Source organism: Oncorhynchus kisutch, linkage group LG8, assembly GCF_002021735.2.
Source record: "Oncorhynchus kisutch isolate 150728-3 linkage group LG8, Okis_V2, whole genome shotgun sequence".
Taxonomy (NCBI): domain Eukaryota; kingdom Metazoa; phylum Chordata; class Actinopteri; order Salmoniformes; family Salmonidae; genus Oncorhynchus; species Oncorhynchus kisutch.
The window spans coordinates 54,070,920-54,359,277 of record NC_034181.2 but is presented as its reverse complement, the minus strand read 5'-3'; the positions used below and the strand labels follow the sequence as shown (position 1 = coordinate 54,359,277).

The 288,358-nt window shown below is 43.6% G+C and overlaps 2 protein-coding genes and 1 pseudogene across 7 annotated transcripts; 2 read left to right on the top strand and 1 right to left on the bottom strand.

The window, feature by feature from the left end:
* Positions 1–24,508: 24,508 nt before the first annotated feature.
* Positions 24,509–59,429, top strand: LOC109895562 (USP6 N-terminal-like protein). 2 transcript variants are annotated; one of them, XM_020489343.2, is made up of 15 exons: positions 24,509–24,741; positions 29,727–29,800; positions 30,397–30,484; positions 46,301–46,386; positions 46,486–46,525; positions 47,256–47,336; positions 47,643–47,750; positions 51,494–51,603; positions 55,546–55,594; positions 55,816–55,936; positions 56,202–56,296; positions 56,710–56,775; positions 57,589–57,688; positions 57,864–58,016; positions 58,336–59,429. In XM_020489343.2, exons 2-15 carry the CDS (start codon positions 29,793–29,795, stop codon positions 58,953–58,955), a joined length of 1,725 nt encoding a protein of 574 aa, XP_020344932.1. In that variant the 5' UTR covers positions 24,509–24,741; positions 29,727–29,792; the 3' UTR covers positions 58,956–59,429. The 2 variants fall into 2 exon arrangements, with proteins under 2 accessions (XP_020344932.1, XP_031686426.1); XM_031830566.1 differs by lacking the exon at positions 30,397–30,484.
* Positions 59,430–78,606: 19,177 nt separating this feature from the next.
* LOC109895297 (ankyrin repeat and BTB/POZ domain-containing protein 2-like) lies at positions 78,607–87,773 on the top strand (annotated as a pseudogene).
* Positions 87,774–88,570: 797 nt separating this feature from the next.
* On the bottom strand, positions 88,571–262,553 carry LOC109895298 (serine/threonine-protein kinase BRSK2-like). Of its 5 annotated transcripts, none has more exons than XM_031830561.1 (20): positions 262,062–262,527; positions 169,628–169,722; positions 141,235–141,320; positions 139,191–139,331; positions 138,722–138,838; positions 130,192–130,225; positions 123,665–123,733; positions 121,954–122,100; positions 117,908–117,939; positions 114,677–114,838; positions 114,239–114,336; positions 113,872–114,025; positions 112,541–112,600; positions 108,550–108,610; positions 105,879–106,572; positions 104,525–104,573; positions 99,943–100,066; positions 98,081–98,261; positions 97,220–97,309; positions 88,571–91,284 (listed from the first exon to the last, which is right to left on the bottom strand). In XM_031830561.1, exons 1-20 carry the CDS (start codon positions 262,150–262,152, stop codon positions 91,016–91,018), a joined length of 2,754 nt encoding a protein of 917 aa, XP_031686421.1. In that variant the 5' UTR covers positions 262,153–262,527; the 3' UTR covers positions 88,571–91,015. The 5 variants fall into 5 exon arrangements, with proteins under 5 accessions (XP_031686421.1, XP_031686422.1, XP_031686424.1 ...); XM_031830562.1 differs by having other exon boundaries at positions 105,879–106,086; positions 262,062–262,526; XM_031830564.1 differs by having other exon boundaries at positions 88,571–90,590; positions 105,879–106,086; positions 262,062–262,526.
* Positions 262,554–288,358: the final 25,805 nt, after the last annotated feature.

Sequence of the window (288,358 nt, the reverse complement as noted above, 5' to 3'; positions counted from 1 at the left end):
CAGACAAATGTATGCATTCATACTAACACATCCACACAGAAGGAATGAGTAGGTGTGTTGGCCCCAGGCCCTTCCGTATCTATATCCATTTCCATTCTCATTATACTGGACTTGAAAAGAGAACAAGGAGAGTGGAGGCCTCAACGCTGGTACCAGTGAGAATGTGGAGGAGAAACAGCCCACAAGGGAGCCAACCACAGCCATAGTGTAACACAAAGGGAGAGACAGCTTTATATCAGTGAATTTCACCACAGAAACACAACAGCCATGCCAAGCCTACAGCCATGAGCCAAGACACAAAGAAGCACACCAAGAAAAGACAAAAGATTTGACATTTCCCCTCTCTCTCTCTCAAAGACTGTCGCTTCAATGGCCAAACAAAAGTACAATTTAAAAATAGACATCAGGCGAATGCTTGGCTCGCTCGGTTAATATTTTATCACTCCACTTAGATGAGCATCAATTATTCAGAGAGAGGCGTTTACAATTAAAAGCTCTGCCAATCACGGCTGCCTCGTGGGATTCCGGTGTAGAGAGGAACCTCATTTTACACTACCACAGCTGAGGCTGATCGACACGATCACTTATCGCAGGCTCTTTGCCGATATCGTTCATTACGATAAGTAGCCTATGATAGAGAAACGTGAAATTTGAAATAAGTTTGCTAATATGGGTGATTCTTAATCCGGGGTCAATTCCACAACAATGGGTGTTTCACTTTAAAATGTATGCCAAACAACAAAAAAAACATTGATTTCAAAGTTTAACAAACTCTATGCACAAGGACTACTTTGAAAAATGTACACAGATGCTAAATTTGGTGTCAGAAATGCGTTCAGTTTTTTTTATGCGACCACGTTTTCCAAAAAGTCTTAAACATCTTCTCTGAATTAAGATTCAAATATGTCTGCAATGGGGTGTCAGCTATGACATGACACAACGAATAAGACATTTTTTTATTTTGGTTATTGAAGTGGATTTACATCCGGTAACAGAATCACGGTCCCTGATCTGTATAGTACTATACAGAAATGCACAATTATGGATATTAATATCACTCTTCATGGCGATGTATCCTAAATAGGTACACAAAGGTAGAAATATGCAATATCCTTCTGTTGCATATTTGGCTATTATTCTACATATTGGCCATTATTCTAATGAGCTCTGCCCCCAAACGAGACCTCATTTGGTCCGGACCAGACCAAATCTGAACCAATCATAGAGGTCTATGTTAAACAAGTTTGGACATCACAGTACAGCAGAGCAGAATGGAGTTCAGTACAATAGATATGTTCAGTACAGTGAGAGCACAGTATTATACATTATGCTGTACTTTACTCTAGGGTGCTCTACTGTACTCTACTGTGCTGTGCAAACTTGTGAAACAGACATCTATGATTAGTTCAGATTCGGTCCGACCAAATTTAAACTACTTTTCAACGTCCATGGACAGGTGTCAGTCGGTGGTCAGTGGGTGAGGATGCCTGTTACAGTAAACGGTAAGAGGGTAGGTGGTAGGTGTCAGTAACATTAACTGGCGAGAAGGAGGAGAGAGAGGGAGGGGTATTTTTTATGTTTTCACAGTCTTGCTTTGACCACCAGGGGGCAGAAAGAGAAAGTAAACAGTTACAAGCTGAAAATTAGTGGAAGGGAGGACAGAAGCAGGTGTCACATCCACTCCCACTCCTCCCTCTTCGGCTCTTGACGTGGCTAGTCCACTAACCACCGGTCCTGGCAACCTTCGTTACGCACAGCTGCGCCTCATTAGGCACACCTGGACTTCATAACCTCCCTCATTACTTCCCCTTTATATAGCTCTCCATTGTTATCACCCACCAGGCAATATTGTTAATGTTTCCATGTTCAGACGCTTTTCTTGTTTTGTATCCTTCATGTTCTTCATCATTAAACTCACGAATTGCACTTGCTTCCTGACTCCCTGCGTCTACGTTACAGCGGGTGACCCAACTGTAGTTTATGGCAACTACGATTTCCCATTGTAGCCAATTCAATTGCAGTAATTACGTTATAGATTTTTGGGGTAATTCCATTACCGATTTGGTAACAAAATAAGAGACGTTTTAATCACTTAATAATTCATACACTTGATATCAGTAAAAACACTTAGCAATGGTTACTGTAACTCTTCCTTTACTTGTTACTTCTGTGAACATTAATTATTCTCCCTCCTCGTGAAGGAGAGAAATTAGAAAATATCTTAAAAGATGTTGGTTTTTGGTAATGGCATTACAAGGCAATGTTTCTTAAATTTACACAAGGCAAATCATTTCTTAAATGAAATATGCTTTGATATTAGTTGGCAGGGATGTTCAACATTGTGTTTTGATGAATTTCTAATTCCTTATGCCTTTTTCTGTTGGTTAAAAAAAAAGAAGGCTTTTTTGTAGGATGGAAAATGGTTAAATGTGTATATGCCTTAATCTAAAAAATGTTGACTCTAACAGTAGCTTTCATTTGACACCCAACTTGACATGCTCCTATGAACTTCCCATTCGTGCTCATGGGTCCATTTTGATGGAAATGCCCTGGGACAATTGATGGCGACAACAAACCAAACACTTTGCGACGTTTTTTAATTTCATTCATTGTTATGTTTAATGTGAACTATTTATGCTGTTTTCTTGGCCATGGTTCACTTGTAAATCTCAATGTTACTTCTCTGGTTTAAAAAAAAAAGTCGCGTTAAAAAAAAGTTGTTTAAGGGTAATAAAAACACTATGGTGCACATTAATGTTATAAACATATCGTTATCGCATCAATTCAGGCAATTTATAGAGATATTGATTTTTGTCCATATCGCCCAACTCTAACCACAGCAGAGGTCTGGGGGAAAAAAAGAGGGGATCTTGGATGAGTTCATTCCTCCATTCATTTAGCACAGGCCTGGGCAATTAGTTGCCATGGAGGGCAACATTAGAATATATTTTAGCCATCGCGGGCCAGAGTCATATTATAGCTTTATACATGTGTGTGACTGTTGACAGAAATATCTACTAAATCATGTCCAGGTATGCTACTTATTTGACTTTAACATGCACAGAAATAAACCACATCCATGTTCTTCTTTTGGTAGGTATTTTCATTATTAAAACATGCAATGAACTAAACGGAGGGAAAAGTACACTGTGCATTCAGCACCACGGACAGAACTCTTGTTAACGGGTATGCACAAAAACACAAGAAAGAGAGAGGGAGCTCAACATTACATTTCTATACCTCAATGTGAGGAGTGAAGTCTGATGGGCATTGACTCGAGCGGTGAAGTCAGGCATAGTTTCTGATGTCGCTATGCACAGGATTGCTGGAAGGTGAGAGTCATTGTTTTGAATAGTTCTCCAATCACTGCATCAGACTGAAGATCGATAAGCTCAAGTTGCAGGTCAGTGGGAGTGTTATCCACATTGAAGGTGAAATGAGAGGAAACCAACAGCATGTCATTTTCCACTTTGAAATCGTCAATACGGCGAACAAAAACTCACTGTTCAAAGCACGCAGTAGCGATTTATTCTTCTGACTTCTCCCGCTGGTCATCTGATAGGGAACAGACTAGTACTGTCGGGATGGTGGGTGAGATTGTTGGCTTCTACTTGGCGGGTCAGGAGGTGTAATTTTCCCTTGAAGGCTTTGACAAGGCTGCACATCTGATATGCAAAAAGGCCCTTCCCTTGTAGTTTGGAATTCAGTTCATTCATGAGGGCCATGTGGTCTATGGTGAAGGCAAAAATCAGTCAACCGTTCTTTATCTTGAGGGTTAACCACATATTCTCCTTTCATTTGCCAAACTCAGTCGCAACTTTGTCACACTCTGATTAACCTCCTCCAATAAATCTTTCCCTGTGGTTGTGCTCTTCATTGACTGCTCTGCAGCAAGCTCCTCTGTAATTTCAACGTCTGGGGTTATGACCTCGTAAGAATATCAACAACTGCGCCGTGTCACATGCGTCACTGCTCTCATCCAGGGCCAAGGAGAAATAGGTGAAATCCTTTACCTGATGTTCCATATTCTCTGCGAAGTCCTCAACACGCCGTGTCACTTTCATCTTGACAGGGAAACATTGTCAAACAGCTCTTTCTTGTTGGGGCGAAGTATTGCTGCAGAGTCAATTAAACATTCTTTAATTACTTCATACTCAGCGAATGCCTTGCTATGTTTGCCAATGTTGTGGGACAGTACATAACTAGCTCTCGCAATTCCGTCGTTTGCCAATTGCAGTTTTGTGAAAAGTCCTTGCTGCTTTTGCAACTGAGAAAGCAACTCTTTCGATGCACTTACCCTCTGCTCAGAAGACACATTCATATATTTCTTTGCATCCCCCGTATGGAAGTGTTGGGACAAGTTGTAGTCTAGCTACTATTTATAACTGACGTGTGTGTCAGCCTGTCAGTCACTGTCGGTCCTCCTGCAGGTGTTATTTACAGTGGTTGCACAACTAAACATTTTGAAATTATGCCGCAGGACTTAGAGGTCATTTGTGGTTTAGTACGGTACCCTGCGTCACTGCTTCATTGCTCCAGACCACCACAAGGGGGAGTTAGAGCAGTGATTATGCTTTTGGGTCCCAAGGCGCTAATGTGTCTCTAACTGACAATGACATAAACCAAATAGAAACTGATAATTGTATGACTTCAAAATTGAATTTCATTGCAAGAGGCGTCACTAGAATCCCTGGTTCAAATCCAGGCTGTATCACATCCGACCGTGATTGGGAGTCCCATAGGGCTGTTCACAACTGGCCCAGCCAGTGTCAACCATGTTAGGGGAGATTTTGGCTAGCTGGGATGTCCTTGTCCAAAAAATAGGCATGGTGGACTTTTGGTTTCCCTCCCTCTATAAAACGGAAATAAATATGTTGGCCTTCATAAATATTATTTTGGCCTTTATTCAGATTACCAATCACTCACTTTCGGTTATTTGAAAATTAAATCATTTTGAAAATATATATTTTTTTAAACAAAGCGATTTATTATTTTTATTATTAACTCATTTAGAATTATATAAAAGCCCCTTAGATATCATAATCCTCCATTTCCTCAAAAATGTATTACTGGCGTCACGCCATTATTTTTTATATATTGTAGGTCTACCGTAGTCAACATGAGTCTCACTAGTGTTGAGTAATGTGCTGCTAAAATTGGTGTAAGTGTGAAATGTCACACTTACGTAAGTATTCAGACCCTTTACTCAGTGCTTTGTTGAAGCACCTTTGGCAGCAATTACAGCCTCAAGTCGTCTTGGGTATGACGCTACAAGCTTGGTACACCTGTATTTGGGGAGTTCTACTGTGCAGATCCTCTCAAGCTCTGTCAGGTTGGATGGGGGAGCGTCGCTGCACAGCTATTATCAGGGCTCGCCAGAGATGTTCGATCAGGTTCAAGTCCGGACTATGGCTGGGCCACTCAAGGACATTCAAAGACTTGTCTCGAAGACAATCCTGCGTTTTCTTGGCTGTGTGCTTAGGGCCGTCTAAGGTCCTGAGCACTTTGGAGCAGGTTTTTCTGAACTTTACTCCGTTCATCTTTACCTTGATCCTGACTAGTCTGACCAGTCCCTCCTGCTGAAAAACTTCCCCATAGCATGATGCTGCTGCCACCACCATACTTCATTGTAGGGATGGTGCCAGGTTTCCTCCAGAGGTGACGCTTGGCATTCAGGCCAAAGAGTTCAATCATGGTATTATCAGACCAGAGAATCTTGCTTCATGGTCTGAGTCCTTTAGGTGCCTTTTGGCAAACTCCAAGCGGGCCGTCATATGCCTTGTGTCAGAGTGACCATCGGATTCTTGGTCAACTCCCTAACCAAGGCTCTTTTCCCTTGATTGCTCAGTTTTGCCAAGCGGCCAGCTCTAGGAAGAGTTTGGGTGGTTCCATTTAAGGATGATGGAGGCCACTGTGTTCTTGGGGAACACCTTGCACCTTCAATGCTGCAGACATTTTTTTGTACCCTTCCCCAGATCTGTGCCTCGACACAATCCTGTCTCTGAGCTCTACAGACAATTCCTTCGACCTCACGGCTTGGTTTTTGCTCTGCCACTCAACTGTGGGACCTTATATAGACAGGTGTGCCTTTCCAAATCATGAAAATCAATTGAATTTACCACAGGTGGACTCCAATCAAGTAGTAGAAACATCTCAAGGATGATCAATGGAAACCGGATGCACCTGAGCTCAATTTTGAGTCTCATAGCAAAGGGTCTGAATACTTAAGTAAGGTATTTGTTATTTTTTTTAAACCCGTTTTCGCTTTGTCATTATGGGATATTGTGTGTAGATTGACGAGGAATATCCCTTTTAGAATAAGACTAACTTAAAAAAATATATTTAAGTCAAGGGGTCTGAATACGTTCCCAAATGCACATCATGTATCCTTTGAGGGCCTAGTGGCTGTTTCAATGACAAATCTATCCTTTTAATTGTGTTGTAGTGTTGAGAGCTTCATTAAAAAGTGATAATCCTAATGCACAGCATGCAAAATGTCTTATGGGTACAATGTACAGCATACGAAGTAACTTTCACAGAATCTTCTTTGTGGGCATTTATATTCTTCCTCGAGTTGAATAATACATTAGAATATGCTTCGATTTTTATAGTCGGTTTTGCTGACAACGTCACGAAAAAAAGGGGGTGCACATCGATGTGGCAGGAAGGCACGGGCTGTTATGATTCCGAATGGTCAGATAGCTAGCAGCAATGACACGAAGCTGCCTTGTGGGGAATCGTAGGTGGCTCGTTTCATCTCGTTGTACTGTAGCTTGTTATTGATATCATGTCTGTCTTGTTTTGAGGTGTTTTGACTCTATGCTAACATGGCTAACATTCACTAGCTGGCTAACCAACAACTAACTATGTATTTGAGACACGAGTGCTCATTATGCAAATATATATATATATATATATATATATATGTTTTCAATAAACATTGAGACAAAATAGTCTACATGTTGACAAAAATCTAAGCCAACCCGGTCTGTTTTTCCCCATAGTTGCGCGTGCATCGGTTTTGTTGCTAAACAATCAACCTGTCTATATATTACCACATACAGGTAGCTGCCAAAATAATGGAAACACTTGAGTAAATGAGGGATACAAAGTGCATTGAAAGCAGGTGATTCCACACAGATGTGGTTCCTGAGTTAATTAAGCAATTCATATCCCATCATGCTTAGGGTCATGTATAAAAACGCTAGGCAGACCATTATTTTGGCTCCCATGTCTATGTCCCCATAGGATGACAATGCTACCATCCACATGGCACGAGTCGTCACTGAATAATTTGATGAGCATGAAAACTAAATTCCATGGCCGTCTCAGTCAGCAGATCTCAACCCAATTGAACACTTTTGGGAGACTCTGGAGCAGCGCCTGAGACAACGTTTTCCACTACCATCAACAAAACACCAAATGATGGAATTTATTTTGAAAGAATGGTGTCGTGTCCCTCCAAGAGTTCCTGACACTTGTAGAATATATGCCAAGGTGCATTGAAGCTGTTCTGGCTCGTCGTGGCCCAACGCCCTATTAAGACACTATGTTGGTGTTTCCTTTATTTTGGCAGTTACCTGTATGTGCGGGTTCTTCATCTGACAGACAAGCGAGGGAGCTTGGGTTAAGGAAATCAGGGGTCATAGTGAGTGATGGCTATGGCAGAGAGAGGGGATACGCACAGACAAACCGCACACAGAGGGCAGAAAGAGATTAAGAGAAAAGAAAAGAAAAGGGAGATACAGCAGCACTTAGAGAAAAGAGAGATGAGAAATTAAATTTTTCATGTCTGTCAGTAAAGAAGAGTGATGACTAAAGCACACCTCCCTCTGATCATAAGCATGTGTCAGAGAACCCTTGGAGACCGCAGGACTAAAACATCATAAAATCGCTCCTTCATCCTTAAATTGACTGCTTTCTCAGACCCACAACAATAGCTCAACTTTAAATCTCCTAACCACCCCATCACAGCCCCCGCCCTTTACACACGCACACACTCCTGATATAACTCACAGCCACACAGAAAGTGTTAAAAATAAAAATGGAAACAAAGTAACTAGATTAGATTTTTCCCTTGTGTAATCTTTGCCAAAAATATATTTCATTATATCTGCCGAAACCCTTTCCAGCAAGGTAGTTGGTTTTCATTCCAGGAATAACAGTAGAAGTATTGCAGCAGCTATTGACTGTGGTGGTCATCTAAAAAGAGTCGAAGTGCTTCATATATGCGATGATGACAAACAGAATGGTTGACATTGGCTCAGTAGGACTCCAAACTAATATCTACACCGGTTTATGTCCAATACACACGCACACACATACATCTGCAGACAAATAAAACGCACACACAGGCGAAGAAAGAAAACACACACATACTTCAACATAACAAATAATGACATTTCTGAACCCAGCTCACCTCTCTCTATCTCTCCTTGTTCCCCAGTGTTGAAATGGGTAAAGTATTAGATTTGCCCACAAAAGACTCAAAAATGGCCAATTCTAACTCTCGGAAGGGCACAATAATAAGCCGACAACTGTTCCTTGTGTATTTATACTTGATCACCTTCCCCAGCTCTTCTATTCCTACTACGTAAAACATGACTATTCTGGTAGATCTCCGACTCTGCAATCCAATTAAATGCAAATACTGAACAGCAACAACATGACCAGCTTCTATACCTACAATTATTTGCACAGTATAAAATAAGTCAAAGTGTCTCTTTTTCAATTCCCATGTGCTCCAGCTCTATGGATGGCTCTGGATTAGGCTAGTGTGGTTGATTCTATAGTTGTTGATTCTACCTAAAGTATGAGGCTAATTTGGGTAATGTACGCATCATCTAGTTGCTCATACAAAAATCGTCTCTCAAAGTTCTCTATGCACGAGTGCAACCATCAGAACATTCTCGTCAATAACACTGCGCTTCGTCATTTGCTAGCGAATAGCATACATCAGAATCATATCCCTAACCTGCGTACCTCTTGCTCTATCCTCAGATGACAGAACTGTTGCAATGGATATCCGTTGATGTACAGTATTTTCCCAAATCCGGAGTACGATTATCCCCTTGACATGACTTGATCGATCGCTGTGATCAATGATTGGGTTTATCGAATCGATGCGCACTAGGCACGGGAAGACAGCTGTTCGCTTTCAACCAGTGACTATCATCGCACCGCGAGCCTTTCATTCACTTGCGCCCTGAGAGAGGAGGGTATTTGCGAGTACACTACAACCCCAAATGTTCGCTAATTAAAACAGACATTATGACCCAATCTCAAATCGACCCCTAGACGCAGTGTGGGTTCTAGTTTGTAAGTCTCCCTGGGCAAACCCCCCACTCCCATTCAGCGCCCCCCAACAACAACAAAAAAAGCACCATTCTGCACTAACTGTAATTTTTGGAACACAAATAATCATAACATTTAAAACCATATAAACATATGCAAAAATAAGACTCATAAATATGCAAAAAAGTAGTAAGGAAGGCAAATAGAAACACATTTCAATACATAACCCATCCCCCGACAACCAAGAGTCCAATTCACCTTGGTGGTGTGCAGACTGGTTTTATATTATTATTAACCATTTCACACAAACCAGAAAAAAAATGCAACAATATGTCTGTGAAACTATATATTCACAGTATTAGGAATGAATTGTGGTTTATTTGGTAGCCTTTTGTAGTGTGACTGATTTTACTCATTGCACTAGTACTGTACAAAGTTAGAAGTGCACTATTTGATAGATTCCCCCGCTCCCCCTACCTCTAGCTTCCAGTGAGGAGACCTGATGTCAACCTACCCCCTTCCCCATCTCGTACTTCTGAGTGGGAGACCTTCCCAGGCAGTAGCCTGCCTAGCTCACAGACTAGAATCAGGAAGCCCACTCCGACAAGGTTCATTGACCCACAGTCCCACACGGGGACATGATATCATTGACGTGACGTGCAAATGAGCGATAGAAAACTGATCACACAAATGTCACCATTTCAATTTTTTGGGTGCGGGCGCCCCTATGCAGTCTCCGGCAAGATACCGCCATGGGTGGCTACCCATGTCACCACTGCCTAAACCACAGGTGTCAAACTCACTCCACCGAGAGCAGAGTGTCTGCGGGTTTTCGCTCCTCCCTTGTCCTTGATTGATAAACTACCCAAACCTGGTTGTCTCTGGCTTTGAATGGAAAAAAACTCAAACCTGCAGACATTAGACCCTCCATGGAATGAGTTTGACACCCCTGCCCTAAAACCTACACCCTATGCACCTGTGGAGATACGAAAGGGTTTGAAAGGTGTAAGCAATATGGTAGTTAGCACCACTTACTAACTGATGCATCACCATGGGCTATCACCATGAGTCTTATTCATGTAATTATTCCTTGCTTTTCTTAAAGTGGCAATATGTAATGTTTTGGGCGACCTGAACAAACTCACACAGAAATCAGAGTTATAGATCTATCATTCTCCTTGAAAGCAAGTCCATGTGCACTATTTCTATGATTCCCATTCTTAAGTTTTGTTTTTGCATCTTCTACTTTTGGAGTCATACATCTGCTTCAAACAGCTGAAACAATATTTTTGTTTATGAAAAATATATTTCACATCAGTTTAGATTCTCTACATTGTACTAGCTTATTTTGTCACAAACTGAAATTGCTCAAACTATGAGTTTTAGCAACCAGGAATTGGCAAAGCGATTTCTGCGTAGTGCAACTTTAGGTCCACCAACCTTGCCAGCAGGCATGCCAGCTAAGAACAAAAGGACAAGCTAGCTACTCGTAACTTGATTGATAGCTAGTTATGAGGTTGGGGGATTGGAAACCTATCTGGGCAAGCTAAAGCTAACTTCATAAAATTGCTAGGTGCCTAGTAGTATTACAGAGAAACAATAACAGGACAAATCTGACGGGGCACGTGCCCCTGTGGGCATGATTCCTCTGATCACATATTTGTATTATGCATGGGAATACTTTGGAACAGATTTCCAGAATTAAAAATCACACAGAGCTGATTTGCTGACATTTTCAAGGTATTTTATGTCCCCCCCAACTTAAACCCCCCCCCCCCATAACAGTGTATATAAAATAGAAATAAAAATCACCTGTGGGGCCTCCAGTTGGGGAACGCTGACGTAGGGTCTAAGTGTAACGCTAGTCATCGTAAGGAAGAGTGGACCAAAGTGCAGTGTGGAAAGTGCTCAGGATCTTTATTGTCAAGAATCACTCAAACAAAAATAACAACTACAAACTCGACAGCAAACAGTTCCATCAGGCAGAGACACTAAATTGAAAACAACACCCCACAAAACCCAAACGGAAAATGACAACTTATATATGATCCCCAATCAGGGACAACGATAAACAGCTGCCTCTGATTGGGAACCACACTAGGCAAAAACAACAAAGAAATAGACAACATAGAATGCCCACCCCAAATCACACCCTGATCTAACCAAATAGAGAAATAAAAATGTCTCTCTAAGGTCACAGTGTGACACTAAGGGTCAATTTTGGGATTGGGTTTATAAAGCAATTATAGTATGAGGGTATTAGATCAGTGTGGCTTGCAAGGCTACTAGGCTATAGCCTATGTGGGTGAAATATGATTGTTGACTGTAGGCTATATTTCCAATTTGTCTAATTTGAAATAGGCTTTAGGTCCATTTGGTATGCACAGATATGATTGCAAATTAATATAGTGCAATGATCCTTGCTATGTGAGCCATGTCGCAATTCCTTCTAAGTGAGTTAACCCTCATGCATAGGGTGATGCGTAAGGTGTTTGCCTTTCATGTCAGTGACCTGGTTTAACTTCCCTGCAGTGCTGTTTGCTAGTGGGATGGTGCCCGTGGGGCCATCAGAGAGATATGTGAGGGACTTTGTGTAGAGGATAGAGAGTAATGTAGTAACCTTAAACAACATCTAACGACCTCATCAAGAGGTTAAATTGTTGGCTTGAAAGTCGCTAGACCAGGGTTCGAGTCCCGGTCAGGGCTACCCCTGAATTTGCTACAAGTGGAATGTTGGTTGTGGGGCTATCGGAACGCCCGGATGTGTGAGGGAGCTGAGTAGCATGGGGATTTGTCCTCCCGTTCCTTTCAATTTGAGGCTTGTTACAATTTTCAACAAGTTAACCCTATTGGTGAGATGCATAGGGTTCACTTCACAAAAATAGTACATTTTGGACTCTATATTTATCTAGTGAACCCTACTGCAGAATTCACTGGTATCTCACAAAACCAGAGGGATAAACAGGCCATAGTTTCGGTGTAGATAGGCTCTCTCTAATCCCAGCAACCTATGTGTAATATGGTTTGGATGAAGGTGGATTTGAAGAGATTAAGGGTGAAATTGTTTATATGAATGACATCTCAGCTGTGCTGTCTTCCTATCAAATCCTCTTATGGAAGAACAGTGAGATAAAGAGGCTTGCTCTACAACCCTGAACTAAGTCCTGCTGTATAGGAGAGAATAGGTCATATCACAGCAGAGGGCATGGTATGTCAGTGTAGAGGCACCGTTTGAGGGGGTTGACAACAACCGAATGAATACGGTTTTCAGGGGAAATGGAAAGGGAGTCTGTGACACGACTTCCGTTTTTGGATGATACCAAAGGTGACACTCACTCTTAACTCCTCCACATTCACTGGATTGGTTGAACAGTGTAGAAGAGAACCTCCCCAACAGTTTTTTTCTTCTCAGAAAGAAACACTGCTCATGCATTCTGGAATGTGTCTGTGAGCTGTAAACACGCTCTCTCTTGCTCGCACACACACACACACACACACACACACACACACACACACACACACACACACACACACACACACACACACACACACACACACACACACACACACACACACACACACACACACACACACACACACACACACACACACACACACACACACAGCAGAGAGTGGATGATTTGTGATTGTGAGACAGGGATTCTTGTCTCTCCCCACATCCCACAACTTTCATCCTGTTCTAGAGAGCCCACAAATCCACGCGTGTGCGTGCGTGTGTGTGCGTGCATGCGTGCTTGCATAAATGCATTTGTGAGCACACATGCTTGCATGCCTGTGTGTAGGTACCGCTACCGCTACCGCCCCCCACAATAACTTCCCAAATCTGCCAGGCCTTTTCCACTGGTGGTGAGAGATAACCTTTAAATGTTTTATTTTTTGGGGGGAGATAAATCTCTTTTAATCTGTTTCCTCCTGAGTCCGATTCACCGTCACCTAGCAGTCCCAGAGCTGCAGACAGAGCCGGGGTCTAACATGGTTAGACCACTGTCTGTCTGCCTCTTTACTGCAGCAATAAAGTCAGATTGACAGGCTTTGGGGAACAGGAAGACTGAGCTAGTCACAGTTAGCCAACATTAGCCCCAATGGATAGGCCTCTGGCTTCCGTGGAAAGGCTTTAAGAGAATAAACAGAAAGTTCTCTGAATTATTCTGAAGTTGATTTGATTCCATAGGCCACACCTGCTTTCTACTGATCTCACTCTATTGCAATGTGTTCTGCTATCCTTGGGCATTCTTACTAATGCACTTCCATGCAGTTTTGGGGTTCAGTAAACATTGGAACAGCTGTGGTACACCTCTGTCCTCAACCTGACCCTTAACCCCATCCTCACCCCCTCTGTCCCCCACACCCTCAAGACTGATGCCGCTATTGTCCCGTTGGGAGAATAATGTGTGTGAATGATTGTATAAATCCTACACCGCTCTCCATAATTCATCAAAATCCTGCTCAAATAATCAACTGTATCCTGGAGTTTGTTTAGACAAAAGTTTCACCTAACACACACACACACACACACAGACACACACACACACACACACACACACACACACACACACACACACACACACACACACACACACACACACACACACACACACACACACACACACACACACACACACACGAGTCCCCAGCCGTTCATAAGTCATAGTGTAATTTGGGCCAGCTCTCTCCCTGGTTAAGATGAATGTCTCTGCTCTGAGAGTAAATAAGATTCCTGGGCTGTGTTAATATTACCCAGCCGGCTGGAACTGAAACCAATGACTTCTGGGCGTTTTTCCTTCTTCTCATTTCTGTTTCATAGCACTGTGGAGGGTAATGTTATTGCTGTGCTAAATGGATAGCTTGTGAGGAGGCGAAAGAAGGCTAAAAATAGAGAATCGACCCCCTGAGAGGGACACTGGCTTTGGGTAGAGAGAGAGAGAGCGAGGGAGGGAAGGGTGAAAGAATGGAGGGAAGGATGGAGGGAAATAGGCCCACACCTATAGGGAAATAGGCTCACACCTCCGACAAGATACGACTGATACCCCTAGCCCCTTGCTAGAATACCATTCCCTCCCTCCATTTACCAAAGCGACCCCCTCAATCAACGCAGGTCAATCTGTGAAAGCATGTGCGTGCAGGAATTCAGCTGTCCGGGATTTTCAGTCAATCAATTAACCCAATCAATCAATTAGAGCCCTATAGTTATTGACCTGTATGAATTATTCTAATGCGGGGATGGGCAACTTTGATGGGGGTGGGGCAACAAAAAGTCTGAACTCATCACACCCCACATTTTGCCATGGGGTGTAGAGAAAATGTTGCCATTTTAAAGCAAGTTTGCTGCAATTCTACACATTTTGCCATGGGGTGTAGAGAAAATGTTGCCATTTTAAAGCAAGTTTGCTGCAATTCTACACATTTTGCCATGGGGCGGAGAGAAGATTTAACAATTTTATAGCTAATTTCATGCAATTCTATTCATTTTTCCATGGGGTGGAGAGAAACATTTGCAGTTTTACAGCTAATTTCTTGAAATTCTACACATTTTGCCATAGGATGGAAGCTAATGTTGGCAGTTTTTAATATGATACCTGATGATCAATGGGTCCCACCCCGGTCAGTAATTCAACCATGCTTAGATAGCTGACCGCTAGACTAATTTATCAATCGAAATAAATGTAGCTGACATGGACTAATTGAGTGACTGCTGATGCACAACCAAAATGGCACCTTGAGTACTCTATTATTCGAGCTCTCAACAATAAGTTGAAACCCTGTAGCCTAATTGTAATCTCCTTATTTTCATACTGTACTTAAATTACAAAGGTTGGATATGCACTAAACTAGTTTACATGTCAGCAGTTAAAAGGCATGTACAGCATCTGGTATATGGTTTGCCTCATATACATTGTTTACTGGTATCATTTTAAATTGAGAACAATACACTGAGTGTACAAAACATGAAGGACACTTGCTCTTTCCATGTCATAGACTGGCCAAGTGAATCCAGGTGGAAGCTATGATCCCTTACTGATGTTACTTATTAAATCCACTTCAATCAGTGTAGATAAAGGGGAGGAGACAGGTTAAATAAGGATGTATAAGCCTTGAGACAATTGAGACATGACCTGTGTTCAAATACTCAAACTATCCACACTAACCATACTATTTGTGACATAAATTGAGTATGTAGTATGGAATGCTTATTGGTCATAATATGGTTATAGTAATTATGCCAGAAGTTCCTGGATGGGAACTTGACTACTAATACATTGAACGTGCCAGTACATTAACTATATGCTATCTAACTAACTACCTAACATATACTGACTTGATTATTCACCAAATTTTTAGCTTAGGTAAGTTAAATAGTCGCTGTGCATTGTCAATGGACATTATTAATTAAGTCTTAAGATGTCTAGCTAGTAATATGTTATGTTAACAATCTAGCAAGAAGTTACATGGTGACAGCATTAACTTCCGGTAGACAGGCGAAGCGCTAGTACACTCAACTGAAAGGATACCGTTCGTTTACAGTATACTAAAATGAACTATTAGTATGTAGTATGTAGTATATACACATTAAGTATGTAGTATACAGTATGTTAGTATGGGTATTCGAACACAGCTATGGATTGTGTATGTGTGCAACTCAGAGGGTGAATGGGCAAGACAAAATGTTTAAGTGCCTTTGAACGTTGTATGGTGGTAGGTGCCAGGCTACCACCATACACATATACATGGTTTGTGTCAAGAACTGTCAAGAACTGAAACACTGCTGGGTTTTTCACGCTCAACAGTTTCCTGTGTGTATCAAGAATGGTTGACCATCCAAAGGACATCCAGCCAACTTGACACAACTGTGGGAAGCATTGGAGTCAACATGGGCCAGCATCCCTGTGGAACACTTGACACCTTGTAGAGTTCGTGCCCCGACAAATCGAGGCTGGTTTGAGGGTAATAGGGGGAGGGGGTGCAACTCAATATTATGAAGGTATCATTAATGTTTTGTACACTTAGTGTATAGCTCAACATGTAAACAATGTATGAGTTTAGTTATTGAAATGTAATAGCCAATACAAATCTTGCCTCTGGGAGCCAGTGGACCATTAAAAACATTTGGCCCAGTCACTGCCCCGTTGTGTAGCGGAGGTTACTACTAATTATGGTGAGCTCCGGGGAGCAATTAACAATGCCTGGGTTGTGGGTTTGATTCCCGGGACCACCTATAGGATAAAAGTGTTTGCTGAATGGAATATATTTTATTTGTACCCTCTGTCATGATCATAATGTTGTCTGTAATATAACATTGTTGAAAAATGACAGCGTTTCGGTCAAAGACCTACTCTCCGTCATGGGCTTTGTCAAAGGCCAGGAGAACTGCCTGTTCCTCAATGCGTGGACCCCCACACTTAAGCCTGAGGCTGGGCCACCTGTGATGGTGTGGAACCATGGTGGCCTCCACTTGCTAAGTAGGGGGAGAGAAGGAGTACTCCCCGAGAGTGGAGCTGGCAGCCATGACTGAGGTGGGGTACATCAGCTTCAACAACAGGTTCAACTCCCTGGGCTTCCTGACTCTGAAGCTGCTGGGAGAGTGCTCACCCACGTACACGTATATGTTCAGGTAGTTCCCGTTGTGTCCCTTTTGCTTCTAGTTGATGAACTCTGGTGAAGAAATAAAATGTATAATAACCTACAACAGTACAGCAGAAGATGCCAATCCATAAATCCGTGGTCGCAACGTGCCAACATGACAAACTGCAAACGTCAGTGGCATGAAGAAAAATAGACGCTTCTTCTTGGCATTTTGCTGGCAAGTAATGTGCAAATAACCCTTGACATTCAGACATTAACAAAGATGATACATTTTGTATTCCTCGTGATATTCCCTGGTCCTTGCCCTCCCCACAGTTTAAGGTTATGAGCATGCATAACTGCAAACTCCTGGCCCAAATCATTTAACACCAACTTAGCATTGCAAGCTCTCAATGTCTGCAGCAGTTTTCTACCAGATTGCTCATGGTGTGTTCAAGTATGATAATGGAGGCGACGTAGCCATTTTACAAACAATTTACCGCTCTTAACAGAGCTTTACAATATTCATGGTATTTATGTTTGTACTTCCATCACATTGAATATTTTAACGTGTGTATACCTACCCATTAAGATGTGAATATTTAATGTGTCTTTGTCTTGTCTTGCTACCGATGCTGGGAGAAAAGGTTTTCTTTCTTGCAAGCTAACACACATACTGCACACACACACACGCACGCTCGCACACGCACACGCACACACACACACATATCTATGTGTGTAGTGAACATGTAGAGGCTACATTCTTATGACTCACCTCAGCCCCAATATGATATGACGCGTTAAAGTAAATTAAGCTTTTTCATGGTGTAGCTTTGGTGTAGCTTTTTCATGGTGTAGCTTTGGTGTAGCTTTTTCATGGTGCAACAGTTTTAACTCTTGAGGAAGCCATACACGCACGCACACAAAAGAGGTGATCTAAATCCCCTGTCCCATGTCCTATATCCGTATCCTGATCTGAAAGTGTTGGGTATTGGCAGAAGCTTTCAGGTACCCTAGGTTAGATGGAGATTCTGAAATAGGAATAAGGATATGGAACATAGAAAACGAGGCCATGTCAGAATGGGATTGATCCAGGCTTCACTCATATCTAATTGGTGTCCCGCCTTTTTGTGTCCCCCAGGAAACTACGGCTTCATGGACCAGATAGCAGCGCTATCTGGAAGTGGGTCCAGAGCAACATCCATGTGTTTGGAGGAGACCCCAATCAGGTCACCATATTTGGGCAGAGCTCAAGTAACGTGGGGTGTTAAATAATTCTCTTTTATCGGTGAGACAGACATGGAGAGTTTGTTCGAGTCACATTAGAGATTTAGATTTTTATGGTTGGTACCAAAAATTTTGTTCTTCATATCAAGTCACATTTTATTGGTCACATACACGTGTTTAGCAGATGTTATTGCGAGTGTAGCAAAATACACACAATACACCCAAATCAGAACAATACACACAATACACCTAAATCTAAGTAAAGGAATGAAATTAAGAATATATAAATATATGGACAAGCAATGTCAGAGCAGCATAGACTAAGATACAGTACAATATAATAGAATATAGTACATACATAGTAGATGAGTAATGCAAAATATGTAAACATTATAAAAGTGAGTAGTGTTCTATTATTTAAGTGGCCAGTGATTTCAGTCTATGTATATAGACAGCAGCCTCTAATGTGCTAGTGATGACTAGTCAACAGTCTGATGGCCTTGAGATAGAAGCTCTCGGTCCCAGCTTTGATACACCTGTACTGACCTCGCCTTCTAGATGATAGCGGGGTGAAATGGCTGTGACTCGGGTGGTTGTTGTCCTTGATTATCCTATTGGCCTTCCTGTGACATTGGGCGCTGTAGGTGTCCTGGAGGGCAGGTAGTTTTCCCCTGTTTCCGTACAAGGCAGTGATACAGCCTGACAGGATGCTCTCAATTGTGCATCTGTAAAAGTTTGAGGATTTTAGGTGCCAAGCCTTCTTCACCACACTGTCTGTGTGGATGGACCATTTCAGTTTGTCAGTGATGTGTATGCCAAGGAACTTGAAGCTTTCCACCTTCTCAACTGTGGATAGGTGGCTGTACCCTCTACTGTTTCCTTGAGTCAATAGTCCACGATCCAACAGCCCACGATCAGCTCTTTTGTTTTATTGACATTGAGTGAGAGCCCTCACCTCCTCCCCGTAGGTTGTCTTATCATTGTTGGTAATCAAGCCCACTACTGTTGTGTCGTCTGCAAACTTGATGATTGAGTTGGAGGTGTCCGTGGCCACACAGTCATGGGTGAACAGGGAGTATAGGAAGGGGCTGAGCACGCACCCTTGTGGGGCCCCAGTGTTGAGAATCAGCGAAGTGGAGGTGTTGTTTCTTACCTTCACCACCTGGGGGCGACACGTCAGGAAGTCCAGGTCCAGTCCAAACCCAGTTGCACAGGGCGGGGTGCAGACCCAGGGCCTCGAGCTTAATGATGAGCTTGGAGGCTACTATGGTGTTGAATGCTGAGCTATAGTCAGCATTCTTACATAGGTATTCCTCTTGTCCAGATGGGATAGGGCAGTGTGAAGTGTGATGGCTATTGCATCGTCTGTGGATCTATTGGAGTGGTACGTAAATTGAAGTGGGTCTAGGGTGTCAGGTAAGGTAGAGGTGATATGATCTTTGACTAGTCTCTCAATGCACTTCATGATGACAGAATTGAGTGCTACTGGGGTCGATAGTCATTTAGTTCAGTTACCTTTGCATTCTTGGGTACAGAAACAATGGTGGCCATCTTGAAGCATGTGGGGACAGCAGACTGGGATCGGGAGATATTGAATATGTCAGTAAACACTCCATCCAGCTGGTCTGAGCATGCTCTGACCAGCAGGATGCTCTGAGGACGTGTCTAGGGGTGCCGTCTGTCCTGAGCTGCCAGAGTCTCCCGTCTGTCCTGAGCTGCCAGAGTCTCCCGTCTGTCCTGAGCTGCCAGAGTCGCCCGTCTGTCAGGAGCTGCCAGAGCCGCCAGTCAGCCAGGAGCTGCCAGAGCCGTCAGTCAGCCAGGAGCTGCCGGAGCTGCCGGAATCGCCCTTCACTCCGGAGCTGCCAGAGTCTCCCGCCTGTCCGGTGCTGCCGGAATCTCCCGTCCATTCGGGGACCCGTGGCTTGGGTCCCCAGTCCGAGGTCGGCGGCGAGGGTCGGCGCGTTAAAGAGGCCACGGAGGCGGGTAGAGAGGCGGAGAAGGGCTATGGTGGAATGGGGTCCACATCCCGCGCCAGAGCCCCCACCGCGGACAGACACCCACCCAGACCCTCCCCTATAGGTTAAGGTTTTGCGGCCGGAGTCCGCGCCTTTGGGTGCGTTCTGACCTTAGTTATTTTATTATGTCTTTGTTTTAGTATGGACAGGGCGTGAGTTGGGTGGGTTGTCTATGTATTTATTTCTATTGATCTGGGATTGCTGTGTTCGGCCTGGTATGGTTCTCAATCAGAGGCAGCTGTCAATCGTTGTCACTGATGGAGAATCATACTTAGGGAGCCTGGTTTCACTTTTGAGTTGTGGGTGTTTATTTTCCGTTTTAGTGTTGGTGCCACACGGGACTGTTTCGGTTTGATTACTTCACGTTTATTGTTTTGTTCAGTGTTCATTACTTTATTAAAAAACATGAACACTTACCACGCTGCGCTTTGGTCCTAACCTTCTTCCACCACAGACGATCATTACAAGTGGTTACAACATCTCCTACACACTTCCTGATAAACTCAGTCACTGTATCCGCGTATTCTATGCTGTTATTGGGGCTACCGGAACATATCCCAGTCCGTGTGATCAAAACAATCTTGAAGAGTGGATTCTGATTGATCAGACCAGCGTTGAATAGTTGTTAGTACGGGTACTTCCTGTTTGAGTTTCTGCCTATAGGAAGGGAGGAGCAAAATGAAGTCGTGATCAGATTTGCCGATGGGATGGCGGGGTAGGGCCTTGTAGGCATCCCGGAAGTTGGAGTGGCAGTGGTCGTGTGTTTTAGCAGTGTGAGTACTACAGTCAGTGTGTTGATAGAACTTCGGTTGCATTTTCCACAAATTTGCTTTGTTAAAATCACCAGCTACAATAAGTGCGGCCTCAGGATATGTGGTTTCCAGTTTGCATGAAGTCCACTGAAGTTCTTTGAGGGCCGTCGTGGTATCAGCTTGGGGGGGAATATACACGGCTGTGACTATAACTGGTAAACACACATATACACACTCTCACATGCATATACACACTCTCACATGTACATACACACACACACACAAGCTTGCACACATACACAATCCACCAGACAGATACTATCGGTATACTGGATTCACACAGTGATTTTAAAGTCAACCTACAGGTAACTGCCAAAATAAAGGAAACACTAACAATAGTGTCTTAATAGGGTGCCAGAACATCTTCAATGCACCTTGGCATAGATTCTACAAGTGTCTGGAACACTATTACAGGGATGCGACAACATTCTTCCATGAGAAATTCCATTGTTTGGTATTTTATTAATGGTAGTGAAAAACACTATCTCAGGCGCCGCTCCAGAATCTCCCATAATCTCCCATAAGACAGTCCTCCCCTCCTCGATAGCCTTCTTTTGGTGAGGAAGCACAAGTGTATCCTATCGCATAAGAGTTTTGCTGTCCTGCCACACCCCATTTAAATAAGTTGTTGTATTGTCTGAGGAAAAAAGCGTGCACACATTCACAAACGATATGATACTTATCCTTTAATCTATCAAATGTCTTGCACAACTAACTTCATTTGTTTTAATCAAATCTTTACACATTTATTTTGGGATCCACCCCTGTAAACGTAATTTGCTTGAGGATGCGTGAGTAGAGAAGGAGACTCTCATTTCACACAAGCTGATTTTCGTAGACATTCACTCTCTTCGCCGTCGCTCTTTCGATTACCTTTGACCTTTTTCAAAAAGAGGTGAGAGAGGACAGAGGAGAGAGGATGCAGGAGTTGAGCAAATGTAATTGAGAAATGTACTTGTGTTTCTTTTATTTAGGCAGTTACCTGTATTCTTTTCATGGCATTATCTTTCCACCAGATGGCAACTGTGCACAGTACAATGTACATTGATACAATAGAATAGAGAGTAACTGTCACTATCTCGCTCTCTTTCTCTGTCCCTGCCAGGCCATTCCATGGAAGGAGTAACCGTCGTGGAGGCCAGATAACCTCGTACACCTGCCAACGAAGGGGAGCTTGGTGGTGGACGGTCACGTGGAGGAAAGAGGTGACTACAATGATGCTCCCTTCCTAATAGGAACCACAAAGCAGGAGACTGACTTCAAGTGAGTATTAATGGGCTCTGTTCCATTACTCTTAAACGTAGCCTCTCTTCCTCTCTTCCTTGAAGTTGATCTGACATGACTAGATTGGTGTAAGCAAGCTCGATTTTGAAAGGGCCATGGCTATGGAAACCTCTTTCTTATAGCCAATTCATGCTTGCTCCAGCAATGCGTCCGGAGGCTCCGTACAGAGGGTGTGATGCAATTGCGGAGACTCGGAAGGCCAAATCGAGCTCCGTACCACATTGCGATGCGCCTCCCAAATTTTGTGAAATGCTCTGCATGGTCAATCCGACTTCTACAGTGGCCATTCAGCATTTACTGCAATATGGCCTCCGCAGAAGTCAGAGAATTCATACTTTAAAATAAAGGAGCAGAGCTGTTGTGAAGGAAGTTGTCACGGAAGTGAGTTTGTGTTTATACAGGACCTCCCGCCCTCACCTACCATCAACCAATCATGTTAAAAAAAATTGAGGTGCACGGCGATGCGGTACGGAGCTTCATATGGCCTCCGCAAGCCCACGGAAGCTCCGCAATTGCTCAAACCCTCCATATGGAGCCTCCGGATGCATAGCCAGAGCAAGCATAAATTTGCTTCAGCAATGCAGAGGGCTCCATATAGCTCCGCATTGACATGACTGTTTGACAGAAAGTGGGGGCGGGAGGTCTTGTATAAACACAAACTCACTTCCTCCACAACTTCCTTCACAACAGCTCTGCTGTTGATTTTGGCCTGTGGAATGTTGTCCCATTTTAATACTCTGTCATATACGTCGATCCAGCGTATCCCAAACATGCTCAATGGGTGTCATGTCTAGTGAGTATGCAGGGCATGGAATAACTGGGACATTTTCAACTTCCAGGAATTGTGTACAGATCCTTGCAACATCACGCTTATCAACGCTGAAACATGAGGTGATGGTGGTGGATGAATGGCATGACAACGAACCTCAGGATCTCATCACGGTATATCTGTGCATTCAAATTGTCATTGATAATATGCAATTGTGTTTGTAGTCCATAGCTTATGCCTGCCCATACCATAACCCCACCGCCACCATATGACATTCACAATGTTGACATCAGCAAATCGCTTGCCCACATGACGCCATACACGTGGTCTGCGGTTGTTGGACATACTGCCAATTTCTCTAAAACGACGTTGGAGATGGCTTATGGTAGAGCATTCAGCTCTGGTGGACATCCCTGCATTCAGCATGCCAATTGCACGCTCCCTCAACTTGAGACATCTGTGGCATTGTGTTATGTGACAAAACGGAGTGGCTTTTATTGTCCCCAGCACAAGGTGCACCTGTGTAGTGATCATGCTGTTTAATCAGCTTCTTGATATGCCACACCTGTCAGGTGGATGGATTATCTTGGTAAAGGAAAAATGCTTAGTAACAGGGATGTAAACAAATGTGGGCATAAGCTTTTTGTTCATTATTTCAGCTCATGAAACATGAGACCAACACTTTACATGTTGTGTTTATATTTCTGCTTAGTGTAATAATAAACTACATTTATCAATCTGACTCCAATATTATGTGAATAAATGCTACAGCTCAGTTAGCAATGAGAAATCGGGAGGCCGGCATCCTTCCAGAGCTTGTTTGTCCATTGCCTCATTCACGGGGCGCCCGCGATAATGCCACTTGTGCATATCATACGAAACATATCATACAAAATGGTTGATGGACATCCACAAATTAATACATATCATACTTAATGGAGTGACTCGGCTTCACATACAGAATCATACGAAATGCTCTGAGACCAGGTTGCCTTATCAGTCATTGACCAATTCTTATGTAGTACCACTGCAATGTGTGCAATTATAATCATTTGTTTTTTTAATGTTTAGTTTTCAAAATATAAAATCATTCTCACTTGCTTGTTTTGTACTCTGGTGGTATGCTGAACATCATGCCATATTATGCCATGGACTAAAATACAAGGTATATTGCAATCAGTGATCGATGATGCTAATAAACACTCTGGGTGTATGTTTATAGTCTTTTTTGACATAAATATAATATTATAAAGTCTTATTTATTTTGTAGCCCTGAAGAACATGCTAGAGGTCTCAGTTCTACACCGGAGTACAATACTACACCTTGGTTGGTGTAAAGCAGCCGTACAGCCATGAGAGGGCGCCAAAAGCACATAATATACTTAACATCAGCCTCCACTGCAGTGTACATGAGGTGAGTCGGTCCGTAAAAATAGGACTGTAACGCAGGAGGACTGTACCTTTTTAAGTCATCATCATACAGCAAGCATATTTATGTCACGCATGCCACGCTGCTGCGCCTGCTCAGTGCACCCACCACAGACTGTTCAGTGACAAATGAACCACTATCCGGTTAGAAGTAGGTAGCCCGTGTGCTCCAGTATGGACCCACTGTAGACGTCGCGGCTATTGTTGCGATTCCGCGATTTGGGTGACAACTCCCGTCGATCTAAAATTCCAGGAGCGACGGGATAATGAGAAGAGGGAATTATAATATTTGTACTGCAGGGATAGCGCAGAGAGATATCCACAATAAAAGGTAAATAATCTATATATTTCATTTATTGTTTTCTCGTGTAGAATTCTCCTGCTGGCATAACGCTACGTTATAGGCTATGAAAATGCTGTGAATGCCACAACACCTACTCGTGCGGTTTGGTTTAGCCTTTTGTGCGTTGCCTGTATTGCTTTTGAATAGGCTATAGTTTTGCGTCTCCACAACCTTGCAGTTAAACTCTGACACAGTGATCATATAGCAAATACATTATAGGTATAGTTATAGTTACTATTTTCTTGTAATTTACCCTATGAATGATGGAAGGTTTGCATTAATCTTCTTTTTCAGAACAGTCTATTTCGTCATTCTCTGCTGAAAACACCCCATTAATATAATTATAAGCTATGAATGTCATTACATTTGATCCACAACAGGCAAAATCCCCTTGATTTCAATGTAGCCTTTCTCTGTAGCATGGCGAATATGGTTATAAACAAACACCACAGTAACTTGATTTCCTGCTTAGGATAAGATTCAATAGATGGATTTGCATAGGTTGCCCGATGTGAAATACACAGGAACACTTATTTCCTTCCTTTTTTTTGTTTTAAGTTCCGGAAAAGAGTATCTTTATTGTTTTACAATATTATATATGTGCTATCAATCGTTGTGGTCATGCACAATTAGTTATGTTTTTTTTTTTCATGCATGTGCTTGTGTTCTTGTGCATGTTCATCTGTTCGCGACTCATTCCCTTTGCATCTATGTATGTGTGTGCGTGGGTCAACTTCCTCTGGACCAGATGTATAGTCAATCAGTTGGGGCACAACCGGCTACTTAAACCCTCTCTGGTCTCTCTTCCGGCCTCTGCCCTGCTAACAGCGACATTCTCAGTAACTCCATATGCCTGCTAGGATTTCAGACCACTGACCACATGGCAGTTTCAGCCAGATGCTTGGAATAGTATGCAGCACATGCAGCGCTTTATAATAGCGAGGATCACCGTCGCCTGTGTTCCCTCTTCTGAGTTTGTTGTTCTGAAAGTAAGATCAGAGATAAAGAGGTGAAGCTGTTACTGACCATCAGTAGCCAACCATATTGATATTGATGTGTCCCGAACTGAGACCTCTGTTCCTTTGGTTAGGAGGGGTGTGTTGTCACGTTTCTTTTTACCCGTTAAGAAAACCAAGCAAATGTTAGGCCACACAGTGGAGGCCAGGAGGGTCAAATGTCTTTCTCCTTGTGGTCACTGGTTGGACAGACATCAGTATCTGCTGACCATGAAGTTCCAGGTGTACTGTGTAGACTCCAGCCCGTAGCCTTCAGTCATCTCCCCTGCTGTGTTTTATTTGCGCCAATGAGTGACCACCATCTGTCTGGCAGACATGTGCTTCATCCTCTACCTCACTGAATTATTCAGTAGGTCTAGCCTACATTCACGTTCTAGACATTCAGTCCTGTCTGTGTTACCCTAAAGCACTCTTTGTAATTGTATTTTTTAAATCATTACTGTATTTCTAATAAATCACTGTGTGTGTTTTATATGAATGAAAATAACTTAATATTTTTAAATATTTTTTTATCATTTATTTCCCTGAACTTCCTTGAAATGCTCAGTCTGATCGTGTGGGCATTGGAAACAAATGTTAAAGTATTTACATACACAGCCCTGATTGACTGATAGGATGGTCTTGAGCTCACCCCTTACCCAGATGCACAGTCATTGGTCTATATAATCAGATCACATTGTGATGTCATGATCTGGTCCAAAAGTTCCATCCTACCTGAACAGGCTGATATGTCAGGTATTTTTTAAAACTGATCTTACACAAAAATGACATTATTTAAATTTTCACAATTTCAATGTTATTTCGACCTCATGGAAATATATACATGGAAAATCACATTTTTAACTGCGCTGCCCTTTTAAGTTGGCTCCAACGGCCCAGTGTGTGTGTATGTGTGTGTTTGTGCAGGGTTTTGTTCCAGCCCAGCATTGACAAACCTGATTGAAACAATTGTGATACTCAGGTTAGACCACGGTTAGCTCAATCGGGTGTTTTAGGGCCAGGCTGGAACAAATCAAATCAAATGTTATTTTTCACATGGACCAAATACCGTGAAATGCTTACTTACAAGCCCTTAGCCAACAATGCAGTTCAAGAAATATAGTTCATAAAATATTTACTAAATAAACTAAAGTTAAAAAAATATATATACATGCATATAAAATAGCACAATAAATGTACATAACAATAATGAGGCTGTGTAAAGGGGGTACCGGTACCGAATCAATGTGCAGGGCTACAGGTTAGTCGAGGTAATTTGTAAAGTGACTATACATAGATAATAAACAGCGAGTAGCAGCAGTGTAAAAACAAAGGGAGGGGGGGGGGGGGGTTAAAGTAAGTAGTCCGGGTGGCCATTTGATGAATTGTTCAGCAGACTTATGGCTTGGGGGGTAGAAGCTGTTAAGGAGCCTCTTGGTACTAGACTTGTTGCTCTGTGCGTTAGCAGAGTCTAGGACCAAGAGGCTCCTTAACAGCTTCTACCCCCAAGCCTATGACTTGGGTGACTGGAGTCTTTGACAATTTTCTGGGCCTTCCTCTGGCACCGGCCCCAGTGACGTACTCCCTGTAGCGCCTGATGGCCAGATGCCAAGGAATTGCCATACCAGGTGGTGATGCAACCGGTCAGGATGCTGTCGATGGTGCAGCTGTATAACGTTTTGAGAATCTGAGGACACATGCCAAATCTTTTCAGTCTCCTTGAGGGGGAAAAGGTGTGGTCGTGCCCTCTTCACAACTGTCTTGGTGTGTCTGGACCGTGATAGTTTGTTGGTGATGTGGACACCAAGGAAGATGAAACTCTCGACCCGCTCCACTTCAGTCCCGATGTTATTGGGGGCCTGTTCGGCGCTCCGTTTCCTATAGTCCACGATCAGCTCCTTTGTCTTGCTCACATTGAGAGGTTGCCTCCCCACACTGTCTCCGACCCTGTTCTAGCTGCCTGTGCCTGACTGCCGGTGCCTGACTACCGGTGCCTGACTGGCGGTGCCTGACTACCGGTGCCTGACTGGCGGTGCCTGACTACCGGTGCCTGACTGCCGGTGCTTGAGGGATGTGTGCAGGGTCTACATATGTCCAACATGTGCCCCCTCAAAATGAATACCATAAACAATACAGTTATCTTTCATTAGACTTGTGCCATGCTCCTGTTGCATGTAGTTGCAAACAACATTATGGAAGCGTCTCCACTCGGTGGCTGAAAGCCAGTCACACAACCTAAATTAACAGATACCAGAGTGATGGAATTACATTTCCTTTTTTACCGAAGCTGCCTTTCAATCAAGTTGGAAAATAACAACTATTGGTTGTGTAATCCTGGCCTCAAGGATAGTGATGAGATGTGTCCTGCTGTTGTCCAGATTACGACTGATCTGGAACCAGGACACTGGTAATGATGCAGCCCATAGAAAGTGTGGATTAACTGGGATTAGGCCCATCCCGCTGTTTTGTTTTGGAGAGCACAGTATTCACATTCATGTACTGTAGGGATCCCACTGATGTGGTCTGTTCACATGATGGATTGAGTCAAAACCTGTGCTTGTGGTGTGTAGCACCATAGAGGTATAGGCATAAACATGCTACACTCTGCCACGTGTGAACAGGTAAACTCAGTGAGGGCAGAAAGCTTTGTAACGGCTTGGGAGGGCGGTGAAATCAAAATTCACTTCTCGAACCAAAGCAAACTTCTGTAGGCCTACACTGGCTATCCATGTTCTCAAACAGGCCTACAGAACGTACAGTTGAGGACCCTTGAACTGATTGCCTTCATACTTTTTGGAGGATTAGCGTTACGTAATTTCATTGTGCACAGACGTGTGCGTGCGTGTGTGTGTGAGGTAGATTCCTATGTAGGAGGGTGAAGAGAGAGATAGAGAGGGGAAGGGAGCAGGAAGGTGGGGTTTAGTGGTTCTAAATAAACAGAGTAAAAAAACTCACAGACGCTTAAAGCTCAATCCAAGTTTATTCACCCATTGGGTCATACAGCCGATTAAACAAGAAATGTATTCACACAAGCACTGGTATTTAACCCTTTCTCCTATGCTGAGGCTTCTCCTACACCTCTAAACAGCCAATGCATCTCTGTTGCTAGACAGAAACTTAGTGACATCTGTCCTTCCTCACTTCATCTGACCTGACCTCTGCCCCAAATTGCTCACTCCTCCTCAACTCACGGCTGTTGCCTTGCACCAGACTGTCTCTTCTCCCATATGATCCCCGATGGCTAACAATAACATATCCTGACAGAATGTAAACGTTCTACGTTCTTCTCTCTCCCTCAGCGACGTATTTCAGATTTTCACGCTTAAAAGCCAGCTCCCAACAGCATGTACTTTCAGCCAAACACTGGCAGGACTCTTGGTTCCCAGGGGGCTTATATTACAGGTCCACCGAACAGACAGACACACCGACGTCCTCCTCACACACTGCCAACATACTGTACATCCACATGGCTCTCTGCTTCTCAAACCTGTGTTCTGTTTACCTTTCACCCATTCTAATCTGCATGTTTTGCTAGTTTTTTTTAAATTATCTTCCTCAATAGACACCACGTTTTCAACTATCCCACTACGGAAGGCATGTGAAGTGCATTCAGCCGTAGTGTGACACTGTGTCAACACTGAGCTGAGGAGCGGACACATGCTGGTCAGGGCTCTGTAGGCACAGTGGCAGGAGACGGTTACAGGCTTATGATCAACAATAGAGCGAATTTACCAACTGAATGGACAAATACAACATCACCTCCTCTTTTTTACAGACATAGCCACCTTCTTGTTTTAAATGCATCACCCATGTGTATCCAGTAGTCAGTTCGACCGACATCTGGGGTTGGCTTGCTGGCATGCTGTAAAATGAAGAGCATGTCTGTTATATTTTTTTGCCAACACATTTGCCCACAACCATGCAAACCAAAGCATCTCAGATTTGACACGGTTTTTTATTTTTTATTTTTATTTTCAGATATTGACATGAAGAAAGACATTGAGACGTGGATAGCAGAAGAACGCGCTGACATCATCTTGAAATATGATACGGTGGGTGGCGTTCAACAAATACACTGTTCAGAGGGTTTTTAGGATGCTGTAAACTGTTTTCAAAGCTCTAAAATTGCCATGTGCACTCCCACCGTAGTTATTTCTCAATTACCCGATGACCAAAATAACCCAAGCGACCTGTCCAACAAAAGCCTCGCCAGTTAGAGAACTAGATAAGGTTTGAAAGCTCACAGACATCAGTCAAAGTTCCAGTAATAGTCATTTTAGTCACATAGCATTGCATAGCATAGCAATAGCTCTGTTTTTCCCCAGGCCTGCATTGATGTATCCATGAATAAGTTAGTCTAAGACTGGTCTGCTTATGTAGGTAGACTGCACCACCTCCATCACCTCCATAAACAAGGAAATAGATCAACCACACCAGTCAAAACCAAACCGCAGAGCTGTTGTTGTGTCCACACGAGTGCAGTTTGTAATGCACGTCCTTGATGATCAGATGTTAATTCACTTTGGCCTGAGTTTGTACTTTAAACAAACATGCATTCCATCTTCCCGTACATGTCATGGAGTTATATCCCGTCTGACTCTTACCACATGTCCTCTCTGTCTGCGTGTTGTCCATCTGGTTCACACAGGAGGAAGAGTTCGCACTTCTTTGAGCGTGTTGTTAAAAAGAGTGACCGTCGCTCTAAGAGGGAGAAGAAAGAGAAGCCGAATTTGAATGTGTGTATGTGTGTTGCTAAGCAATGTGTGTGTGGGTTGATGAAGAAGCCTAATAGCATGCTTGTGGTTTGTTGTGTAACAGAAAATGATGATATAATATAATATGGAGGAGATTTAGACACACATATGCAGCTAAAACAGTGACAGTTGCCAGGCAAACACACTCATACTGTACGAGTGATTACATAGGCCTATATGTGCATGTATGTTGTTAATTCTATAAAACCTATAGAAGTATACGTTATAAAATTACAGATTATGCAGTCTGTTTAGTACAAACTGGAGGTCATGACCTTCAAGCGATCCAAATTACCCTAACAAAATCTGTCTGACAGTGTCCCCTCTTCAAATGTGTGTCAGCAGACACACTGACACTGGAAAGTGCAAGAGGGAGGGAGAGCGAGGGAGGGAGAACTACAGCGAATGAGATAGAGTTGACACTCGAAATAGCAAGAGAGACCGAGTAGGAATGAGACAGAGTTAAATTTAGCTCACAGGCAACAAGACATGAGAACATACTGTACATAGGATCTGCATTTGAGCCAGTTTGCTACAGAAGGAAAATAATCCTGCAGCCACAAAAAATGTATAAGTTACGAGGACATTTTTGTAGGGTTGATACATACATAAGAGAAAATTAAGTCTGATATTTCAAAGACGAAATTCAAACTTTAGAAGCCTTTTTTTTAACCCTAAATACACTACAAGTAAAACATATGTTGCATTGCAGGAAAGTTATCCTGCAATAGGGTGATCATATTAAGATCGGACATCTGTAGAGGGGACCCTGTCTGGCCTTAGCAACACCTGTGACAACGGCCACAGCTAGACCATAGCAATCAATTACACCATGGTCTCTCTCAGCTACTGAACCATAACTGAAATCAGCTGATTTCTGTCTGTCTGTAGGATTCTACTGTCTATGTTGTATTTGACTTCTGAACAGAAGAAGCACACACTGTCTCAGACCTCAGGTGGTGACAGTACAGACACCAGGTTTCTAGTGCAATTCACCATGGGTGTTCTGTTTGATGTAAGGTGCAGATGGCTTAGTCAAGTTGCCATTTCTGTTTCTGTTTGGCAAAGGCAACAACTTGGCTGCCCTTTGATGTTGTCTTGCCAAACAAGGTTATGACGTATTATAAACTGGGTGGTTCAAGCCCTGAATGCTGATTGGCTGACAGCCGTGGAATATCAGACCATATACCACGGGTATGACAAAACATTTATTTTTACTGGTCTAATTACGTTGGTAACCATTTTATAATAGCAATATGGCACCTCTGGGGTTTGTGGTATATGGTCAATATCACACGGCTAATGGCTGTGTCCAGGCACTCTGTGATGCCTAAGAACAACCTTAGCCATGGTATATTGGCCATATACCACACCCCCTCATGCCTTATTGCTTAATTATACAATGGGTGGGTGTAATCCTGAATACTGATTGATTAAAACTGCATTCCAGCCGGTGTCTATTCCATAAGTTACATCTATGACTTTATCTCCACTATAAAAAAAACATGTAGACTTTATCTTACATTTCTTTTACACTAACATTTCTTTTTCAACAGCAGAGATTTGTATAAACCTCCAGCTGTCGCATAGTAAAGAACGTGTCAGGAGTTGGAAGTCGGGATGAGACAGACAGACAGGCAGCTTTTCTCAGCCAGTCGAAATCATGAATCAGCATCAGTTTTATGGATAAATATACAAATAAATATAAATTTAAAAAACGGTCAAATCAAACAATAACAGCTAGTTTGCAGTATTTTTCCAGTTTCAGTTTGAAGTGATTGTGTTAGCTGTGTTGTTGGCTAGCTCCTCTGAACAGCAGTGTCCTGACGAGAGAGCACATTTTCTATGCCAGGTCAAATCGCGCCTCATTAGCTCATTGTTATGGATGTATCCAAATAAATGTCACTAGAAAACAGCTTGAACAAAATGTAAATAAAATAAAATGTTATTGGTCACATACACATATTTAGCAAATGTTATTATGAGTGCAGCGAAATGCTTGTGTTCCTAGCTCCAGCAGTGCAGTAGTTTCTATCAATTCATCACATCTGTTGCAAGGAGGTAAGGATGTTAGGGACAATATAGGATGAATCACAATAATTGTTTGCTAAAATAATAATTGCTTGGCAAAAATGTTATGCAATGGCAATCCTGGTTATAGGTAACAATCCTTTGCACAAAATGCTGACATTATTATGCATATTCATTGTAAATGATGGAAATTAAATCCTGGCTTATCAGGGGCCTAGGGATCCGGGGGGGCGGGGGTGGTCTGCCGGGTGGAGTAGTGGAGAACAATTGGAGGGTTACTTAGTAGCAATGCAAATATCATGGTACAGCTATATGGCCACTCAATCACTATGGTACTTTTTAATACATTGAATATATATATATATATTTAACCTTTATTTAACTAAGCAAGCCAGTTAAGAACAAATTCTTATTTACAATGGCGGCCAAACCCGGATAACGCTAGGCCAATTGTGCGCCGCCCTATGGGACTCCCAATCACGGCCAGATGTGATGCAGCCAGGATTCGAACCAGGGACTGCAGTGACGCACTGAGATGTGTATACTACAAGTGTATACGAAAAGTGTTGATGATGAATAGATTTGAAACTTGTATCTCATTATGGTGAAATGGTGAAATAAGTAGGGCCAGTTAGAATTGTAATGGCTTAGCAGATAATAAGAAAAGAAGAACAATATTTACCAGGCTCAAAGAGAGGGAATATAAACTCATAATTTTTTTTTAGATGTAGGTGAGTGAAAAATGGACTTGGGAGGGTGAAATACAGTTGTAAGTTTACATACACTTATGTTAGAGTCATTAACATTTGTTTTTCAACCACTCCACAAATGTATTGTTAACAAACTATAGTTTTGGCAAGTCGGTAAGGACATCTACTTTGTGCAAGTAATCTTTCCAACAATTGTTTACAGACAGAATATTTCACTGTATCACAACTCCAGTGGGTCAGAAGTTTACATACACTATGTTGAATGTGCCTTTAAACAGCTTGGAAAATGACATAAAATTATGTCATGACTTTATAAGCTTCTGATAGGCTAATTGACTAAGTTTGAGTCAATTGGAGGTATAACTGTGGATGTATTTCAAGGTCTACCTTTAAACTCAGTGCCTCTTTGCTTGACATTGTGGGAAAATCAAAAGAAATCAGCCAAGACCTCAGAAAAAAATTGTAGACCTGGCTCTACCCTGGGAGCAGTAAAACGAGTCCTATATCAACATAACCTGAAAGGCTGCTCAGCAAGGAAGAAGCCACTGCTCCAAAACCTCCATAAAAAAGCCAGACTATGGTTTGCAACTGCACATGGGGGCAGAGATCGTACTTTTTGGAGAAATGTCCTCTGGTCTGATGAAACAAAAATAGAACTGTTTGGCCATAATGACCATTGTTATGTTTGGAGGAAAAAGGAGGAGGCTTGCGAGCTGAAGAACACCATCCCAACCGTGAGGCACGGGGGTGGCAGCATCATGTTGTGGGGATGCTTTGCTGCAGGAGGGACTGGTGCATTTCACAAAATAGATGGCATCGTGAGAAGGAAAATTATGTGGATATATTGAAGCAACATTTCAAGACAGTCACGAAGTTAAAGCTTGGTCAAAATGGGTCTTCCAAATGAACAATGACCCCAAGCTTACTTCCAAAGTTGTGGCAAAATGGCTTAAGGACAACAAAATCAAGGTATTGGAGTGGCCATCACAAAGCCCTGAACTCAATCCAATAGAACATTTGTGGGCAAGAACTGAAAAGACGTGTGCGAGCAAGGAGGCCTACAAACCTGACTCAGTTACACCAGCTCTGTCAGGAGGAATGGACCAACATTCACCCAACTTATTGTGGGAAGATTGTGGAAGGCTACCCGAAATGTTTGACCCAAGTTAAACAATTTAAAGGCAATGCTACCAAATACTAAACATCTGGCCCACCGGGAATGTGATAAAAGAAATAAAAGCTGAAATAAATCATTCTCTCTGCTATTATGCTATTACATTTGACAAATGCTATTACATTTCACATTCTTAAAATAAAGTGGTGATCCCAACTGACCTAAGACAGGGCATTTTTACTAGGATTAAATGTTGTTGTGAAAAACTGAGTTTAAATGTATTTGGCTAAGGTGTATGTAAACTTCCAACTTCAACTGTATACTTCTCCCATGGGCAAAGAAACTCAGAAGGGGTAATGATATTAATTAACAGTTATTTTGATACTGTCTAAACAGCAAGGTAGAGGGATTATCTAAAATATGTTATTGGACCATAAACAGATATGGCTCAAATAATGATGATCCATGCTTCTTTGAAAATATATAAACTCAGCAAAAAAAAGAAACGTCCTCTGACTGTCAACTGCATTTATTTTAAGCAAACTTAACATTTGGAAATATTTGTATGAACATAACAAGATCCAACAACTGAGACATAAACTGAACATGTTCCACAGACATGTGACTAACAGAAATGGAATAATATGTCCCTGAACAAACAGGGGGGGGGGTCAAAATCCAAAGTAACAGTCAGTATCTGGTGTGGCCACCAGCTGCATTAAGTACTGCAGTGCATCTCCTCATCATGGACTGAACAAAAAAGTTCTTGCTGTGAGATGTTACACCACTCTTCCACCAAGGCACCTGCAAGTTCCCAGACATTTCTGGGGTGAATGGCCCTAGCCCTCACACTCCGATCCAACCGGTCCCAGACGTGCTCAATGGGATTGAGATCCGGGCTCTTCGCTGACCATGGCAGAACACTGACATTCCTGTCTTGTAGGAAATCACACACAGAACGAGCAGTATGGCTGGTGGTGGCATTGTCATGCTGGAGGGTCATGTCAGGAGGAGCCTGCAAGAAGGGTACCCGCACAGCGTTGAGGTTGCCTGCAATGACAACAAGCTCAGTCCGATGATGCTGTGACACACTGATGGAGTGATTGTGCGTTCCTGGTGTAACTCTGGCAGTTGTTGTTGCCATCCTGTACCTGTCCCGCAGGTGTGATGTTCAGATGTACCAATCCTGTGCAGGTGTTGTTACACGTGGTCTGCCACTGCGAGGACAATCAGCTGTCCGTCCTGTCTCCCTGTAGCGCTGTCTTAGGCATCTCATAGTACGGACATTGCAATTTATTGCCCTGGCCACGTCTGCAGTCCTCATGCCTCCTTGCAGCATGCCTAAGGCACGTTCACACAGATGAGCAGGGACCCTGGGCATCTTTCTTTTGATGTTTTTCAGAGTCAGTATAAAGGCCTCTTTAGTGTAAGCTGTTCGTGTCTTAACGACCGTTCCACAGGTGCATGTTCATTAATTGTTCATGGTTCATTGAACAGGCATGAGAAACTTTGTTTAAACACTTTGCAATAAAGGTCTATGTAGTTATTTGGATTTTTACAAATTATCTTTAAAAGATAGGGTCCTGAAAAAGGGCGTTTCTTTTTTTGCTGAGTTTATAATAAATGATCACCCCTGCAAGCAATACAAGACTCTATTATTATGGTGGGAGATTATAATACTGTTTTAAATACCTCAATGGACCGTAAAGGAAATCACATGACAAAATATCACCCTCATGCTCTTCAGGACGTCATGAATGTCATGAATACATTGGAACTAGTGAATATATGGAGCCTTAAATATCCTAATGATATATATATATGGCGGAGGCTCAATCAAGCTAGTCGTCTTGACTTCTTTCTTATGTCATTCTCGTTGGCACCAAAGTGAAAAAAGTGTTGATAGGAGATAGAATGCTGCCGGATCATCAGATAATTGGCATATACTGAATTTCCATGTGGGCGAAGATATTGGAAATTCAATCAAAGCCTATTGGATAATAACTTGTTTTTAACTAGAGGATGCATTTTTAACTGCATTTTTTCAACATAACATAGGTACAGCATATCCGCTTATTGTATGGGACACATTTAAATGTGGCGTTAGAGGCCATGCAATTCAGTACTAATTTCACGCTCTGACCTTAGTTATCTTTGTTTTCTTTATTATTTTGGTTAGGTCAGGGTGTGACGAGGGTGGTATGTATGTTTTTGTCTTGTCTAGGGTTTTTTGTATATCAATGGGGTTGTGGTTTGTCTAGGTAAATGTAGGTCTATGGTGGCCTGAATTGGTTCCCAATCAGAGGCAGCTGTTTATCGTTGTCTCTGATTGGGGATCCTATTTAGGTTGCCATTTCCATTTTGGTTTTGTGGGTTATTGTCTATGTGTAGTTACATGGCAGCACTTGGTTTAGCATGGTGGTTGGGTGGTTGGGTGGTTGGGTGGTTGGGTGGTTGGGTGGTTGGGTGGTTGGGTGGTTGGGTGGGTGGTTGGTTTAGTGGTCTTCGTTTAAATAAAGAAGAATGTATTCTTATCACGCTGCGCCTTGGTCTCATCATTATGACGAACATGACAACTCATCTCTAAAACAAAAGCAATTTAAGTCAAAGGAGTCCATACTAACAAAGGACATAGAAGGTCTAACAGAACAGATAGATAGCAATAAAAATTGTACCATAGAAGCATAAGTTAGAGGAAAAACAAAAAGAAATGGAGGAACCTATTCAAGAAAGTTCAAGTGGAATATATTATATTAATAAAGCAAGCTGGATGGAATATGTGGAAAAATGCACCAAATTCTTTTTAAATCTTCAACATAGAAATGCTACCAGAAATAATTGACTGAAACTTGTTACAAATGACGGAGTTACCCATGATTCACCTAATTATATTTTGAAAGAGGAAGCAAAGTACTTTAAGCGTATGTTTTCGTTTCAGTCTCCTCCATCTCCTCTAACCGAAGCTAATTGTATGGATTTTTTCTATTAATACTGTAACATTAACAGCCGTACAGAAAGACTTGTGATGGTGAAATTACAGAGGAGGAACTTCTTGATGCAATTAAAGCCTTTAAAGGCTGGGAAAACTCCAGGCCTGGATGTCATACCAGTGGAAGTATACCAAACCTTTGTTGATATACTCAGAGGACCATTATTAGCATGTTTTAATATATATAAATGCTATATAAATGGTAGATTATCAGACACTCACCAAGAATGTCTGATTTCATTATTACTGAAACAGGATACAAGTGGGAAATATAAAGATCCAGTCCGTTTAAAAAAATTGGAGGCCCCCCTTACACTTCAGTGTTGTGGTGCAAAAATTCTAGCAAAATGTATAGCGCATAGAATTGAAAAGGAATTGTCAGACATTATTCATTCTAATTAGACAGGTTGTTTACATGGATGATACATTGGAGATAATATAAGGCAAGTACTGGAAACAATAGAACACTCTGAAAAATGTGGAAACCAGGCTATTTATAGCGGACTTTGAAAAGTATTTTGATAAAGTACGACTAGAGTTTATATACACTGCTCAAAAAAATAAAGGGAACACTTAAACAACACAATGTAACTCCAAGTCAATCACACTTCTGTGAAATCAAACTGTCCACTTAGGAAGCAACACCCGACGTCCACAGATTGACCCGACATCCACAGGTGGGGGTTGTGCTTACAGCCCAACACCGTGCAGGACGTTTGGCATTTGCCAGAGAACACCAAGATTGGCAAATTCGCCACTGGCGCCCTGTGCTCTTCACAGATGAAAGCAGGTTCACACTGAGCACATGTGACAGACGTGACAGTCTGGAGACGCCGTGGACATTCTGCTGCCTGCAACATCCTCCAGCATGACCGGTTTGGCGGTGGGTCAGTCATGGTGTGGGGTGGCATTTCTTTGGGTGGCCGCACAGCCCTCCATGTGCTCGCCAGAGGTAGCCTGACTGCCATTAGGTACCGAGATGAGATCCTCAGACCCCTTGTGAGACCCCTTGTTGGCCCTGGGTTCCTTCTAATGCAAGACAATGCCAGACCTCATGAGGCTGGAGTGTGTCAGCAGTTCCTGCAAGAGGAAGGCATTGATGCTACGGACTGGCCCGTAACCCAGACCTGAATCAAATTGAGCACATCTGGGACATCATGTTTCGCTCCATCCACCAACGCCACATTGCACCACAGACGGTCCAGGAGTTGGCGGATGCTTTAGTCCAGGTCTGGGGGGAGATCCCTCAGGAGACCATCCGCCACCTCATCAGGAGCATGCCCAGGCATTGTAGGGAGGTCATACAGGCACGTGGAGGCCACACACACTACTGAGCCTCATTTTGACTTGTTTTAAGGACATTACATCAAAGTTGGATCAGCCTGTAGTGTGGTTTTCCACTTTAATTTTGAGTGTGACTCCAAATCCAGACCTCCATGGGTTGATAAATTTGATTTCCATTGATCATTTTTGTGTGATTTTGTTGTCAGCACATTCAACTATGTAAAGAAAAAAGTATTTAATAAGAATATTTCATTCATTCAGATCTAGGATGTGTTATTTTAGTCTTCCCTTTATTTTTTTGAGCAGTGTATAAATGCCTGGACCATTTACATTTTAGAGAATCTCTTATAAAATTGGTTAAAATGATGTATAAAAAATATTTACCAAATAAACTAAAGTAAATAATTAGAAAAAGTAACACAATAATATAACAATAACGATTCTATATCAGGGGGTACCGGTACCGAGTGTGTGGGAGGGGGAGGGTACAGGTTAGTTGATGTAATTTGTAAATGTAGGTAGGATTGAAGTGACTATAAATAGATAAAGAGCGAGTAGCAGCAGTGTACATAACAAATGGAGGGGAGGGAGGGAGCAGTCAATGTAAATAGTCCAGTGGACATTTGATTAATTATTCAGCAGTCTTATGGTTTGGGGGTAGAAGCTATTAAGGAGCCTTTTGGTCCTAGACTTGGCGCTCCGGTCCCACTTGCCATGCGGTAGCAGAGAAAACAGTTTATGACTTGGGTGACTGGAGTCTCTGACAATTTTGTGGGCTTTCCTCTGACTCTGCCTATTATATAGGTCCTGGATGGCAGGAAGCTTGGCCCCAATGATGTACTGGGCCATACGCACTACCCTCTGTAGCGCCTTATGGTTAGATGCATAGCAGTTACCATATCCGGCGGTGATGCAACCGGTCAGGATGCTCTCGATGGTGCAGCTGTAGAACCTTTTGAGGATCTAGGGACCCATGCGAAATCTTTTCAGTCTCCTGAGGTGGAAAATGTTTTGTTGTGCCCTCTTCACAATTGTCTTGGTATGTTTGGACCATGATAGTTCATTGATGATGTGGACACCAAGGAACTTGAAACTCTCGACCCGCTCCACTACAGCCCCGTCGATGGTAATAGGGGGCTGTTCGGCCCTCCTTTTCCTGTAGTCCACGTTCAGCTCCTTTGTCTTGCTCACATTGAGGGAGAGGTTGTTGTCCTGGCACCACACAGCCAGTTCTCTGAACTCTTCCCTATAGGATGTCTCATCGTTGTCGGTGATCAGGCCTACCACTGTTGTGTTGTCAACAAGCTTAATGATGGTGTTGGAGTCGTGTTTGGCCACGCAGTCGTGGGTGAACAGGGAGTACATAAATCATGTGGAAATTTACTAAATTCAGGTGACTAAACTGCTTGGCAAAACCCTGGATTTTAAACTGTCATGGTCAAAACATGTTGATACAGTAGCTAAAATGGGGAGAAGTCTGTCCATAATAAAGTGCTGCTCTGTTCTTAACAGCACTATCAACAAGGCAGGTCCTACAGGCCCTAGTTTTGTCGCACCTGGACTACTGTTCAGTCATGTGGTCAGGTGCCACATTTTTGCAGTAATGCTGCAATTAGTTGGTTGTAATTTTTGGTAAAGCAGAGATTTCCATATTTTTTAGTTAGCTGCATGTATGACATTAGTCCACCAGTCGTTTTTATGATGTCATTTACAAAGATTATACCTTTTTAAACATTTTCTTTTTAAATTATGTTTTTTTTTATCAATTCGTATATTTCAGTTTAACCACAGTATTTGTTGTATTATTTGTTCTGTCTTTTCTGGTGGATTAAATTGAAATTGTAACCAACTTTCTATGGCTTGTTTTAAAAATAGCGATAATTGGGAGATGATTTCCTTAGAACTACAACCAACTAATTGCAGCATTACTGCAAAGATGTGGCACCTGACCACCAGTTTAAAATCCAGGGTTTTGCCAAGCAGTTTAGTCACCTGAATTTAGTAAATTTCCACATGATTTATTACAGGATTTAGTTGAGGTTTAGGGTTTAGTGAATGATGTGTCGCAAAAACAATTATTTTAGTTTTGGAAATATTTAGCACTAACTTATTCCTTGTCACACATTCTGAAACTACCTGCAGCTCTTTGTTGAGTGTTAGTCATTTCAGTTGCTGTAGTAGTTGATGTGTATAGTGTTGAGACATCACACACATAGACACATTGGCTTTTATCAAAGTAAAGATTGAAAAAAGTAAGGGGCCTAGACACCTGCCCTAGGGAATTCCTTATTCTACCTGGATTATGTTGGAGAGGCTTCCATTAACTTCTTGACGCTACCCATCCCTTAAGCAGCAACCGCTGAATAGCATAAGCGCCACAGTCAAATAATATGACAAAAAAATATTCATATTCATGAAATCACAAGTGCAATATTGCAAAACACAGCTTAGCCTTTTGTTAATCTACCTGTCGTCTCAGATTTCAAAATTATGCTTTACAGTGAAAGCAATCCAAGTGTTTGTGTAAGTTTATCGATCGCATGACAAAACATTAAGTACACTTAGTATCAGGTAGCTTGGTCACGAAAATCAGAAAAGCAATCAAATTAATTGTTTACCTTTGATGATCTTCGGATGTTTGCACTCACGAGACTCCCAGTTACACAACAAATGTTCTTTTTGTTCCATAAAGATGATTTTTATATCCAAAATACCTCAGTTTGTTTGTTGCGTTATGTTCAGAAATCCACAGGAAAGAGCGGTCACGACAACGCAGACGAAAATTCAAAATAATATCCATAATGTCCACAGAAACATGTCAAAAGTTTTTTATAATCAACCCTCAGGTTGTTTTTAAAATATATTTGATAATATATCAACCGGGAGTGTAGGTTTTTCAATAGGACAGGGAGAAACAATGGCCGCTTTACTCTGTTGCGCAAACTCACTCTGAGAGCCCCCACCTATCCACTTACGCAATGTGATCTTTCTGTTGACACCTTAGGGAAGCCATAGAAAAAGGAATCTGGTTGATGTCCCTTTAAATGGAGGATAGGCATGCATAGGAACAGAGAGGTTTCAAAATAAGAGGCACTTCCTGATTGGATTTTCCTCAGGTTTTCGCCTGCAATATCAGTTCTGTTATACTCACAGACAATATTATGACCGTTTCGGAAACTTTAGAATGTTTTCTATTCTAATCTGTCAATTGTATGCATATTCTAGCATCTGGTCCTGAGAAATAGGCCGTTTACTTTGGGAACGTTATTTTTCCAAACATAAAAATAGTGCCCCCTAGCTTCAAGAGATTAAATAACACCCTCTGTGTTCAATTTGTTTTCTGTAAAATAGCATTGTATCTGGTTCCACATTTTTTTTAAGGTTACTATGTTTACCAACGGGCTGATTGGTCGGCTATTTGAGCTAGTGAAGTGGGCTTTACTATTCTTGGCTCGTGGAATTACTTTTGCTTCCCTCGAGCCCTGAGGGCACACACTTTCTAGTAGGCTTAGATTGAAGATGTGTCAATATTGTCTGCTATTATCCCCAGTAATTATCCATCCAAGTTGTCAGACCCTAGTGGCTTGTCATTGTTAATAGGCAACAATCCTTTTGTTGCCTCTTTCACACTCACTTTACGTAATAAAAAATTACAACACTTGTCTTTCAGAATTTGGTCTGTTATACTTGGATGTGTAGTGTCGGCGGTTGTTGCTGGCATGTCATGCCTAAGTCTTGCCTATGAAAATATAATTAAAGTGTTGGCAATATCAGTGGGTTTTGTGATGAATGAGTCATCTGATTCAATGAATGATGGAGCTGAGTTTGCCTTTTTGCCCAAAATTCAATTTAAGTTGCTCCAAAGCTTTTTACTATCATTATTTATATCATTATCACTTTCCTTCATAGAATAGTTTCTTCTTATTTTAGTCACTAATTTCTCAATTTGCAGTATGTATGCCAATCGGTTGTGCCTCCAGACTTATTTGCCATACCTTTTGCCTCATTCCTCTCAATCAAACCATTTTTAATTCCTCATCAATCCAAGGGGATTTAGCAGTTTTTACAGTCATTTTCTTAATGGGTGCATGCTTATTAATAACTGGAATAAGCATTTCATAAATGTATGACCTCTTATACACTATATTAGGCCCATCTTTTGGAACTTTGGTTTTCCTAGATATGGCTACTATATTATGATCACTACATCCAATAGCTTTGTATAATGCTTTAAAGTACATTTCTACAGCATTAGTAAAGATGTGATCAATACATGTTGATGATTTCAAACCTGTGCTGTTTGTAACTACCCTGGTAGGTTGACTGATAACCTGAGCAAGGTTGCAGGCACTGGTTATAGTTTTAAGCTTTTTCTTGAATGGGTAGCTTGATGAAAGCCAGTCAATAATGAAATCTCCCAGAAAATATATCTCTCTGTTGATATCACATACAATATCAAGCATTTCACACATATTATCTAGATACTGGCTTTTAGAGCTTGGTGATCTATAGCAGCTTTCCACAATAATGGGCTTTACGTGAGGCATTTTACTTTAGCAGTATTTAACCTGAGACACTCTAAGCTTTACAGGAATGTGGTTCTAAATATAGACTGCAACACCACCCCCATTGGCATGTCTGTATTTTCTGTAGATGTTATAACCATGTATTGCTACCACGGTATCATCAAAGTTATTATCTAAGTGAGTTTGGAGATCAGATCAGTCAGAATATGAACGTCATCTGTTACTAGCAAGTTATTGACTTCAGGAACCTTGTTTCTGAGGCTACATATGTTAATGTGGCTATTCTTAGCACTTTTATAGGATACTTGATTGTTTTTATTGCTTTATTGGGAAGCTTATCAGAAGTAGACATGCTCATGTTATTTATATTTGAGCTGATCGTGCAGGGTGAGCTGCACACAGTGAACACAGCATAACTCTAGTTCATAGGCACATGATTACTGCATACAATATCTGTAGGATCAACATAGGCATTCAGGGCAGTTAGGGGGACATGAAGTAAGTTACTTACATTTGCTGCAGCATTATGACAACTCAGCGACACAGTGGTAGCGATTGAGCTGGTCTTGGGTCTTTGATAAGTAATTGTCTCAATGCATGGACAGAGTCCAGGAGCCAAGATGATTTTTTTTATAGTCCCGTACTCCTTCAAACATTCAGAGTGGCATGCCAGAGTGGCATCCTGCTTTCTCCTAGAAGAGAAAGAAAACGTAAACGAGCGTGGATTCCCCAGTAGCTTGTCTAGTTTCGGTACTAGTTTGCTAAGAGTAGCCAATTCTCTCCTGTCGTCCTCTGCAAGCAAACAGTTGCTACATTGAAAGTATGGGTGGTCCACATTGTTCCTTAAAAAATTGTCAGACTGGCCGGTACTCTGATGGTGTTGTTGATTGCAGAAACAGTCATGGGTCCACCAGGCCAGACCTAGGTACACTGCCGTTCAAATGTTTGGGGTCACTTAGAAATGTCCTTGTTTTCCATGAAAACATACATGAAATGAGATGCAAGATGAATAGGAAATATAGTCAAGACATTGACAAGGGTTATAAATAATGATTTTTAATTCAATAATAATTGTGTCCTTCAAACTTTGCTTTCGTCAAATAATCCTTCATTTGCAGCAATTACAGCCTTGCAGACATTTGGCATTCTAGTTGTCAATTTGTTGAGGTAATCTGAAGATATGTCACCCCATGCTTCCCAAAGCACCTCCCACAAGTTGGATTGGCTTGATGGGCACTTCTTACGTACCATTTGGTCAAGCTGCTCCCACAACAGCTCAGTAGGGTTGAGATCCGGTGACTGTGCTAGCCACTCCATTATAGACAGAATACCAGCTGACTGCTTCTTCCCTAAATAGTTCTTGCATAGTTTGGAGCAGTGCTTTGGGTCATTGTCCTGTTGTTGGAGGAAATTGGCTCCAATTAAGCGCCGTCCACAGGGTATGGCATGGCGTTGCAAAATGGAGTGAGAGCCTTCCTTCTTTATGATCCCTTTTACCCTGTACAAATCTCCCACTTTACCGCCACCAAAGCACCCCAGACATCACATTGCCTCCACCATGCTTGACAGATGGCGCCAACCAATCCTCCAGCATCTTTTCATTTTTTCTGCGTCTCACGAATGTTCTTCTTTGTGATCCGAACACCTCAAACTTAGATTTGTCTGTCCATAACACTTTTTTCCAATCTTCCTCTGTCCAGTGTCTGTGTTATTTTGCACATCATTGTCTTTTTATTGGCCAGTCTGAAATATGGCTTTTTCTTTGCAACTCTGCCTAGAAGGCCAGCATCCCGGAGTCGACTCTTTACTGTTGACGTTGAGACTGATGTTTTGCGGGTACTATTTAATGAAGCTGCCAGTGAGGCATCTGTTTCTCAAACTAGACACGTGTACGTGTCCTCTTGCTCAGTTGTGCACCGGGGCCTCCCACTCCTCTTTCTATTCTGGTTAGTGCGGAGTTTGCACTGTTCTGTACACAGCGTTGTACGAGATCTTCAGTTTCTTGGCAATTTCTCAGAAAAATAATAGATTCACGAGTTTCAGAAGATATTTCTTTGTTTCTGGCCATTTTGAGTCTATAATCGAACCCACAAACAATGATGCTCCAGATACTTAACTAGTCTAATTAGCCTTTTAAAATTATGAACTTGGATTAGCTAACGCAACGTGCCATTGGAACAAAGGAGTGATGGTTGCTGATAATGGTCCTCTGTGCGCCTATGTAGATATTCCATAAAAAATCTGCCGTTTCCAGCTACAATAGTAATTTTACAACATTAGCAATGTCTACACTGTATTTCTGAGCAATTTGATGTTGTATTTATCGCCCCCAAAAAACGTGTTTTTCTTTTAAAAACAAGGACATTTCTAAGTGACGCCAAACTTTTGAACGGTAGTGTATGCATGGAGGAACATTACGAAGTCCAAGCATGTTCTCTGACCATGTGTCTCTCTCTCCCTCTCTCTCTCTCGCTTTCCACACATTCCTTCTCATCTCCCTTTCACTGTTTAACTATATCCATCTCCCCCTTTCCTCTCTCTGCGTCCTCCACCCCAAATGACATCCGCCAGGACCTATTTTTTAGCCCTCACTTTCTCACACTTTTTAGCCCACACTTTCTCACACTTGACACCATTTGCAGTCTACCCTCAGGGAGCCATCGCTGTGATCGTTCGTCTGTGGTGGCATGGTTTGGTTTCTGTGGTTTCTGTAGGCTGAATGTATCGACCCTCTCTCTCTTTGCCCGCAACCTGCTTTCTGATGGTTTTCTATGCTTTCTAATAGTTAGCCACATCTATGTAGTCCATTGACTAGTCCTGAGAGAAAATTGTCCTCCGCCCCTTGGGCAATATCTGCGCCACAATGTACATATGGCAATGGTATTTTCTGTTCTAATGGCCGCGATTTAACATAGCATAGATAGACACAATGCATCTATTTGTATCATCTTTGAGACAGGCACAGCGATGTGATGCGCTTGTACTAAAATCAAATGCATTGTTCTCTAGAGAACAGCATGTGTTGTGTTTTTCCCAGTGGCCCAAAGTCTGACTTGAATGAACTATTTGAAAGCAACAGGCCAACTTACTGCATGTTTTCCCTTGGCTGTGTGCTGTTTCTGATTTGTCTGTGTGTTATTCCAGGGCAGACAGGAGGGGGTGGTGATTGACTCCTGGGAGGATGCAGACTACAGTATTTCCAGAGTCACCGACCGTTTCGGATTTCTGCAGTAAGTCAAACTGGGTTTGTGTGTACAGTATTGTACACATTACTTGACTGGCAGAATCTGACTGATGTTGTCCATTCCCCCCCCCCCCCACACACACAGTGACAAGGAGCTGCCAACCCCTAGTGCACATGAGGAGAAGGTAAGACGAGGAAATGCAACATATGCATCAAAAGGGTCAAAGAGACACACTACAGTTTCTGTTATGCGGTATATTGAAGCCACTAACTAACCTTTCAAGTGTGACCTCTAACATATAGAGGTGTAATGTTCCTTGTGCAGCTGTTGTGTGTGTGTGTGTGTGTGTGTGTGTGTGTGTGTGTGTGTGTGTGTGTGTGTGTGTGTGTGTGTGTGTGTGTGTGTGTGTGTGTGTGTGTCAATGCTTAGTGCGTGCTCTGTGTGTGTTTATTAGCCAATCCATGCCGCCCTCCCGCTAACTTAGGGCTACATCCATCTAAGGCGAAACCGATCCTTAGGCATCTCACTCACTCCTGGAATGGGAGCTACTTGCTTCCTCTCACCATAGAACCGGTCATGTGGTCGTGATTGATTCAATTAATACCACATTTAACCTTGGGCAGAATTGTATAAACTCTCCTCAATTTTACATTTCAATGCAGTACAAACCAGCACATGCCCAATCATAGCAGTGGGGTCAGGACACCAGGTTCTCAAGTCAAGTGATATTTTATATGATCCCATGAAGGGAGTTAATTTGGTTGTAGTTTTAGAAGAAACATGGTAAGGACTGTTGTTTATTACTGTACTATACTATATAGCGTAAATGCGCCTTATTCATGTACATGTGTTTTCATCTTGCATACATAACATTTCACCTAGTTTACAATGTGTTTTCTGTTTCGCCCTGACAGAAAAATAACCTGGAAATTGAAAGGGTGGAGAAATGGCTGAAGATGGTGAAGAAATGGGATAAATACAGGAACAGTGACAGGGTGAGAATCTCTCTCACACACACACACACACACACACACACACACACACACACACACACACACACACACACACACACACACACACACACACACACACACACACACACACACACACATCCTTTCCTTGTTTTTATAAATGTTTATATTAGCCTGAAATGCTCACTCAACATTTACACTCCTGCCTCAACCCCCCCATTTATTCATCCCCTGACTCCCCCTGTCTAACCCCTGTCTCCCCCTGTCTAACCCCTAACTCCCCCTGTCTAACCCCTGTCTCCCCTGTGTGTACCATTGCTCTCTTCTCAGATGGTAAAGCGTGTGTATAAGGGTATTCCACTGCAGCTGAGAGGCCAGGCCTGGGCCCTGATGCTGGATGTGGAGAAGGTGAAGAATGAGAACGAGGGGAAGTATGAGGTAAGATAGTACCCAGTATCTAACACGCAAGGACGCACACACGCACGCATGCATGCACGCACGCACACATACATACACACACTGTTGGTTCATCAAGCATCTACTCTAAACAGTGGGATTTGATACTGTGCTCCAACCAGCACGTTGCAGTCTAAAGCCAGTGGTCACTCAGGACCACTAAACCATGTTGTTATGATTTGAAGGCGACTGCTACTTCAGGTCTCAGGAAAGTGATGTCATTGTGTTAGGCTACACTATCAGTAACCAGGTTCACTACATGGGCAGAGTTCATGAAAAAAAAAACTTTTCCACATTACTGAATACCCTATAGCTGTGATTGTCTTCAGAAATGTCTTCACACCCCTTGACTTTTTCCACATTTTGTCCTGTTACAGAGTGGGATTAAAATGTATTTCATTGTCATTTTTTGTCAACGATGTACACAAAATTCTCTGTAATGTCAAAGTATTAACGGAACATAAAACACTGAGATATTTTGTTTAGATACGTAAGTATTCAGCCCCCTGATCAATACATCTTAGTATCACGTTTGGCAGTGATTACAGCTGTAAGTCTTTCTGGGCAAGTCTCTGTACAATATTTGCCCATTCATTTTTTATTTTTTATTCTTCAAGCTCTGTCAGGTTGGTTGTTGATTATTGGTGTGCAGTACAGCTATTTTGAAGTCTTACCATGGATTTTCAAGCCGATTTAAGTCAAAACGGTAACTAGGCCACTCGGGAACATTCAATGTTGTCTTGGTAAGTATCTCCAGTGTATATTTGGCCTTGCGATTTAGGTTATTGTCCTGCTCAAAGGTGGATTTGTCTGCCATTGTCTGTTGAAAAGCAGACTGAACCAGGTTTTCCTCTAGGGCTTTGCCTGTGCTTAGCTCTATTTATTTTTTATCCAAAACAAAAAAATCCCTAGCCCTTGCCAATGACAAGCATACCCATAACATCCATGCTTGGAAATATGAAGAGTGGTACTCAGTGATGTGTTGTGTTGGATTGCCCCAAACATAATGCTTTGTATTCAGGAACAAAAGTTACTTTCTTTGCCATATTGTTTGCAGTATTACTTTAGTGTTTATCTATCCTCAGTTTTCTCCTATCACAGCCATTTAACTCTGTAACTGGTTGAAAATCACTATTGGCCTCATGGTGAAATCCCTGAGTGGTTTCCTTCCTCTCCATCATCTTTGTAGTGACTGGATGTATTGATACACCATCTAAAGTGTAATGAATAATTTGAACATGTTCAAAGGGATATTCAATGGCTGCTTCTTTTTGCTTTACCCATCTACCAGTAGGTGCCTTTCTTTGCGAGGCATTGGAAAACATCCCTGGTCACTGTGGTTGAGTCTGTGTTTGAAATTCCCTGCTCGACTGAGATAATTGTATGTGTGGGGTACAGAGGTGGGGTAGTCATGAAAAAAGAATGACACACACCAGTAATGCACATAGAGTTAGTCCATGAAACATATTTTCTGGCTGGTTAAGCTAATCTTTAGTCCTGAAGTTATTTAAGCTTGACAAAGGTGTTGAATACTTATTGACTCAAGACATTTCAGCTCTTTCTTTTTTTATAAATGTGTAAAGAAAAATCTATAAAATCTTAATTCCACTTTGACATTATGGGGAATTGTGTGTCGATCAGTGACACAAAATACAAATGCTGCTGTAACACAGCAGAATGTGGGAAAATTCAAGGGGTGTGGATACTTTCTGATGGCAGTTAGACAGCACATGAACATACATAGAAGTGTACTAATCTTCCCCCACATATTGCAGCCTGAAGCCAGCGTGCTGAACACAAAATATTGTAATGTTATACACCAAGACCATTTCATGTTTATAGGACCATCATTTTTCACAACTACCCCCAATCCCATCCACCCGTTGCTACATTCAGCAGGATTAATTATAGTGACTGGCAGGTGTCTTCACTGACATTTTCAACATGTCCCTGAGTCTGTAAAACCAACATGTTTCTAGCAGACCACCATAGTCCCTGTGCCCAAGAACATGAAGGCAACCTGCCTAAATGACTACAGACCCGTAGCACTCATGTCCGTAGCTATGGCTCACATCAACCCCATTATCCCAGAAACCCTAGACCCACTCCAATTTGCATACCGCCCCAACAGATCCACAGATGATGCGATCTCTATTGCACTCGACACTGCCCTTTCCCACCTGGACAAAAGGAACACCTATGTGAGAATGCTATTCATTGACTACAGCTCAGTGTTCAACACCCTCAAAGCTCATCACTAAGCTAAGGATCCTGGGACTAAACACCTCCCTCTGCAACTGGATCCTGGACTTCCTGACGGGCTGCCCCCAGGTGGTGAGGGTAGGTAGCAACACATCTGCTATGCTGATCCTCAACACTGGAGCCCCTCAGGGGTGCGTGCTCAGTTCACCCGCGACTGCATGGCCATGCACGACTCCAACACCATCATTAAGTTTGCAGACGACACAACAGTGGTAGGCCTGATTACCGACAACGATGAGTCAGCCTATAGGGAGGAGGTCAGAGACCTGGCCGGGTGGTGCCAGGATAACAACCTATACCTCAACGTATCCAAGACTAAGGAGATGATTGTGTACTACAGGAAAAGGACCGAACACGCCCCCATTCTCATCGACAGGGCTGTAGTGGAGCAGGTTGAGAGCTTCAAGTTCCTTGCTGTCCACATCACCGACAAACTAGAATGGTCCAAACACACCAAGACAGTCATGAAGAGGGTACGACAAAGTCTATTCCCCCTCAGGAAACTAAAAAGATTTGGCATCCTGACTGGTTGCATCACTGCCTGGTATGGCTATTGCTCGGCCTCCAACCGCAAGGCACTACAGAGGGTAGTGCTTACGGCCCAGTACATCACTGGGGCTAAGCTGCCTGCCATCCAGGACCTCTATACCAGGCGTTGTCAGAGGAAGGCCCTAAAAATTGCCAAAGACCCCAGCCACCCCAGTCATAGACTGTTCTCTCTACTACCGCATGGCAAGCAGTACCGGAGTGCCAAGTCAAGGACAAAAAGGCTTCTCAACAGTTTTTTAACCCCAAGCCATAAGACTCCTGAACAGGTAATCGAATGGCTACCCAGACAATTTGCATTGGGTGCCCCCCCAACCCCTCTTTTATGCTACTGCTATCATATATGCATAGTCACTTTAACCATATCTACATGTATATACTACCTCAATCAGGCCGACTAACCAGTGCCTGTATATAGCCTCGCTACTGTTATTTTTCACTGTTGTTTTTTATTTCTTTACTTACCTATTGTTCACCTAATACCTTTTTTGCACTGTTGGTTAGAGCCTGTCAGTTAGCATTTCACTGTAAGGTGTACACCTTTTGTATTCGGCGCAGGTGACAAATAAACTTGATTAGATTTGACATCGTTTTTGATTGATTGTTGGGTGCGGCTCCAAAAAGAGAGAGGATTATGTTACTGTATGTAGGAAAACAGGCAAATGGCATTGAGATGGAGGTAAAAAGATCACATGCACATCACACAATAACAGAGGTTTACTGACAGGGATTTATGGCTTTTGATATAAAGTTAATATCATAATATATTGCCTATATGCTATAGAATCTATGATTTTGAGAAGAAAAAATATTTTTTTACCAAGACAGTGTACTGTTGCTGTTCATTCATTTCTAATATGTTTGAAGTGTGCAAGGGATTTAGAAAATGTGTATATTGTTTTAATGGACTTTTTCAGAGGATGAAGGAACAAGCCAGAATCTTCTCCCAGGAAATCAAACAGATATATCTGGACGTGAACAGGACATTTAGAAACCACATCATGTTCATGGATCGATTCGGAGTCAAGTAAGTTGGCAGCTGTATTCTACCATAAGGGTGGCTGTTCATGTACAGTGGCAAGAAAAAGTATGTGAACCCTTTGGAATTATCTGGATTGATGCGTAAATTGGTCATATTCTGATCTGATCTTCATCGAAGTCACAACAACAGACAAACACAGTCTGCTTAAACTAATAACGCACAAATTATTGTATTTTTCTTGTCTATATTGAATACATCATTTAAACATTCACAGTGTAGGTTGGAAAAAGTATGTAAACCCTTAGAGTCTGCTAACCTGGAGTACAATCATCGAGACGAGATTGGAGATGTTGGTTAGAGCTGCCCTGCCCTATAAAAAACACTCACAAAATGTGTGTTTGCTATTCACAAGAAGCATTGCCTGATGTGAACCATGCCTCAAACAAAAGAGATCTCAGAAGACCCAAGATTAAGAATTGTTGACGTGCGTAAAGCTGGAAAGGGTTACAAAAGTATCTCTAAATGCCTTGACGATCATCAGTCCACGGTAAGACAAATTGTCTATAAATGAAGAAAGTTCAGCATTGCTACTCTCCCTAGGAGTTGCCGTCCTGCAAAGATGACTGCAAGAGCACAGCGCAGAATGCTCAATGAGCTTAAGAAGAATCTTCAAGTGTCAGCTAAAGGCTTAAAGAAATCTCTGGAACATGCTGACATCTCTGTTGACGAGTCTATGATACGTAAAAAATTAAACAAGAATGGTGTTCATGGGAGGACACCACGGAAGAAGCCACTGCTGTCCAAAAAAACATTGCTGCGTGTCTGAAGTTCGTAAAAGAGCATCTGGATGTTCCACAGCACTACTTGTGAAATATTCTGTGGACAGATGAAACTAAAGTTGAGTTGTGTGGAGAAAAAAGGCACACCATCATCAAAACCTCATCCCAACTGTAAAGTATGGTGAAGGGAGCATCATGGTTTGGAGTTGTTTTGCTGCCTCAGGGCCCGGACAGCTTGCTATCATCAACGGAAAAATACATTTTGCAGGAGAATGTAGGGCTATCTGTCCGCCATTTGAAGCTCAACAGAAGTTGAGTGATGCAACAGAACAACGACCCAAAACACAGAAGTAAATCAACAACAGAATGGCTTCAACAGAAGAAAATATGCCTTCTGGAGTGGCCCAGTCATAGTGCTGACCTCAACCCGATTGAGATGCTGTGGCATGACCTCAAGAGAGCGGTTCACACCAGACATCCCAAGAATATTGCTGAACTGAAACAGTTTTGCAAAGAGGAATGGTCCAAAATTCCTCCTGACTACAGGCAACGTTTGGTTGAGGTTATTGCTGCCAAAGGAGGGTCAAACAGTTATTAAATCCAAGGGTTCACATACTTTTCCCACCCTGCACTGTGAATGTTTACACGGTGTGTTCAATAGAGACATCAAAATGTACAATTGTTTGTGTTATTAGTTTAAGCAGACTGTGTTTGTCTATTGTTGTGATTTACATGAAGATCAGATCAAATGTTATGACCAATTCATGCAGACATCCAAGTATTTCCAAAGGGTTCACATACTTTTTCTTGCCACTGAATGTCTCAGTGCTGATCTAAGATCAGATCTCCCAGTCTATTTAATATTAGAGTGGCTCCGGTTTCAGATATTCTGGAACTCGTGGTGCTATTTATACATAGATTTTTACATAGCTGCTGCCTACTTAGCTCTCACTGTTCGCTGCTGCTACCCCCTCATTGATATGGAGGAGGGAAACTTCATGCTGTACACAAAATACATGATCAACATGTTCGTACAGTCTTTGTTGTCTGTTGTAACAGTATTGCAAACATAAGCACAACACAGAGGCAGTCTATTTCATGTATTTAGGCGAGTACACTACGTGACCAAAAGTATGTGGACACCTGCTCGTCGAACATCTCATTCCAAAATCATGGGCATTAATATGGAGTTGGTCACCCCTTTGCTGCCACAACAGCCTCCACTCTTCTGGGAAGGCGTTCCACTCCGTCAAACCCAGATTATTTTGTCGGACTGCCAGATGGTGAAGCGTGATTCATCACTCCAGAGAATGTGTTTCCACTGCTCCAGAGTCCAATGGTGGCGAGCTTTACACTACTCCAACCGACGCTTGGCGATCTTAGGCTTGTGTGCAGCTGCTCGGCCATGGAAACCCGTTTCATGAAGCTCTTGACATTGCTTTCAGAGGCAGTTTGGAACTCGGTAGTGAGTGCCGCAACCGAGGACAGACTATTTTTTACGCGCTATGCTCTTCATCACTCGGCGGTCCCATTCGGTGAGCTTGTGTGGCTTACCACTTTGCAGCTGAGCTGTTGTTGCTCCTAGACGTTTCCACTTCACAATAACAGCACTTACAGTCGACCGGGGCAGCTCTTGCAGGGCAGAAATTTGACGAACTGACATGTTGGATAGGTGGCATCCTATGACGGTGACACGTTGAAAGCCACTGAGCTCTTCAGTAAGGCCATTCTACTGCCAATGTTTGTTTATGCAGATTACATGGCTGTGTGCTCGATTTTATATACCTGTCGGCAACGGGTGTGGCTGAAATAGCCAAATTCACTCATTTGAAGGGGTGTCTACATACTTTGGATACATAATGTATATATATATCACAAGCAAAGACACAGACAGGCAGTCAAAAAAGCGATTATTTTCTCATCATTGCAAACATTGGCTAGTTCTTTTTTTTTTTACATCAACTCTCACAACGATAACTATGAAGATTAGCATCACAAGTCGTAGGCAGTCTAAAGCACTAGTTAAGTGCGATTACCATGGAAGTGAATGTTGAAAGTTACATTTATATTCCTAAAACTTAAACACGATGCAAAGGCGACACAGAATCTTGAAATAACCTATACATGCTGTGACATTATATTGATTTCGGGGGGGCTGCCAAAGGGAACAAACCACTTTTTTTGTTAAGTTCAACGAATCACGACCCGCCATAGGTTATCAACAGTGCTATTGATAAGATAGTTTGACTGTCAAGTCCGTGTATTGGTGTGTGGCCCGTGACTTTTATTAAGAGACTTTAATTGAGAAAGAAAATAATAGCTGCCCTCTAAGTCCTGCGACCCCCAGCGTGCTTGACCAAATCAACAGTACAAAACCAAAGATATTGATCTGTTTTAAGCAATTGTGTCGTGTTGACCATAAACTTATATACTAACATCACCAATCTGAGGTTAAAAAGGACGTGTAATTCCATGTTGAGAATCACCCACAGGCACGCAGTCTAATTAGAAATGTTATGTTAATTTTTCATCGTCATTCCCGAACAAATAAAATAAAAAATGTATTTGTCACAGGCTTCAGAAACAACAGGTGTAGACTAACAGCGAAATGCTTACTTACGGGCCCTTCCCAACAATGTAGAGAGAAAGATTTTTTTTAAATGATAGAAAATAATTATAACACAAGGAATAATTACACAATTTATTAGTAAATAGACAGCTACGAAAAATATAGATGAAAACTGCATTAGTAAATAGTATGGTCTGCAGCTTATCATGAGATATTGTAACTCAGGCGAGCAAAAACATGGGACTTAACATTCGAGATCGTGCACCGGCTGTTGTTAACAAAGAGACTCACCCCTCCCCCACTCATATTTTCAGTTCATTTATTTAAATCACAAAGCTCATATGCCTTTACTGTGGTGCAGGGACATTCTCAGCAACAAAAGAGTGATCAAATTTAGATCCTACATATGTACAGTATATAAAGGTATGATGTGTTAACAACGTGCTTCTACACCTGCATTGCTTGCTGTTTGGGGTTTTAGGCTGGGTTTCTATACGGCACTTTGAGATATCAGCTGTTGTACGAAGGGCTATATAAATAAATGTGATTTGATTTTGTGAAAGTTGCCTGAACCATAGCAATTACCCTTCTCTGTCTCTGAATGACTGACCTCCCTCTCTCCTCTCTGCGTCTACACAGGCAGCAGTCTTTATTTCATGTCCTGTCTGCCTATTCGGTCTACAACACGGTGAGTTTGTTTTAGTCTTCCCTCAGTCATAAATAATGTCAATATTTACGTAATGTTTGCATCAGGATTCAGCCCAATGTTTAAAAATTAACTGCTTTCTAACACTAAAACTAGTGGCAACTGAGCTGCCTCCAACTTTAAGGAGACAAAACCTACATCAGGACAAATTTAGCCTGGTGATCAACGTGACATTGTTGGACCTCTAACCTCTGACCCTATAGGAGGTGAGCTACTGCCAGGGCATGAGCCAGGTTGCCGCCTTGCTGCTGATGTACATGAACGAAGAAGACGCCTTCTGGGCCCTGTCACAGCTACTGACCAATCAGAAGCATGCCATGCACGGTGAGCTGACCAATAAGATACCCTGTAAACATTGATTCAACCAATCAGATATGTCATGATTGGTGGTCCGACCAATCAATGATAGGAATCAGCTACATTACCAGTGGAATAATATATGAATATGTAATAAAATCTTAATAAAGATATGGAATTGACTAGTCAGTACATTCTGTTATGGAGTTCTAGCCACAAGATGTACCTGTGTGTTTACACAAGTTAATAAAGCAGTCAAATCATACACTTTCCCTCTCCTTCTCCCTCTAAGGTTTCTTTATTCCTGGGTTTCCCAAACTGCAGCGCTTCCAGGCGCACCACGATCAAATTCTCTCCAAACTCATCCCCAAACTGAAGAAACATCTGGTTAGATCAGTTTAAATGTTTTATTAACCCATCGACTACCCCCCCCCTCTTCCGAGGACACATATCTTGTTTGTTTTTTACAGCTTTTCTGCTACACATACATACGTTTTACATAGACATTTTACATAGGCATTTTTCATACATTATTTGACATAGATCACTGTTTAGGTTGCCTTCACACACACATACACACACACACTACGTAATGGCATTATGTTTTATAATAGTGAGATTATTACAGTAATTGCATATAGTTACATTGAAATGCGTGTTACTGTGTAGAACTGACCATCGTTCTTTCTACCCGTCTTCCATCTCTTTCTCCTCTCTCTCCTCTCTCTCCCTCTTTCTTCCTCCATCCCCTCTCTCTTTTTTTTCTCTACCTCCATCCCGCCCTCCCTCTGTCTCTCTAGGACAGGGAACAGATGTCCTGTGGGATCTACAGCACTAAATGGTTCCTGCAGTGTTTCATTGACAGGGTGAGAGAAAGTGTGTTTTAAAGGGCCGTTGCCATTTTTTGCCGATTTAAATCATTCTTCCTTTTTATTGGCCCGTGACAACCAAGAACTCTTCTCCTTAAAGGTACAATCTGGGATCTGGGATTGCTGACAAATGATTGACATATTATAACTTTTATCAGAGGAGAAAGTAGACAAAGAATTGATGCCGTGAGCCCCATATTCACCAACAATAATAACTTCAAATAGCAGAATTGCAATTGTATTCATGGACGTTCATTAAATTTCACAACTCCAAGCAGGGTGAACTTACAAAGTAACACTTATTTCAGCATTTATTAGCGTTGTTAACTGCGTATAAAGGGAACATAACATATGCATAATCACGAGGCTTAATAACTACTCAGTGTGTCCTCGACTCTGTTCATACACACAATCCTGTGGCTCTGGTAGTTTGGAGAGAGACAAGCTGCTGTCAGCGCTTCTCAGTCCCGCTGGGGCTCACCACAGAGATGGGGCTATGGGCTGGGGCTGTGGGTTAGGAGGGACGCCACCAATCCCCCCTCACTACCACTGGACTGGAGGCAGGAGGGGAGAGAGGAAGAGAAAGAGGAAGACAAACAAAGACTTAGCCTAGTAATCAATGATTATGTCATGGATCAATAATGGTAATTTTGGGGATGACAAGCCTATGTGTTTACAGATAGGAAAACAATCTTACTAATGTATAGTGTGTGAACTCGTGACTTCTGATTTCAAGAATAGTTTTACCGCTTTGTGAATGGGAAATTATTTTTCTTAGAAGTCAGATCTTTTTTTTTCCTCTCTTCATAGACCCCGTTCACCTTGACTCTACGTCTGTGGGACATCTATATTCTGGAAGGAGAGACAATCCTTACCGCCATGTCCTACACAATCCTTCGAATATTTAAGAGTAAGGAGTGCATCTACTTTTAACAAGTAGCCTTTTAGCTACTTTAGCCTATTAGCTATTAGCTACTCATTACATAACTCTTTGCTAATACAATATTGCTTGTTTCTCTGTTAGAGCAGCTATAATTCCAATGATGTTGACTCCTGTCCTGTTTGCTGTATCTGTGTGTCATCAGAGCGTCTCCTGAAGATGAATCTGGAGGACCTGAGAGAGTTCCTTCAGGACAAGATCGGCCTGTCGTTCCTCTACAGCGATGACGTCATCATCGATCAGCTGCAAGCCTCCATGGCGGAACTACGGAAGATGAAGCTGGACCTTCCACCCCCAGGTAGCACACTGCTTAGCTGATTTATGTGCTGTTGGACAAGGCTAACAATTTAACATCAGTAGAAAATGCAGAGGCCAAACATCTCATGAGGGCTTGTGAATGAGCTTTCCCTTGTGGAAAGAAATTAGGTCATATAATGACCATTTGATACTGGTTAGTTAGTTGTGGGGTATTTTTGAAAGATGGTACCCATAATTACCATTTAATGTTAAAGCATAAACCAGGTAAACACTTAATTACCAACTGAAACAGAACTGTAAAGCAAAGCATAGTTCCTATAATTTACCTCAGTTTTAATGTTCCTGTGTTTTATTTCTAGCCAAGCCAGAGGAACTGCCACGGAAGGTCCTGGGTTTGGAGCTACCTCTTCTGCTCACCCCTCTCAAGCCCCCCAGGGGAGTCACCTCTGACCCGGGTACCAAACGACCAGGAGCAGGGCCTCTGGGTCTCCACATCATCACCCACCAGCCAGATGTCATCTCCCAAGACAACAGCCCCTCTAAGGAGGCAAGGAAGGACAAGGAAGCTCTAAATAGAGAGGAAGAGGAAGATGAGGAAGTCCCTCTTCCATCTCCAGACCCCATTCTCATCCACACCATCCAAGCTCAAGTGACCCCCGATGGGCCTCCCCAGGCTGGGGCTGGGCCACCACCTTATGAGCCACCAGGGAGCAATGAGCACAATGTTATGGGACAGCCTGCCATTTTTATGCCACTCCACAAAGAAATAAGTGTTAAGAGCTCATCTGGTCCAGTGGCTTTACCAGAGACACAGGCCGTAGTTCAACAGGGTACAAACACACCTCCACAAATCCCCATGGAGGAGCCGACCCTGACTCCCCCAGTTGCCCCTTCATCCCTTAGCCCTCCACAGCCACCCTGCAGGGTCCCTCGGACTCAGTCAGCACCCTTAGCCCAGGCTTCCCAGCGGCCTATGTGAGAGTGAGAGCCTATCGGTGGGGGTGGGGGAGAGGGCGGAGGATGGGTACCTGGCCAGGCTTCTGGAGCAGGCCTTGGCTCTGCCTAAACACAGGGCCCAGACAGGAGACAAAGGAGAGCCAGAAGGGCCAGTTCAATTCTAGAGCATTGCAAAGCATTCTAAGTTCCCCCCTGTTGTCTACAAAACAGACATTGCAGAAAAATGATGTCATGTTGTAGGAGAAGCTGCCATAGTGGAGTTCCAAGGGACAGTGCCACATTCTCTCCCATCATAGTGAAAGCATTACAGCTTACTTAATTTGAGTAGTTTTGTAATATTTTAACAATGGACATTATGTTTGCTTAGATAGCCTCTGTAAAATATTTTCTAATATAGTCTTATTTTAGTATAGTTTTATATTTGTATGTGGACACCTGCTTGTCGAACATCTCATTCCAAAATCATGGGCATTAAATAAATATGGAGTTGGTCCCCCCCTTTGCTGCTAAAACAGCCTCCACTCTTCTGGGAAGGCTTTCCAATATACACTGCTAAAAAAAATAAAGGGAACACTTAAACAACACAATGTAACTCCAAGTCAATCACACTTCTGTGAAATCAAACTGTCCACTTAGGAAGCAACACTGATTGACAATACATTTCACATGCTGTTGTGCAAATGGAATAGACAACAGGTGGAAATTATAGGCAATTAGCAAGACACCCCCAATAAAATAGTGGTTCTGCAGGTGGGGACCACAGACCACTTCTCAGTTCCTATGCTTCCTGGCTGATGTTTTGGTCACTTTTGAATGCTGGCGGTGCTTTCACTCTAGTGGTAGCATGAGACGGAGTCTACAACCCACACAAGTGGCTCAGGTAGTGCAGCTCATCCAGGATGGCACATCAATGCGAGCTGTGGCAAGAAGGTTTGCGGTGTCTGTCAGCGTAGTGTCCAGAGCATGGAGGCGCTACCAGGAGACAGGCCAGTACATCAGGAGACGTGGAGGAGGCCATAGGAGGGCAACAACCCAGCAGCAGGACCGCTACCTGCGCCTTTGTGCAAGGAGGAGCACTGTCAGAGCCCTGCAAAATGACCTCCAGCAGGCCACAAATGTGTATGTGTCTGCTCAAACAGTCAGAAACAGACTCCATGAGGGTGGTATGAGGGCCCGACGTCCACAGGTGGGGGTTGTGCTTACAGCCCAACACCGTGCAGGACGTTTGGCATTTGCCAGAGAACACCAAGATTGGCAAATTCGCCACTGGTGCCCTGTGCTCTTCACAGATGAAAGCAGGTTCACACTGAACACGTGACAAATGTGACAGAGTCTGGAGACGCCGTGGAGAACGTTCTGCTGCCTGCAACATCCTCCAGCATGACCTGTTTGGCGGTGGGTCAGTCATGGTGTGGGGTGGCATTTCTTTGGGGGGCCGCACAGCCCTCAGGTACCGAGATGAGATCCTCAGACCCCTTGTGAGACCATATGCTGGTAGGGTTGGCCCTGGGTTCCTCCTAATGCAAGACAATGCTAGACCTCATGTGGCTGGAGTGTGTCAGCAGTTCCTGCAAGAGGAAGGCATTGATGCTATGGACTGGCCTGCCTGTTCCCCAGACCTGAATCCAATTGAGCACACCTGGGACATCATGTCTCGCTCCATCCACCAACGCCACGTTGCACCACAGACTGTCCAGGAGTTGGCGGATGCTTTAGTCCAGGTCTGGGAGGAGATCCCTTAGGAGACCATCCACCACCTCATCAGGAGCATGCCCAGGCGTTGTAGGGAGGTCATACAGGCACGTGGAGGCCACACACACTACTGAGCCTAATTTTGACTTGTTTTAAGGACATTACATCAAAGTTGGATCAGCCTGTAGTGTGGTTTTCCACTTTAATTTTGAGTGTGACTCCAAATCCAGACCTCCATGGGTTGATACATTTCATTTCCATTGATCATTTTTGTGTGATTTTGCACATTCAACTATGTAATGAAAAAAGTATTCATTAAGAATAGTTCATTCATTCAGATCTAGGATGTGTTATTTTAGTGTTCCCTTTATTTTTTGAGCAATGTATGTTGGAACATTGCTGCGGGGACTTGCTTCCCTTCAGCCATAAGAGCACTGATGTTTGGCGGTTAGCCCTGGCTCACAGTCAGTGTTCCAATTCATCCCAAAGATGTTTGATGGGTTTGAGGTCAGGGCTCTGTGCAGGCCAGTCAAATTCTTCCACACCGATCTTGACAAACCATTTCTGTATGGACCTCACTTTGTTCACAGGGTTATTGTCATGCTGAAACAGGAAAGGGTCTTCCCCAAACTGAATCATCTAGAATGTAATTGTATGCTGTAGCGTTATGATTTCCCTTCACTGGAACTAAGGGGCCTGGCACAAACCATGAAATATAGCCCCGGACCATTAATCCTCATCCACCAAACTTTACAGTTGGCACTATGCATTTGGGCAGGTAGCGTTCTCCTGGCATCCGCCAAAACCAGATTCGGCCGTCGGACTGCCAGATGGTGAAGCGCGATTCATCACTCCAGATAATGCATTTCCACTGCTCCAGAGTCCAATGGTGGCAAGTTTTACACCCCTCCAGCCAACGCTTGGCATTGCGCATGGTGATTTTAGGCCTGTGTGCAGCTGCTCGGCCATGGAAACCCATTTCATGAAGCTCCTGATGAACAGTTATTGTGCTGATGTTGCTTCCAGAGGCAGTTTGGAACTCGGTATTGAGTGTTTCAACCAAGGACAGAAGATTTTTTTTACACGCTATACACTTCAGCACTTGGCAGTCCTGTTCTGTGAGCTTGTGTGGCCTACCACATCGCGAATGAGACGTAGTTGTTCATAGATGTTTCCACTTCACAATAACAGCACTTACAGTTGACTGGGGCAGCTCTAGCAGGACAGAAATGTGATAAACTGACTTGTTGGAAAGGTGGCATCCTATGACGGTGCCACATTGAAAGTCTCTGAGCTCTTCAATACGGGCCATTCTACTGCCAATGTTTGTCTATGGAGATTGCATGGATGTGTGCTCTAATGTATACACCTGCCAGCAACGGGTAAGTCTGAAATAGCCAAATCCACGAAGTTGAAGGGGTGTCCACATTCTTTTGGATATTTAGTGTATTTTTGCTTCTAGAGCAAATGCCTTAATTTAATCTGTACCATCAGTGCTGCAATTAGAATCATGCTGGCTTGGTAACAGGAGATGTATTGTGAATGTAAAGTGAAGTGAAGTGTCATTGAAAAGGTCATTACAAAACAGAAAGGACAGCAATTGCTCATGTTTTCAAATGACGAAACCTGACACACTGGGCGAGTTCGTTTTGCATGGCCAGGTGCCCCGGGTGGGCAGAGTTTGCACACTTTCCATTGGTCCTTAAGGGAAATCTCCATCCACCCGGGGTACGGGCCATGCAAAACTAACTGGCCCAATGTGTGCAAGGTACTTCATAATAAAGAGTGAGCTAGCTCACTGATCATTTGGATTGTAAACAACAACAACAGTAAGGGCGGGATTCAATCTGAGCACGCTTGGTCAGCAATACAGGTTTCGCAGGGACCACATTCACGGTAAATGCTGCATATGTCGGCTCAATCTGAAATTAACTTAAAATTGTGCATTGTCCAAATCTGCAACAGGATTGAATCCCAGCCTAATATTAGTATACCAGGTGTTCAGTACTTCACAAGGCTGCAGGGGGCCGCATTTCTAAATCCATTAATTGAGGTCACTTGAGGCCAAATGCTTGATATTTTAGCTGTAGGCCTAGTGTAGATGGATTTTGTACTGGTCATCCACAACAACAACAAAAACAGTATAGGCGAAGGCAATTGGGGCTTTGTGTGTCTTGTCATTTAGCAAGAATAATTCATATTTAAATCTAATTTTCTATTTTTGTTATGTTTAAGCTTAAAATGAAAACATGTTTTGTGTTTTCTTGGCTTATCATTGACCTAGCAAAATGTATTTTCAGAATATTGGATCTTTGCTGTAATATATTATAAAGATTATTTGTATTTGTAAGAAGAGCATCCGTTGATATTTGTACTCATTGTGTTGTAGAAGAAACACACTGAAGTTTTAAATACTGGCTATAGAGATGCTGTAGTAGTAAATAGCCTAATTATGATGTTGAAGTAGCCCTTAACATTTTTCAAAATGGTTAGTGGTCGATTGTACTAGAGCACCAAGTGATTTTCTTACTTTACTGACATCTAGTGAACAATTTGCGTATAGCATTTAATTTGTCCACTGGCACGTTGGTTGGTTAAATGAAGACAAAGTTTCATCATAAGCCGAAATATTATAATCATCAATCATAAGAGTGTTGTTAAATAAATGGACCGAGTGCTCCACTGCAGAAGCCCAGTATGTATTTACCTGCATAGGTCTACAGCAATTTCAATGGTAATGTCTTGCACTTTGCTCTTTATCCAGGCTAAGGAAGAAAAGATTTTGTTTGAGTTCTAAATTCATGTTTGTACATTGATATGCCTTATTTTGTAAGGTGTTGACAGTCAAAGCCAAACATATGTGGTTATAATTAGTGTGTAATCTATGCTATGATCCCCCGAGACTGTTCAATAATGATTTGTCAAATACAGCACGTTTTCTAAATTGTTATTGTTTCCCTCTTTGTCTCTTTGTCGAGAACCAAAATGTTACATCTGTGTTGAGTACGATCTTCAAATCAACCTACATGTGACGGTATGCAGGAGTGTTTTAGTATAGTGGTTACCAAACTTTTTCAGTTGCTGTACCACCAATTAAATTTTGCTCTGCCCGGAGTACCCCTGAAGTTCCCCCTCATGTGCATTTTACCAGTAGGCCTATGGTCTCATGAGTCTTCTCAAGTACCACATGTGATATGCTAAGTACCAACAGGGGTCCTAGTAACCCTGGTTGGGAACCTCTTTTTTTATAGTAGAAGATTATTAACACACACTACCATTCAAGTGTTTTTTTTTATTTGAACTATTTTATACATTTTAGAATGATATTGAAGACATCAAAACTATAAAATAACTCCTATGGAATCGTGTAGTATCCAAACTGGTGTTAAACAAATCAAAATATATTTTATTTTTGAGATTCTTCAAGTAGCCAGCCTTTGTCTTGATGACAGCTTTGCACTCTTGGCATTCTCTCAAACAGCTTCATGAGGTAGTCACCTGGAATGCATTTCAATTAACAGGGGTGCCTTCTTAAAAGTTAATTTGTGTAATTTCTTTCCTTCTTAAACTTTTTGGGATAGGGGGCAGCATTTTCACTTTTGGATGAATAGCGTGCCCAGAGTGAACTGCCTCCTACTCTGTCCCAGATGCTAAGATATGCATATTATTATTAGTATTGGATAGAAAACACTGTTTGAATGATGTCTGTGAGTAGAACAGAACTCATATGGCAGGCGATAACCTGAGAAAAATCCAACCAGGAAGTGGGACATCTGAGGTTTGTAGTTTTTCAAAGCTTGGCCTATCGAATACACATTGAGATATGGATGAGGTTGCACTTCCTAGGGCTTCTACTAGATGTCAACCGTCTTTAGAAACTGGTTTGAGGATTCTACTATAAAGGAGGAGCTCATGAGAACTCTGAGTCAGTGGTCTGGCGGAGAGCCTCGGTCTCATGATGCGCGCGCCCGACAGAGTTACTCTCGTTCCAGTGCTTTTCTGAAGACAAATAAATTCTCCGGTTGGAATATTATTGATGTTTTATGTTAAAAACATCCTAACGATTGATTCCATACATCGTTTGACATGTTTCTAAAGGACTGTAACGGAACTTTTTGAGTTTTTGTCTGGATGAAGTGCCTGCGCCTCATGAAGATGGATTATTGGGCTAAACACGCTAACAACAAGTGGCTATTTGGACATAAATGATGGACTTTAGGGAACTTTATTGGACAAATCAGTCATTTATTGTCAAACTGGGAGTGCCTTCTGATGAAGATCATCAAAGGTGTGTTATTTCTGACTTCTGTTGACTCCAAAATGGCGGATATTTCTCTGACTGGATTGGGCTCTGAGCGCCGTTCTCAGATTATGCTTTTTCCGTAAAGTTTTTTTGAAATCTGACACAGCAGTTACATTAAGGAGAAGTCTCTCTTTAATTCTTTGAATAACACTAGTATCTTTTGTCAATGTTTATTATTAGTATTTCGGCAAAATCACCAAAATCACAAGGCGCCAATGTAAACTGAGATTTTTGGATATAAATATGCACATTATCGAACAAAACATATTTGTATTGTGTAACATTGTGTCCTATGAGTGTCATCTGATGAAGATCAAAGGTTAGTGATTCATTTTATCTATATTTCTGCTTTTTGTGACTCCCATCTATGGCTGGGAAAATGGCTGTGTGTTTTTTTGACTTGGCTATTACCTAATATTTTGTGCTTTCGCTGTAAAGCATTTTTTCAATTCGGACACGATGGGTCAATTAACAAGAAGTTTATCTTTCATGTACTGTATTGGACTTGTTAATGTGTTGAAAGTTGCATATTTCCCGCAAAATATTTTTGAATTTCGCGCTGCCTTTTCAGTGGAATGTTGTCGAGGGATTCTAATGCTTTAATATTTAATATTTTCCTAATTCATTTTCGTTATACAAATAGGCCCTTTTAATTGTGTCTGGCTTTATTCCAAATAAAATGGAATATTTTTTGTTCATATAATTTAAAAAGCAGGTCACTAGGTGTAGGCAAAACCATAAGCAAATAGGTAAACTATGATATGACTAAAGAGTTAATCTGGGAGATTTTTCCACAAATAGACAGGTATTTTCCTTTCCATGGTAGCAAGATCTTATCTACTTTTGCTAGCTTTCTATAAATAAAAATTGGAGTGAGATCATTTCTTTCTTTTGGAATTTGTTTACCGAGTATTTCCACATATACGTCAGACCATTTAATTGGTCAACTACATGGTAATGTAAAATGTATTTTTTTTGTGCTCCAATACGTTATATAGTACACTTATTATAATTAGGTTTTAATCCAGAGAGGATAGCAAAAGTATCTAAATCCTCTATGAGGCCGTGGAGAGATTCTAATTGTTGTTTTAAAAGAAAACATGAATCTTCAGCGTACAATTATAGGCCCATTCCTCCTGACAGAGCTGGTGTAAACTGAGTCAGGTTTGTAGGCCTCCTTGCTTGCACACGCTTTTTCAGTTCTGCCCACACATTTTCTATAGGATTGAGGTCAGGGCTTTGTGATGGCCACTCCAATACCTTGACTTTTTGTGCTTAAGCCATTTTGGCACAACTTTGGAAGTATGCTTGGGGTCATTGTCCATTTGGATGTTGCTTCAATATATCCACATAACTTTCCTACCTCATGACGCCATCTATTATGTTAAGTGCACCAGTCCATCCTGCAGCAAGCATCCCCACAACATGATGCTGCCATCCCCGTGCATCACGGTTGGGAGGGTGTTCTTCGACTTGCAAGACTCCCCCTTTTTCCTCCAAACATAACGATGGTCACTATGGCCAAACAGTTCTATTTTTGTTTCATCAGACCAGAGGCCATTTCTCTAAAAAGTACAATCTTTGTACCCATGTGCAGCTGCAAACCGGCTTTTTTATGGAGGTTTTGGAGCAGTGGCTTCTTCCTTGCTAAGCGGCCTTTCATGTTATGTCATCATAGGACTCGTTTTACTGTGGATATAGATACTTTTGTACATGTTTCCTCCAGCATTTGCACAAGGTCCTTTGCTGTTGTTCTGGGATTGATTTGCACTTTACGCACCAAAGTACGTTTATCTCTAGGAGACAGAACGAGTCTCCTTCCTGAGCGGTATGACAGTTGCGTGGTCCCATGGTGTTTATACTTGTGCACTATTGTTTGTACAATTTATTTTCTGAGGACTTGGCTGATGTCTTTTGATTTTCCCATGATGTCAAGCAAAGAGATACGGAGTTTGAAGGTAGACCTTGAAATACACCCACAAGTACACCCCCAATTGACTCAAATTATGTCAATTAACCTATCAGAAGCTTCTAAAGCCATTACATAATTTTCTGGAATTTTCCAAGCTGTTTAAATGCACAGTCAGCTTAGTGTATGTAAACTTCTGACCCACTGGAATTGTGATACAGTGAATTATCAGTGAAATAATCTGTCTGTAAACAATTGTTTGAAAAATTACTTAGAGGTCCTAACCGACTTGCCAAAAGTATGGTTTGTTAACGAGGAATGTGTGGAGTGGTTGAAAAACAAGTTTTAATGACTCCAACCTAAGTGTATGTAAACTTCTGACTTCAACTGTATGTGTTGTGATAATTCCGTTTTTGGCTCCATAACCTGTTAGTTCATATGCATTGCCACAGTGATATAGAGGCCTAAGGCTGAGACAATAAGAAGACAACCACACCTTTGTTTCATCACAAAACTGGAGAGGATATTGCATGTAACAAACAGTTGTGTATAGAGTAAAAATTACATTATTTTCTTTAGGAATGTAGTGAATTAAAAGTAGTGAAAAATATCAATAGTAAAGTACAGATACCCCAATAATCTACTTAAAACCTCTTGATTCTAGCCATCCCGGATCCGGGATCGTGAATACAACCTCAAGTTCATTACCATAACGCAACGTTAACTATTCATGAAAATCGTAACTGAAATGAAATTAATATGCTAGCTCTCAAGCTTAGCCTTTTGTTAACAACACTGTCATCTCAGATTTTCAAAATATGCTTCTCAACCATAGCAAAACAAGCATTTGTGTAACAGCTAGCGTAGCTAGCATAGCATTTAGCGTTAGCATCAGCAGGCAACATTTTCACAAAAACCAGAAAAGCATTCAAATAAATCATTTACCTTTGAAGAACTTCGGATGTTTTCAATGAGGAGACTCTCAGTTAGATAGCAAATGTTCAGTTTTTCCAAAAATATTATTTGTTTAGGACAAATCGCTCTGTTTTGTTCATCACGTTTAGCTACGAAAAAAACCTGTATCCAGGAGTGTAATTATCCCCGCAGCTCATTAACATAACACAACGTTAACTATTCATGAAAATCGCAAATGAAATGAAATTAATATGCTAGCTCTCAAGCTTAGCTTTTTGTTAACAACACTGTCATCTCAGATTTTCAAAATATGCTTCTCAACCATACAAAACAAGCATTTGTGTAACAGCTAGCGTAGCTAGCGTAGTATTTAGTGTTAGCATCAGCAGGCAACATTTTCACAAAAACCAGAAAAGCATTCAAATAAATAATTAACCTTTGAAGAACTTCGGATATTTTCAATGAGGAGACTCTCAGTTAGATAGCAAATGCTCAGTTTTTCCTGAAAGATTATTTGTTTAGGAGAAATCGCTCTGTTTGGTGCGTCACGTTTGGCTACCAAAAAAAAATGAAAATTCAGTCATCAAAACGCCGAACTTTTTTCCAAATTAACTCCATAATATCGACTGAAACATGGTAAACGTTGTTTAGAATCAATCCTCAAGGTGTTTTTCACATATCTCTTCATGATATATCGTTCGTGGAAGCCTCCTCTCTCCTCTCAATCACTGGATGACTGCGTGCAGCTTGTAGATTACGCACCAATTTAGACAAAGGACACCGGGCGGACCCCTGGTAAATGTAGTCTCTTATGGCCAATCATCCAATGATATGCCTACAAATATGTCACAATGCTGCAGACACCTTGGAGAAACGACGGAAAGGGCAGGCTCATTCCTTGCTCATTCACAGCCATATAAGGAGACAATGGAAAACAGAGCCTCAAAAATTCTGCTCATTTCCTGTTTGAAGTTTCATCTTGGTTTCGCCTGTAGCATGAGTTCTGTGGCACTCACAGATAATATCTTTGCAGTTTTGGAAACGTCAGAGTGTTTTCTTTCCAGAGCTGTCAATTATATGCATAGTCGAGCATCTTTTCGTGACAAAATATTGCGCTTAAAACGGGCACGTTTTTTTATCCATAAATTAAAAGAGCGCCCCCTATATCCAAGAAGTTAAGTAGTACTTTAAAGTATTTTTACCTAAGTACTTTACACCACTGGTTACATAAACTACAGCATGGTCAATCAAGTTAACATTTCCATCATTTTCAGACTACTAAACAACTATTGATTTAGAACACTGTGGAGTTACCAAAAGTAGCAAAGAGAATAGGTGCTGCTTCCTCTAGGACCATTTCATCTTGAACATTTCAACATCATTAAACCACCTATGCTTATTAGTCTGAAAGATTCCAAAAACAATTTAGTCCAATCAACGTAAACTAAATATCATTTTGCTGTCCATGGTACTGATTTTTGTGTGTGTGTGCGTAAGTAGAAAAACATGTTGACTCACCCTACTTGTAGAGAAACAACAAGGACATCTTCCTCTCTTTCATGATGCCGAAACGGTCATACAGTACACGCTTTTAGTTTTTGTTGTTCTGGGCTACCTCGCTGATGACACTGCCTTGATCAGCCTGTTGCATGATGACGAGGAACATCATGGCCCGGTCCTAGATGACTTTGTAGAGTGGTGTGAGGAATCACACTTGGTCCTCAATACCAACAAGACCAAAGAGATGTACACTTCCTGAAGTCTATGCACAACACCTACCTCTGCAACATCTATCAGAGGTCAGAATATGGAGATTGTAGAGGAATACAAATACCTGGGTGTCCTCCTGGACAATAAGCTTCAGTGGAGTAAATGTACAGACCTGATCTACAAAAAGAGCCAACAGAGACTGTACTTTCTACAACAGTTGGGTTCTTTTAATATAGACTGTACTATACTGACTCTGTTTTACAAATATTTTATTGAGAGTATTTCAACTTTTTGTATTGTTTGTTGGTTTGGCAATGCCACTGTCAGCCAGAGAAACATGCTGAGATGGATTATCACCACAGCAATCAAGGTACTTGGAGTCAAACAGACAGGCCTGGATGAGATCTTTAAGGTCAAGGCCCTCCACAAGGTACTTGGAGTCAAACAGACAGGCCTGGATGAGATCTTTAAGGTCAGGGCCCTCCCCAAGGTACTTGGAGTCAAACAGACAGGCCTGGATGAGATCTTTAAGGTCAAGGCCCTCCGCAAGGTATTTGGAGTCAAACAGACAGGCCTGGATGAGATCTTTAAGGTCAGGGCCCTCCCCAAGGTACTTGGAGTCAAACAGACAGGCCTGGATGAGAACTTTAAGGTCAGGGCCCTCCGCCAGGGTACTTGGAGTCAAACAGACAGGCCTGGATGAGATCTTTAAGGTCAAGGCCCTCCGCAAGGCTCACAATAATTTTAGACCCAAGCCACCCACTGTACCCGGACTTTAAACTACTCTCCACTGGGTGCAGGTATAGGGCACCCCTCAGCAGGAAAAACAGAACTAGACAATAATTTGTGCCAGGTGTGATATCCCTCCTAAATAGCTCGGGCTAATGTTCCTATCGACTCAGTCAGGCCAGCAGGCTAGTCTTTGTTTTCTTAAAAAAAAAAAAAAGTGTTTTATTGGTATGGAACTGTTATGAAAGTTGTATTGTCAGTTTTGTTTTGTATTTAAACGCCACTTTAAACATGTACATGACACTGCAACAAAACTTCCCCATGGGGACTATAAAGTCAGTAAATAAGTAAATACCCCCTCATAAGCATTTTACCAGTAAGCCTATGGTCTCATGAGTCTTCTCATATTCTCATATTTAACTAGGCAAGTCAGTTAAGAACAAATTCTTATTTACAATGTCGGCCTACCCCGGCCAAACCCGAACGACACTGGGCCAATTGTGTGCCGCCCTATGGGACTCCCAATTACCGCCGGATGTGATACACCCTGGATAGCTACCCCCAGGGGTCCTAGTACCCATGGTTGGGAACCACTACTGTAAACACTACATACACGGCTAGAGGCCCGCATTCTTCTCTCATACTGGGGCATGGGTTTATGGCTCTCTGGGCTGTGCTAAAGCTTGAAAGAACTGTTAATTAAAACACACATTGGGTGTTGATTATTGCTTTTTTATGGGAGAAAGTCAGGTTTAATGTTACTGTGACATTGGTAGGTTGGCAGGTGCTGTTACTACAGTCATGAACAGATCTAGGAGAGGATGGAGGGAGATGGATGTCTTGTATTCTCTCTTTCTGTCTCTCTAGTCCCCCTCTCAATTTTAGATACATCCCAACCTACACTCAATATGATCAAACGACCATGCCAAAGGACAGTACCTAACCCATAAACTTTGTGACAGTAAATCCAACATGGTAGATTCTCACTGTCAAACTAGGTGAGAAGGTGCTTCCTCTCACAAGAGCATACTCTCTTTCTCTGCGCTATCCACACACACACAGCTTGATATCTCATCCTCCTCCTCCGCCACCTCTCAGATCTCTGTAGCAGCAGGTTCGTACTGCCTCTTGCACCATAGCATCTCTAGATGTATCATCTTGTATGCCTCGTTGTCATTCCAGAGTAGAGGTTATCCCTTTATAGTATTGATTACTCTCTTTGAGTACGGTCCTGGCTTGTGTTAACTGGGAAGCTACATCCTCAGTCCACAGCGTGAAGAGAAAGTCAAATGCTCGTGTTTCACACACAGTCTCTGTTTTGGGCGGGGGAAATTGTTTTGTTTTTTTGCCTAATGCCAGGGGAAAACTGTTTTCGACTTCCTAGTTATTATAATGCCTCATTGCCTTACAGAGTGCAGCGCATCCATTTATACATTCACACACGGCTTCTGCTTTGGGCAGGATTAAGCATATATTTTTGACTAATCTGGAAACCCGGTCAATGGTTTGTGTTGAATAGGGCTCAGGATGTCTGGACCCTGTGTGTCCGTGGATATGGACGATGTTGTCCAATATTATACTTTATCAAGCTGGTTTCCCGGATGAGTCAAAAATATAAATGTTTTTGCCCAAAACAAGGACAATGTGTGAAAAACCAGCAGTCTCTTAGTGGCACACAGTTGACTCATTCGGAGTTTGTCTCAATGATGTCTAATAACTTTACTGTTAATACAAACCAGACAGACAGAGACGACACAGGGTTATTTAGACGCTATGCGAGGAGGTCAGTGGTCAGACGACCTCTCCGCAGCCAGGAAGTTGCCATGCACCTGTATGTATGACTTTGTAGAGTGGTGTGAGGAATCACACTTGGTCCTCAATACCAACAAGACCAAAGAGATGTGCATAGACTTCAGGAAGCGTACAACACCTACCTCTGCAACATCTATCAGAGGTCAGAATATAGAAATTGTAGAGGAATATAAATATCTGGGTGTTTTTTTGGACAATAAGCTTCAGTAGAGTAAATGTACAGACCTGATCTACAAAAAGAGCCAACAGAGACTGTACTTTCTAAAACAGTTGGGTTCTTTTAATGTAGACTGTACTATACTGACTGTGTTTTACAAATATTTTATTGAGAGTATTTGAACTTTTTGTATTGCTTGTTGGTTTGGCAATGCCACTGTCAGCCAGAGAAACATGCTGAGAAGGATTATTACCACAGCAAGCAAATTACTTGGAGTCAAACAGACAGGCCTGGATGAGATCTTTAAGGTCAGGGCCCTCAAAAAATAATTTTAGACCCAAGCCACCCCCTGTACCTGGACTTTGAATTGCTCCCCTCTGGATGCAGGTTTAGGGCACCCCTCAGCAGGAAAAATAGAACGAGACAATCATTTGTGCCAGGTGTGATATCCCTCCTAAATAGCTCGGGCGAATGTTCCCATTGACCCCGTAAGGCCAGCAGGCTAGTCTTAGCCCTACTGTTATATGATTGATTACAAGCCTAGTGTCTGTGACACAATTGAAACATCCTTACGGTGCTTTTGTAAGGCAAATGGATATGAAGTCACTATGTATGGTGTTTTTTGAAAAAGACACAAGGTAGGATTGGTGTGTAAAGGTAACGTATTGTAATTTCAGTTGATCTGTTAATCAAGGCATGTGCTTCAACCTCTAGATGTCAGGAAATGTAAATCACACAGATGTCTCACTCTGAGAGATTGCAACAGATACTTAAGCCTGGAAAACTGCCTTGTTGGAAAATCATCTGTTTTATAGTTTGATGAACACAGATGGAGATGCTATTTAATAGCGGTTTCAGTCCAGGTCTGTTTGGTCCATGGGTCTCTCCATGCGAGAGAAGCTTTGTTTTGGCCCAGATACTTCTGTCAGCTCTGGTACTGACTCTGATCCTAAGGACCCTAGATGTCAGATGTCAACACCAAGACAGGACATGCAGACCCCTGAGCCCTGTGTCCATTTCCGACAGGTTCCTTCCATTCCACTCTAACTCGCACTTTAACTCTCACTCTTACTCTAACTCTCTCTCACTCTCTCCTTTGTCCTCTGCCTTTTTCTCTTATTCTACCCTCTCACTTTTTAAGTATAAAAATATTAACGTTTTTTGTTGTTGTTTCCCACTACTGCTTAACCACGTTGAGCTAATGAATTTTGAGAAATGTGCTGTAAATCTGGTTAGTCATGTGTCAAAAGGGGGTCTCAGTAAAGTTTGGGTTGCATATGTGTATCTCAGGGTAGGATTGGGCCCTATGTCTCCCCTCTATCCATACTGCTGTTTTAGTCTGACCAAACAGTCATGGCATTATGCCCTGCCACAGAAAGGACATGTTGTATTTCACAGAAAGGTGACTGCGCCTCAAGTTAATAAAGCAGTCAAATCATACACTTTCCCCTCTCCTTCTCCCTCTAAGGTTTCTTTATTCCTGGGTTTCCCAAACTGCAGCGCTTCCAGGCGCACCATGATCAAATTCTTTCCAAACTCATCCCCAAACTGAAGAAACATCTGGTTAGATCAGTTTAAATGTTTTATTAACCCATCGACTAAATCCCAGAATAACACCAAAGGACCTTGTGAAGATGCTGGAGGAAACAAGTACAAAAGTATCTATATCCACATAACCTGAAAGGCCGCTCAGCAAGGAAGAAGCCACTGCTCCAAAACCACCATAAAAAAAGCCAGTCTACAGTTTGCAGCTGCACATGGGGACAAAGATCATACATTTGGAGAAATGTCCTCTGGGCTGATGAAACAAAAATAGAACTGTTTGGCCATAATGACCATCGTTGTGTTTGGAGGAAAAAGGGGGAGTCTTGCAAGCCGAAGAACACCATCCCAAGGGTGAAACACGGGGGTGGCAGCATCATGTTGTGGTGGTGCTTTGCCTCAGGAGGGGCTGGTACATTTCACATAATAGAGGTGGCAGAACTGAAAAAGCGTGTGCGAGCAAGGAGGCTTACAAACCTGACTCAGTTACACCAGCTCTGTCAGGAGGAATGGGCCAGAAATTCACACAACTTATTGTGGAAAGCTTGTTTAAGGCTAGCCAAAACATTTGACCCAAGTTAAACAATTTAAAGGCAATGCTACCAAATAAAAGCTGGAATAAATCATTCTCTCTACTAATATTCTGACATTTCACATTCTTAAAATAAAGTGGTGATTCTAACTGACCCAAGACAGGGATTTTTACTAGGATTAAATGTCAGGAATTGTGAAAAACTGAGTTTAAATGTATTTGGCTTAGGGGATGTAAAACCTCTGACTTCAACTGTACTTGAAAAGTTATCTTAACATACACAATACACACAAATATATACATACATTTCTCAGAGCAGACTGTGGGCTGGTGGTGAGTATGAGGCTGTGTGTAGAGTCACTGATGACACATGATTAGTTTTGGGGGTTGCCAGTGTGTGGACTGTGGTCTGAGGGAAGATGGGTGGGTTGGGGTATGACTGTGTAATGGTCTGTCTGTCTGTCTGGCTTATCCACTTAGTATGGGGCGGAGGGTGGACATGCTCTCCAAAGTCTGTCCCAAATGGCACCCTATTCTCCATATAGTGTACTATGGGCCCTAGTCAAAAATATTGCACTATATGTGTCACACCCTGATCGGTTTCACCTGTCTTTGTGATCGTCTCCACCCCCCTCCAGGTGTCGCCCATCTTCCCCATTAGTCCCTGTGTATTTATACCTGTGTTCTCTGTTTGTCTGTTGCCAGTTCGTCTTGTTTGTCAAGCCCACCAGCGTTTTTGTGTCAGCTCCTGCTTTACCCCAGTCTTTCTTTTCTCGTCCTCCTGGTTTTTGACTCTTGCCTGTCCTGATCCTGTACCCACCTGCCTGACTACTCTGCCTGACCCTGAGCCTGCCTGCCGTCCTGTACCTTTGCCCTACCTCTGGAATACCGATCTCTGCCTGACCTTACTCTGAGCCTGCCTGTCGTTGTGTACCTTTGCCCCTGTTGTTGTGATAAACATTGCTACTTCGACGCGGTCTACATCTAGGTCTTACCTTGATACCTGATACTAATATGAATAAGGGGCCATTTGGGACACATCCTTAGTCATCCAACATCAATACATAATACACAGCCCTCTCCCACACTCATATAAATAGCTGAGTAAGACTCGTGGCTTGGGGGAGGGAACTTTGCATACTATGCCTGTAAAGAGCAGAGCTATCCTGGCTTGTATTTTGGCTTTTGGTGTCTTTTTCATTGTGTAGAAGACGAGGGAGTCAGCAAATACCCATCTCACACAAAGTGTGTGTGTGTGTGTGTGTGCGTGTGTGTGGGAGCATGTGTGTGTGTGCGCATGTGTGCGCATGTATGTATTATATTTGTGTTTCTAGGAAACCTCCCTGTAAGGGGTGTTTCTATTTGTGGGTGGGTGTGTGCGTCATATACTGCACAGATGACTTATTTTGTGGTTTGTGTGGCTGTAATTGAGAAAGCAAGAGATTAGTTAAAACCCCTTTTGGTCAGGGAAATACACGGTTGAACGTTCCATTACTACTCTGTTACTACACTCTTAGAAAAAAAGGATTCCAAAAGAGTTCTATGGCTAATGATCTTGGAGATGGGGAAAGGGCCGACAGTTTGCAAGACTCCACCCGGGGCAGATCCCGGGTTTCTGCCAAAGACGATACCGGGGAGCCGGGGTCCGATGGCGATCTGCTTGTCATCGATACCTGGAGGTGGTCTTCAGGAGGGCCGACTAGGCTCTCCTCCAGGTACGACGGCAGCGGAGGACAAACATCTGGGCAGAAGGAACTCTTTTGGTCAGGGTAATCCATTACTACACTCTTATAAAAAAAAGGGTTCCGAAAGACTTCTTCGGCTGTCCCCATAGGATAACTTTTTTTGGATCTAGGTGGAACCATTTTTGGTTCCAGGTAGAACTCTTTTATGTTCTATATAGCAGCTTTCTTTCTAAGAGTGCACCCTACAGATGAAAATCACATTTTATTTTGGGGTATGGTTAAGATGGGATCACATGCACCACGGCATTATCTGTCTCATTTCCTGAAGTTATAAATGAAAGGTTCAATTCAAATTTTAAAGGTGGGAAAATAGAGAGAGAGAGGAATATAGAGAGCTCATACAAGAGGACAGAGAGAGGTGAATAGTAACTAAACATTTACCCTCTAACCCCATGTCTCCTTCGTATTTTCTCTCCCAGAGTTAATCTTAGTTCATAAAACAAACTAAAGCCAATATGATCCCCTCATTATTTTCCCTGATTACATTACTGTCCAGGTAACGAGCAGTGCACTCAACCATTTCCTCCAAGTAAGCATTTTATATAGTCCGTCTGTGGTCCTGGGTGTTTTTGTGCAGATGTCGAACCATGGTGGCAGACATTGACAGTGTTAGTGTGAGTTGAAACACTACATTAATACTGAAATAAATTGAGGGATTAAGTAACTGTTCCTTTGATACCTATAAATCTTTTAAATATATTTGTAGAAAAAAAATTGTGTGTACATTTTGTATGTACAAGTTTATTTTTTATTTATTTTACCTTTATTTAACCAGGTAGGCTAGTTGAGAACAAGTTCTCATTTGCAACTGCCACCTGGCCAAGATAAATCAAAGCAGTGTGACACAGACAACAACTGTTGTGGTAGAATCAGAATTCTTTAGGTAACATTTATAAATAAGATGTTTTATTCATTTTCATAAGCGTGCTTATGTGGGAAAATTACTTGGGCCCAGAGAGGGGAGAGGTCGGGTTAGTCTTATCTGTGAATGTGTCTGTAAACTATTCCTAAACCATGTGAAGGGATGGGGTGATTAATGGGGAACCAGTTAGGTGGCTCCACAATGTCTGTGTGCCAGTCACATCTCTCTGTGATCTTGTCCAGGAGGGAGTGTATTTGATATATGCCATTGGATGAGGTAATGTTTTTGGTCCTAAGTGGTACCAAGAACAAGATAAGAACTTAGTTTAAGAGACCAAACTGAACGATAATTTATAGCCAGTGCTGTCTGGCTATGTGTGTCTTTGCTATAAAGGATCTCAGTTGCCAATATGTAAGGACTCTCAGAGAATTAATTGATAGACACTGAATTGATCTGAGAGTCACAGGGCTATGGTGAAGCTCATATAATTAAAGATGGACTTTATGATAACTCTGACTTGTGTGTGGTTTGCTCTCTCATGATTTGGTAATACAGGAAATTTCCACGACACGACACAGAGTTACACATGGAGTAAACAATAAACAAGCCAATAACACAATAAAAAAGTAAATGACACAGTAGAAAAAAGAAAGTCTATATACAGTGTGTGTAAAAGGCATGAGGAGGTAGGCAATAAATAGGCCATAGGAGCTAATTATTACAATTCAGCAGATTAACACTTGTGTGATAAATGAGCATATGATCATGTGCAAGTAGAGATACTGGTGTGCAAAAGAGCAGAAAAGTAAATAAAATAAAAACAGTATGGGGATGAGGTAGGTAAATTGGGTGGGCTATTTACAGATGGACTATGTACAGCTGCAGCGATCGGTTAGCTGCTCAGATAGTTGATGTTTAAAGTCGGTGAGGGAAATAAACGTCTCCAACTTCAGCGATTTTTGCAATTCGTTCCAGTCACTGGCAGCAGAGAACTTGAAGGAAAGGCGGCCAAATGAGGAGTTGGCTTTGGGGATGATCAGTGAGATGTACCTGCTGGAACATGTGCTATGGGTGGGTGTTGTTATCGTGACCAGTGAACTGAGATAAGGCGGAGCTTTACCTAGCATAGACTTATAGATGACCTGCAGCCAGTGGGTCTGGCGACGAATATGTAGCAGGGGCCAGCCGACTAGAGCATACAGGTCTCAGTGGTGGGTGGTATAAGGGGATTTGGTAACAAAATTTATGGCACTGTGATAGACTGCATCCAGTTTGCTGAGTAGAGTATTGGAAGCTATTTTGTAGATGACATCGCCAAAGTCGAGGATCGGTAGGATAGTCAGTTTTACTAGGGTAAGTTTGGCGGCGTGAGTGTAGGAGGCTTTGTTGCGAAATAGAAATACGAGATTCTAGATTTGATTTTGGATTGGAGATGTTTAATATGACTCTGGAAGGAGAGTTTACAGTCTAGCCAGACCCCTAGGTATTTATAGTTGTCCACATATTCTAGGTCGGAACCGTCCAGGGTGGTGATTCCAGTCGGGCTGGCAGGTGCGGGCAGCGAATGGTTGAAAAGCATGCATTTGGTTTTACTAGCATTTAAGAGCAGTTGGAGGCCGCGGAAGGAGTGTTGTATGGCATTGAAGCTCGTTTGGAGGTTAGATAGCACAGTGTCCAAGGAAGGGCCAGAAGTATACAGAATGTGTGTGGTGAGCTTTCCCTGCCGGCCCATGTCAGTCCGTACACAAAGGATCCCCGGGCACCAATGGAGAGCAGGGAGGATGCCTATGCCCACCTGGAGCTACATACCTTGGAACAGTCCCTTCTGGCCACATGCGTGGGCAGCATCACAGAACTCAGTGAGTGTGTGTGTGTGTCTGTGTGTGTCACATTCTCAATCGTCACATTCACTCAAACACTCTCTTCATTTTACATTCAAAGATTCCCTCGCACACACACTCTTTCTCAAACACCCACATACTCCTCTCACTTTAGTCCTAGCCAGAGAGGAACTATCTGGTCCTTATGCATGTGATCAATAAGTCTTATCTAGTCAGGAGACTCCTACTGACCATGTTCAACCTGGTTCTGAGTAGAGGTCCATCTTTCACATTTAGAGATACAGAGAGCTACCAGCTGCTATTCCAGCTGCTACTCCAGCTACTCCAACATCCCCAGTCTGTCTTGTTCTTCTGTTGTTCATCTTCATTAAAACTAGGGCACCTAAGTATGGCAGTACTGAACACCACCATTGGTTACTTGGCGTGGATGTCGATTAAGGCACCCCTCGCACCTCTCTGATTCATAGGGGTTTGGGTTAAATGCGGAAAACACATTTCAGTCGACTAGGTACCCCCTTTCCCTTTACTTTGAAAGCTGGCCCCCAAAATTCTTATTTTGAATCCAACCAACTGTCCATTTGTCTTATGTATTTTGTTAGAATGTAAACTTACTTTAGATGTCTCTTTCTGTAAATCAGTTGTTCCCGTAACATTTTAAAGCGCCCCAGCCAAGCTAAAGCCTCTCAAATAGACAAAACTAGTTTTTAGCCAAAAACAATGCACTTTTTTTTTTTTTTTTGCCTTTACCTCCCTTATCTCACCTCATTTGCTCACATTGTATATAGACTTATTTTTCTACTGTATTATTGACTGTATATTTGTTTTACTCCATGTGTAACTGTGTTGTTGTATATGTATATACCTGGTTAAAAAAAAGGTGAAAAAAATAAGAAAATAAAAAAGGCAATGTTCCCGTGCTCGAGGTGACGCAGCATATGTCGGCTCAATCAGAAATGACCTGTAAATGGCGCATTGTCGACAAAGTGTGATTGGATTAAATCCTGGCCTAACACTTTAGCCACAATCCAGTAGGGACTGGTCGGGAAACACTGCTTTACGATTAATGTGAAAGCAGCCCATTGTAGATAACAACACTGGTCTCAGGTCTGACGTTAGCATAATGAAGTTAAGCCTGTTCACTGTCTGTTTGTTTTTTTACATCTGACCCTTGGTCTTTTTCTAGGGTCCCTTCATTAGAATCAGACTGGGATGTCGTATTCACTGAAACATTAGGCTACATAACAGACCACTGTGTGTTGCCAAAACATAAGGGTATATTCACGTCAGCCACAGGGTGTTATAGACCCCCTTGCTCCCTCTGCCACGCACACACCCCAAACACCCTCACACACACACACTCCCCTGTTTCCACAAACCAAACAAATTCCGTGTGGTTCCTTTTCTCTCTGGTCATCTTGGGAGTAGCACCTAGCGAAACAGTGCACACCCTTGTTCATTCTTGGAGACCAAGCAAATAAATTAAATGGGACAACATACAGTTTGTTTCAACATAGAAAGATACAAATAAATAAAAAATAACATAATTGTGGTGCTTATTGCTATCACTAGATATTTAAGATGGTCTAGTATATCTACCCATATGGATATACAGTACATACTGTAAATACAGTATGATATTAACTTAAACCTGCATATACTTTGACAGACACTGTGGCTACTTCGGGAGCCTTAGCTTCATTAAACAAGGAAGTAGTCATTTTAAGATTGCAATCTCTTTCACAGGAGCAGATTCTCTCACTGCTCTCTGGTTGCTAGGTTTAAGCACCTCTTCTAATGCCTTCCACATATGTTGCGTGGTAAGTGACTGGTATAGCTATGGCTGAGGACCACCATTCCTGATTTAAAGGTCTATAGGGAAGACCGTGCTGTTGAGCCCAGCTGAACCCAACACTCCTCCCAAACTTGGCATCTGATGACCTGTATCCGAGAATTAGATCGTTGAACCGTTCGTAAAGTTTCATCTGCAGAGAGATATAATAAGACACAGAATTGATTCGATGTACCAGTGATATCTCAGAAAATGAAGGGCAAACCCGCAATGTAGCTCTGTTTTGCATTGAAAATGCATTGGTAAGGAAACGGATATGGTATACAGAGCATTATGGGTACTGCAGTACATCACGCTACAACTGCAGCATCCATGTTTAAAAACTTCTTATGGCTGAGATCCCGTTACCGGGAGTGATAACAACATCCAGTGAAAGTACAGGGCGCCATATTCAAAAGACCAGAAATCTCATAATTAAAATTCCTCAAGCATACATGTATTTTATATCGTTTTCAAGGTAGTCTTGTTGTTAATCCCACCACAGTGTCCGATTTCAAATAGGATTTGCGGGGAAAGCACCACAAACAATTATGTTAGGTCACCAACAACTCACTAAAATACACAGCCAACTTTACCAGCCAAAGAGAGAGAGAGAAAAAGCACATATAGAGATAAAATTAATCACTAACCTTTGATAATCTTCCTCACATAGGACTTCATGTTACACAATACATGCATGTTTTGTTTGATAAAGTTCATATTTATATCAGAAAATCTGAGTTTACATTGGCGTTACATTCACTAGTTCCAAAAACATCCAGTGATTTTGCATAGCCACATCATTCAACAGAAATACTCATCATAAATGTAGATGATAATACAAGTTATACACATGGAATTATAGATATACCTCTCCTTAATGGAACCGCTGTGTCAGATTTTTTAAAGAAACCCATGTAATAATCAGAGACGGCGCTCAGAAGTAAAAACACCACAGCTGCAAAGATGGCGTCAACATTAACAAAAAATGACATGATAAATATTCCCTTACCTTTGATGATCTACATCAGAAAACACTCCAGGAATCCCAGGTCCACAATAAATGTTTGTTTTGTTCGAAAATGTCCGGTATTTATGTAAAAATACCTTCTTTTGTTAGCCTGTTTGGTATACATATCCAAACGCTAATTCTGGTCAGCGTTATATCGGACAAAAACATCAAAAAGTGATATTACTGGTAGAAGAAACATTTCAAACTAAGTACAGAATCAATCATTAGGATGTTTTTATATAGAATATTTATATTTATATTTATATTTTTTCATAGAAGTCTCATTATAATTTCTATTGATGGTTGACATCTAGTGGAACCCCTAGGCAGTGCAACATCATTCATATCTCAAGGGGATTTCATTGGGGACTCTGGTGAATACATACAAAGCTCAGATTTCTGACTTCCTGTTTTGATTTCAACTCAGGATTTTGCTTGCCATATGAGTTCTGTTATACTCACAGACATCATTCAAACAGTTGTAGAAACTTTAGAGTGTTTTCTATCCAATACTAATAATAAAATGCATATATTAGAAACTGAGACTGAGGAGCAGGCCGTTTACTTTAGGCACCTTATTCATCCAAGCTACTCAATACTGCCCCCCAGTCATAAAACGTTAATTGATCATGTATAGCTGAGGTTTTATGGATTTGTATCAGACTGAATGTGTGTGTGACTCTCAGGTGACCTGGTGTCACAGTCCATGCACCACATACAGCGCCATCGCGCGGTATACCCCTCCGTCAGCCCTATTCACCCAGCTAATCAGCATTCAGTATTCTGGGCGCCCGATGCCATGCCTCTACGACTACTTCCTGTTTAGCCCACAGATGGAATCACTGGAGAACCCAAATCTAGAGCCCCCCAGGATGGCCCTGAGCAGAGAGAGGTATGGGCTGTGTGTGTGTGTGTGTGTGTGTGTGTGTGTGTGTGTGTGTGTGTGTGTGTGTGTGTGTGTGTGTGTGTGTGTGTGTGTGTGTGTGTGTGTGTGTGTGTGTGTGTGCGTGTGCGTGTGTGCGTGTGCGTGAGTGCTGTGTGTGTGCATGTGCCTTCTTGTATGCTTAGGCACACAGAGATATTGTTTCCCTCCACCTGGTACCAATTATAATCACATGCCCCATTAACCTGTTAGCTTCCAGTTAGACTCAGCTCCGTGTCTCTGTTGAGCCCTGTGATCTCAGTAACCATAACCAGAGAGGAAGAGGTGAAGCGCGCAAAATCTGTCCAAAATAAGTTGTATGGGCTTGTCGCCTGCATTTCTGCATTTGGGACAACGACTCCTATTGATAGAGCGGAGACATGAGCATCTCGACATTATATACAGATCTTTGCCGTAACGACCTGCCTCTGTGCTCTGGGGAGGTGAAGAGACCGGATGTTCTAAAACAAACATCACATCAGGGAACCAGTGTTCTATTTATAGTCCTTTGTTAACAGTAAAAAGGTGCCCTACCAAAAAGCACCCTGCGTGAACCTGTTTTATAGCCCACTGCAGGAAATTAAGTAGTTGTTTTTGTAAAAAAGGCTGAGGAATTGGACCTTTATGGCAGATTTGAAGGCGTTATGGGATTTTGAGTCATTGAGGAAAGTGAATGAATTATATTACTTCATTGCTTGAATCTTTGCTCCTCCCCACAGACTGTTTATGCTCCTTCCCCCTCTGATGGAGTGGATACGAGTTGCCGTGTTGCACGCGGAGCACCGCCGCAGCATATTGGTGGACAGCGATGATGTCAGACAGACCACCAGACAGCTCCTCCCAGGATTGGACTGTGAGCCCAGACCGCTGAGGTAGAAACACACTGAGCGTTGCATATTTAATGGCATACACTCACCAGCCAGTTTATTAGGTACACCCATCTAGTACTGGGTTGGACCCCCCTTTGCCTCCAGAACAGCCAGAATTCTTTGGGACATTCTAAAAGGTGTCGAAAACACACAAAGACGCTCTATTGGGTTGAGGTCTGGGGACTGACCTAGTAAACTGAACTCGCTGCCACTCAAGTAAACTGAACTCGCTGTCATGTTCCAGGCAATTTTTCCACTCCTCAATTGTCCAGTGTTGGGGATCACGTGCCCACTGGAGCCACTTCTTCTTGTATTTAGCTGATAGGAGTGGAACCCTTCTGTTGCAATAGCCCATCCGTGACAAGGATCAACGAGTTGTGAGTTCCAAGATGCCGTTCTGCACACCACTGTTGTACTGCGTCACTGTTGTGGCCCACCTGTCAGCTTGCACGATTCTTGCCATTCTCGTCAACAAGCTTTTTTCACCCACAGAACTGCCACTGACGGGATGTTTTTTGTTTTACACACCATTCGCTTAGGTCACACTTTGGCCCATTCGGATGGTCATTCGAACAGTAACTGAATGCCTCGATGCCTGTCTGCCTGCTTTATATAGCGAGCCACGGCCACGTGACTTACTGTCTGTAGGAGCAATCCATTTTCTTGAATGGGGTGGTGTACCTAATAAACTGGCCGGTGAACGTATCTGTAACGTACTGTAACATGCAATAGAAAGATGCTGAACCATACTGTGAAACCATTACATAACAGTAGGCCTGCCGTCATTATCGAAGAGTTATGAATGTTGGAAGTTTTCATTGTAGCCTCTCTCTCTCCTTATCCTCTTGTCACTCCCTCTCTCCCTCCTTATCCTCTTGTCTCTCCCTCTCTCCCAGGCCTGAGTGTTGCTCCAGCTCATTTAGGCGTGCAGACTCTAAGGCTGCTACAGAGAAGCTTCAGGGTGGATCCTGGCTTCCGCATGCTGACCTGTGGCAGAGCGGACCTGATTGGTCCGGCAACACAGCTACTGGGACCATCAGGGGTTAACACTATGGATGACCAGATAGGATTGGGGATAGGGAAAAAGAGATCCATGGTGGGGATAGAGGTAGGGGAGTTGGGGAGAGGGGTAGGACATATACATATTCAGATATAAGAATGGTAGGTTTTGACAGGGAAGGTAAAAGAGACAGAGGATTTATCCTCCCTGTCAGTCTTCTGTTTGAAGACGTATACTGTATGTCTCGAACTGGTGTTTGAGAGTGTAGAGAGTCAATAAAACTGTTCAGAGTGAGATGTGTATTCTCTGACCTACAGGGTATGACCACTCTGATGTACACATGTTCGCGTGGAGACGAGTCTCTGGTCCAGATACTGGTGGAGGCTGGAGCCAACCTGGACATGGCGGTAAACACTACTACTCTCTAGATATTATCATAACGTGATATAGATAGTATATCATGTAGTGGGTTGAGCAGGAAATCCGGAATCCTCCGAAAGAGGGTTTCTTGGAAAACCAGGGATTTTTGAAAAACTACTGGAATTTCGCCTAATCATGTAATGTAAGGGCTTTGTGCTGAAACTGCCTCTACTCCACCGTGATCATTTCACTTGATGGCAATGTTTACCAAAGCTTTAAATGTATATACATTTTATACATAGATATTTAATGTTTTCCATTCTTCTCTCAGGTTCCTTGCTGTTCCCCCAGACAGCCCTCGGTCCACCCAGACCGTCGTGGTTGGGTGGCCCTCACCTTTGCTGTGCTGCATGGACACCTCGTGGTATCTCAGGTGAGTCCTCACTGCCCAGTGGAAAGGGTCTAACATAGTTTCTTACTCATACATCTCAGCCTTGATGGTGCCACTGTGCATACCCCGTGGGAAGGGGTTTTGTCTGTGTAGTGTAGTACTAACCATTCCTCTTGGTTTCTGTGTTGTATAGCTCCTGTTGGAGGTGGGTGCAGATGTGGAAGGCACTGCTGTTACTTCCAGCCAGGAGAGCTCTGCTGAGACTCCTCTACAGCTGGCCTCTGCTGCTGGGAACTATGAAATGGTGAGCCTGCTGCTGGCCCATGGGGCCGACCCGCAGAGTGCATGATTGGAACGCTCCTATATCCCCGCTCTACGAGGACATGAACTGCTTCAGCTTCGCCCAGACACAGGTAGCTGCACCTGTCTGACTAGTCCAGGCTTGGGCCATGTCTCAATAGTCTAAAGTGTTGTTCTTTCCTTGTCTATTTCCTTCAGTCAGAACTGAATGAATGAATGGATACTCATCCCCTACTCTCCTACAGGGACATCCTGAGGAGGCTTCTGACTCAGCCCCAGCAGAGGAAGGAGGACATTCTCTCTCTGCAGGAGATACTGGCTGAGGGGTTCCAGGAGAAGGAAGAGGAGGCTGGCTCACTACCTCCCCCCAGCCTCAGCCCTTGTAGCCCTGCTGTCTACCTCAGTAGCAGCAGGCTGCCTACTACAGCACTGTGCACGGCTACCTGGATGTCACCATGGAGCTACGATCACTGGGTATGGATTGTTGGTAGGCCTACTTATTTTGTATATGCCATAATCATCGTTTTCTGAAGGACTTGTGAATCATGCATTCCGAAAGCACAGAAATATTATTTGATCCACTTTAGGTTGTTCGAGACTTTTTTCTCAATGACTGACCAAGGTAAATCATCTCTTGGGACCCTAATTTGTGGCCTTATTTGTTCCCCAGGTGTCCCCTGGAAGCTACACGTGTGGCTGGAGTCCCTCCATGTAGCCCAGCAGCTACCCAGGAATGAGGTGACCCTCTCTCTCCTCAGAGACTTCACCACTATCAGGCCACGGGGACCACTGCCAGGAGCTGGTCTCGCCCGCCCTACCTCTCTTGTTTAACATGCTTGCAACCAGCAAGGTAGCCATGACTTGCAGTCCATAACTTGGAACTTGCAGTCCAATTTCTCCTTCAGTCGGTGTTGTTTGGGTTTACCATGTAGACTACAGTTTTCAGTGAGTAGATGTTCCGGGAAACCTAAACCAAAAGCAGAGTATGAATCAGACAAATCGATCCAACGTCTAAGAAATTCTCGAATCAGTTGTTATAAAATGGGTAGGAAACTTGCAATGTCTGTTACATAAAATCACAACTCTTTCTGAACATGATTATGTCCCTTTAGGACTATGCCATAACCAAGAGACTGTCAGCCATCTTCTCTCGCTGCTACGGCTCTGCTCCTACTCCCTCTGTTCCTCCGATGGACCTCGCTCTCTCCACGCAGCTAGGTATGAAGACCGGCGTACTCTCTCTCTCGAGATGGAACAAACTACAGTCTGTTTAGTTGTTCAGATTTTTAGGGTCCTGAGTTTTCACTACATTTTAGCAAGTGTAACTGTGTAAATCATGCTTAGTGGTGTACATGCATTTCAATGTATGTTCCTGACTCTAAGCGGTGTAAACGTCACTTCGCTCGCTCGCTCTCCTCCACCAAATGCTCATTTCCTGAACAACCCAGAGATGTCTGACGTAATGTTGTTCGTGGAAGGCCGTCCCTTCTACGCCCACAGGGTCCTCCTCATGTCTGCCTCCAAGAGGTGAGCTAGCACTTCCCTCCTCACACCTGAGGTGGCAGCCTGAGACTGAATGAATAGTATGCTCATCATCAAGTATGACCTTCGAGTGCAGGCTCTAGAGTTTTCAGGGCAACCTGAGCTTTTGAGGCCACAAGTTGGTTATCAAGTCTCTTTTGTCTCTGTCAGGTTTCGGTCTCTGCTGAGTTTCCGTGGGTCGAACACCGGCACCATCCACATCTCTGACATCAAATACAGCACCTTCCAGAGGATGATGAGTTGTCTGTACTGTGGAGGGACTGAAGGGCTGAGGCTGTCACAGACTGACGCTGTGGAGGTAAAAAAAATGCATCCTCATTTACACTGATAGAACTTCATTCATACATCCATCCCATTGTTGATCCAAACATTTACCACAGTGGTTAGCTTTAGGAATGGCCCCCACTATCACTTGTCATTGAGGAGTGGAAAGACAACATAGTGGAGGTCACTCATAAAATGTAAGCACTTTGGGAAAGTGTAATTGAATGTTTGGACTTGTGATGGAAGTATGCTCTGCTCCTCTGTCAGCAGCTGCCGCCAGTGGTCTGTTTCTTCCAGCTGAAGGTGCTAGAGAGGCAGTGTGAGATTCTGCTCTCTGTCTCTGTACAGGATCACGGGGCGGCAGAGCTCAGAAGGTTCTGTGAAGGTGTCTTCCTGCAGCACGTGGAACAGCTCCTGGAGAGAGAGGACTTCCACAGGCTGCTCCTGGGAGGGGTATGTCGGGACCAGCTTCCTCCAAAGACAGAGCCCCGGAGTGGACCACGTCAGGACGATGATGAGGATGAGGAGAGGAGGCCACATTCAAATATTGAGATGGACCCCATGTGGGGAGAAGGACAGACATACCAGCAGGCCTGGAGATAAATGGTACCCTGGAGATGAATGGTACTCTGTCATGAAGGAGAGGAGAGGCAGGGCTTAGGTGAAGCTGCCACCGGACAGAACACCTTTACTGTGATCCTACTGCCCCTCAAACCTGCACTCTCTGCCCCTATGAATGCCCAAGGTACTGCTAAGACAATTACTTTAGTTTCAGTGTGATGGTTAGAGAAGCTAGGGTAGTTAGCAGCTTCTTGCCACACGTGCCACAAACAGTGAAAGGACAACTGAAGGTGCTGCAAAAAGTTAGCGCTTGAAGCATAAAGAGTTTTGCAGTTGTTGAACGCAAACTCACCATCAGTTCCTCATGTAGCCCAGCGAGCAGGAAGGAGGATCGATGGATAACTGGAGAAGTACTGCTGCCATCTAGTGATGTGTGGGACTTGTTCCATGCGACCGACATGAAATCTAGAAAATGTCCATTGCTTAAGAGAGGAAATGGATGCAACGTACTATGGCTGGAATTGATCTAGAATATGATGAAGATTTATGGATATACCGCCAATACAATAGCAGCTACTGAGACTCTGTTGGTAGGAAATGAAGCATTTAGAGGCTGCTGTTACTTACTAGAGTCCATCCTCTCTCGTGTTGATGGAACTAGAGGAGATAGATATTGGACAGGAAGAACAGAACTCTGAATATTTTATTCTACTGTACATACAGTATGCCAAACATTTAGCTCACAATAATTACCATCAGCATTTCTATATTAGCCCCTTTTAGAATAACATGCGCCCATGGAAGTGTGTAGGCTAAAATCAGACATCACCACCACGCAATTCCAAAGTCAACAGATTTATTTCCTTTTGCACTGAAGTTGTTCACAGTTATGTCACAAGGGGATACATTGCCAGTGGTTTCCTGCTAAATACCAGCGCTCCTGGTGTTGTGTTCTACTGTATGTCCATCGTCCTGTGTGGCCTGGCTACCCAATAGTACAAAATAGAAAGAATAACACTAATAGGTATTGCTTTATTTTTATCTCTCTGATACCAATTCCCACCCCAGACAGAGTTCGTGACCAGAGTATCAGGTCTCTCTTTGAGAGAAACGGTGTGTGTGTGTGTGTGTGTGTGTGTGTGTGTGTGTGTGTGTGTGTAACTGTGTGTGTGTGTGTGCAGAGGATGCATTGCACAGTAAATGTGCACAGTAGTATAAGGAAGGAGAAGGGAGGTTGCGAGAAAGAACGCAAAGACGAACAAACAACCGAAGTGGTGAGAGAAAATAAAAATAAGAGAAACAAATTTAGAGACTGGAAAGAAAGAAAGAAAGAAAGAAAGACAGAAAGAAGGGGGGAAAGAGGGAAAAGGGACAGAACAATTCCAACAACAACATGCAAAGAAAAGACAAATGTTGGACATGCAAACGACAATACAAGGTCAAAGCTAAGAGTAGGAATCCCCTTGGTTTTTTAAATAAGTTTGTTTGCAATCTTTTTTGTATTTACAAGGCAAGTGGCTGGAGGGTTGCCTTTGTCGTCGTACACACACAACGAGAAGGAACGCACAATTATTATCAACAGAGGGCTCGTTCCTCTCAAAGAGACTAATCTACATTCTTAAATTACCGTAAATCATTTGCCAAATGTATATATTACAAGCTTTCTCATCCAAAGCTGGAAAAAAAAATGAATGTTCACAAAAACATTTAGTGAATTCTCAATGATCAATAAATTAAACATGACAAAAAAAACAATCTTTAAATTATCTAGTACATTTTCTCCATCATTTATATAAATAACCCAGAATAAATTAAAACAAACATGACAAAAAAAGACAATAAGGGAAACAAATATACACAATAATTATGTCCACTGTTGTCTGAATCCTGCAGATATTTCAAAAGAACACGGGCAAAACAAAATGGAAGAAAATAAAAACCCTGAAATGATTCATCCCTCAAAAGGGAACCGAAAATAAAATACATTTAATCGATAAAACAGGTCGAACAAGTAGAAAACACAAAAATATAGTGATAAGTTAACACAATTCTTAGCTAAACATAATGTCACAACTACACAAACGTTGTACATATGGGAACATAGTTAGTCTGTACAACAGAATAGATCATTCATTTGTGTACCCCTCCCTCCCCATTGCCCACCCAAAGTTAATTAACTCAATTTCATTTCATTTACAGCAATGACACAGAGTCTGAAGAAGTCTAAAGTGTTAAAATCCTGTAGTTCACAAAGAAGGACTACATTAAAAAGAATTACAATCCAGCCAACGTTTAGCCAACGTTCAGCCAACGTCCATCCAACTTCCAAGAGTCGCGCCACCTCTCTCCAACTTTCATAGGAGCCAGTGGTTCTACTTCCATTCGTCTTTGTGCGCAAGTCCTTACATCCCCCAGGTGTGTGTGCGTGTGTGTGTGTGTGTATAGGAGGATAGACAAGGAGGAGAGAAAGGAGGAGAGAGGATGTGTGTAGTATAGGTTTGACAAACATCATTGTCTTTTTAAGGCTTTTCTCCAACTCTTCGGCTAATATGTCTCTGGGTGTCTGTCACGATGATGAGAGAGTCTCTAGTACTCTAATGTTTAGTGTATGTGTGTGTGTGTGTGTGTGTGTGTGTGTGTGTGTGTGTGTGTGTGTGTGTGTGTGTGTGTGTGTGTGCGCGCAGGTGGAAAGCAGGAGGGGTGCATGGGGAGGAGGGGGACAGCAGTGTGAAGTATGTGAAGTCTTTCTCTTGTCCTCCGCCTCTGGCTCACTTACTCCCGTTGTTGACAAAGTGCCCCAGGTTGGGACACACACACTGCCCTCCATCTTGTTTCTCTAATAGGTTTTAGTGATGATCCCTGGTGGTAGAGACAAGGTCAAGCCATCATCACAGAGCAGAGGAGACACACACACACACCGACACACACACCCCACGGCGTGGGAACGGGACGAGAGGATAGAGGAACAGAAAAGAAACATGGCTACATGTGGTACTTAATATTGTCAAATACTGATCAATGGTCGATTGCTAAACTAAAATTGTAGTCATTCCATTATTACACAGTACAAAAGTTTATCATCTCGGCGATAATCAAAAGTTGATTTTTTTCAAGACACAAACACACTAAGCCTACTGACTAAAGCAAAGAAACCAGCAGCATCTCTCATTTCATTTCTCATCTCTCACACACTCTTGTGGGCTTTGTATTGGGTTTTGAACGACCTGATAACAGGTGGTTATTATCTAGTCATGCAACAGAGAGCTAGCTACTTCTCTCCGGTCTTAAGGTTGTTCCCCAGTCCGGCTGACGGCGGCCATCTTTGTTTGTTTGTCTTTGCCCGGAGGCGGGGGGCATTTAGAGTCAGTGGGCTGGGTGGGCTGGGGCTGAGTGGGCAGGGGACATGACTCATTTCGCCTGCTGCCGGGGGCATGCTTGGCAGGGGCGGGGCTAGCTGTGCCGGGCGTGCCAGGGGCGTTGTGCGACGCCTGGCTGCTCTTCTCGTCTGAAAAAAGTTGTTTAATTACGTCAAAGAAGTTACTCAACGGGCTGCCTAGGTACACAGACGGGAAGAAAAGAAAAAAAAGAGAGAGAGAGAGAGAACAAACAGCGAATGAGCAATGGGGTTAACGTGAGGAAGGAGGAGAGGGTGACGGGAAGGAAAGGGTGGTGATGAGGAAAGGACTGAAGGTGACGCTCCAGGAGGTAGAAAGGAGACTCATAAAAGCCACGTGGGTGGTAATAATAAATAAAGAGGATTTGATTACATGTGTTAGACTGTTAGTATGTACATTAACACTGTCTCGAGGCTGAGGCGATGGCGCATCAGTGTCAAAGTGCTAAGTTAGGAGACCTAAGGTTGGGAAACAACAGTAATCCATAAAAAAATTAAATAAATGAAATGTAGGGTTCACATAAAACCAGTGGGCTTTTGAGTCTCTGTTCTACCTGGTTTGGGTGAGAGTGGTGACATAGGAGGGCTAGCTTGAGCTCTGGAAGGGTGAGTGCTAAAAAGACCAGGTTTGGGGCAGGGGTGGTCAAATCTGCTTCCTAGAGAGTCACTGAGTGCAGGTTTGTGTTCCGGCCCTGCTCTAAACCCTCCTGATTTAGCTAGTCAAGGTCTTGATTAGGAGATGATTAGTAGAAATAGGAAGTGGTAGAGCAGGCCTGTAACAAAAGCCCGCATACCCAATTGCTCTCTTTCTGGAGAAAAGGGGGGGAGGAGAGGATGGAAGAGGAAGGGATGAGCAGCATTTCAGAGTACGACAAAACATAATGTCTTGCCTTCCAAGCTCCTGGTAACTATCCTAATCACCACAATAAAAGCATACCTTAGAATGAGTCCATACAGTGCTCACAGACAAACACAGACAATGTGAACAACATGCCATCATCACAATAACATCACTCATCACACAATCTATTTTGCTTTCAAGTAAGAGGTTTCCTGGACACAGATTAAGCCTAGTCCTGGACTAAAAAGCATGCACAATGGGGTTCCTAAATTGAAAGTGCTTTTTAATTCAATAACAGGCTTAATCTGGTTCTGGGAGGCCAGCCCTTAGTGTTCCACTGAGAGTCAAACATATACAGATTTACTCCAAACTTTCTTGAAATCTATCAGTCTAACTGTCCTTTCAAAGTTAATTTGGTGGGTGTTTTTTGGGACCAAACACAAAATACTTACGCAATGTCATCTTGCTATCACTTACCATTGTACCATCTTGTGCTACATAGCCATTTGTTATAGATGGGCTACAATGTGTTTTACGCATGGAATGGAAGGGAAGTGGACATTTGCATCAACACTAGTGTGCATCCCAACACACACTGTGCCATGCAAAGGATCTCTCTCTCACACACACACACACACACACACACACACACACACACACACACACACACACACACACACACACACACACACACACACGCAGAGCTGTGCATTAGTGACACCGTAGTGTGTTGATGGTGGGGTTAAGAGTCATCGGGTGTAGTGAGGGAGGCTCAGGCTAGTAGTTTACTGTTTGCCAATCGAGTGAGTATTTGATTAGGGAAACAGTGGCTTGGAGGGTTTGCTGGTCAAAGTGTCTGACCGCTGAGAGATATCTGGGAGCAGAGTACACAGTTACTCTCTAACACACCTCTACAGTGTCAGCTGGTTTATACAAATGAAGATTCGTATAAATATTTGTATACATTTGGCCGTTTTTCTTCTGAAATGTATGCACACAGGTCCTTTTCTTTGAGTATGAATTATGGCTGTTATCAAACTTTTAAAACATTTACTTCAGGTGTGCAAAATGCGATATCCAACACACTAGTTTTTCCCAAGATGCACTAATATCCATTGTCTAGGTAGATGGAATGCTCCATATGGTTTTTGCAGATGGTGCTAAAGTTAGCCATTTTTCAATTCATTCCAATTATAGTCTGTACGGTATATTCAGCAAGTATTCAGACTCCTTCACTTTTTCTAAAATGTTTTACTTTACAGCCTTATTCTAAAATGTATTAAATAAATGTTTCCCTCATCAATCTACACACAATACCCCATAATGACAAAGTGAAAACAGGTTTTTAGATCTTTTTTCCAATGTATTAAAGATAAAAAACAGAAATACCTTATTTACACAAGTTTTCAGACCCTTTACTATGAGACTCAAAATTGAGCTCAGGTGCATCCTGTTTCCATTGATCATCCTTGAGATGTTTCTAAAACTTGATTGGAGTCCACCTGTGGTAAATTCACTTAATTGGACATTATTTGGAAAGGCACCTGTCTATATCAGGTCCCACAGTTGACAGTGCATGTCAGAGCAAAAACCAAGCCATAAGATCAAAGGAATTGTCCTGAGAGCTCAGAGACAGGATTGGGTCGAGGCACAGATCTGGGGAAGGGAACCAAAACATTTCTGCAGAATTGATGGTCCCCAAGAACACAGTGGCCTCCATCATTCTTACATGGCAGAAGTCTGGATCCACCAAGACTCTTCCTAGAGCTGGCCGCCCAGCCAAACTGAGCAATCGGGGGAGATGGTCCTTGGTCAGGGAGGTGACCAAGAACCTGTGGAGAAAGGACAACCATCTCTGTAGCACTCCACCAATCAGGCCTTTATGGTAGAGTGGCTAGACAGAAGCCACTCCTCTTTAAAAGGCACATGACAGCCCGCTTGGGGTTTGCCAAGAGGCACCTAAAGGACTCTCAGACCATGAGAAACAATATTCTCCGGTCTGATGAAACCAAGATTGAACTCTTACGTCCGTGCCCAGTGGGAAGGCTGTAATCGCTGCCAAAGGTGCTTCAATAAAGTACTGATAGAGGGTCTGAATACTTATGTAAATGTGATATTTCAGTTTATTTTTAATTAATTTGTAAATAAAAAATTTAATAAACCGTTTTTGCCTTGGGTATTGTGTGTAGATTGATGAGGAAAAAACGATTTAATCAATTTTAGAATAAGGCTGTAATGTAAAATAAATTGAAAAAAGTCAAGCGGTTTGAATACTTTCCGAATGCACCGTACACATAACTGTTTAAAACCCAATCGGGATACATTTACTTTTGGAGTTCTGTGGTTTGGGGTGGTTATGTAGCGTTTTGCCACTTGTCTCTCTAAAATAAAATTACCTTGCAATATTTTCAACAAAATCACGTCTATTCTTTTCACTAGCCCATGTTATGGTAAGATATTTTGCGTTTTGGAAACAAACGCTTCAAATGGAATGTCTTACTCTTATTTTGCATGGATGTTTAAAGTCCATGCGTTTAAAAAAAAAAAGGGGGGGGGGTCTGCTTCCATTGCTTCTCTTCAGACTTTCTGTTTCTCTCTCTCTACCCATCTGTCAGTCTGTGTCTCTAGCTAGGTCTCTGACTCTCTGTATGCAACCCTTTCTCTTACTCAATCCTTAATTAGCTGGGTAGGGTGAAAGCTAATGGGAGATTAGAAATATTCTACTTGGGAGGGGGGCACTCTCTCAAAGTACAAAAGGACGAGAAACGCACACACACACACACACACACACACACACACACACACACACACACACACACACACACACACACACACACACACACACACACACACACACACACACACACACACACACACACACACACACACACACACACACACACACACACACACACACCTGGCTTCCCTTTTCTCATGGAATATTCACACATACAAAGTAAGTCACAATTTACACAGTATGAGTGTCATCTGTAGTAGCTAATACCACTCTTAAAACGTGGCACCGCATGCAGTCCCCTCTGGTCTCGGACACTGAAGGAGTGAGTGCAACCAGATTGCACAGATCTGTTTCAAATATTATTCTAGCGGTTGACTTAATATTAGTAAAGGTTGCGTGCGGTTGGTCAAATCGTTTTTTTTTGGGGGGGGGGGGGCTGAAACACATGCTCTCAGTGTGTTGTTGTCATATGTGACACACACTGTTCAGCATCAGTGTGTGATATCTAGCATTCAGTGAATTGATCCACCCCAGAGCCATACACACACACACACACACACAGAGAGAGTCAGGCACACTCAGTTTCAGTTTTAGAATGATCTAGGCAGCCATATTGGCACCAAAACGTCCAAGACCATCACATGCATGGAATATTTGGAGCTGACATAGATGATCAGTTTCCAGACTCTTTGTAGACTGTCTATGGCTCTGGTTGAAACCCTTGCATTCCACTCAGCATGCCGGACCAGTCATTCAGTTATTTGAGTGATTCTCTGCCAAGTGCAGTTAGATTGAAGCTGTGGAAGATGACCAAAAGCAGGCTGGGATGGACTGACAGGTGAGAAAGGGAAATAGGGAAAGAAGGAGATAGAGATGGATAGAAAAGGGACAGAACATACACGGCTACAGGGTTGTGGTCAATTCCACCTCAACTAATTCTGGAAAACAACTGCATGTCAATTCATGAATTGGAAATCAAACAATATTTGAAATAATGTTTTTTCAATTCATTAATTGAATTTCAAGGAATTCCCTGGAATAAGGTAAAACCTTTGACCCCAACCCCGAAGAAAGAGAGAAATAGGGACAAAGACAAACTGAAGGAAAGAAAGTGAGAAGGAAGGAAAGAAAAGAAAAAGAGTGAAAGCAACAGTGAACGAGTGGTGGGGATGAGTTATTGATGGAGAAAGTGGTAGGGGGTGTTGCATACAGTGCCTGATAACAGTTCCCATCGGTGACAGGGTGAGTCCCAGGCATTCAAAGTGCTAAAACTGCTAGCTGGTACGTGTGCTAAATGTGTGGACTAGAGAGTGGTCAAACCAGTGTTCTTCGTTCCTGGGGAAGGGGTGTGTGTGTGTGCGTGTGCGTGTGCGTGTGTGTGTGTGTGTGTGTGGGAAATACATTTTAAAAATCCTTCTCCAGCACCACCCCAACATATGTGACAATGGCGTGTTTCTATGTTTTGTAGTAAAAAAAGAGAGAGGAAGATAAGTATTTCCCATGACATCATCAACCAATTAGTAGTCAATTAGTAGAAAATGCATACTCATAAATTGTTAAAATGCACACAGATGATTTCATTGGAAACACTTATCTTCCTCTACCTTTTTTTTTACTACAAAACATAGAAACACGTCATTTTCATGTATGTTGATGTTGGGGTGGTGCTGGAGATGATGAATATGACGATTTTATAAATGTCCCTTTAATGTGTACACTTCACCAACGTTTTGATGATGACCAAAGTTTTGATTATTTTTGTCAGGTGTTAAAGCACTAGGACACATACATTAGTCTGCACACTCTCATACTGTGGGCCCAGGAGTAAAAAAGATGGCTCTAGCCTTATTATATTCTATAGTATGTACTATGTAATGTATGTAATGCCGTGTCTCACCAGCAGTGGGTGCTGTTATCAAGTGAAGAAACCCCCAAATTTATACAATACAGGCACACAAAAAAAACAAGGACAAGTGAAGAACAGAACGTGACTCTGTCTTTCTTTTCTTCCATTCCTCCCTGTTCAACCCATCTTCATCCCAGAATATAAAACCATATAATACATACATGTACTGAGCTAATGTGAGGAGGATCGTTTCGAACTGCTACATCATTTTGGTCCATATTCTCTATATGGGAAGGTTATACTAGACCTAAGTTCAACAAAACAACCTCTTAACCTAGAGCTGGTTGGAAAGTTTAAAAAAGTTAGCAGAAAACGTTGTCAAATGAATGATGTTTGTGAAGGTCATGACTGGGCCCTGGTGTGTGAATGCAAGAAAGTCAGGAGAGTGTGTGCCCCCTCTAGATGTCTCGAAGGATACCAACGTTGTTGCTTTGTTGGTGCCGGGTGCATCTGCCATGGTGTGGGCCATGCATGTGGAGATGCCTTGTGCCAAAGCGTGTGAGTCGAGCCGCACTGTGACTGTGGCGTTGCCGTGAGCTACGGGGATGCCGGGAGGGGGGGGGGGGGGGGGGGGGTAGTGGATGGGGGCGAGGGGAGGGGCTCTACTTACCAGAGATCTGCTGGACCCCGGGCTGGTCATGTGAGCTCATCAACTGAGCCTGAATGGTCTCAACCACACGCTTGAAACGGCGGCTGGGACCTGGTAAGAGAGAGGGGGAAAGACAGAGAGAAAAAACGAGGGGGGTAGAGAGTGAGGGGGGGAGAGAGAGGATGAGGAGAGAGATAGCGAGGGAGGCAGAGAGAAGGTAGAGGAAGGGAGTGAGAGAAATTGAGAGAAACAGAGAAAAACACTTAGGACTTGATTGACTGAAAAATAGAATTGCTCTTGAAAATAACCAGAATAATAGACAGAAAACAAGCTTGTGATGTTGAAACACAATGCCACACCAGTAGGACGCAAAGAGTGTCAACGTTATGAAAACAATGACATCATTTCTATTCGATTTTCCTCACAACAATAGCCCTCAACGAAGCTTCAATTTTAATTCAAGCACGTGTCCTGGGAATCAAAATGGAATTCAGCGGAATTAAATAAGAGTCTGTTCAACATCAATTTAACATAAGTTATCTACATGGGAATAAGCAGACATACTGCAGAGACGACACAGAATATTTGGCTGGAGATGATGCTCCAGTGTCATTGGCCAGAGGTTGCCCTTCGACACTCAAGCAGGGACAAAAGTGCAGTATGATCATGGTGGGAAAAGGTCTCTGTTTCTCTGTCCTTCTTCTCACCTGGCTTCTTCTGTGTAATGGCGCTTGCATCAGCGTGGATGCGTGTGTGTTTGTGCATGTGTGTACATATCCAGGAAGTGCCTGTGTGGATTTGTGCGTGTGTGTGTGTGTATGTTGATATGTGCGTGTGCGCTCATGTGCCTCCCTGCTCTGCCTGCCTTTCTGTGCACGTTACCTGAGAGCAGGGTGAAGGTGACCGAATAGATGCCGTTCTCTTTGGTGGCGGCGGTGCTCTCTGTGTAGGTGATGTCCACCTGGAACTTGACCGGCTTCTGAAATACTGTAGGTCCGGCTGTGGACTTATACTCCGCCCGGAAACTAGTCTGACTGATCACACTGTGGCTGAGACTGGGGATCTATATGAGAGAGAGAGAGAGAGAGAGAGAGAGAGGAGAAAGGGAGGGAGAGGGGGCAACGGTGGGAAGCAGGAGGTAGGGAAGCAGAGGGAGAGAGGGAGGTGGAGGGTGGGAGAGAGAGAGAGAGAGCGAAAACAAAGAGCGCACAGGATAAAGAGAGGGAAAACAATCCACTTGCACACAGAGACCGTTTACATGTGTGACGAGTGAGAAAAAGGATATGTACATGACTAAAATACAGAGAAGAGGACGAGACAAGGAGAGACAAAGACAGGAAGAGACAACACGGGATCTGTTACACTAACAGCACAGCGCTGTTAGGAACCATCAGACTCTGGGTCAATTACAATAGACAGCGCTGAAGAGACAAGGGACACAGCGGCAACAACACAGTGTTGGGCGACGGGGACTAAGGTGCCTTTTAAAACGAACTGAAACAAACCTGCTGGGAAATAAAGCGGACCTGTTAAGGTTAGACAATTGGCTAGGTGTAAGGTTAATGCAAGCCAACCACTGTAGTGTAGGATAAAGGTTGTGCCATGAGCGTTTAGTGTCAAAGTCAGTTTCCATCCGTTGTGGTTTTGACTGTTGTGACGCTGTGTTCTACCATTATAATGACACAGCTATGCACAGTGTGGCCAAGAAAAACTTTAGGAGACTCAATCAAGCCCTTTTACTTGGCACTCTTTTAACGTCAGAAACCAGACCGCTGTGCACCAATCAGATGCTGACTACAAAAAGCAGGCTGCTGTTCACTGATTACACAATAACACTGACCTTCACTGGGAAAGCAACAGAGGGCAGTAGCACGGACTAAAAGTTGCTCTAAATCGAAAGAATAATCAACGTTGCTTTACAGTGAATTTATCCACTTCGCCTCAAGGACAAACCAATGAACATAGCTACCTGATTCAGAGGGTTTGGGTTAAATGCGGAAGACACATTTCAGTTGACTAGGTACCCCCTTTTCCCTTTCACTTTGTGTGGTAGCTCTAATAATGATTTCAATGTCTGAAGACCAGGAACTCTGAAATATAATTCCATGCAATAAGTCAAATGGCATCATAAGTAGGGGGGTGACAAAGGACAGAGAGAGAGAGAGGAGAGAGAGAGCGAGAGAAGAAGATATACACACACAGTAGATGGAGAGGGAGAGAAAGAGGAGCTGTGAGGGGTAAAGAGGTGTGGTGAGGGGTAAAGAGGTGTGGTGAGGGGTAAAGAGGTGTGGTGAGGGGTAAAGAGGTGCGGTGAGGGGTAAAGAGGAGCGGTGAGGGGTAAAGAGGAGCGGTGAGGGGTAAAGAGGTGTGGTGAGGGGTAAAGAGGTGTGGTGAGGGCAAAGAGGAGCGGTGAGGGGTAAAGAGGAGCGGTGAGGGGTAAAGAGGTGTGGTGAGGGGTAAAGAGGTGTGGTGAGGGGTAAAGAGGTGTGGTGAGGGGTAAAGAGGAGCGGTGAGGGGTAAAGAGGTGTGGTGAGGGGTAAAGAGGTGTGGTGAGGGGTAAAGAGGTGTGGTGAGGGGTAAAGAGGAGCGGTGAGGGGTAAAGAAGTGTGGTGAGGGGTAAAGAGGAGCGGTGAGGGGTAAAAAGGAGCGGTGAGGGGTAAAGAGGAGCGGTGAGGGGTAAAGAGGAGCGGTGAGGGGTAAAGAGGTGTGGTGAGGGGTAAAGAGGTGTGGTGAGGACTCCTTACAGAGAGGAAGGCGTGAACGATGTCTGCTTTGATGGAGCTGAGAGGCTTGTCTCTGATCACCACAAAGATCTGCTCCTCTTTCTCCAGGTTGATGAAGTTACCAAACCATGACTTCTTGGCAAGCCTGTAGGGAGGGAGAAAAAAATAGTTTTATGAGGACACACACACACACACACACACACCACACACACACACACACACACACACACACACACACACACACACACACACACTTAATTTAGTATCTGCTGGAGAGAATACTAATGCCTCATATCAAGAGGAATAATTAACGTACTGCCACACTCATTTGCATAATGCAACATTTACCATGCTTTGTCTGATATTTAAGGGTAATGGACAGAAACGGTTTAAGTTTCTAAAATCACTTTGTCCCTCCAGGCCTGGTCCAGATGTGCTTGGTGACTATAATGTATGCCATGACAATTATAGTCAGAGGAGTTGGTAAAAGCACATTCATATCTGAACCAGGCTATTCTGTTTCCACCTCCCTCTACCATCTAACTTCAACCCTTGTGCATGTTCTGTACGCCCTCTTCCTCCCCCTGCTTGTCCAAATGGCCTCATATTGGTCCCCAATAGCAATGACATCATCCCGACTACCTTTGCAACTAACCTACCTCAAGGCCCCTTCCTCGTTTCTGCCTCATCTCCAACTATCCAACCAGACTCTAACTGTGGCTCTCTGTCTGTGAAGCAAACTGGAACTAAACCACTAAAATATTCATGGGGAACAATTCCCTAAAAATAGCCCAATCAACAGGAAGGAGAGAGAGATGCAATACTGGGAGGAGGTCAATTTGCATAATTGTGGGAATTGTTCACACAGGCCTCTTGGGCAGAATCCTCTACTGTCTGTACCTTACGTAGTCACTCTCCCAGTGGCGAAAACACCAGAGAGGTTGAAAGGTGGAATGAGTTGACTTTCGTGCACATGTATGTAACAGAGGTGGTTCAGTGACCCACAATCAAATGACGAATCACCTTGCCTGAGATGTGCAGCTCCCTGAACTAATGTCTCCAGACTTTAGCTTAACGGGACAACAACGGTGAACCACAATCACTAGAAACCTTGCCTGATACCTTTTTTTAAATAATTGTTTTATTTTTTAGGGGGTAGATCAGCTTTAATATTGCAGATAGATTGTGGCTTCCATCAATGTAATTGTCTGTCTCATTTTCAATCCACCATAAATATTTTTATATTCTAACAATTGGCCCAGCGTTGTCCGGGTTTGGCCGGTGTAGGCCATCATTGTAAATAAGAATTTGTTCTTTGCCTAGTTAAATAAAGGTTAAGATAAATTATACAAATGATACAAAACAAGCTATATATTCACTGTACCCAAACAAATGATCTAATGATTCTCTCTCTTCGCAGAAAAAAGGTTGTATCCCCCATCATACAGTGCCTTCGGAAAGTATTCACACCCCTTGACTTTTTCCATATTTTGTTACATTACAGCCTTATTCTAAAATGGATTAAATATATAATAATCTCAGCAATAACCCATCATGACAAAGTGAAATCAATATTGAAATCTTTGGCATGAATGCCAAGTGTCACGTCTGGAGGAAACCTGGCACCGTCCCTACGGGGAAGCACGTTGGTGGCAGCATCATGTTGTGGGGATGTTTTTCAGCGGTAGGAACTTGATTAGTCAAGATCGAGGCAAAGATGAACAGAGAAAATTACAGAAAGATCCTTGATTAAAATCTGCTCCAGAAAGCTCAGGACCTCAGACTGGGTCAAAGTTTCACCTTCCAGCAGGACAACGACCCTAAGCACAAGCCAAGACAATGCAGTAGTGGCTTCGGGACATCTCTGGAGAGACCTGAAAATAGCTGTCCAGCAACGCTCCCCATCCAACCTGACAGAGCTTGAGACAAATGTGCTTCAACAAAGTACTGTGTAAAGGGTCTGAATATGTATGTGAATGTGTAACGTAACAGTCAAGGGTTCTGAATACTTTCCGAAGGCACTGTATATAACATTCTATTGGCTGTAAGAATTTGGAGTAATAATTTAAATTAAAAGTTTTAAAAGTTTTGAATCCGGTGTAGCTTTGTGGCCAAAAGTTTTGAGAATGACACAAAAATGAATTTTCACAAAGTCTGCTGCCTCAGTGTCTTTAGATATTTTTGTCAGATGTTACTATGGAATACTGAAGTATAATTACAGGCAAAGTGTCAAAGTGTCAAAGGCTTTTATTGACAATTACATGAAGTTGATGCAAAGAGTCAATATTTGCAGTGTTGATCCTTCTTTTTCAAGACCTTTGCAATCTGCCCCGGCATGCTGTCAATTAACTTCTGGGCCACATCCTGGCTGACGGCAGCCCATTCTTGCATAATCAATGCTTGGAGTTTGTCAGAATTTGTGGGTTTTTGTTTGTCCACCTGCCTCTTGAGGATTGACCACAAGTTCTCAATGGGATTAAGGTCTGGGGAGTTTCCTGACCATGGCCCCAAAATAACAATATTTTGTTCCCCGAGCCACTTAGTTATCACTTTAACCTTATGACAAGGTGCTCCATCATGCTGGAAACGGCATTGTTCGTCACCAAACTGTTCCTGGACGGTTGGGAGAAGTTGCTCTCGGAGGATGTGTTGGTACCATTCTTTATTCGTGGCTGTGTTTTTAGGCAAAATGGTGAGTGAGCCCACTCCCTTGGCTGAGAAGCAACCCCACACATGAATGGTCTCAGGATGCTTTACTGCTGGCATGACACAGGACTGATGGTAGCTCTCACCTTGTCTTCTCCGGACAAGGGGATTCATCAGAGAAAATGACTTTACCCCAGTCCTCAGCAGTCCAATCCGTGTACCTTTTGCAGAATATCAGTGAGAGAAGTGGCTTCTTTGCTGCCGTTCTTGACACCAGGCCATCCTCCAAAAGTCTTCGCCTCACTGTGCGTGCAGATGCACTCACACCTGCCTGCTGCCATTCCTGAGAAAGCTCTGTACTGGTGGTGCCCCGATCTTGCAGCTGAATCAACTTTAGGAGACAGTCCTGGCACTTGCTGGACTTTCTTGGGTGCCCTGAAGCCTTCTTCACAACAATTTAACCGCTCTCCTTGAAGTTCTTGATGATCTGATAAATGGTTTATTTAGGTACAATCTTACTGGCAGCAATATCCTTGCCTGTGAAGCCCTTTTTGTGCAAAGCAATGATGACGGCACGTGTTTTCTTACAGGCAACCAACAGAAGAAGAACAATGATTCCAAGCACCACCCTCCTTTTGAAGCTTCCAGTCTGTTGTTCGAACTCAGTCAGCATGACAGAGTGATCTCCAGCCTTGTCCTCGTCAACACTCACACCTGTGTTAACGAGACAATCACTGACATGATGTCAGCTGGTCCTTTTGTGGCAGGGCTGAAATGCAGTGGAAATATTTTTTGGGGGATTCAGTCCATGTATATCAGTTGATAAACCATGTGCCATGGAATCGGTACATCAAAAATCTTGCAAACTATTTTGCAATCTATATGGCACAGCTGTACTCTTTTTGGTCCCTAAATTAAACTGGTATACTTTTCATGCAGGTCTGCCAGACAAGTTCCTTACTTTCTCCCCTTTCCATCTTTACAGTAATGCTGCAATTAGTCGGTTGTAATTTTGATAAGAGCAGACATTTCCACATATTTGTGTTCGCTGCATGTGTGACATAACTCCACCAGTCCTATTTATGATATAATTTACAAATATTATACATTTTTTAAATGTTTTTCTCCATTCATATTGTTTTTTTTTAAATCAATTAGTATATTCGAATTTCACCAAATATTTGTTGTATTATTTGTTCTGTCTTTTCTGGTGAATTAAACTGAAATTGCAACCAACTTTCTATGGCTTGTTTAAAAATAGTCATATTTTGTAGATTATTTCATTTTCAAATAACCGAAAGTGAGAGGTTGTAATGTGAATAATGGTAAAAAGGCATTGGGGTTGAACATTGGGTGAGACATTCTTACTAATCTGCTAGAGAACCAGATCGGATTTAAGTACACATTTTATATGACTGATCCTTTAGTGAGAGGTCTCATTGCTTTAATATTTAATCATTTCTGCCCCCAGAATTCATATCCATTATATAAATAGGTCTGTTTAATTTTGTCTGGCTTGTCGCTCCAAATAAAATTGAATATTTTTTGCTTGTATAATTTAAAAAAAAACAAGTTGCTAGGTGTAGGCAAGCTCATTAGCAAATAGGTAAACCGGGATACGACTAAAGACAGGTATTTTCCTAAAGACTTGTGTTAGATCTCTGAACGAACGCCTACAGACCACCTACGGGTCCCTATGTTGCTTGACCTCTAAATGTTTAGTAAAAGGCATAGGCTGACGCACATCCACAACTGTGCTGTAGAGGTGCTGACTAAGGAGAGTAAACTATAAAAAGAAAGTGGCACACCCTAGTTATGCCCTCATGGATATAGCAAACAACGTTTTGGTACGCAGCTTCTTCTTCAGGGTCTGGGAGCATAGCTAGAGTGTGCCACTTTCTTTCTTGACCTCAATGTTTTGTCAAACACTGTATTTATGTTTCCCCGGGTCACTCACTCTGGTGAAGAGTCTGGCGTGAGGCTGGACATGTCCTCCTGGGTGGGGACTGTGGAGAGAGGCAGAGACAGAGGTCAAAATTGAAAGGTTAAAGGCCCAATGCAGTCAAAAACATTATTTTCCTGTATTTGATATACATTTCCACACTATGAGGTTGGAATAATACTGTGCAATTGAGAAGATGATGATTACCCTTTTAGTGTAAGAGTTTGAAAAGACCACCTGAAATTTCAGCCTGTTTTGGTGGGATGGAGTTTTGGCCTGCCTGGTGACATCACCAGGAGGTACATTTGATAATAGACCAACAAGACAGAGAGTTCCAAACCTCTATGCCAATAACAGCTCATTTTCAGTTTTCCGCTCTACACATTCGCACTTTGAGAAGTCGCTCTTTTACTGAGAAGCAATTTGTGTTTCATTTTGAGCATTTTAATTAAAAACAATGTACTTAATTGTTAACCAAAAATTGTTTGATATTGAGATAAAAACGGCTGCATTGGACCTTTAAAGGTGAAAAGGTCAAACAAATGGGCAACATCGCTTGATTGACATCGAAGAGCACTATTGTTTGTAAAATATTATTTTACCATTGTAATAACATCATCTACAATGGATATTCTGGATAAGATGGACAATATCCCTTCACATTGTATAGATCCAGTTAGGGAAAGGAAAGGGATACCTGTCAGTTGCACAACTGAATGTATTCAACCGGGAAGCAGTTGTCGTGGGGGTTATTTGCCTTGCTCATGGGCAAAACAGCTTTCCATCTTGCCGGCTCTGGGATTCTGTCCCAACTCTCTAACCGCTAGGCTTCCCTTAGTAATGGAGGATTTCAATGATCTATCACCGTGCAGCACATATTACATGACAACTTACCTACAGGCATTAAAACATTATACCACTCATTGGACGAAGAAAAATACACCCTACAGTTTCCCTAATTACATATATGAGCTTGCACGCTTTGAGAACTGGTAAAGGCCTCTGGTAAAGGTCTGAAACTATACGCTCCTTATAACACAAACAACTCTTCTTCTCATCTTTGCTCCTCTCATCGGAATGGAATAGCCGTTGATTTATAATGTACATGACTAATCATACAGAAGTTAATCGGACTAGCATAAAGAACCCCTCCCCCGTGGTTTAATAAGATTATATCACAATGTATAGAACAGAACCAGCACGTCGTTACGCTACGCTGGGGATGATCTACGCGGCCCAGAAGGATGTAGCTGTGAGCCACCAAAGGGTCCCATTCTTATACCCACTGTTAGTGTGTGTGGAAATCCTGCCTTATTCCCTCACCTTTCCCCTCTCTCCCCAAGTCTCCTACCCCAGTCCTGTCCAGTACCTTGCATTTTCCTGCGATGGAAGCGCGGCGAGCCCAGGAAGCTGTTCTTGATAGAGTTGAGACGTGTCCTCCAGGGCAGTCCGCCGATGGAGGGGCTGGGGGGCGGCGTGGGGCTGGGGGTGCCTGCCGGGCTATCCTTGGGTGTGTGCACCGGAGTGCCCTTGGGGGTGGGGAGGGGGCTCCCCAGCGGAGAGGGGTGCGGAGTCACCTGTATGGTGGGGACAGATTTGTGACCGTTGTGGTCAGGGTGGAGGCGGTGCCGGCGAAGGGGGGTCATGGGGGGCATCGGGGACAGGGGGATGGAGAGCTTAGGGGGCACGGTGAGGGGCGGGTGCCGGCGTGGCCGCGGGCTGTTGGGGACGCAGGGGGGGCTGCCCATGGGGGATGAGGGGGAGGTGGGCTCCGACTTGGGGGTGGTTGGGCTGTCAGCCAAGTTGGGAAGAGGGTTGGACCTGGTGGTCTGAAGGGGCTTCTCAGACACTTTGGGCTTGGCGGGGAGGGTCTGTGTGCGGGGGTGCATCAGGGGGGACCCCATCTTTGGCGTGTAGGAGTTGGGGAGCGGGTGTGGGTGCACGCGATTTGCCCCCCCTACCCCGTTATGGTTAAGGCGGGACTCTGGGGAATGGGTGGGGCTACAGTTGGGCGACTGACAGAGGTCCGGCGACTGGGGCGGGATAAAGAAGCGCCGGACCGGCTGCGATTGGACATGCACCGTTAGATTGACAGAGCAGGCAGCCAATGAGAGACCACGCCCAGAAGCCAGGGGACATATATAGAAAACACCACAACCCAATAAAGGTGGATTGCAATGAAAAGGCACCAGGGAAAAAAACAGCAATATAGTAAGAAATGACATGGAGGAGAGGATAGGTGGAGCGAATGACACACAGGCAGGGAGAGTGGTGAGAGTGCAGAAAGAAAGACAAGAAGAACATGCCATTAGCACAACCAGCCAACCAGGAGGCAGCAGCACCATGGGGGGACAGAAGTGTAGAACATTACAAGCATTCATGAAGCCAAACCCAAACCGGCAACTGAAACAGCACCGAAAGCTAACTGCATTAGCTTCCAGACTTCATTGTTGGAAAGCAGCCATACTGCATGCACAATGCTGTGATATGAATGACATAGCAACTATCATGACAGGACATGAAAGTTTATGACAGCTAATGAAAACTGGCATCTATTAAAAGTTTATGCAAGGTTTATCGGCTTTTTGTTGTGTCACTCATATGGCAGCATTATGAAGCGTTTATGACGACTGCCTTGGTGAAGTGGTCCTCATTAAATATAACGCATGAGCGTGTATGTCTCTCTGTGTGTGTGTGCATGTGTTTTGTGTGGGTGCATGTGGGTGCTCTAAAGTTTAAAGGTCAAATTATACTCCTAAACCCTAATCCCTATATCCCTATATCCCTCAGTAGAGTGATCCCATCAATGTGTGACATAATATGTAGCCTTACATAATCGGCACAATATTTAGGAGGACTAACATGGCATCACCACTATCTGAACCAAGTCCTTTACAGTATCACTCATCATAAAAAAAAAAACAGGAAGTAACATTTAGGCACCAAACCCCCTGCTGGGGTTGCTGACAGACATAAATATTTGCCAGAAAGAAATATCCTCAATTATGAAACTTTTACAGTATCCTTCATAACACTGACAGTTCCGCAAGAAGAGGCAGAATATGGGATGACTGCATGTTTGTATCCTCGCTAAGGGCTGGCTTTAAAAATGCATGGCCTTAGTAAAGAAAAAAATTGAGGAAATGTGCATGCTAGCTAGGAGATGGTTAGTTGATTTGTGGCCCAAACTTTTACAGTCATTACATAACATGGCAGCACTTTCTAATGTATTCCCTAATCGAAGATGACTGTGATGGATTATTATGTTACAATTTTATAGTACTGGTCATTGAACACTGAAATCCCACGTATTGGGATTTCAAATAATGGATGTGTTTGCAATCTGATGAGCTGTTGGGGGAATTAAGAACTTTAAAACAAGAACGATGGGTTCCCTCGTCAGTACTTAAGCCCTTATGAGACATCACAAGAAGCCCTATGACATGCAGCCTACATAGTTCTGTCATAACGATGATATAACAACAGTCGGAACAGGTCATGATAACCAAACGTACATTACAGTATAACAACTGATACAACCCATGAACGACACTAAATCCTCATATCAGCGTTATGTCAGGTGTCATAAGTCATGCCCTGTGTTTTGGGCTATCATGACACGTGACATAGATTTTAACCTTCATTTTAAGCCTTTTCCAGAAATAGAATTACACCAAAAATGAAAGCAATTGTCTGAGGATGGTGCTGGACCATCTGACATCTGAAAAAAATAAAAAGCTTTAAATAAAGATAAAATCCATGATTGTCCAAAACACATGGCCCTAGTCATAAGCTGTCATAGGGGTATAGAGACTGGTAGCTTTACACTATTCTTATGACAGGATTATGCAGGCTTCATGTCAGATTCCCCTGTGAGCTGCCTTATTCAATAGCCTTATGAGTGGCCGTAGTGAGTGAACAGCAGCGTGTGCATTCCGGCGACAGCCACAGCACAGCAGAGCTAGCGGTGAGGTGAGTTGGTGCGGTGCAGTGTGGGCCCCGGTGGGCCAGCGGGTGGTGCGGAACAACCGAACTCTTACCCTGGGACTGCTGAGAGGACTAGTGGAGAGACCGGAGGACGCTCCACTGATAGACCGTGACCTATAGACACACACGCAGGCACACAGGGTTAAAGACATCCTCTGACATTGCGATATGTGCGACTGCAACGGGAAAACACCACAATATGACCACACACTGGCACACCCCTAGCTGAAGGGAGGACAAAAAGCACGGGGGACAAACGCATATAAGCTCCAAAAAGAGTGTGATGAAGTTGCCCCTACACACTGATCTAAGATTGGCTTTGTGATTTACCCCATAATGGTTCAAGTTGCAATTTGGGAGAGTAAGCTGATCTTAGATCTGTGCATAATGGCATTTTCTAGCAGAAGCTTCTGGGAGAAGTAGAGGAAAGAGATCAGATGAGTTCATTAAAACTAACGTAACTACCGCGAACACAGTTGTAGGTTGGCTGTAGCACTTTGTACTGTATGCCGCTTATCTGTACTTTTTGAAAACTTTGCCCTGAGCTATGAAGGTTGGCGGAGATTGAATCATACAGGGTAAGTAGAGGAGATTGACTCAAACAAGGATGGATAACTGTGGATGTAGCCAGGGTTATTTCACCCCTGGGGAGGGAGTCTGTTCAGGTCGGGATTTCTGAGGTGTTTTATTAAACACATATCTCTCTCTCTCTCTCTCTCTCTCTCTCTCTCTCTCTCTCTCTCTCTCTCTCTCTCTCTCTCTCTCTCTCTCTCTCTCTCTCTCTCTCTCTCTCTCTCTCTCTCTCTCTCTCTCTCTCTCTCTCTCTCTCTCTCTCTCTCTCTCTCTCTCTCTCTCTCTCTCTCTCTCTCTCTCTCTCTCTCTCTCTCTCATTTCAATTCGATTCAAAGGGGCTTTATTGGCAAGAGAAGCAATGTATATATTGCCAAAAGCATGTACAATAAACAATCACAGATTATAACAATTAACATTAGACACACAAAAGTTTGAAATGTTCTATTATTAATTATGTGTACTGTTGTTAGAATGTGCACATAGAAGAAGTACAAATGGCAAGGGAAAATAAATAAACTGATAAATATAGCTTTCATTTACTCTGGTGTTTGTTTTCCTCTGGTTGCCCTTTTCTTATCGCAGCAACAGGTCACAGATATTTGCTGCGATGAGCGCACACTGCTGGTATTTCACACTATTTTTGGGGTCCATGTAATGTGAGGGAAATAAGTCTCTCTTATATCATCGCACATTTGGCAGGAGGTTAGGATGTGCAGCTCAGTTCCCACCTCATTTTGTGGGGAGTGGGCACATAGCCTGTCTTCCCTTGAGAGCCAGGTCTGCCTATGGCGGCCTCTTAATAGCAAGGTTATGCTCACCACATGGTCTGTTTTCCTCAGTTTCATATCAGTCGCAGTGGTCACGCTCTCTCTCTCACTCCTATTCACTCTCTTCCTGGCTCATCACGCTCTCCATCTTTCTTTCTTTTTTTCTCTCTCCCTCTCTCTCTCTCTCTCTGTCTGTCAATCTCTGCCTCCCTCTTCCTCTACCTCGCCTTTTCTCTTTGATGAGGCATCAGAGCTGTCCTTGTGCATAGCTTCAAATGGCTCGTGTGTACAATATGACTAACACAGACACACAGTGGCTGTCGACTAAAACGGCAGACCGTTGAAAGGTTTGGTGTGTGTTGGCTTTTAAATACTAGATTGGGTATAATGGCCAACCGTGTCTGTCGACATGACAACAAGACATGCAAAGCATAAGGGTCTAAAGTCGTCATCGATAAATACTTCAAACATGTCAGCTATGCCGTGATTACACACACACAGACACACACCTCAAAATAAATCAGTGTCGTGTCTCTATTCTACTCGAGAAGAGCTCCAGAAGAGCCTTGTCATTCTTCATTTACAATTAATTCACTTTTCATTCATGTTTTCCTTTTATTTATTCCCCTTCTCTTGTCCATCCTCTGTTGTCAACCCCTCCCTCCCTCACATCACATAGGGCTACTGATGCCAAGCGAAGGTTTGGGGATTTAATTTGCCATAGACGATTTGGCTATTTTGTTGGAAACTAACATTGAAACAGTAAATCACGGTTAAATATGCTGCAGTGTACGTGCACGTGCACTCGCATGCACGTGCGTGCGCGCACACACACACACACACACACACACACACACACACACACACACACACACACACACACACACACACACACACACACACACACACACACACACTAAGCTTCAACCTCAGGGAAGGATTTCATCCATCTGGATTACAAAGTGGCGACAGTAATACAAAACGTAAGGCGAGCGAACAAGAACCTAAGAGCTGAGTTGCCTTTCACCGAACCGCAATGGAATCCCCCAGACAGGGTTCTACACAGACAGACATCGATGTCACAGTAGGGACACAGGAGATGAAGTAACGTTACTGCACCACAAACTACATGAAACTGTAACAATGGAGAACGGAAGAAGATTTATGAAGGGAGACGTACTACAAGCCACAGAGTTAAGATGCAGGGGAGTTTCCCTCAGAGGTCTCTCTATGAGCTTGCCATACTGTATTTGGACATGTAGTAAATATTGATAACTGAGTACATATGAGTCAAATTGCAAATGGTTTTCTCATTGAAATGTGATACAAAACGAGGCAACGGTGTACTTTAGGACCATGCGGATGCTTCCGAGCTGTCGGGTAGGCTGGAGTGTTTATCCGACTGGATTTAAAATAATAATAATAATAATAATTATGTCCTCCCCACTTCTAAAGTTGCGCCCCTGCATATACATATAGTCATAATGCTTTCAGTCAATCCTATTTTGCATGTGTAAACTTTGGAAATGTAATGGCTGTTCATTCCTTATTCTGCTGTATGTTGATGGCGGGCAAGGTGAGGCGCTTTTTAATTACAACACATTATTGTACTTGCGTGTGCGATCACACACACCTTGCCAAAACCAGGTAGTCTTTCAACCACATAATTGAAAGAAATCTGTTGTTCGATGCCGATGAAATGCAATGCGTGTTTGTGTGTACGTGTGCATTGGTGTGTATGTGTGTGTGTTTACCACTGTATCGCTCTAATTAGATAATGGAGATAAAAGACTATTCAGAGGGATGTGACTGCCTTATTTCCATCCCTATTTGTTCTTCTCTTCTTCGCTCCAGCAAAACGCCCCATCCGCATTTCCACCAATTAATTTATGCTAATCGCTCTCTGTACGGTGCGGTGGGGTGGGGGGGGGTGGGGGTCGGGGAAGCGTCTCTAAACTGTGTTCCTGGACACAAGGTCATCCGTGAATAGGCTTTGAAAGGAAGATTGGACCTGACTCACCATGATGTGGTAACCTCACAAATAGACAGGCAGAAGACAAACAAATTCACACATGCATGGGAGCGAACACAGGTACACACACATGCGTTCAGGCACACACACACACACACACACACACACACACACACACACACACAGACAGACAGACACACACACACACAATGGGGAAGGAGGCAAAACAGGGAAACAAGGAAGTTGACCTAAAATTGGGATTTGCCCTGGGACGCCGACACTACAGCATCAAAGGGAAGAGAGGGGCCAAAAGAAGGAGGAGGAGGATAAGATGCTTTTGATGTGCATGGAAGCAGCCGAGGGTGTAGAGAAGACTCCCTCCCTCTCCATCTCTTCTCTATCTCCTCTCTCCTTCAGTTCAGTCTAGGCCTGATCACATTGGCCTAGTTTACCACAGTATGAAAATAAGGGCTTTATTGTGTGAATTCATTATCAGATAGCCAGGCAGTCAAGTGAACTTCTGGTAAAAGTTTCCCGAAGAATTCTAACGGCAGGAGGTTCGATTCTTTGGGAATGAATTTTATGCAGACAAGAAGGGAGCTTAGTTTTTATTGAAGTTTACTAGACTACCCTCTCAAAGGCTTATAGACTTAAACATGGTGAGAATGGGAATGGGAAAACCCCTCTGAAACTCAACTGTGGCAAAGAGAGACAGACAAAAGTGACAAATACCTTTCTTCTTTGGTGAAGTTAGCGTTTGTGATATCCAAGCTTTTACTGAAAACAGACTTACTACAGACAGACAGAAAGAAAGTAAAGAGACAGACAGAAAGACAGTCACATAAAGGGACTGATTCGAAGCATTCCCTAAAAAGTACAGATTATTGTATAGGTCACGAGTTGGCAACCTCACGTTAGTTGTGTATGCAATACAGAGCTGGCTATTGCTCACAATGACCAATGCACAGGAAGTAATATTAGTCTTGAAAGGAAAAGTTTCACAGAGGAAGAACAATTATTGATCACGGCATGACAATGAAAACATGAATAAAGATTCACACGTGACATGAATATATTAATCAGCAAGTAAAAAGAGGTGAAACAAAGAGGTAAGACACTTTGAACGGTCATGATAATATGGGGGTATTCTCATAAAAATAAAAAAAGAGTTGAAGTCTTAAAGCCTCTGTCCTCGTTGGAAGACTCACCCGCGCAGAAAGTTGTAAACTTTTCTGTCAGTGTCAGGCTGTCATAACACGCCAAGCAGCTTAAATAATTCAGTGAGTGAGGAGAGGGATTCAACTGGAAGTACACACACAGCAGATTGAACTCATGGAAAGAGATATCCAACAGGGAATCCATAATATGTAGGCACCCGACTGCTACGTGGGTCAATCCGGCGTGCGTGTTTGTGTACGTGTTTGTATGGTGTGTATGTGTGCGTTTGTGGTGTGTGTGTGTGTGTTGTCCATGCATGCACGTGTCTGTTTGTTAAAGAGATTCCCCGGTCATTTTGTATACTTTTTAGCCAGTAGTTCTGAGAGTGGCACTCACAAGCTAGAAGTGGCCCTCAAAATTGCATACTACGTCACATATGTGCCGATGTGTGCACCACGTAATTGCTCTCTCCCTCTCTGCTGTGTCCACTGAGCCGTTGGGCCTGCCTCATTAGATAACGCTGGGCAGGCCTCTTGCTAGCTGCCACTCAAATGTGAGAGGCTAAAGCTCAATGTAGGGAGAATGGCATGGCACAGCTTCAAAATAAACAGTCACTTTCAAACTAGGGATTTCATGGCCAATTGAGGTAAGACGGTAATTCTACTCATAGCTTATGCATGTATGAACTACACATTGACACATCCAGCCCAAAGCGGGAGGTAAAAAAAAATCTGAGACTGCCCAGGGTGTGTGTGTTCGTGTGAGCATTAGTGGGTATGTGTGTTTATGTGTGGGTGTGCTTACACTGATATGTGTTGCAAGTACTTGTGCATGTGCGTATGTGTGTCAATATGATACGTGTGAGTGAGTCCATGTACTGTATGTGTGTGTACATCACACCATACCTCTGTCCATGTGTGGCCATGTCGATGGCTCGTCGTACGGGTACAGGAGAGCCCCCCTCTGTGACACTCAGCACCTCCATAGACTTCCTCTCCGGCCTCCTCTTCCCATGGCGGTTCAACATGGGGGAGTCCACGCGCTTCCTGGGCGGGTCAGCTGAACAGGGGTCAGGGGTCAAATGTTAGGGGTCAGGGGAGAAGCAAGTGAAGCAAGAAAGAGAACTAGTTAGCAACAAACCAACTACACGTGTGACAGAACATCTTAACTGAGTTATGGTGTAGCTACTGCAGGTTTTTATTCAAACAAGGCATAGAAGGTTTGGACTAGTCTACTTCTCCTATTGTGTAGGGATGATTTGGACAAGCCTACCTATCTCACTGCGCGGAGGGAGGTTCTGGTCCTCCTGACTGGGGTACCTCTCCTTCCGGTCCAGCAACAGGAAGTAGATCATCTTCTCCTGGTTATCACTGGAGAGACAAGACAGTAAAGTCATCCTGTCAGATGTCCTTGAAGCACCTCAGAGTGGATGACTTCGCTGACACTTCCATTTCTCCCTCCATATCTCTCCATCCCTTTCTCCTTCCCTCTTGTCAGAGAGCAGGTCTTTCATCAGTTTGCTCTCATCTCTGACACAGCCCAGTGAGTGCATTATCTCCCTCCCTCCCTCCACAGAGAGCAAGTCTTTGGTGCGTTTGTTTTTGTCCCTGAGGCAGCAAAGAGTGCACTTCTTTAACCCTTCCATCCTTACAGTCCTCCCTCCTTCGCCCTCTTTATCCTCTCCCTCCCTCCCATCCCTCTATTACTCACTCGTCAGAGAGCAGGTCTTTGGTGAGTTTGCCCTTGTCTCTGAAGCAACCCAGAGAGTGCATGCTCTCCAGGACGTCCGGGTCTATCTCTTCAGTGCTCAGGGTTCTGATGGCCACCTTCCTAGGGACAGGCTGCTCCGGCTCAGGCTCGTTCTTCCCAGCTCTGACAGATAGGAAGAATGACAGGAATGACTGACAGATGTTCCTTTTTTTCACCAGGGAAGACATATTGAGACCTAGGTATTTTACAATGGCATCCAAAGGTTTAATAACCTTTTGTGATTAGGGGGCATAATTTAATTTTTGGGAAAAAAACGTTCCCATAGTAAACAGGATATTTTGTCAGGACAAGATGCTAGAATATGCATATAATTGACAGTTTAGGATAGAAAACACTCTAAAGTTTCCAAAACTGTAAAAATATTGTCTGTGAGTATAACAGAACTGATGTTGCAGGCGAAAGCCTGAGAAAAATCCAATCCGGAAGTGCCTCATGTTTTGAAAGCGCTGCGTTCCAATGCGTCCCTATTGAGCAGTGAATGGGCTATCAACCAGATTACTCTTTCTCCGTATTCCCGAAGCTGTCTACAGCATTGTGACGTAGTTTTACGCATTTATGTTGAAGAATACCCGTAGGCGGCTACATTGCGCAAGTGGTCATCTGATGGCTCCCAGAGTGACTCTCGCGAAAAATACAGAGGTAGCCATTACTCCAATCGGTCCTACTGAAAAACGAATTGTCCCGATGGATATATTATCAAATAGATATTTGAAAAACACCTTGAGGATTGATTATAAACAACGTTTGCCATGTTTCTGTCGATATTATGGAGCCAATTTGGAATACTTTTCGCCGTATTCGTGACTGCAATTTCCGGGCGATTTCTCAGCCAAACGTGAAGACCAAAGGAGCTATTTCACCTACAAAAATAATGTTTTGGGAAAAAAGGAACATTTGCTATCTAACTGGGAGTCTCGTGAGTGAAAACATCTGAAGCTCATCAAAGGTAAACGATTTAGGGTGATAAACAAAAGGCTAAGCTGTGTCTCAATATATTTCAGTTGTGATTTTCATGAATAGGAATATTTTCTAGGAATATTTATGCCCGTTGGATTATTCTAATTAGTGTCAGTCGATGATTACGCTCCCGCAGGCGGGATGGGGAGTCACTAGAGGGTGAGTAGTAGCAGCTGCACTTTGATAAATAACATCACCATAATCAAGAACAGATAAAAAGGTTGACTAACAAAAATCTACAAGTAAAGTGTTGGTCCCATGTTTCAAGAACTGAAATAAAAGATCCCAGACATTTTTCATACACACGAAAAGCTTATTTCTCTCAAATCTTATGAACAAATTTGCTTACATCCCTGTTAGTTATCATTTCTCCTTTGTCAAGAAAATTCATCCATCTTACAGGTGTGGCCTATCAAGAAGCTGATTAAAGAGCATGATCATTCCACAGATCCACTTTTTGCCGGGGAAGATAAAAGGCCACTCTAAAATGTGCAGTTTTTTCACACAACACAATGCCACAGATGTCTCAAGTCTTGAGGGAGCGTGCAATTGGCATGCTGACTGCAGGACTGTCCACCAGAGCTCTTGCCAGAGAATTGAATGTTCATATCTCTACCATAACATATCTCCAACATCGTTTTAGAGAATTTGGCAGTACGTCCAACCGTCCTCACAACCACCGACCATGTGTAACCATGCCAACCCAGGACCCCCACATCTGGCTTCTTCACCTGCGGGATCATCTGAGACCAGCTACCCGGACAGCTGATAAAATTGTGGATTTGCACAACTGCAGAATTTCTGGTATGGCCAGGCATAAGCTACGGACAATGAACGCAATTGCATTTTATCGATGGCAATTTTAATGCACAGAGATATTGTGATGAGCTCCTGAGGCCCATTGTCGTTCCATTCATCCGCACGTACCCATGTTGCAAGGATCTGTACACAGTTCTTGGAAGCTGAAAATGTAAGCAGTTCTTCCATGGCCTGCACACTCACCATGTCACTCATTGATTATGTTTGGGATGCTCTGAATCGACGTGTACGACAGCATGGACCAGTTCCCACCAATATCCAGTAACTTTGCACAGCCATTGAAGAGGAGTGCCTTTTTCTCTACGCAGTAGCAATGATGAACTGACATGATGTAGCAATGAGCAAAACACATTATTACATTGCTGAACAGTAGAACGGTCCTTGGCTCTTTTCTGAAAGGAGGTATCCTCTACAGGATCGGTGTGTCCCTCGCGGGACGGTTGTGCGAACATAGGCTAATGTGATTAGCATGAGGTTGTAAGTTACAAGAACATTTCCCAGAACATAGTCATATCTGATATTGGCAGAAAGCTTAAATTCTTGTTAATCTAACTGCACTGTCCAATTTACAGTAGCTATCACAGTGAAGTAATACAATGCTATTGTTTTACACAATTATGAACTTGAAAATGTATTCGTAAACCAATTAGGCACATTTGGTCAGTCTTTATACAACATTTTGAATCAGTCTAAACCGTTGCACATACACTGCTGATCTAGTGGCCAAAATCTAAATTGTGCCTGGGCTGGAATAATACATTATAGGCTTTCTCTTGCATTGTACCAAGATGATGGTACAATTTTGTAAATCTTTTAAAAATGTGTCTTTGTATTATCTTTTACCAGATCTAATGTGTTATATTCGCCTACATTAATTCAAAATTTCCACAAACTTCAATGTGTTTCCTTTCAAATGGTATCACGAATATGCATATCCTTGCTTCAGGTCCTGAGCTACAGGCAGTTAGATTTGGGTATGTCATTTTCGGCGAAAATTGAAAAAAAGGGGCAGATCCTTAAGCCTGCATTGTTAAGGCCAAGCCATTTAGGAGGAGAAGAGAGTTCCATTAAAACTAAGAACATGATGCTATTTTATGTTCAGGTGGTGTGTAGGGCAACTACTAGAACCTCTCACACCTGTCCTAATGGACCTACCTTCTCTTACTATAAAGGCTGTGAAATGTTTTACTTCAGATTCCATTAATTCCTATTCGCTAATTTAGCCTATGTAAGTGCAATACTTTTATCTACTGACCCTTTGTTTGAATATTTGCTACATTTTCTCAATTTAATTTAATTTCACAGGTAAAAGTGCATATATCTATTATATGCACAAAACAGCCAGCATGTACACACACTCACATACAAACCCACATAGAAAGGAGCTCTACTCACATGTACCAGTTGTGCTTCTGGATCTGCTCTAACTGCAGAGACACACAGGAAGAGGAAAAACATTGTGTTAATGACACAGCATGTGGAACAGGTGCTGCGAAAGACAGACAGACAGACAGACAGACAGACAGACAAAGTGAACACAGAAACATGCCTTATCCGTTCTTACTGTATGCATTATGACACACTTAAGGCTTCTAGTAACAACCCCGTCTTTATCTACTGCAGTGACAAAAAAATATAAAACACTATATGTACAAAAGTATCTGGACACTATTTCAGCCACACCCATTGCTGACAGGTGTATAAAATAGAGCACACTGCCATGCAATCGCCATAGACAAACATTGGCAGTAGAATGACCTTACTGAAGAGCTCAGTGACTTTCAACATGGCACCGTCAATGGAGGCCACCGAACTTGACTGGCCTGCACAGAGCCCTAACCTCAACCCCATCGAACACCTTTGTGGGGAATTGGAACGCCCGACAGCATGCCAGGGCTAATCGCCCAACCTCACTAATACTCTTGTCGCCGAATGGAAGCAAGTCCCCACAGCAATGTTGCAACATCTAGTGGAAAGCCTTCCAAGAAGAGTGGAGGCTGCTTTGGCAGAAAAGGAGGGACCAACTCCATATTAATGCCCATGATTTTGGAATGAGATGTTCGACATGCAAGGGGTCCACGTACTTCTGGTCATGTAGTGTATATTAATTTCTATTTCTATGGGGCCACTTCAATACATAAAAAAAAACATTATTATAGCATTCATATTAATATAGTTTTTGAGTAGATTAAGCAGATAGAAAACCAGCTTAGTGAGGAACACTTAAAACATTGGGCAACTGGGAAATAACCATCTCCTTGACAGAAAACTCCAACGTGAGTGAGAGTAATCTAGCTAACTGTTGGAGGTGTAATGAACACGATGGGAGACGGAGAGCTGGTTTCAAGCGCAGGGCGCAGCAGGTGTTTTAAAAAAAAAAAGGACCACAGGAGGAGGCTGATCCAGGGGCAGGCAGAAGGTGATGCACGGGTTGTCCAAAAAGGCAACAGTACAGGCAGCTAAAAGGCTAGTAACGTCGTCCGGGAGATCAGGCAATAGGTTGATAACAGGAATTCCGATAGGCTAAAGTACAGGCAGGGAATAGGCAAATGGCGTCGTTAGTGAGGCAGGCCAAAACTATCATACACGGGAGGATGACATTACAGGAAACCCAACGCTCCGAATAGACATGTGTCACAAAACAAACAACACCTCACAATGATGGGGTGCAAAGAACTGAACCATATAGTGTGTGATAATGACATACAGGTGTGTGAACAGGTGATCAGAATTCAGGTGATTGGGATCTGGAGAGTGAGCTGCGTTCAGGGGATCTACGTGTTTGAAAGTGTGAGCTGGAAGCAGACGTTACAGCAGGAAGTCACGCTGTAGCTGTGGGAGGGTTTGAAGTGCTGACTGTCTGTGTCTCAGATGGCTGAACCAAACAGCCAATGGGATTGCTGTCTAGAGCAGAGGTGGGCAAACTTCTTGGCTTGAGGGCCTCATCGGGATTTAGAAATTCGCCAGAGGGACGCATTTTTTGGGGGGACCAATTGCTTGTTCAAAACTACTTGCAGGGGACTTCCGAGTGGGGCCGCGGTCTAAGGCATTGTTTGATCCCAGGCTGTGTCACAGCTGGCCGTGACTGGGAGACCCATGAGGTGGCGCAGAATTGGCCCAGCGTCGTCTGGGTTAGGAGAGGGTTTGGCAGGCCGAAATGTCCTTGTCCCATCGCGCTCTAGCAACTCCTGTGGTGTGCCGCGCGCATGCATGCTGACACGGTTGCCAGGTGTACAGTGTTTCCTCTAACCCAGCCTTCCGGGTTAAGCGGGCATTGTGCCAAGAAGCAGTGCGGCTTGGCTGGGTCGTGCTCTCGACCTTTGCCTCTCCTGAGTCCGTACGGGAGTTGCAGCGACGGGACAAAACTATAACTACCAATAGGATTCCACGAAATTGGGAAGAAAAAGAGTGTCAAATATACAGTGCCATGAGAAAGTATTCGGCCCCCTTGAACTTTGCGACCTTTTGCCACATTTTAGGCTTCAAACATAAAGATATAAAACTGTATTTTTTGGTGAAGAATCAACAACAAGTGGGACACAATCATGAAGTGGAACGACATTTATTGGATAATTTCAAACTTTTTTAACAAATCCAAAACTGAAAAATTGGGCGTGCAAAATTATTCAGCCCCTTTACTTTCAGTGCAGCAAACTCTCTCCAGAAGTTCACTGTGCAAGCAATAATATTGAAATGGAAGGAGTATCAGACCACTGCAAATCTACCAAGACCTGGCCGTCCCTCTAAACTTTCAGCTCATACAAGGAGAAGACTGATCAGAGATGCAGACAAGAGACCCATGATCACTCTGGATGAACTGCAGAGATCTACAGCTGAGGTGGGAGACTCTGTCCATAGGACAACAATCAGTCGTATATTGCACAAATCTGGCCTTTATGGAAGAGTGGCAAGAAGAAAGCCATTTCTTAAAGATATCCATAAAAAGTGTTGTTTAAAGTTTGCCACAAGCCACCTGGGAGACACACCAAACATGTGGAAGAAGGTGCTCTGGTCAGATGAAACCAAAATTGAACTTTTTGGCAACAATGCAAAACGTTATGTTTGGCGTAAAAGCAACACAGCTCATCACCCTGAACACACCATCCCCACTGTCAAACATGATGGTGGCAGCATCATGGTTTGGGCCTGCTTTTCTTCAGCAGGGACAGGGAAGATGGTTAAAATTGATGGGAAGATGGATGGAGCCAAATACAGGACCATTCTGGAAGAAAACCTGATGGAGTCTGCAAAAGACCTGAGACTGGGACGGAGATTTGTCTTCCAACAAGACAATGATCCAAAACATAAAGCAAAATCTACAATGGAATGGTTCAAAAATAAACATATCCAGGTGTTAGAATGGCCAAGTCAAAGTCCAGACCTGAATCCAATCGAGAATCTGTGGAAAGAACTGAAAACTGCTGTTCACAAATGCTCTCCATCCAACCTCACTGAGCTCGAGCTGTTTTGCAAGGAGGAATGGGAAAAAAATGTCAGTCTCTCGATGTGCAAAACTGATAGAGACATACCCCAAGCGACTTACAGCTGTAATCGCAGCAAAAGGTGGCGCTACAAAGTATTTACTTAAGGGGGCTGAATAATTTTGCACGCCCAATTTTTCAGTTTTTGATTTGTTAAAAAAGTTTGAAATATCCAATAAATGTCGTTCCACTTCATGATTGTGTCCCACTTGTTGTTGATTCTTCACAAAAAAATACAGTTTTATATCTTTATGTTTGAAGCCTGAAATGTGGCAAAAGGTCGCAAAGTTCAAGGGGGCCGAATACTTTCGCAAGGCACTGTATATATATATATACATATATATATTTTCTGTTTATATATCCGGGCCGCGGGCCGTACTTTGCCTGCCCCTTAGTCTAGAACCAGACTGGAGGTTTCCCGGATCTGATTAAGCCTACTCCCGAACAAAAGAAAATGCTAACTGTAGAAACGCCATTAAAAGTGATGTTCAGTCAAGGAATAGTCTTAATCTGAGCATGAGAAACTGCCCCAGAGTGTCTTTAGTCAAAATCAGGGGAAGATGGCTCCCTTTCTCTGCAGTGATAAGTGATTTCTGCTTTACTAGTACTGTGAGTGAGAGCTTTACACTGTGGTAGTCAATATTTTGTGGTAATAAAGTGAGATGGAATTGTTTGTTACATATCTGCTAGTCCCTTTTGAAGTTTCCCCCTGTATTGATTCAGAACCAATTTACATTTCACCTGAAAGTGAACAAATTTAGTATTAAGTGCATGTTTAAGCTGAAACAAGGATGTTGTGAACATATACCTGATCCTAGGCCTGATCTTAGTGGTAGATTTGGTGGGACATACCCATCTCTTAGGGGTGTAAACTGATCAGATAGTAAGGGAATTGTCTACCTGGAATAAGGGGGTTATGAACATACATCTGATCCTAGAGCTGATCTTAGAGGAATGTACCGTGAGTCTCTTAGCGGCATCCACCTCGATCATGCCCCGAAGAAGGTTCTGACAGTCTGGGGGGATGAAGTGGGGCATGTGGAAGACACCCAACTTCACCTTCTCCAGCAGGTTTCTCAGGTTGTCATCGTCAAATGGCAGGGCACCCTGGAATGATAAGATTATATTCATAAATCCAGCCAGCCAAATGGATACACTGCATTCAAATCATCATGGATAACACAAAATAATTCACTGCAGTACTTAATGCAGCTGGTGGCCACACCAGATGTTACTTTTGATTTTGACCCCCTCCTTTTGTTCAGGGACACATTATTCCATTTCTGTTAGTGGAACTTGTTCAGTTTATGTCTCAGTTGTCGAATCTTGTTATGTTCATACAAATATTTACACGTGAAGTTTGCTGAAAATAAACGCAGCTGACAGTGAGATGACGTTTCTTTTTTTGCCAAGGGCAGATAAATCAAGGAGGATATGGAGTCCAGGTGAGTGTCATTTTGCACTGACGCGCGTAACGATGGTGATAGGTGTGCGCCATAACAAGCAGCCTGGTGACCTAGAGGCCGGAGAGGGAGCACACGTGACAACAACAAGATTATTGTTGTTAGCCAAGGGACTACAGTGAATAACTCTACTCATGGCAGTTAATGTAGTTCTATCTGACAAAGTCACAATTCTTGTTTTTTTATGTTAGCCAAAGCATAGCCCTAATCTAGCCAGCCTTCTTCAATATCTCTACTATGAATGGCTTTCAGAAGACACTAGCCAAAGTAATACATGAGCATTACTCATGACAATCAGTGAAGGTCTATCTGACATTTGAAACAGGCAGAGCATTCATACTTCTACGGATGGAAGGTGTAGTTTATGATAGCATTACTGATAGGGTCTCTTCCCATCTCAACATGCCTTCATCGGGGAGATAGAATAGATGTCCATATTGACACAACATTGAGAAACACACACACAGCCTATCATTTCCTTTGTTCTCAGCTCCCCACTTTGTCACTCTCTAATCAGAGTGGTGCGTGAATGCTGGTGACACAGACTCTGATTAATGAGCATATGTGTGTCAGTACAAAGCTGACAGTCAAGCCAGCCCAGGAAACCCCTGCTCCAATCAGAAACATGATGAATCAACCAATCATATGGGGATGAAAGGGTGCTGATTTAATTTTCAGTCCTGATCCAATAATCTAATGTAATCTTACACTTACATTCTATACAGACAAGAACTGGAATCACAGGCCATTGGCAAGAAGTTTGTTTTACCACATTTATTAGGTTATGTCTCCAAACCTTGTCATGTCCCTTACCTCGAATTCCTTCCCAGGGAATTTAAAAGTCACTATAGACCAAAGCCAGTGAGTCACTGAGGTGCAGCTTCCCATGAAGTCTTATTGTGTCACAGGCAAATACGTCCACTGTGACTTTACCTCACATCAAACCACAACAATAACTCAACATATGCCTGAGGGACTCACAGATGAACTTATCACACTTCTTCCTATGTATTCTCTCTATTCTCATTCTGCTTTAAAAGCTACGTAAGCCCACAAAAATTTAACAACTTGCTAGCATGTATTTGTCATTTTTGTTGTTGTTTGTATTGCTGCGGGTCAGAAGGAGAGAAGGAAGATGAGCGTTAAGGTCCATTGCAGGATGCCGGCATGTGTCATGGTCATGGTCAGGGCAGCTGTCAATCACTTACCACTAAAAGTGCAAAGAGGATGACCCCACAGCTCCACACGTCTGCTTTCCTCCCATCGTACTTCTCCCCCTGAGAAAGAGAGAAACAGAGAGAGAGAGAGAGAGAGAGAGAGAGGGGGTGAGGGAGAGTGAGACAGATAGATAACGATAGACAAAAATAGAGAGTAATCAATAATGCATTTTGTTATGGAGGTGAGATACAGATTCCACATGATTTTTATGAACTGAAAACCTCAGATTAACCTTTAAATCACTCACTTGGGTGAGTTAGTGCTTACAGTGCCTTCAGAAAGTATTAATAACCCTTGACATATTCCACATTTTGTTACAGCCTTGATCAAAATGTATTACATTTTTTTTTTTATCTCACACATCTACATGTAATAACCCATAAAGACAAACTGACAACAACGTTTTACAAATGTATTGAAAATTAAATACAAAAATATATCACAACCCTGAGTCAATACTTTGTAGAAGCACCCTTGTTAGCGATTTCAGCTGTGAGTCTTTCTGGGTAAGTCTCTAAGAGCTTTACACAGCTGGATTGTACAATAGTTGCACGTTATTCTTAAAGAAATGATTCAAGCTCTGTCAAGTTATTTGTTGGTCATTGCTAGACAGCCATTTTCAAGTCTTTTCAAAGACTGTCAAGCTGATTTAAGTCAAAATTGCAGCTGGGCCACTCAGGAACATTCAATGTCGTCTTAATAAGCAACTCCAGTGTAGATTTGGGCTTATGTTTAAGGTTATTGTGTCCCATTGTCTGTTGACTGCTTAGCTCTATTCTGCTTCTTTGTATCCTAAAAAAACTCCCTTGTCCTTGCCAATGACAAGCATACCCATAACATGATGCAGCCACCATCATGCTTGAAAATATGAAGAGTGGTACTCAGTGATGTGTTGGATTTGCCCCAAACATAATGCTTTGTATTAAGGACATAAAGTTTTTTTTTTTTTTAAATACTGTTTGGCTGTTTTACTTTAGTGCCTTATTGTAAATAGGATGAATGTTTTGGAATATTTGTATTCTATAACAAACATCCTTCTTTTCACTCTGTCAATTAGGTCAGTATTGTGGAGTAACTACAATGTAGTTGATTCATCCTTAGTTTTCTCCTATCACAGCCATTAAACTCTAACTAATTTAAAGTCACCATTGGCATGGTGAAATCCCAGAGCGGTTTCCTTCCACTCCAGCAAATGAGTTAGGAAGGACGCCTGTATCTTTGAAGTGACTGGGTGTATTGATACACCATCCGAAGCGTAATTAATAACTTCACCATGCTCAAAGGGATATTCAATGTCTGCTTCTTTTTTCTTCAATAGGTGCCCTTCTTTGTGAGGCATTGGAAAACCTCCCTGGTCTTTGTGGTTGAATCTGTGTTAGAAATTCCCTGCTCAACTGAGGGACCTTACAGATAAATGTGGAAAAAGTCAAGGGGTGTGAATACTTTCTGAATGCACTGTAAGTAACCAACTACATGACAGATGGCACACAGCACAGTTTTTGTTTCAAGTTTCATATTAGTTGTATGTATGGGTAAGACAAGTGGTGCGGTCTATGTACAGTATATCTGTAAACAACAGCTGGTGCATGAAATCTAAGAAAGTCTCAAGGTGTTGCTCACCTGAGGTAGAGTATCTCATGATAAGCTGTAGACCACTGGTTACCAAGAGAGTTTTATTCTATATTCTTCGTAGCTGTCTATTTACCACCACACACCGATGCTGGCACTAAGACCGCACTCAAATAAGCTGTATACTGCCATAAGCAAACAGGAAAATGCTCATCCAGAGGCGGCGCTCCTTGTGGCCGGGGACTTTAATGCAGGGAAACTTAAATCAGTTGTACCTAATTTCTACCAGCATGTTAAATGTGCAATCAGAGGGAAAAAAACTTGAGACCACCTTTACTCCACACACAGAGACACATACAAAACTCTCCCTCGCCCTCTATTTGGCAAATCTGACCATAATTCTATCCTCCTGATTCCTGCTTTCAAGCAAAAACTAAAGCAGGAAGGACCAGTGACACGGTCAATAAAAAAGTGGTCAGATGAAGCAGATGCTAAGCTACTGGAATATATTCTGGGATTCTTCCGATGGCATTGAGGCGTACACCACATCAATCACTGGCTTCATCAATAAGTGCATCGATGACGTCGTCCCCACAGTCACTGTACGTAAAGACCCCAACCAGAAGCCATGGATTACAGACAACATCTGCACTGAACTAAAGGGTAGAGCTGCCGCTTTCAAGGAGTGGGACTCTAACTCGGAAGCTTATAAGAAATCCCGCTATGCCCTCCGACGAACAGGCAAAGCGTCAATACAGGACTAAGATTGAATTGTACTACACCGGCTCCAACGCTCGTTGGATGTGGCAGGGCTTGCAAACTATTACAGACTACAAAGAGAAGTACAGCAGCGAGCTGCCCAGTGATACGAGCCTACCAGACAAGCTAAATTACTTCTATGCTCGCTTTGAGGCAAGTAACTGTCACGTTCTGACCTTTATTTCCTTTGTTTTGTATTTATTTAGTATGGTCAGGGCGTGTGTTGGGTGGGCAGTCTGTTTGTTTTTCTAGGTTTTGGGTATTTCTATGTTTTGGCCTAGTATGGTTCTCAATCAGAGGCAGGTGTCATTAGTTGTCTCTGATTGAGAATCATACTTAGGTAGCCTGGGTTTCACTGTGTGTTTGTGGGTGATTGTTCCTGTCTCTGTGTTTGCACCAGATAGGACTGTTTAGGTTTTCGCACATGTATTGTTTTGTTAGTTATTTCATGTCTAGTTCCTTTATTAAAGAACATGAATAACCACCACGCTGCATTTTGGTCCGCTTCTCCTTCACCACAGGAAAACCCTTACAGTAACACTGAAACATGGTTGAGATCTTCAGCTGTTCTGGAAGACTGTGTGATCCCACTCTCCGCAGCCGATGTGGGTGAAACCTTTTAAACAGGTACACATTCACAAGGCCACAGGGCCAGACGGATTACCAGGACGTGTACTCTGAGCATATGCTGACCAACTGGCAAGTGTCTTCACTGCCATTTTCAACCTCTCCCTGACTGTAATACCAACATGTTTCAAGCAGACCAGCAGAGTCCCTGTACCCAAGGACACTAAGGTAAACTGCCTCACATCTGTAGCCATGAAGTGCATTGAAAGTCTGGTTTATTATTATCAACACCATTATCCCAGAAACCGTAGACCCACTCCAATTTGCGTACCGCCCCAACAGATCCACAGAAAATGCAATCTCTATTGCACTCCACACTGCCCTTTTTTACCTGGACAAAAGGAACACGTATGTGAGAATGCTATTCATTGACTACAGCTCAGCGTTCAACACAATGGTGCCCACGAAGCTCATCACTAAGCTAAGGACCCTGGGACTAAAAATCTCCCTCTGCAACTGGATCCTGAACTTCCTGACAGGCTGCCCCCAGGTGGTAAGGGTAGGTAACAACACATCCACCACACTGATCCACAACACGGGGGCCCCTCAGGGGTGCATGCTCAGTCCCGTCCTGTACTCCCTGTTCAATCATGACTGCACGGACAGGCACGACTCCAACACCATCATCAAGTTTGCTGATGACACAACAGTGGTAGGCCTGATCACCGACAACGATGAGACAGCCTATAGGGAGGAGGTCAGAGACCTGGCCATGTGGTGCCAGGACAACAACCTCTCCCTCAATGTGATCAAGACAAAGAAGATGATTGTGGGCTACAGGAAAAGGAGGACCGAGCACGCCTCCATTCACATCGACGGGCTGTAGTGGAGCAGGTTGAGAGCTTAAATTTCCTTGGTGTCCACATCAACAGCAAACTATCATGGTCCAAACACACCAAGACAGTCGTGAAGAGGGCACGACACAGCCTATTCCTCCTCAGGAGACTGAAAAGATTTGGCATGGGAGGGTAGTGCTTACAGCCCAGAACATCCCTGGGCCAATCCTGACATCCAGGACCTCTATACCAGGCGGTGTCAGAGGAAGGCCCTAGAAATTGTCAAAGACTCAAGACATCCTAGTCATAGACTGTCCTCTCTTTGGCAAGTGGTACCGGAGCAACCAGCCATAAGACTGCTGAACAGCTAATCGAATGGCGACCCAGACTATTTCCAGTGTCTACAGTATACATAGTATGTACAGTATGTAGAGTTAAAGTGACTATCTCAATTACCTCTACTAACATTTGCCCCCACGCATTGACTCTGTACCGGTACCCCCTGTATATAGCCTCACTATTGTTATTTTAGTGCTGTTCTTGAATTATTTGTTACTTTTATTTGTACATTTTTACTTATCTATTTTTCACTTTACATGTATTTTTCTTAAAACTGCATTGTTGGTTAAGGACTTGAAAGTAAGCATTTCACTTTAAGGTCTACCACAACTGTTGTATTCCCGCGCATGTGACAAATAACATTTGATTTGATTTGACACCGTCCCAACCGTCCAACAAAACCCTTACTTGCAGGATCCTTCTTGACAATGCAAGGTAAGGTAACTGAGCTAAACGACTACCGCCCCGTAGCACTCACTTCCGTCATCATGAAGTGCTTTGAGAGACTAGTCAAGGACCATATCACCTCCACCCTACCTGACACCCTAGACCCACTCCAATTTGCTTACTGCCCAAATAGGTCCACAGACGATGCAATCTCAATCACACTGCCCTAACCCATCTGGACAAGAGGAATACCTATGTGAGAATGCTGTTCATCGACTCCAGCTCGGCATTTAACACCATAGTGCCCTCCAAGCTCGTCATCAGGCTCGAGACCCTGGGTCTCGACCCCGCCCTGTGCAACTGGGTATTGGACTTCCTGACGGGCCGCTCCCAGGTGGTGAGGGTAGGCAACAACATTTCCACCCCGCTGATCCTCAACACTGGGGCCCCACAAGGGTGCGTTCTGAGCCCTCTCCTGTACTCCCTGTTCACCCACGACTGCGTGGCCACGCACGCCTCCAACTCAATCATCAAGTTTGCGGACGACACAACAGTGGTAGGCTTGATTACCAACAACGATGAGACGGCCTACAGGGAGGAGGTGAGGGCCCTCGGAGTGTGATGTCAGGAAAATAACCTCACACTCAACGTCAACAAAACTAAGGAGATGATTGTGGACTTCAGGAAACAGCAGAGGGAACACCCCCCTATCCACATTGATGGAACAGTAGTGGAGAGGGTAGTAAGTTTTAAGTTCCTCGGCGTACACATCACAGACAAACTGAATTGGTCCACCCACACAGACAGCATCGTGAAAAAGGCGCAGCAGCGCCTCTTCAACCTCAGGAGGCTGAAGAAATTTGGCTTGTCACCAAAAGCACAAACTTCTACAGATGCACAATCGAGAGCATCCTGTCGGGCTGTATCACCGCCTGGTACGGCAACTGCTCCGCCCACAACCGTAAGGCTCTCCAGAGGGTAGTGAGGTCTGCACAACGCATCACCGGGGGCAAACTACCTGCCCTCCAGGACACCTACACCACCCGATGTCACAGGAAGGCCATAAAGATCATCAAGGACAACAACCACCCGAGCCACTGCCTGTTCACCCTGCTATCATCCAGAAGGCGAGGTCAGTACAGGTGCATCAAAGCTGGGACCGAGAGACTGAAAAACAGCTTCTATCTCAAGGCCATCAGACTGTTAAACAGCCACCACTAACATTGAGTGGCTGCTGCCAACACACTGACTCAACTCCAGCCACTTTAATAATGGGAATTGATGGGAAATGATGTAAAATATATCACTAGCCACTTTAAACAATGCTACTTAATATAATGTTTACATACCCTACATTATTCATCTCATATGTATATGTATATACTGTACTCTATATCATCTACTGCATCTTTATGTAATACATGTATCACTAGCCACTTTAACTATGCCACTTTGTTTACATACTCATCTCATATGTATATACTGCACTCAATACCATCTACTGTATCTTGCCTATGCCGCTCTGTACCATCACTCACTCATATATCTTTATGTACATATTCTTTATCCCCTTACACTTGTGTCTATAAGGTAGTATTTTTGGAATTGTTAGCTAGATTACTTGTTGGTTATTATTGCATTGTCGGAACTAGAAGCACAAGCATTTCGCTACACTCGCATTAACACCTGCTAACCATGTGTATGTGACAAATACAATTTGATTTGATTTGATTTGCACACATCCACACGGCATACACCTGATTCACAGCTGCACTGCTTATATCAGACGACTTGTGATGACACAACACGTGGCTCTGTGGCATTGCCACAGCCCGAGGGGCGAAGGGCTGAGAGACAGTTCATTGTATACAGAGCTGAGAGTAGAGCATTATAAAGTGAATGGTTAGAGGGGCTAAAGGGGCTCGTTTTGCGATGCCATTATGGGAGGGAGAGAGAGAGAGAGAAAAGAGAGAGAAAAGAGAGAGAAAAAAGAGAAATACAGCACCGAGAAATAGAGAGTGAGAGAGAGAGAGAGAGAGGTGGTGAGCGAGTGCACTTACCCTTATGACCTCTGGGCAGGCATAGTGAGGAGATCTGTCAAGAGAGATACGCACAACAGCTTTACACAAGGCAATGCACACACACTGTGTTTTATATACACAAACACACATCCAATAAAACACAGTTACCAGAACACGTGCACACACATTGCATGAAGTCACAAATGCATACTCTGCTGCAAATGTCCCAAATAGGTGGAAGGAATATACAAACACTTAGGTTGGAGTCATTAAAACTTGTTTTTCAACCACTCCACAAATTTCTTGTTAACAAACTATGACTTTGGAAAGTCAGTTAGAACATCAACTTTGTGCATGACACAAGTAACTATTGTTTACAGACAGATTATTTCACTTATAATTCACTTTATCACAATTCCAGTGGGTCAGAAGTTTACATACACCAAGTTGACTGTGGCTTTAAACAGCTTGGAAAATTCCAGAAAATTATGTTGTGGCTTTAGAAGCTTCTGATAGGCTAATTGACATCATTTGATGTACCTGTTGATGTATTTCAAGGCCTACCTTCAAACTCAGTGCCTCTTTGCTTGACATCATGGGAAAATCAAAAGAAATCAGCCAAGACCTCAGAAAAACATGGTACACCTCCACAAGTCAAGTTCATCCTTGGGAGCAATTTCCAAACGCCTGAAGGTACCACGTTCATCTGTACAAACAATAGTACACAAGCTTAAACACCATGGGACCACACAGCTGTCATAACGCTCAGGAAGGAGACGCTTAGTCTCCTAGAAATGAATGTACATTGGTGCGAAAAGTGCAAATCAATCCCAGAACAACAGCAAAGGACCTTGTGAAGATGCTGGAGGAAATAGATACAAAGATATCTATATCCACAGTAAAACGAGTCCTATATCGAAATAGCCTGAAAGGCCGCTCTGCAAGGAACAAGCCACTGCTCCAAAACCACCATAAAGAAGCAAGACGATGGTTTGCAAATGCACATGGATACAAAGATCGTACTTTTTGGAAAAATGTCCTCTGGTCTGATGAAACAAAAATAAAACTCTTTGGCATTAATGGCCATCGTTATGTTTGGAGGAAAAAAAGGGAAGCTTGCATGCCGAAGAACACCATCCCAACCGTGAAGCACGGGGGTGGCAGCATCATGTTGTGGGGGTGCTTGCTGCAGGAGGTACTGGTGCACTTTACAAAATAGATGACGTCATGAGGAAGGAAAATTATGTGGATATATTGAAGCAACATCTCAAGACATCAGTCAGGAAGTTAAAGCTTGGTCGAAAATGGGTCTTCCAAATGGACAATGACCCTAAGCATACATCCAAAGTTGTGGCAAAATAGCTTAAGGACAACAAAGTCAAGGTATTGGAGTGGCCATCACAAAGCCCTGACCTCAATCCCATAGAAAATTTGTGTGCAGAACTGAAAAAGCGTGTGCAAGGAGGCCTACAAACCTGACTCAGTAACACCAGCTCTGACAGGAGGAATGGGCCAAAATTCACCCAATTTATAGGCAATGCTACCAAATACAAATTGAGTGTATGTAAACGTCTGACCCACTGGGAATGTGATGAAAGAAATAAAAGCTGAAATAAATAATTCTCTCTACTATTATTCTGACATTTCACATTCTTAAAAGAAAGTGGTGATCCTAACTGACCTAAGGCAGGGAATTTTTACTAGGATTAAATAAATATCAGGAATTGTGAAAAACTGAGTTTAAATGCATTTGTCTAAGGTATATGTAAACTTCCGACTTCAACTGTACCACCTATTGAAGAGCTGATTCAGCTCTATTAGCAGAAGCACACACTTAACCAGATAAACAAACATCTTATGGAACAGCGGGGACTGTGAAGAGACACACACACACAGGTACAGACACACGCACTCTACACACATGTACATTGTATTATTGTTGTATGGTGGTATTATACATGTTCTATTGAAGATATGTAGTGGTGTAATAATGTTATATGATGTCTTTTGTTTTATGTGTAATGTAAGTGACTTAATGTGTTTGGACTCCATGAAGAATGCTGCTGACCTAATAAATACAAATACAAATGCACTATGATAAGTTCAGATAAGTTCATTGTTTAGTCAGCTACAGAACTAAATAGAATTTTGGACTGCCCAAATGCATCTCAGCCACTGTCTTGTGCTTTGATTATGTGTACACGCTGTGCTGAGCATACATTGTGTAAAAGATGAACCGACACGACTGAGTGTACTGAATTCTATGCAGGACCTATGCACCTTGTCATAATGTAATTGTCATGCGACTTAAATAACTGTTTTGAACATACCCTGTGATTTGAACATACTTTACTGTATATTTGCGTTTTGCGTTCTTAGTTAGTAGGAAGATCATTCATGAATAGGAATGATCCTTTAGAAGAGGTACGACAGCGGTGTGATTGTTATTGTATCAACACATGGCTGTGTGATTAACACTGGATGTACACTCCCTCCTTGTCCTTCCCTTCCTCTCATCAATCTTACCATCTAACATTACATACTCCTGCATTTCTATTACACGTGCAAGCAGTGTGTGTATTAAGTATCTGGTCCGTTTGTGTTCTGTGTACTGTGTTATTCATTAAATAAAGACACAGTTACTTTGACACACTGACAAGAGTGTTTCCGTGTGTCTGCCTTCTCCTCAATGCAACACACACGCAAGGAGACACACACACATGTACATTCTGTAAACACGAGCTTCCTGATTGCCAGTCAAATTGAATTATGGTAATATATGCAAAACCAGTCAATTTGCCCTAGTCAAACAGAGCACTGTCAGAGCACACAAACCCACAAATAATTATAAACCAACACTTTTTTTAACACATTGTTTAGAGCAACTTGTCCTTAGTTGTCTCTAAACGATATTTAATGCTCAATGTTTTTTACATTAGGTACGTTAAATGAAGGATTCCTCAATTTGTCCATGTAAAATACAGTCTTTTTATCTGATAAAGATAATATTTCATAATATGTTTATGAACGTTGGTCTGAGGGCAAAGGAGAGAAGGATCTATCACTCTGTGAGAGTGATATTATACGTCTATGAAGCAAGGATAAAAGTTTAGATGTTTCCATTGTCATCATGCCACCTTTTAGGGTATGCAATCGTTATTTCTATATTCAGCTAATTATAAACTGTACCGGTAACTGCCAAAACAATGGAAACACTTGAGAAAATGAGGGATACAAACTATATAATAAATAATTAATAATAATTTAGTGTGTACTTATATTTGTCCTATCTTACACATGCACAAGTGTTAATTAGAAATTTGTTTTTTTTTGCATATCCCAACTCCCCCTGAGACACCCTCAGATGGTCGTCTTGAAGACCCAACACTAGGCAACACAGTGACTAGGGTCTGGTTTCAATGATGGACTATTTTGACATAGAGGAACTGAAGCAGATAGAGTAGTGGCATATGGCAGTGATATAGTTCCTGTATGCCAAAAGAGTCCATGATTGAAACCAGACCCTAGTCACTGTGTTGCCTAGGGTCAGATTTTTTAAACTTTTCAGGAGAATGGGGTCATGGCCAGGGTCTGCTATTATCAGCAGCGACCCTGGAGCAAATAAGGCTAAGTGCCTTGCTCAAGGGCACATCGGCAGACTGCCGATGTGTCCACCCGGGAATCGAACTACCAACATTTCGGTTAATGGCCCAACACTCCAACCGTTGGGCTACCTGCTACCCACAAAAGAATGCTAGGAGCTGAGATTGAACCCATGGTCTATGGAGCAGGAGCTCTCTGCTTAGACCACTGCGCCATCTGTCCATTGAAAGCAGGTGCTTTAGTAAAAGTAGGGCACGAGTAGATGAGCATGAAAACGATGTAAACCATATGCTATATTAGTCACCAGGTCTCATTCCAATTGAACGCTTATTGGAGATTCTGGAGCAGCGCCTGAGACAGCAGTTTCCACCACCATCTACAAAATATGAAATTATGGAATTTCTCGTGGAAGAATGGTGTCACATCCCTCCAATAGAGTTCCTAGACACTTGTAGCATCTATACCAAGGTGCTTGAAGTTCTGGCTGGTGGTGGCCCAACGCCCCATTAAGACAATACTTTTGGCGTTTCCTGTATTTTGGCAGTTACCTGTGTATGTGCGGTGATTTGAGAGTAAAGTTCCAACCCTTGCAACTACCCTTGCATTTGGACCCATGTGACCCTACAAAAAAACATGCATGAGTCACTGTGACAACAGGGCACAAGAAACGAAAAAGGCATAATTATACAACCACAAATTGGGCCTTAAGGTCAGAGACGTGACATGGCCATCGCCTGAATTCAGTGTCTATAAATGGACACCTTGGAACACAAAGTCACACAGTGTCCAACGTGCTTGTCAGATGCACGACTTTGCCTGAGAAAACACAGCAGACATGTTTTTTTTAAATTGTTTTTTGGCTGTTTATTTGTGTTGAGTCATGGCCTAGTTGTGTTTGTGCGTATGAAATGTTGACAAAAAGCTAAGCCCTCGGCAGAGTTCACCTGGGTTAGCATGTTAGCCTGTAATGCCAATTTCCTGCTCTTATCTCCTCTGTCACATTGTGCTGGGCCACATTGTCAGTCTTCCAGATGATGATGGACAGTGATTTAGCATTGCTACATTGGCTAATCTGTAAAGATGCAGGGTAGGCTATACTGGTCCTGGTTATCTGGGCTGTAAATCTTACTGACCATGCACACACACACACACACACACACACACACACACACACACACACACACACACACACACACACACACACACACACACACACACACACGGAGACACGGACACACACACGGACACACACACACGGACACACATACGCAGGTGCAAACAAACACAACGATGCTGTTATACACACACATGGCTTTAGGACTATCTAGGGATTGGACACGCACACAAACACTAGTGGTGCGAGGGTCAAGTTGTAAGCTACAGTCAGAAACAACTAAATTATTTTTTGACATGGGGGTGCAGGATTTCTTTTGCCTGATTTAGATATGTTTCTGACATTTTGGTAGGCTATTTGTTAGTCAACTCGTCTATAATTGTATACATGCAGCTTCCCTTCTGCCATTATATGTTTCCCTAAATGAATCCCTTGCTCACCAAAATAAAGTTATAAGTCGATAGAATGAATGAATGCTTCAATCTAGTTGACATCGGTAATGTTCTCTGTTATCTCTGCTTCTTTCGCAGGGCAAAGACATTTAGGGACCGAGGAGACAATGCAATACCATTTTTTTAAGGAATGATTTTCTATGCAAAATGTCCAAATGACTGACATCAGTTGGACCAGTTGTAAAATAGATAGTTGTGAAAATGACCCAACATGTTTCTGATTTGAGTTCTGCATGGATGCATATTTTATGTGGTTGAAATACTATCAGCTTTTAGAATGCTGATAAAGACAGCCTAATGTCTATAGAGGTGCTATCTAACTGTGCATTGACATCCTCCCAAGATGCAGAAAATAAAACTGCGTTGCTACAGATGCTGTTTTGATACCCGTGCCGGCCGCGACCGAGGACCCATGAAAAAACAGAAATAAATAAAACTGTCTTTATTTACAAATTAGTATCTCTCACCCCCTGTTCAAGAATGGCCTTTTTCTCGCTCACTTTAGGTTATTTGAAAACAAAATCATCTCCAAAATATCATTATTTTTTTAAACAAAGTCATTATTGTTATCATTATTAATTAATTTGGTATTATATAAAAGCCTCTTTAGATATTCTCACAGATATTCTCACAGATCAGATTTGCCCTAATGAAATGCCCTAACTAATGTCCCTTAAATATTCATTTATAATCCTCCAATCCTCTAAATGTAATTAAGCAATAGGATTTGAAGCAATAGTCCGCGTATGGTAAACTATTTCAGCACCGTTTCACACTGCTCTGAGACAAGCATGGGGGCTGGTCTTGATAAATCAATGAGATTTTTATTTTCACTGAATCTCCATTTAGATATTGGTTAGACTACAATTAGGGTGTGGAAATGTTATGTTCTTAGTACTGTAACCTATTCCCAACCGTCACGTTGAACAGCGCCATATTTTCTGAGGGTTTTTCATGGAATAGAACCACCATAATATTATTCAAATGAGTTAAGCTACATTTCTTAAAACCAATCCCATAAACTATGTTCTTACAAAAAAAGTTACAAATTATCTAGTACAGTCAATATTTAAGACTATCAAATGCTTCTCAAAGATGCCCTCCGGTGGTCAAACTACCACTAAATAGCATTAATGGCAACAGTGGCTGACAATTAAATAACGTGCCATACATGCTGACCACACTGCTCCTGTAGCGTGCACGAGCACTGCAAAATAAATGTACACATACAGTACATGTTATTCAATCATAGCACCCACACTCCTCCCGCGCACCAACAAGCATCTGCGTTGCAAGGCGTTACAATAGAAGTCTGTTCTATTTGTGATGCTGAACGCGGTGCAAGTCTTGCCTCTCTTATCTCCTCATTGGCTTATAGAAGCAGATTCCCACGTGCCATCTGCTCATTGGTTATACCCACGCTTGTGATTGAAAGATGAACTTCGGTCGGTCGGTCATGGTAAAACACCTTTTATTATTAAAGTTAGATGCCAATTGCTATATAAAATCCAAAGAAGAAAAAGCCTGGAAGGAGGAGAGATGACTAGAAATTATTCGGTTGACCGTTTTATGCGTGGATTAATTGTCGGAGTAGAAGACCTTGTGCATTTCAGGTAAAATAACAACTCAGTGTTTATATCCCAGGACAAATTAGCTAGCAACAGCAAGCTAGTTAACTAGGACAAATTAGCTAGCAACTGCAAGCTAGCTAAATTTCCATACATGTTTAATGCTTTTCGACCTGTCCTCAAATAAATATAATTGGTTCAGAGTTTCTTTTGATATTTCAAACTGCGTGTCGTGATCGCGTTTGATGTGGGGGACAAAATGAATTTGCTCACGCACGTGCCCGGTTTGTGTAAGGTGATAGAATTCTGCAGCCCGCAAAGTGTGCTGCAGTATGATGCAACTTTTAAAGGAAGAACCACTGTACAGTATTTCTCCACTCCTGTTCACGGGTCAAAATGTTGCCTAAATTTGATGCAGCCTATCATTTAGAAATCCCTAATTCTGCAGGAGTTAATATCAAGGCTATGTGAGAGGTTAAAGAGCTGTAGTTATGTCCAGATTTCAGTTTCCATTTAACTAATCTAAATACCAGGCTACAGTTCCCTTGACGTGCCACAGGCCTATTTGAAGTCCCCGTTTTGTGACTGTCGAATTTGTGTAGTCTTAACCAGTTGGATTTAGGGGGCGCTATTTTAATTTTTGGATGAAAAACGTTCCCGTTTTAAACAAGATATTTTGTCATGAAAAGATGCTCGACTATTTGGAAAGAAGACACTCTGACGTTTCCAAAACTGCAAAGATATTGTCTGTGAGTGCCACAGAACAGATGTTACAGGCGAAACCCAGATAAAAATCCAACCAGGAAGTGCCGCATTTTTTAAAACCGCCTCATGCCAATGACTCCTTATATGGCTGTGAATGAGCTACGAATGAGCTTACATTTTCCACGTGTCTACAGCATTGTGACGTCTTTTTAGGCATTTCCCTTGAAGAATGGCTGTAAGGGACCATATATGGCATGTGGTCACATGGTGTCTCCCGCAGAAAACCTTGCGTAAAATACTGAGGTAGCCATTTTCTTATGAGAAACCAACTGCCTCGACAGATATATTATACCAACTGCCTCGACGAATATATTTGTTAAAAACACCTTAAGGATGGATCCTAGACAACGTTTGCCGTGTTTCTGTCGATATTATGTAGCTAATTTTGAAAAAAGTTTGGCGTTATAGTTGTAGCATTTTTCAGTCGATTTGGGAGCTTTTTCGCCTACAAAAATAATCTTTTTGGAAAAAAGGAACATTTGCTATCTAACTGGGAGTGAAAGCATCCTGAGTGAAAGCATCCGAAGAGTTTCAAAGGTAAATTATTTAATTTGGTTGCTTTTCTTATTTTTGTGAAAATGTTGCCTGCTGCCAGCAGAGCCTAGCATAGCATTATGCCATGATAAACTTACACAAATGCTTGTCTAGCGTTGGCTGTAACGCATATTTTGAAAATCTGAGACGACAGATTAATAAAAGGCTAAGCTTGTGTTTGAATATATTTATTTAATTTCATTTGCGATTTTCATGAATAGGAAAAGTTTATAGGGTATTTATGTCCGTTGCGTTATGCTAATGCATTTGAGGCTATGATTACGCTCCCGGATACGGGTTTGCTCGTCGCAAAAGGTTAACAATCATCACACACTGATCTCATTCTCTTTGACCATTTCACCAAATCTTTCCCAAACATTACTTTTCTGCCCCCTTCCTTCTCTTTTTTTTGCCCCCTTCCTTCGCCAATGTAGCCTATAGTTATAAATTGCACAAGAATGATACATTACGCACTCGCACACACACGCGCACACGCACGAGAACACACACACACACACACACAGTTGGCTCACCCGCAGCTGGTCTCCAGCAGACTATCCCCGACCTGCAGAGACGCCATGCCAAAGTCTGCTATCCTGATGTTGTTCTTCTCATCTAACAACAGGTTCTCTGGCTTCAGATCTCTGTGACTGTGGAGAGGAGGAGGGAAGGAGGGAGAGAAGGAAAGGGTGAGGGAGAGGGAAAGAGAGAGAAAAACATAATTTACCCAAGTACCAAGCAGAGGTGAAAACAAGAAAACCTGACAGTCTAACAGGACTGGAATTATGCATTTCCCAGGAATGTTGTCCAGGAAATCTCTATAAAAATATACACATTATACTATCATTTCCTTTGATGAGACGCTAATGTTTCCGCTTTCCAATAGTCCAGTGTCAGGAGCAGGTCTAGGCAGGGATACTGTGAAAATCACTCTGTGATAACTGCTGATGTAAAACTGATGCATTTGATTGATTTTGATGGATTGATTGATTAATGACTCACCATATGGAGTGACTGTGGCAGAAATCCAGAGCTGAGATGATCTGTCTGAAGAACTTCCTGGCCTCCTTGGGCGTTAACCTTCCCTTCTTGACCAGGTAGTCAAACAGCTCTCCGCCTGACACGTGCTCTAGCACCAGATACCTGGGGAGGGAGGGAACCACACACGTTAGATACACAGACTAGAGCTTTATATTATATATATATTACATCATATCTCTATAGTAGGTGTCCAGGCACGACTCCAATACCGTCATTAAGTTTGCCGACGACACAACAACAACAGTAGGCCTGATCACTGACAACGATGAGACAGCCTATAGAGAGGAGGTCAGAGACCTGGCCGTGTGGTGCCAGGATAACAACCTCTCCTTCAATGTGATCAAGACAAAGGAGATGATTGTGGACTACAGGAAAAGGAGGACCCAGCATGCCCCATTCTCATCGACGGGGCTGGAGTGGAGAAGGTTGAGAGCTTCAAGTTCCTTGGTGTCCACATCACCAACAAACTATCATGGTCCAAACACACCAATTGTGAAGAGGGCACGACAAAGCCTATTCCCCCTCAGGAGACTGAAAAGATTTGGCATGGGTCCTCAGATCCTCAAAAAATTATTACAGCTGCACCATCGAGAGCATTCTGACTGGTTGCATCACTGCCTGGTATGGCAACTGCTCGGCCTCTGACCAGGCAGTGATGTAGATCGTATGGCCCAGTACACCTATACTAGGCGATGTCAGAGGAAGGCCCTAAAAATGGTCAAAGACTCCAGCCACCCTAGTCATAGACTGTTCTCTCTGCTACACTACCGCATGGCAAGCGATACCGGAGCACCAAGTCTAGGTCCAAAAGGCTTCTTACCAGCTCGACTAACCTGTGCCCCGCACATTGACTGCACCCTTGTATACAGCCTCGCTACTGTTATTTTACTGCTGCTCTTTAACTATTTATTTGTTATTTTTTACTCAACACTTATTTTTCTTAAAACGGCATTGTTGGTTAAGGGCTTGGAAGTAAGCATTTCACTGTGTTCGGCGCATGTGACGAATACAATTTAATTTGATGCGTCTCTGGATAGGTATTACAAAGTTAGTTTACAAGATCCAGGACTGCTTGTAGTAAAGGCCAGGAACAGCTAGCCTCAAGCTGGCACAAGCTGACTACACATTTACATTATATTGACATTTTAGTCATTTAATGGGGCACACCCAATCATTAATTAATGTTGATCCTGAAACCACTGCTTTTAGTGCACCCTCAAGTGTTAATATGTATTTCTAACATTTGGAGCATTGGTCTTCGATCCATAGAAGTTCCTCTCCTCTATAGTTGTATCTACAGCGGTTGCTACTGTGAGAGTATATGTGGTAACTCTTGTGGTACTTTCTGCGGTAGCTACTGTGCTAGATCTGTGAGAAAGCACTGAAGACACACTGTGGTATCCCTACTGTGGCAGGATACTCCACATTCTCACAACCCCCCTCTCTCCCACTCACAACACTTCCTGATTTATTAGCAGATTAAGGGACCTGTCAACGCTAGTTAAATTAGGAACACATTCACACATGATTTGTGAGTGGGAAAATGTATCCGAGGCAAACACTTTGCGTCCGTGTCGGCGATTCGTCTGTGTCATCGGAATATTAGGGAAACAAATTCCCACACCAGTCGTCGCTGGCGACTTTAACAATTATTGAATAGTGCATTAAGCAGAGCCATTGGAGCAGGGACACAGGAAAGATTAATACATAGGATAACATATGGATCTACATTAAACCCACAGGCTTCTGAATAGGCAGCTAAAACTGAGGGAGACCCAATGAAACATTACATGCCAGTGTTAGAATGGCCCTGGAAAATACATTTCTCAAGTGATTTTCAGCTTGTATTTCTTGTTTGCTCAAGTGATTTTCAGCCTGCCTTGCTTGTTTGCTAGCGTGTTGCTATGCATTGGTGCTTCTCCAAATATGCAATTTAACAGTTTAAGGGAAGCACATTTGTTACAGCGCTTCAGTGAACCAAATAGTTTTTGGAAAGGACACTTACAAATATTTCTTGTTTTCGTAGACGTCGTGCAACTTTAAAACGTGAGGGTGCTCTATGAGCTTCAGAATGGCTATCTCTCGCTCCACCTGCAGAAAGAGAAAAAAAGAGAGAAAATGAGGAGAAATGAATAATATTAGTGTGTGATTCAAAGTACTTATGGAATACCTTAATGGCCCTAAAAAAATGTTTTTAAACTGCATAGCTCCTAGATGGATGTAATGCAAGTACTGACTATCCATGAGATCTTTAACATTGGAGCCCACTCAACAAAAACTATTTGGTGCTAGGGCCTGAACAATGAAGAGGAGAACGTGCAGACACAAAGAGAGAGCATAGAGGAATGGAAGGAGAGAGTACATAGGAGAAAAATAAAGACAGAGACAGCGAGACGTGGTGGGAATAAGAGACTGACTGGCAGTGCCAGAGCCCATGTCTAGCCTGGCAGCTTGGGTCCATGCCAGGGCCCGCGGGAACAGCGACATGGCTACCACTTGTTAAGGTCCTGCTCCTGCCACAACGCAACCACACACCAGCAAATTTAACTCATTAATCACACACTGGTATCTGATATTACTCTATCGTAATACACCACGACACAGCAGATAGGTGGGGACATTTCAACTACATGTTTTCACACTGTGGAAAAGGTAAAAAGGTACAGAACCTCCACCTGATAATGTGGTAACATTTTCCAATGGACCTTGGGCTAAACTTGAGGTAGGTTTATTGATGTGATAGAAAGGTACAGTACATATGTTCCTTGCATAGAACATTGGGTTATTTTGGCCACACACCATGTGACTCACAAATACTGTGTGGTCTGTACAGCTACTACAGACATTTGTGTCATGTTCTTTCACAAACAGTACGCCTACATAGTCACAGAAAGAAAAAAAAACATAATGACAAGACACATTAGTGACCAATAATAAAAATGTCAACTGCATTTTTTTTAGCCTCCAAACATCCAGACAAAACAGCTACTGTTTGTGTACCATTTGTGCCATGAACAGTTAGCCCGTACTGACATCATCATGAATGTCGTGTGGCAGCCTCCATTTTGTGTGATACTGTCAAAGTCAATATTCAAGATTCAAACCAATGTGAAAACTCCTACTTTGAGATATCACATTACAGGGGTAATGGCAACTCAATGCGTAGTACACTTCATGCTTATAAACATAGATCGACATTTGCTAACTATTAAATGACCTAAACAGTACATGAGTTAGATGAATATGTTAGTATGTTGCAGTAGCTGCAGAATGACCAAATCTACCTACAAGATGCCAAGTGCAAACCTCAGGAGGATAGACATACACATGCACACAGACACACATACAGCACCCCCCCCCCCTCCCCTTCCCCGTGCCCCCTCCCCACCAACAGCACCTCCAGTCCAGAAAGCTGAGCTGGATTTACAGAATGCTAGCAGTATAAATGCCAGCTCAGTGAAAACATGAGGGGTGAAGCTGGACAGCTGGCCACGGTTTCGCTCAATAAATCTCACTCTAATTGCTTTATTAAAGGGTCTGTCTTGTTAGCCAAAGACACAGGTACCATAAACCATAAATACAGACAATAAACACAATGCATTCACAATTATCTACACACGTTAGCATTTACAGTACAGTAGAGATTGCATCTACATTTCTATAATATTTAGCTGGGTTTGGCAAATAACTGGTATTTCATGTTCATATTGCAAAACTGGTGCCGTCCAATCCCTCTTCAAATGTCAGTAAAGAACACCTAAAGTCATCAGTATTGAATTGAATAAGTGTTATTAACGTCATTAATCAGTAACCAGTGGAGTGGTATCAGTGGGAATACCTGCTCCAGCTAATCAAACTAACCCTGTGTTAATTCTGTACTGAATGTCCTATTGACTGGACTTCTCATTGGCTGATCATTAGTGCTGTTCCTGCACTATTAGGCTATGATGTTGGAACACACAAAGGTTATCTGATACGTTAGTGTAGCAGAGGTGGTTCAGTGAACTACACAATTGTGTGATTATTAACCTTGTCTGAGCTCTGGAGACTTGTGTTAGCTGCCAGAGTTGGGATTTAACTCAATGGTTCTAAGAAAGTCTTCATGTTTGGAGGCACAGGGTTCAACACCCAGTAGGTCATACTAGCCTGGCATCAGAACGCATGAGAGTTGCTTGAGAGTTTGTGGAACATCTGGATGCACAGAGAGGACTAAACATTGCTGCCTGTTGCACCATGACCCATGGCCTCTTGACCCAGTGAGCCAATTAGCCAATTAGCTATCATGAAATCATGGTGTGCATGCATGATTCTAAAGTTGGGTTCTATGCAGATTTGGTGGCACACATACACACACAGTAATACGTTGCCATGACTACATGTGAGAATCACAATGGGTCAGATCAGCTTGGCAATGGCTGACAATCACCAGACCCTCACCCACCAGCAAAGGCGGGGAGGAAGGAACGGCGGGGGTTTTGAGACCTCACACCCGGTCGTAAATTAAGCAGGAGAGAACTCTCTCTTGGCTCTTCAGTATCAACCAAAATAATAACTTTGTCTCCAGAAGACTTTTGCCAACAAAACTCTAATGTCCAAAAGTGGATAATGAAACAATAATTCTTACATGGGGAATGTGGGAAATGGTCAGTGGGTAGATGTAGAAAACTAATGTCATATTTTTTATGTTTGTCTTTTTGTGATGTTATTAAAAACTGTATGAACCAAATACTGTAACTTAGGAAGGAAACTGTCAAGTTTTCATCCACTCTGATGTGAAATTAATATGAATAATGATGACAGTATTTCTGTTAAGATATGAATCTCTTTTGGTTGTCTAATGAGATAATGGTTTTTGATGTCCTTTGCACATTAAGTAGCCATGCCCTGAGTGAGGTCAGAGAGCTTGTCAGCGTGATGGAACTGTCCTTTCTGACCAGAGTGCTTATAAGGACTGGCTAAGAATGAACATATCAGACCAGAAAGACGTGAGACCATGGTCCACACATTGAAATGGTTACAACTTAACCTCAACATGAGGTGAAGAAGATAAACTCACCAGACTAGACCAAGTCATTGCCAGTTTGTAGCTGCGTGTGTAAAGTGGTTTGGAACATTGACTTGACCCGAGGAAGAGGAGAAGAAGACTCCCCTCTCAGACAATCAATGGTATGGCTAAGTAGCTGTTCTTAGGAAACAGCCCATTGGAGACCAGACAACTAAGAAGAAGGACATCTGGCCTCCCGGGGGGCGCAGTGGTCTAAGGCACTGCATCGCAGTGCTAGTTGTGCCACCAGAGATTCTGGGTTCGAGCCCAGGCTCTGTCGCAGCTGGCCGTGACCGGAAGGCCCATGGGGCGACACACAATTGGTCCAGCGTCGTCCGGGTTAGGGAGGGTTTGGCCGGCAGGGATATCCTTGTCTCATTGTGCACTAGCGACTCCTGTGGCGGGCCGGGCGCAGTGCACGCTGACCAGGTCGCCAGGTGTACAGTGTTTCCTCCGACACATTGGTGCGGCTGGCTTCCGGGTTGGATGTGCATTGTGTCAAGAAGCAGTTTGGCTTGGTTGGGTTGTGTTTCGGAGGACGCATGGCTCTCGACCTTCGCCTCTTGAGTCCGTACGGGAGCTGCAGCGACGAGACAAGACTGTAACTCCTACCAATTGGTCACCACGAAATTGAGTAAAAGAAAAGGACATTGTGACCTCTGGTTGACAATTAGAGCATGTACAAGTAGCCCACAGGAAAGGCTAACCGAAACAACTTTCCGAGAGGGCTTGGTTCCGACCGAGATAAACGACGAACGAACGGCATTCAACACGTAAATACATTCATTATTTTCTTAGTCCAAATGAGTGGCGGTTCGTGGGCAAGGTATATGATTAATGTGAGGACAGTCCTAAAATCTATCCATGATAAATGTCCCTTTTCCTCTATCAGTCTATTTTCCCACCCCCTTCTCCATCTCTGTGTAATAAGCCATCATATCTTGTCAGTCTACTAGGGACCATTGTCGTTATTATTTAGTTAGCTAGTAAATAATTAAACCAATTTGTGTAGTACTGAATAATGCTCAAAGCTGGGGTTCTTGCGTAACCAAGAAGGTTATGACTGTTCAGAATGATGTGAGGTAATGATTAATTAGTGACTGTTATTGATATATAACTTATAACTTGTAATGGCCCATGGGTCCTAACTGTCATAGGTCAGCTGTGAGCTGCTGCAAGGTGATGTGTCCCAATGTAGTCCTTAAGTGCTATTTCTCTTAAGTACCTAATTGTCCTGAAATCCTCATGTGAGTGTGCCATTGTCCTCCCCATGTTGTATGTTTATCCTGCTCTGATATCTTGCAGCAGATCTATCCTGTACTCTGTTTTCATACCCACTTTACCTTTCCTAATGACAGTGTGCCAGAACTTTACCCACATACCAACAAAGGGGCACTGACACACCCACAGGGAAAGGGGGAAAAGGTAGAGGGGTGAAAGCCAGACAAGACGAGAGGCGAGGGAAGAGGGTTAGGAACTAGGAAAGTGAGGCACAGGGGACAGAAGCAACCACAAAAACGTAATTATATTCCCATCAAAGCCCCCAATCTTCAAAGGTTCAGTCACTGGGATCGGGGCTGGAGCCTTGGAGCAGAGGGAAATAAATAATGAAACCCTTTAAGCTTTGGGCCAGTGGCTGGCCCCACCAAGCCCTCTGCCATGCCAGCTTCCCCCTTTTTGCCTTCCTTCTCTCTGCCTTCTCTCACAGACAGGGAATGAAGGAAGGAGGAAGGGAGAGAGAGATTCAGAGAGAGAGTGATAGACAGAGGGAAGGAGAGCGAGGGACTGAGCGATAGTTTCTTGTTTACAGCAGCACTCAAAATAAAAATGTTTCCTTTTCAATTTCCTCCTGTCCCTTTCTCTGTCTGTCTGTCTCTCTCTAACTTTTCTCTTATTCTCTTATTTCTCTCTTTCACACACTCTGGCTCTCTCTCAGATGTGCTATGCTATCAAGGCCTTAACAACAGGCATGCTAATGCTAGGTGCTAGTAACGTTTATCTGTTTACAACCGGATTGCTAACGCTAGGTGCTAGCGACATTGCTATGTTTACGGCAGGGATTTGAATGATAGGTGCAAGCATCAGCGATGAGGATAGTGTACACCTGAAGCCACGTAAGCTCACACTTTCACACACTCTCTCATGTCCTGTGGGAATCAACATTTAGAACGCATTTCCATACCATGAAGAAGTTCACAAGAAATGTGCAGCCATATATGCATAGAAAATATGTATTAGACACACATCTATGAATATCCATGCCACACCAGTATGCACGCAGCACGTGTGCACACACACACTCACTCACACCCACTCACAGACATAAAATACAATTGACACTGTACAGTAAGTGTGTGTGCATGTCCGTGTTCCTGTGCCCACACCTGTGTGGAACATCAATGGACATCCACACCTCTGTGTATGTTCTAACCCCACAGCTTGTGTCACTGATGAAGTGAAGCGTCATTATACAACAAGATTTGTCCAGGGGGGCACGGTTTTTGAAACGGTTGAAACGGAATTTTAACCCGCAATTTTCTGAGTCGTAGCTCGCGGTTTAAGCCCTTCCTCTATCCCAATCCACAATGCCCTAACGAGTGTCTACTAGATGGTAACAAGCACTCGCATTGCACCTAGTGGATGATATTCACATTTCATGCACAAGACATCTCCCGAAGTCCTGGGGACCTGGAAAAACGCCTAATACCGCAGTGGATGTTGGTGTTACCTGGCTACAGTATAGTACCGCTATATTCATAGAGCAGAGTAGGAAGTTCTTCTATGGAGTGAGATTAGATGATTGTAAATGTATAGAACAGTTATGTTGTATAATTTGCAATGATTTTGAGTCTAATCTCACTCGATATTCTTAGTCTAAATGCCAGGGATGACATCATTATCTCAGAAGGGTGCTGGTGATGATGTTAGGTGGTGAACTCTGTCTCTGCAACATCTCATCTCCTCCGATCTCTAAATGTCAAGTCTCTGGTGCTCAGACTGTCTTCAGCTGTTACACACACACCCTCAATCTAGGATCACACACACACACACACACACACACACACACACACACACACACACACACACACACACACACACACACACACACACACACACACACACACACACACACACACACACACACACACACAGTTGATTATTCTTGGTCAGGGTTGCCAGATTGAATGATTCCAGTAAACAGGACTGATTATCCAGACCATTTCCCGAGGGAAACCCACCCTGCCAAACCCCCCACTTTTCCCACAGACAGACTCAAGGTCAACTGACATACTACTACCAATGACAAAAAAATCATCCAAATTGCAGCTGTAATGGCTAGATTAACTTGGCTATCATTAGAGAAGGGCGGTTCCCAGATCATAAATGAAAATTCCAAAATCGATTTAAAAGGCTTGTATGGAAGTATAGAGGACGATTAGGGGTTAAAACGTGAGAGAATTATAAATATAATTTATAAATCCAGCACAGTGGGTTTGAAATTGCTAATAAACAAACACGTGAACTGTAATTGTCCAAATTATATGCGGGGTTGGTATGGTTCTGAACACTCCTGTCAAGTCAATTATGGAAAACAAAGGGAATGCGGATCCGGAGATAAGAGCATGAAAGGGCGGAATGGAGTAGTGAAGGGGAGAGAAGCATGGAGATGAATCCTATTCCTTTGCTGTCATATCAAATAAGCCCTCGTCCCTTCCCCCATCATCCACCCTGCCATCTCCTTGGATCAGTGACACACTCACCCATGTACAAGGTAAACAACCCCCGCCCACCCCCTACCCTATCATAGAGATGGAGACAGACAACGCAATTTATTACGCTCAATTATTCCACATATGGTGTGTTAATGTGTAGTAATAAAGTGTTGAGGAGTGGGGCGATGGGGGAAGAGACGGTCACACAACAGACCTTAGAGAAATTAGGTGAGACAACTTGTCAGGTCCACAGCTGCTCCTGTAGGCTCCTGAGAGAATGTGTGTGTGTGTCATACATAATGGTGTCTTTGAATAAAACCAGCCGTGGTATATTTCATACACCATGGTGCGTGTGTACAGTATAGTGTAACATCTGATGAAAATGATCATGTATTTTCACTGTTCAGTACCAAGACTAACTCCCACAAGAAGATTTATTGTGCAGTAAGAAGCTTCTACCATTCATATCCGATCAAATCAAATGTTATTGGTCACATACACATATTTAGCAGATGTAACAAAATGCTTGTGTTCCCAGTTCCAACAGTGCAGTAGAATCTAACAATTTATAACAATACACACAAATCTAAAGGTAAAAGAATGGAATTAAGAAATATATAAATATTAGGACGAGCTTCACCGGGGTCTACGGGGGGCTCTGATATTCCTGTCATTTGTGGGGGGGGGGGGGGGTAAGTTAGAGGAGCTCCTGGTGGGGCTAGGGATGGGCTGAGGGCTCCGGCTCAAAATGGGAAACAGCCATCAACCACTATAATCGGAAGCTCCGTAGTTAGATTGGTGGAAGTCCGAAATACACGTACACTTTGTTTTGCTGGAGCTAGGGTATTGGATTTATCAGAAGTCATGCCCACCACCAACAAACAGATTCCTGCTCTGAAAACAGTTGTGTTGCATATTGGGTCTCATGATATTATGCGTGTGAGTTCTGTGTGAGTTATGCGTGTGAGTTCTGTGAGTTCTAGCCATCTCTAGTCTCTTCAGCAGTGGTTAATGCATGTCCTTCGTTGACAATTTTGACTCCTGGAATAGGCCTGGCTACTTTGTGGAAGACAGAATTCACCTAGGTGAAAATGGCTACTGGCTATTGTCATCAAACATTGGAAAGGTTCTTGGTCAACTAAATTGATGTGAGGACAATATTAGCATTACATGTAAGTCCGTTTTTACCATCTCCTCTTTGGTCATTGTGAGAGTTCCACATGTCGTATCTGAAAGTGGTGACATGCCTAATGGTGCTAACCGGAGAAATGTAATTGCTAATTCCTGTCACGCCTGCTCCCACTCTCCCTCCCTGGAGCGCGAAGGTGCCAGGCTCCCCAGCATTACGCACTCCTGCCACCATCAGTACGCACACCTGCCTTTCCCCGTCACGCGCATCAGCGTATTATTGGACCTCACCTGGACTCAATCACCTGTTTATTACCTCCTCTATATTTGTCAGTTCCCCATCTCTATTCCCCGCTGCTGCATTAATTGTCATTTGACCTTGTGTACCCGTGTGCTGATGCTGCTCCTGTCTTGTTCTGTCTATTTCTAATTAAATGTCAACTCCCCGTACCTGCTTCTCGGCTCCAGCGTTGGTCCTTACAATTCCTACTTTGTTTTCTTTTCCTACTAGGTATATTCCAATCTTTGACTCTACTGTTGTGCTGAAATCGCAAAAGTAATCTGACGCATTGAAACTCTGTGTGATTTTAAATGCAGAAAATGTTTGACATTATTACATCTGTACATTCGTAGTTTATAACCTAAAATAGATAATGTCAAGATCTGGGCCTCTAAGGCAGACCGTGATACATATTTTTTAAATCTAAAACCTGGTTAACTGATAAAATCCTGGACTCAGAGGTTGCCATGGATGGTTACAATGTGTTTAGGGCTGATAGGAAAGTCAACGGTGGTAGTGTTCCTATTTACACAAATAATCATCTTTCTGTGTCTCTGTTAAAGGCTACCTCCAGTCCTAAACAATTTGAATTGAGTCTTCAGTTGGGCTCAAACTCAACAATACCAGTTATAGGAATCTATCATCCACCCTCCGCCAAGAACGACGTCACTGATTTAAATGCCCTTTTTACTACCCCAGAGGTGTTGACGCAGGATGCTGACTGTTTAAAGGATTTTTGTACTAATCTATTTGACACAGCTGATTACAAAGCCTACTCGTCCAAACTTAAAGGACCCTACGAAATCGACTTTGATTGACCTCATACTTACAAATAAAAATCTAATCCAATTTTATTGGACACATACACGTGTTTAGCAGATGTTATTGAGGGTGTAGCGAAATGTTTGTGAATATATTAAGAATATATAAATATTTGGACGAGCAATGTCCGCGACATGGTTGGTTTTCTATTTATAATCCGTGATTGTCATTAGACCCTGCCACATACGTCTCATGTCTGAGCCGTTGAATTGCGATTGATAGAACTTCGGTAACGTTTTCCTCAAATTTGCTTTGTTCAAATCCCCAGCTACAATAAATGCGGCCTCAGGATATGTGGTTTCCAGTTGCATAAAGTCCAGTGTCGTTCCTTCAGGGCTATCGTGGTATAGGCTTGAGGGGGAATATACACGGCTGTGACTAAAACTGACGAGAATTCTCCTGGGAGGTATAGTACGGTCAACATTTTACTGTGAGGTATTCTAGGTCGGTTGAACAAAAGGACTTGCGTTTCTGTATTTTAACACGATCACACCATGAGTAGTTAATCATGAAACATACACCACCGTCTTTCTTCTTACCGGAGAGTTCTTTACGCCTGTCTGTGCAATGTACTGAGAACCCAGATGGCTGTATGGACGGGGACAGTATATCTCGAGATAGCCATGACGTCTCTCTGGAAGGAGATCCTCACCTTACTTTATTGTCCAGAGACTGAACATTAGCGAGTAATATACTTGGAAGCGGTGGTTGGTGTGCACGCCGCTCGAGTCGGACTAGAAGTCCACTCCGAATACCTCTTCTCCGCCGGTGGCATCTAGGAGCAGCCTCTGGGATAAGTTCAATTTCCCTGGGGGGTATGAACAAAGGATCCAATTGGGGAAAGTCGTATTCCTGGTCGTAATGCTGGTGAGTTACCGCCTCTCTGATATCCAAAAGTTATTTCTGCCTGTATGTAATAACACTAAAAACATTCTGGGCTAATAATGTAAGAAATAACACACAAAAAAACTAAATACTGCAAAGTTGCAGAGGAGCAGAGCTTCCATGTCTGTCGGTACCATGTCTCTCACCATTATAATCAGTTGTTATAAAATAATGTGCCACTCAGGCTGATAAGATGTGATTGGTGGACTATAGTAGGCCTAGTCCCAGTCCCAGCATCTCAGGCTCTGATTGGTTGAGACGGCCTGTGGATTCCAGAGGGAATTGTGGGTAGTGTAGTTGGCTGTGGATGAATGTAGTACATGATTGGGCTAATCAGTGCTAACGAGACGGAGCGCGTCAAAGGCGCAAGTGGCATCCCCCTGTGAGGAGTATGAGAGTGTGTGTGTGTGTGAGTGTGTATGTGTGTGTGTGTGTGTTTGTGTGTCATGCGTCATACCCATTTCTTTAGAGGAGCTGAAGGAGTGCAGATGTTCTCTCTTCCCCTCTCGCTGCATCCTTCCCTCTTTCTTTCCCTATTCCCTCAATCCCTTGTCCCTCTCTTTCCCCTCTCTCTCTATCATTAGTCGAACAGACTGTTAGTATTCAGTGAAAACAGAATCATCTAAGAATCAGAGACAGCATGAGAGAGTCATCATTTTATACACATATATATATATATATATATATATATATATATATATATATATATATATATATTTGGAGGATCTAAGTCCACAACAATGCTCAAACTGCACCAGGAGACCACTTTTGAGGTCTGGAAAAAAATGTAAGAAATGTAGATTTTGGGGTGTAGTTACCCTTTAATGCAGGTGGAACCAGCAAGAGACCGTTGGTTAGCGATGTTTCTGTAGCACTCATGTAATTGCAAAGCTTTCAAAACAAAATGCCCACTGGATTGATGCACCTCATCATGATATCATTCTGCCAGGTCGGCATAGGCTACTTGATCCCATTCAAAGATACTAGTCAAATCCCTGGTAATAATGTTTTAATAAAGCACTGCTGTTTTTACAGTCACTTCCATTACCACCAATGATCTCACTTATCTCATGGATTTAGCTACTGTCTCTATGCATTAACTCTGAGGGATTAACACATGTTCATTGTCACCAACACAAAGTCATTAAGAAAAAAATCCACATGCAAAACTAGACACAGATATGCAAAACCATTCACAATGCACTCTCATACGCATCTAAACAATTAGATAGATGTGTACGAGAGTGCAGTGTGAATGGTTTTGCATATCTGTGTCTAGTTTTGCATAACGGTAGGCATAATGCAGATCTACACAAAACTCTCTCTCTCTCTCACACGCACGTGCACACGCACGTGCACACGCGCACACACGCACACACACGCACACACACACACACGCACACACTGCAATCAGTGTCTCACATATGTTAATTGATTGGTAATGTGTAGGCTCTTCCTCTCTACCACTAGCAGTGTTCTGAGCACTGGGATCAATGGGAAATTCTTACACAGGAAGTCTGTAATCTCCCTAACACAGCCCACCAACTCCCTACGCATGAAATGTGCATGTGCGCACGCACACACACACACACACACACACACACACACACACACACACACACACACACACACAATAACTGAGAGAACTGTATAGAGTTTGTATATTGATTGATGGTGCTGTGAGAGCCCCTGAGCGAAGATCTGCTCACCCACCCATTCACCATCTCCACAGAGGGACTGATCCTGAACAGCTGTGTGTCTGCTGCAGTATCAGTGTGTGTGTTTGTGTGTCTTCGTGCATGTGTGCTTGAGTGTGTGTGTGTGTGTGTGTGTGTGTGTGTGTGTGTGTGTGTGTGTGTGTGTGTGTGTGTGTGCGTGTGTGTTTGTGTGTGTGTGTGTGTGTGTGTGTGTGTGTGTGTGTGTGTGTGTGTGCTTGCGTGTGCGTGTGTGTGTGTTTGTTTGTGTGTGTGTGTGTGTGTGTAAGTATGTGGTCAGAGGATATTTACAGACAGCCCTGTAATAAAACTAGTGATCTCTAGAGATTAAAGTTACACTGAGGACCAGTAATGTGTTCATTAGTGGGCCCTGAGGACTACTAACGATGTAGTATCAATTACTTATGTGGGAAGAGAGAAAATATGGATGAAAGCCTTCCTCCTGATTTACAGAATAATGGAGATGTGGTGTCAATGGCCCTGCTCTTCAGAGAAGTATTCTACAGTGTGATGGACAAAGACTAAGGTCATATGTTGAAGAGTGTGTGGGTTCAAGGTGAGTCAATGACACTTTCACAGATCCTCAACAACACACATCATTGAATCAAACAGGCTGCTCCTCGGTCAACACAGTGTCAATGACCAGATCATTCTACTGGCTATCCCACTCTCTCGCTCACACAAAGATGTCAGAGGAAGGCCAAACTGACCGACATTCATCTCCCTGCATCCTCTGAAAGTTACTCAGGGGCAAACACACACAACACACATAGGGCGCGCACACACACGGACCCATCCAATAATCACACCATCCAGCCTCTCCTGACAAATCAATGGCCTAGCTCTGCGTGGGCTTGAGCATTCTTAATGAGTTATCAGGATTGATTGGGGAGACGCTCGTTTGAAGCTCTTCCAAATCCCACGTTAATTGAAATGCGATACGGAGCTGAGGGCCATGGAGAGGGAAGTCAATTGGAACATCCGCTCAGAAATCAAACCACCATCTGTTGCTGTGATAACAAGGGCTGAGTCCGAAAACATAACTAACTGTCAAATCCTTGCTTCCCCAGTCCTTTTTTCCTCAATTTGTATCAAAGCACATTGGAGGAGAGGATCCAAGGTCCCTCCCCTGGACCTCCTTCTCCAATGAGCTTTGAGAGGACAGCCTACTGTAAGAGTAGAGAGAGAGAGGATAGGGTGTTTAGTTTTGAATGAGGCGACGAGCTGAGGACTGCAATCCGAGTCATGCTGTGTTGGCGTGATGTGAGTTGGCTGGAGGATGTTCCAGGAAGACATTGGGAATAGTGGGTATTTGATGCAGTCACGCAACACTCATTCAGATAGAAGACCACCATATGATTGTCACGACATAGTGTCATGTTAAACAATCACTGATAGGAATCCCTCGTTGAAAGCTTTGGATTCTTTATTACGGTTTGACTGGTATGTTTCCATCTGGTTTCCAATCAAAGTGATTCTATGCAAATACCGTATATGAAATAAAAAAGACTCATAGTTAGTTAGTCTGCACTCTGTAACTCCAAGGTCTCCTCGTGGTGTGTAAATGATAACTAGCCAGGGCTGGGGAGAGAGCATATGAAGGCCATTCATTCTCATATGAGAGTTCTGGAGGTGACGGGCTAGCTTGAGCGTCTCCCCTGTTCCCAGCCGCAATGATGATGACTACATCACACACAATACATTATAGCATAATCATACAGAGAGAGAGAGAAAAAATGAGAAAAGGAGGGGGGGAGGCGTTCAGAGAGATAGAGAAAGATTGCGAGATAGCACAAGAGAGAGAGATAGGGAAAGGGGAGGGAGGGAGGGAGAGTTCCGAAGGAATAGAGACATTTTAAATGCTATAATATGACATCTAAAATGTCTCTAGTCCTTTGGAACCTTTGTGTTTATTGTGAATTTTTGGTTGTTTATTTCACTTTTGTTTATTATCTATTTCATTTGCTTTGGCAACGTAAACATATGTTTCCCATTCCAATAAATCCCTTGAATTGAATTGAATTGAGGAAGAGAGAGAGAGAGAAAGAGAGAGAGGGGAAGTGATGGTGCTGTCTTGGTGATGTCAGGGTAAGCAGATTAAGGTCAGCTGTGATTCATCAAGAAATGGCAGATGCTTTCTTCTGTGGCGGACAGACGGCTCTGTATTCTTTAATTTCATCCCCCTTTTTCCCTTTAGCCTCCTCACCCGGTAACCCCCTCCACCAGCGCCATCTCTCTCAAGGGCTCAGACATAAACACACGCACAAGCATGCGCGCACACACACGATACAGACCCACTAAGCTATAAATGCATATAAACAGTCACACACGTACGCAAACACAAACACACACACACACACACAAAAAAAGCACTCAGTAGTGTCAACACAATTAACCGAGTATGGACACCATTAACTAAATCAGCCACTCGTTGAGAGCAGTGATGACACCGGCAGAGATGGTCGCCTCGCTTCAAGTCCTTAGGAAACTATGCAGTACTTTTTTTTTTTTTTCATGTATTGTTTCTTACATTGTCAGCCCAGAAAATCTTGAGTGTTATTACATACAGCCGCGAAGAACTATTGGATATCAGAGCGAAGTCAATTTACCAACATTACGAACAGGAAGACGACTTTCCCGAAGCGGATCCTTTGTTCGCACCACCACCCAGGGCTTTGGATCTGATTTCAGAGGCCGACCCAAAACAACGTCGCCACAGAAGTGGTAGACCGAGCGGCCTCCTGGTCAGACTTCGTAGGCGTGCACACCACCCACCGCTTCCAAGTACATTAATTGCCAATGTCCAGTCTCTAGATAACAAGGTAGATGAAATTAGGGCAACATTCTCTGTTTCACAGAAGGGATATGTTGTCGGGGTTGGTACAGCCACATGGAATCTTTATGTGTTGTGCCAACAGAAATAAACATCTCTCTGGGAAGAAGAAGGGCGGGGGTGTATGCTTCACGATTAACGACTCATTGTGTAATTGTAAACAATATACAGGAACTCAAGTTCTTTTGTTCACCTGATCTAGAATTCTTCACAATCAAATGTCGAACATATTATCTGCCAAGAGAATTCTCGTTGGTTATTGTCACAGCTGTGTATATCCCCTCTCAAGCCGGTACAACAAGGGCCCTCAAGGAACTTTACTGGACTCTATGCAAACCATAGAGGCTGCATTTATTGTAGCTGGGGATTTTAACAAATCAAATTTGAGAACAAGGCTACCGAAATTCTATCAGCATTTAAATTGTAGCACTGGTGCAGGCAATACACCAGATCATTGCTACTCTAACTTCCGCGATGCCCTCCCTTTGGCAAATCTGACCACAACTCCATTTTGGTCCTATTGTCCTATAGGCAGAAACTCAAACAGGATGTACCCGTGACGAGAACTATTCAACGCTCGTCTGACCAATCGGAATCCACGCTTCAAAATTATTTTCACTGGGAAATGTTCCGGGCAGCCTGTCACGCCCTGGTCTTAGTATTTTGTGTTTTCTATAATTATCTGGTCAGGCCAGGGTGTGACATGGGTTTATTTTGTGTTGTGTTTATGTATGGGTTTTTTTTCGTAGGTTTTGGGTTTGTGGCTAGTAGGGGTGTCTAGCATAGTCTATGGCTGCCTGAGGCGGTTCTCAATCAGAGTCAGGTGATTCTCGTTGTCTCTGATTGGGAACCATATTTAGGTAGCCTGGGTTTCACTGTGTGTTTGTGGGTGATTGTTCCTGTCTCTGTGTTAGTTGTCACCAGACAGGCTGTATAGGTTTTCACATTTTCCGTTTGTTGTTTTTGTATTGTTCGTATTCGTTTTCATTAAACATGTATCGAACTAACCATGCTGCATTTTGGTCCGACTCTCCTTCGACGGAAGAAAGCCGTAACAGAATCACCCACCACACACGGACCAAGCAGCGTGGTGACAGGCAGCGACAGCAGAAACAGCGAAAGGAGGAATGGACATGGGAAGACGTTTTGGATGACAAAGGTTGTTACACTTGGGAGGAGATACTGGCTGGAAGAGATCGCCTCCCATGGGAACAGGTGGAGGCACTTAGGAGAGCAGAGGCAGCCGGAGATAGGAGCCGACGATACGAGGGAACACGGTTGGCAAGGAAACCCGAAAGTCAGCCCCAAAAATTTATTGGGGGGGTCTCAGGGAGAGTGTGGCAGAGTCAGGGTTCAGACCTGAGCCAACTCCCCCTGTTTATCGTGAGGAGCAGCGATCGAAGGACTTCTGGACTTGGGAGGAAATATTGGACGGAAAGGGACCCTGGGCACAGCCTGGTGAATATCGACGCCCCAAAGAAGAACTGGAGGCGGTGAAATCGGGGAGGCGCTGGTATGAAGAGGCAGCACGGCGACGCGGATGGAAGCCCGAGAGTCAGCCCCAAAAATGTATTGGGGGTGGGCGGGGGCTCACAGGGAGTATGGCTACGCCAGGTAAGAGACCTGCGCTAACTTCCTGTGCTTACCGGGGGCTAAAGAGACCGGGCAGGCACCATGTTATGCTGTGGAGCGCACGGTGTCTCCAGTGCGGGTGCATAGCCCGGTGCGGTACATACCAGCTCTTCGTATTGGCCGGGCTAGAGTGGGCATCGAGCCAGGTAAGGTTGGGCAGGCTCGGTGCTCAAGAGCTCCAGTGCGCCTGCACGGTCCGGTCTATCCAGTGCCACCTCCACACACCAGTCCTCCGGTGGCAGCTCCCCGCACCAGGCTTCCTGTGCATGTCCTCTACCCAGTGCCAGCACCACACACCAGGCCTTCAGTGTGCCTCGCCTGTTCAGCGCAGCCAGAGCCTTCCTCCTCTACAGCGCTGCTGGAGTCTCCTGCCTGTTGAGCGCAGCCAGAGCTGCCAGCCTGTATGGAGCAGCCTGAGCTGTCAGTCTGCATGGAGCAGCCAGAGCTGTCAGTCTGCATGGACCAGCCAGAGATGTCAGTCTGCATGGAGCAGCCAGAGCTGTCAGTCTGCATGGAGCAGCCAGAGCTGCCAGTCTACATGGAGCAGCCAGATCCGTCAGCCAGACTCTTCCAGTTCTGCCAGTCAACCAGACTCTTCCAGATCTGCCAGTCAGCCAGACTCTTCCAGATCTGCCAGTCAGCCAGACTCTTCCAGATCCGCCAGTCAGCCAGGATCTGCCGGATCCTACTACCTGCCCGAGTTTCCTCTCAGTACTGGGCTTCCTCTCGGTACTAGGCATCCTCTCAGTGCTGAGATTCCCCTCAGTGCTGAGCTTCCCCTCAGTCCCGAGCTACCCCTCAGTCCCGAGCTACCCCTCAGTCCCGAGCTACCCCTCAGTCCCGAGCTACCCCTCAGTCCCGAGCTTCCACCTCAGTCCCGAGCTGCCCCTCAGTCCAGTGGGGTCCTTGGTGAGGGTTATTAGGCCAAGGTCGGCGGCGAGGGTCGCCAATCAAAGGACGCGTTACAGGGGGACTAAGACTTGGTTGGAGTGGGGTCCACGTCCCGAGCCGGAGCCGCCACCGTGGACAGACGCCCACCCGGACCCTCCCCTATGGGTTTTAGTGTGCGGCCGGGAGTCCGCACCTTGGGGGGGGGGGGTTCTGTCACGCCCTGGTCTTAGTATTTTGTGTTTTCTATAATTATTTGGTCAGGCCAGGGTGTGATATGGGTTTATTTTGTGTTGTGTTTATGTATGGTTTTTTTTTCGTAGGTTTTGGGATTGTGGCTAGTAGGGGTGTCTAGCATAGTCTATGGCTGCCTGAGGCGGTTCTCAATCAGAGTCAGGTGATTCTCGTTGTCTCTGATTGGGAACCATATTTAGGTAGCCTGGGTTTCACTGTGTGTTTGTGGGTGATTGTTCCTGTCTCTGTGTTAGTTGTCACCTGACAGGCTGTATAGGTTTTCACATTTTCCGTTTGTTGTTTTTGTATTGTTCGTATTCGTTTTCATTAAACATGTATCGAACTAACCACGCTGCATTTTGGTCCGACTCTCCTTCGACGGAAGAAAGCCGTAACACAGCCTCAGAGAATAATATCGATTTACGCTGATTTTGTGAGTGAGTTTATAAGGAAGTGCATTGGAGATGTTGTACACACGGTAACTATTAAAACCTACACTAACCAGAAACTGTGGATCGATGGCAGCATTCGCGCAAAACTGAAAGCACGAACCACCGCATTTAACCATGGAAAGGTGACTGGGAATATGGACGAATACAAACAGTGTAGTTATTCCCTCCGAAAGGCATTCAAACAAGCAAGATGTCAGTACAGGGACAAAGTGGAGTCGCAATTCACGGCTCAGACATGAGACATATGTGGCAGGGTCTACAGACAATCATGGACTACAAAAAGAAAACTAGCCACGTCACGGAAACCAACATCTTGCTTCCAAATAAACAAAACACCTTTTTTGCCCTCTTTGAGGATAATACAGTGCGATCGACGTGTGCCACTACCAAGGACTGCGGGCCCTCCCTCCCCTTCTCCGTGGCCGAAGTGAGTAAGACATTTAAACGTGTTAACTCTCGCAAGGCTGCCGGCCCAGACGGCATCCTAGCCTCGTCCTCAGAGCAAGCACAGATCAGCTGGCTGGTGTGTTATTTGACATATTCAATCTCTCCCTATCCCAGTCTGCTGTTCCCACATGCTTCAAGATGGCCACCATTGTTCCTGTACCTAAGAAAGCAAAGGTAACTGAAGTAAATGACTATCGCCCCGTAGCACTCACTTCTGTCATCATGAAGTGCCTTGAGAGACTAGTCCAGGATCATATCACCTCCACCTTACCTGCCACCCTACACCCACTTCAATTTGCATACCGCCCCAATAGGTCCACAGATCATGCAATCGCCATCGCACTGCACACTGCCCTATCCCATCTGGACAAGAGGAATAGCTATGTAAGAATGCTGTTCATTGACTACAGGTCAGCATTCAACACCATAGTACCCTCCAAGCTCATCATTAAGCTTGAGGCCCTGGGTCTGAACTCTGCCCTTTACAAATGGGTCCTGGACTTTCTGACAGGCCGCCTCCAGGTGCTGAAGTTAGGAAACAACTCCACTTCACTGATCCTCAACACTGGGGATACACAAGGTTGCGTGCTCAGCCACCTCCTGTACTGCCTGGTCACCCACGACTGCATGGCCATGCACGCCTCCAACTCATCAAGTTTGCAGACAACACAACACTAGTAGGCTTGATTACCAACAACGACGAGACAGCCTACAAGGAGGAGGTGTGGGCACTCGGAGTGTGGTGTCAGGAAAACAACCTCTCACTCAATGTCAACAAAACTAAGGAAATGATCAGGAAACAGCAGAGGGAGCACCCCCCTATCCACATTGATGGGATAGCAGTGGAGAAGGTGGAACATTTTAAGTTCCTTGGCGTACATATCAAGGACAAACTGAAATGTTCCATGAACGCAACAGCGCCTCCTCAAACTCAGGAGGCTGAAGAAATTTGGCTTGTCACCTAAAACCCTCACAAACCTTTACAGATACACAATTGAGAGCATCCTGTCGGGCTGTAAGACCACCTGATAAGGCAACTGCACTGCACACAACCGCAAGGCTCTCCAGAGGGTGGTGCGGTCTTACCAAAGCATTACCGGGGGCAAACCAGCTGCCCTCTAGGACACCTACAGCACTCGATGTCACAGGAAGGCCAAAAAGATAATCAAGGACATCAACCACACAAGCCACAACATGTTCACCCCACTACCATCTAGAAGCCAAGGTCAGTATAGGTGCATCAAAGCTGGGACCGAGAGACTAAAAAACAGCTTCTATCTCAAGGCCATCAGACTCAAGAGAATCTCTCCAGTGGCTTCTCCTATTATATATAAACACATACATCCCCCCTCTCTGTCTCACACAACCAATTTTCTGCTATCATGTCATATTTTCTACATTTATCTGGTCTCACCAGGTGGTCCTCTAACAGCCCCTAGCCCCCCTCTCCTCATCCCTGCCACCATCCCTCCATTCTCCACACCCCATCCATCCCTACCACCTTGACTGTCTCCCTTTCCCTCCCTCCCGTCTCCACCATCTTGCTGGCTTAGAAATGTGAGGATTTAAGACTTGATGCCAGAGCCCTTGCTGGGCCCAGGGACAACACACACACACACACAAAATACAATTGACACTGTACAGTAAGTGTGTGCGCACGTCCGTGTGCCTGTGCCCACACCTGTGTGGAACATCAATGGACATCCACACCTCTGTGTATGTTCTAACCCCACAGCTTGTGTCACTGATGAAGTGAAGCGTCATTATACAAGATTTGTCCAGGGGGGCAAGAATAAATGTCTATGGGTGAAGTGAAAGTAGGAGTCGTAGCTCGCGGTTTAAGCTCTTCCTCTATCCCAATCCGTCTAATACCGCAGTGGATGTTGGTGTTACCTGGCTACAGTATAGTACCGCTATATTCATAGAGCAGAGTAGGAAGTTCTTCTATGGAGTGAGATTAGATTATTGTAAATGTATAGAACAGTTATGTTGTATAATTTGCAATGATTATGAGTCTAATCTCACTCGATATTCTTAGTCTAAATGCCAGGGATGACATCATTATCTCAGAAGGGTGCTGGTGATGATGTTAGGTGGTGAACTCTGTCTCTGCAACATCTCATCTCCTCCGGTCTCTAAATGTCAAGTCTCTGATGCTCAGACTGTCTTCAGCTGTTACACACACACACCCTCAATCTAGGATCACACACACACACACACACACACGCACACACACACACACAAACACGTGCAAATGCCATGCTAATTCCGCTACAGAGGCCAGAGAGGGAACCTAGATCTTCTGCAAAGATTCTGTCAGACCTGGGCCCTGACAGTAAATCTCAGTAAGACAAAAATAATGGTGTTCCAAAAAAGGTCTAGTTGACAGGACCACATATACAAATTCCATCTAGACACCGTTGCCTTGGAGCACACAAAAAAACTATACATACTCTCGGCCTAAACATCAGCGCCACAGGTAACTCCCACAAAGCTGTGAACGAGCCCGAGAGACAAGGCAAGAAGGGCCTTCTATGCCATGAAAAGGAACATACAATTCGACATAGCAATTAGGATCTGGCAAAAAATAGGTGAATCAGTTATAGAAACCATTGCCCTTTATGGTTGTGAGGTCTGGGGTCTCCTCACCAACCAAGAATTCACAAAATGGGACAAACACCAAACTGAGACTCTACTTGCAGAATTCTGCAAAAATATCCTGTGTACAACGTAAAACAACAAATAATGCATGCAGAGCAGAATTAGGCTGATACCCGCTAATTATCAAAATCCAGAAAAGAGCCGTTAAATTCCACAATTCCACAAAAGGAAGCAATTCCCAAATCTTCCATAACAAAGCCATCAGCTACCGAGAGATGACACTGGAGAAGAGTCCCCTAAGCAAGCTGGTCCTGGGGCTCTGTTCACAAACACAAACAGACCCCACAGAGCACCAGGACAGCAAAACAATTAACCCCAACCAAATTATGAGAAAACAAAAAGATAATTACTTGACACATGTACATTAATAAAAATAAAAAAAAGAGCAAACGAGAATGCAATTTGGCCCTTAATAGAGAGTACACAGCGGCAGAATACCTGATCACTGTGACTGACCCAAACACAAGGAAAGCTTTGTCTATGTACAGACTCAGTGAGCATAGCCTTGCTATTGAGAAAGGCCACCGTGGGCAGACCTTTCTCTCAAGAGAATACAGGCTGTGTGCACACTGCCCACAAATGAGGTGGAAACTGAGCTGTACTTCCTAACCTCCTGCCAAATGTATGACCGTATTAGAGACACATATTTCCCTCAGATCACACAGATCCACAAAGAATTTTGAAAACAAACACAATTTTGACAAACTCCCATATCTACTGGGTGAAATACCAGTGTCCCATCAGAGCAGCAATATTTGTGACCTGTTGCCACAAGGGCAACCAGTGAAGGACAAACACCATTGTAAATACAACAAATATTTATGTTTATTTATTTTCCTTTAACTATTTACACATAATATGACATTTGAAATGTCTTAATTGTCTTGGAACTTTTGTGAGTGTAATGTTTACCGTTCATTTGTATTGTTTATTTAACGTTTGTTTATTATCTACTTCACTTGCTTTGGCAAATGTTAACATATGTTTCCCAAGCCAATAAAGCCCTTGAATTGAATTGAGATGAGAGACAAACAAAGAGGAAGGAGGGATGGAGAGAAGACAGTTAATCCCAACATGAGAGACAGTAGACGGCAAATAGGTTTGTCTTTCATTTTTTATGAAGGGAATGAAAGGAAATAAGTACATGCGATGTAATGTTAGAGACCAGGGGAGTATGAAAGTAGGGTTAGAAATACATGCACACACACACACACACACACACACACACACACACACACACACAAACACACACACACACATACACACACACACATACACACACACACACAAACACACATACAAACGAACTGAAAGGATGAATGAACAGATGCGTATTGTGGTGTACCTGCTGCAACGGCCTTTTAAACAAAGGAACACATCAGGATTCAGGAGTACACTTGCGTTTTGAAAATGCCAAAGTATGAATGAGTTTTGAGGTGAGACAACAGAGGAAGGGAATATGTTTTAAACATGTTGTTGTCTCTGAGTGCGTGTGTGTGGTGTGTTGTCTGGTGGATCTGCATTGTGCAGGGGGAAAGACAGACGGCCAATAACTCACGCTGGGAAGACATGTCATGTTCTCCCCTCCCTTTCCAAAGCCAATCACTGTTCCTATGACAACAAGCCCCTCGAATGTTGAGAATGGGAATGAGGGAGACAGAGAGAGAGAGAGAGAGAGAGAGAGAGAGAGAGAGAGAGAGAGAGAGAGAGAGAGAGAGAGAGAGAGAGAGAGAGAGAAATATAGTGAGTGAGTGAGTGAGTGAGTGAGTGAGTGAGTGAGTGAGTGAGTGAGTGAGTGAGTGAGTGAGTGAGTGAGTGAGTGAGTGAGTGAGTGAGTGAGTGAGCGGGTGAGTGAGTGAGTGAGCGAGTGAGCGAGTGAGCGAGTAGAGGGAGCGAGAGAGAGAGAGAGAGAAAGAGAGAGAGAGAGAGAAAGAGATGGAAAAGAAAGATTTGAACAAATTTGAAATATAAAGCCTGATAGGATGAGGGAAAAAACAGAGACAAAAAAGGGAGATGCTCCATGTGTCATTCAACTCAAACTAACTTCAGACACACACACACACCCTAATACCATATGGCGGCGCACAATTGGTCCAGCATCATCCGGGTTAGGGGAGTGTTTGGCCGGGGTAGGACATCATTGTAAAATTAGAATTTGTTCTAAACTGATTTGCTCAGTTAAATAAAGGTTCAATTAAAAAAATGAAAAATCTGAGTTAATGACCCATTTAACCAATTAAACCAAGGCCATGGAAAATGAAGAGTGAGAGGGTTAAAGTGTTGAGTAGGCCTGATGGGTGGAGTAATGCTCCCCTCTTTTCTCCTGTTATTTTCATCCCACTCGTTCTCTCATTAGGCTGAAAAAAACAACATCAGCAGAAAGGAGAGGCAGCAGCTCTGAAATGGCCCGTTTGGCTGACTCCACTGCCGCGCTGACTGCACACACATACGGTACACACACACACCATATGAGAGGGCAAGAGTGTGTTTGTAAGTTACCATATTATTACATATAACGGTGACTAACCCCATTCCGTACAAATGTGCGCAACCGCAACATTCAGACGAGGCTGCAATGAAAACGAATGGGGCTGTAGCGAAAGTGTTGCATCAAAATCCGGGGTGTGAGCTAAGTTTCGATTCAGCGTTGACTGACATGGTAATGGACTAATAGTATTTGAGAAAAGGTGGAAAAAAAAACGGACCCCTCTGACGCGGTATGTTACATTGTGACGTGTCACTACGTAATGTAACGCATTTGCAAATCATTTTGTGCCGTACAGCCTCTTTCCACCAGGGGTAGCCCTTCTCTCGCATATTAAAAACAACAAAGGGACAAGGTAAGGGGTGAGGGGGATACCTGGTCGATTGTACAACTGAATGCATTCTTTTTTTTTTTGCGCCATCAATGCAAGCCGCCGTGACCCTCAAAAGCCGCGGCGGCGCTCTAAAAAACCTGATTCAAATCTGACACAAACATTCAAATAGGTATGTAATGACACATCATATAAACTCTTTATAGTGTTTCATTTACATTTTAGAGACGATAAGTTGGACAGATCAGGTGAAAAAAAGTTGTTTCCCCACATGACATATCTCCCTGTTTCACTATCACGCAATTGGTTTCGCTTCCCCACCCGCCATTTTTAAAAAGACCTGACAGCGCTCATTGCCTTCTTCAGTCATTCAGGGACGGGCATCATGAAGGTCTCGTCATTCATTTTGCTGGAAAGGGGAGAAATTGTGCTTTACAATGGTATTGATATTACAGTTGATCTGGAAGAATTACGTTTTTTGGGGCGCTAAAATGAGGTCAATTGTATGGACCAGAGCGATGTACAAAAGTTAGTTAGTTACCGTTACCGTGGATAAATGGCAGCATTCGCGCAAAACTGGAAGCGGCAACCAACGCACTTAACCAAGGCAAGGAGACTGGGAATATGGTCAAATACAAACAGTGCAGTTATTCCCGCTGTAAGGCAATCAAACAGGCAAAACGTCAGTATAGAGACAAAGTGGAGTCACAATTCAACGGCTCAGACATGAGACATATGTGGCAGGGTCTACAGACGATCACGGATTACAAAGGGAAAACCAGCCACATCGTGGACACCGACGTCTTGCTCCCAGACAAGCTAAACACCTTCTTCGCCCACTTTGAGGATAACAGAGTGCCACCAACGCGGCCCGCTCCATAGGACTGTGGGCTCTCGTTCTCAGTGGCCGCACGCTTCCAACTCAGTCACCAAGTTTGCAGACGACACAACAGTAATAGGCCTGATTACCAACAATGGCTAAACAGCCTAGAGTGAGGAGGTGAGGGCCCTGGCGGAGTGGTGCCAGGAAAATAAACTCTCCCTCAAAAAAAAGAAACTGATTGTGGACTTCAGGAAGCAGTATGCCCGTATCCACATCAACGGGACCGCAGTGGAGAAGGTGGAAAGCGTAAACTTCGCTGACAATCTGAAATGGTCCACCCACACAGACAGTGTGGGGAAGAAGGCGCAACCTTCAACCTCAGGAGGCTGAAGAAATTTGGCTTGGCCCCTAAGACCCTCACAAACTTTTACAGATGCACAATTGAGAACATCCTGTAGGGCTGTATCACTGCCTGGTATGGAAACTGTACCACTCGCAACCGCAGGGCTCTCCAGAGGGTGGTGTGGTCTGCCGAACACATTACCAGGGGCACACTGCTTGCCCTCCAGGACACCTACAGCAACCGATGTCAAAGGAAGGCCAAACAGATCATCAAGGAAATCAATCACCCGAGCCACGGCCTGTTCACCCCGCTATCAGCAAAAAGGGGAGGTCAGTAGAGGTAAATCAAAACTGGGACAGAGAGAAAAACAGCTTCTATCTCGAAGCCATCAGATTGTTAAATAGCCATCACTAGCTGGCTACCGCCGGGTTACTCAGCCCTACACCTTAGAGGCTGCTGCCCAACATTCATAGACATGGAATCACTGGCCACTTTAATAATGGAACATCAGTCACTTTAATAATGTTTACATACTGCTTTACTCATCTCATATGTAAACTCAGCAAAAAAAGGATAATTCGTAAAAAAATCAAAATAACTTCACAAAAAATCATTGTAAAGCGTTTAAACACTGTTTCCCATGCTTGTTCAATGAACCACAAACAATTAATGAACATGCACCCGTGGAACGGTCGTTAAGACACCAACAGCTTACAGACGGTAGGCAATTAAGGTAACAGTTATGAAAACTTAGGACACTAAACAGGCCTTTCTACTGACTCTGAAAAACACCAAAAGAAAGATGCCCAGGGTCCCTGCTCATCTGCGTGAACGTGCCTTAGGCATGCTGCAAGGAGGCATGATAACTGCAGATGTGGCCAATGCAATAAATTGCAATGTCCGTACAGTAAGACGCCTAAGACAGTGCTACAGGGAGACAGGACGGACAGCTGATCGTCCTCGCAGTGGCAGACCACGTGTAACAACAACTGCACAGGATCGGTACATCCGAACTTCACACCTGCGGGACAGGTACAGGATGGCAACAACAACTGCACGAGATACACCAGGAACGCACAATCCCTCCATCAGTGCTCAGACTGTCCGCAATAGGCTGAGAGAGGCTGGACTGTGGGCTTGTAGGCCTGTTGTAAGGCAGGTCCTCACCAGACATCATCGGAAACAACGTCACCTATGGGCACAAGCTCACCGTCGCTGGACCAGACAGGACTGGCAAAAAGTGCTCTTCACTGACGAGCCACGGTTTTGTCTCACCAGGGGTGATGGTCAGATTCAAGTTTATCGTTGAAGAGTGTGCATTACACTGAGGCATGTACTCTGGAGTGGGATCGATTTGGAGTTGGTGTGTCCGTCATGGTCTGGGGCGGTGTGTCACAGCATCATCGGACTGAGCTTGTCGTCATTGCAGGCAATCTCAACGCTGTGCGCTACAGGGAAGACATCCTCCTCCCTCATGTGGTACCCTTCCTGCAGGCTCATCCTGACATGACCCTCCAGCATGACAATGCCACCAGCCATGCTGCTCGTTCTGTGCATGATTTCCTGCAAGACAGGAATGTCAGGGTTCTGCCATGGCCAGCGAAGAGCCCGGATCTCAATCCCATTGAGCACATCTGGGACTTTTTGGATCGGAGGGTGAGTTGTAGGTGCCTTGCTGGAAGAGTGGGGTAACATCTCACAGCAAGAACTGGCAAATCTGGTGCAGTCCATGAGGAGGAGATGCACTGTAGTACTTAATGCAGCTGGTGGCCACGTCAAATTCTGACTGTTACTTTTGATTTTGACCCCCCTTTGTTCAGGGATACATTATTCCATTTCTGTTAGTCACATGTCTGTGTAAATTGTTCAGTTTAGGTCTCAGTTGTTGAATCTCGCTATGTTCATACAAATATTTACACATGTTTGTTGAAAATAAACGCAGTTGACAGTGAGGACGTTTCTTTATTTTCTGAGTTTATATACTGTATTCTATTCTACTGTATTTTAGTCAATGCCACTACGACATTGCTCATCCTAATATTTATATATTTCTTAATTCCATTCTTTTACTCTTAGATTTGTGTATTGTTGTGAATTGTTAAGATAGTACTGCACTGTTGGAGCTAGGAACACAAGCTGTCACGGATCCCTCTGGAACTTTCATTACGCACACCTGGCCCCTATTCCCAGTGATTAGTAATTGTATAACGGTGCCCTTGCTTTACCATTGTCCTGTTGATTATTGTTACTAGGTCCATTGGTGTGTGTGAGTATCCGTGCTGTGTATTTGGGCTTTCGTGACCTTGTGGATTGCGCAGATGATTACAGGTCTCGTCACGTGTGATAATCATTGTGCGCTGGTGTTATTTATTCGAGGTACTCCTCGCTCTTTTGTTATGTGTTCAACCCTGTGTTTTGTCTTTCATTTCATTTCATTACCCCGAATACGCACTCCTGTGCCTGTCTACCAAATCTCTTCACGCCAGCGTGACACAAGCATTTCGCTACACCCTGTGTATGTGATCAATTTATTTGTTGAATTTTTATTACTGTATACACACACACATATCTTACCAAACTCGACTTATTCCACTGCCTTGGTTAGTGCATAGGGCACACATGTATGTGCATAGCGTACTGCACACACTCCTGTGCAGACTGACAAAAGACACACACGGTTAACTTCCCTACTGAGGGGTGACCACGGGAATGAGGCAAAGCAAAGCATGTGCTTGGTCAACAGAAAATCTCCCCGACTACATCCTAGTGGGCCCAATGGAGTCATGATATTTAGTCCACAGACACGCATACACACCAGCCAGGGTGTTTTTTATTAACAACATTTGTCACCCATGGCTGCCTGTGACCCTTTCTCTGTGCGGAGGACAAAGCAGTGTGATAGTGCCAAGCACCACACTAACCTCCTGCACTGGCACACCATCTATCTCACTCTCAGGATATTGAAGTGTTGGCACTACTGAAGTGTGTGCGTGTTTGTGTGTGTGTGTGTGTGTGTGTGTGTGTGTGTGTGTGTGTGTGTGTGTGTGTGTGTGTGTGTGTGTGTGTGTGTGTGTGTGTGTGTGTGTGTGTGTGCATCTGCGTGTGCATGTGAGAGCACATACAGTATGCTGTATGTATGCGCTGCACCCCATTCAAATTAAATCTGCCCACGATCCAATTACATCCCAATGAGATGCTTCGGTGTGATGTCCTGAGATAGAGAATATGCTGCATCCCATGAAAGGTCATTATACAAGATCAGATTAAGGCCTGCTCTCATTTTCCTCACTCCAATGGTTTACTCTACCATAAGGGCTTATAATTGCAGAGAAGCAATGTCTAGTCTAGCTATTGATGGGTAGTGGTCTAATGAGGAAATGCAGAAGTGTTGCCTAACATACTTCGTCATTCATAGGCCCCAAAACTCTCACACACACACACTGACACAAAGATAAAGAGCTATGGAAGGTTAGGAAGGCATCTCTATTCATCTGTTTTACATAACAGCACTATCCCTGGAAGACCTCCTGTCATACTGTCAGACCCTGCAGGACAACACTCTACTCTCTCTACTACAGTGACAGGAAGGCCGTGTCATATTACCCTCTTTTTCGAACAATAACAACAACAAAGGCCATATGGCTCTCCATTGCTACATCTGGTGTCAAGCCCATGGTCTTACCTTCATGAGGACAGACTCGCTGAGTTTCTCTCTGTTGACGATCTTGATGGCCACTTTCTGACACGTGACACAGTGGATTCCCAGCTTCACCAGGCCTGAAACACACACGTTAGCAAATAGTGTGTCAAACACACACACACGCACAAATATACACAGTGAAGACAGTCAAACACATAATAAACGCATAGAGACACACACACACACACACACACACACACATACACACACACACAAAGTAAAGAGGGTCTAACGCACAATAGCCGAATGAGTAGGCCTGTCTTGTTCGAACCAGTTATATCAGGTGTTTTTGTGCTGGGCTGAAACAAAACCCTGCAACATCACACAATGACTCCAAGAACAGTTAGCTTTGCCTCGTGTATCGAACAAAGTCCCACTGAAGGGAACCAGAGTAAATGTCAGTGAATAAGGAGAGTCAGTGAGCACACTAAAGCCCTGGTCATCTCGCTCGAATAAAGAATACACACACATACAGATGAAAAGAGAGAGCATCGGTCAGCCCACAACTCCATAATAGAAAACATCCCTCAAAGCTCCTCATAAAAACCACTGTATGAAACCCCCCCAGAGCCAACGTCTCCCATCTCGCCATTTTGCATCTCAAAGTAAATGTCAACTTCTACATAAACAGCAACATGAAAGAATCAATGCAGAGAAAGCAATAGCTTTATTTTATGACACACACACACACACACACACACACACACACACACACACACACACACAATGGCGACATCTATCTTTTTCAAAGAGCTGAGCCTGGGGATAGGGTGTCACTTTCCTACTAAAAGGTCTGCATCTAAATACCACCCCACACTGCATATGCACCGCTTTTATTACCTGGCATACATATTTCAGAGAAGTACATATCCTACATTTGACTGGTGATTTCCCCATGGGTTTCCCCAAAGGTGCGAGGAAACTGGGATACCGGGCCGTAAACACCAGTGGCATTGAGCCAAGATGGCAGCCGCAGGGCTCTTTTATGTTAGGCAGTTAGAGCCGGAATGGCATCCTGGGCGACATTCACAATGTGCCATTGATCTTGCTGTCAGCGGAGCTCGGGGACTGCTGCTCGATTGCCTGGCCAACATGGGTTAGAAACCTCGGCAACCACTTTACACCAGGTAATGAATATTTGATATTGATGTAATTGCCTCGAATAGATTGTCCGTCTGTGTGCGTGTGTGAGTGCGCGTGCGTGCGCGTGTGCAAGTGACGGCACCAAAAGGCAAACACAGGAGTGTGAGTCATCAGTGAAAGAACAGGGAAATATGGGAAATACGTTGAAAGAAATGAGAGAATGAAAGAGAGATGACGTGCGCTCAGTGAAGCTGGGGGCTTTAAAGAGAGAGAATGAGAGAGAAAATCTTATTGAATCAGCCAGGCACATATTGTATTGTGACAAGCCACATAAGTCAGAAGTTTACATACTTAGCCAAATATATTTAAACTCAGTTTTTCACAATTCCTGACATTTAATCAGAATATAAATTCCTTGACTGAGCTCAATTAGGATCAACACTTTATTTTAGATAATGTGAAATGTCGGAATAATAGCAGAGAGAATGATTTATTTTAGCTTTTATTTCTTTCATCACATTCCCAGTGTTTCAGAAGTTTACATACACTCAATTAGTATTTGGTAGCATTGCCTTTAAATTGTTTAACGTGGGTCAAACGTTTTGGATAGCCTTCCACAAGCTTCCCACAATAAGATGGGTGAATTTGGTCACATTTCTCCTGACAGAGCTGGTGTAACTGAGTCAGGTTTGTAGGCCTCCTTGCTCGCACACACTTTTTCAGTTCTATCCACATATTTTCTATAGGATTGAGGTCAGGGCTTCTCTGTATACATCAATGATTTCGCTCTTGCTGCTGGTGATTCTCTGATCCACCTCTACGCAGACGACACCATTCTGTATACCTCTGGCCCTTCTTTGGACTCTGTGTTAACTAACTTCCAGAAGAGCTTCAATGGCATACAACTCTCCTTCCGTGGCCTCCAACTGCTCTTAATTGCAAGTAAAACTAAATGCATGCTATTCAACCGATAGCTGCCCGCACCTGCCCGCCCGTCCAGCATCACTACTCTGGACGGTTCTGACTTGTGGACAACTACAAATACCTAGGTGTCTGGTTAGACTGTAAACTCTCCTTCCAGACTCACATTAAGCATCTCCAATCCAAAATTAAATCTAGAATTGGCTACATATTTCGTAACAAAGCATCCTTCGCTCATGTTGCCAAACATACCCTCGTAAAACTGACCATCCTACCGATCCTCGACTTTGGCGATGTCATTTACAAAATAGACTCCAACACTACTAAACAAATTGGATGCAGTCTATCACAGTGACATCCATTTTGACACCAAAGCCCCATATACCAACCACCACTGCGACCTGTATGCTCTCGTTGGCTGGGCATCGCTTCATACTCACCGCCAAACCCACTGGCTCCAGGTCATCTACAAGTCTCTGCTAGGTAAATCCCTGCCTTATCTCAGCTCACTGGTCACCATAGCAGCACCCACCCGTAGCACGCGCTCCAGCAGGTATATCTCACTGGTCACCATAGCAGCACCCACCCGCAGCACGCGCTCCAGCAGTTATATCTCACTGGTCGCCCCCAAAGAGCCAATTCTTCCTTTGGCCGTTTTTCCCTCCAGTTCTCTGCTGCCAATGACCTGAACAAACTGCAAAAATCACTGAAGCTGGAGACTCATATCTCCCTCACTAGCTTTAAGCACCAGCTGTCAGAGCAGCTCACAGATCACTGCACCTGTACATAGCCCATCTGTAAATAGCCCATCCAACTACCTCATCCCCATACTGTATGTATTTATTGATCTTGCTCCTTTGCACCCCAGTATCTCTACTTAAACATCCATCATCTGCACATCTTCCATTCCAGTGTTTCATTGTTATATTGTAATTACTTCGCCACCATGGCCTATTTATTGCCTTACCTCCCTTATCCTACATCATTTGCACACACTGTATAGACCTTTTGTACAGTATTATTGACAGTATGTTTGTTTATTCCATGTGTAACTCTGTGTTGTATGTGTCGAAGTGCTTTGCTTTATCTTGGCCAGGTCGCAGTTGGAAATCAGAACTTATTCTCAACTAGCCTACGCGGCTATATAAAGGTGAAATAAATGAAAAATAAATGGCCACTCCAATACCTTGACTTTGTTGTCCTTAAAAGCCACTTTGACACAACTTTGGAAGTATGCTTGGGGTCATTGTCCATTTGGAAGACCCATTTGTGACCAAGCTTTCACTTCTTGACTGATGTCTTGAGATGTTGCTTCAATATATCCACATAATTTTCCATCCTCATGATGCCATCTATTTTGTGAAGTGCAACAGTCCCTCCTGCAGAAAATCACCCCACAACATGATGCTGCCACCCCGGTGCTTCACGGTTGGGATGGTGTTCTTTGGTTTGCATGCGTCCCCCTTTTTCCTCCAAACATAACAATGGTCATTATGGCCAAACAGTTCTATTTTTGTTTCATCAGACCAGAGGACATTTCTCAAAAAAGTACAACCTTTGTCCCCATGTGCAGTTGCAAACCGTAGTCTGGCTTTTTTTATGGCGGTTTTGGAGCAGTGGCTTCTTCCTTGCTGAGCGGCCTTTCAGGTTATGTCGATATAGGACTTGTTTTACTGTGGATATAGATACCTTTGTACCTGTTTCCTTCAGCATCTTCACAAGGTTCTTTGCTGTTGTTCTGGGATTGATTTGCAGCTTTCGCACCAAAGTACGTTCATCTCATCTCAGAACGCTTCTCCTTACTGAGCGGTATGACGGCTGCGTGGTCCCATGGTGTTTATACCTGCATACTGTTGTTCGTACAGATGAACGTGGTAACTTCAGGCATTTGGAAATTGCTCCCAAGAATGAACCAGACTTGTGGAGGTCTACAAATGTTTTTCTGAGGTCTTGGCTGATTTCTTTAGATTTTCCCATAATGACATGCAAAGAGGCACTGAGTTTGAAGGTAGGCCTTGAAATACATCCACAGGTACACCTCAAATTGAATCAAATGATGTAAATTAGCCTATCGGAAGCTTCTAAAGTCATGACGGAATTTTCGGGAATTTTCCAAGCTGTTTAAAGGCACAGTCAACTTAGGGTATGTACATTTCTGACCCACTGGAATTGTGAAACAGTGAATTATAAGTCAAATAATCTGTCTGTAAACAATTGTTGGAAAAATTACTTGTGTCATGCACAAAGTAGATGTCCTAACCGACTTGCCAAAACTCTAGTTTGTTAACAAGAAATTGATGGAGTGGTTGAAAAACAAGTTTTAATGACTCCAACCTAAGTGTATGTAAACTTCCGACTTCAGCTGTATACAACAGTATATACTACTGATAATTGGATCCAAATTAAAGTAGAATGTGTGAAGCATATGGATAGACAGTAAAATGACAGTAAAATGATCAACAGTCTTTTAATCCACTTCTGTTGTAACATCTGAGGTGAGGAGAAATTATCTTTGGTTGATGGCAGGATGAGGAAAAATATTGTGCACAGTACTGAAAATGACTTAGTTTACAATTTACACTGAGCTGTATTTCAGTGAGAATATGAGCTACTAAGTCAACTCCCCAGATACTAAGCTAAGACTAGAACACACACACAAAAACATACACACGCACACACACACACACACACACACACACACACACACACACACACACACACACACACACACACACACACACACACACACACACACACACACACACACACATACACACACACACACGTCTGACCAACATAAATGAATCAGCAGCGCATCCCTATTGATTTCTCCTCCCTCTATCCTTCCCTCGGACTCTCCATCCCTCCCCCCATCCCTCCTTTGCCTGTTAAGATCAATACAAAACAAAGCCCCTACCAGGACGATGTCATCAAAACTCTCAATGATGTCCAACCAGCCAAACCCTAATGCTGGCCAGTCCCAGAGCTGGGTATAGAACCTGGCTTTGTGTTCAATAACTGATTCATCTTCTAGATTTATCTCACTGCTTTATCTTCAAAACAAGACTAAACCCACATAGATGTGGAGCGGGATACATGTAAACAGGTGAAAGCTGAGGAGGCCCATCCATGCTACATGTCCAGCGTGTTAATTAGGCTACTGCTGACATGGCAAAGTATGTTAGGTGTTCAATAGTTCCTGTGGGACAGGGTGTCTGGTTGCTGGGGTTCTGTAAGCGTATTGCGTACTGTACACATGCAGACACATGCACGCACACACACGTACAGCGGTACAAATGTTTACACATTTTATTTATTTATTTTATTTTACCTTTATTTAACCAGGTAGGCAAGTTGAGAACAAGTTCTCATTTACAATTGCGACCTGGCCAAGATAAAGCAAAGCAGTTCGACAGATAAAACGACACAGAGTTACACATGGAGTAAAAACAAACATACAGTCAATAATGCAGTATAAACAAGTCTATATACAATGTGAGCAAATGAGGTGAGAAGGGAGGTAAAGGCAAAAAAGGCCATGATGGCAAAGTAAATACAATATAGCAAGTAAAATACTGGAATGGTAGTTTTGCAATGGACGAATGTGCAAAGTAGAAATAAAAAGATAATGGGGTGCAAAGGAGCAAAATAAATAAATAAATAAAAATTAAATACAGTTGGGAAAGAGGTAGTTGTTTGGGCTAAATTATAGGTGGGCTATGTACAGGTGCAGTAATCTGTGAGCTGCTCTGACAGTTGGTGCTTAAAGCTAGTGAGGGAGATAAGTGTTTCCAGTTTCAGAGATTTTTGTAGTTCGTTCCAGTCATTGGCAGCAGAGAACTGGAAGGAGAGGCGGCCAAAGAAAGAATTGGTTTTGGGGGTGACTAGAGAGATATACCTGCTGGAGCGTGTGCTACAGGTGGGAGATGCTATGGTGACCAGCGAGCTGAGATAAGGGGGGACTTTACCTAGCAGGGTCTTGTAGATGACATGGAGCCAGTGGGTTTGGCGACGAGTATGAAGCGAGGGCCAGCCAACGAGAGCGTACAGGTCGCAATGGTGGGTAGTATATGGGGCTTTGGTGATAAAACGGATTGCACTGTGATAGACTGCATCCAATTTGTTGAGTAGGGTATTGGAGGCTATTTTGTAAATGACATCGCCAAAGTCGAGGATTGGTAGGATGGTCAGTTTTACAAGGGTATGTTTGGCAGCATGAGTGAAGGATGCTTTGTTGCGAAATAGGAAGCCAATTCTAGATTTAACTTTGGATTGGAGATGTTTGATATGGGTCTGGAAGGAGAGTTGCAGACACATGCACGCACACACACGTACAGCGGTACAAATGTTTACACATGCAGACACATGCACGCACACACACGTACAGCGGTACAAATGTTTACACATGCAGACACATGCACGCACACACACGTACAGCGGTACAAATGTTTACACATGCAGACACATGCACGCACACACACGTACAGCGGTACAAATGTTTACACATGCAGACACATGCACGCACACACACGTACAGCGGTACACATGCAGACACATGCACGCACACACACACACGTACAGCGGTACACATGCAGACACATGCAGACACACACACACACACACGTACAGCGGAACAAATGTTTACACATGCACGCAAAGTGTGTTCGGGAAGGCATTCAGACCCCTTGACTGTTTCCACATTTTTGCTACATTACAGCCTTACTCTAAAATGGATTAAATAGCTTTTTTCCCTCATCAATCTATACAAAATACCCCATGATGACAAAGCAACAACAGGTTTTTAGACAATTTTGCAAATGTATTCAAAAATAGTCAACTGAAATATCACATTTAGTATTCAGACCCTTTACTCAGTACGTTGTTGAAGCGATTACAGCCTTGAGTCTTCTTGGGTATGACGCTACAAGCTTGGTACACCTGTATTTAGGGAGTTTCTCCCATTCTTCTCTGCAGGTCCTCTCAAGCTCTATCAGGTTTGATGGGGAGTGTCGATACACAGCTATTTTCAGGTCTCTCCAGAGATGTTAGATCCAGGCTCTGGCTGGGACATTCCTGAGTTGTCTCGACTGTGTGCTTAGGGTTGTTGTCCTGTTGGAAGGTGAACAGTCACCCTAGTCTGTGGTCCTGAGTGCTCTGGAGCAGGTTTTCATCAAGGCTCTCTCTGTACTTTGCTCCATTCACTTTTCCCCCGATCCTGAACATCCCCACAGCATGATGCTGCAACCACCATGCTTCACCGTAGGAATGGTGCCAGGTTTCCTCCAGACATGACGATTGGCATTCAGACCTAAGAGTTCAATCTTGGTTTCATCAGACCAGAGAATATTGTTTCTCATGGTCTGACAGTGCTTTAGGTTTACCTTTATTTAACTCTGCAAGTCAGTTGAGAACACATTCCTATTTTCAATGACGGCCTAGGAACAGTGGGTTAACTGCCTGTTCAGGGGCAGAACGACAGATTTTTACCTTTTCAGCTTGGTGATTCGAACTTGCAACCTTTCGGTTACTAGTCCAACGCTCTAACCACTAGGCTACCTGCCACTTGGAGTTTGCCAAGTGCCTCTTGGCAAACTCCAAGTGGGCTAACATGTGCCTTTTAAAGAGGAGTGGCTTTTGTCTAGCCACTCTACCATAAAGGCCTGATTGGTGGAGTGCTACAGAGATGGTTGTCCTTCTGTAAGGTTCTCTTATCTCCACAGAGGAACTCTGGAGCTCTGTCAGAGTGACCTTCGGGTTCTTGGTCACCTCCCTGACCAAGGCCCTTCTCCCCCGATTGCTCAGTTTGGCCCTACGGACAGCTCTAGGAAGAGTCTCAGTGGTTGCAAACCATTTAAGAATGATGGCGGCCACTGTGTTCTTGGGGACCATCAATTCTGCAGAAATGTTTTGGTTCCCTTCCCCAGATCTGTGCCTAGACACAATCCTGTCTTGGAACTCTACGGACAATTCCTTTGACCTCATGGCTTGGTTTTTGCTCTGACATGCACTGTGAACTGTGGGATCTTATATAGACAGGTGTGTGCCTTTCCAAATCATGTCCAATCAAGTGAATTTAGCACAGATGGACTCCAATCAAGTTTTAGAAACATCTCAAGGATGATCAATGGAAACAGGATGCCCCTGAGCCCAATTTCGAATCTCATAGCAAAGGGTCTGAATAGTTTTGTAAATAAGCTATTTCTGCTTTTATTTTTAACACATTTGAAAATAAATCTTAAAAACCTGTTATGCTTTTTCACTATGGGGTAGGTTGTGTAGATTGATGAGAGAATGTTTTTTTGAATCCATTTTAGAATAGGGCTGTAACGTAACAAAATGTGGGAAAAAATCAAGGGGTCTGAATCCTTTCCAAATGCACTGTGTACACACACTGTAGGAACGCAAACTTGTAAACCCATAGAAACACACTCACGCAGACACACGTACACCCGTACACATGTAGACATGCACTACTATATACATACATACACTGTAGGCACTCACACACAAACACACATACACGTCACTACCTGGAGTGATGATGCTCTACTGATCAATGGTGAGAGGTCATCTGTCAGGGAGGTCAAAAGGTGGGGTATGATCTGGTCATGACCTGTCACCTGACCTTTAACACTAACACATCTACATAACCAGCATGACCCATCTGACAAATCTCATTACCAACTCAAACCAGGGGTTGGAACCGGTTCAGGGAGAAGAACTGAAAACCGGAAAATTAGAACATTTTTAGAGGAACAGAATCAGAACCAGGAACAAAAGTGATTTACACTGTTCTGGCATGGGAACCAGTAAATAATGTTCCTTTACATTCCGGAAATTTTTTAAGTCCCACAAATTTAAGTCTCACAAACCCCGCATGATTCAGAAATTAGGGAGAGAATTCTAATAAGAGAACGCTAGTTAATTGAAGATACTAGACGTTTCACATCTCACGTTGGATTTATTAACTACAAAAGGGTAAGATTCGTTTTTTAATTTTGGTGCAGCTCTGCACACACAAGCTTGTTAGCTAGCTAGCTCTGGTCCAACATTAAGCCTCTGAGCTATGAAATTCAAAAACATTCAAAGTTTCTCCATAGAAGCCGCTCCTCTGTAGATAAAACTCTGTGGGCCTAGCTAATTCAGATAATGCATGTCATAACAAGATGCCCAGCACTTCAAGTGAAACCTCCACCTCCTCTAGCTCTCTCCCCAACCGCAAAATGTCTCAGGTATCTCACACCCTACACTTGTCTGTCCATCGCACATGTAAAGAACTGTAGCTTACCCGTCCATAGCAATCTGCTCTATCCACACTGATTGGTGAAGTTATTTAATGTCGAGCTACAGTGCCTTCGGAAAGTATTCAGACCCCTTGACTTTCTCCACATTTTGTTCACTTGCTTGACACACTTTGTATGCTTGACATACCTTTGTTTGGTTGTAGTGTGTAATAGTATTCGGATTTCTCTTGATTGTGTCCAGTTGTCATGTCATTCTTCAGCATTGTTGCTCCACAACAGCTGTGCAGGTGCCTTATTTTGCAGAGGGAGGAAGCTCCCGTCTCACTTTGTTCATGGTGCCAGCCAGACTTGTTTTCTTTGCAGGCAAATTGTTCGCCAGTGACAGTGATGTGAAGAAATTGTCTATGGTGACATTGCTCCCCTTGCCAACATAAGGTTCCACAAGCCTCATCACCACATTCTCCAACACTCGCACCTGCTGCGTGATGTGGCTATTTTCCCAGAGATTGAAAGCCATTCAGCATGTACAATTATCCATGCTCACTCTGTGTTGCCTACTCCAAGTAGGTCATAGTAAACGTATAAGACTGCTCTGAGTCGGTGAAATGATACAGGGCAAATTAATAGGGTAAATTCTGTACCTGAACAAGGCAGAAAACCCACTGTTCCTAGGCCATCATTGAAAAATAGAATTGGTTCTTTTAACTGACTTGCCTAGTTCACTAAAGGTAAAATAAATAAAATACCATTTTAAAATTAGGCCTATAATTAGAATGGATCAATAAAATTGAATGGCCCACCCTGTTCTTCATTTACAATTGTTGATCACATAACCACGCGCCTTTTGCTTCCCCTCGCTCCTCAACTCACTCATTCTCCCCATCATACTTTGCTTAATTAATTGTACCTGTTGTTATACGTGTGAAATTCGTTTTGGTATAGTTTAGGTTCAGTTTCGAGTCAATTGTCAGGGGGGTTATCAACTGGGCACTGCACTTTCAACTGTCAGAAGAAAGAGAGGAGCAGGCCCTTCTGTTGGGAGAAAGAGCGGAGCAGGCCCTTCTGTTGGGAGAAAGAGCGGAGCAAGCCCTTCTGTTGGGAGAAAGAGCGGAGCAGGCCCTTCTGTTGGGAGAAGGAGGGGCAACGAGGGAAAACCATTCAAACAAATGACATGTCCTCCTAAAACTGGTTATAACTCCAGTTCTGTTTGTGATATTAAGATCCTAACAATGACAGTGAGTTATATAGACTTTATTTAGGAAAAGTCCAGGACAGAAGGGGGCATGAGTTAAAATAATGGCAGAGCAATATAAACAAAACAATTATGATCAGTCAAGATGACTGCTTTAGCTTAACTTTACTTTGCAGGTTGGAACAGTTGAACGGAACCCCAAAAAATGTTGGTTCTGTTCATAACTAAATGATTGGAAAATAACTTTGGTTCCAACCCCTGATTCAAACTGACACTGAAACACATTCATGGGTTCAATTGTATGTTTCATATCAAATCACACAAATCACTGCCTGTGAACTAAACTAAGGACGACAGTTTTTATTTTATCATTTAAAAAAACTTTGCACATATATTTTCTCATATCCACTAACAAAGTCAAACAATGAAGATATGACTTTGACTATATTAAGGCATTCATAGCGAGTTTAAAGTTCAAAGCAATCGTATGCAGTTACAGTGAGTCAACGGAGTATTAACTAGAGCTATCATAACTCTAGAGACATCAGTTCTAACGACACAATGCCATGAGTCATCTCTTTACAGGCTCTGCTGTATTTTAGCAAAAGGGATTATTTTCAATCACGTATTGTTGTTGGAAGCCTATGGCCTAGAGGTGCAGTTAGCCACCCACACACACTCACAAACTCTGTAGTACATACTCGGTAGTGGAGTCCACAGTCGAGGGGCTACTCTTCTGCACCACTTCAAGCTGCTATTTCTAAACAGCAGTCGACAGAGTGTCAAGCCCAGTAATGTGCAGCCGCACGGAAAACGCCTTTGTGCCTCCTCCAGAACTTGGGTTGTTTGGGAGTTTTCTCATTGACTTTGACTCAATTTTAGGAGAAATTAGGCAAGTTCTAACAAGCACGCAAACATGTGATCAAATATTTCAGACGTCAGGAGGATAGGACGTCACGACAACTGAGTGCGTGTGTGCGTACATGTGTCTCTGAGTGTGTGTGTGTGTGTGTGCGTGTGTGTGTCTCTGAGTGTGTGTTTGTGTGTGTGTGTGCGTGCATGTGTCTCTGAGTGTGTGTTTGTGTGTATGTGTGTGCGTGCATGTGTCTCTGAGTGTGTGTGTGTGTGTGTGTGTGTGTGTGTGTGTGTGTGTGTGTGTGTGTGTGTGTGTGTGTGTGTGTGTGTGTGTGTGTGTGTGTGTGTGTGCGTGCGTGCGTGCGTGCGTGCGTGCGTGCGTGTGTGTGTTGTGATGGAGCGTCCTCCAGAAGCGGAGCATCTGTATCTGTCACAGGCTGATTGATGACTCCTCTGAATCTCTGAAATATGCATTAGTCCTGCCACAGATTGAAACTGTATATTGGCCTATTTACATCCCATTATACAGACAAAGTGTTACACAAACACAAACACACATGGTGGAGGCATACTTAGGCATGTATAAACTTCTCTTTTCACCACCCAGGTCCAATGTAACCTACATCTCATGACTTTTTCCTCATTTTGTTGTGTTAGAAAGCGGGTTTAAAATGTATTTAATTGTATTTTTTTTACTCTGTAATACTCTGTAATGTCAAAGTGGTAGAAGAATTATAATATTTGTCATCCCCCTGAGTCAATACATGTTAGAATCACCTTTGGCAGCGATTATAGTTGTCTTTCTGGGTAAGTCTCTCAGAGCTTTGCACACACACATAATGTGTTGTGAAATCTGTTGTGAATATTTTACAATGTTTTTAAAAATGCCTTCATTTTGCTGGAACCCTGGAAGAGCAGCAGCTTGGCAGCAGCTAATGGGGATCCATAATAAATCCAAAAACAAATACACCTGGGTTGTCCAATATTTGCCAATATTCTTTTTAAAATTCTTCATTCTCTTACAAGTTGGTTGTCGATTGCTAAGCAGCCATTTTCAAGTCTCGCCATAGATTTTCAAACCGATTCAAGTATAAACTATAACTAGGCCACTCAGGAACATTCAATGTCGTTTTGGTAAGCAACTCAAGTGTATATTTGGCCTTGTGCTTTAGGTTACTGTGAATTTCTCGCCCTGTGTCTGTTGGGATGCAGACTGAACCAAGTTTTTCCTCTAGGATTTTGCCTGTGCTTTGCTCTATTCCATTCATTTTTAATCATAAAAAAAACTCCCTAGTCCTTGTCGATGACAAGCATACCCATAACATGATGCAGCCACCACAATGCTTGAAAATATGAAGAGTGGTACTCGGTGATGTGTTGTGTTGGATTTGCCCCAAACATAACCCTTTGTATTCAGGACATAATTTAAGTGAAGTTTTACTTCAGTGCCTTTTTTCAAACAGGATGCATGTTTTGGAATCTTTTTTATTCTGTACAGACTCAATTAGCTTAGTATTGTCGAATAACTACAAAATTGTCGATCCATCCTCACAGCCATTAAACTGTTTTAAAGTCTCATGGTGAAATCCCTGACCTCTCCGACAACTGAGTTAGGAAGGACGCCCGTATCTTTGTAGTGACTAGGTGTATTGATACACCATCCAAATTGTAATTAATAACTTCACCATGCTCAAAGGGATATTCAATTTCTTTTTTTACCCATCTACAAATAGGTGCCCTTCTATGTGAGGCACCTCCCTGATCTTTATGGTTGATTCTGTGTATGAAATTCACTACTCGAATGAGGGAGGGTACAGATAATTGTATGTATCGGGTACAGAGATGAGGTAGTCATTCAAAAATCATGTTAAACACTATTATCTTACACAGAGGGAGTCCATGCAACTTATTATGTGACTTGTTATGTGACACATTTCTACTCCTGAACTTATTTAGGCTTGCCATAACAAAGGGGTTGAATACTTATTGAATCAAGACATTTCAGCTTTTTATTTTAAATTAATTAGTTACAATTTCAAAAAACATTACTTTGACATTATGAGGTATTGTGTGTAGGCCAGTGACAGAAAATCCCAATGAAATCCACTTTAAATGCAGGCTGTAACACAGCAAAATGTGGAAAAAGTCAAGGGGTGTGAATACTTTCTGAAGGCACTGTATATGAAAGGGACCCTGTGAGGTTCTACATTAAGACCAGTATTACAAGGTTTCTAGGGTGTCTTTATGCATATGCTATAATCACTGACAAATACCTCTGGGTATTCCAGCACTGTTTTGGCGCTCCTGGTGTGCTGTATGCTAATGACCATGGAAGAGGATTTCTATTAGCTCCTATAGTGCATTTCTGCACAAACATCCACATACACACGTGCCGAGCACACACACACTGGAGAGAAACAAACACAGACAGACAGACAGACAGACAGACAGACAGACAGACAGACAGACAGACAGACAGACAGACAGACAGAGAGAGAGAGAGAGAGAGAGAGACCAAAAGAGAGACCAAGAGAGACCAAAGTGGCGCCGACAGTGCTGGTCGCCTCGCTTCGAGTTCTTGGGAATATGCAGTATTTTATGTTTTTATGTATTATTTCTTACATTGTTACCCTAGGAAATCTTAAGTGTTATTATATACAGTGCCTTGCGAAAGTATTCGGCCCCCTTGAACTTTGCGACCTTTTGCCACATTTCAGGCTTCAAACATAAAGATATAAAACTGTATTTTTTGTGAAGAATCAACAACAAGTGGGACAAAATCATGAAGTGGATCGACATTTATTGGATATTTCTAACTTTTTTATCAAATCAAAAACGGAAAAATTGGGTGTGCAAAATTATTCAGCCCCTTTACTTTCAGTGCAGCAAACTCTCTCCAGAAGTTCAGTGAGGATCTCTGAATGATCCAATGTTGACCTAAATTACTAATGATGATAAATACAATCCACTTGTGTGTAATCAAGTCTCCGTATAAATGCACCTGCACTGTGATAGTCTCAGAGGTCCGTTAAAAGCGCAGAGAGCATCATGATGAACAAGGAACACACCAGGCAGGTCCGAGATACTGTTGTGAAGAAGTTTAAAGCCGGATTTGGATACAAAAAGATTTCCCAAGCTGGGAAAAACAATTGTATATAAGAGCAACGTCAACTTTCCAACATTACAACCAGGAATGCGACTTTCCCGAAGCGGATCTGTTCGGACCACCACCCAGGACAATAGATCTAATCCCAGTAACCGACCCAAAACAACAGTGGGGCAGACGGAGCGGCCTCCTGGTCAGGCTCCGTAGACATGCACATCGCTCACAGCTCCCGAGTATACTACTTGCCGTTTTCCAGTCTCTTGACAACAAGGTAGATGAAATTCGAGCAAGGGTTGCCTTCCAGAGAGACATCAGAGATTGTAACATTCTCCGTTTCAAAAAAACATGGCTCTTGGGATATGTTGTCGGAATCATTTCAGCCACCGGGCTTCTCCATGCATCGTGCAGACAGAGATAAAAACCTCTCTAGGAAAAGGAAGGGCGGGGGTGATGCCTTATGATTAACGACTCATGGTGCAATCATAACAACATACAGGAACTCAAGTCCTTCTGCTCACCCGACCTACAACACCTTACAATCAAATGCCAGCCATTTTACCTACCAAGATTATTCTTGTCAGTTATAGTCACAGCTGTGTACGTTCCCCCTCAAGCAAACACCAATACGGCCCTCAAGGAACTTCACTGGGCTCTGGGTAAACTGGAAGCCACATATCCGGAGGCAGCATTTGTTGTAGCTGGGGATTTTAACAAAGCAAATTTGAAAACAATGCATACAAAGCCCTCCCCAACCCTCTCTTCAGCAAATCCGACCATGACACAATCTTGCTTGTACCCTCTAATAGGCAGAAACTCAAACAGGATGTACCAGTGATGAGAACCATTCAACGCTGGTCTGACCAATCGGATGCCACACTTCAAGATTGTTTTAATCACGCGGACTGGAATATGTTCCGGTCAGCCTCAGAGAGCAACATCGACCTATACGCTGACTCGTTGAATGAGTTTATAGAGACGTGCATTGGAGATGTTGTACCCACTGTGACTATTAAAACCTACCCTAACCAGAAACCGTGGATGGATGGTGGCATTCGCGCAACACTGAAAGAGCGATCCACCGCATTTAACCATGGAAAGAAGTCTGTAAATATGGCTGAATATAATCAGTGTAGTTATTCCCTCCATAAGGCAATCAAAGAAACAGGGACAAGGTGGAGTCGCAATTCTATGGCTCAGACACAAGACGTATGTGGCAGGGTCTACAGGAAATCACGGACTACAAAAATAAAAACAGCCACATCATGCACACCGACATCACGCTTTCAGACAAACTAAACACCTTCTTTGCCCGCATTGAGGATAATACAGTGTCGCGGGATGCTAACAGGGACTGCCCCCCCCCCCCTCCTTCTCTGTGGCCGACGTGAGAAAGACATTTAAACGTGTTAACCCTCGCAAGGCTGCTGGCCCAGACGGCATCCCTTTTTCAACCAAGATGGCATAGCAGTTCAGACGTCTTTTTGTCCTCGTCTTGTCGTGTCCTGTATATACATATATTTACAACTTTTTTCACATACATTTTATTTTTATTTTCCATCAACTCATCTTCAAAACACTCTCCTGCAACCCGCCTCACCAATTTATATGTATAAAAAAGTATTATATACCTCAAATCTGTAATCCTCCAAGAAGCTAGCCAGAAACTCCAAGAAGCTAGCCAGAAACTAGCCAGAAGCTAGCCAGGAGCTAGCCAGAAGCTAGCCCAGAAGCTAATCCGGAAGCTAATCAGAAGCTAGTTCAAAAGCTAGTTAGCTTCTTTACTGGCAAATCGTTAGTATTCAGCTAACCACGGTTTGTGGTCATCAGCTATCCTTTAGCTCGAAAATCTATCGCCAGTTTTGTACGGCGCAGCGCGGCTCGGAACGGAACATACCGGACCAATTTTTCTCTCCATGTCCCTGGATTTCAACTGCTCTCTGGACATTCATACCCGGATCTCACAGCTAGCTAGCTGCTATCCGTGTGACTATCGGCTTTCGTCGATTCCGGAGCAAACATCAATTATTCCGGAGCTAGCCAGCTCCATCAATCACTCCTGAGTTCCATCAATCACTCCTGGGCTGCAGTCACCTATCCGGACCCGTTTTACTGCCTACGCGGAGCCCCACCGGGCCTTCACAACTGGACTGCCGACGTTATCTACCCGAAGGAGATCCGGCTGGCTCCTCCGTCGCGACGATACCTGAACGCCCATCTGCGGCCTGCTAACCATTAGCTGACTTACCGGCTGCTATCTAAATAGACAATCGGACAATTTATTTATTTTTATTATTATTATGTTTTCTTCTTGGGCCTCTATAACGATATCTATTGTTTTTATTTTTGTTGTTGTTCTGTGATTTGGATTAATCCCCTCTACCACACGGAACCCCACTAATCTACTGACGGAACGCAAGAGGTGGATAACAACAGACCTCCATCCTATGCTAGCTTGCTACCGATGGCCTGGCTAGCTGTCTAAATCGCCGTGACCCCCAACCAACCTCTCCACTCACTGGACCCTTTTGATCACTCGACTAAGAATGCCTCTCCATAATGTCAATATGTCTTGTCCATTGCTGTTCTGGTTAGTGTTTATTGGCTTATTTCACTGTAGAGCCTGTAGTCCTGCTCACTATACCTTATCCAACCTATTAGTTCCACCACCCACACATGCAATGACATCTCCTGGTTTCAATGATGTTTCTAGAGACAATATATCTCTCTTCATCACTCAATACCTAGGTTTACCTCCACTGTATTCACATCCTACCATACCTTTGTCTGTACATTATACCTTGATGCTATTTTATCGCCCCCGAAACCTCCTTTTACTCTCTGTTCCAGACGTTCTAGACGAACAATTCTTATTGCTTTTAGCCGCACCCTTATTCTACTCCTCCTATGTTCCTCTGGCGATGTAGAGGTGAATCCAGGCCCTGCAGTGCCTAGCTCCACTCCTATTCCCCAGGCGCTCTCTTTTGACGACTTCTGTAACCGTAATAGCCTTGGTTTCATGCATGTTAACATTAGAAGCCTCCTCCCTAAGTTTGTCCTATTCACTGCTTTAGCACACTCTGCCAACCCGGATGTTCTAGCTGTGTCTGAATCCTGGCTTAGGAAGACCACCAACAAACTACACAAACTACAACATTTTCAGACAAGATAGAACTGCCAAAGGGGGCGGTGTTGCAATCTACTGCAAAGATAGCCTGCAGAGGTCTGTCTTACTATCCAGGTCTGTACCCAAACAATTTGAACTTCTACTTTTAAAAATCCACCTCTCTAAAAACAAGTCTCTCACCGTTGCCGCCTGCTATAGACCACCCTCTGCCCCCAGCTGTGCTCTGGACACCATATGTGAACTGATTGCCCCCCATCTATCTTCAGAGCTCGTGCTGCTAGGTGACCTAAACTGGAACATGCTTAACACCCCAGCCATCCTACAATCTAAACTTGATGCCCTCAATCTCACACAAATTATCAATGAACCTACCAGGTACCTCCCCAAAGCCTTAAACACGGGCACCCTCATAGATATCATCCTAACCAACTTCCCCTCTAAATACACCTCTGCTGTCTTCAACCAAGATCTCAGCGATCACTGCCTCATTGCCTTCATCCGTAATGGGTCAGCCGGTCAAACGACCTCCACTCATCACTGTAAAACGCTCCCTGAAACACTTCAGCGAGCAGGCCTTTCTAATCGACCTGGCCGGGGTATCCTGGAAGGATATTGATCTCATCCCGTCAGTAGAGGATGCCTGGATATTTTTTTATTTAAATGCCTTCCTAACCATCTTAAATAAACTTCCCCATTCAAGAAATTTAGAACCAGGAACAGATATAGCCCTTGGTTCTCCCCAGACCTGACTGCCCTTAACCAACACAAAAACATCCTATGGCGTTCTGCATTAGCATCGAACAGCCCCCGTGATATGCAGCTGTTCAGGGAAGCCAGAAACCATTATACACAGGCAGTTAGAAAAGCCAAGGCTAGCTTTTTCAAGCAGAAATTTGCTTCCTGCAACACTAACTCAAAAAAGTTCTGGGACACTGTAAAGTCCATGGAGAATAAGAACACCACCTCCCAGCTGCCCACTGCACTGAAGATAGGAAACACTGTCACCACTGATAAATCCACCATAATTGAGAATTTCAATAAGCATTTTTCTACGGCTGGCCATGCTTTCCACCTGGCTACTCCTACCCCGGTCAACAGCACTGCACCCCCAACAGCAACTCGCCCAAGCCTTCCCCATTTCTCCTTCTCCCAAATCCATTCAGCTGATGTTCTGAAAGAGCTGCAAAATCTGGACACCTACAAATCAGCCGGGCTAGACAATCTGGACCCTTTCTTTCTAAAATTATCTGCCGAAATTGTTGCCACCCCTATTACTAGCCTGTTCAACCTCTCTATCGTGTCGTCTGAGATTCCCAAAGATTGGAAAGCAGCTGCGGTCATCCCCCTCTTCAAAGGGGGGGACACTCTTGACCCAAACTGCTACAGACCTATATCTATCCTACCATGCCTTTCTAAGGTCTTCGAAAGCCAAGTCAACAAACAGATTACCGACCATTTCGAATCTCACCATACCTTCTCTGCTATGCAATCTGGTTTCAGAGCTGGTCATGGGTGCACCTCAGCCACGCTCAAGGTCCTAAACGATATCTTAACCGCCATCGATAAGAAACATTACTGTGCAGACGTATTCATTGATCTGGCCAAGGCTTTCGACTCTGTCAATCACCACATCCTCATCGGCAGACTCGACAGCCTTGGTTTCTCAAATGATTGCCTCGCCTGGTTCACCAACTACTTCTCTGATAGAGTTCAGTGTGTCAAATCGGAGGGTCTGCTGTCCGGACCTCTGGCAGTCTCTATGGGGGTGCCACAGGGTTCAATTCTTGGACCGACTCTCTTCTCTGTATACATCAATGAGGTCACTCTTGCTGCTGGTGAGTCTCTGATCCACCTCTACGCAGACGACACCATTCTGTATACTTCCGGCCCTTCTTTGGACACTGTGTTAACAACCCTCCAGGCAAGCTTCAATGCCATACAACTCTCATTCCGTGGCCTCCAATTGCTCTTAAATACAAGTAAAACTAAATGCATGCTCTTCAACCGATCGCTACCTGCACCTACCCGCCTGTCCAACATCACTACTCTGGACGGCTCTGACTTAGAATACGTGGACAACTACAAATACTTAGGTGTCTGGTTAGACTGTAAACTCTCCTTCCAGACCCATATCAAACATCTCCAATCCAAAGTTAAATCTAGAATTGGCTTCCTATTTCGCAACAAAGCATCCTTCACTCATGCTGCCAAACATACCCTTGTAAAACTGACCATCCTACCAATCCTCGACTTTGGCGATGTAATTTACAAAATAGCCTCCAATACCCTACTCAACAAATTGGATGCAGTCTATCACAGTGCAATCCGTTTTGTCACCAAAGCCCCATATACTACCCACCATTGCGACCTGTACGCTCTCGTTGGCTGGCCCTCGCTTCATACTCGTCGCCAAACCCACTGGCTCCATGTCATCTACAAGACCCTGCTAGGTAAAGTCCCCCCTTATCTCAGCTCGCTGGTCACCATAGCATCTCCCACCTGTAGCACACGCTCCAGCAGGTATATCTCTCTAGTCACCCCCAAAACCAATTCTTTCTTTGGCCGCCTCTCCTTCCAGTTCTCTGCTGCCAATGACTGGAACGAACTACAAAAATCTCTGAAACTGGAAACACTTATCTCCCTCACTAGCTTTAAGCACCAACTGTCAGAGCAGCTCACAGATTACTGCACCTGTACATAGCCCACCTATAATTTAGCCCAAACAACTACCTCTTTCCCAACTGTATTTAATTTATTTATTTATTTTGCTCCTTTGCACTCCATTATTTTTATTTCTACTTTGCACATTCTTCCATTGCAAAACTACCATTCCAGTGTTTTACTTCCTATATTGTATTTACTTTGCCACCATGGCCTTTTTTGCCTTTACCTCCCTTCTCACCTCATTTGCTCACATTGTATATAGACTTGTTTATACTGTATTGTTGACTGTATGTTTGTTTTACTCCATGTGTAACTCTGTGTCGTTGTATCTGTCGAACTGCTTTGCTTTATCTTGGCCAGGTCGCAATTGTAAATGAGAACTTGTTCTCAACTTGCCTACCTGGTTAAATAAAGGTAAAATAAAAAAATAAAAAAATAAAATCCCAAGCCGCATCCTCAGAGCACGCACAGACCAGATGGCTGGTGTGTTTCCGGACATATTCAATCGCTCCCTATCCCAGTCTGTTGTCTCCACATGCTTCAAGATGGCCACCATTCTTCCTGTACCCAAGAAGGAAAATATAACTGAACTAAATGAATAGCACTCACTTTTGTCATCATGAAGTGCTTTGAGAGGCTAGTCAAGGATCATATCACCTCCACCTTACTGGCCACCCTAGACCAACTTCTATTTGCATACCGCCCCAACAGGTCCACAGTTGACACGATCGCCATCGCACTGCACACTGCCCTATCCCATCTGGACAAAATTAATACCTATGTAAGAATGCTGTTCATTGACTACAGCTCAGCATTCAACACCATAGTACCCTCCAAGCTCATCATTAAGCTGGAGGCCCTGGGTCTCAACCCCACCCTGTGCAATTGGGTCCTAGACTTTCTGATGGGCCGCCTCCAGGTGATGAAGGTAGGATATAACGTCTCCACTTCGCTGACCCTCAACACTGAGGCCCCACAAGGTTGGGTGCTCAGCCCTCTCCTGTACTCCCTGTTCACCCAAAACTGCGTGGCCATGCACGCCTCCAACTCAATAATCAAGTTTGCAGACAACACAACAGCAGTGGGCTTGATCACCAACAACGACGAGACAGCCTACAGGGAGGAGGAGAGGGAACTCGAAGTGTGGCATCAGGAAAACAACCTCTCACTCAACGTCAACAAAACCAAAGGAGATGATCGTGGACTTCAGGAAACAGCAGAGGGAGCACCCCCTATCCATATTGAAGGGACAGCAGTGGAGAAGGTGGAAAGTCTCAAGTTCCTTGGCGTACACATCAGAGACAAACTGAAATAGTCCACCCACACAGAGTGTGGCGAAGAAGGTGCAATAGCGCCTCTTCAACCTCAGGAGGCTGAAGAAATTTGGCGTGTCACCTAAAACCCTCACAAACGTTTACAGATGCACAATCAAGAGCATCCTGTCAGGCTGTATCTCAGCTTGGTACAGCAACTGCACCGCCCTGAACTGCAAGGCACTCCAGAGGGTGGTGCGCTCTGCCCAACGCATCACCGGGGGTAAACTACCTGCCAGCCATGACACCTACAGCACCCGATGTCACAGGAAGGCCAAAAAAAGTATCAAGGACAACAACCACCCGAGCCACTGCCTGTTTACACCACTATCATCCAGAAGGTGAGGTCAGTACAGGTGCATCATAGCTGGGACGAGAGATTGAAAAACAGCTTCTATCTCAAGGCCATCAGACTGCTAAACAGCAATTACTAACTCAGGGAGGCTGCTGCCTACATTGAGACCCAATCACTGGACACTTTAGTAAATGGATCACTAGTCACTTTAAGCAATGCCACTTTAAACATGTTTACAAATCTCACATTACTCAAATCACATGTACAGTTGAAGACAGAAGTTTACATACACCTTAGCCAAATACATTTAAACTGAGTTGTTTTTCACAATTCCTGACATTTAATCCCAGTAAAAATTCCCTGCCTTAGGTTAGTTCTGATCACCACTTTATTTTAAGAATGTGAAATGTCAGAATAATAGTTTAGAGAATGATATACTTCAGCTTTTATTTAGTTCATCAAATTCCCAGTGGGTCAGAAGTTTACATACACTCAATTAGTATTTGTTAGCATTGTCTTTAAATTGTTTAACCTGGGTCATACGTTTCGGGTAGCCTTCCACAAGCATCCCACAATAAGTTGGGTGAATTTTGACCCATTCCTCCTGACAGAGCTGGTGTAACTGAGTCAGATTTGTAGGATTCCTTGCTCGCACACACATTTTCAGTTCTGACCACAAATCTTCTATGGGATTGAGGTCAGGGCTTTGTGATGACCACTCCAATAACTTGACATTGTTGTCCTTAAGCCATTTTGACACAACTTTGGAAGTATGCTTGTGGTCATTGACCATTTGGAAGACCCATTTGTGAACAAGCTTTAACTTCCTGACTGATGTCTTGAGATGTTGCTTCAATATATCCACATAATTTTCCTACCTCCTGACACCATCTATTTTGTGAAGTGCACCAGTCCCTCCTGCAGTAAAAGCACCTCCACAACATGATGCCGCCACCCCATGCTTCACGGTTGAGATGGTGTTCTTCGGCTTTCAAGCTTCCCCCTTTTTTCCTCCAAACATAACGATGGTCATTATGGCCAAACAATTCTATTTTTGTTTCATCAGACCAGAGGCCATTTCTCCAAAAAGTACGATCTTTGTCCCCATGTGCAGCTGCAAACTGTAGTCTGGCTTTTTTTATGGCGGTTTTGGAGCAGTGGCTTCTTCCTTGCTGAGCGGCCTTTCAGGTTATGTCGATATAGGACTCGTTTTACTGTGGACATAGATACTTCTGTACCTGTTTCCTCCAGCATCTTCACAAGGTCCTTTGCTGTTGTTCATCTCTAGGAGACAGAACGCTTCTCCTTCCTGAGCTGTATGACGCCTGCGTGGTCCCATGGTGTTTATATCTGCATACTATTGTTCGTACAGATGAACGTGGTACCTTCAGGCATTTGGAAATTGCTCCCAAGAATGAACCAGACTTGTGGAGGTCTACGATTTTTTTTCTGAGGTCTTGGCTGATTTCTTTAGATTTTCCCATGATGTCAAGCAAAGAGGCACTGAGTTTGAAGGTAGGCCTTGAAATTCATCCACAGGTACACCTCCAATTGACTCAAATGATGTCAATTAGCCAATCAGAATCTTCTAAATCCATGACATCCTTTTCTGGAATTTTCCAAGCTGTTTAAAGGCACAGTCAACTTAGTGTATTTAAACTTCTGACCTAGTGGAATTGTGATACAGTGAATTATAAGTGAAATAATCTGTCTGTAAACAATTGTTGGAAAAATCACTTGTGTCCTGCACAAAGTAGATGTCCTAACTGACTTGCCAGTGACTCCAACGTAAGTGTATGTAAACTTCTGACTTCGACTGTCTATACAGCTTTTTATACCATCTATTGCACCTTGCCTATGCCGCTCGGCCATCGCTCATCAATATACTTATATGTACATATTCTCATTCACCCCTTTAGATTGGTGTGTATTAGGTAGTTGTTGGGGAATTGTTAGATGACTTGTTAGATATTACTGCACTGTCAGAACTAGAAGCACAAGCATTAACATCGGCTACCCATGTGTATGTGAGAGAGAGAGAGAGAGAGAGAGAGCAAGTACTGCTAAGGCTGTGTGTCTTGGGGCTTTCAAATGATGGAGTCAATGGCAGTGACATAAAGGGACTATTAAGACACCCACACACTCTCACACACATACACACACGTTTACTCACACAGATGTTGGAGACACAACAAGACAGTAGTGTTTCAATATTCTCCCACACAAACAAACTTCACTCTGTCCTCCAGGGACTCTCATCTACATATGGACGCACGCACGCACACACAGAGAGTGAGATGGACACACACACACTCTGTCAGCACAGTCCAGCTGATGAGCTGACTGCCATCTTTAGAACTTTTGACGTTTGAAACACACACATTTGACACGTTTGAACAGAAAAGCACATACACACACACAGACAGACGCATATCTTATTATGCACATATTGTACACACAACAACCACCTACTTTTACACCGCAGAGACCTCACAGCTGTACTCCTCTTTAGAACTTTTGACGTTTGAAACACACACATTTGACACGTTTGAACAGAAAAGCACATACACACACACAGACAGACGCATATCTTATTATGCACATATTGTACACACAACAACCACCTACTTTTACACCGCAGAGACCTCACAGCTGTACTCCATGCTACATATTAATGCCATATACTCATTTAAATCAAAAGATTTAGATGCAATTCTGAAAAGGCACAATGCACCTTCACTCATTTGATGGCTACCTCCTTTGCCCTCATCCAATCAAATTACACCTTGGTTCTTGGCTGCCTGGTGCATTGTGATATTGATTACCTGCCTGTGTGGGTTTTCCAGTGACACCATGACATGCACACTCGCACGTGCAAACGTACCAGAACACACACACCCAACCCCACCCCCACACACACACACACACCACGCGTTCGAATACACTGGGGAGTCATTCTCATTGTCATGTTGCTCACTACGGAAGGTTAATGAGACAGAATAGACTCAAATGGCCTTGAACATTGATTTCATACCATGGATTAAACATCCGATTCTATTCACTAGTCGCCACTTTCGTTCCAGCCCAGCGGTGAAATATCTGATTCAACCAATCAAGGGCCTGGTGAGCGGTTGATTAAGTGTGTTAGTGCTGGGCCAGAACAAAAGCTTCCACGCCGACACGCACTGAGGCCCCAAAAAGACCAGATTGGGGATCACGTAAAATGTATGGCACAAGAATGGATTGCAGTAAAGTCTTTAAAAAAAACGTATCTTTGGTAAGTAACATATACGTCGCATGACTAGACAGGATCCGTTCTTACCTGTTGTCGAACCATTGAATAGAGAGCAGCAGCAGCAGATGTTCATCAGAGGAGAGCATGCAGAAAGGGGAGGGAGAGAGACAGAGATAGAGTCCACTGATTAGCTTTCAATTCCAGCATAGGACAATCATTCAGATCTTTTTTTTTTCTCTCTCTCTCGCTATTTAATCATGTTTCAACTTGTCTCGGTTTGACAAAATGCATAGTACTTCAAATAAATGGATCGGCTTACTTCCCGATCTTACATATAATCTACTGTTCACATTTTCAGACCACTTTGTATTTGAACCGTGTTCCATGGGTTAGCTGACAACGTCACGGAAATGATGTACACTCTTCAATAGGGCAGAAGTCTGAGTTGTTGGGATTCTGGGTGGCCAGATGACTACCAACAATGACGACAAACTGCCATATGGGTAATCGTAAGAGACTCATTTTTGCTAGTTTCATCTTCGTCTTGTTTGAGGTGTTTTGACTGATTTCATGTCAATGCTAATATGGCTCAAATTCGCTAGCTAGCTAACCAACAACTGTAGCAATGTAGTTGAGAGACAACAAGTCCTCATCGTGCAAATGTATTTATGTTTTTCAGGAAACACTGGAGATGAAACATAGTTTACATGTTGTCAACAATCTGACCCATAGTTACGCACACGTCGGTTTTGTTGCTAAACAACCCGCGCGTCTATAGGCTGCACGATGCTCAACGCAACAACCTATTTTGCCACTCATCACAACTGTGGCATGAACTGATTTTTCTACCCAGAGGATGAACATTTTCTACCCAGAGGTTGATATGCAATTGTAGGCCTATATTCTGTGTAGGTTGAAGGTAATCTATGTCAAGGTTGGGATATTCTTCCTTCCACATGTCCCTCCCCCTCGATACCTCATGGGGGCTGATCACACAATAGGCTACCCTTAACCACTCCTCCTCTCATACTCAGCCAATAGCAAGCCTCCATCCTTCATTAATGAGGTAATTAATAAAAATCACATTCTCTCTCACTGCGTCTCTCTCCCTTTTCTCTCTCGCTCTTCATCTCTGCATGGGAAAGGGGGAGGAGAGGAAAAGGAGGAAGGCCAAGAAAGCAGGTCGAGCCTCGGGAGAGAGTGAGTTCGAGATAGAGAGTGGAGCAGAGTGAGAAAGAAAGAAAGAAAAAATAATGAGACAGAAAGAGAGAGAAAGATGCGTATGAATACAGAGAGAAAACAAGCATATGTTGAGGTGCTGTTCGAAGGTACATCCTTTCCTGCACTAGAAGTAGGGTTGGGTGGTATCCAGTTTTTCATATCGTCATACCGTCCTTCTCTCATACCGGGTTATATTTAGTATCACCGGCTTAGCACACAAGGGGGCGCCAAAAAAGCCCATTGGGCATCTATGACAAGAAAGGTAACAAAATGTGCACAAGTAACAGCGAATTTCAATGGAAGCTGCTAGATAAATATGCTAACCAACGCAAATGAAAATAAACAAATTGCAAAGACAGGCAATCTAGCTCATACATAGGAAGGAGCTACCAAATGTCATTTTTGTTTGGACATTTACAAGCAAACGTGAACGAGAGACATTGTGCAAACGGCCAACGTTTTGACGCATGCTTGTCTGGAGGAAGAATAGTACTGGCTCTGGAGCTGCATGTGTAGGCTACACGCGGTGTCTGTGTGGAGTCTGGAGTCACTAGGGCAACAGGCCTGCCTGCTCTGCTCCTAGAAGAGAAGACGGAGGAGAATGGGGAGGGAAAATAAACGCAAGGAAATCAAGATAGTGGCAGCTGTACAAATAACTCATCCAAAGGGCTTTGACTTTTCAAACACGGCAGGAAGCTAACACAATATGATGCCCTGTCACCATATAAATTCAGCCACTCAATTAGATTAAATAGCAAGTTAAACTTAGGTTTGACGTTAATGCAGAATTCTGTGTTTTTTTCACGCAGGATAAAAAAATAAAAAGCATAAGAAATGTCTTGCTGCAGTTTGGAAACACAGACGTAAAATGCTTCTTATTGTCATTTCTGCTCGGCATCAGACTCATTTCGTGCTTCAGTTGCACTTCTCCAGTCAGATGAGAATTCACAAAAGGGCATTCTATCAGCAGACAGACTCTGACTGATGTGAAGCTGCTTTGGAACTTTTCTCTGTGTAGCCAGCCTACTTTTCTCCGGGATTTTTTTTTTTTTACTTCAAGCAAAACATTAGGAAATGTAGCCGGCTACAGTCTTTTTTATGACAAATGTAGTTTTTGCAAATAAGACCTTGCTTTTTCATTATAAGCTCATTAGCGTTGCACTTCTGTTGTCATTTGATGAAAATGCAATCTGCTGAATGTGGTGCACTAAAATATTTTCTGTGAAGAAAACTATAGTTGCATGTCCCTGATCAGTCTATTGAAGCAAAAAAAAACACTGTTGACTTTCTTGCCCCCATCAGGATCGCAGTGGAGAAGGGCGCAACAGCACTTCACTGACAATCTGAAATGGTCCACCCACACAGATGGTGTGGTGGAGAGGGCGCAACAGCACCTCTTCAACCTCTGGAGGCTGAAGAAATTTGGCTTGGCCCCTAAGACCATCACAAACTCTCACAGATGCACCATTGAGAGCATCCTGTCAGGCTGTATCATCACCCGGTATGGCAACTGCACCGCCCGCAACCGCAGAGCTCTCCGGAGGGTAGTGCAGTCTGCACAAAGCATCACCTGGGGCACACTGACCTGATGTAACAGGAAGGCCAAAAAGATCATCAAGGACATCAACCACACAAGCCACGGCCTGTTCACCCCGCTATCATCTAGAAGGCAAGGTCAGTACAGGTGCATCAAAGCTGGGACCGAGAGACTGAAAAACAGGCCATTATACTGTTAATTAGCCATCACAAGCTAGCATCCATCCAGTACCCTGCCCTGAACTTATTCACTACTGTATCATTAGCCGATTAACCACCAGGTTACTCTACCATGCACCTTAGAGACTGCTGCCCTATGCACATAGACATGGAACACTGGTCACTTTAATAATGGAACACTGGTCAGTTTAATAATCTCTACATACTGTTTTACCTCAGTTAATATGTACTTACTGTATTCTAGTCAAGGCCATACTACTAAACTATTGCTGTATAAGACAGACAGACAGACCAGACAGACAGACAGACAGACAGACAGACAGACAGACAGACAGACAGACAGACAGACAGACAGACAGACAGACAGACAGACAGACAGACAGACAGACAGACAGACAGACAGACAGACAGACAGACAGACAGACAGACAGACAGACAGACAGACCAGACGACAGACAGACAGACAGACAGACAGACAGACAGACAGACAGACAGACAGACAGACAGACAGACAGACAGACAGACAGACAGACAGACAGACAGACAGACAGACAGACAGACAGACAGACAGACAGACAGACAGACAGACAGACAGACAGACAGACAGACAGACAGACAGACAGACAGACAGACAGACAGACAGACAGACAGACAGACAGACAGACAGACAGACAGACAGACAGACAGACAGACAGACAGACAGACAGACAGACAGACAGACAGACAGACAGACAGACAGACAGACAGACAGACAGACAGACAGACAGACAGACAGACAGACAGACAGACAGACAGACAGACAGACAGACAGACAGACAGACAGACAGACAGACAGACAGACAGACAGATAGATAGATAGATAGATAGATAGATAGATAGATAGATAGATAGATAGATAGATAGATAGATAGATAGATAGATAGATAGATAGATAGATAGATAGATAGATAGATAGATAGATAGATAGATAGATAGATAGATAGATAGATAGATAGATAGATAGTACCAGTCAAAAGTTTGGACACACCTACTCAATCAAGGGTTTTTCTTTATTTGTACTATTTTCCACATCGTAGAATAACAGTGAAGACATCAAAACTATGAAATAACACATATGGAATCATGTAATCATTTCCGTGTATGAAAATCCCTAATAAATTCCCCTTTGCATTCTATTTGTGCTACTGGTGCCTGTTTTGTTATTGAACTTGGTGACGTGGAAATGCCCCACCCTTGATCTTGCTACATTCTTAATGCGTTTGAGACAATCGGTTGTGTTGTGACAAGGTAAGATACAGAAGATAGCTGCCACGTTCTGACCATAGTTCTTTTGTGTTTTCCTTGTTTTAGTGTTGGTCAGGATGTGAGCTGGGTGGGCATTCTATGTTGTGTGTCTAGTTCGTCCGTTTCTATGTATGGCCTGATATGGTTCTCAATCAGAGGCAGGTGTTAGTCATTGTCTCTGAATGGGAACCATATTTAGGTAGCTTGTTTTGTGTTGGGGTTTGTGGGTGGTTGTTTCCTGTCTTTGTGTTCTCTGCACCAGATAGGACTGTTTCGGGTTGTTCCACATTTGTTCATTTGTATTTGTGTAGTGTTCACGTTATCGTCTTTTATTAAACAGGTTGAACACGAACTACGCTGCATTTTGGTCCTCCTTCGACGGAAGAAAACCGTTACAATAGCCCTATTTGGTACAATACCAAGTCCATATTATAGAAAGAACAGCACAAATAAGCAAAGAGAAATGACAGTCCATCATTACTTTAAGATGTGAAGGTCAGTCGATTAGGAACATTTCAAGAACTTTGAAAGTTTCTTCTAGCGCAGTCGCAAAAACCATCAAGCGCTATGATGAAAGTAACTCTCATGAGGACCGCCACAGGAAAGGAATACCCAGAGTTACCTTTGCTACAGAGGATAAGTTCATCAGAAATTGCAGCCCAAACAAATGCATAGTTTATTTTATTGTACCCAAATGAAGGTGTGCTGTGTAAAGGCATGGGAACGAAGACCAAACAAACAACTATACAAAAATACAGGGTTGAACCCCCCCCCCCCAAAAAAAATAGGAGTACCTCGAATAAATAACACATGTGCACAATGATTAACACACGGGACGGGACCCGTAAACATCTGCGCAATCCACAATGCCACGAAAGCCAACACACACAGCACAGGTACACACACAGCACAGGTACACACACAGCACAGGTACACACACGCACCAACGGACATTGGAACAATAATCGACAGCACCATGGTGAACAAAGGGCACATATATACAAATACAATCAGTGGGAATAGGGGACAGGTGTGCGTAATGAAATGTGGAATGACCACCAGAGGGCAGGCTCGGCTCACGGATAGTACCCCAGCCAGGCATGTGAGTCAAGGTGATCAGAGGCAATTAAGCACAGCTGACGGGTACTAATGAGCTATTCTCTTTACCCTACAAGAGAGAGGAGGGAACTGGCAGTGGCAAGAGGAAAAGAAAGAAAAGAGTGTTTGCTCCTCCAAAGGAGAGGACATACGTTTCGGAAGATGAAAAGAGGAAGGAGACAAACTACTTTTGGAGGATAGCCACCACGAGAGGGGAGCTATCCACGAAAGAACCATTAAGACGGTGACAAATCCGGGATTTATGTTATAGTTTAAATATAATCGCCTTTTCGTGTAAAGAAGAAGATTTATTTTTTCCTTGGGAGATCCTCATTGATTGTGTTGGACTGTTTGAGTTGAAAGAAATCCCTCAATAGAGAACTTTGTTCAATTAAGAAAACCTACTCCTGACTCGTTTATTACACCTTTCCACTTTAGAGTAACACCAAATTACTTGGTCAGCTCACAGAAAGTTCCGGAGGGATCCGTGACACCATCCCATCTGGTTTGCGTTTAGTGGGACTATAATTTGTTTTTCAACAGGACAATGACCCAACACACCTTCAGGCTGTTTAAAACCTATTTGTCCAGGAAGGAGCGTGGTGGAGTGCTGCATCAGATGACCTGGCCTCCACAATCACCCGACCTCAACCCAATTGAAATGCTTTGGGAGGAGTTGGACCGCAGAGTGAAGGAAAAGCAGCCAACAAGTGCTAAGCATAAGTGGGAACTCCTTCAAGAGTGTTAGAAAAGCATTCCAGGGGAAGCTGGTTGAGAGAATGCCAAGACTGCGCAAACCGGTCATCAAGGCAAAGGTAGCTACTTTAAAGAATCTCAAACATAAAATTTGATTTGTTTAACACTTTTTTGGTTACTACATGATTCCATATGTGTTATTTATAGTTTTGATGTCTTCACTATTATTCTACAATGTATAAAATACTCCAAATAAAGAAAAACCCTTGAATGAGTAGGTTTGTTCAAACTTTTGACTGGTACTGTATACATTTTCTTTATACTCCAGACTACGAAATTGCTTGTTCTAATATTATATATTTCTTAATTCCATTCTTGTACTTTTAGATTTCTGTGTTTTGTTGTCAATTGTTAGATATTACTGTACTTTTGGAGCTAGGAACACAAGCATTTCGCTAACCTCACAATAACATCTGCTAAATATGTGTATGCGACCAATGACATTTGTATTTTTTAAATGTGTATTTTTCCTTGGTGTCCACATCACCAACAAACTATCATGGTCCAAACACACTAAGACAGTCGTGAAGAGAGCACAATAAAACCTTTTCCCCCTCAGGAGACTGAAAAGATTTGGCATGGGTCCTCAGATCCTCAAAAGGTACTACAGCTGCACCATCGAGAGCATCCTGACTGGTTGCATCACTGCCTGGTATGGCAACTGCTCGGCCTCTGATCACAAAGCATTACAGATGGTAGTACACTACAGCCCAGTACATTACTGGGGCCAAACTTCCTGCCATCCAGGACCTCTATGCCAGGCGGTGTCAGAGGAAGGTCCTAAAAATTGTCAACGACTCCAGCCACCCAGGTCATAGACTGTTCTCTCTGCTAATGCACGGCAATGTGGTACCGAAGGGCCAAGTCTAGGACCAAAAGGCTCCTTAACAGCTTCTACCCCCAAGCCTAAGGACTCCTGAACAGCTAATCAGAGGGCTACCCAGACTATACTGCCATCTGCCTATTGGCTACTTAGCTTATTCAAGACCGCCTCAAAATACAACACTGCCCCTTAAAGACAAAAAAAACGATTTAAATGACTCGCTTTTCAAAGATGTCTAGAAATGTACACGTTTTGTGCTCTTGTAGGAAGCAATAACTCCCCTTTTGCTGACTACAAATTATCTATAACTGAGCTAATACCTCACTAATTAGCAAAGGATATGAACAAAATGTTCACACGTGGCTACATGCAGCTCCTGCTTTGATCTCAAAACAAGCGTATCTACTCACAACCGCTCATCCTGTTCAAAGTAAATGGCACAGATCCATATATGGCAATGTTCTATTTGCATATAGGGGCGGTAGCTGGACAAGTGGTTAGAGTGTTTGGCCAATAACCGAAAGAGTGTTGGATCGAATCCCAGAGCTAAAAAAAAGATGTTGTTCTGCCCCTGAACAAGGCAGTTAACCCACTGTTCCCTGGGAGTTCATCATTGTAAATAAGAATTTGTTCTTAACTGACTTGCCTAGTTAAATAAATGTTACAAAAAAAAAATATATATATAGGCTATGATTGGTTATGCCGCACCGGTCTGTGTAGAGAACGGGCTCCGTCTTGCATGTCAATGCAATAGAATCCTACTCAGATGCGTTCTCTTGCACAGTTAGTTATGTTGAGGGTTGGGTAGGTGACTTTCTAAATGTAATCCTTTACAGTTACTAGTTACTTGTCCAAAACTAATCAGTAACGTAACTTTTGGATTACCCAAACTCGGGTAACGTAATCTGATTACATTCAGTTACTTTTAGATTCTTTCTCATTAAGAGGCATTAGAAGAAGACAAAAATGTATGTTACCAATTGAGGATATTGCAGGATAAATCAATGTTAAAGTTGACATAACTGGCCATACATGGATGTTAAATTGTACTGTATGGGTTGGATATGTAGGCTTCTTTTAACCCATCGCTTTCTACTACATATAGTAATACGATTAAATTGCATCTTTACATTTATATATATAATTTTCAAGTCCAAAAATGGATGTAGCAACTACAGATTGGCCCTTTAAGTCTATCAAAAGTGTGTAAGTTTGAGCATGTGTCCGTTAGGCCTATGGATGTATTTTTTTACCAGCATGAATTAGATTGAGGCTGGGATCCGCATATATGCAGCTGTTACAAGAGCACATTTCTCACTGGCTGTCCACTGGTTTAAAAAACAATGACTGATAGGCAGATTCAACTTCTTGAATTCAACCATTATTGGGTTCAGATATACATTTAGATTTGTGAACAGCCATCCACAACAACCACAATTCGTAAGGCGCAAATAGCTAAATGAGAGAGCAGCAGTGTGATTCACATCAATGCGCTATGTAGATATCAATAATAAGTGATATCCGTATCGCTGTAGACTACACCACTGCTGTCATCCTTACCTCCAAGCGTTTATTCAAGTTGGATAATCTTTGGATGCCGACAGCAGTCGCACCATTGGAAGACATAGCTCAAACTAAAAGCCTATTTTTGCTCTGCTCTTTTCCAGCAATCCATCAAACACATTTGGTACGTCATTATAGTGTTCTCTGACTTGTGGTCAGACTCGCTCAGGTGGAACAAACGTAAACTTGCGCCTTTTTTCAATGCTGATTTGAATGTCATTAAGAAAACAGAGTATTGTCAAATATTTTTTCCGCAAACATCCTTTCTGAATTTAAAAGTAATCCTCCAAGTAATCATCTGGTTTTTCAAAAGTTCTGTAATCTGAGTACAATATTTTTGCTTGTAATGTAACAGATTACAGTTACTGTTTTTTTGTAATCCATTACATGTAATGGATTATGTTGCATTGAAAGGGTACGTGGCATTGAAAGTGTCTAATATTGCATTGATTCGATCACAATTGCCAAAGGAAAGGGAAACGTTGATAGTGTTAACGAGTGATGTTCAATCTCGTGCATCTCTCTGAGGGCTGATATTTCTACTGTGTGGCAGTCCCAGCGAGCTTAGAGGGAACATTGATTGACGGTATTGAATCCCGTGGCTATTTCCAAATACTCCTGTATATGTTAAACTCAACAAAAAAAGAAACGTTCCTTATTCAGGATCCTGTCTTTCAAAGATAATTCATAAAAATCCAAATAACTTCACAGATCTTCATTGTAAAGGGTTTTAACACTGTTGCCCATGATTCTTCAATGAACCATACACAATTAATGAACTTGCACCTGTGGAATGTTCATTAAGACACTAACAGTTTACAGACGGTAGGCAATTAAGGTCACAGTTATAAAAATGTAGGCCACTAAAGAGGCCTTTCTACTGAATCTGAAAAACACCAAAAGAAAGATGCCCAGGTTCCCTGCTCATCTGCGTGAACGTGCCTTAGGCATGCTGCAAGGTGGCATGATGACTGCAGATGCGGCCAGGGAAATAAATTGCAACGTCCTTACTGTGATATGCCTAAGACAGCGCTACAAGGAGACAGGACAGACAGCTGATCGTCTTCGCAGTGGCAGATCACATGTAACAAAACCTGCACAGGATCGGTACATCGAACATCACACCTGCGGGACAGGTACAGGATGGCAACAACAACTGCCCGATATACAGCAGGAACGCACAATCCCTCCATCAGTGCTCAGACTGTCCGCAATAGGCTGAGAGAGGCTGGACATCACCGGCAACAACATCGCCTATGGGCACAAACCCACTGTCGCTGGACCAGACAGGACTGGCAAAAAGTGCTCTTCACTGACGAGTCGTGGTTTTGTCTCACCAGGGCTCATTCCTTCGCATATATCGTTGAAGGAATGAGCGTTACACCGAGGCCTGTACTCTGGAGTGGGATCGATTTGGAGGTGGAGGGTCCATCATGGTCTGGGGCGGTGTGTCACAACATCATCGAACTGAGTTTGTTGTCATTGCAGGCAATCTCAATGCTGTGCATTACAGGGAAGACATCCTCCTAATCTCATGTGGTACCCTTCCTGCAGGCTCATCCTGACATGACCCTCCAGCATGACAATGCCACCAGCCATACTGCTCGTTCTGTGTGTGATTTCCTGCAAAACAGGAATGTCAGTGTTCTGCCATGGCCAGCAAAGAGCCCGGATCTCAATCCCATTGAGCACGTCTGGGACCGGTTGGATTGGAGGGTGAGGGCTAGGGCTAGGGCCATTCCCCCAAAAAATGTACGGAAGCTTACAGGTGCCTTGGTGGAAGAGTGGGGTAACATCTCACAGCAAGAAGTGGCAAATCTGGTTGCAGTCCATGAGGAGGAGATGCACTGCAGTACTTAATGCAGCTGGTGGCCACACCAGATACTGACTGTTACTTTTGATTTTGACCCCCCCCCCCCACCCCCTTTGTTCAGGGACACATTATTCCATTCCTGTTAGTCACATGTACGTGGAACTAGTTCAGTTTATGTCTCAGTTGTTGAATCTTTTGTTCATACAAATGTTTACACGTTAAGTTTGCTGAAAATAAACGCAGTTGGCAGTGAGAGAACATTTCTTTTTTTGCTGAGTTTATATATGGTATACCACCCAAGCCTAATGAGAAGCCCTAGTAACTGCATTCGACCAGCCAGCATAGTCTAGAAAACAGTGTGCTTTTAAAGGCTCTCATTGGTCGGACCAGCTCAGCAATAACATGTGTAGATGAACACAGATGAATGTGAATGGCGGTATGATGTGTAAATGGGTTTATATCCTGCTGTGGACATGGTTAGAGTCCAGCAGAGCAGCCGGTTAACAAGCCCAGGGCTAGATGGACAACAGCAACATACACAGAAACATACATACTGTACTACTGCTTTATTGTGGGCTTTTGCTGCTACTACTCACTAAAGTCTATAATGAGATGCTGAGTTCCCTTCAGGCTTGATTACAGCATGGACATGGATATATAAACAGATACACACACACACACACACACAATGAAGCGCATACACGCAATCACGCACGCACGCACGCACACACACACACACACACACACACACACACACACACACACACACACACACACACACACACACACACACACACACACACACACACACACACACACACACACCTATTTATTATAGTCTACATTATGGGACTATAAACAGTTTGAGTTTTCCTCCCATCACTGATCATTAGCCATAATAGGACTTCTTAGTACATCTCATGTCATCATTATGACAGCATTATGTAGGCCTTACAAGGCCTTATAACAGCTCATAACACACTCATAATGTCCTTAATAATCTTCTCATAACGTTTTACTGCTGTGGATCTAACAATATAAAGCAACTCCATATGTTCCTTTTAATGACAGGGGTTTTACACAACACACAGCATTCAGCTAGACAGCGTATTCACTAAAAGACAGGGGGGAGAGAGAGAGAGAATGAGGGAGAGAAATACGGAAAGAGTTCTCTGTCACATGATGAAACGATGAGAGAGTGTCCTCGGGCCCCATTATGATGACACGAAAAAGTGGCATGCTGGTGTCATGAGAGACCATGTTAGTCACTATAATTTGTGGCATAATGCATTTCACAACTGCTTGTAATATGACGGCCATGTTTTCAGCACTTTTGCCATTGTGATAAAGGGGAGCAGACACTTAGTCATATCTTGTTGAGATATGTCACTTTCCCACAGTTTCTACTGTGTCATTACTTTTTGGGGTTTTGCTTACGGGGCAGTTGGGAGTTTGGTCGGTGAGATAGAGATAGAGAGATAGAGATTGTCCTTTTCCCCGTCATAATTACTTTTGAATTAAGCTGAGTCAGACTTCCTCAGTATTCCCGTGGTAAGATAGAGGCATACAACACGCATGGCTAACAGAGCACGCTAACTTCACTAGCCTAACCCTAGAATGGAGGTGTGCTGGTGTTTGGTGCCATCCCATAATGTACGTTGTCTTCCTATTCCTATCCACTCTTAATCTTGTTTCAGCAATTCATTCATTAAACTATTCATCCTACAGGCAAAAGTAAATTAAGACAAGCTTTATGTTTTATATTTTAGCTAGTGTGAAGGTTCAAAATATAACTATTGGCTGGCAGGCGACTATATTTCCATTGTGACTCATTGATCCTGCTCAATGGTATTACCCCTCCTGTCTGCTCTCATCTATCGCACTCTGTCTCTCCCACTCACCCACCCACACACACACACGCGTCTATCCTGGAAACATGGTATGCAATATAGTAGTAGGTGAGTACTGAGTAGGTGCTGAGGCTGCAGACCTGAGTCTACATAGACATATTACATTACTCTGTCAAGCATTCATGATCGAAAACAAATCGAATTTGTATTGGAAACAGCCAGGAATGCCAGATCTGCCTATGCATGTGTACAGGAATGCCAGATAAGCCTGAGTATGTGTTTAGTGCTGCTAGATCAACCTCGGTATGTGTTCAGGGTTGCCAGATTTGCTTCAGTATGTGTTCCGGGTTGCCAGGTCTTCCTTAGTATGTGTACAGAGTTGCCAGATCTGCCTCAGTACGTGTTCAGGGTTGCCAGATCCGTCTCAGTATGTGTTCAGAGTTTCCAGAACTGCCGCAGCCTGTGCTCAAGGTTGACAGTTGTAACTCAGTGTAAGTGTTCAGGGTCACCAGATCTTCCACAGACTGTGTTCAGAGTTTCCAGATCTACCACAGACTGTGTTCAGGGTTGCCAGATCTGCCACAGACTGTGTTCAGGGTTGCCAGATCTGCCACAGACTGTGTTTGGGGTTGCCAGATATTCCTCAGTATGTGTTCAGAGTTGCCAGATCTGCCTCAGCCTGTGCTCAGCATTACCAGATCTGCCACAGACTGTGTTCAGGGTTGCCAGATCTGCATCAACCTGTGTTCACCTCTCATAGTATCCACTACTACTTGTTACGGGTGACATATATCGTGGCAATTTTCTGTATTACCAAATGAAGAGAGAGCAAACCACACACAAGTCAGAGTTATATATTTGTGGCGGCAGGGTAGCCTAGTGGTTAGAGTGTTGGACTAGTAACCGGAAGGCTGCAAGTTCAAACCCCCGAGCTGACAAGGTACAAATCTGTCGTTCTGCCCCTGAACAGGCAGTTAACCCACTGTTCCTAGGCCGTCATTGAAAATAAGAATTTGTTCTTAACTGACTTGCCTGGTTAAGTAAAGGTAAAATAAAAAAATTAAAAAAAATATCTAAAGTCCATCTGTATTTATATGAGCTTCACCATAGTCCTTTGACTCTCAGATCAATCCAGTGTCTATAAATGAATTCTGAGAGTGCTTACAAAAGAATACTTAATCTTTTATAGCCAAGATTACACCCCTCTCAACTCACAATGACGAACCACAGATCTTAGGAACTTCACAAAGGGCCTTTTACTTGAAAGAGGAGTATCCCATAGCCAGATAGCATTAGATATAAATTATTGTTCAGTTTGATTTCTTAGACAAGGTTCTACTTCTCGTTCTTGGTACTTCATATTACCAAAACATTACCTCATCCAATGGCATATATCAATTGTCAAATCTAGATACCCCCATCTCAAATACACCCCCGCCTGGACAAGCTCACGGAGGAGAGTGAGCCTCTAGGTCATATACTAGGTCAGGAGAAGGGCAACATCAGAGGGGACATACAATGGTTCCAGACACTGCCATAATCCTGCCCCCAATGAGAAAAGGAGGGAGTGACGTGGAGTACAGACATAGTGGAGCCCTTCACATGGTTTCACAGATATATTCATTATGAAGACAATGTTCAAACCTGACTTCTCCCTTTCTGATATTCTGCATATTACCAGACATGTAAAAGACAAGCCTGACCTCTCCCCTCTCTGGGCCCCAAGTGACTTTTCCCTAGAGAAGAGAGAGGAAAATGCAACTGCCAACAGTGTAGTCCAAAAGAAGACATCCTAATGACAAGTATAAAGTAAATAAAACATCTTATTTATCTATGTTACCTAACTAATTCTGATTCAGCTATGACACATCACAGCCACATTATCTTTCATTCCATTTAGCTTACAGAGCACTTATACCTATAAATGACCTTTCTTTTGCTCTTACACTCTTCCTCTCACCCTCACATACTCACTCTATCTGCTGTCATTCTCTCTGGGATTAAGTCTAGTGGATTTAGTGTCTGATTTTGAATGTCATATCGAAGTCTAGTAGGAGTGTCTGTGAGCAAACTGTCTGGTGGTGGGTGCTGTTTGTATAGATCCACAGTGCCTAGAAGCTGAGTGCAATGCTGGTCGGTGGACAATGCAGATCTAGACAGTGTGGCTACTCCTAGCTGTTGAGTGACTGGTATCAGATGGGATATCTGTATCAAAATATGGTAAACTTTCATTTCACACGACACTCTCTCTCTCTCGCTGTGCAGTGTCCACTCTAAAATACTGTGTTTATTTTTATTTACACTATGGAGCCGGCATTAATTAGTTAGTTAGAGCTTCTTACCGCCCTAACCCAAGCCTCAGCCTTACTTTTAGCATTAGTCCCATACCATTAACTGCCTGTTCGGGGGCAGAATGACAGATTTGTACCTTGTCAGCTCAGGGATTTGAACTTGCAACTTTTCGGTTCCTAGTCCAATGCTCTAACCACTAGGCTACCCTGCCGCCCCATGACTACTCTTAATGCCCCCAAAAATACACAGACACAAATATAGACCTGTAACCACACACAATATGCGTCTGTCTATTTTACAAGCACAATATGACATGGATTGGATTACACAATCTGTTCCATTCTACACAAACCTATGTAGGCTAGGCCTATGTTTACTTAGGACAGAAAGTATTTTGTTATTCAATTCCTTTAGACGTGCATTTAATTCCATATAACTGATTTGATCTTCGGCAACTCAACGTTATGTTTTGTTCATTTCATTATTCACTTCCCCTTGATCTACCAGCTGTCTCTCAAGCTAACCCGCTTTCCCATGTAACCCTTCAGCTTCCTGTTGGGTTTGAAAAACACCTTTTGAATACAGTTGAATGAAAAAACACAGTCATTTCCAATAGAGCTGCTACTTGTCAGTGTGTGAGTGTGACACTGTGATGATTCTCATCAGAACCTCCCTCCATTCCAGAACACTGACAGTCAATTACATTTAAATGACCCCTGATGCTAACACTACAGCATATAACAATACATGTAATTATCTCCCTTTCTCTCTCTTCTCCTCTCTTTTCATCCTTTTCATCCAGAAAGGGGGAAAGAGAGAGTTAGACAGGGAGGGGGAAGAGAATGATCATGGCCTCTAAACCTTCAAGCTGCATACTGGACCCTATTCCAACTAAACTACTGAAAGAGCTGCTTCCTGTGCTTAGCCCTCCTATGCTGAACATAATAAACGGCTCTGTGTACCAAACTCAGTAAAAGTGGCAGTAATAAAGACTCTCTTGAAAAAGCCAAACCTTGACTATCGGCCTATATCGAATCTTCCATTCCTCTCAAAATTTTTAGAAAAAGCTGTTGCACAGCAACTCACTGCCTTCCTGAAGACAAACAGTGTATACGAAATGCTTCAGTCTGGTTTTACACCCCATCATAGCACTGAGACTGCACTTGTGAAGATGGTAAATTACCTTTTAATCCTCGTCAGACCGAGGATCTGTATCTGTCCTCGTGCTCCTAGACCTTAGTGCTGCTTTTGATACCATCGATCACCACATTCTTTTGGAGAGATTGGAAACCCAAATTGGTCTACACGGACAAGTTCTGGCCTGGTTTAGATCTTATCTGTCGGAAAGATATCAGTTTGTCTCTGTGAATGGTTTGTCCTCTGACAAATCAACTGTAAATGTCGGTGTTCCTCCAGGTTCCGTTTTAGGACAACTATTGTTTTCACTATATATTTGACCTCTTGGGGATGTCATTTGAAAACATAATGTTAACTTTCACTGCTATGTGGATGACACACAGCTGTACATTTCAATGAAACATGGTGAAGCCCCAAAATTGCCCTTGGTAGAAGCATGTGTTTCAGACATAAGGAAGTGGATGGCTGCAAACGTTCTACTTTTAAACTCGGACAAAACAGAGATGCTTGTTCTAGGTCCCAAGAAACAAAGAGATCTTCTGTTGAATCTGACAATTAATCTTAATGGTTGTACAGTCGTCTCAATTAAAACTGTGAAGGACTTCGGTGTTACTCTGGACCCCGATCTCTCTTTTGAAGAACATATCAAGAATGTTTCAAGGACAGCTTTTTTCCATCTACGTAACATTGCAAAAATCAGAAACTTTCTGTCCAAAAATGATGCAGAAAATTAATCCATGCTTTTGTTACTTCTAGGTTAGACTAATGCAATGCTTTACTTTCCGGCTACCCAGATAAAGCACTAAATAAACTTCAGTTAGTGATATATACGGCGTCTAGAATCCTGACTAAAACCAAAAAATTATGACTATTATTACTTTTGACATATTACTCCAGTGCTAGCCTCCCTACACTGGCTTCCTGTTAAGGCAAGGGCTGATTTCAAGGTTTTTACTGATAACCTACAAAGCATTACATGGGCTTGTTCCTACCTATCTTTCCGATTTGGCTGCCGTAAATACCTACACGTACGCTACGTTCACAAGACACAGGCCTCCTAATTGTCCCTTAATGATCGGCTATGAAAAGCCAACTGACATTTACTCCTGAGGTGCTGACTTGCTGCACCCTCAACAACTACTGTGATTATTATTATTTGGCCATGCTGGTCATTTATGTACATTTGAACATCTTGCTCTCTCAAATTCTCTCTTTTTTTCTCTCTCTCGGAGGACCTGAGCCCTAGGACCATGCCCCAGTCCACCTGACCGTGCTGCTGCTCCAGTTTCAACTGTTCTGCCTTATTATTATATGACCATGCTGGTCATTTATGAACATTTGAACATCTTGGCCATGTTCTGTTATAATCTACACCCGGCACAGCCAGAAGAGGACTGGCCACCCCACATAGCCTGGTTCCTCTCTAGGTTTCTTCCTAGGTTTTGGCCTTTCTAGGGAGTTTTTCCTAGCCACCGTGCTTCTACACCTGCATTGCTTGCTGTTTGGGGTTTTAGGCTGGGTTTCTGTACAGCACTTTGAGATATCAGCTAATGTAAGAAGGACTATATAAAAAGAATTGATTTGAATGACAGAGAGAGACACCGATAGAGAGAAAGAGAGAGAGAGAGAGAGAACGGGCGAGAGAAAGAAAGAAAGAAAGAAAGAAAGAAAGAAAGAAAGAAAGAAAGAAAGAAAGAAAGAAAGAAAGAAAGAAAGAAAGAAAGAAAGAAAGAAAGAAAGAAAGAAAGAAAGAAAGAAAGAAAGAAGGATGGGAATGCTGAATGGTGAACTAAGGCACAGTAAGGGGTAGACTTGCCACAGCACAGCTACCTGTGACTACATGATTGGAGCTTACAGCACAGGGGAAGACCGGTTAGAGGCCACACTCACTAACTAAATGAAAAACACAGCACGCAAACCATCACTCCTCATTTCATACACACACACACACAAACAGACACACACACACGCAAAAACTCAGGATAGATTGTGTGAATGAATGTCATCACTGGTACGCACACGCAAACCCGTCAAAGAGACAACGGAAGTGTGCGCACACACACACTATGAACATACACTCAACCTAGGATATAGAAAGGATGGATGAAACAAATAGGATATACACTGTAGGTGCAGATTTGGGTTCTTCAGTGTGTGTACTATTTTGATTATTGTTTCTTTTCGGTAGATCATCACTGAACACTAGCTCTGCCAAGCGAGCATCCTGCTAGTGTGACCCAAATACAGGGCTGCTGCTGTCTGATTGGCTAACAGAGAGGATGGGTGAAACAGAGGCAGTCTCTCCCACAAACACACACACACCGTCATATGCCAGATAATTACATCCAGCAGGTAGACCTCCAGCACATTTTGTGTGTGTGTGTGTGTGTGTGTGTGTACATGTGTGTGTGTGTGTGTACGTGTGTGCTTCTTTCAATCATTCAGTAGTGCTTGGAAAGCACAGAATAAGAATGAGGGAGTAAGGAGTAGAGGGATGGAGCTGTAATATCAATGGTTAGTAGGGACATGGGGTAGGGTTGCTGCTGGGTCACAGAGTTGTGCTTGTGCTGTTGTGCCTCAGGGAAGACAGTGGGGGAGCACTAGAGGAATCCTGTAGGCCTATATTGAGGTTAAACCTTAGCCATCTCATCTCAGCGTATTCTGCCACAACCCAGGCCCTGCGGCACCAGAGCATCACAGACACCCGCACAGGCAAGTCCACACACACACACACACACACACACACACACACACACACACACACACACACACACACACACACACACACACACACACACACACACACACACACACACACTCTCAGACCTGCTTGGATCCACAGTCAGCCAGCACTGCCAACCCCACATGGCCCTGAGGCAGGGGCATGCTGGGAAAAACAGCTGCTAGGAGCCCCACAGCCCCCTGACACAGGCATACTGTACATGAGGATGTGTCTGCCATTTAACATTTAACCCTGAGTGGAATATCACCACCCTCCTTCGTCTCTTCTTCCAGTCTCCTAGACACACAGAGACATTCTAGTTTTTATTCACAACATTCATATCTGGACACAATAAAATAAAAACATGTGAGTGAGAGTGTGTGTGAGAGAGAGAGAGGATCAAGTCAGTGTATTTATGGAGAAAATCTGATACATCACAGACAGAGGGTGAAAGAGAGAAACACACACACACAAACAGAGCACGTTTGCTCTAAACCCAAACATCTTGGCCACAGTGCGAAAACCAAAGAGAGATAATCGATCCGACACACAGTGGCTCAAACCAAGCTGGCTCACACACAAACAAAGGAGTGCAGATCGATACGACACCCGGTGGCTCAATCCAAATGCGTTGAGAGAGAGGATCCGCTTACAATGTGTCTCTACTCTGCTCTCAGTCTGAAGCGAGGGAGTGAATGAGAGGGTGATGGAGTGAGGGACTGAGGGAGGGAGGCATTTTAACCTACACGATTTTAAAAGAAGACCCTCAGAACCCTGGGAAAGATCCCCTGAAACAGGAGAAACAAATTGGATCCATTGGCAGTTGTAGCCGCAGGGCTGTTTATTATGGAGAATGACCATTGTTTCATCAGATACATTCCAGTACCCCTACCTCCCTTCCTTCTATCCCCTTAGTCTCTCTCTCTCTCTCTCTCTCTCTCAATGTAGTGCGCTGCCAACCCACAGCTCTCTGCGTCCTCCTCCAACAGGACGGCTAGCCTATTCTCAGAGAGGTCGTTGAAACCTTGAATAAGGGTTTAAAATGTGTGGAAATGACACTCTCTAATTGTTTTATATTTTTTACATTTTGTCAGGAAATGCAGCTCTGTCTCAGGTTCTGCTGTTGTGCAGTGGTTGCACAGCCTTTCCTCTACAGGGAGCCAGGTTTTCCTGTGTCTACCCTTCTCAATGGCAAGGCCCCTCCCTCCCTCCCTCCCTCCCTCCCTCCCTCCCTCCCTCCCTCCCTCCCTCCCTCCCTCCCTCCCTCCCTCCCTCCCTCCCTCCCTCCCTCCCTCCCTCCCTCCCTCCCTCCCTCCCTCCCTCCCTCCCTCCCTCCCTCCCTCCCTCCCTCCCTCCCTCCCTCCCTCCCTCCCTCCCTTGAGAGAGTGACAGGAGAATCAAACAGCAGTCTAAAGTGTTTGACTCCTCATCATCTCATGTGAGAGTAGCTAGCTATACCTTCTGAACCCACACAGATAACACCCCTGGGGACATGGAAATTGCCACACACACACACACAGGCGCACACACCGTACTGTTCACACATGCTCAAGCACACACAGACTTCGACACATAGGCTTCACATGTGCTTGACTGACAAATTGAACTGACAAATACACACACACACACACACACACACACACACACACACACACACACACACACACACACACACACACACACACACACACACACACACACACACTGCAGCATGTGTCTCTGTGCCTGAGGCTTCAGAGGTGATTCCTTTACAAGTCTCAATGATGGGCTGTGGAGACACTAAGCTATTTTTAGCTCTCTCACACTCTCCCCTCCCCTCTCCCACTCCCACTCTCCCTTCCATTGATAGAGTGCACTCCCCCTCTCCCTTCTTTTTATTCACTGCAGCTTCATTTATTCAAAGCCTTTCCACCTCTATCCTTTTCTTTCACATTTCTCCATCCCTATTTCTCTCTGTCCAGCTTTTTTTTCCCCTCCACAACAACCCCTCTCTTTTCACACACAAGGCTAAGATTAGCCATTAACTCCAAAATCTTAAGGTTAGGCATTAACTCCGAATGGTTAAGGTAAGGGGTTAAGGTGTGGAATAGGCTTAAAACAAGCTAGCTTGATTGGAACATGCAACCTTTGGTACCAGAGGCTTACGCACCCTGGCACACACACTGAAGATCTACTGCCCGCAGCCAGACTCCAAGGCCATGGACTTCTCACAGATGTACGTATAGCAGTACCGAGTGAGTGAGTTATGTTATGCCGTGTTCACGTGCGATTCGGGAACTGGGAAGCTCAAAAATTCACTGTAGAAAGATTATACCTGAGTTTCACACTGGGAAAGTATCAGAGTCAACCAATAAGAATCTCTCCACAAACAACTCAATTTGTATGTGAACGCAGCATTACTTACTTAGTTAGTGATGTACAGTTGAAGTCTGGAGTTTACATACACCTTAGTCAAATACATTTAAACTCAGTGTTTCACAATTCCTGACATTTAATCCTAGTAAAAAATCTGTCTTGGGTCAGTTAGGATCACCACTTTAATTTTAAGAATGTGAAATGTCAGAATAACAGTAGAGAGAATGATTTATTTCAACTTTTATTTAATTCATCACATTCCCAGTGGGTCAGAAGTTTACATACACTCAATTAATATTTGGTAGCATTACATTTAAATTGTTTAACTTGGGTCAAATATTTCGGGTAGCTTTCCACAAGCTTCCCACAATAAGTTGGGTGAATTTTGGCCCATTCCTCCTGACAGAGCTGGTGTAACTGAGTCAGGTTTGTAGGCCTCCTTGCTCGCACACACTTTTTCAGTTCTGCCCACAAATCTTGTATAGGATTGAGGTCAGGGCTTTGTGATGGCCTCTCAAATACCTTGACTTTGTTGTCCTTACGCCATTTTGCCACAACTTTGGAAGTATGCTTGGGGTCATTGTCCATTTGGAAGCCCCATTTGCGACCAAGCTTTAACTTCCTGACTGATGTCTTGAGATGTCGCTTCAATATATCCAAATAATTTTCTTACCTCACGATGCCATCTACTTTGTGAAGTGCACCAGTCCCTCCTGCAGCAAAGCACCCCCACAACATGATGCCCCACCCCCATGCTTCACGGTGGGATGTTCTTCGGCTTGGCCAAACAGTTCTATTTTTGTTTCATCAGACCAGAGGCCATTTCTCCAAAAATTATTATCTTTGTCCCCATGTGCAGTTGCAAACCGTAGTCTGGCTTTTTTATGGCGGTTTTGGAGCAGTGGCTTCTTCCTTGCTGAGTGGCCTTTCAGGTTATGTCGATATAGGACTCGTTTCACCGTGGATATAGATACTTTTGTATCTGTTTCCTCCAGCATCTTCACAAGGTTCTTTGCTGTTGTTCTGGGATTGATTTGCACTTTTCTCACCAAAGTACGTTAATCTCTAGGAGACAGAACGCATCTCCTTCCTGAGCTGTATGACGGCTGCGTGGTCCCGTGGTGTTTATACTTGCGTACTATGGTTTGTACAGATGAACGTGGTACCTTCAGGTGTATGAAAATTACGCCCAAGGATGAACCAGACTTGTGGAGGTCTTGTGAGGACTTCTGAGGTCTTGGCTGATTTCTTTTGATTTTCCCAGGATGTCAAGCAAAGAGGCACTGAGTTTGAAGGTAGGCCTTGAAATACATTCACAGCTACACCTCCAATTGACTCAAATTATGTGAATTAGAAGCTTCTAAGGCCATTATATCATTTTCTGAAATGTTCCAAGCTGTTTAAAGGCACAGTCAGCTTAGTGTATGTACACTTCTGACCCACTGGAATTGTGATACAGGGAATTATAAGTGAAATAATCTGTATGTAAACAATTGTTGGAAAAATTACTTGTGTCGTGGACAAAGTAGATGTCCTAGCCGACTTGCCAACACTATAGTTTGTTAACAAGAAATTGAAAAACAAGTTAACGACTCCAACCTAAGTGTATGTGAACTTCCCGACTTCAACTGTAGATACCAAGCCTCTCTGAGTTTCCTAGTCTTAGTGATGTTTATGGATGTGTCTCAAATGGCATCCTATTCCCTACATAATGCACTCCTTTTGACCAGAGACCTACAGGCCCTGGTCAAAATAGGGAATAGGAGTCATTTCAGACACAGCCTGTCTGGCTGAGTGGATATATTAGTAAGAGAGTATGTTACTTAGTGGTCTGTGAGAGTTTGTCAGTGATGTGTACTAGCAGGCAGGTCAGTGCCAGTAGTGACAGGGTCAGTTGGTGCCAGACATATGGTGTCACTCCCGGCAGTGTCCCTGCAGTGGCAGAACTGGGCAACACCTGGTGCCACCTAACAGGGCCTGGCAGCATCTGGGTCACACACACACATGGGTGCTCGATACGCACACGCACACACACACACACACACACACACACACACACACACACACACACACACACACACACACACACACACACATACATGCATACACGGGCACAAAGCCATACACACACACACACACACGCACACACACACACACACACACACACACACACATACATGCATACATGGGCACAAAGCCATACACACACAGCCAGAGGTGACCTGATGCAGCTACACATGGATGGAAGAAGTGAGAGATGGAGATAGAAAGTGAGAGAGAGAGCGAGAGAGAGAGAGAGAGAGAGAGGGAAGGCAAGAGAGGGATAATGCATATATCACTCTGCATTTATCCCTTATGTAAAGAAATATGAAAGGGTCAGAGTAAGGGCAGAAGTGAGCAGTGATCTTATACAGTAATTAGTAGTGACTGTGGGCACAGCCATGGCTCCTCTCCTTGTCGTCTCAGGAATGTGAGCCATGCATGTGAGTTTGGGCGTCCATTCCGTGACAACAGCCACACACAAAGACACCACTGTCACCAAGGACCATACACTGTCAACAAGACTCCAGCGCCACACTAGATTTAGAATAACTAGAATATCCATGGAAGAGTCCATGGTTTTTGGGGCAGAATACACATAGGTACAATGGAAATCTCCATTGCTACATAAAGAACAAAGAGAAAGAGATAACATTCTGATAATGACACATAACACTGATGATTAAATCATCCAAATGGTGCAGCAAATTTAGCCACCATATTGAATGAGGCATTGGATCCGCATTGCCGTTCTGGTCATTCTAACTATGACGCCAGCTCTGTCAATGGGAGTGTCCGTTCTAGTCATTCTAACTCTATGACGCCAGCTCCGTCAATGGGAGTGTCCGTTCTAGTCATTCTAACTCTATGACGCCAGCTCTGTCAATGGGAGTGTCCATTCCAGTCATTCTATCTCTACGGCGCCAGCATCTATCAATGGGAGGGTCCTATCTAGTCATTCTAATTCTATGGCGCCAGCTATTGTCACCAAGGCCTGAGCACGCAGGCAGGCTAATTGGTCTGTCTTACGTAACATTGTGCTGGGTCACTTAACGAGGAGGAGACAGGCCAGAGACTAATGAGCTCTGAACATCAGTCACATGATATCACCTCACCACTGTAATAAAGACATGGAGGAGAGGAGAGAGAGGGTGATGGGGAGAGAGAAAGAGAGAGAGAAAGACATAGGCTAGGCTTGATGGAAATTGAGAGGGAGAAAGAGGAACAAGGAGACAGATAACGCTAGAGAAAGGTGCAGGGAGACAGAGAGTGTGTGCGTGCCTGCGTGTGTGTGTGTGTGTGTGTGTGTGTGTGTGTGTGTGTGTGTGTGTGTGTGTGTGTGTGTGTGTGTGTGTGTGTGTGTGTGTGTGTGTGTGTGTGTGTGTGCGAGAGAGTATAAAGTTAAAGAAGTGGACGAAAAGAAGAGAAGAGGAGACGGACAAGGGAGGGAGGGAGGGAGGGAGGGAGGGAGGGAGGGAGGGAGGGAGGGAGGGAGGGAGGGAGGGAGGGAGGGAGGGAGGGAGGGAGGGAGGGAGGGAGGGAGGGAGGGAGGGAAAGAGTGATAGGTCAGTACATTCTCTACCATGGCCCTCTCGGAGAATGTCTGATCAATGATAATCCTATTGCCTCTCCACTCCGAGAGGAGGAAACAGAGAGAGAATGAGATGTGGAGGGGGAGAGGTGTCAGATTAACTGGATATAACCTGATCTAACTGAGAAAAAGACAGAGAGAGAGACACACAGGGAGAGTGAAAGAGAGAACACAAGAAAGAGAGCGAATGGGATGAGGAGTCACAGTGCCAGTATACAGTAACTGTAACAGAAATTCTCGCAAGCCCTAACCAACTCTTGATCTGGCTATTATGAGAGACTAAACTACATACTGACACAAAGTGAGGGTGAGAGAGTGAGAGATATAGGAAATGTGATGGTACGGGTATTTATCAGTATCACTGTGGATAACTTTGAGACATAAAGACACATTAGTGTAAGTGAAGTTCTGGAGTACACACTGCCAGTACAATAAAGTTCAGTACAGTACAGACCAGTACAGACCAGACCAGTACAGTACAGACACAACCTGTGTAGTTCAGTACCATCTGATCACATTGATCAATATTATCAAGATAAGAGAACCTGCTGAAGACTTGAGAACGGACTGTAAGGCAGAGACTGTATCCAGAAACGGAGGGCTTCTGCTGGAACTAGATACACAAAAGTGGAGCAATCTTCATCAGAAGTCATTAGAAATATGAGAGAGAGAGAGAGAGAGAGAGAGGAGAGAGAGGAAAGAGAGGAGAGAGAGAGAGAGAGAGAGGCTGCTGAGGCTGCAGTAGTTCTGGTGGGCTGGTTTAATCCCACAGACTGATAGAATGAGTCCAAATAACATGTACAGTGGAGAGAAGAGGAGAGGAGGAAGTGACTGTATTGCTATGCTGACATTTTTATCTAAATATCATATCATTTCTGGGTAACAATTAAATACCTCACTGTGATTATTTTCAATTAAAATTGTCAAAAAGAAACAAAAATAGCTTCTTAGCAAACAGTATTTTCTCAAGCAAGAATTTTGCTATGGCTATATGCGAGTGGTCTGTGTTGAGGAGGGGACTATTAACTCATTTACCACCTGGTGATGTCACCAGTCAGGCCAGAACTCCATCCCACCAAAACAGGCTGAATTTCAGGCAGTCTTTTCAAACAGCTCTTACACTAAAAGGGCATTATCATCATTACCACAATTTCACAGTATTATATAAAGGGAGAGAATTGTTTCTTTGTTATATAATATTGCTATTTCATTAAATAATAGAACGTGCAGAAAGAGAGGGATGAGAAAGAGCGTGAAGGGAGGAAAGGAGGGGAGCGAGGAAGGAGGGGGGGGGTCACACTTCACTCCAATGAATACAACTTAATTACCACATCCCCCTCTCATTTCCCCTCCGCTCCCAGAGGAGGACGAGAGAAGAGGAAGATGAAACAGAGAGGGGAAAGAGATGGAGAGAAGTGGGCAGAGAGGAGAAAACGAGTGTAGAACAGGGCAGAGCGAGAGAGAGAGAGAGAGAGAGAGAGAGAGAGAGAGAGAGAGAGAGAGAGAGAGAGAGAGAGAAGAGGAAGATGAAACAGAGAGGCGAAAGGGATGGAGAGAAGGGGCAGAGAGGAGAAAACGAGTGTAGAACAGGGCAGAGGGAGAGAGAGAGAGAGAAGAGAGAGAGAGAAGAGGAAGATGAAACAGAGAGGCGAAAGGGATGGAGAGAAGGGGCAGAGAGGAGAAAACGAGTGTAGAACAGGGCAGAGGGAGAGAGAGAGAGAGAGAGAGAAGAGAGAGAGAGAAGAGGAAGATGAAACAGAGAGGCGAAAGGGATGGAGAGAAGGGGCAGAGAGGAGAAAACGAGTGTAGAACAGGGCAGAGGGAGAGAGAGAGAGAGAAGAGAGAGAGAGAGAAGAGGAAGATGAAACAGAGAGGTGAAAGGGATGGAGAGAAGGGGCAGAGAGGAGAAAACGAGTGTAGAACAGGGCAGAGGGAGAGAGAGTGAGAGAGAGAGAAGAGAGAGAGAGAAGAGGAAGATGAAACAGAGAGGCGAAAGGGATGGAGAGAAGGGGCAGAGAGGAGAAAACGAGTGTAGAACAGGGCAGAGGGAGAGAGAGAGAGAGAAGAGAGAGAGAGAGAAGAGGAAGATGAAACAGAGAGGGGAGAGGGATGGAGAGAAGGGGCAGAGAGGAGAAAACGAGTGTAGAACAGGGCAGAGGGAGAGAGAGAGAGAGAGAGAGAGAGAGAGAGAGAGAAGAGGAAGATGAAACAGAGAGAGAGAGAGAGAAGAGAGAGAGAGAGAGAGAGAGAGAGAGAGAGACAGGGGGAGAGAGAGAGAGAGAGAGACAGGGGGAGAGAGAGAGAGAGAGAGAGAGAGAGACAGGGGGAGAGAGAGAGAGAGACAGGGGGAGAGTAGAAAGGGAGATTTTTTTTAAAGATAGAGGAGGAGAGTATAAAGACAGACTGTATAGCGTCCATCTTTAACTCGGGGTCTTTGTAAATGGAAAGTGGCTGTTGGAGTGATCCTTCGGATTCATCAGCTCTAGCACAAATAGCTGCCATATTAACCCACTCAGGCTGAAGAAGAGAGAAGAGGAGAGAGGGGATGAGAATGAAGCGAGAGGAGGAAAGGATTTGAGTAAAAAATGGAAGGGGAGAGAAGAGGGTGTCGGAGCGAAAAGCGAGGAGAGAAGAAGATTAGAGTGGAAATGGGGGGGGAAAAGTACAGAGTGTTAGTTCCCTCCTCATTATCAAGACTCGAGAGGATTTGGGGTTTGCATTGCTGAGGGGAACTGGGCCTTAAAGAGCACCATGGGATTCTACTCACTGAGAAATGAGGACAAAGTGCTCGCTCAGCTCTTCTACCTCCGTAACACCAGTGCGCAAGCACACAGATGGGCAGACACACTTACAGTCACGCAAGCATACCACCCCCCACGAACACTCACCCATAGAAACAACACACATCCCCACACAGCCCCACACACATGGCGCTCTCTTGAAACCTGACTGTGCTCATCATGAGTGACACCTGCATGTCATTCACGGTGGGCCAATTAGAGTAAAGCAGCAGGTCTCTCCCCTCCAGGGAGACAATAGAGGAACGGCTGGAGCCATGACATCATTCTCGGCTACGGCAGAACACAGCAGAACAGGAGAGGAAAGGTAATTATGTGGCGAACGCCTCAAGAGACGCCCTTTAGAGGTGTGTGCGTGTGTGTGCGTGTCCGCGCGTGTGTGTGTGTGTGTATGTGCATGCGCACGCTTGTGTGTGTGTGTTCTGTTCATGCATGTGTGCATGCGTTTGCTTCAATAACCTCCAGCTCATTGACAAGAACTACGTAATTACCATATGCCAGTGACATCGTTCCGCCATACATCCTTTCGGCATAGGTATAAAAATTGAATAGGGGACGACACTGACTAATGCCTTGCCGGAGTGGGTCGGAGATAGACGGTTTTGATAAACACAAATCATTTGTCTTTGGCCCTGTAATTCTAGTGAAATGTAATTCTGGGGGGAAAGTGAATATAACTCTAGTGAATCGGGGAGAGGTGATTGCCTAACGCCGTACACTTAAATGCCTGATTATCTTGAGACTCAACCCAACTGACGTGTAATTTCGCTTGCTGCATGTATAGTGAATGTATGAAACCAGCTAGCAATGTGGCTAATGCTACATCACCTCTGCCGTCCCCCGGGGCACCAATCAGCGTATCGCAGCAGGAGGGGGAGAGAGAGAGGGCGGGGGGGGGGGGGGGGGGTGACGACGATGATTTCATATTTCATATATGAAATAGTATTTGCAGGAAGGGTATTAAGATAGCAATCTCTCCATTACGGCTTGGTGCGTATTGTGTGTATGTGTGTGTGTGTGTGTGTGTGCGCGCGCCCGCTTGCATGCCTGTGCTTGAGCGAATGTGTGTGTACTTGCGTGCCCTTGTACGTGTAAGCAATTTTGGGTGACTGTGTACCGAAAAAAATAACTATTTTTGAAGGGGATACATCTCCAAAAGGTCAGGGAGTTATTTTCCCCCGTTCCCTTAAATGTCTCAATCAAATGTAATCTCACCACTGAGTCTGTGACTAACCCTACGTTCTCTTCGTTGTGAGCCTGACATTTAACTACCATGTAGAACATTTCTACAGTTGAGCTTGCCGCAATGCATTTATGTGCCTGACAGTTTAGACACTATTGCAAAACTAATGAAGACAAGTATCTGTAAGAATCAGGGAAGATTAGAATAAGCCGTGGGATTTCTGGTTATTGCATTCACACTGATGTGGAATAAAATTCCTGTAAGCAAAAGGAGACAAAAAAAAGTCACGTAGTTTAGCTTTCACACCCACGTACAGTAAAAACGTCACAGAACGAATTTAGGTATCAAGGTGTGTCATTTTACATCAAGGAGGATTGTCTTTTTCATGTGCTATTTAACCTACATGCATTTTCATATATGCCCTTTCTCGTTCCTAGCTCGGTAACTAGCTAGACGTTGCCTTGCATCATTGCTATTGGCTGAACATGGTTCTGTCTGAATGGGATTGGTTGATTGCTGCCTCAGCCTTGACCTGTCCTCCACCTGTGCCCAAGTGAACGGTGAAGGGTATTCTGGGGGATGCAGTTCCACAGGGTGATTCACAGAAGATTAACTAGAGCTTTTCTCCCCCTCTCTCTAGTACAGTGGTTCTCAAACTTTTTATAGTCCCGTACCCCTTCGAACATTCAACTTCCAGATTTGTACCCCCTCTAGCACCACGGTCAGCACACTCTCAAATGTTGTTTTTTGCCATCATTGTAAGCCTGCCACACACACACTATATGATACATTTGTCATATAATACATGTATTAAACATAAGAATGAGTGTGAGTTTTTGTCACAGCCCGGCTCGTGGAAAGTGACAAAGAGCTCTTATAGGACCAGGGTACATATAATAATATAATAATAATCAATCATTTTAACCATCTTACATATAAAAACGTATTCGTTCAATCGAAAAAATGGTGAATAACTCACCACGGGTTAATGAGAAGAGTGTGCTTGAAAGGATGCACATAACTCTGCAATGTTGTGTTGTATCGGAGAGAGTCTCAGTCTTAAATCATTTCCAGTCTGTGCCTGTATTTAGTTTTCATGCTAGTGAGGGCCGAGAATCCACTCTCACATAGGTACCTGGTTGCAAAGGGCATCATTGTCTTAACAGCGCAAAATGCCAAGGCAGGATACTCTGAGCGCAGCCCAATCCAGAAATCTGTCAGTGGCTTCTGATTAAATTCAATTTTCACAGAACCGCTTGTTGCAATTTCGATGAGGCTCTCTTGTTCAGATATCGGTAAGTAGACTGAAGGCTGGGCATGAAAGGGATAATGAATCCAGTTGTTTGTGTCATCCGTTTCGGGAAAATACCTGTGTAATTGTGCACCCAACTCACTCAGGTGCTTCGCTATATCACATTTGACATTGTCCATAAGCTTGAGTTCATTTTCACACAAAAAAAATCATACAATGATGGAATGACCTGTGTGTTGTCTGACGTCTTTCAATCTGTCAGGCATTCCCTTGGCAGCAAGAGCCTCTCAGTGGATGCTGCAGTGTACCCAAGTGACGTCGGAAGCAACTGCTGGCAAGCAAGTTACAACTCCATTGTGTCTCCCTGTCATGGCTTTTGCACCATCAGTACAGATACCAACATGAGCAGCAGCTACGTTTGGCTACATACAGACCGTTAATGGAATTCCAGCGAGAGGGTAACGGTTCATGTGATTGGATGTTCATTATTTGACGAGGCTACCTGTATTTGACATTGTGTTGTTATTTCGCTGAACACCAGATAGCTTAATTTTAGTTCTGGTAGTGAAACGAGGCTACTCAGGCGAGAAAAAAACCTCACCCAAATGTATAGCCCCGTTGTAAAATATAAATGGACTGTTTGAAAATGTGAAGAAAAAAAATCACATTTTTATTTGGTGTACCCCCGACAGCATTGCGCGTATCCCCTGCTCTAGTACAATGACACCTTAGCATGCCTCTGCTCCCATCCCAGTTTCGCTTAGCAACAGAGAGGAGAAGGGGGAACGCCACAGTGTAACACACTTCTCAGTCCCCCCCTTCTCAGCCCTCAAAGCCTCTCCACCAGCCTCCTATATCCACTGCACCCGCCACCCCACCCCCTCCTGACCAACCCTCCTTCACTCCCTCCCTCCCTCCCTCCATCCATCCCTCTCCCCTTGCCATCCCACTGGCTCTGGCTTTGAAACAACCTTCATTACAATCATGGGGAGCTAATGGTGCTTGTATTGGTCTCAGCTCGACGGCATTCATCTTAACCTACTTTCCTGCAATAATCTACATAAACTCCCCAATCTCCAAGGAGTGGCATGGCAAAAGACAAATTGAAGCCACAGGGCAAATAGTGGATAAGTGTGAGTGAGTGAGTGAGTGTGTGTGTAAATGTATCTGTGTGCTGGGTGCCTGCATGTTTATGTGCGATTGGATTGGTTAAGTACAAGCAATGTCTTTAAGCATATGTGTGTGTGTGTGTGTGTGTGTATGTGTATGTGTGTGTGTGTGTGTGTGTGTGTGTGTGTGTGTGTGTGTGTGTGTGTGTGTGTGTGTGTGTGTGTGTGTGTGTGTGTGTGTGTGTGTGTGTGTGTGGTGTGTGTGGTGTGTGGTGTGTGTGTGTGTGAGGCGTATACTCCCAATCCCAGCAGAGATCATAGAGTGTGGGATCTAGCGGACACAGTAAGAGCCTCAGCACCATGGGAGACCAGCACATTCTGACAGCCCAGCTAGCATCAGTGGCATATCACACACAAATACACACACCTCAGGGTCTTTGTTCAGTAAAATTGGAATGAATTTCCACTTCGCCTTTGCTCTTAACTTTGAATTGAACACGCTCTCTACTCAGTCTCCTGGGGAGCAGTCTATGTCAGTTAAACTGGCTAAAAGTAAGTGTTAACCATAGCTTAGATGACTCAAATGATTTGAGGTATTGTAAAACACCTCTGAAGGGAGGACTAAAGGATTTTACACCGACACCCAATCATTTCACATCGAGAACAAGACCGTAAAGGCATGAAATTGTGTTACTATAGTGACAATTGAAGCAAATTCAACCTGTGTCTTTTCAACCATGGTTGCATGTAGGCATTGTCTGCAGGGCGAGGGAGTTGTTACATTTCACACCAATGTGTGCAAAGGCTGACGGAGAAACTGTACACAGCCATGCTGTTTCAATCACATTTATCCCTTCCTTAGCTCACACACTCTCCTGAAATGCATTCTTTAACGTCAATGTGGCGTTCTTTGTAATGTAATGGTTCGATAAGTAGTAAGTGGATAAAACGTCCACGTGCATGCACTCACGAGCGCTCACACACGCACACACACGCACACACACACACACACACACACACACACACACACACACACACACACACACACACACACACACACACACACACACACACACACACACACACACACAAACAGAACACTGCTCTCTGCATTCTGCTTGTTCAGCACCAAGGACAGCTTCACCTCTCCTTCACTCTGCCTGTACTGCTCTTCCTATTCAACTCACAGGTATAACTTTATATAGTGCTAGTCTTTTGACATTTCCATAATGTTCAGAACCTGAGTGTAGCAGTACACGGTCATAGACATGCACATATGCACCGATGGTGTTTCCCCTATATTAATTTAGCAGCATTTTTTAAATACAGTGGGGAGAACAAGTATTTGATACACTGCCGATTTTGCAGGTTTTCCTACTTACAAAGCATGTAGAGGTCTGTAATTTTTATCATAGGTACACCCCAGACCGAGGATGATTGATCGTCATCTTGAACTTCTTCCATTTTTTTATAATTGCGCCAACAGTTGTTGCCTTCTCACCAAGCTGCTTGCCTATTGTCCTGTAGCCCGCCCCAGCCTTGTGCAGGTCTACAATTTTATCCCTGATGTCCTTACACAGCTCTCTCTCTCTGGTCATTGTGGAGAGGTTGGAGTCTGTTTGATTGAGTGTGTGGACAGATGTCTTTTATACAGGTAACTAGTTCAAACAGGTGCAGTTAATCCAGGTAATAAGTGGAGAACAGGAGGGCATCTTAAAGAAAAACAGGTCTGTGAGAGCCGGAATTCTTACTGGTTGGTAGGTGATCAAATACTTATGTCATGCAATAAAATGCTAATTAATTACTTAAAAATCATACAATGTGATTTTCTGGATTATTGTATTAGATTCCGTCTCTCACAGTTGAAATGTACCTATGATAAAAAAAATTACAGACCTCTACATACTTTGTAAGTAGGAAAACCTGCAAAATCGGCAGTGTATCAAATACTTGTTCTCCTCACTGTATATACAGTACCAGTCAAACGTTTGGACACACCTACTCATTCCAGGGTTTTTCTTGATTTAGACTATTTGTAGAATTAGTGAAGACCATCAAAACTGTTCAGGAGAGTACCTTTCGGCTCTCCGCATGGTCTACGTCCCTCTTCTCAAACCCTGCAGCTAGCCACACTGAGCACCAAGAATACAACGTCACTACGCATGTATCAAATCACTCAGGTGGAACAGATCCCCATTTCAGGCAATCACACTTTATCTCGTACATGAGTCCCACACGTTAACACACACACACACAACAAGCAACACTCACATACAGACATAAGCACACACACACAATACACAGACACACACACACACTCATGCAAAGGTGTGTACGCGCGCACACACACGCCTCCTCCTCCCTACCCCCCCCACGCAATTTCAATATAATTGCCACAAGTGCAAGAGACAAACTGCAATCTGAAACCCCAGGCTTGTTCATATTGAGAGTGTCAGTATTTGTTTTCTTGTTGACGCTAAATCTATTGTGACCCGAATGGAATAACACACAGATTCACACACACATCCACATATGAAGTGTTAGAATGGGTTTCTGGCTCTCTACAAGGATAGATTGATGCGCTAGCTGAGTTGTTAGTCGCTCTGCTCTCTCTTCCCTAGCTGAGTGTGTCTCTCTGTGGGGCAGGCCCGTCTCTCTGCATTGCTCCATGCTGGTATCAAAGGCCTCCCTGAGGCAACACTAATGACTGTACAGGCCTGCCACGCTACAGACCAGACTACTGAATGTTAATGACTGGACTGGATCAGTCTCAGCTAGACGACACACCAGACAACCACACATCAACAGGCCTTCAACACCAAACCTTGATGTTAACGAGATGGAATTGGAGCCAGAGTTAGACAAGTAGGGGAGAAAATGTCACTCTACTGTAATGGTATTCTAATGTAGTTCTATTGTGCTCTTCACTCACTACAAAATATGGATTTCACTATTTCACAAAATGTAATTTGTTAACATGCAATGGTTCAGAGTTTGTCATTGCAACTTTTACCCCATAATTCTAAAATGAGATCATGCCACCTAAACATATTTTCATTTGGGACTATGGGCTAGTATTCATATATTATTCAACACTTTTCTCCTTCCCCAGATTATACTTCACAGTATACGGCTACCAGCTCACAGCAGACACAAAGGGATTCCCCAAAGTGGAACGCGCTGCTGATCAAAAAAATTCGACAGAATAGGAACTCATCCACAGACAGAAGGGTTAGGGAGGGTAGGATGTGGGGGGGGGGGGGGGGGTCTTGCGGTAGAAGGGGGTTAAACCCTCATTGCTCTACATACCACAGCTACTGCACTGTAACGGATGAGGGGGGTAAGTGGGGTGGGGGGGTGAGATGAGGTGAAAGAGTAGGAGAGGGGGGGGGGGCTTGTCTTAGCTTGATCCAACTCCGATCCGTTCTGCACACACGGATACCATATAGCAAATCCCCTTCACAAACAGCAACCCCCCCCCCACTTCACTCTTCCCCCTTCCCGGTGTTCTTGTTTTCCCTGCCCCCCAACCCACTTCCCAACCACACTGCTGTGCACTTCCCAAATGTGTCCCCCAAGATGGGCGTTTCAGTACTGGTGGGTAATCCCAGGAAAGCCGGCTCGGCTGCTGTCGATCGCGGGGAGAAATGACTTTGGATTTGATCTGTGTGTTTAGTTGTCGACAGTCGGTCTGAAGGGACGGGATAGGCTTATTCACACAAGCTTGTTTTTTTATGTGTAAAAATGGCACAGTTAACCCTCAGTGATTGCATCTTTGGGTTCATATTTAGATTATTGCCTATGTTGGCCCAAGTCAATACAGGTCTAGCAGTCTCTAGTGAGACATCAAAAACAGTGCTTCAGTCAGACACAAGCAGCCTTGGGTCCACGCTAGGGGTGCAACAATTCACCAATATGCAAAAAAATATACATATATCCGCTCATACTACATTCTTTCTGTGTGTGTGTGTGTGTGTGTGTGTGTGTGTGTGTGTGTGTGTGTGTGCGTGTGTGTGTGTGTGTGCGTGTGCATGTGCGTGTGCGTGTGCGCGTGTGCGTGCGTGTGTGTGTGTGTGTGTGTGTGTGTGCGTGCGTGTACACTTTTTCTGTCTGTATGTGTAAGTTTGGGCTTGCATCCATGTACAATAACTTAATGAAGAATGATGTAGAATTATGGTGTGAATAGGTCAGTATCTAGGGTTCATGTCTAGTGCATAAAGATACCTCCGAGGAAACAATGTATCCTTCATTCAATGCAAATATGTCCACCCAGTACTTATCGGCCTACACATGGGGAAAGTAAGTACGGCATATCAGACCAGATGCATTGCCGGAGCCGACTTTTCCTCTGGTGCGTGACAGGAAACACACAGCTTCCATTCAAAAACCATTCCAGGAAGGTAGACTCCATGCAATAACGCTGCCACAAGCAGCACCGCAGACATCGAGACGCAGGAGTTCACACACAGTGTCTGCACGTGGGCACGAGTGCCCTTTGACCCACGACACGGTTAACTTTCTGCGCTTTGACCCACTACGTCATATTGCATCTACGTCATGTCTACCTCACATTGTATATCATATTGCATCTACGTCATGTCTACCTCACATTGTATATCATATTGCATCTACGTCATGTCTACCTCACATTGTATATCATATTGCATCTACGTCATATCTACCTCACATTGTATATCATATTGCATCTACGTCATATTGTATATCTGAACATAATACCAAATTGACCCTAATTGGATTTGAAAGACAGACTTACATTAAAGGGAGAGTTAAAACCTAAAATCACATTTTAACATTTGTATCACTTAACACTTAACACTTTCATCTCCCATTTCCATATTCCACACCATCCGCTGTAAATAGGGATAAACCTGAAGACCTCAATCTAAGATGAATACGAGAAAAGGTTATTGAACCATCTAAATCATTAATTTTGGGGGTTTAGATTCCCCCCTTTAACTAACCCAGTGTAAAGCAGTGTTAATCATCTCCTCATCCACAGCCAGTGACATTACTGGCAGCGCCTGCTGGGGCTGTTGTCAGTGCTGAGACCACCTTGCACTGGAGTGGATCAATCTGAGCTATTGACCGCTATACACTGAGCCTGGCTAGCCCAGCCCCCTCTACTGGGCTGACTGGGGTGTCAAAGGGGCCAAAGTGTGCCGGGGGATGGGAGGAGGGTGGCTAGATGCTAGGTTACTAAGGGGTCACTGTTCTATCGGTTCCACCCTTCTGAGCAACTCTATAGACCTCTATGTGAGATGGGAGAGGGCATGTGTGAGTGAAAGTAGGCATGTGTGTGCGTGTATTGATCACAGGCCAAGAAAGGTTCCCTCCCCACAGAAAAACCCTATAAAGGCCTGGGAGACCTGGAGTAGCTGGAGGGTAGAGCAGGCCAAGCTGCCTTAAATCCTTGTTTTGAGAACGGCTCGAGCCAAAACATCTGCAATAAAATAAAATAAATATTCTATTTCTGCCTTTGTCTATGATATCGCCCAAGGGGGCTTATTTCAACTGGGATGCCCTGATTTGCTCACATATTTCACTGAATACATTTATAAGAGCAGATTATCATTATTTCAGTAGAGAACTCAGAGAGAGGTGAGACTAGAGAAGAATTCCCCTAACAGTGAATACTTTAACCAGGGAGAGAGGCGAGAAGTACCCCTCACAGTGTATGAGACGGGGTAGGCACCAGAGGGGTAAACTCATCTATCCCAAAACCCTGCTGGAGGTTAACTGCCTGTTAAATACTTCCTCTTGCACCGTCAGCAGTCTCCTGTTCGGCTGGCATTGGGCAACACTGACCTTCGTTGAAGAGGATATTTCAATCCTGCCACCTTGCCCAGAAAGGCATCATCTGATTGGCTGGATGAAAAGACATGGAAACAACCTCCAGCGTCTGAGGGAGAGTTCAGTTACCTTAGACCTTCATAAGCATGACATAAGCCCACCGTAAACATGACTTTGGTAATTATTGTCAGAAGGACAGCTACATTAACACAATCACAAAGAAAGCTGCATTTACATTGATTAGCATGGTATAGCCTCATGTTTAATTTTTTTTTTTTAAACAGTACAAAATATTACCAGTGGTACCCAGGCTGCTGTTCTGGGCCACTCTGTGACGGTGTTCAGTGATCCATGGCCTGATGAAACTTTTATCGCTCCACTCTGTCAGACAGATTAACGTCGCTTTGCTTCTAGCGCCTGCTCTTAAATCACTTCCTCATCACAGGCTGACAGAACCACAGGGAGCACAGAGTATCTTACAACACCTAACAAGGGTAGAAGCTCGCTAAACAAATGGGAAAAGACTCCCTTCCCCCTTATCTAACACAAGACGTGTGCGTGCTCAAGACTCAGAACAGAAGCTGTTCATTCATAAAACGCTGATTAGTCATGTAGAAACTTTCCAGACAAAGCACTTAGCTGCCGTTTTAAGACTTTCAATGCCAAATATTGACTAATTAGAAACACAAAAGCTAGTTAAATGACAAAAGCGATTTGCTTGACATAATTGAGGTAGGATCTTTGCTATCGGTAGAAGACTTAGGGATTCCAGAGGACGATATGTCCTTGTCAGCCCCTGTCATAGATGACGGTAAAACCAGTCATGACAGCCAACATCAGCTTATGACCACCGACTTAAAATATAAATAGTCCAAATTTAAATGAGGCCTTTTGCCACTGTGAGGTTTCCCAACCCATATACTCTTGCTCATTATCCCACTGAATAGCATACTATGTCAATATTCACAGTAAAACAGCAAACATAGCTGAATGGGGGTAAACAGAAATCATTCTGTCGGACGTGTCTTCTTTGTGTCAAACACAATGTTGCAGCAAGAACAGTAAACATCACTTGTGTACAAACAGACACTGATGTACGGCCACCGGAAGTGTTTCCCTCCTCAGCAACAAGAGCTGCCAACAGCAAGCTTGAGTTTGTGTTGATGTTGGACATGGCTTATACTTACGGCCTACGAGAGCCGGATAACTTCTGATTTTCGTTCTCTCCGTGTAACAAGGGAGTGACTAAGACCTGAGACACCACGTGAGTGAACACTCTAGCCAATCAATGATCAATTGACTTTCAGGTAGAAGAGAGAACCAACAGGACATCGGCCCTCAAGGGCCAGTAATTGAATAGGATCGTACTGTAGGATTTCTCAAACCAAGCCAGAAAAGGTGGACGAAAGCTAGCAAACATTGGATGCTGTGTGATACATCACCAGGGTACACACTCAAGCTCCATTTCCAGCCACCACCACCTCAGGGCAGTCGTGACTGAGTAACTGCATTTCCCAATGGTTAGTCACTTCCCAATGCTTTTCTGTGCTTAATGTTTCCCATCCTGTGTGAAATCATTGGATTCTGACAGTCTCTCTATATTTCTGTAAGAGCCACACATACTGAGGATGAATTGAGCCCATCATTCAACAAGAGTAATACCAACGTTGGAGAGAGAAAGAGGGATGTCAGCGACACGCTCTCATTTCTCAACCACAGCTGTTGGCCAAACCACCCATCCATCCATCCTTCCTGTCCTTTTCCTCACTTCAGAAAGTATCGTTCCGTCATCCGGTGTCTCAGGTCTACCACTTCAGCTGACAGGTCCAGTGGGCTAAGCTTCCCGTCTTTTTACCATTTTGTACCAAGGGCAATTTCACAGAAATAGATTTGCAATGAGACTCCGATTTTTCACGTCGAAAAATCTGAACAAAAGCCACTGAATTCAAAGTTTAACAAACCATACAATTATATGCACAAGGACAACTTAATAACTTAACAATTTACACTGAACTATTTACAAAAACACATTTACTGGAAGAACTGTGCATATGCAAGGTGTAATGGTCGTCGTATGAAGAAGGTGAGGACCAAAGCGCAACGTGGTACGTGTTCATGTTAGTTTATTGACACTGAACACTAAATACAAAAATGACAAAGGGAATAACCGAAACAGTCCTGAAAGGTGAAAAAACACTAAACAGAAATCAACTACACACAAAACCCATGTGGGAAAAAGCTACCTAAGTATGGTTCTCAATCAGAGACAACGATAGACTGCTGCCTCTGAGAACCACACCCGGCCAAACAAAGTAATACAAAACAGAGAAACTGAACATAGAATGCCCACCCTAGTCTAACCAAAACAGAGAATAAAAGCCTCTCTATGGCCAGGGCGTGACAGTATCCCCCCCCCCCCCCCCCACGGTGCGGACTCTGGCCACAAAACCTGAACCTATATGGGACGGTCTGGGTGGCAGCTCTGGTGAGGGACGTGGATCCCGCTCCACCTCTGGCTCGGCCCACTTAGGTAACGCCTCTAGAGCGGAGGCCCTCGTAGAGAGCCCCGGACTGAAGGGCGCCTCTGGACTGAAGGGCACCTCTGGACTGAAGGGCTGCACTGCAAGCTCCGGACAGGCGGGAGACTCTGGCAGCTCCGGACAGGCGGGAGACTCTGACAGCTACGGACAGGCGGGAGACTCTGGCAGCCCCGGACAGGCGGGAGACTCTGGCAGCTCCGGACAGGCGGCAGGCACAGGACTTACCGGGCTGGGGAGACACACAGGAGACCTGGCTCTGGGAGCAGGCACAGGACTCACCAGGCTGGGGAGACGGCACAGGAGACCTGGCTCTGGGAGCAGGCACAGGACTCATCAGGCTGTGGAGATATCCAGGAGGCCTCTTCCTTGGCCGAGGCACCGGATACACTGGGCCTTGGAGGCGCACTGGCGGTCTCGAGCGCAGAGCTGGCCCCACCCGTTCTGGCTGGATGCCAGCTTCCACCCGGCAAATGTGGGACGCTGGCACCGAGCATACCGGCCTGTGAATACTCGGCCGAGACACAGTGCACATCACCCCATAGCACGGGGCCTGACCAATCCCATGCTCGCCACAGTAAGCACGGGGAGTGGGCTCAGGTCTCCAACCTGACTCTGCCACATTCCCCGTGCCTCTCGGGCTTCCTTGCCAGCCGTGTTTCCTCAAATCGCTGGTTCCCTTTTCCTGCTGCCTCCGCTCTCCTGGCTGCCTCCACCTGTTCCCATGGGAGGCGATCCCTTCCAGCCAGGATCTCCTCCTATGTGTAGGATCCCTAGCCGTCCAGTATGTCCTCCCATGTCCATTCCTCCGTTTTACCACGCTGCTTGGTCCGTTGGTGGTGGGTAGTTCTGTAACGGTCGTCGTATGAAGAAGGTGAGGACCAAAGCGCAGTGTGGTACGTGTTCATGTTAGTTTATTGACACTGAACACTAAATACAAAAATAACAAAGGGAATAACAGAAACAGTCCTAAAAGGTGAAAAAATCCTAATCAGAAATCAACTACCCACAAAACCCAAGTGGGAAAAAGCTACCTAAGTATGGTTCTCAATCAGAGACAACGATAGACTGCTGCCTCTGATTGAGAACCACACCCGGCCAAACAACAAAGAAATATAAAACATAGAAACTGAACATAGAATGCCCACCCGAGTCACACCCTGGCCTAACCAAAATAGAGAATAAAAGCCTCTCTATGGCCAGGGCGTGACAGTACCTGTATTTGAACCAATAATAGACATCTACAGTATCGTTCACAAGTTTGGACACCAAAGTACAGCGCAGTAGTGCTCAGCAGAGTACAGTCGAGTTCGGTACAGCACAGTACAGTAAAGTATAGTTCAGTAAAGTAGAGTATACTGTAGTTCAGTACATTACTGTTTACTGTAATGACCTCGACAGTACAATATTTTTCTTTACTGAACTCTACTCTACCATACAGTGATTACTATGATGTCCCATTGCAGACAATTCAATTGGAATAATAATGCAACCAATTAGAAGAAGAGGGGGAGGAGGGCTGGGGAAGACTGAACGAAAGAACAAAAAAAGAAGAAGAATGAAACCGGTCTAAAACAAGCCTGCTCAAGGACATTGAGTATTTTTCAAACACTCACTCTCTTTACTCTCTCAGTTTATTTCTCTATGGAAATCAATGCAAACAGAAGCAACTTAAGCACCTCTCAGCTTTCATGTTGAGGAGCCCAATGAGTGTAATTAGACCTGGTCTCCTATTGAGGAATAGAGCAACATCAATCGGCCTAACTGGAGAGAGCTAGAGCGCTCACTAATTGTAGCTAGTTTGAATGAAGGAAGTAGAGGGAGAGGCAGGGAGGCAGGGAGACAAAGAGCTCAGTGGTACTGTTGAGAGGACAGATGGACAGCCTCCCACACTCACTGACTGACTCTAGTAGCACATCCAGTTGAAGCTAGCTACTGTATGACCCCCAACCGGGCTGAAATTAGCATTGTGAGAGCAGACGGAATGTATACTGAGCAGTGCTCACTGAGAAGCATGCCAAAACAGTTAGACTTGTGTGTGAAGTTCTGCCCATCGCGTCATGACAATGCTTTGCACAGCACTATGATGTGATTTACAGACTTTTAGACACTGACGGACGAGAGGAGACACACAAGACACCGGGAGACGTTAAGAGACGCCATCAGCTATCAAGACGAGACTGAGACTGACAGAGACACCAGAGACACACAAATATCCAGATAGGCTGAAGCACAGCGACCACCCACTACCAGCTACCTGTTCACTACCAGACGTACTGACTCCCAGGCTCCTTCAAATCCTCCACACCTGCCACAGACCACAAGAGACCCTGCAGCCTTCAGCGGGCTGCAGTTATGAAAATGGCGGTGAAACGTTCAATGACGTGGAAAATGTCAGCACTGCACTACCAGGTGCTTATGAATGAGCCTCAGTTCTATCAGTCCTACCCAGGAGGTGCACTCTGTACCAGGACACACACACACACACAGTGTGGTGGGGGAGGGGAATGTGTCACAGCACCATCCCATCTGTGCTCGTCCTTAATCTGGGCTAATCCAGCTATCCAGCCATCCAGTATGGTGGGGATGGAGACAGTACACAGTCAGGAATCAGCCCAGATTAGACAAAACAACAGAGAGAGAGAGAGAGAGAGAGAGAGAGAGAGAGAGAGAGAGAGAGAGAGAGAACGAGAGGGGGTCATCAGTCAATGGGAAACCATTCTGGTCCAGTTGGCAAAAACCTATAACATGAGCTACATTCCTGTCAAGTCAAACTTATCAGAATGACTTTCACTTAAGAACAATGTTGTCTCAGATAAGGTGATAAGGGGGGGGGGGGTCCTGACCCCTATTAGCCCACCTGCGATGGCCTGTTCCCCAGGCAGTTGGTACGGACAGACCACTCTGTTACACTGAGTTACTAGGGTAACATCAGTTGAAAGGCTAGTTGATCAACTGCAACTGAAAAGTAAGGTTCAGTAGACTTGTGTAGAGGAGTGGATAATAAGGGTTTATTTAAGCAAGTGCAAATAAATACATTAGGACAGGTTGATATATTTTTGGTCTCTTTATTAGATAACACGTATGATACATATCCCTGAAGTCAGTCGATTCCCCCTCCAAACACACACACCGACTAATGAGCTGTCCTCCAACACACATTTCCACCAGCACTCCTCACCCAACAACCCACCCATCCTCCCTTCTCTCTTTCCGTTAATTCTCTCTATCCTCAGGCACAGTCAGTCATGCCCTGACGGCCACTCCATACTTCATACTAGGGCTGGGGTCAAGTTGTTCCTGCAGTCAAGTTCCCTTGAATGACCCCCTTGATATGGTATTGGTCCTCAGGGCGACACACGCCGACATGAAAACACGTGCACATCATTATGCCCCCCGCCCCACAGCTACCAGTGTGCAGGTACATGCATGTTGATCATATCACCTACATGTATGTAGAAAATGGTGGTATGAATTGGACGAGGTCCACAGAGAGAGAGAGAGAGAGAGAGAGAGAGAGAGAGAGAGAGAGAGAGAGAGAGAGAGAGAGAGAGACAGAGAGACAGAGAGAGAGAGAGAGAGAGAGAGAGAGAGAGAGAAGGGGTGGGGTGGGAGTGGGGGCAGCCCAAGCTAAAAATACAGCCCAGCATCACTGTGAGTCATAAGCCTGCTTCACTCCACTCCGGCTCTGGCTGCCTGCCAACAACACACACACAGGCTGGGCAGACAAATGCAGAGCTGCAAGCAGAGCTGGAGCCTGGAGAGAGAGAGATTGGGGGAGGGTGGTGCTTAGAGAAAAATGGAGAGGGATGGGGAGAGGGGCAAGAGATTGAGAGAGGGGCTCAGTGAACAGGAGCTGAGATACGGGGGAGGGGTATGGCAGAGAGGGGAAAGGATGGAGAGACAGGGACAACAGAAGGGAAAGTGGAAAAAGGGGACAGAGTTATCGAAGAGCAAGGGAAGCAAACGAGAGGAAAAGAGGACAGAGAGATGGATGAAGGAAGACGGTAAAAGGGAGAGAAAGAAATAGAAATCAAATCAAAAAACATTACAACAGGTGTAGACCTTACCGTGAAATGCTTACTTACATGCCCTTAACCAACAGTGCAGTTCAAGAAAGAGAGTTAAGAAAATGTTTACTAAATTAACTAAAGTGAAAGTTTTTTTTTAAAGTAACACAAGAAAATTACATAACAATAACGAGGCTATATGCAGGGGATTCCAGTTCCTAGTCAATGTGTGCGGGGGTTACAGGTTACTCGAGGTAATTTGTAAAGTGACTATGCATAGATAATATCAGCGAGTAGCAGTAAGCAGTGATGAAACTGGTCCAGATGCTCTCGATGGTAGAGCTGCAGAACTTTTTGAGAATCCGGGAGAACCCATGCAAAATCGTTTCAGTCTCCTGAGGGGGAAAAGGTGTTGTCGTGCCCCTTCACGACTGTCTTGATGTGTTTGGACCATGATGCTTTGTTGGTGATGTGGACACCAAGGAACTTGAAACTCTCGAACCGCTTCACCACAGCCCCATCGATGTAAATGGGTGCCTGGTCGGTCCTCCTTTTCGTGTAGTCTACAATCATCTCCTTTGTCTTGCTCACAGTGAGGGAGAGGTTGTTGGCCTGGCACTACAGTGACAGGTCTTTGACCTCCTCCCTATAGGCTGTGTCTACAGCTTATCATGAGGTAATCTACCTCAGGCGAGCAATACCTCGAGACGTCTTCAACATTAAACATTGCGCACCAGCAGTTATTGACAAATAGACACACACCCCCGCCCCTCGTCTTACCAGACGTAGCTACTCTGTCTTGGCGATACACAGAAAAACCAGCCAGCTCTATATTATCCGTGTCGCCTTTCAGCCACGTCTCGGTGAAACATAAGATATTGCAGTTTTTAATGTCCCGTTGGTAGGATAGTCTCGACCGTAGATCATCGATTTTGTTTTCCAGTGATTGCACGTTGTCCAGTAGAACCAACGGTAATGGCGATTTACTCCCTCGCCTACGAATCCTAACAAGGCATCCCAATTTTCTCCCTCTGTATCTCTGACATTCACATTCATGTGAATGACAGGGATTTAGGCCTGTTCTCCAGAAAGCAGTATATCATTCAGGTCGGACTCCTTAAAGACATTTTTTGATTCAGTTCGAGGTGAGTAATCGCTGTTCTGATGTCGAGAATCTCTTTTCGGTCATAAGAGACGGTAGCAGCAACTTTATGTACATAATAATGCACAAACAATGCGAAAAAACTAATAAAATTGCACAGTTGGTTAGGAGTCCGTAAAGCGGCAGCCATCCCGTCCGGCACCATTATGGACAGAGAAGGAGGAAAGCGAGAGACAAAACAAGATAGAGGCATACAGAAAGAGGAAAGAAAAAGAGAAAAAATAATTAAGCAAAAGAAAGGGAGGGTTTTAAGGAGGCCCTGATGGAGAGAGGGCATAGTAATGGCGTCTTGTTGTAGGCACTAAGTCTGCCATGATTTGTTGTACAAAGCCTGTGGGAAAATGAATGGCCTTTTTGTACGGGTTTTGCATAAACGTTGAAAATAAGGTTTGTGGTAAACACATGCTTAGGAGATCTTATACATTTCGTTCTATGAGATAATCTCCATCAGATAACGTCACTTTTCGTGAATTTCGAAGCATTTATGTAATTTTAAAAAGCACATGAAGGCTTCATAATTCATAAAGGTCATGTTAACTAAGTCACCTAAGCCTGATCTTCGGCGTTCATCCCAAAATCCTATTTTTTTCCCCCTTCATTTTTATCCATAGGAATTGGCTGAACGAACCAGAGGTAACACATTTCTGGGTTTCAGGCATAAGAAGCTGTCGAAGCTCTACTGGGGGAGATTCCCAGCGATCATGTAATCATCTGTAATTGGTCCCGGTTATTCATGAGAGCTTGATTGGCGCTCTGACATGGCCAATTAGATCCCGTGTGACAATGCCAGTAATGACACTCCCCCAGCACTACCAGGCTTACACTAGTCTGACTGGGGCCTCTAATATATCCATCACTATCTCTCGCTCCAAGCTGATACCGTAGAGTTAATGGTAATGCTGTACTTCTATGGTCACCAAAGAGAAGAGACTGGTAACTGGTGAAGTCCACATTGCTGGATTCAAAGTCTACACACATGGAAAAACAATGACAGTAGATGCCTTGACAAAAAGTGTCAAACCAGCTCACACAACCACACACAGACATAGGCCTAGACAGACAGACACACACAGAGCCCAGAGTGCGGTACAAGTGGCACCTGTCCATGCCACTGACATTGGCACCCTGCTGTTGGGTGACCTTGGCGTTGCCCCTCGTTGCGTCGTGCGCCCAGCGTGGCAAGATGCCAGGAGCAAGGTGGCAAACCGCATCAGACTCCCAGCGTCTCCTGTCTGTCTGTTACCTGCCACACCAGACTGTGTGTGCGTGCATGTGTGTGTGTGTACCTCCATGTGTATGAGCATGCATGACAGTGAAGGATGGCTACATGCATTTAGTCTATAAATATTTCACAGGATATTGAACGTTTTCATTTCTCTAGTTAAGGTAAGGAGCTGTATGATTCTGATGGAAGGGTAACCTATTCACAGCTAACTTATTGACCAAGCAATAATCCAAACTGCCTTAAAAGATCGAATCCGCATTTGGGGAAACAGCGCCACTGTTCACCCCAGCGCCTTTGTTATTAGGGGTTAACGGCAATACCTATTGTTATTGACCTTTTTAAACATGTTGGCAAGGGAAGAGATTGGTAACATCGGTCGAGAGGGTCTCTGTCAAATAGAATATATCCTATAGTTGCTGTTATAAGCAGCCTCACTTAAACCCTCATATCTGCCAACCCATTTTACCTAGAGACTTGAAACGTTATATGTAGGTGTCTCAAGGACCCATACGAATTTTTTTTAACTTCTCATGTACCATACATCCAAATAATACCACATTCGGTAGGTAGGATGTCTCTTAAACTTAAAAAATAATCATAATAATTTAAGGGGTGGATCAGCTTAATATTGTGGAAAGATTGTTGCTTCCATCAATGTAATAGTCTGCATCATTTCCAATCCCCCATATATTTTGGGGGTAAATATATATATATCCATATACATGCACGTATGCATACATACAGTATACACATATATACAAACCTATAGACATACATATTTTTTAAGAATATACCTTTATTATTCCCCGCAAACCCTATCACTCTTCCTCCAATTGGAGTAAACTAATAAACACTTAGGCTTCTACCTTCATTTTATACAGTACCTCTTATACACATTTTACAGACACAATCTATTTTACAATAGTTATATTTTGTTTGTTTTTAGTCCTTCCTCTATTTCTGATGTCCATCCAGTATGATTTATATTTGTAACTGTGCTATTTCACAAAATTTCTGAACCTATATACATTTCACAGACCCGTATGTTATTAGTCCCACCCTTCAGCTCCATCTATCTCTCAACATCATCCATTTTGCCATATATTTTTCAACTGTGCTGTGATGCTTCACAAAACTACTGAACCTTTCTATTCTCGTAGCCTCTACAGATTGTAAATTAAAAATACAAAATTTTGCTAAAATAATTATTATATTATTGATTGAATGAATATACCATTTCAAATCACCAGTATTGCTATCTGCAGTGTTAGTTCTAAGCAAATGTTAGAATTCTTCAGCCATTCCTGAACCTGTGACCAAAAATGAGCTACATATGGACAATACCAAAATAAATGATCTAATGACTCCTCACAGCAAAATCTGCAGAGCTGGGAAGATTGTATCCCCCATATATATAAAATTATATTGGTTGCAAGGAAACTTGTTCAGCTCAAAGATGCTCACTGTAGTTGTATTTCGCAGGCCTATGGGGAAATTCAAGTGTGTTAGCTCTGACAAAGTTCCTATTCTGGAGATAGCGGAAAAAGTGGGATTGGGGGAGGTTGACATTATCCTGTAGCTGAGCAAAAGAGGTAACTCTATCATCAATGAATAATTGTGCTAGTGAGGAGTGGCCTAGTGAGTGACACATAGCAAAAGCCCCATCATTCAAAGAGTATGTCCACATTTCCGTCAGACCATTTAATTGGTAAACTATACGGTCATGTAAAATTTGCATTTTTAAGTGATCCAATATGTAATATCTTATCAAAATGTGGTTTTAATCCAGAGAGGATAGCAAAAGTATCAGGATCCTCTATGAGAGATTGGAGAGATTCTAATTCTGGTTTTAAAAACATGAAAACATGAATCATCAGCGTACAATGACACCTCTTAACATTTCTTAACTTAGAAAAAATATAAAAGATTGGCTAAGAGATGGCTGAGTAATTGATAAATCAAGAAATCAGATTTTACGTGTCCATTGAAATCATTTGTAAATCCACTTCACAATGGTCTATCACCTTGAAACTAGTTGGGGGTCATCAAAGACATTACCATGATGAACAATGTTAAGTTGGCATTGATATCTTAACATATAAGGAAACTATTAACAATAATAATTTTTTACTATGTAACGCAAATGATTATAATAATCATTAAAAAATCTTGTTCTCCAGGACTAAAAGACAGATTCACTCCAAAATTGGGTCTTTGGACTCCCTAAAGAGTTTGTGAAAAATAACATTGATGCATTCAAAGATGACCAAACTATACAAGTACTGTTGATTCTGAACATACACTAATATACCAAAATATGCTAAAAACACCAAATTACAATGTAGGCCCAAGGTACTTGTCTTAATTAACTTAGTTTGAGAAAAGCTAAGAGATTGGTCAAAAGTTGGCTGAGTTATTGACAAATCAGATTTTACTTGTCCATTTTAAACCACTGTAAATCCACTTCACAGTTAGCCTGATGACTCACACTAAATAATTCCGCTGCTCTGTTGTTCGCTACATACTTTAGTCTGAGACTGCCATCATTGAAGTCGTTTGTGGTTATGAGGGGAGCGAGGGGCGTAGTACAAAAAAAAAAGTTTGTTATCCAACTGATCTTGTGTCCTTTCTGTCATCCTGTGTACCCTGTGCTCACAGCTATATTAATTGTTTTGTTGAAACGGACGAGAAACGAAGGAGGAGCCTCCGACAGCGTGGTAAAAAAAAAAAAATGCGCTCTTAGTTGTTGCGGAAATGGACCACTTAGTTGTTTACTTTCCACATCTGGCTACCACCTTTAAAGGGATACCTCAGGATTTATGACTTTATCTCCTTCCCCAGAGTCAGATGAACTCATGGATACCCTTTGTATGTCTCTGCGTGCAGTTTGAAGGAAGTTTCTAACTAGCTTTAATGCAATTTTTAACTAGCGTTAGCACAATTACTGGAAGTCTATGGTAACTGGAAGTCTATGGTAACTGCTAGCATGCTAGTAGATACCATAGGCGTCCAGTCACTCCAGTTAGCATTGGCATGCAAAACTACCTCTAACTTCTTTCGTACTGGCTGCAGAGACATACATGGTAACCATTAGTTCATATGACTTTGGTGAAGAAGATAAAGAGCTTAATTGCCAAAATCACGAAGTTCATTGTTTGCAGTAAACTTCTTTGTTGTTGTAATATCCAGATGTATCCAGATGTGGCAGTTTCCCCAATTGTGACCCATTTCATGAAGCTATGCGTAAGTCGCAGGCCACAACTTCACAGAAGAGGCATTTGAATGTCATTTTTTTGATCAAAATGCGTTTTCAGAAATTTTGTGAACTTTAATGTGCCTTAATAACAGACTTGTTTTCCATCTGTAAATACGAATATGATCGTTAAATTACGGAAAAAGTCAGGAACCATCCTGCTAGCCATGATTTGTTGAGATAATGGTCATGCCGGGAGAGGAGTTTGGATTGGTCTTCCATGTAGCATTCTTCTGTCTATAACGTGAGCTGCAGAGAATATGAATTGATAATCCTATCTACCGCAGCTTTTTTGAAAGATATAACGTTAGCCATCGAGAACTACAACATTTTTTAAAATTATTTTCTCAACAAAATTGATGCCCCGAATTTAGCTGACGATATCGACAAGATGAGTTAGAAAAAGTTGTGATGGGTTACTTTCTGCACACACCATGATCAGTGTGAACTGGAATGACTTGACACAACGCTGGCCAAACAAGATGTAGCTACAAACAAAACTGAGTTAAATGGTTGCAGTCTGCCGTGAAGCGTTCATCAATCTATATGGGTAAGAGTCTAGCTACATTTTCAGATATTATACGTTTGTAATTTTGTCAAAAAGTAATTTTCATTGCAAGCGTAGTCTTCGCCAGATAACAGACGTTAGCTTGCTGGCTCGCTAGCTAACGTTACTTGTATGATCTGTGTAGTAATATTATTTGAATCCGAAATCCATTTGCATTGCTAGTTATAGCCTAATGTTAGCTAGCTAGCTAACATTGAACCTAGTTGGTTAGCTTTAGCTGCCTGCAGATTCATACTACAGCTATGACAATCTGTTTGTATTGGTAGTAGTAGTATGAGTTGGGATTATGCTGGTTCATTGTTTAGCTACATGTGTATATATCTTAACAAAAGACTCCAGGTTTGCCTGGGTGTGATTATGGCCATCTATTGTATTTCATGAACATGTGTGCATGTCTAGACAATTATGACCCATCCACTTAGCTAGATGTGGCTGGGGGGTGGTTATAGTGCTTATTTCATCATGACCCATCAATTTAGACAAGTGTGTCTGGGAAAGCATTTTATCTAGACACTTTCTGTTTTTTTGTTTTTGATATTGCTACAATGCAAATATGCAAGTTACCATTTCACTGTACCGTTTACACCTTCTGTATCCTGTGCATGTGACAAATAAACATAGATTTGATATAATGTGTTTACCAGAGACGGTAATGTGAAGAAAAACATGACATGCACCAAAGTCGGATTAGGATGTTAGGCTAAGGACTAGATAAAGTGTATTTTTCCATGGAGTTTTTCCTTATTGTAGGCTCGTACTTTTTACCACTTTTAGTCTTGAAATATTTTGTTGTTTACTACACAACTCACTCTGTTTAGTACATGGCCTCACATGTGAATCGTTAAAGAGATGGGTGGGGCTAAGAGTTAGGAGGGTGTGAACGATGCTGAATTGGTGTAGACAAAGAAGAGCTCTTCAGTAGGTGTACCAAAACATTCAAGGGCCAAATTTTTTCAAAAGTGTATCAACTTTCAAAGCAGAATTACTTTCCCATTGTTCCTCAACTACAGTGTATGATTTACCATTTTCTAGCTCTGAGTCTCTACTTTTATCCAATGTAAAAAACATTATTTCAAATGTTGCTGCATAGGACTGAATCCAGGTTGTTGGTCAAAATTAAGCATTCCAGCTTTAACCTGGATAAAGTTTAAGCATATGTGGGGACTCCTTCAAGCATTCCAGGTGAATCCGGTTGAGAGACTGCCAAGAATAGGCAAAGTTGTCATCAAGGCAAAGGGTGGCTACCTTGAAGAATCTAAAATCTCAAATATATTTGGATTTGTTTAACTCGTTTTTTGGTTACTACATGATTCCATATTTGTTATTTCATAGTTTTGATTTATTCTACAATGTAGAAAATTGTAAAAAATTATGAAAAATCCTTGAAAGAGTAGGTGTGTCCAAACTTTTGACTGGCACTGTATGTAGTAGCAAGCAGAATACATCCACAGTATGCACAAAGTGCTTATGTGCTGGGTTATCTGTGCTGGTGGTTCAGTTATCCTATAATATGCAGAGGGAATCACAATGTGGATATATTCCTATGTAGTGTTTTGAAGAGGAGTCTTCTTTAATATCCTCTGTCACTAGCCAGTGTTAATAAGCTGCCATTGTCTTTGCATTTCTCACACACGCACGCACACGCACACACACAGGCATACCCACAAACACAAACACACGTATGCACGCAAGTACACAAACACACACACACTTGCATGTAGTGTAGTAACCATGGTTACATGGGGCAACACAAAGAATAGGCCCACAAATAATGCATCCTTTTCCTGTGTGACATGACAAACGGTGTAGAGTGTCGAGGAGACTAATGCCCTAGCTGTGTTTCTGGGCCATATAGACAGGCATATAGACAGGCAACAGGGATATACACAGGGGGGGGGGGGGGCACTGATGCATAATACCATGCATCCAGATCACAGGAAATCTGCAAAGGTGATACAGTGTGTCAAATGTATCATACACACACATAGTAAGACTGCTATGAAGTGATGTTGTTGCTATGCAGAGGGTGGTTTGGCTGGTGTGTGTGTGCCCGCAGAGACTCTGCAGCAACTGCTGTAATGCAGCATGCAGCACTGCAGCCCATTGCTCCACTCACACTACAGACTTCAGGTTACAGCTCTCATACTTCTACACTCCCTGGGAACACTGCGCTACAGGATACACTCTCTGTGTGTGGTCATGGTTTGTGCGGTTATGGAGCCATATTGCACACACACACATCAACACACACACACACACACACGTCCAGTGAATCTGCCTGGTAGCAGTAGTACCTGTCACCATTACCAGTAAAGTGGGCATAATGGTGATTCTCACGCCTCGCCACCCGCCCCCTAATCTGAGTATGCCACATGATTGGATGTTTGTGCTCGGGCCACGGGTCTCCATCTCCGCACATGCGGCTGCACACGGGCCATCTGGGAGGACGCTATGCCGAGGCAGGCAGGGGTCGCTCCAGCGCACAGAACACAGGCCGTCTGTGTGGGCGACTCAGCTTTAGTGTGTGAGTCCTGGTAGAGGAAAGAGAGCTCACAGTTCTGACTGGCTCTGGGTAGTACTTGCCCTACGGCACAGATCAGCTTACCCACCCAGAAATGCTAAGTGTAACCATTGGGGGTTAATGCTAAACTGACCTTAGATTTGTGTCTATGGGCAACTTCATCTTAATGCTTCTGGGCTTAGCAAGGCTTAGGCCCTGTGTGGAGGCTAACTTGGCTATCCATTCAATAGTTAATGTAAAAAAGTGACTTTTTTCCCTTATCCATTTCAAATGGCATAGATAGCTTTCCATTCAATTATGTAAATGAAAATAATTGTTTCCATCTCTATTGAGCTCTATGGAAATACTAGCTCTCCTTTTGTGTTTGTTAAATGCTATGGTTGATGTGACATGATGCCCAAGCTGCTGTAGAGGACAAATGATCATGCCCTTTTCAAAAGAGGAGGCAAGAATCAGGCCGTGTAGCTAGTAGCCTACATATGAGATGGTGATGACAAAAAAATCCAAAGCGCTAAGAAATTTACTTGGGTGTGTCGTATGGATCAGAGAGAACGAGAGAGTGAGAGAGGTAAAGCAGCTCTTCAAATGATCATTTCCCCGCCCGCTTGACTCTGCTCTTGGACAGCACAAGTGCTGACTCAGGGGAAAAGTACAGATTGCTTTTGGAATGGGATGAGTACCCAAACGAAGAGATAGAGACAGGAGGGAGTGAAGAGAGAATGGACAGAGAGAAGCTTGAGTGAAGGAGCAGAGAGAGGGAACAGAGAGAGGGAACAGAGAGAGAGAGAGAGAGAGAGAGAGAGAGAGCAGAGGGAGGGCCTAGGAGGATTTGTGCTCAATTTCATTATGTTTTTGGCTGAGGGAAGGAGTCTGCAGAGCCATAAGAAGCTTATCTGAAGCCATAACCCATTTGATTAACAGCTATTGATTGAGCCTTTCAATTGGTCCAAGTTAAACGTGGCTGTATTAGCCCTAGATGGGCTTTCTGTATTAGACGTGGAGGTACTGTTAGCTATCTGTGTTAGCAGTGGATGGGCTATTGGCTGTTAGCTATCTGTGTTAATAGTGGATGGCCTGGGCTATCAGGCCTGACAGGGTGGAATGGATTAGAGTGGAGAACGCCTGATAACCCTGTGTCAGGCAGGCGTTTGCCAAATCGGGAGACTACGAAGCTAGCATCAGCTAGGGATACTATGGCTAACACATGAAAGTCTACTGCAATGCTAACAGGTTATGAGTAGCATAGTAGCTAGCTAAAACTACCTAAAAACAAACTTCCTTTACAGTACAGTAGTTTCACACCAACAACCACCAAGTGACCTTAATTGCTAGCAGGGTGAGTACCTCTCCATATTACTCATTGGCAGAGCAGAGTCATTTTCACGTACAGAAGCAGTGTCAATGATTAACATGGACAGAGCCTTGTGCTGCAGTTACCTACACCTGATCCTCTTAAGTTCATCTGGCTCCTACAGAAACCTATGAAGGTCATTGACAACACAGCATACTGTGAATACTAAGTCATTAATGAACAAGGGTAGTGTAAATTAATGCACACAGACCTATGCAGGCGCACACACAAAGAAAAACACACACACACACACACACATAACGGAATGCACATACACACGTAGGCTACACACGTTTCACACGTTTAACAAGTGCACACACACACAGTCACGCTCACACATGCTAACAAATGCCCACAGACACAGAAACTCACACGCAAACGAATGCACACACACGTGCCCAACTCACTGGGGCCATCATTAATAGGCTGTGCACACGGCTCTGCAGTGTTGCGGAGTCGATTAAACCTCTGACTAGCAGGTAATAAAGACAATTGACCCAGGATAAATACAGCACACATGCCCGTACATAAATGACAGGAGAGGTAATGAACCTCCAACAGAGGAGAGGAGAAGTGCGGAGGAGAAGAGAGGAGTGGAATCTCCAGGGAGCTGACAGAAGTCCTGTCAGGTTCTATACGGAGAAGCACACGCGCACACACGCACGCACACACGCACACGCACACACACACACACACATCTGAAATGATAGCTCATTTCCTATATAGTGCAGGTATATACGGTCAAATGCAAGTACCTGGTAAAGATAGAGTAGCCATCAAACAGCCTTTGCCCACTGAGTTTGATGGGTGGTTTCTGAAAGTTTTTGCTCACACCTATAGTCCCAGCACTAACACACTTACTTAACACTTCTAATAAACACATCAAGCTCACGGTTAGATAAATCAGGAGTGTTTAGTGCTGGATTATGAAAGCCTGCAGACAATGCAGCCATCCAGGACCAAGAGTGAAGAACACCACCGTTGAGGGTAAGAGGCAACACACTCTTTCACACACCCTGAATATTTCAGGGAGTGTGTGCTAAGTAGCACCTAGGGAAGCTGAGGGAATGCCATGGGCAAGAGAATGGCAAGCAAGACCTGACTGCAATGATTGTGCTAGCTGAGGGTGTGTGTGTGTGTGTGTGTGTGTGTGTGTGTGTGTGTGTGTGTGTGGACGTGTCAAATGCTATTTCTAGGGGGTTTAGGGTTAAGGTTAGAATTAGTGTTACGGTTAGAATTACGTTAAGGGTTAGCGTTAGGAGCTAGGGCTAGTATTATGGTTAGGATTAGGGTTAGGAGCTAGGGTTCGGTTTAGGGGGTTAGGGTTAAGGTAAGGGTCAGGGTAAGAGTACGGTTTAGGGTTAGGCTTATGGTTAGGGGTTAGGGAAAATTGGATTTTGAATGGGGACTGACTTGTGTGTGTGTGGGGGGGGGGGGGGGGGGGGGGGTTGAATCAAACGAATAACATCTCTCCGTCTTGCTGGAGAGATGATAAACACCCTTTGTTCTTTTCCGTTCCCAAGATTTCATAGATTTGAGAGCAGTTTATTCTTGCGTCATACATTTTTCCAGATCTAACAACAACCTCTATAACAATCTGAGAATGACACATACACACATGCACGCACACAAACACACCACAAGTTGTGAATGTTAATCATAAACCTAGGCATATGTGGTTCCTTACCATTACGCATTACCATTACGCAACCGTAAACTTACCAGAGGATTGTGGCTTTCACAAGCCATTCCAAACCATCCATTGTACAGTACAATGCAAGGTAAATATTTCCCACTGTAATTCTAATTATCACCACAGAGACCTCATCACTACCAGAGACTGACATGTCCTGATGAGAATGACACAAGTCCTGCTGAGACTGAGGATGTCCTAATGCACTCAGCAAAAAAGGAAACGTCCCTTTTTCAGGGCCCTGTCTTTCAAAGATCATTCGTAAAAATTCAAATAACTTCACAGATCTTCATTGTAAAGGGTTTAAACACTGTTTCCCATGCTTGTTCAACGAACCATAAACAATTAATGAACATGCACCTGTGGAACGGTCGTTAAGACAGCTTAGAGATGGTAGGCAATTAAGGTCACAGTTATGAAAACTTAGGATACTAAAGAGGCCTTTCTACTGACTCTGAAAAACACCAAAAGAAAGATGCCCAGTGTCCCTGCTCATCTGCGTGAACGTGCCTTAGGCATGCTGCAAGGAGGCATGAGGACTGAAGATGTGGCCAGGGAAATAAATTGCCATGTCCGTTCTGTGAGACGCCTAAGACAGCACTACAGGGAGACAGGGCGGACAGGTGATCGTCCTCGCAGTGGCAGACCACGTGTAACAACACCTGCACAGGATCGGTACATCCGAACATCACACCTGCGGGACAGGTTCAGGATGGCAACAACAATTTCCTGAGTTATTCCAGGAACGCACAATCCCTCCATCAGAGCTCAGACGGTCCGCAATAGGCTGAGAGAGGCTGGACTGAGGGCTTGTAGGCCTGTTGTAAGGCACGTCCTCACCAGACATCACCAGCAACAATGTCGCCTATGGGCACAAACCCACTGTCTCTGGACCAGACGGACTGGCAAAAAGTGCTCTTCACTGAAGAGTCGCGGTTTTGTCTCACCAGGGGTGATGGTCGGATTTGCATTTATCGTGGAAAGAATGAGCATTACACTGAGGCCTGTACTCTGGAGCGAGATTGATTTGGAGGTGGAGGGTCCATCATGGTCTGGGGCGGTGTGTCACAGCATCATCGGACTGAGCTTGATGTCATTGCAGGCAATCTCAACACTGTGCGTTACAGGGAAGACATCCTCCTCCCTCATGTGGTATCCTTCCTGCAGGCTCATCCTGACATGACCCTTCAGCATGACAATGCCACCAGCCATACTGCTCGTTCTGTGTGTGATTTCCTACAAGACAGGAATGTCAGTGTTCTGCCATGGCCAGCGAAGAGCCCGGATCTCAATTCCATTGAGCACATCTGTGACCTGTTGGATTGGAGGGTGAGGCTTAGGGCCATTCCCCCCAGAAATGTCCGGGAACTTGCAGGTGCCTTGGCGGAAGAGTGGGGTAACATCTCACAGCAAGGACTGGCAAATCTGGTGCAGTCCATGAGGAGGAGATGCACTGCAGTACTTAATGCAGCTGGTGGCCACACCAGATACTGACTGTTACTTTTGATTTTGACACCCTCCCCCCCTTTGTTCAGTGACACATTATTCCATTTCTGTTAGTCACATGTCTGTGGAACTTGTTCAGTTTATGTTTCAGTTGTTGAATCTTTTGTTCATACAAATATTTACACATGTTAAGTTTGATGAAAGTCAACAGAGTTGACAGAGAGAGGACATTTCTTTTTTAGCTGAGTTTATGAACACTGTATTTCACCACAAATAGAGGAAATCTATGATATTAAAAGAGACGGTTTGATGTTGTCCTGTTCCACGTTCCAACTCCTGGTCACACTAACAGAGGTCTCTGTATTGACTCCAGTCTACACACACTCATGTTCTCTCTCCACCCTCCACCCATGCCCTCAAGAGTCAACGCTCATGATCAATCCCTTCAGGGTATAGAAGAGCACATGATTTCCCTAAGATCATCTCTATCTCTTTCCCCTATCTCTCAGCCTCCCTCCTCTTGAAGCCAAAGGTTAAAGATAGGAGAGGATGGTGGGGTCTTATCTTTGAATCTGTTTATAGAAAAGGACAGGAGGAAGAAGATAATATGGCTGATAAATTGGCATTATCTCCTTGGGTTAGTGAGATCTAATCATCAGCCTGAACCAAAATGAATGATCCATTGAAAAAGACTGGAATTAGAAATAGGACTTACCCTCCCTTCCTTTCTGAGGTGTGTGTGTGTGTGTGTGTGTGTGTGTGTGTGTGTGTGTGTGTGTGTGTGTGTGTGTGTGTGTGTGTGTGTGTGTGTGTGTGTGTGTGTGTGTGTGTGTGTGTGTGTGTGTGTGTGTGTGTGTGTATGCGTGCGTGTGTGTGTGTGTGTTGGTGGAGATTCTGTGAAACCTTTCACTGCAGTGGGCTAAATCAGGGACACATAGCTCAGGCAAGCCCCTCAGGCAGAGTTGAGAGAAAGGCAAGGGCTGCAGAGAGAGAGAGAGAGAGAGAGAGAGAGAGAGAGAGAGAGAGAGAGACAAACCTACGGCACATATATAGTATATCCAACCATCCAACCAACAAGGAGAGGGAGAGCATTCCCCCGGGTTACCGTGGAAACCAGCCCCCTTCACTGAGAGAGAAGTACAAAACCAATCATTTATATTATTAACCCTGTCCTTGCCAAAAGGTAGTCCCTCCAGGATTCCGCGATTGCAGATGATTTTTTTGCAAAATCAACTATTCCCTGCATGTTATGCGAGGGCTTGCATGTTTTAACAATCACCGCACTATTTCTGCATAAAACAGTTAAATCCTCGCAATATTATCGCAGAAAACTGACCCATCACCACAGTACAAAAAGAGGGCTCCCAATTTCAACCAATTAACTTGTGTTGAAGTTTTTGGTATAATTGTTCCGCACAGTACACAGGTAGAAATAAATATGATTCAGAGATACAGTCCCTTTCGTAATGCGCGCACACACACACACACACACACCTCGAGAGCAGGGGATATTACACACCTCTGCAGCCAGCTGATAATGAAGCTGTATCTCAGGGAACCCAAACACAGCCATCTGGGCAGAGGATCCCCTCTCTCCCCCTCCCTCTCTCCTCTGGGTCCCTTTAGTCTTTAGGAGCATCCATGGGTAAATTGCAGTCTGTCTTATGAGCACAGAGTGATCCACAGAAAGTGATAAATATATGCTCAGTCCCAATCCAACCTCTCCATAGACACTTCACGATGCCCTCACATACAGGAGAAGCCAATGCCTCATTGTTACGTCCCACAACACAACTGGAGATGGCCAATACATCCACCAGAGATCACTTAGCTTCTGAAAGAAACACTATAGAGGCTAGAGAGGAAAGAGGGAAGGGGGGGGAGTTTGGAAGTAGGCCATGGAGAGAAGAGAAGAAGGGTAGTGTTAGAGTGTGGAAGAGACAAGAATGGAGAGAGAGAGAGAGAGAGAGAGAGAGAGACATAGGAGAGTGAGAGAAGAGATGAAGAGAGAGGGGGTAGTGTTAGAGTGTGGTAGAGGGGAGCAATGGCAAGCAAAGGCAAGAAAGAGGGGGTAAGGGTGGGTGGGTGAAAAGGAGAGAGGGGGAGGGGAGGGGAGGAGAGGAGAGGGGGATATAAAAAGCTTGGCGGCTGCAGTCTTGCTGTGATCCCCAGGATGGAAAGCATGGCCATTGTCAGAGGAGAGATGAAACCATGACAACCATCCCCACTGCTGCTGCCTGACACACACACACACACACACACTGCTGGACACTTAGCAGATGAGGACCAAATTTGAGGCTGGAAAGCCTGCGTTAAAGGGGGCTCCAACTCTTACAGATGAAAACACACAGACAGCAAGACAGCTCTTCTTGGCAAAACGCCTCCAGTTTGGCCCCTGTAGAAAAATGACACAACATTCCCATCCAAAACCTGCCATTCATATTAACCACTCAAGAAGTTATTGTTTGCCATTGATGTATATTTGAATGCATTACAACCTTGGATTGAGTCCTTGCTTTAATAAGAAACCATTGTGTGTAGGCTGAACAATGATATAGGCACCTACTGGATGATCTCAATATCAATCATAGTAATCTTATAGGAGGGTAGGAGAGGTGCTGGGTTTCTCATTTGAGGTAGAAAATGGAATTAGGCTACAAGGCTTCCTCTTTAAATCCTGGCCCCTTGGGGGTGATACGCGCACACACACAAACAGACACACACACAAGCACGCACAAACACACGTCTCTCCCCCTGCCTAAGCTCCTGGTGTGATGACATATGGGCTTCTCTGTCCTCTCTGCAGACGCAGCACAGGGGAAGTCTATTCATAATAACAGACATCAACAACCTCAGTCAGCCTCACAGTCAAGCTGGAGCCAGCACAACACACACACATGCTCGCACACACGCGCACGCGCACACAAAACAAGAAGTAATAGCACACATTGTCAATGGTCTAAATATATACACACGAACTCTCTGTCACATCTCATGTGAAGACATGTGCACAGTCACACACACACACACACACACACACACACACACATAAACACACACACACACACACACACACACACACACACACACACTGAGAGTCATTCAGCGGCGTTTATGCTTGTAGCCCAGCTCCACTTTAGATTCATTTCAGGACGCGGAGTCATAGTTGGAGTGGACACTGGAGCTCTGGGGGGACAGGGGGAAACAGATGACACAAGCTCCACACATGTGGCATGCCTTTTACCAAAAGAACAGGGTGGTGGGGAGAAAAGAATGGTTGAGAGGGGTGGGGTTGGTAACGGAGTTTTTAGATGTTGGACAGCTAAAGGAAGCTGGGACGTCGTTTACCCAGGCTAGAGAGCAGGGTGGTGGGGAGAGAGGACTAGATGAGAGGGGGTGGAGGTGGTTGTAGTGGATAAAAAAATATATGTTTTATTGTCACATAAACTGGATAGTTAAAGTTTTTGTTGTTTGATTGGGTCAGCCATAGTAATAAGGTGCCCCTGGAGCAAATTAGAGTTAAGTTCCTTGCTCTAGGGCACATTGACAGATTTTTCACCTTGTCAGCTCAGGTATTTAAACCAGCAACCTTTTGGTTACTGGCCAAATGCTCTAACCGCTAGGCTACCTGGCACACTGAGCACCTATGAGCACCTATGGTATACAAGGACACAGGTACAGAAAGTGACCCGAATGGATGTGTTCATATGAGAATTGAATGATGTAATGCCACTAGCAGCTCTCCATGACCAATCAAATGCAATCAGTGCAAGAGCCAACACTAATACTAGCCAAGGTGTCACACCCTGAGCTGTTTCACCTATCTTTGTGCTTGTCTCCACCCCACACCAAGTGTCGCCCATCTTCCCCATTATCCCCAGTGTATTTATACCTGTGTTCTCTGTTTGTCTGTTGCTAGTTTGTCTTGTCTCGTCAAGCCTACCAGCATTTTTCCCATAATCCTGTTTTTTCTCAAGTCCCTGTTTTCTTGTTTTCACGGTTTTGACCATTCTGCCTGCCCTGACCCTGAGCCTACCTGTTGTTCTGTACCTTGTGACACTGCCCTGGTATACTGACCTCTGTCAGCCCTGACCCTGAGCCTGCCTGACGTTCTGTACCTTTCGGACTCTGGATTACTGACATCTGCCTGCCCTTGACCTGGCTTTTGCCTGCCCCCTGTTTTTGTAATAAACTTTTGTGACTTCGAACTGTCTGCATCTGGGTCTACTCCTGAGCAGTGATAGTACGAACTGGCCCTGACGGACCCAGCAGACTCGGACCAGCTCCGCAACGCTGTCTCCTCCCAAGGAACCACCATTGGTAGGCACGAAGAGTTTCTTTGTGGTCTTATGGAGGAGTTCCAGACCTTGGCCAAACACCATGACCGCACGTTGAACACATTGCTGGATTAATTATGCAGGTTGTCTGTCAGGCAGCCTACTACGATCGTAACCTCCCAGCCCCTCAGTAACCTGGCTGTTAGCAGTGCGACTCCCCCGGCCACGCCGGTTCTCAAGAACCACGCTTACATCCCCCAGAAAGCTTCGCTGGAGAGTTGGGAATCTGTCGGGCGTTTCTCACTCAGTGTTCTCTCATCTTCGAGCTGCAGCCCTCTTCCTTCCCCTCAGACTGCTCGAAGATAGTGTACCTCGTCACGCTGATGTCCGGGAGAGCTCTCGCCTGGGCTATGGCAGTGTGGGAACAACAGTCGGCCGTATGCTTCAGTCTGGAGGAGTTTGTGGCGGAGGTGAAAAAGGTTTTCGATTCTCCTTTGTCTGGGAAAGAGGCTGCCCGAAAGTTGCTTCGTGTGGCAGACTATACGGTGGATTTCCGCACTTTTGCAGCTGATAGTGCCTGATCCCGGAATCGCTGTTCAACATGTTCCTGTACAGATTATCAGAAGAGGTTAAGGACGAGCTAACAGCCCGAGAACTACCAAAGGATCTTGCCTCCGAGGCATCCCGGAAGTCCCCGACGTCTCTGGTGCCGAGAGAACCCGAGGCTACCCGAGTTCCCCCAAGAGTCTTTAAAGTTTGCCGAATCACCTCTTCCCGAGCCGATGAAACTAGGCAGAGCTAGCCTGTCTCCAGCCGAAGGTTTGCATAAGCTACACACGAAGAGTTGCCTGTCTTACAGGATGGTCATTTTGTGTCCTCTTGCCCACTAAAAGACCAGGCTCACCGGAGTACTCTGGAGGGCTACATGGATAACTTTTCCTCTCCCCTTACTCACACCCCTCTCCATGCCATCCTGCTGGGGGGGAACCAGTCGAAATCTCTCCGGGTACTCATCGACTCTGGGGCCGATGAGAGTCTTTTGGATGATACCCTGGCTTCAGAGCTGGGCATCCCCACTCAGCCCCTCACCATTCCCATGGACGTTAGAGCACTGGACGGACGCTCTATAGGCTGGATCAACCACAATACCACTCCCATCAACCTACGAGTGTCAGGGAACCACAGCGAGGCTATCCAATTCAAGCAAATGATTACATCTCTTCAGGTTCCCGTGATTTTGGGATTCTCTTGGCTCTTGACACAATCCCCTCATTGGCTGGACTGCTGGTGCCATCATGGGCTGGAGCCCTTTCTGCCACAGCCATTGCCATCGCCTGCCCCAGGACGTCTTCCTGTGGGCTCGGAAGTTGCCACGGACCTCTCCGCCATTCCTGCAGAGTACCAGGACCTCCAGGAGGTTTTTAGTAAGACCCGGACCACTTCGCTTCCTCCGCACCGACCCTATGACAGCAGGATCGACCTTCTCCTAGGCACCACACACCACCCCGGGGAAGACTGTACTCTCTGTCAGGACCGGAGACCAAGTCTATGGAGACCTACATCGAGGACTCCCTAGCTGCAGTGTGTATCCATCCTTCTGCCTCCCCCGCCGGGACAGACAAAACCCTGCCCCGGTGCATCAACTACCGTGGCCTCAATGACATCATGGTTAAGAACCGCTACCCGCTACCTCTCATTGCCTCGGTCTTCAAGACGCTCAAGGGGGCAACTATGATCTCCAAGTTGGACCTGCAGAACGCATACCACCTGGTGCGGATACAGGAAGGGGACGAGTGGAAGACTGCCTTCAACACAGCCAGCGGTCACTACGAATATCTGGTAATGCCATTTGGTCTTACCAATGCTCCCACAGTGCAGCTGCAATGTTTCCTGGGATTTTACAACTTTTATCACTGCTTTATCCAGGGTTATAGCACCCTGGCTTCCCACCTGTCTGCTCTCACCTCTCCCAAGCTCCCATTCATGTGGTCCCCAGCTGCTGACCAGGTGTTCCAAGACCTCAAGCTGCGCTTCACCACAGCTCCCATATTGGTGCATCCTGACCCGTCTCGTCAGTTCGTCAGTTTGTGAGTTCGTGAGGCCCAAGCTTCGGATGTCGGAGTCGGGGCTGTTCAGTCCCAGTGTTTTGCTCTGGACCTCAAGTTACATCCCTGCGCCTTCTTCGCCCATCGTCTTAAAGCCAAGGAGAGGATCTACGATGTGGGGAATTGTGAGCTTCTCGCGGTGAAGATGGTGCCGGAGGAGTGGAGGCACTGGTTCGAGGGGGCGGAACATCCTTTCATTGTGTGGATGGACCACAGGAACCTGGAATATCTCCACACCACCAAACGTCTGAATTCCAGGCAAGCTATGTGGGCCCTGCTTTTCACCCAGTTTAACTTCTCCCTCTCCTACCGACCGGGATCCAAGAATGTCAAGGCGGATGCACTGTCATGCCGCTATAGCCCCACGGCTGCACCCTCGGACACTGAGACCATCCACCTCGTGCCTGGCGATGGCACTCAGCTGGGGAATAGAGAATCAGGTGCGTGAGATGCAGCATTCCCACCCGAACCCCGGAGGAGGCCAGATAACTGGATGTTTGCCCCTGACGTTATCCATCCCTCCATCCTGGAGTGGGCCCACTGCTCCAGGCTTGCATGCCACCCGGGCTCCCATCGGTCCCTGGCCTTTGTGCGACAATGCTATTGGTGGCCTTTTGGTGGCCTACCACGTTCCCTGACGTCACCATCTGCATGATCAGTGAGCAGAACAAGACTCCTCGGCAAGCTCCAACTGGTCTCCTTCAACCACTTCCTATATCCCTCACCGTCTCTGGTTTCACATATCCCTGGACTTTGTCACGGATCTCCCCTCATCTGATGGCAACACTGTCATCCTGACAGTAGTGGACCGGTTTTCCAAAGCAACCCATTCCTCTCTCCGAGCTAACCTCCATGGACTCCCGGTGGATCCATGGACTCCTGGTGGACATGGTCTCATCCCAGCTCTGGAAGACATTCTTCACACTCATTGGGTCGTCGGCCAGCCTGTCCTCTGGGTTCCATCCTCAGTCTAACAGCCAGTCAGAGCGAGCCAATCAAAACCTGAAAATTACTCTTCGCTGCCTTGTCTCTGCCAATCCCACCATCTGGAGCCAGCAACTCGTGTGCCCCCGCTCAGCCCCCGCTCTTGCCGGAGCAAGAGGTCGGCATACCCTCGGCCCAGATATTCTTCCGCCGCTGTCGCCGTACCTGGAAGAGAGCCCGGTCGTCTCTTCTCAAGACCACCTCCAGGTATCGACGACAAGCGGACCGCCATCGGAACCCGGCTCACTGGTATTGTCTCGGGCAGAGGGTATGGCTGCCCACTCAAGATCTGCCCCTCCGGGTGGAGTCCCGCAAACTTTCCCCCTGTTTTATTGGCCCTTTCCCCATCTCCAAGATTCTTAGCCCCTCTGCTGTTCGTCTTCTGTTGCCCTGTATCCGCCGTATACATCCCTCCTTTCGTGTGCCTAGGATTAAACCTATATCATATAGCGCTTTTACTCCTGTTTTTTCTCTAATCCCTGTTTTCCCAGTTTTGACCATTCTGCCTGCCCTGATCCTGAGCCTGCCTGTCGTTCTGTACCTTGTGATGCTGCCCTGGTTTACTGATCTCTGTCAGCCCTGAACCTGCCATTCTGTACCTTTTGGACTCTGCTCTGGATTACTGACCTCTACCTGCCTGTCGTTTGCCTGCCCCCTGATTTTGTAATAAACTTTTGTTACTGTTTGCACATGAGTCGTCTCATGAGCCGTGATACAAGGATTCCAGGGAATAAAGCCTTCACATAAATATGGTAATGAGACCAGAGTATGGGTTCCAATTGCTGTGTGACCTCGCTAACCTGCATGACTTTGGAGTGTAAATTGCTGTTTGTGCGTTACAGTAGCCTACTGTATGTATGTACACCCTAATGTGTGAGTTCTATATTGATAAACGCAGTTCAACACATGCAAGCCATGTCACCCTCACCTTTATACAGCCCTGGAAGTGGTTGACATAGATTTGAACTAGTTACTGAATTAACAGAACGTGACGGTTCCTAGTGTAAAGGATGCATATGAAGGCCAGCCAGAAGTAAGTATAAAAACCTTAATCAACATTAAGCGGCCAAGACATAATTGGAAATAATTAAGGGGGTGAACGTTATTTATAATAAGGATTAAATGGAGAAACTCTGCCCTCTAAACAAAATATATATTTTACCTAAACCCTCCCCGAATGCTTGAAAAAAAAGAAAGTGACCCTCCCTTATACCCAAATGAATCATTAAAACATCATGTGGATAGCAGAGAACATCCTTACAGTTTAACCTCCCTATTTGAATAGACCAGAACCTTGGATGTGCCGTTTAAGAAATTGTTCTTCGTCCTGTAAGCATGACATCGCAACGCAGGAATTTTGATGCGCAGCAAGGTTTGGATTCACAGACCACCGTAGGGGTGGAAAGATCTCCTTTCTAAAAAAAACATTGCATTAATCTATCATCTAACTCGCAGGTCTGAGAAAAAAAATAGCCTTTTATAAACAATTTCAGGCAATTCTAATTCTATTTCTCCAATGCCAAATCAGTGTGTCTTGTTTGCAACGAAACTGTCCCTGTTTACAAATAATTAAATCTGAGATGTCATTAGGAATCTGACCCTTTCAAAACTTAGGCCTACTTTTCCACCCCAGACAGTAGGCCTACTGACGCAGAAAATGTCATATTTAACCGCTTTGCTAACCTTCTTCCATGGCTTAACTCAACGAGAGAATGTCACAAGTATTTCCTTAAAAGTTGTCTGGGTTTAAACATATTCTATTGTACAGAGAGTGAATAGCTTAATCAATATATAGTGACAAAATTTGATTACTTTCCAAGAAAATTATATTTTTTTCTCCACGGCTTTTCTCCCCATATGCATCAGAGTGGTGTCTTGCCAGGGTATTTTACAGCTTGTTTCTAGCGTAAAGCATCGTGGAACAAAGCGGCTCTTATAGTACACTTTATATAAACGGATTTTTTCTTCCTCTAAATCTTAAAACTAACAATGGGTAGGCCTGCGCTTTTCACCGTTTACTTTAATAAAAGGTAGGTCTATGATGTACATTCATACCCCCGCAATTCGAGTCCAGGTTTTAACTTAACAGCCCTACACTGACACAGAAGTAGGCTATTTAAAGAGCGCATGCTGGGTGGAGGAATTGGCCGAGATTTCTATGTATATAGCAGCCTACAGCCTAATTTCGTCCGTGAAGCAGGAAGGCCTACCTCTCATTTCTTGAATAGGAAGAAATAGCCTCAAATACAAAGCTCTCTTGTTGTTAGTAAAGTCTAATATAATTGAAGATGGTTTAAATGAATTATGCCTACTCGATTTAGCCTACTTTCAGCACCATGAGCTGTCCATTTTCAATTCATTTTGCCGTGACTGCTGCTTCAAATTTCAGCACCACAATGTAAGTTACTCGAATCTGGCTTATTGTGAGGTCAATAACTCTGATAAATGCAACACGGGCGACAAACATATTGTTTTGATTAAAATCAATTATAGTAGTAGCAAGCTATCAAAGTTGACCTCCGGTCCTCCTCATCGTCCAGCTTTCCTTCTCAAACTAAAGAGTACATAAGCTATAAGCTAGTCCGCACGCAAGATAATGCATTTTTTGGACTAGACCATCATTATTTTCGAAATAATTATTTGACTCTCCTCCTGAACTGCCACTGTAGGCCTACACAGTACAGCATTGGTTAGGCAGCACACACATTTGTGGGGATCAGCAAGAGCTCAGGGTTGGAATATCCATTGCAGTGTGTAATGCAGCCTTGTTTTATTTACACCATCCCAGCAGCCATCTTAGAAATATAACTTTGCTCTGTGATTCTCGGAGCATGGACTTTGTAGCCTATTGCCAATAGGCTATGGATCAGTTGATTGAGACCACTCTATAGGCGCACTTGATACTGCGCGCCCAGAAGAGAATCAGAGATGATGGAGGGGGGAGGCACACACAGCTGGTTTTCTTATTAGACCTTTCAAAAAAAGTAGCCTATAGCCTATGACAGTGGTACCCACATGACAGTGGTACCCACATCATTGCCTATTGGTTTTGGGGATGCTATGCCTCCCGCATATTTATTTGAATCAAAACTGCTTTAGCCAGATACAAATAGGGTACCAGGAAATCACTAGACTACGTCAATCTTTCGTTAATAAAATACATTTCACCCCATGCGAGTAGTTTGGGATTAAAAGCATTTGTAATTGCAGCAGAAATTGCACGGATAGGTGCTAGTGCTTGTCATTGCAGGGACTGACAGTGAAACCACACCGCTGGTACAGCAGCCTTGTGCAGTGCAGTAGCTTGCCCTATCTCATTTGGCAGATATCAGCGCAAGCTTCCCCAATGCAACATTGTAAAAGACAAAACGTGTGCATGTTCGAAGACAGCGACACGCTACAATGTAACAAACCCACAACATATAACATTGCGATACCATCTTCCCGTTGTCTGGCAATGAGGATTAAAGGGATATTATTATTATATTTCAACAATCACACGTAAACCGTGTGGACTACATGTAGCCCAACTGTATCCAGCTGACTAGGCTATAGGGCGGACCAGTTTATTCCCTTTTATTATGAAGTAGAATTTTAGGATAATCCACATAAGACATTCAAGTGCAGTCCCAACCCCGATTGATGCAATGTGTCAAAAGCAATTCGTGGGAACTAGAAGTAACTAGCAAGCACGTTAGTGATGCACCCTAAATCAAACCCACCAAACCCACAATAACCTACTGACAAGCCCATGTGTCCTAGCCCATGTCAGCATAACTCATAAAAGAAAGCCAGTGCATTCACATCATCCACGTTTAGACAAGCGACAAGGACTAACCTGTCTGTCCTTTGCCGAGGGTCTTTTCCAAACGATAAGGTCCCACATAGTTCATATAGTGTGCGCTGTTGTCTTTGCCAGAAGATGACATTTTGTTGGAATTTAGTAATATGTCTCACAGAATAATAAATACAAATCAAAATTCTCGTTTCAAATCAACGGAAACCGTAGGTTATTCCACAGGGCAGTCGGCTGCTGCTCTCCGGTTGGCCTCCTCTCTCTCGCCTCACGCAGATGGTCGGTGGGATTCTCTCTTCTCTGGGTCCCTTTCTAACCTATTTTGTTAATTCACTCCCCTCTGTCTCTACCTCCTCTTTTCACTGCTGAAATGTGGCGTCTTTAAATCTGGATAACATGGTGTTCTTTTCGTCCGTGTTCGTATTGTGGAGAGGAAACGAGACGCGGTGAACACAGCTTTGGCACAACCCGTTGACGGGGCAATCTAACAGGATAGTGTTTTAGTGCTGACTGACGCCAACGTCTGAGCTGTATGAATACGCATGCGCACAGCGCGCACAACCCAGGGGCTGGTTGGCCCGGCACGTCATCGGGCGAAAGCTGGGAATCAGCACGCTGCACAAAACGAATGCAATCACTTTTCACCCCGGTTTAAACTCCTTCCACCGGCGTAACCCGGGCCTGATAAAGGAATCCCTTAATTTAATTCAGGTCGAAGTGACAGAATAGCATTACGGGGGAATCAGCGCAGTAGCCTCCTAGTATTTGCCAAGCATATTTGTAAATATTCATAAAAGTGATTAACATTGACAAACCAACTATATAATAGAATAGTGACCAGCAAATAAAATTGGTGACAAAACCTATCCTAAATCTTGTCTTGCCTTTACCCAATAAAACAAGTGGCTTTCTGATTAGGTGTATTAGCAGCACTGTAGCTACCATAGCCTACCTCGCCCCTCCTCAGAGAGACTAATTCATAGCTGCTTTAGTACTTTGATGTCAGTCTGAGCATCTGTACAGGTTGTGTCCCTATGTCCCAACCTCTCCTCCTCCTAAATCACCAGTAACATCTTCCCTAGGTCCACCTTCTCACACCTTCACTGGCACTTCCTATCTTCCCTCGCTCATCAAATCAGATTGTATTGTATTTGTATTGTATTTGACAAAGGGATATTTGGGACCGAGAGACTGAAAAACAGCTTCTATCTCAAGGCCATCAGACTGTTAAACAGCCACCACTAACATTGAGTGGCTACTGCCAACACACTGTCAATGCCACTGACTCTACTCCAGCCACTTTAATCATGGGAATTGACGGGAAATGATGTAAATATATCACTAGCCACTTTAAACAATGCTACCTTATATAATGTTACTTACCCTACATTATTCATCTCATATGCATACGTAGATACTGTACTCTATATCATCGACTGCATCCTTATGTAATACATGTATCACTAGCCACTTTAACTATGCCACTTGGTTTACATACTCATCTCATTTGTATATACTGTACTCGATATCATCTACTGTATCTTGCCTATGCTGCTCTGTACCATCACTCATTCATATATCCTTATGTACATATTCTTTATCCCCTTACACTCTGTATAAGACAGTAGTTTTTTTTTGGAATTGTTAGTTAGATTACTTGTTCGTTATTACTGCATTGTCGGAACTAGAAGCACAAGCATTTCGCTACACTCGCATTAACATCTGCTAACCGTGTGTATGTGACAAATAAATTTGATTTGATTTGATTTGATTTGAAATGTGCCGAATACAAGAGGTGTAGTAGACCTTACCGTGAAATGCTTACTTACAAGCCCTTAACCAACAATGCAGTTCAAGAAATAGAGTTAAGAAAATGTTTACTAAATTAACTAAAGTGAAAATAAAATAAATAAGTAACACAAGAAAATTACATAAAAGTAATGAGGCTATATACATGGGATACCAGTACCTTGTCAATGTGCGGGGGTACAGGTTACTCGAGGTAATTTGTAAAGTGACTATGCGTAGATGATATCAGCAAGTAGCAGCAGTGTAAAAACAGGGGGGGAGGGTTCAATTAAATTGTCCAGGTGGCCATTTGATTAATTGTTCAACAGTCTTATGGCTTGGGGGTAGAAGTTGATAAGGAGCCTTTTGTCCTAGACTTGGCACTCCAGTACTGCTTGCCCTGTGGTAGCAGAGAGAACAGTTCATGACTTGGGTGACTGGACTCTGACAATTGTTTGGGCCTCCCCCTGACACGCCAAGTATATAGGTCCTGGATGTCAGAAAGCTTGGCCCCAGTGATGTACTGGGTCGTATGCACTACCCTCTGTATGGATCTGGGGAACACTTCAGCCCCGTCGATGTTAATGGGGGCCTGTTTGGCCTTTCGTTTCCTATAGTCCACAATCAGCTCCCTTGTCTTGCTCACGTTGAGGGAGAGGTTGGTGTCCTGGCACCACCCTGCCAGGTCTCTGACATCCTCCCTATAGGCTGTCTCATCGTTGTCGGTGATCAGTCCTACCACTGTTGTGTCATCAGCAAACTTAAGGATGGTGTTGGAGTCGTGCTTGGCCATGCAGTTGTGTGCGAACAGGTAGTACAGGAGAGGACTAAGTAAACACGCACCCCTGAAGCCGGTGTTGAGGATCAGGGTGGCAGATGTGTTGTTGCCTGCCCTTACCACCTGGGGGAGGCCCAGATCCAGTCCAGGATCCAGTTGTGTTTAGTCCCAGGGTCCTTAGCTTAGTAATGAGCTTTGTGGGCACTATGGTGTTAAACTCTGAGCTATAGCCAATGAACAGCATTCTCACATATGTGTTCCTTTTGTCCAGGTGGGAAAGGGCTGTGTGGAGTGCGATTGAGATTTTGGTCATCTGAGGACCTGTTGGGGCAGTATGCGAATTGGAGTGGGTCTAGTGCTTCCGGCATGATGGTGTTGATGTGAGACAGGACCAGCCTTTCAAAGCACTTCATGACTACATGAGTGAATGCTACGGGGCGGTAATCATTTCGGCAGGTTACCTTCACTTTCTTGGGCACAGGGACTATGGTGGTCTGTTTGAAACATAGTTTTTACAGACTCGGCCAGGTTGAAAATGTCAGAGAAGACACTTGCCAGATGGTCTCCGCATGCTTTGAGTACACGACCTGGTAGTCCGTCTGTCCCCGCGTCTTTGTGAATGTAGACCTGTTTAAAGGTCTTGCTCACATCGGCTACGGAGAGTGTGATCAGACAGTCATCTGGAACAGCTGGTGCTCTCATGCCTGCTTCAGTGTTGCTTTCCTCGAAGCGAGCATAAAAAGCTAATCTAGAAGGCTCGCGTCACTGGGCAGCTCGCTGCTGGGTTTCCCTTTGTAATATTTTTCAATCCCTGCCACATCCAACGAGCGTCAGAGCTGGTGTAGTACGATTTATTCTAAGTCCTGTATTGACACTTTGCCTGTTTGATTGTTTGTTTGAGGCCATAGCAGGATTTCTTATAAGCTCCTTGAAAGCGGCAGCTCTAGCCTTTAGCTTCGTGCGGATGTTGCCTGTAATCCATGGCTTCTGGTTGGGAAATGTATATACGGTCACTGTGGAGACAACGTCATCGATGCACTTATTGATGAAGCCGGTGACGGAAGTTATATACTCCTCAATGCCATTGGATGAATCCCAAAACATATTCCAGTCTCTGCTAGCAAAACAGTCCTGTTGCATAGCATCTGCGCAATCTGACCAATTCCGTATTGAGCGAGTCACTGGTTCTTCCTGCTTTAGTTTTTTGGCTTGTAAGCAGGAATCAGGAGGATAGAATCATGATCAGATTTGTCAAATGAAGGGCGAGTGAGAGCTTTGTATGCTTCTCGGGGTGTGGAGTAAAGTTGATCTAGAGCTTTTTTCCTTGTCATGCTGGTAGAAATTAGGTAAAATGGATGTAAGATTGCCTGCATTAAAGTCCCTGGCCACTAGGAGCATTGCTTTTGGATTTTCTTGTTTGCTTATGGCCTTATACAGCTCGTTGAGTGCGATCTTAGTTCCAGCATCGGTTTGTGGCGGTAAATAGATGGCTACAAATAATATAGATGAGAACTCTCTTGGTATTGCGGTCTACAGCTTATCATGAGGTATTTTACATCAGGCGAGCAATGTAGGCGAGCAGTATAGGTTAGGAGCCCGTAAAACAGCAGCCATCACCTCCTGCGCCATTATAGGGTCTCTATACCTCTGCATCAGGGCCTTCTCCATTTTTTCTTATGTCGCTGATGGGTTGAAATGTTTGGTGAAAAACATTTTTTTAAGAGATCCTATGGAAATAATGATGCCACCAATAAATAAATAAATACATATATATATATATAATACATATTTTCACAAGATGTTTGTGTGTGTGTGTGTGTGTTTGTGTGTGTGTGCTCTTGTGTGTGCATGCATGCACATGTTTGTGGAGCAGGCCCTGATGCATTTGTGTGCGTAACACTGGGTCACTTGATTAAACCAGAGGGCTTGATTAAACCAGAGGTTGGTCCCTACTTCATGGTGTTGACTACCATCTCTCCTCACACACACACACACACACACACACACACACACACACACACACACACACACACACACACACACACACACACACACACACACACACACACACACACACACACACACACACACACACACACACACACACACACACACACACACACATCTATCTATCTCATCACTCTTGAACAACAAAAGTACTGACCCAGCCAGCTCTGTGACAGATGGGGCTTCCCCCCTCTCCCTCTCCTCTCCTCTCTTCCCCCTCCCCCCATTCTCCCAGTCCTCCCCCACCTCGGTGGCTAACAAAGGAAGGGGCCTCAGATGCACCCTCACAAGAGAGCTTTCACTCAAACCACTTCCTGTTAATTATTTGTGACCCCTCCCCCGACCCATATCTATGAGAGGGATCCATCATGTGCTTTCTCTTAAATGTATGTTACGGCGCAGTATGTCCTCACTGAGGACATGATCCCCCGTGTTTTGATCCCTTATGGATGGATACATGATTTGACACAACACGGGTCCATGCCAACAGGATGGATAGGGGATATTCAGCCACACTTGGAGGACAATGGATATTGAAGGCAAAAATCCACCCTTTTTAGGCATTACATACACTGTCCGTATTAGAACATACAGCCATCATCAGCAACAATCATAATACACCTTGAATGGACTGAAAGCTTGAGGTAGAAGGCGACATCATACTTTCACTGTGTCGGACAACACCAAGCAACACTTTCGCCATGGGGGTCATTGTTAGTATGATTCCACTCCACAGATTGCTCTGGCAATTGTCACATATAGACTTCATTGGGAGGAAGAACGTTTAACATGCTTTGCACATTTGTATGACACTTTTTTTTGTGAAAAACATGATGAAATTGACCATCTTAAGGCCTTTTCAGAACTGTAAGACCCTATGATCTGTGAACCTTGCATGATACGGACAACATTAAGGTGTTATTATACTCCTTATAGTGTTTTCTCAAATATGGAGTATTTCTAGATTCTGAAAGACACATTTTCACATTCATATATTCAACATTAAATGTATTAGGCTACCCTGGCGGCAGGGTAGCCTAGTGGTTAGAGTGTTAGAGGTTGCAAGTTCAAACCCCCGAGCTGACACGGTACAAATATGTCGTTCTGCCCCTGAACAGGCAGTTAACCAACTGTTCCTAGGCCGTCATTGAAAATAAGAATTTGTTCTTAACTGACTTGCCTAGTTAAATAAAGGTAAAATAAATAAAATAAAATGTATATCTCAAACAACCTTTATTTATTTAGCTTATTTGTAGAGATATTGTTTGTAACAATATATTCTTCAAACGCGTCAGAGTGTGCTCTGATACTTTTAATGACATGACCCATTTTATACATAGAAATGTACATTATAGGTCACTAACCAATCACAACCCTTCTATAGGATTGCACATTCAGCATGTCACTAGAAGAGGGAGTTTCCCATTCACAATGGTTGTGGTGCTCATAAAATGTACCATACCTACAGAATGAGCAGAGAGCCCACTCTGTAAATGTTATGTATTTATAGATTTTTTTTTTTTTTTACAAAGAATGTGTCTTAAAAATGAACAAAATCCAAAAGTTGTTTTGAGATATTCACATTTTTTTTATGTAAAAAAAATTTAATGTGAAGTTTTTTATTTCAGAATCAATACACAATCCATATTTTATTTAGAGCACACTATTCAGAGTATAATTACACCAAGATGTTGTCTGTAATCATGAACGGTTAACAGATCTACAGGAGGTATGTATAAGTCTAAAAAGGGCAAAGAAATTGACACTTTCATCAGGATTTTCTTAAAAATTGTTTGTGATAATTCCCCCCAATTAAGTTTCTACGTGAGAAACGCTAAAACAATCTGAGATACCAAAAATATTTTTCACTCCCGCTGGTGTGGAATCGCCTGGAAGGCTCTGCCACTAAATATCTCCAAGGGGATGTTTGTATCCATAATCATATTGGATTCCAGGTGTCTAATCTGTTCAAATGCTGGAATTACATTTGTAGACAACCCCTCTGAAATACACTGCACCAATCAAATGTATTGTCATATGCCTACAGTACACTCTTAAACATTTACAGGGTTATTTGTTTTGTCCCTACAGGAGAACCCTTTTTGGTTCCATGTGTGTTACGGGTGGTGAAAATGCTTCTACTGACTAACCTGGTTTCCGAGTATTTAATATTATTCTGTATGAAAATTTGAAACTTATTTTCGTATGATATGGTATGTATTAATTTGTGGATGTCCATCACTCATTTCGTATGATATCTTACGAATTACAATATGTTACAAATGAGCAAAACATAGTAAATGTTACAAAGTTGCAAAACATATGATATGTTAGGAATTCTAGCTAGGTGGCTAGGTGGCTAACATTAGCTAGGCTAGATGTTAGGGTTAGGGGTTAGGGTTAAGTTTAGGAGTTAGGTTAAAGGGCCAAGGTTAGGGTTAGGGGAGGGGTTAGCTAAAAGGGTTAAGGTTAGTGTTAGGGGAAGGGTTAACTAACATGCTAGTAGTTGAAAAGTAGCTAAAAAGTATTAAGTGCTGTAGTTAAAAAGTTTCTAATTAGCTCAAGTTGTCCGTGATGAGATTCAAACTCTAACATATCATACTAATTTGAGTGTCCCGAATTTTCTTTACCATGTTACGTCTAGTCTATTAGACCAGGCTGTACTGAACATTTTAGTGGTGAAAGGGTTCCAATAACAAAAAATAGGACATTTTCAGAGGATTTCCTTAGAGGACTATTGAATAACCAGTTATGGTTCTAGGTAGCACCTTCTTTTCTAAGAGTGTACATGTATGTCATTTATTGTGGATACTAAATTACACAGTACTGTTGGCTGTATATACATGTAGTCTACACAGAACCCACACTTGCTCTTTTGAAGGCTTAAGCCCTGATGTTTTTGTCAAACAGATTGTGACAAATGATGTTGTACAAAGTGCTATGAAGTCCAAATAAAGGTGATGTATTGATTTGAGTGAGAGAAAAAAAGTTTTATCAGAGCATGGTCCAACCAGTGAGAGATCACAGGTGCTGAGGAACACTGTTAGCTGAGACTAATTGCTGTAGACAGCAAAGAGCATGCTTGTTTTTTCTCTAGCTGTCACACTCTAGCAAAACACACTGACCCCCTGCTTGACCCCCTCGCCTCGCTCTCTCTCTCTTCACCTCCCCCTCTCTCCATCTCTCCACACATTAAGCTCTCCTTTCCTCTCCCACCACCCCTTCTCCCCTCCCCTCTCGCTTTCTCCCAACATCTTTCTTCCTCCGCTCCCCATCACCTCTCCATCTCGCTACATCTCCCCCTCGACTTCTCCCCTCCAGCCCTTCATCTCTTAATTTCTCGACATCCCTCCATCTTTCGACCTCTCCCCTCCACCCTTCCATCTCTCTCTCTCTATCCCTTCACCTCTCTACATCCCTCCGTCCCACGACCTCTCCCGTGCATCTCTGTCTCTCCATCCCTTCATCTCTGTCCCTCGATCCCTTCCTCCCATTCTCTCCCTCACTCCTTCTCTCTCTCTCTCTCTCTCTCCATTTCTCTCCCTCGATCAATTCCTCGCTCCCCTCCCCTCCCTCTCTTCCTCCGCTCCCTACCCTCCATCTCTGTCCTTCCACCCCACGTCACCCACACTTAATGATTAGTGTGTGAACAAGCCATTAGCACCAGAGGCAATTTAGTGAGTCTTCCAGCCATCACGTCAGAGCCAAACTCCCACAGGCTACAGCACCCCCAGACATCTTTTAGTTATTGCTACAGTCTTAGAAAAAAGGGTTCCAAAAGGGTTCTTCAGTTATCCCCATAGGAGAACCCTTTTTGATTCCAGGTAGAACCCTTTTTTGATTCCATGTCAAACCCTCTGTGGTAAGGTTCTACATGGAACCCAAAATAATTATACCTGGAACCAAAAGGGTTCTATCTGGAACCAAAAAGGGTTCTTCAAAAGGATCTTCTATGGGGACAGCCGAAGAACCCGTTTAGGTTCTAGATAGCACCTTATGTTTTTTCGAAGAGTGTACACATGAGCAGCAACAGACTTTTTTACTGAGCAAGAGCTAAGGATTTATCAACCGCAGTCAAAAATAGAATATTGCTTTAAAAACCACTGTGACTGCCTATGACAGAATGAAGTCTGACACATTTTAGATAGTACACAACACTTTGAGTGTGGGTGATAGTTCCATGTTTACTCTAGAAAGTTCTGCGGCAATTCCCTGTATTTAAAATGTATCTTGTGACTGATCATAGCAGAGACATGAACACATGAATGACAGTTTAGAGTCACGGTATGCACACACAGTATAAGATAGAGCAGAAACATCAGTTCCAGCCTCTGACATTTAGAGGCATCTAGTGCTAGTGGAGGCTTAGCCTGCAGTCTATTTCTGCATTAGTCAGCTCTATTGTGGCTGTCAGGCCAACATAAGCTACAGTGACATATTTCAAGCCGGAACTATAGGCCTAATGGAGAAAATATCTCCCCACAATTTTACACGACAAATAACAAAACACAGTACAACACAGCACATTACAGAACAGCACAGCACAACACAACACAGTACTGCACAACAAATCACAGCACAGCACAGCACAGCACAGCACTGCACCACACAACAAAGCACATCATAGCATAGCATAGCAAAGCACAACACAACACAGAACACCACAACATAGCGCAACAAGATTCAAAACAACACACCGCAACACAACTCAACTCAACACAAATAAAGACAGGGGTTAAGTGAACCAGGCTCCCCCAATGAGAGAATTTCCCCACCAAAACACCTGCTAACATTGCAGTTATTAGGACAAGGACAGAACATGGTATCAGCACTCACCTCTCTGATAGGAATACCAGAGTACCACCTCTTTGGCTGACCTATTTCTTTTATCTGGACCCATATTCATAAAGCATCCCAATGCTGATCCAGGATTAGGTCGCTCCTGTTCATGTAATCACATTCATTATGATCTAAAAAGTAAAACTGATCCTACATCAGCACTCCTACTCCATGATGCTTTATGATTATGAATATGGGCCCGTGTCAGTTTGCACTGTTCGGTAAAACACAGACATAGTGCGTCTTTACCCACTTTAACCAACATAGTCCACTCAGCAACAGTCGTCGCTGTTTTCCTGGGAGTCCTGGGAAACATCAAAACATTTAAACAAACACACACACATAATCCAACCATGTTGTAATATTATTGTCACAATGTTGTTATGCGTCCCAGGTGTCCATCCCTACGAGGAACCAGCCTATTAAGTTAATACAAGGAAATAAAATAATAAAATAATGGAAAACCCTCTCTGCTCTTAATGTTTCCCCCAGTCTCTCCTGTTAAACTGTACACAAGACTGTTGAGCTCTCTCTCTCTCTCTCTCTCTCTCTCTCCCTCTCTCTCTTTCTCCCTCGATCTCTTTCTCTCGTTGACGGACCGTCTTTCTCTCGTAACGCTCTTTCTATTTCTGTCTGTCTCTCCTCTTTCATCTCCTTCAACTCGTTTCCCCGAGGCAGGTTGTTACATATCATCACTTACCAGCCTAAAAAACGGACAACGTGATTTTCAGAGTTACCTAAGTCTGTTGGGAAACTCAAAGCACTCAAAGACCCTTATTCAATCAAACACAATAACCAGACATTTTCAAGACAAGGTAGACCAACATTCTCCTGTACTGCGGCAGGTAGCCTAGTGGTTAGAGCGTTGCATGATCAAATCCCTGAGCTGACAAGGTAAAACTCTGTCGTTCTGCCCCTGAACAAGGTAGTTAACCCGCTGTTCCTAGGCTGTCATTCAAAATAAGAATTTGTTCTTAACTGACTTGCCTAGTTAAATAAAGGGGGAAAAAACTGCAAGGAACCGTGTTTGAGTTGATATCAAGTCCGGTTTCTCTTTGTGTAATGATTCTCGTTGGTGGAAGGGTGGGGGACCAAAATGCAGCGTGGTAAGTGTTCGTCATATTTTAATTGAAAAACTGAACACTACACAAAATAACAACGAAGATAAAACAAAACAGTTCTGCCAGGTGAACAGACACTAAACAGAAATTAAACACCCACAACCAAAATGGGGAAAACAGGCTACCAAAGTATGATTCTCAATCAGAGACAACGAACGACACCTGCCAAACACATAGAAATATAACAACATAGAAAAAATAACATAGACTACCCACCCCAACTCACGCCCTGACCAAGCTAACACAAAGACATAAAAAAGGAACTAAGGTCAGAATGTGACACTTTGCTCTCGGACACAGTAAGTGTTGTTTTATTGTTTTGTCTTAACCTCAAATGGGCCAGCTCAAGAAAATCTGCTCTTGACAGTGAACGGTGAAGACACATCTGTTATATGGTGATGAGAGAACACATTCACCAAACCACTCATTTGAATCACAGACAGACCTTGAAAGGGCATCATGATAACAGCATGTGCTAAGCAGTGCAAATCAGGTATTCATTCCTTCAGTGGTGCTGCTGATCCAATTGTTGTTTACATAGGCTTACTTATATGTACAGTTTACAGGGTTCAGTGGGTGTCTTTGTTTAGCTGGTGGTCTCAGGGGAATAGATTAGCATCCTAACAAGTGTGTGTGTGTGTGTGTGTGTGTGTGTGTGTGTGTGTGTGTGTGTGTGTGTGTGTGTGTGTGTGTGTGTGTGTGTGTGTGTGTGTGTGTGTCTGTCTGTGCATACAAAAGGAGGGTAGGGAAGATATAAGAGCTACTTAAGCACAATGACACAGGAGAAGGTAGAGCCCTTTTGGTACATGGAAAACAAAACTTGTACCTGGAACCAAAAAGGGTTTTCCTATGGGGACAGCCGAAGAACCCTTTTAGGTTCTAGATAGCACCTTTTTTTTAAGAGTGTAGGTCATCCTGTGTGTTTCCCCAGTATCCGTCAACCCAAGAAGCTTTGCTCCAAAACAATAACAGCTGCCATGTCACACATCCAACCTCCTCATGGACACATCCACACATCACAGATCACACATGTGTATGTGTTTGTGTATGTGTGTGTGTGTGTGTGTTTGCGTGCGTGCGTGAGTGAGCATGTAAGTGCGTGTGCACATATTTGTGTGTGTGTTCAGAACAGTAGCATATGGCTATGCCGATGCCTAGGGGATACACACAGGAGTATGCTGCTGCCGAGTCTTGTCTAGTTAACAGTCTAACACATATACAGAGGTTCTATCTGCTTGGGGAAAACCAACAATACACAGTCTGGTCTCTTAGGTCCACCTGATTCTGCTTTTCTACTCCACACAGCACTTCATTGATGAGTTGGAAGTTATCGATCTGCCAGAAAATGCACTACTCACCTTGCTAACCAAGTCTAATCATTTACTGCTGAGAAGGTAGACTGTTGGAGAGAACTGTTGGAGAGACTACAATACCATCTACTAGGAGTGAACTGGAGTTTCTCACTTCTGCTTAGATCAAATATACTTACAGTACTGTGTACTGTGTACAGTAACCAGGTGTCTCTTAAAAATGGAGTTTATCTCAATGAGACTAGCTAACCTGAATAAAGGAGTTCTGACCTAGGATCAGTGTTGCAGTTTAGATTATAATGAACGAAACTGGGGGGGGGGGGGGGGGGATTGTAGATCAGCACTCATAGATTCTTCATGAATATGGGCCAAAAGAGACTGAACGAGGGAACGCAAGCCAAGAAGGGAAAAGCAAGTGTTTCCTTGTTATCACTTGGTGGGCTGTCATGTAAACAATAGCTGTTTAAGGCACAAATTGTTAGCTGTCAAGCAGAGAATGTAGTCGTAAGTCTTTCTGCAGTGCATTGGTAATTACACAGTGCTAATGGAGAATGCTGCATTGCAAAGATACTCAGACCAGATGACCGCAATTACATTTACAACACACAAAAATTACAAATCACGTATTACGACATTGGGCTGATTTCTCTTCTCCTCTTGCTGTTCTTTTCCCCTTCTTTGTCTGCGTCTGTCAGTGGGTTGTATGCAACCTCCTCCCTTCCCCCTTCTGTCTATGTGCATTAGAATTCAGACAATTCACACAATTGTTTTGAAAAGAGACTGGTGGTTGGTTACCTGTGTCCCTGTGTCGTGTCCTACAGGGTATGTTGGGGTGATTCTTGTGTGTGTGTGTGTGTGTGTGTGTGTGTGTTTGTGTGTGTGTGTGTGTGTGAGCGAGAGCGAGTGAGCGAGAGAGCGAGAGAGTGTGTGTGCACGTGAGTACTTCAACCATGATTGGCATGTCAGAGAGAACACAGAATTGCAAACACACCTGTCTGTATACCTTGTCCAGTCTCTCCACGTCTTTCTGCCTAACACCGTAGGCTCGGCCCTGATTTATGTTTTCTCTGTTACCTGGATCTGCATGGCAAATGGTCCAGGAACACAAGGAAAGCACAAAGAACTAGTCAGCCCTTCCCCCTCTGAGAGTCTAACATGTATCTCTCTGTTACAGACCTCAGACTGTCGTTCCACTTCATGATTGTGTCCCACTTGTTGTTGATTCTTCACAAAAAAATACAGTTTTATATCTTTATGTTTGAAGCCTGAAATGTGGCAAAAGGTCGCAAAGTTCAAGGGGGCCGAATACTTTCGCAAGGCACTGTACTCTACGCTCCCTTATTAATACGTTTGGAATAAAGTATATCCTGATTGGTGATTGACATGGTCTCTCCTCATTATTGATTAGAATTTACACGACACCATCCAGAAGGACAACCATCTCTGCAGCATTCCACACATCAGGCCTTTATGGTAGAGTGGCCAGACGGAAGCCACTCATCAGTAAAGGGCACATGACAGCCCACTTGGAGTTTGCTAAAACGCACACAAAATGACTCTCAGACCATGAGAAACAAGATTCTCTGCTCTGATGAACCCCAGATTGAACATTTTGGCCTAAATGACAAGTGTCACAACAACCTGGCACAGTCCCTACGGTTAAGCATGGTGGAGGCAGCATCATGCTGTGGGGATGTTTTTCAGCGGCCCATGCTGAACAAATCAAAGTACAGAGAGATACTTGATGAAAACCTGCTCCAGAGCCTCAGGACCTCAGACTGGGGCAAAGGTTCACTTTCACACAGGACATCAACCATAAGCACACAGCCAAGACAATGCAGGAGTGGCTTCGGAACAAGTCTCTTGAGTGCCAGAGCCCGATCGAACATCTCTGGAGAGACCTGAAAATATCTGTGCAGCGACGCTCCCCATCCAACCTGACAGAGCTTTAGAGGATCTGCAGAGAAGAATGGGAGAAACTCCCAAATACAGATGTGCCAAGCTTGTATTGTCATACCCAAGAAGACTAGAGGCTATAGTCGCTGCCAAAGGTGCTTCAACAAAGTACTGAGTAAAGTGTCTGAATACTTATTTTATATGTGATATTTAAGTTTTTTTATACATACAGTATATACACTACCGGTCAAAAGTTTTAGAACACCTACTCATTCAAGGGTTTTTCTTTATTTGTACTATTCTCTACATTGTAGAATAATAGTAAAGACATCAAAACAATGAAATAACATATGGAACCATGTAGTAACCAAAAAAGTGTTATATTTGAGATTCTGATGACAGCTTTGCACACTCTTGGCATTCTCTCAACCAGCTTCACCTGGAATGCATTTCCAACGGTCGTGAAGGAGTTCCCACATATGCTGAGCACTTGTTGGCTGCTTTTCCTTCACTCTGCGGTCCAACTCATCCCAAACCATCTCAATTTGGTTGGGGTCGGGTGATTGTGGAGGCCAGGTCACCTGATGCAGCACTCCATCACTCTCCTTCTTGGTCAAATAGCACTTACACTGCCTGGAGGTGTGTTGGGTCATTGTCCTGTTGAAAAACAAATGATAGTCCCACAAAGCCCAAATCAGATGGGATGGCATATTGCTGCAGAATGCTGTGGTAGCCATGCTGGAACTTCTTCGGGATCAGTGTCCCATCACAGGACGGTTGAGCTAATGTAGGCTAATGCGATTAGCATTAGGTTGAAGTAACAAGAACATTTCCGAGGGCATAGACATGTCTGATATTGGCAGAAAGCTTAAATTCTTGTTAATCTAACTGCACTGTCCAATTTATAGTAGCTATTACAGTGAAATGATAACATGCTATTGTTTGAGGAAAGTGCACAGTTTTGAACATGAAAAGTTATTAATAAACAAATTAGGCACATTTGGGCAGTCTTGATACTACATTTTGAACAGAAATACAATGGTTCATGGGATCAGTCGAAAACTTTGCACGTACACTGCTGCCATCTAGTTGCCAAAATCTAACTTGCAGCTGGGCTGAGAAAATATATTATGGCCTTTCTCTTACATTTCAAAGATGATGGTACAAAAAAAAAACAAAAGAACAGTTGTTTTTTCTTTGTATTATCTTTTACTAGATCTATTGTGTTATATTCTCTTACATTCCTTTTACATTTCCACAAACTTCAAAGTGTTTCCTTTCAAATGGTACCAAGAATATGCATATCATTGCTTCAGGGCCTGAGTTACAGGCAGTTAGATATGGGTATGTCAATCTAGGCAAAAAAATTAAAACAGGGGCGGATCCAGCACTGCGGTGCAGTGCCTTAGCCAATCCCCGTGTCTTTGTGAGACGCGGTGTGGGTGAACGGATGATCTTTGCATGTGTATTTCCTACCGTAAATCTTGGAGGAGGGGGTGTTATGGTGTGGGGGTGCTTTGCTGCTGACGCTGTCTGAGATTTGTTTAGAATTCAAGGAACACCTCAAGGCACACCTCTTAAGGATCCACCCCTGTTTTTACATTTTCGCCTAGAGTGACATACCCAAACCTACCTGCCTGTAACTCAGGCCGTGAAGCAAGGATCAAAGCACCCCCACACCATAACACCCCCTCCTCCATGCTTTAAGGTAGGAAATACACATGCAGAGATCATCCGTTCACCCACACCGCGTCTCACAAAGACACAGGGGTTGGCTAAGGCACTGCATCGCAGTGCTAGCTGTTCCACTACAGATTCTGGGTTTGAGACCAGGCTCTGTAATAGCCGGCCGTGACCAGGAGACCCATGGGGCGGCGCACAATTGGCCCAGCGTTGTCTGGGTTAGGGTAGGGTTTGGCCAGCATGGATATCCTTGTCCCATTGCGCACTCACGACTCCTGTGGCTGGCCGGGCACAGTGCACGCTGACACGGTCGCCAGATGTACGGTGTTTCCTCTGACACATTGGTGCAGCTGGCTTCCGGGTTAACTGGGCATTGTGTCAAGAAGCAGTGCGGCTAGGTTGGGTTGCGTTTCAGAGGACGAACGGCTCTTGACCTTCGCCTCTCCCGAGTCCGTATGGAGTTGCAGCGATAAGACAAGACTGTAACTACCAATTGGACACCACAAATGTTGGGAGAAAAAGGGCTAAAAAAATTAAGAAATAAAACAAATGAAAATGAGATGGCGTTTGGAACCAAAAATCTCCAATTTGGACTCCAGACCAAAGTACAAATTTTCACTAATCTCGTGTTTCTTGGCCCAAGCAAGTCTCTTCTTATTATTGGTGTCCTTTAGTAGTTATTTCTTTGCAGCATTTCGACCTTGAAGGCCTGATTCACACAGTCTCCTCTGAACAGTTGATGTTGAGATGTGTCTGTTACTTGAACTCTGTGAAGCATTTATTTCGGCTGCAATTTCTGAGGCTGATAACTCTAATAAACGTATAGTTTTGATGTCTTCACTTAATATTCTACAATGTAGAACAAAGAAGAACATTTTCAATGAGTAGGTGTTCTAAAACTTTTGACCGGAAATGTATATAGCATTGAATATAGCAATTTAGATACATTTGCAAACATTGATCAAAACCTGTTTTTGCTTTGTCATTATGGGGTATTGTGTGTAGATTGACAATTTAATCATTTTTTAGAATAAGGCTGTAAAGTAACGAAATATGGAAAAAGTCAAGTGGTCTTAATACTTTCCGAAGGCACTGTAAATTGATGTATTATTTCTGTAGTTACTTGTATCTGTACAGGGTGAACTCTGAATTACTCTATGAAAAGGGTTTTTATTGTCTTCTTATGAATTCTGTCTTTTTGGTCTCACCCCTCACACAACATACTGTGACACCCTGTGGAGGTTGAGCCTTTTTTTTATTTCCCTTTTATTTGAACAGGGAGACATATTGAGACTTAGGTCTCATTCACAAGCATGGCCTGGGAACAACAGTCACATCAGCACACACACAGTTATACACAAAATCCACCAAAATATACATACAATATACACATTAATCATTGCATTCAAATAAAACAAACACATTCATCAAATTCAAAAATCATGAACCAATTTCCTAAATTGATCCAGGGACACCAAATCATCCCAATGAAGTGCCACCTGGAGACCTGTTTGCCACCTGGAGACCTATTCCACACATGAGGTGCCTGTTGTGAAAAAGCAGATCTCTTGAACTCTGTGGTTCCCAAGGGAGACGTCATTGTTAACCAACCCCGTGACCTTGTATTATAACCTGAAATTCTACAGTTCACCAAAGATATGTTGAAAGCCTGTGGTGTGGAGTAGGGCTTTAGAAACAAAAAGAGAGTAATCGAGTGATCTACATGTCTTTGAAGAGATCCAGACAACTTTTGGTAAAGGATGCAGTGATGAGTATTAAAACGGTCAGATGTATTAAACGAAGGGCGTTATGAGAAACAGAATCAAGGGATTTTAGAGTAGAGTCAGTTGCACTTCGGTAGAGGGTATCAAATAGTCAAGAACAGGTAGAAAAGTTGATTCTACAATTCACTTCCTGCTCGCCAGAGAAAAACAAGTGTTTATTTCTATATAAGAAACCCACTTTACATTTAAGCTTCTTAACAAGCTCAAGTTTCTGAAACGGTAGATCATTGACGCAGTGACTTCTTCAATTACAGAACCATTCAAGGAGTGAAGATGTCACCCAACTGAGATATTTCTACGAGACCTTGAAAACAGCATGTATTTAATTTAGCCTGTTTTGAGTAAAAGCTTCAAATTCGCACTGACTTCCTGAACAGCTGCAAAATAAGACTGTAGACTTGACAATGCTAAATCAATAGCTGGAGCAATTGCATACATAATAGTAACATCCGCATGCGAATGAATATCACAATTTTGGTGGTAAGGTTACGCTGTAAACTTGGTATCGTTTGATTGGTCAATGATGGTTGGTTTTGGGTTGAGAAGGTTACGCCGTTCATATTTTATAAATGGAATGAAATGCCTTTGTTCTCTCTCTTATCCTGTTTCCAATCCATGGAGGAAATTTGTATGATCAATTCTCATTCCCCAGGCTTCTAGGCCTCTGGCCTAGTTAAGCATTGCTTTGTTCAAGCTTTGTCTTGTAAGTTAACCTTAGGATATACTGTATATGTTAGGAATAATGCCTTGTAATGCTTGTTAATGTGTTGTAACTTAAGCTTTAATGTAACTTTAAGCCTGGTATGTGAATCCATTAGTTTTACAAAGTCATGAAATACACTAGTGTTTAGAATTCCATTCTCAGACATTTGTTCTTTGCCTATTACTGTAACTCAGCTATAATGTTCTTGCATATATTACTATTTATCTTATGGAGTCAGATCATTCAGTTAATAGGCTAATTACATCGTCTTATTAGGAGTCGTTTGTGAGGTATATGTAACATACTGTATATACACATATCAAATATCACTATCCACTACAGCACCTTCCTCACTCCCTAAGGCAAATGGGAAAAACCTCCAGCAAAGCTACTAGAAAACCCTTTGTTAGAGCTTAAACCTGGAATACAAACCTAAACCCTTTAAAACAGTTCACGCCAGCCTTCACAGCATCCCATCAAATCCCCTCACTTGAACCATGGCTCTTTGTTAAAAACCATTGGGGCCTTGACAAGCTGTCCTTCCAGATTGATCGCTAGAAATAGACTGCAATACTGGACGTTTGAAAAGGTCCCCAGAATGTCAATATACGCCTTCCTCGGCACTCAGAAATTAAAATGAAAACAACTGCCTGGCACTGGGATTAAACTTGTGATACTCAGAGCCAAAGCACACTGCTGAAACCACTGGGCGCCCGCCAACCGCGAGAATCCTTGATGGTAATAGGGCATCGTTTTTCATTCTTTTCTTTGAAGAATTCCCAAACCATAGCCCTAACCTTAACTACTGGGAAATAATACCTAAAGCTCACCTTTTGAGTTGTTTCTGTTTTAACGCTGTGACCACACAGGATTAACCCTGTAACGATGCAGAATGTATGTGTACACAAATAGATATTCATTCATAATACGTGGAAACTGTGAGATCTTGTTTTCCGTCCCCACTCTCTTTATCCAAATCTGACTAAGCTGAAAGCTTGGATGGAATATAACCAATGAACAACTGACTACCTGAGGCACTTCCTTCTTTTTTGACAAATTATGGTGATGATTTGTATTTTTCATCCAATGGCGTGGCAGGTGGAAGGCAGCGGGGAATCGCCATTGGCCACTGAGCTCATATTCTCTGTTGTGATTGGTGTAGCCTGGGGCGCCATCTCGGTGAGGGGTTACTAGGCTGTCAGGTAGGGGAGCTGTTAGGTTCTAATTGCTCTCTCTCTCTTGAAATTGGGCTATTTGGTGGCAGGTAATTTCTCTCTGTCACCTATGTGCTGTCGCTCTTAGCCATAACTGCCACTCTAGGTGAGGGGCAGACGATTGAAACTGAACTGATTCCCACTAACATCAAGGGCAAACACAAGGTTACCTGCTGGTCTGCAATGAAGAGAGTCCGTTTTGCCATCCATGAGGCTATAGCATTTAGATAATTGTAGCATGAAGTATGTATGTACTTGGTGATGAAAAGAGTTATGGAGGTTGAAACAGGAGTGCGTAGCTTCAACTAGGGAGTGGATATCTATTGGCTTGGGTTCTACGCTTGTAATTCTAAACATGTACGCAGCCTAAATCATGCATTTGAATCAGTGGAATATTTCTGTGAGCCATTCATGTCTATCCCAAGTCAGGATAAGACCTGGTTTTAACTATCAGCGCAAGCAAGCTGTTGATTTAGACACCACCCCCTCCTTTTCACAAGCACACACACACACACACACACACACACACACACACAAACACACACGCGCCAGCTGGACAGCGCCTGCAGATTCACTCACAGTATATTTATCATCTATCCTGACAGTTAATTACAGTATAAGTCTCTTGCTTTTACTCAATTCCCTGGTTCAATAAGAGCAATGGAAAATGTAATGTCTCCTATTTCGCTACATGTTAGAGCTGAGTGAGTTGTAGGCTACAGATTATACAATAAAAGTTTTTTTTAAAGGTTGATACATTTTGACTTTGGAATCATTTCTTATATTCCATAATATGTTAACTCAGGGTTGTTTTCCAATGTGGTTGAGATAAACTTGCACTCCTCCTACAATGACTTTCACATAGATATCCTATTAAATTAGTATTCTAATTCTTAATTCTACTTGAACTTTCATTTGATTCCTAATTTGTTATCAATGTTTGTCAGTCTATAAGAGGCTGCCCTCCAGTGGTCAAATAAAGGCACTAATGCCCAATCACATTAGGATCTGCAGTTGATTTAATTTTTATGCTAGCCTGTCACTTTTTTAAGACATCTCTCTGTTTTTATGGCTTCCAGTGAAAAGAGGACCCCTTGGGACCAAACCCTGAAGTTGTTCCCACTCAGGGAAAACACCAAAAAGGTGAAGCAAAGTCCATCTGAATTCTGTAAGTCAAAACAAGACACAGAAGAAATAGGGTTAATGTTAAGGTCAAAGGTGAGGGGCTATAGAGTCCTACAGCAACTGTCTACCATCCGTACTATCTCATCTCTTTTTCCTTCTCTATGAGCCTCTGCCTCAGACGGTCAATGGCATCCATGGAAATCCATACCTGCAACATTCTCTCCTGCCCCACATACTCATCTTCTCCTCCATATCCATCTTTCAATATTCTAGTTGTTTCCTCCTCTTCATTATATCATTTTTCTTCCTCCTAACTGCGTTCCTCTCTCTCTCAATGTTCTTGCTGTTTTGCTCAGCTACTGCCGTTCCTCTGTAATCTCCTCCTCTCTTGACAACCCCCACTCCCTCTTCCCCATCTCCCTACTCTCTCTTCCCCATCTCCCCACTCCCTCTTCCCCATCTCCCCATTCCCTCTTCGCCATCTCCCCATTCGCTCTTCCCCATCTCCCCATTCCCCATTCCCTCTTCCCCATCTCCCCATTCCCTCTTCTCCATCTCCCCATTCCCTCTTCCCCATCTCCCCATTCCCTCTTCCCCATCTCCCCATCTCCCCATTCCCTCTTCCCCATCTCCCCATTCCCTCTTCCCCATCTCCCCACTCCCTCTTCCCCATCTCCCCATTCCCTCTTCTCCATCTCCCCATTCCCTCTTCTCCATCTCCCCATTCCCTCTTCTCCATCTCCCCATTCCCTCTTCTCCATCTCCCCATTCCCTCTTCCCCATCTCCCCATTCCCTCTTCTCCATCTCCCCATTCCCTCTTCTCCATCTCCCCATTCCCTCTTCCCCATCTCCCCATTCCCTCTTCTCCATCGCACCTTCTTCTTTTCCATCTCCTCCTCTCTCCTCCCAACCACTAACTCCCTCTTCTCCTCTCCCAACGTCCACTTCCCTCTTCTCCATCTCCACCTCCCTCTTCTACATCTCCCCTGCCATCTTCTCCAACATTTACAGTCCTCTGTTCAGCCATCTCCTCCCTCTTGTGTCTTTCTCCAATGTGCCAAACTTCTAAATGATGTCTTAATGCAAGTTGATTGGTATTGATTGATTCTGTTTCAGAGCCATTTCAATAACTGCCCAATAGAAGGAGTGACACGGTTGTCCTTTCTTTAGTTTCAAATGTGCTCATTCCAGAATGTAAACCATTCAAGTCCAACTGCATTCAATATAATTCCATTCCATATTAATATTAAACTTACAATGAGAGTCCATTCTATTTTGAGTGTGTGATCATTTTGTCTGAGTGAGTTTGTGTGTCTTTGTCTCTATTTGTTTGTTGTGAGTGCTGGGGTTGCTTTGGGTCAGTTGGCTTGGGACACCTGGAGAGTTGCTAATCACCATCAGGGTTTCTGGTGGATCGTATCATACACAACAACGAAGTCTGGAATGTCTGCGTCAGAATGAAAACACTTCCCCCAGATTTAGCCTTGAGGCTGCCCTCTACTGTCAACATTTCACAAATGACAGTTGCGCTCGTTTCCTTATTTGACTGAGTTGAAGTTAAACACAAAATCTTGCTTTCAATTGGTGACTGCCACACTAAAACATTGTCACATCTCAAGAAGTTGGGCCTACATTTGGGAAAGGTTTTTTCATTCACAGAAAAGGGCCTTTAGAAACATCTAACGCACATATGTCAGCTGCTGCATCAAATGGATGTCATGAAAATAATAAGCTACTGTATCTTTTTACAAACAGGTTTCTTATTTTCATGATGGCAAATTACAGTTTGTGTGTTTGTGTTAAAGGGGGGGGGGGGTGTGATTCCGCCTCAGGTTGTTGTCAGTCTATGGTTAAAAATCACTGCCTACTTATACACTACTCTTCTTGGTCTTGCGAAGATAAACTCTGATGCATATAAATAATATTGGTCTATCTGTTAAAACTTCTAATATTCATCTGTTTGCAGACGATACTGTTATCTATGCCATAGCCCCACCTGTAGACCAGGTGTTGTTAGAGCTGCAATCTGACTTTGTTGCCTTAGTTAGTTTAATACTTGTACATATTGTGGGCAAGACTAAATATATGTTGTTCTCTAATTCTCAGAATAAAATCATGAGCTGCCACACACCTAGAAGTATTTTGTGTAGAGGTGCTGACTAACAGCGAATAAACTATTCTCTAATTCTCACAAAAATGTTTCAGATGGACTTACATAGCTATTAATTGACTGGTTCTCCCGTCGATCGGGTTCCCGCCTATAAATATTTGGGCTTTGGATTGATTTAACTTTTAAAACGTGGGCTTATTTTTTTTTTGAAATAGATCTTGCCTCTCCCTAAACAGCAGGAAGCAGATTGTATAGTCAACTTTCCTGACAGTTCTTGACTATAGTGACACAATTTACCAGAATGCAGCAGCCACAACTCTTAAATCTTTGGATGCCGTCTACCACAGCACACTTTGCTCTATCACTGGTGACAGTTGTAATACTCATCACTGCTTGCTGTATCAAAAGGTTGGCTGGTCCTCATTAAATAACCCTAGATCACTTCACTATTCCCTTTTTTGTTTACAAACTCTACTACGCACAAACTTAGCTAACTTTGCTGTTGAAGTATTAAAAACATGACTGACCAAATTCGTTCACAGGGTTGGTTAACTTGAGATTACTCGGAGGTTTTGTTTTACATTGTATTAGTTTTTGTATCGTTGTGATCAGGGCCCCCTTGTGAATAAGACCATGGTCTCAGTCAGGTTCCTCTGAACAAATAAAGAAGAAGAATAAAAAATAGCCTACGACAACTACCTCTGCAGTATCACTCAATTAGTGGGAGAGCACTAGCCTTCTCCCATTTTTTATTTCAGAGTCCCATCTCTTTCATTTGAGGTACAAGTATTCAACTTATATATTTATATTTAGCATCTGACAACGTTTGCACTCTCAAATTTAAATTTGACATCTTTACATACATATAGCCAAACAAACATTAATATGTCTTGTAACAATCAACCTGAACTTTTTCTCTGGTAATAGTAATATTCACACCAAACTACCTCTCTGGATTGGACAACGCAATATAAGTGGTGATTTATACTGAAGCTGGTGGAAGGTACGGCTGGAATCACCTGAAACTCTGCATACCTGCAAATCTCACGTGCGCTCTCTCTCTCTCTCTCTCTCTCTCTCTCTCTCTCTCTCTCTCTCTCTCTCTCTCTCTTTCTCTCTCTCTCTCTCTGTCTCTCTCATTTTTGTTACAAGCACACTTAAAGACCTAAAGATGACTATTCTAAAAATATATGTTTCTAAATAGTACCAGAAAGGTGTTCTTTGGCTTGTCACCATAGGGGATCCCTTTTCGGTGCTATATAGAACCCTTTTTTGAAGTGCGGGTGTATGGTGCTATAAATAACAATTTCCTAAGGTTCTATAAAGAACCATTCAAAAAGGTTCTACATAGCACCAAAAAAGGGTTCTGCTATGGTTTACAACCCATTCTGGGGCAATATAGAACCCATTTTCATAGTTCTCTGTAGAAGATTAACGGAAAATGGTTGTTTGAAGAACCTTCCTCAATCTCAAAGTTTTTTTGTAGATCCGTTTGAAAACCACAGTATATTAAATGACAAGTTGAATCAAGTCAGTTACCTCTGGAACAGCTGGAGGTCCCTGAGGAGAGAATTGAGAAGTTGTGCCTGATTTAGTCAACTGTTCTCAATTGACACAAGGCTGTAAGGACCGACGCTAGAGATGAGAAGCAGGTACGGGGAGTTGAACATTTAATGACGAAACAGGCGGGAACAGCGTCAGTCAGGAACAGCGTCAGCACACGGGTAGCAAGGTCAGAACCAGGGTTGCAGAGCGGGGAACCAGACATATATAGGGAAGGTAATGACAGAGGCGATAGAGTCCAAGTCCAACAATCGCAGATGTGCGTGACGGGGGAAAGGCAGGTGTGCGTAATGATGGTGAAAGTCAGAGCTGGTAAAGGGGTGGGGGTGTGGGGTGAGGAAAGGGTGCTGTGGGATTATTTAAGATACTATTTGAAGAGGTAGGGTTTCAGATGTTTGCAGAAGATGGGCAGGGACTCTGAGAGAAAGCTGGTTCCACCATTGGGGTGCCAGGACAGAGAAGACCTTTGACTGGACTGAGCGGGAGCTGCCCTTCCGTAGGAGTGGGAGGTTAGGATGTAGGTTTTGAGCATAACCTGAAGGTAGGGAGGGGCAGTTCCTCTTGCTGTTCCGTAGGCAAGTACCATGGTATTGTAGTGGAGTGTGCGGGGGAGTGGGGTGACATGGGAGAACTTGGGAAGGTTGAACACCAATCGGGAGGCAGCATTCTGGATAAATTGCAGGGGTTTGAGTTGCAGAAGTCCAAATGGGATATGACAAGTGCCAGGATTAACATTCTTAGCCTTGGTATCTGTGTCCTCTTCTTCCTATCTCATCCTCCTCTTCTTCCACAGAGGTATGACATTCTGTCTCTAGGTTTACAGAGTAGAAAGCCATTTTTTCCTATCAAAATGCAAATCCACATTGAAATACCAGGCTATTGACACCATGAGAATGTAACACAATACACCTCTTCCTCCCCTCACCTCACTCTGGTTGGCTCTGCCTTCTCTGGTCAGGCGTCAACACAGATGACAGGTACAGGACTGTAGGGTGTAGGATTGCAGAGTTGGCCGGTCACATTTTTCCCTCGAGAGAAGAGTGTGAGGTTTCCTGATGAAGTCTTCAGCTCTAGTTATGAGAATACAGGAACAAACATGTTTCCTCCATTGAAATACCCGATATTTGTACCTAGAAGTAGGGGTTATAGGTTGATTTGGTACTGTGAAATAGTTTATTATTTGAACTCAGTATTTTGACATCTCACCCTCCTCTCTCACAGGTGGTGTGGCAGCCATGTTCTTCTGAGTTTGATTGACAGGACAAGATAGAGCTGAAAGTGTGGGTGGAGGGTTTGGTAAGGGTGGTGTGCGGCTTATCACTGGAGACTCCCTGTCAGGATGTGGTCATCGCCCTCGCACAGGTTATTGGTCAGTCTCTGTCTGATGTAATTTCCTTTGTAATTTCCTCCAATCTCACTCCTATCTTGGTGTTTTTTCTACAGGTCAGACGGGTCGCTATGTTCTCATCCAGAAGCTACGAGGAACAGAGAAGCAGCTTGTGGCTGATGACTGTCCCTTAGAGTCTCTGTTATATCTGGGTCAGCTGGCTATCAAGGTCCAATTCATCTTGCGTTGTACAGGCACCTCCAGCAGTGACGGACTTAACAGACACACCCTGGATAGGGTCCACCCGTTGCCCAGGCACCCTACACCCCAGATGCAAACAGTCGAAGAAGGGCCTCACTTTCAACCTTGGTCCTTCTACAAGCCTGACCCATCCAAGAAGGAGGTCTTTAGGCAGGTAATGCAGCAGCAGGAGATGCTACAGGACCTGGAGGCCCAGCTGGTGGCTTTGGAAAGGGAGGCAGAGGTGTGGGAGATGGGGAGGCATGTAACTCCTCTCCCAGGCCTGAATCCAGGCCTAGTAGAGGAGCTGGATGTGCTGGAGATGAGGCTGAGACCGAATGTTGCATGGGGAGTACTGTGAGGAGCAGATGCAGCGAGAGAACGACGAGGAGCAGGGTATGTAGTCCATTAAATTCCAGTCACTTCAATACACCTATCAATCCCCTCAGGGGCAATTTAGAAAACATATCCTAGGATATCATTATATGTTACACATCTCCTATACACAAGTAATTTATGCAGCAATAACGTATGTAACCCAGGAATATGTAGGCCTACACTCATATACAGTAGGAACATCCAGGCACTAACACAGATTTGTATTGGCCGTACAGATATCCAGGGACGTTCTGTGCCAACTCAACGCCTCTATGGATAAATACAGCTTCCGGCTCAAGGACCTCCAGACCCATTCATCCAGGCTGGGGCAGGACTCTTGTGTCGAGGCCCAGAGACTGAGCTCTCGTCCGGGCACCCCGCCTCCAGAGGAGGCCATGGGAGCACTGAGGGAGGAGCTACACAATTGGCTTCAGCAGGGGGGTGGAGCTAGACGTGTCATTGACAGAGACGA

What these genes read in the sequence shown, in the direction of transcription:
- LOC109895298 (XM_031830561.1), bottom strand. Translation starts at nt 262,152, where the DNA reads ATGTCATCTTCTGGCAAAGACAACAGCGCACACTATATGAACTATGTG. An exon ending in CTGCTGGAGACCAGCTGCGG is followed by an intron (nt 130,226 to 138,721) that starts GTGAGCCAACTG and finishes CTCTCTTGACAG; the next exon opens with ATCTCCTCACTATGCCTGCC. An exon ending in TCCTCTTTGCACTTTTAGTG is followed by an intron (nt 122,101 to 123,664) that starts GTAAGTGATTGA and finishes TTATCATTCCAG; the next exon opens with GGTGCCCTGCCATTTGACGA.
- LOC109895562 (XM_020489343.2), top strand. An exon ending in CTAGTGCACATGAGGAGAAG is followed by an intron (nt 46,526 to 47,255) that starts GTAAGACGAGGA and finishes TCGCCCTGACAG; the next exon opens with AAAAATAACCTGGAAATTGA. An exon ending in CCTATTCGGTCTACAACACG is followed by an intron (nt 55,595 to 55,815) that starts GTGAGTTTGTTT and finishes CTGACCCTATAG; the next exon opens with GAGGTGAGCTACTGCCAGGG.